General features: G+C 44.0%; 1 protein-coding gene across 1 annotated transcript; it reads left to right on the top strand.

Moving 5' to 3' along the window:
* Window positions 1-31,581: 31,581 nt before the first annotated feature.
* On the top strand, window positions 31,582-234,756 carry igsf11 (immunoglobulin superfamily member 11). Its single transcript, XM_033033157.1, has 7 exons — window positions 31,582-31,904; window positions 163,279-163,442; window positions 183,179-183,386; window positions 205,763-205,918; window positions 220,880-221,002; window positions 225,725-225,872; window positions 232,339-234,756. The coding sequence occupies exons 1-7, from the start codon at window positions 31,841-31,843 to the stop codon at window positions 232,760-232,762; spliced, it is 1,287 nt and encodes a 428-aa protein (XP_032889048.1). The 5' UTR covers window positions 31,582-31,840; the 3' UTR covers window positions 232,763-234,756.
* Window positions 234,757-266,053: the final 31,297 nt, after the last annotated feature.

Raw genomic sequence — 266,053 nt, 5'->3', positions numbered from 1 at the left:
ATCTCCCCTTTTCCTAATCGGCCACAATTCAGATAATAGTCTACATTCCTGTTTTTGCCACCAAAGTGGATAACCTCACATTTATCCACATTATACTGCATCTCCCATGCATTTGCCCACTCACCCAGCCTATCCAAGTCACCTTGCAGCCTCCTAGTTTAGAGGGGTTTAAACGGTTTAGAGATGTTTAGAGGGCTTCAGATGGGTTCAGGTGTGTTTACAATTGTTTAGAGGGGAATAGGGGGGCTAGAGGGGGTTTAGAGGTGTTCAGAGGGTCCCAGAGGGGTTTAGAGACGTTATAAGCCACCCGTGAGAAATTGTAATTCTCTGAAATTGAAGATAGACATAAAGCTGGAGTAACTCAACAGGACAGGCAGCGCAGCGACTCTGGAGAGAAGACCCTTCTTCAGACCGAACTGAACTCCCGTCGATGAGAGTACTTGTGATTGTCTGAAGAAGGGTCTCGACCAGAAACACAACCCTCTCCCCAGAGCCGCTGCCCGTCCCGCTGAGCCACCTTCAACTTCAGAGCCAAACAAAAAACACAGAGTGCTGGAGGAACTCAGCGGGCCAGGCGGCTGCCTCACCCGCAGGGTTTCTCCAGCATTTTTGTCTACTGCAAAACATCAATGATTCCGGGAATGCTGAGGGGACAGGGTGATAGAGAGGGAGTAGGAGCGCTAGAGAGAGACAATATGGGGAGCGGGAGAGAGAGCGCGAGAGAAAGGGGGAGGGAGTGAGCAAAAGACAGAGAGACACAACCAAAGATCCGCTATAAGATCTTTGGACACAACGTGGGTCGGTAGGTGAATGACTAACCTGCACACCAGGAAGAAGCCCCTTCTCGCGGTCCAGGGCCCTCACTCATGATGGTGAGTTAAATGAAATTCTCAACGTGTCATCGATCTACATTCCTCAGTAAATGTAATTGTGTTTTAAACAAGTATTAATGACGCCGTGTGAATTTTATTCAAAGGAACACGGCGTCATTAATACTTGTTCAAAACACAATAACATTTACTGAGGAATGCGGATAGATGCAGATTCATGACATTGCATAACAAGGTGTTAAGTACTTACCGTTAAGAAGTGCTAACAGCACTAGTTAACAAATCGTTTGTGTATGATGGCCGTGCAGCGGTTGTTATACATGTTCGTTTAAAAAAAATCCGGATGGCGAATTTAAAAAAATCTTTATTTAACAAAGAGAATTCGTATTTCCGTACGAAATACTGAACATTAGTGCGGGGCCCCGCTTAGGCGCGGGGCCCAATTTGGAGCAATCGGTCAAATCGGCTTAACGCCGGCCCTGATAGGGTGGAAGGTATAGGGTGGAAGGTATAGAGTGGAAGGTATAGAGTGGAAGGTATAGGGTGGAAGGTATAGGGTGGAAGGTATAGAGTGGAGGATGGAGAGTGAATGGTATAGGGTGGATGGCATAGAGTGGAAAGTATAGGGTGGATGGTATAAAGTGGAACGTGTAGGGTGGAGAGTAAAGAGTGGAGGGTATAGGGTGTAGAAAGGAACCGCAGATACTGGTTCACACCAAAGATAGATACAAAATGCTGGAGTAACTCAGCGGGCCAGGCAATATCTCCGGATAGAAGGAATGGGTGATGTTTCGAGTCGACCTTTCTTCAGACTGAGAGTCAAGGGAGAGGGGGACTAGAAATATGTACTAGAGATATTTTCACACCTTATTTGGGAGATGTAGCCTGATGGTTGTAGGGAAGAAGCTGCTCCTAAACCTGGACATTGCAGCTTTCAGGCTTCCGGACATTACAGCTTTCAGGCTACCTTCTTCCTGATGGCAGGAGTGAATTGAGAATGTGGCCAGGGTGGTGTGGGTCTGACCATTTTGTGTCCTTTTGTGTAGAATTATTATTTTGTTGATTGGACAAGGGGGAATAGGATGGAATCAAGGTATCTGGAGATAAGTTCAGTGCGGCAGGATCAGACAGTGTATAATTTTTTTTCTGTAGAAGGGTCCTGACTTGAAACGTCACCTATCCATGTTTTTCAGAGATGCTGGTTGACCTGCTGAGTTTCTCCAACATTGTGTGTCCTGCAGACAAGGTTTGAGCTCAGTGGAGACAGTCAATGGAGACACTGGAACTGCAGATGCTGGAATCTTGAGCAAAACACAAAGTAACTCAGAGAGCATCTGTGGAAGGAATAGCATTTTGAGCAGATCCCTTCTTCAGACTATCAGTATATTTTTATTGTCATTTTCCTGAGTACTCACATACCCAGAGGAAACAAAAAAACGTTGCTCAACCAGTGTCCATTCAGTGTGCAGTACAAATAACAACAAATAACTAGAAATAAAAAACATATATCATGAACAAATTAAATTAAACACTCTACTCTCTACTAAACATCAACAGGCGTTCCGATAGCATCAATAGTCTTTCTTTAGTCAGAGGGTGGTGAATCTGTGTAATTCATTGCCACAGAAGGCTATTTTTACGACAGATAGATAGATTCTTGATTAGTACAGGTGTCACGGATTATGGGGAGGAGGCAGGAGAATGGGGTTGAAAGGGAGAGACAGATCTGCCATGATTGAATAGTGGAATCAACTTGATGGGCTGAATGGACTAATTCTGCTCCTTTCACTTATGACCTTATGAATAGTACTATTGGCCAAAAAAGATTGTTTGGGAGACACAGAAAACTGCAGATGCTGGAGTCTTGAGTAAAACACAAAGTGTTGGAGTAACTCAGCGGGTCAGGCAGCATTTCTGGAGGCCCCTGGATCAGGTGCAAACCCTTCTTCAGTCTGATTGTAGAGGGGGGGAGAAAGTTGGAAAAGAGTTGTTGGTCGGACAAGGCCTGGCAAGTGATAGGTGGATACAGGTGAGGGGGTAGGGGTTGATTGGCTGATGAACAAAGGCTAGAGATGAAAAGGAGATACAAATGTCAAAGATCAAATGGGAAGAGGAGTGAAATGTGAAGGAAGAGGGAGGGATAGATGCGGAAGGGAATGGAGGGGTTAAGGGAAACGGGGAGTACAAAAGTGGGTTAAATGGGCATTCACTCAGGTGAGGCACAGGGAAGAGAAGAAAAAACAGTCAACAAGTCAGCCCTTGAGGAGAATATACAGTCTGTGATTGTCAGTATTTCTGTCACAAGATCATTCTGAGAAGTTCTAAAGTGCCTCTGAACATTTCCTGCAAATTGGAGGAACAGTATCTCATATTTTGCTTGGGTAGCTTACAGTGGTAAGATTATTGATTTCTCTAACTTCAAGTAACCCTGGCATTCCCTCTCTCACTATCCCTCCCCCACCCCACACCAGCTTCTCGTTTTCACCCAACAGCCTGTTTCTTTTATCATCGTTACTTTTTTGCATATCTCTCATTCATTGTTCTTTATCTCCCTACATCATCGTCTATTGCTGTTGTTTCCCTTTTCATTAACTAGTCTGAAGAAGGGTCTCAACCCGAAACGTCACCCATTCCTTCCCTCCAGAAATGCTGCCTGTCCTGCTGAGTTACTCCACCTTTTTATTTCTATCTTTGGTTTAAACCAGCATCTGCAGTTCCTTCCCACACATTTCTCCTGCATTTTTTAGTTCTATTTCAGATTTCTCTAAACACAATTGCAGAAGGCAGAGGGTATGAGAGAAGGTCTCACTCAAGTTGACTGGAGCAGGTTATTTGAAGGGAAAGAAACATCAGCCAAGTGGGAAGTTTTTAAAATTCAAGATTCAAGAGAGTTTATTGTCATGTGTCCCAGATGAAGTGTGATGACAAAAGGATATGTACGTCCCCGTTAGAGTGAAGGGCAAGGCAGGCAAACATAATAAAGTGTGGCTGGCGAGGGAAATTGAGGCATTGGTCACGAATAAGAAGGACGCACAGTACAGGTATAGGCAGCTGGGATCCCTGGAGGAGTTTTGGGAACTGAGGAGTAAACTAAAAAAAGGAAATCAGGACAAAAGGGGGCCAGGAAATAGCTCTAGCAGATAGCATTAAGAACATTCCCAAGAGATTGAGGGGGAAAGGGTAATGAGAGAGAGAGAGAGTGGGACCCCTCAGCAATCAAAGCGGTCATCTTTGTGTGGAGCCACAGGAGATGGGCAAGGTCTTCAATGAGTAATACACCTCTGTATTTACCAAGAAGAAAAACAGGAGGACGGAGGAACTTGGGGCAGCTAATGGAAGTGTCTTGAGAGCAGTCAGTGTTACGGTCGAAGAGGTGCTGAAGGTACTATCGTGTGTGAAGGTAGACAAATCTCCAGGGTCTGATCAGAAATATCCGAGGACACTGGGAAATTGCCGGAGCCCTGGTTGAAATTTACGAGTTGTCTTTAAATACGTGAGAGGTGCTGGAAGACTGGAGGGTGGCTAATGGTGTGCCGGGGGGACACAAAGGACAATAGGGACGCGGCGTGGGGGAACCGCTGGGGGGAAGCGACAAAAGGGGGAGCCGGCGTGCTTTGTAACTTTGTCAGTGCCGTAGGTGGCCGCTATTTGTATACATTGTGTATGCAAGCAAAGAATTTCACTGTGCCTCATCACGTGTGACAATAAATATTCCTATTCCTCTATTCAAGAAGGGCTGCAGGGATAAATGCTGGGAACTATAGGCCAGTGAGCTTAACATCTGTCGTTGGAAAGTTACTAGAGGTTATTCTGAGGTATAGGCTATACAGGCATTTGGATGGACAAGGGCTGATTAGGAATAGTCAACATGGTTTTGTACGTGGGAGGTCATGTCTCACAAATCTGATTGAGTTTTTGAAGGTGCGACTTAAAAGGTTGATGAGGGCTGAGCTGTAGATGTTGTCTTCATTGATTTCAGTAAGGCATTTGACAAGGTTCCGCATGGTAGGCTGCTCTGGAAGGTTAGATTGCATGGGATCCAAGCAGAGAAAGCTGAATGGATAGCCTGTGACGAGTGGCATGCCTTGGGGTTCAGTGCTGGGCCCGTAACTGTTTGTCATCTACATCAATGATTTTGGATGAGAACATAAATGACAAGATAAATAAGTTTGCTGATAATCCAACAGTGGGTGGTTTTGCAGATAGTGAAGATGGTTGTGAAATATTGTGCAGGATCTTGATCAATTGGCCAGGTGGGCTGAATGGTTGATGGACAGAGAAATGTGAGGTGTTGCATTTTGGGAAGTTTAACATGGGCAGGACCTACACAGTGAATGGTCGGGCTCTGAGTAGTGTTATAGAGTAGAGGGATCTAGGAGCGCAGGTGCATGATTCCTTGAAGGTCGAGTCACAGTTTAAGGTAGTCAAAAAGGCTTTTGGTATATTGGCCATCATCAGTCAGAGTATTGAGTATAGAAGTTGGAAGGTCATGTTGCAGTTGTATAATACGTTTGTGAGACCGCATTGAGAATATTGTGTTCAGTTCTGGGCACCATGTTATAGGAAAGAGGATGTCAAGCTGGAAAGGGTACAGAGAAGATTTACAAGGATGTTGCCTGGAGGGTCTGAGCTATAGGGAGAGGTTGAGTAGGCTGGGAGTGCAGGAGGATGAGGGGTGATCTTGTAGAGGTGTATAAAATCATGAAAGGAGTAGATCGGGTAGATGCACAGAGTCTCTTGCCCAGAGTAGGTGAATCGAGGACCAAAGGACATAGGTTTAAGGTGAAGGGGAAAAGATTTAATAGGAATCTAAGCTGTAACTTTTTCACACAAAGGTTGGTGGGTGTATGGAACAAGATGCCAGAGGAGGTAGTTGAGACTGGGACTATCCCAACGTTTAGGAAGCAATTAGACAGGTACATGGATAGGACAGGTTTGGAGGGATATGGACCAAACGCAAGCAGGTGGGTCTAGTGTAGCTGGGACATGTTGGCCAGTGTGGCCAAGTGGGCTGAAGGGCCTGTTTCAACACTCCATCACTTTATGACTCTATGACTCTAAGATGAGATCTTTGTAGGGCAGAACTGGTTGCTCTTCAATAAACAGGTACAGATTTTGTGCACCTACATTAATTTTCCTCCTCAGCCTTGTCTGGTGTTTCTCAGGGAGTCAGACAGCATATCTGGAATAAAGCCTTTTCTCCAGAGATACTGTCTGACCCGCTGAGATACTTCAGTTTTTCTTGTCTATCTTCGGTTTAAACTAGTGTCTGCAGTTCCTTCCTACACATCTGGTTCTGATGTTTCTTTACCAAGATTGCCCATGACTACCAAGACCATATCCTCGGGATATGTGAGGAAATCGGAGCACTAGACGGAAACTTGCACAGTCACAGGGAGAGCATGCAAACTCCACACAGACAGCTCCTGTAATCAGGATCAAAACCGGATCTCTGGCGTGGTGAGGTCATTTTTCAACTATTAGAAAAGTGGAAATATATTTATTCTGACAAGTGACCTTTTAATTAATTTGAAAAATAATGCTTCCCCAGATTTATCGTAAAAGTCTATGAATGCAAAAATCTGTATCAAAAAGCAATTTTTTAGTGGGTGCCATGGTTGCTAGTTTGGTTCCTTTAAGGTAATTGAGATGCATGCAAGTATATCTGGTTTGGGTTAGGATAGTAATACATGCTTCAGCCATGTGCATATCTTCCCCCCCCCCCCATGTACAGTCGTAGAATAGGCAGGCAGATTATGGAGTCCATGCTGAATTGATTGATTGAAAGGTACAGCATGGGCACAGGCCATTTGACCCATCAGATCCATGCTGACCATCCATCACTTGCTCACATTAGTTCTACATTATCCCACTCTTGCACCACTCACTGCGCTCTTTGGGCAATTTACAGAGTAAATTGATCTATGAGGAAACCGGAGCGCATGAAGAAAAACTCACACAGTCACAGGGAGAACGTGCAAACTCCACGCAGACAGCTCCCATGTTCAGTATCAAAACCGGATCTCTGGCGGTCTAAGGCAGCGGCTCTACCAACTGCGCCACTGTTGGTGTCAGCATTGCCATGTTGAAGTCCAGTAATCCAATTAACACGTTACGTAATTACGCATGGTTGAAACCAAAGATACTACTACTCACTTTCTCTAGTATCTTTGGTTGAAACCTCATCAGCAGGAAGGAGTGCACATGCTCACAATTTGTAATGATGATCATTCAATAGAAAGATGTGTGACAAATTAAGTTCCATGGACTGTGACAACAAGTTGACACGTGCATGGTCTATTACATAAAGTTGTTGAAGATTTCAAGGACATGTGTCAGGTGCTGACGAGCATTGAGTTGCCTTCAACCCCGACCGTGATGCGTTCACATGGAGGGTTGTGAGTAGACGGTACGAGCTGCCAGAGGAGGGAGGTGAGGCGGGTACTATAACAACCTTTAAAAGACATTTGGACGGGTATAAGGATAGGAAAGGTTTAGAGGGATATGGGCTAAACACAAGGAGGTGGGGGACTTGTGAGGATGGTACATCTTGGTTGGCATGGCAAGTTGGGCCGAAGGCACTGTTTCCACGCTGTATGACTCGCAGCTCTTTTGCATAAACCAGTTGCTCTTTAGTATTGTGTAGGAAGGAACTGCAAATGCTGGTTTAAACCAAAGATAGACACAAAAAGCTGGTGAAATTCAGCGGGTCAGGCAGCATCTCCAGAGAAAAGGAACAGGTGACGTTTTGGGTCGAGACCCTTCTTCAGACTTTACTATTGTTGCTTTTTTTAAATTAAAAAAAAAAAATATTATATAATATACTATTGTTGCTTTAACGTACGAGGGCAGCATAATTGGGTGAATAAGCCGTGGGCAGTCAGACCAGGGCAAGCTGGTAGGAGAAGGAACTAGAGGTGGAGAAGACCTCCGAGGGTCGACCTGGCTAGACAAAGTTGCTGATGACCTCCACCGCTGCTCCATCACTCCGTGACGCTGCAGGCCGTATCCGGTCCACCTGCTCGGCCACTTTGAATAATTATATTTAAGTAATTCTATTTAAATTGAGCAGCACAGTAGCAAAGTTGGAGGAGGTTTAGTTTAATTTAGATTAGTTTAGAGATACAGCACGGGAACAGGCCTTTCGGCCCACTGAGTCCGCACCGACCAGCGATCCCATTAGCATTATCATACACACTCTGGGGACAATTTACACATACATCAAGCCAATTAACCTACATACCTGTACGTCTTTGGAGTGTGGGAGGAAACCGAAGATCTCGGAGAAAACCCACGCGGTCACGGGGAGAACGTAAAACTCCGTCCAGACAGCACCCGTCGTCGGGATCGAACCCGGGTCTCTGGCGCTGCAACTCTACCGCTGCCCCACCGTGGCAGCCCACATGCTTCAGCTGGTGCTTCATATTCAGTGAATCCATTATTGTGTGTATGGAGTTCATCCTGGGATTGCATGGGCTTCCCCAGTTGCTCTGGTTTCCTCACACATCTTAAATATGCATTGGTAAATTGGCCAGAGGGCAGAAACAAGGAACTACAGATTTATTGAAAGTGAGAGGAGTCAAAAGAGAAGTTGTTGAGGGCGAGGACAAGTTTTGGCAGGTACAGGAGGGTTAGTTGAGGAAAATTGATTGGGTCTCTGAAGAAGAACTGGAGGGCATTGAGACCTTCCTGCAGGGGGATGGAAGTGTAAAGGGACTGGAAGTCCATGGTAAAGATAAGGCGATGGGGGCCCAGAAATTTAAAGTATCGAAGATTTGAAGAGTGTGTTAGGCCCTTGAAAGTCCGAAGAAGGGTCCCAACCTGAAACCATGTTTTCCAGAGATGCTGCCTGACCCGCTGAGTTACTCCAGCACTTTATGGCCTTTTGGGTTAATTGGCCATCTGAATTGTCCTGAGTACATTGGCGAGTACATATCATCGCCCAGAGTGACATCGTTGCTACATTGAATAAATATATTAAAATTAATCAGGAGAAATAAATGGGCAAGGTAAAGAAGGGTAAAGATAACCACAATTCCTTGAATTAGATTTTTTAAATGGCTGCTTATAAATGAGTATCATTAAAATGGTGATATTATGGGCATAAATTATATTAATGAAAGTACTAATGTAATTAGCATAAATTAAATTAATTAAAGCACTGATATCATTACCATAGATTGCACTTATTAAAATGTAATTATTTTGGATATTGCGGAAGTCAAGCTGCGTGTGACGCTATTAAAAGCCTTGATTGTGACTGTTTTGTGTCATCTTGTGTGAAAAGAAATCGTCATTATTTCCTGATGTAAATGGCCACCAACCTTCAGAAAGGACACCATCAGGCATCAGAACCAAGCTTATTGGACACTGACTTCATGATGCACAGCAGGCAAATGGAAAGTGAAAAGAAATGACAGCTAAAATTACTAAACATGCTATGAAAATTAATTTCCAGACCCTTACTTTTGCCACGCAATCCTGTTTTTGATTGCTGTGGAGGTTGTTTTGCTTTTTAGATCTGCTTAACCTTGTTCCCTCTTGCACTTTATAAATACATTAAAACCTCCACTATCTAACACAACATACAGGGACCATGGTTTTTGTCCTGCAAGAAAACCATAATTTCTTCCACTTCAGAAATATTCAGCCTTTAGTTGTGGATAATATGCTATAATATAACTGATGCCAAAACCACAAATAGATATTTTCCAATAACTGTACCTATTGGGATTAAAACTCCACTGTTGCAATTTTATTTCCTAGAACTGTAGGATATTGCAGATTGCAATGTTAGTTACAGCCATGGCTTTCAATGTTCAAAAGCTTGTGATTCCAAGTTCCAGTTAAAACTTTGAGCATTAAAAACTAGACAGATCCTTCGATGTAGCCTGCTCTTCCAAAGATGTGCCTTTCAAATGAAATGTTAAATCAAGGCCTTGACTGCAATCTCAGAAAGACATAGAATATTAGAAGCATTATTATAATGTGCGAGTATTATTCCTTTCTCCACTTCAGCAAAGTATCTGGTCATTATTACATTATTGTTTGTGTGAAGAAGTAAAGGAATAATTCCTAAAGTATAGCGATTCCATTAGCAGAAGGAGCAGTATCTCTGAGGGTGAGACAGTAGGGGGGCTGTGAAATAGCTGATCCTGATATCGCTAAAATTGTAAGATCAGAACAGATTCCCGATATCATGGAAATGGAGCGAATTCCCTAGTAGGAAGCTGCCTACTCCGCTTTTAGAATTACATACTGCAGTAGGTGCAGACTATCCCCAGGCTACAGACGTCACCGCTCAATTGCAACCCGGTTCGACAACAACTAAATCCTTCCAGAGACCAGTAAAAATAATTCAAAAACTGGAAGTAACATCAAAGGAAGAGGAAGAATTTGGCATAACCCCTCCTGATTACCTTTGGGACATGCCTGTTCAAGAGCCTACTTTCCTCAATTTAATTGGAGAGGCTATAGAACTGTGAGGCCCGACCAATGCTATGTTTGCAGAGAAACGGGACACTGGAGCAGAGCTTGCCCTATGAGGGAACATAGAGGAGGAAGGGGTCAAAGAAGAGGGCCATGGGGTGCAAGAAGTCACTAAATCCCAAGAGGTTATAGGGACACTTGGGATCATGAAGATAGAGGAAGAGAACACTGGCCAGAGGATCAGGGGGCAGGGAACCAAGCATCATTCTGGCAGCCAAATCCATTTCGGTAGCCCTGATCTGCCAGCTAGTCCAGAGTGTGGACAAAGTAAGATGACCCTTGCCTCAAATCCTAAAAGATGAAATCATGACATTATGATGTCCCAAGGAAAATAATAATTATTATTAATTAAATCAGAACAAGAAAGAACACCACCCCTTTCGAATCCCAGCTCTCTCCTCCTCCAGCCTTATCCCTAGCTTTGAGGCTGCCATCCTTAAAGCAGAAGAACTTCTTTATTCACCTTCCTTTCAGTATAAAACATCTTCCATAATTTAATGAGTTTGTTCCCTTCTTCACTATCCCCATGTCACCTAATAATTTTCTCTATGTAGGTTGTTCGTGTTACAGACGTCAACCCACCCATCGGCCAAAGCTCGCTTCCTAATTTTTTATTTAATTTCCCCGAAAATTACTTTAATCTTTCAGCCTTCTGAGGAATTTTATCACAGATTATTTTCAATGGGCTTCCGGATGTTTTGTTAGGTCCTTCTCTAGACTATTTCCCATGTTCCTATACAACAGACACAATACAGATAAGTTTCAAAGCACTCACACCTCCTCTACACTCGCTTCTCCCTTTCAGTCTCCAAGGCCACTGATATCGCTTCCACACAATGGCCGACAAATTTGCTGGAGAAACTTAGCGGGTGCGGCAGCATCTATGGAGCGAAGGAAATATGCAATGTTTAGGGCCGAAACCCTTCTTCAGACTAATGCAGGGTGGGGGGGGGGCGGGAAGAAGAAAGGAAGAGGAGGAGCCAGAGGGCTGAGGGAGAGCTGAGAAGGGGAGGAGACAGCAAGGGCTAGCGGAAATTGGAGAAGTCAATGTTCAGGCCACCGGGATGCAGACTGCCCAAGCGGAATATGAGGTGCTGCTCCTCCTGTTTCCGGTGGTGCTCACTCTGGCAATGGAGGAGGCCCAGGACAGAAAGGTCGGATTCGGAATGGGAGGGGGAGTTGAAGTGCTGAGCCACCAGGAGATCAGGTTGGTTAATGTGGACCGAGCGGAGGGGTTCGGCGAAACGATCGCCAAGCCTACGCTTGGTCTCACCGATGTAGATCAGCTGGCATCTAGAGCAGCGGATGCAATAGATGAGGTTGGAGGAGATGCAGGCGAACCTCTGTCGCACCTGGAACGACTGCTTGGGTCCTTGAATGGAGCCTAGGGGGGAGGTAAAACGACACGTGTAGCATCTCTTGCGGTTGCAAGGGAAAGTGCCCAGGGAGGGGGTGGTACGGGTAAGAAGGGAAGAATTGACCAGGGAGTTACGGAGGGAGCGGTCTTTGCGGAAAGCAGACGGGAGGGAGATGGGAAGATGTGGCGAGTGGTGGGGTCACGTTGGAGGCGGCGAAAATGACAGAGGACTATTTGTTGTATGTGACGGCTGGTGGGGTGAAAGGTGAGGACCAGGGGGACTCTGCCCTTGTTCCGAGTGGGGGGGTGGGAGAGAGAGCAGTGTTGCGGGGTATTGAAGAGACCCTGGTGAGAGCCTCATCTATGGTAGGGGAGGGGAACCCCCGTTCCCTGAAGAATGAGGACATTTCCAATGCCCTGGTGTGGAACACCTCATCTGGGAGCAGATGCAGCGCAGACGGAGGAATTGGGAGTAGGGGATGGCGTCCTTACAGGAAGCAGGGTGGGAAGAAGTGTAGTCTCGATAGCCATGGGAGTCAGTGGGTTTATAGTGGATGTCGGTCAAAAGTCTAGCACCTGCGATGGAGATAGTGAGGTCAAGAAATGGTAGGGAAGTGTCGGAAATGGTGTATTTGAGTGCCGGATGGAAGTTAGTGGCGAAGTTGATGAAGTTAGTGAGTTGTGTGTGGGTGCAGGGAATAGCACCAATGCAATCGTCGTTTCGGCCCGAAACGTTGCCTATTTCCTTCGCTCCATAGATGCTGCCGCACCCACTGAGTTTCTCCAGCAATTTTGTCTACCTTCGATTCTCCAGCATCTGCAGTTCCTTCTTGAACATCCACACAATGGCCAATGTCTAACAGATTCACACCTCTCTCGCACAATTGTACATTCAATTTTATTCAACCGCTGGGTAATCGTTCTATTCAATCGCTAAGTTCGATCACTGTAGTCAATCGCTCTGTTCAATTGTTCTATTCAATTACCCTTCAATTGCGCACTCAACTTTCTTATCAATTTGATCTTATTCACAATCACCCATTCAACTTCCAGCCTGTAAACAAAGAATCTTCAGTCTCCCAAGCTGAGGTGCTTAATATTCAAATATTCTAGCAGTAATCTCTCCCACTCAGAACACTTTGAATTAACAAAGACAAATAAACCCGAACCACGCAAGCAAAACTATACTCAATCAAGAAACTATTCCCCCAATTATAAGTAGAGAAAGGCACACCCCAATATAAACGACAAGCATTCACTTATTCTGACAATTAATCACACGCTCTAATAAATCCTCCTCGTGGTGTACTCGGTCAACGGAAGGATCCCTCCCCCGACACAGCGATCGAACCACCACGAATCGGACTATAACAATACTGATTTAAACAAATCCCATATATTCCATTTAAACGCACTTTTACCCCAATTATCCAACACCCAAAATCCTTAAGCACACCCAGTCAGTCCAAGTAGCGGTTCGCGATCTTAACACACTCCCAATATGTTTTACACACAACAAAATATTTATCTACAATACACTATAGCCACAACACACTAGCGCACAATTCACAAACACTTGATTTCAATTACGCATCGCGCTGTTATCACCAGTGAACCTCTCCCTCTGATATCAAAGATTTTCCCCTTCCCAGGGTACTCTTTGCTGAGGGTTACGACTTCTTAATTGACAACTTTTCCCCTTCAGATACTTTCCTCCTTCCTAGGGTACTTTTTCCCATCCAGTTACTTTTCACCAAAAAATCAGGTTGCCGTCTCTCAGTTACTCTTCGCTATCAGGTACTAATCAACAATCGATCAGAGGGTTAGTACTCACGGTTGATCAGCCGCTATTCGGAATCGATCTCAAACACGCTATACAAACTTCTAAGTTCTATATACACAGAAGGCGAATTCTGCCGTACAGGTCAGAACTTCAATATGAAATTCTGTATTTAGGTACTTTAATTCTACAAATTTAAGTTCGCTCTGATGGACCAATTAGCTTTGGTGCGTACCACTCAACGTACGCGGGTTCAAATTCAAATTTACTCGAACAATGAAATCTCGAATGGACTAGAGTAATCCCAGCCAATCTATACTCCAGCCACTGAGTCTTTATGAGAGTCCTACCCCGTCTTTTCAGAGTTTTAGATATCTCACACAGGCGTGGCCTCTAACCAACCTAGGCTCACCCCGTCAAAAGGGCCTGTTCCTTATCATCTGCTTGGCACCAGGTGTCAGCGCCTATCCTCTTCACGCTGACAGTCGATGCCGATTTTCGGTATGCACCTCTTCAATCAGCGCTCCCAGCAACGACAGGTCAAATGCTTCACCGCTTAGCACGTATACAAGACTTGTTTTTCAATATCCCGTCAATCGGATACCAATTCTGGGTATGGCTTTTAACCCAAATCTGACAAATAATTATGTCTTTTGCCAGCAGCTGCAGCTACCAACTACGACCAAGTTTTGGTCACCTAACCCAGGAAAGGGCCTCTTACCCTACCCCAGCAGGGCCTCTAACCCAACCCTGGTTTTAAGGGCCTCTAACCCAAAGGTGCGGTATCAACTAAACTTTATTTTGGATAACACAACAGGAATTCCTCTATACCATACCTAACCACCACGGGTTTGATCCTTGTATCTGCCAAGCCCTTCGACCCTCATGCAAGCAGAGACACTCCAAAAGGTCACGCAGTCCCAACGCCCTTCCAGAAGATCGACAAAGGACGTCGTGAGGGCTGCCTTTTATAGGTCCCTGAACCTTGAGGGGCCGAACTACACCGCAAGATGCAAACCACTGGTTAGCCACAAAAATAGGATGGCCAAGAAGTTACACTTTGCCAAGAAGTACTTAAAAGAGCAACCACAGTTCTGTAAATAGGTCTTGTGGAAGATTAACTTATATCAAAGTGATGGCAAGAGCAAAGTATGGAGGAGAGAAGGAACTGCCCAAGATCCAAAGTATACTATTCCATCTGTGAAACATGGTGGTGGGGGTGTTATGGCCTGGGCATGTATGGCTGCTGAAGGTACTGGCTCACTTATCTTCACTGATAGTAGTAGCATACTGAATTCTGAAGTATATAGACACATCCTATCTGCTTCAAACAAATGCCTCAAAACTCATTGGCCGGCGGTTCATTCTACAGCAAGACAATGATCCCAAACATACTGCTAAAGCAACCAAGGAGTGTTTCAAAGCTAAAACATGGTCAATTCTTGATTGGCATCACCAGATCTGAACCCAGTTGAGCATGCCTTTTATATGCTGAAGAGAAAACTGAAGGGAACTAGCCCCCAAAACAAGCATAAGCTAAAGATGGCTGCAATACAGGCCTGGCAGAGGATCACCAGAGAAGACACCAAGCAACTGGCGATGTCCATGAATCGCAGACTTCAAGCAGTTATTGCATGCAAAGGATATGCAACAAAATACTAAACATGACGACTTTCATTTACATTACATTGCTGTGTCCCAAACATTATGGTGCCCTGAAATGGGGGGACTCTGTGTAAACACTGCTGTTATTTCTCAATGGTGAATCCAAAATGTATAACAATGGCCTTTATCAAAATCTGACAACGTGCACTTTAACCACACGTGATTTTTTCTATTACAAATCTCAAATTGTGGAGTACAGAGACAAATGAATAATATTTGGTCTTTGCCCCAAATATTATGGAGGGCACTGTAGAACACAGCAAGGAACACACAACTTGAAAAATGTAATTCACTTCCTTCAAACCTGTCTAAGGAATAAAATGGATGATGAATTACTTGTATTTTAACTCCATCCACATGTTGATTCAGTCCAAACACCTGTTCCAGATTCCCTTTATGCTCCCACATTACCCACAACAACCTGGATTTGTTTGTTATTCCAACCTATTCGGGAGTCTCCCACAATAGGATATAATTTATATCTATCAATCTCATCATAATTGATTTTCTGAAACGCTTCAATCGGGCTAATTAAAATTAATGATTGGAAATTGTAGTTTGTGATTTCCTTCTCTGCACTATTGTCAGGCAAATTTTTACACTCGAAGAAAACCCACAAGATTTTAAAATCAATGCAACATAGTTTAACTGATAAAAGGAATGTAAAAAAAGGCCACTTAAAAATACACGCCACAAGAAAATGCAGATGCTTGTTGACAAAAATAGACACAAAGTGCTGGAGTAACTCAGTGGGTCAGGCAGAGCATGGACAGGTGACATTTCAGGTTGGGTCCCTTCTTCAGTTTAACTGATGCCTATTGATTAAAACAAATATTATTGGAGTTTATCTCCTTTGAACTACCCATGCATTGCACTTTGCACAATTTTGTGGGTTAAAAAAAATAAATGGTCTCCCTGTGAACTTTGTACAGGTTTTTTTGCAGAGCGATTTAGTGATATGCTTTATGCAAACGGGAGACTTCAATATAAACTAGATAACAACCAATTCATTAACATTCAACTCACTCGCTTAGATTTTATTTTTAATTAATTCCTGACTTATGGAGTTAATGTGTCATTCAGTTCACCATAAGCCCCATAGAATACAAGACCCCAGTCTTGACAATCAATGTTCAATGATGTGTATCATTGACAATCAATGAGTGTAGGAAGGAACTGCAGATGCTGGTTTACACCGTAAATAGACACAAATTGCTGGAGTAACTCAGCGGGACATGCAGCATCCCTGGATAGAAGGAATGGGTGATGTTTTGGGTCGAGACCCATCATCTGAGTTGTATGCTCTCAACTGGACCTGCATGAAAAGTGCTCCAAGTGACCTCTGGTGGTAAAAATGTGGAGGTACAATTGTGTGTGGCAAAGATTGGGCTCATCTGAGAAGTTGAATGCTGCGCTCATCTTACTGTTCAACTTCTCTGAACCTGCACGGTCAGTCCTTGAGATGAAGAGAAATACGAGTAAAATTACGATGGCTAACATTTTTAAGTTAGACATAGAATAGAGAATATGTAGTGTGTTAATCACATTCCACGTTTCAGCTCAAATCTATATAGAAGTATGTAGGAAGGAACTGTAGATGCTGGTTTACACCGAATATGAACACAAAAAGCTGGAGTAACAGTGCGACAGGCAGCATCTCTGGAGAGAAGGAATGGATGACATTTCGGGTCGAGTCTAAAGAAGGGTCTCGACCCGAAACGTCACCCATTCGTTCCCTCCAGAGATGCTGCCTGTCCCACTGAGTTACTCCAGCATATTATATCTATATAGAGGTAAATACAGAAATAATTAGTGTTGCTGCAGCTCCAAAAGAAACAGAATGTATGTTTGTATTTGTCCCTCGTGACACGGTTAGTTCCTTATTTCAGCATGGGAAATAGAGGAAGATTTTGGGTTGTGTGATTGTTAGTTTTATGTAGAGAAGGTGAAGGGGGAAAATAATAAGAGAACCAGAGGGTAAATCTCCTTGGCTTCTCTGGCATGTTCTGAGAGAAAGATGTCAGCTTACTGCTTTGGTGGTGAGAATGGTACAGATCTCCACAGTTTGATTTTGGGCCAGAAGCTTGTTGGCTCCAACACGTTATTCAGGTTTGAATACATTAGGCCAGAATTCCATTCAATGAATGTATAGTGAGCCTATGGTTTACCCAGCAGATAACCCTTTCACATGAGGGACAGCACTTAAAGCTGCCCGTAAGGCTACTGAAGTAGCAAGCCACTGTTCCATTGTCAGAGATACTGCCCTTTGCATTAAACGCAAGATCACAATTTTGTGGCCTGTTTCTGGTGATTGCTAAAAATTACCATATACTCTGAGAAAGGTCTGATGATCTCGAGACATGGGTACAAGCAGGGCCGGTGCTAGGAATTGCGGGGCCCAATTAGAAAATTGATGGCGGGGCCCCTACTCTAGAAAAGTAAAAATTTATGTATGTTTATATTTCGTGTAGTATGCTCGTCTTTAACCAAAAAAAACATTAAATGCTTGATATACTAACATTTTGAAAAACTATATGAAAGTGTCACACATCTAATAAAATGAGCGGCACTTTGAAAGATTGAATGTGTGTGTGTGTGTGTGTTTATGAGTGTATGCGATTGTGTCTCTGTGTCTGTGTGACTGAGTGTGTGTGTTTGTGTGTATGCGTCTGTGTGTGTGCGTGCATGGCCGGCCTTAGGGGGTTTAAACGGTTTAGAGGGCTTCAGATGGGTTCAGGTGTGTTTACAATTGTTTAGAGGGGAATAGAGGGAAATAGGGGGGCTAGAGGGGGTTTAGAGGTGTTCAGAGGGTCCCAGAGGGGTTTAGAGACGTTATAAGCTCCCCGTGAGAAATTGTAATTCTCTGAAATTGAAGATAGACATAAAGCTGGAGTAACTCAGCAGACAGGCAGCGCAGCGACTCTGGAGAGAAGACCCTTCTTCAGACCGAACTGAACTCTCGTCGGTGAGAGTACTTGTGATTGTCTGAAGAAGGGTCTCGACCAGAAACACAACCCTCTCCCCAGAGCCGCTGCCTGTCCCACTGAGCCACCTTCAACTTCAGAGCCAAACAAAAAACACAGAGTGCTGGAGGAACTCAGCGGGCCAGGCGAATGCCTCACCAGCTGAGTTTCTCCAGCATTTTTGTCTACCGCTAAACATCAATGATTCCGGGAATGCTGAGGGGACAGGGTGATAGAGAGGGAGTAGGAGAGCTAGAGAGAGACGAGACGGGGAGCGGGAGAGAGAGCGCGAGAGAAAGAGGGAGGGAGGGAGTGAGCAAAAGACAGAGAGACACAACGTGGGTCGGTAGGTGAATGACCAACCTGCACACCAGGAAGAAGCCCCTTCTCGCGGTCCGGGGCCCTCACTCATGATGGTGAGTTAAATGAAATTCTCAACGTGTCATCGATCTACATTCCTCAGTAAATGTAATTGTGTTTTAAACAAGTATTAATGACGCCGCGTGAATTTTATTCAAAGGAACACGGCGTCATTAATACTTGTTCAAAACACTATAACATTTACTGAGGAATGTGGATAGATGCAGATTCATGACATCGCATAACAAGGTGTTAACTACTTACCGTTAAGAAGTGCTAACAGCACTAGTTAACAAATCGTTTGTGTATGATGGCCGTGCAGCGGTTGTTATGCATGTTCGTTTAAAAAAAATCCGGATGGCGAATTAAAAAAAAATCTTTATTTAACAAAGAGAATTCGTATTTCCGTACGAAATACTGAACATTAGTGCGGGGCCCCCATTAGGCGCGGGGCCCAATTGGGAGCAATCGGTCAAATCGGCTTAACGCCGGCCCTGGGTACAAGTCCCATCATTGTTTATTGGGAACTTGAAGTCTATTGTGAAAACCATTTAGAATTTAAAAGAAAATAGTTCAGTCACATCTATTGATAAGTTGGGAGGTGGGGGTGGGGTGAGTCTCGTGTCTTCATCCAGTCTGGTTTACACATGAATCTAGAACTAATATCTGAATAGTCTTCTGAAATAGTCATTCAGTTATATCAAAGCTGGTACATCTAAATCATCTAAGAAAGCAAAGGCACTGGTGCTTCTTCTTTGTGACTCCATCTATGTGCTTGGTCCAGGACAGATCATCTGAATTATTAACACCCAGGATTTTGAAACTGCTAACTCTCTTCACCACTGACTCATTGTGGTCTGCCAAGTTCTCCTTTCTAAAGTCAATGATTAGTTCCTTTGCCGTATTGACGATGAGCAAGAGCTTGTTGTTGCTACACCATTCAACCAGGATTAGTTTAGTTTAGTTTAGTTTAAAGATACAGCCCACCAGGTCCGTGCCGACCAGTAATCCCCGCACACCAACACACACTAGGGACAATTTACAATTTTACCGAAGCTAATTAATCTCCAAACCTGTGGAGAAACCAGAGCACCTGGTGAAAATCCACGCAGGTCACGGGAAGAACGTACACATTCCGTATAGACAGCACCTGTAGTCAGGATCTAACCCGGGTCTCTGGCGCTGTAAGGCAGCAACTCTACCGCTGCACCACCATGCCACCCTGGTGTTCTATCTCTCTCCTGTACGCTGACTCACAACCACCCATGATTCAGCCAACAACAGTGGCGTTATCGGCAAATTTATAGATGGCAGTGAAGCTGTGCTCAGCCATACAGTCATGGGTGGTAAAGAGAGTGGTGCAGGGGCAACGCATGCAGCCTTGAGGGGCACCCATCTCAATGGTATGTGGGATGCGATGTTGTTACCCATCCACACTGATTGAGGTCTGCCGATGAAGAATCCAGTTGCAACTGGAGACACAGAGGCTCAGGTCTTGGAGCTTGGTGGTGAGTTTGGAGGGGGTGATTGTGTTCAACATTAAGCAGAAGTCAATGAACAGCAGCCTGATGTACATGCTCCTGTTATCTAGATAGTCCGGAGCAGAATGGACCAACGTGTGTTTCTTGGAACACGTCCGAGACTGTCTAAAAATGACACGGTCCTCAGAGTCTTTTACAACACAAGGGACATTGGATGTAAGAGCAAGGAAGTTGTGTCGCAACTTTATAGGACTTTAGTCAGGCCGCAGTTGGAGATTTGTGTGCAGTTTTGGTTGCCTCATTGCAGGAAGGATGTGGGACAGCAACTGCTATTGACCTGTTCTGATATTAGGCAAATCTAAGTGGATCCAGGTTTTTTTTGAGCCTTAACCAACCTTTGAAAGCATCTGATAATGAAGGATGTTAGTGCTACCAGGCAGTGGTCATTGAGGCAGGTCACCAGCTTTTCTTGGGCACCAGAACAGTGCAGACAAGCATCCGTAATCAGGATCGAACCCGGGTCTCTGGCGCTGCAAGGCAATAGCTCTACTGCTACACCACCGTGCCGCCCACATGGAGATAATGGGGAGCTGCTTCTTGAACTACTGCTGTCCTTGAGGTGTAGTTATACCCCTAATGCTGTTAGAGAGGAAGATCCAGGATTTTGAGCCAGTGAGATATAGGATTTATGATACAGAACAGGCCATTGCTGGAAATTTGAAATAAAAGAGGCTGCTGGAAATGCCAAGTAGACCAGGAGGGAAGAGAGAAGGGAAGAACACAGAGTTAATGTTATAGGTTGAACTTTGATTTTTAATCAGACCTGGCTTTTTCTTGTACAAACTGGAAATTTGATTTATTTTTCAGTACAATGTTGACTCCTGAAGTCTGCCATGTACTTGGCTTGAAAAGCAGGTACTTTTCCTCATGACTACATTAGTTCTCTCGGTAGATTGGCACTTCTGGAAAAGAGCTGCAGGATATGTTTTTGAAGCAGTCTCTGGGCCTGCAAAATAATCCATTACATGAAGCAATTTGAAATACTTTGGGATGATATGGCATTATATAACTCAAGTAGCATTACTGCACTGCCATTAGCAGGGAAGGAAATACTTCAAATATAAACAAGTAAAAGTAAAAATGAATCAAAAAGTTTTGGACAACTTTACATAAAATATGCTCAAAACACAAAGTGCTGGAATAACTCAGTAGGTCGGACAGCATCTATGGAGGGAAAGGATAGGTGAACGTTTTGAGTTGGGACCCTTCTTCAGACTTGAAACAGAGGGCCGAAATGTTCAACACCAGAGGCCATAGCTTTAAGATGAGAGGGGAAACGTTTAATGGAGATTTTTTTTCACACACAGAGAGTGGTGGGAGCCTGGAACCCATTGCCAGGGGCGATGGTGGAGGCAAATACAATATTGGATTTCTGAGGCATTTAGATAGGCACATGGAAGTGCAAGGAATAGAGGGATATGGATCATGCGCAGGCAGATGCGATCAGTTTAACTTGGCATCATGTTCAGCACAAAGATTGCGGGCCAAACGGCCATTTCCTGAGCTGTACTCTTCTATGTACTGTTCAATGAAACGTTGCCCATCCCTTCCCTCTATACTGAGTTACTCCAGCAGTTTGTGTTTTGTTCAAGATTCCAGCATCTGTGGTTCATCATGTTTATGACTAGTGTAGATGAGGCATCTTGGTCGGCAAAGGCAAGTTGTGCTGTAGGGCCTGTTTCCATGCTATATGACTATAACTGTGGTTCTATATCCATAAAATATGCATCTGCAGAGGCAGCAGTACATCTCTAAATGTGTGCAGCAGAGGGCAGTGTGTGAACCTAGAAAGGGTTTCAGGTGTTCCTGCATGGCTGAATTCATTTTTCCAGGTTTCAAGGTCAGTTTATTGTCACATGTACCAATTAAGGTACAGTGAAATTTGAGTTAATTCATTAAAATCTTTCATAATCTCCTCGCATTTGTCTTCCTAGTTTTAATTCTTGCAGAACTGCAAATTAATGACACTTTAAATAAAATGCTGTATGAATAATTTTCAAAAGGCAGACAACAGAGAGTAAATAAATGTTCAGTGCAACTTCTCTTATTTCAAGGCTTATGTTCAATTTAAGTTATCAAGTATATTTTTTATATAAATTAGATATATTTATATCTAAATTATATCTTTATATAAATTAGAAATGATGGCTTGTGGTTTTAACATGGAACTGCTTGTTTTATGATACGATACTATACGATAAAACTTTATTCATCTCTGGAGGGAAATTGGTCACGGGATTTTGGGGCTTGGCCTTTGTCTGTTTTTGTGGCAACATTAGCCCGTTTAAAATAAGTGGATTAATATGTCTGGCAAAAGAGGAGAGCGTAGGTTGACTCATGGGTGCATCAAATGCTTGCATGCAAACAACATCAATTATTGCAAGGCCAAGTGACAACTTTATCAACAAGAACTGGTCTTCTAAAGTACAGGCACTTTCCGACTTGATAAAGGTTACATTCCGTGAACCCTTACAGTGTATAGGTGAGATTTTACGAAAGTTGGATTCACCATCACCATCCCCATCCCCTGCCCGAAATAGCTCACTGAGAATATTAAGTGTCTCAGTGGTGTCCGGTGGTTCCGAGGCACTTCCTGTGGTATGTAGACTTCTGGGTAAGCAACACCGCCATTGCTAGCTTGTTTCCGATGTCAACTTAAGTGGTCATGCAGTATTGTGGAAATAACAAATTGTCTTGACTACACTTAAGTCTACGTACAGAATTGTTGACATTAGTGCGATTTTACACAAGTTGCGTATTGCCTAAATTGGGGAGTGTCTGTAGTTCTTTTTCTTATCTCATACCTCGACGGAGATGCAAATATTTTCCATGTTGTATCTCCGTCCGCACTGCGGCCTAACATCGAGGAGTTGGCAGCCTTTGCTGGAGGCCGACTTTTGAGATGCCTACGGGACTAACATCGCAGAGCCCGTGATCCCTTTGCCAGGGATGGACTTCGGAGCTCCAACCGTGGGTGCTTGTGGACTTTAACATCACGGAGCCCGCAGTCTCTGGTCAGAGACCGACATCAAGAACTCCAAGCCGCAGGTGTTTCGACTGCCTCGACGCGGGAGTTTCGCTCGCCCCAACGCAGGAGTTTCGACCGTCGGCTGCGGGAGCTTTGATCATCCCGACGGATGGTTCGACTGCCCCAACAGCGGGAGAAATAAAGAGGAAGTTAATTGGACTTTTTTGCCGTCCATCACGGTGAGGAATCTTCTGTGGTGGATGTTTATGTTAACTTTTATGTATTTGTGTGCCTTGTTGCTTTTTTTTCCGTATGGTTGTATGGTAATTCGCATATCACTGTACCTTAATTGGTGCATGTGACAATAAAAACCTTTGACCTTTGAGATCCAGCTAATGCTCTCAGCCGAGTCAATCTTGCAAAGATTAACTGTGCTGGAGACCGGATATATATTGCGAGAGTCCTCATAAAAATCTCCCCCACCTCTACTTTCAGTCTGAAGAAGAGTTCCGACCCAAAACATCACCTATTACTTTTCTCCAGAGATGTTGCCTGACTCGTTGAGTTACACCAGCATTTTGTGTGTATCTTCGGTATAAACTAGCATCTGCACTTCCTTTCGATATAGTGAAGCAACAGTCTGGCATTGTAGTACCTGCAGAATTATGGTTATTGATCAACATCCCACCAGTTTTGTATCATGAACCATTTATGCGTTGTCCCATTAGCGGGACAGGTCTGAGGTGGCTCTCTGATGGTACAAGGTCAGGAAGACCACACCTTTAAGCTCTCAATATTGGCAGGACTCTTGAGACATTTTATAACATTAGTCCAAACATAAAGCCAACATAGCCCAGCTGATTACCACTTGCCATCCACCACAAGTTGATTAACGATTTCTCCTTCACATAGAATAACATTTGAAGGAAGGGCAGAGAATGAGAATGAGACTTAATATACTCTGCGTGGGGTCGTCAATGCTGGCACTATGAGTGATTAGACAGCACAACTAATGACAGGGTTGTACAAAATGAAACTAGCATGAAAGTTGTTATATCCCTGGAGCGATGGACCATTGTATGTCATTGTAACCATAAAGTCATTACCAATGGCTTTAGTTTGCTCTGATGCCTCACAAATAATGAGAGCGTTTTTCCATTGACTTTAATTTTACAAGGGTTCCTTACTGCCACCAGCAGGCTTGGGGACGCGGCGTGGGCGGACCGCCATCAGGAGGGGGAGGGAGGGGGGTGGAAGAACAAAGGAGGAGCCGGCAGGGGGTACTTTGTACCTTTGTCAGCGCCTTTTATGTGGTGACTATTTGCATATATGCAAGTGAAGAATTCCACTGTGCCTTGTCACGTGTTACAATAAAGTATTCCATTCCATCCCATCGGGCAATCTCTGCCGATATATCAAAGGTAGTTAATCTCAAACCTACGTCTGGAATTCAACTCCTTTGTCCATGTTCCGCCCAAGACTGGTGAGCTCTCTGCATAAGTTCATAAAAAAGTTCATGTCGTAGGAGTAATATTTAGGCCATTCGGCCCACCGTAGCTACTCCTCCATTCAATCTACATTTCCCTCTCAACCCCATCCTGCTGTTTCTTCCCAGAACCCTTGACACCCCTACTGATACAGTTGCTGCTTATGCCATGGAGTTCCTCCAGCACTTGTTTTTTTACTCCTCAATTTTACAGCATCTTCAGTCTCTTGTGTCTGTCTCCAACCTTCCCTTGCTGCAATCACTAAGGATATCCACAGAGTGTTGTTGAGCATTGTTTCTGGGAGTTTCAGGACTCAGGCCTAGATATACAGAAAGAATGGTACAATTGTGACTTAGACGAAAAACTGCAGCGATTGCCATTCTCATGAGCCTCAGGAAGCCTGGCTTCTGTAAATTGGGTGTACACAACACCATTTGCTTTCATTCTTTCTCTCTTTATTTATTGCACTCTGGTATGCCGGCAGATGCAGATGCAACGGGCCATAACTTGTGAATATCTTCCTGTATAAGGATGTTTTCTGCAAGTTTTCTATAATTTCTCCTCATCCCTGAGATTTGTAGAGATCGGAAAGATAATGATGAGCGTTTTGCGTTCAAATTAGTCCTTCAGTGCTGGAAGGGAAAATAAATATTTTCTCCCTTCTCCAGAATGTACACATCTAGTAATTAGATTCAATTAAAATATTGTATTTTATATAACATCCCTAATTTAGCTTACTTTTAACATTCATAACACGGTCTGCCAATATTACCTTTCTTCAGCTGCATTTTTAATGAGCTGACCTTGTGCCCATTGTTAGTTTTCTCTGGTAGACTGTTTTTTCTGCACTTAGAAATCTAAACTGTTAAGCTTTAATGCCTTTTCACGGGTCATTTAATATTGCTTCTTTACATTCCCTTGAAATAGTTGAAGGACCTTGAAACCATTTTGAAAATCTTCACCACGTCTTTCATCACCAAAGCGTTTTATTTTGAAACAAATTGTCTCGATAAATACTCTGTGAACAGAACCATCTTAAATTGCATTGAGATATTGGCTAGTCATGTAGAATCTTAATAGTATGCCACCCCAGCGATGAACATGTCTTAGAAAAACAGAGCTGTCAGTTTGTGGGAGATTTAGTACAATAAAATGTTGTACTGATAGGAGTACGACAAAGGCTTGGTACACAATGTCCTCATCCATAAGGCTGTCTGGCTGCTTGTTCTTATCCTATGCTGAAGGTCACTAATTCAAAAATAGTTCTTTGTTAAGTTGACACCACCTGCTAGTCTGAGTCAAGATAGCCATTAAAATTGAATATTTAGAGCATCTAAGAACTTAAGCTCCTTTGTTAAGCCAGATCTTCCTTATAAGTCCCCACCGGGAAATTGCTGGCAAACGTACAGTCTCGGCGTACTCCGTCAAAAATTGACAAGCACCATCGCAGGTGTTTTCAATTTGGGGGAGGGAGCGGTGGTCAGTAAAGGGCCTGTCCCACTTTGGCGTAATTTGCCGGTAGTGACTGACGCGCGACTGTCGCGCGAAAATCGTCTAACAGTACGACAGTTGCGCGCTAAGTACTCTTGAGGGCCCTGCTTCATTTGGGAGCCATTTGCGATGTCGTTCGTACTTAGTCTGATCTCCGTGACAAGGATTTTCTCTGTGAAATTCAAAGATACTATGGTGAAAAAATTTCAAAACTACATGCGCTTTATACCCGGGTGGTCACGTGGTGCGGCGCTCTAATGACGCACAAATCGCGCGCCAGCGGCGTACGGGCAGCACATGGTTACGGACGTTGACGCACGGTGCCACATAATAAATTAGCATAGGCAAGAGGATTTCAGTATAGGAGTAGAGAGGTTCTTCTGCAGTTGTATAGGGCTCTGGTAAGACCACATCTGGAGTATAGCGTACAGTTTTGGTCTCCTAATTTGAGGAAGGACATCCTTGTGATTGAGGCAGTGCAGAGTAGGTTCACGAGATTGATCCCTGGGATGGCGGGACTGTCATATGAGGAGAGATTGAAAAGACTAGGCTTGCATTCACTGGAGTTTAGAAGGATGAGGGGGATCTTATAGAAACATATATAATTATAAAAGGACTGGACAAGCTAGATGCAGGAAAAATGTTCCCAATGTTGGGCGAGTCCAGAACCAGGGGCCGCAGTCTTAGAATAAAGGGGAGGCCATTTAAGACTGAGGTGAGAAAAAACTTTTTCACGAAGAGAGTTGTGAATTTGTGGAATTCCCTACCACTGAGGGCAGTGGAGGCCAAATCACTGGATGGATTTAAGAGAGAGTTAGATAGAGCTCTAGGGGCTAGTGTAGTCAAGGGATATGGGGAGGAGGCAGGCACCGGTTATTGATTGGGGACGATCAGCCATGATCGCAATGAATGGCAGTGCTGGCTCGAAGGGCCGAATGGCCTCCTCCTGCACCTATTTTCTATGTTTCAATGCAATGTCCGTGCATCACCGTGCGTAACCATGCGTCACCACGCGCTACATGTACGGCATCAGTACGTCAGCATGCGTTAGGGATACGTCACGCAGGTGGCGCTCAAGGATTTTGAGCACTGCAAAATTCTGGGGCGCCGCGCATTACCTCACGTCACTGCAAATGCCACCATGCCTCACCACGCGCCAACCAATTTTTAGGATGTCGCGTAAATGACACGCAAATAACACCCAAGTGGGACCGGTCCTTTAGTCAGTATTAGACGGGAGTACTCAATGAAGGGCAAAGTGTGAGTGAGGAGCTGCAATGGAGTAATCGAGCGAGTCAGGCAGCATCTCTGGAGAACATGGATTTAACACACTCCCTCTCTTTTCTCCCCAAACTGCCCCATTTCCTTCCACCCCTTCCCTCCCTTGGTGGCCCACCTGGACTCCCACCTATTTCTCCCCTCTGCATAACCCTTCCCTGCTATATTCCTACCCACAGCTACACAATCCTCTTCAAACCTTTCTTACACCTATTGTTCTTATCTCTGGCCTTTGTTTCCACCCACCTGTGTTTCAATGAATCCCCCTCGCCAGTGTCAACCTATTATATATCACCCTTTGTCCTGCCTCTCCCCTTTTTCAGCTTTCTTCCACACCGCCCCTCCCCACAACCAGTCCAAAGAAGGCTTTTGACCCAAAATGTCACCTATCCGTGTCCTCCAGATGCTGCCTGACCTGCTGAGTTACTCCAGCACTTTGTGTCCTTTTGTGTATTAACCAGCATCTGCAGTTGTTTGTTTCTACATCGATAGGTGACATTTTGGGTCGGCACCCTTCTTCCGACTGAAGCTTTTATGTCAAGCTTTTCAATGTTAATCCTTCAGATGTGTTCTGTCAACATTGTATTGTTAGTTAGTTCATTTATTGTCATGTCTACAGAGATGCAATGAAATGCTTGATATCCATCAGATCATACTATTCATGATCCTCTTCTGGGACAGCACTCAGAGAGTCACACAGTTCGGCAGCCTCAAGTCTCCAAAGAGTCTGATCTTGGCCCAGGGAGATACATGTACAGTTTCTTAATTTCACACATTAAGGTCCAGTGTCCTGGTACTTTTTTGTAATTTCTCAACTTGAAAATTCTGGGAAGAATCAAAGGGTCAGACAGCACCTGCGGAGAGAAGTAGTAAATGTTTCAGGTTATGATCTTTTGTTGGATCTGGGAATAGTTTGAAAGTTTTAAGTTGCAGAGAGGAGTTGGGCAGTGGATTGATGGTTTATTTTATTTATTGTCACGTGTGCCTAGCTACGGTGCAAAGCTTTTGTTGCGTGCTAACCAAGTAGCGGAATGACAATGCATGATTACAATCAAGCTATCCACACTGTGCAGAAATGTGATAAAGGGAAGAACGTTGAGTGCAATGTAAAGCCAGTAGATACCGATCAAAGATAGTCCGTCCGATAGTAGTTCCCTCCGATAGTAACCCTGAGCAATAGAACAGAGCAGTTGTGAAAATCTAAAATAGATTTGCAGGAAATATCCAATGTAAGAAGTAAGGGATAGACACAAAATGTTGGACTAACTCTGTGGTAAAGGCAGCATCATGGAGAGAAGGAATGGATGAAGTTTCGGGTCGAGACCATTCTTCAGACTGATGTCAGGGGAGGGGGGCGGGACAAAGATAGAATGTAGTCGGAGACAGTAAGACTGGTGGGAGAACTGGGAAGGGGGAGGGGATGAAGAGGGAAAGCAAGGGCAATCTAAAGTTAGAGAAGTCAATGTTCATACCGCTGGGGTGTAAGCTGCCCAAGTGAAATATGAGGTGCTGTTCCTCCAATTTGCGCTGGGCCTCACTCTGACAATGTAGGAGGCCCAGGTCAGATTGGGAATGGGAGGGGGAATGGGGGGGGAAGAAGGGGTCTGCCTGGCCCAGCACTATATATGTGATAGACACACATGACAGTTTCAGGAAATGTGCCCCATCTACCTATATCTCTACTTAGACTGGATATATTGTCCAGAGATATTTTCACACATTACACTTCCATATCTCTAGTCTCCCTCTCCCCTGACTCTCTGACGAAGGGTCTCGACCCAAAAGTCACCCATTCCTCCTCTCTAGAGATTCTGCCTGTCCCGCTGAGTTACTCCAACATTTTGTGTCTATCTTCGGTGTAAACCAACATCTGCAGCTCCTACACAAGGCTGTAGTTGTATGTGAAGGAGCTGTGGAAAGGGAAATGGTTGGCAAGGATAGAAGAGCTGGCCCTAGATTCATGGAGGGCACAATTCCTTCGGAATGCTTAGAGTAGTTCTTCTTAGCACTCACTTATTCCACCTTGCGGTTGCAGCCCCTAGACTGTGGAACTGCATCCCCTTTCCCATCAGAACTGCCCCCTCCATCAACTCTTTTAAGTCAAGACTAAAGACTTATCTATACTCCCAAGCCATTCCTGACGTCCTCTGAGTGAGGGCTACATGTATATATGTATGTAGTTTGTTTTGTTGTGCTATTCTTATAACAAATGTAAAGCACTTTGGCCAATGAGAGTTGTTTTTTAAATGTACTATATAAATAAATGTGACGACTTGACAACCTATCTGCCAATCAAACTCCCCTCCCTTGTCTGTATCCACCTATCATTTTGTCCAGTCTTTGTCCCGCCACCACCTCTGTTCTAACTTTCTCCCCCTATTCCAATCAGTCTGAAGAAGGGTTCCGACCCAAAGTACCGTTTATCCATTTCCCTTTACAGATTCCGCCTGACCTGCTGAGTTTCTCCAACACTTTGTGTTTTCCTGGTAACATATTCTTCGTATGACAGAAAGTACCTAAACTACAATTTTCATTTGTGTAGGAAGGAACTGCAGATGCTGGTTTAAACCGAAGATAGACACAAAATGCTGGAGCAACTCAGCGGGAGAAGGAATGGGTCGTAGGAAAGAACTGCAGATGCTGGTTCTTCTCATTCCTTCTCCAGGGACGCTGCCTGTCCCGCTGAGTTACTCCAACATTTTGTGTCTATCTACAATTTTCATTTTCCTCATTCAAAAGAAGCTGTTTGAATTCAGTGAAGATTCACAGAGAACCCACTTGTCTAGTGATCTAGTGATCTACAAAAGGCATCTGTATATTTCCATTTCTGCATTTCTCAACTCTGTTGATCCCGACCATTGTAACAAAAAACCCAAATTATGAATTTTCAAGGCAACCAGGTTATCTTGAAATAGATGCAGCATCTATTTTGACTATAACACATGGACATTTCTGAGTCTGACATAGTGATGCCGTCTGAAAAATAAACTATATTTTTTTCTGCAATAACTATCGTTTAACTTTTTAACAAATCACATCAACTCAATGTGCAAAACTCAGGGTTGCCGGGGTTGTTTTTGTATTCCATGCATTTCAAGGCTAAAAATATATATAAATCTAGGTCACAAAGACTTGTCCCACCCTGGTAATCTTACTGCTCTTGTCAAACAGACGATACAGAAGATTGCAAATGTGCACCACTTGGCCTCAGGAGCAGCTTCTGCACCTCTGCTATCAGGCTTCTGAACGGTCCTTCCATAAGCTAGGGCACCGCTCATTGTGGACACTAGTCTGTCTCTGGAATTATTGCACGACAAACATGAGAAATATATTCTGTACCTTTTTCCTTTGCTCTATCTATTGAACGTGAGTTTGGTTTGATTCTGTCTGCATATATTATTATCTGAATTGATTGGATAACTTGAAAAACAAAGCTTTTCACTGTACCTCAGTACACATTTAGATTATGGTTTATTATTGTCATGTGTACCGAGGTACAGTGAAAAGCTTTGTTTTGCATGTTATTCAATCAGATCAAATAATACTAGACATAAATACAAGATACAAAGTGCTGGATAACTCAACGGGTCGGGCAACGTCTCTGCAGAACATGGATAGGTGACTTTTTTGGTCGGGACCCGTCTTCAGATTGATTGGGCGGAAGAAAGCTGGAAGAGAGGAGGGGGAGGGCAAAGCCTGGTGAGTGATGCATGGATACAGGTGAGGGTTTTGTTTTGATAGGCGGATAGTTGGACAAAGGCCAGAGATGAAGATAAAAGGAGTGAGATAAGGATAGAAAAGGTACGAATTGTGAAGCCAGAGGAAGGAATGTAGGTGGAAGTAGAATGGAAAGGGAGTAGAAAAATGGGTGCTAGTCCATTTGGGGCACAGGGAAGGGGGGTGGGGGGTGGGTGGCAATGGTGGGGAAAGTAGGTTTGGTACATAAAATTTACAAATTCAATGTTATTGTTTTGTCAACCAATATCTGCAGTTCCTTGAAGGAGCAAAGAACTGCGGATGCTGGTTAATACACAAAAGGATGCAAAGTGCTGGAGTAACTCAGCAGAACAGGCAGCATCCCTGAAGAACATAGATAGGCGATGTTTTGGGCTAAAGTCTGAAGAAGGATCTCGACATAAAACGTCACCTATCCATGTTATCCAGTGATGCTGCCTGACCCACTGAGTTGCTGTAGATCTGTAGTCCCCTTGCTTTTCTCTGCAATCAAGTCAAACTCAAGAACACCAGGGAGAGGAAAAGGGAAGATACAGTGTGCAGAATATAGTTTTCAGCATTGTTGAATAAACCTAAACCTCTCCCAGCCCCGCAATGCACATTTCAGTGCATTTGACAAAGTTGCACCCGATGCCTGTTTTGATTCCTAGAGGGCGCTGACTGTGAGGGGGCGGGCGAGCGTCAATCAACGACAATCAAAGGCATCGCCGGGGTCTGCTGTGCAAAGTCAGCCGAGCAATGGTTGCAACGTTGCGGTATTAACTGTGAGCAAGCCGAGGGTGGCGCAGCAAGGCGAACACCTTGCATCCCCCCCACATTCAGTGCACCCACTCTGCTACTTGAGCCTTCCATTCACCCCTTCACTTCTATTTGCTTCCCAGTCGCCCTGTCCTGAGATGGTGCTGAAACGGGCTGTCTGGAAGTTGTGCTTTGCCTGTCTCTGTACACTTTGCTTTCAAGGTAAGCAAGACTAGCTGTTCTTTTTTAAAGTGCAAGCGAGTGCCACCTCTCAAGACTGTAAAATGATTTAATGACTCGATAGAAGTGGCGAGCAAAGTTGACAAAAACAATGCAAGTGAACTCTTGCTTCAGGTTCTGGTTATTTAATTGACCCATTGAAAAAAAAATTAAAGCAACAATTTGAACGGTGGCTGTTATTTACCTCATGTTTATTTCGAGTTGGTGAATATCACTTTTGTTACCAGCTGGGCCAGTGACTATCTACCTCAATAGGAGTGAGCTACTGGTCTGGGTGCCCATCGCTGGAGCGAGGTGCGAATCTTCTCTGGAGCGCCATCAGACAACAATATTTGCAGGATTAGTAAAAGATTTTGGCTTGGATTCAACGAAAATTCAATGTAAACTACATGCAATGATAAATACGAGGCACGGTGCCCGCAATTTGCAAGATTGTTTAGAGGTGACCGGAAGCAAAGAAATCAACGTTACGACTGATACTTAGGAAAATTTACCAAATAAATAAGATAATTGAGAAGAAAATGATCTGTTTGTCAGTAATTCTGGCTCGGACAAAACTCTGATTATTACTAACCAAATTATTTGTTATTTGCACTTTATCATTGTATTTATTCATTTGTGTATATATTTATAATATAGTATATGGACACATTGATCTGTTTTGTAGTAAATGCCTACTATGTTCTGTGTGCTGAAGCAAAGCAAGAATTTCATTGTCCTATCAGGGACACATGACAATAAACTCATTTGAACCTGAACTTGAATTTTCAATTACAATATTGGAATTTCCAATTGAGTTAATTTTGCTTCATTCCAGTAGCTGACATACAAGCATGGAGAGGCAGGAAAAAAATCTTGTGGAGCTACCTTTTAAATGTTGGTAATAGAAGGACAGTAAAAAGTGAAATAAACAATGAGCATATGAAATAACTTTATTATTTTATTTTACCAAAGTAGTGTGAGGGGAGCTTGCACTAATTTAGAGTTTTTGATGATCTGAATTATTAGACTCCAAAATGTCACTCAATCTCAGCAAGCATCTTTGCATGTTCTTTCAGATTTTGCAGAAGTCTGACAAACTGTCTTGTACGGCGAGTGAGATGTTTCATATTTTTCTTTGGCAAATTACCAATTGTCTTCAAACTTTGTAGTTGTGACATTGGAACCGAATAGTGTGTTTTGACTTATCTTAGATGATGTTAGAGGCACGTTGCCTCTTCCCTTCGCTCCATAGATGCTGCTGCACCCGCTGAGTTTCTCCAGCACTTTTGTCTACCTTCGATTTTCCAGCATCTGCAGTTCCTTCTTAAATATCTTAAATTTGTTGTTTTGTAATATTCAGTAATGTGACTGCAGGTCTGTGGAGCAAAGTGGTGATTTAGATAAAATGGAGCAGACTTGAATGAGGGAAAAATATTTACTAGGTCAGATGCATTACATGTTTGATTTAGTGGAGACAGTGTGTTGCACTTTTGCAGTGGAGCACATAACACAGTTACTACTATAGTTATTAATCTGCAGATTCAGTAACTGAAAGTGAACTTCTGTCACAGTGCGATCAACAGTGGTCATTAGAGTGCTAACTAATGCCATATTAAAGTGCTTCATAGCAACGTACAAAGCATTTGTGATAAAGCGGGTTAATAGCTGGCACAAATGGATAAATGCATTTATTACATTCGCCATTCCTGAGTGCAGAATGATCAAACGGAAGAAAATATTAGCTTTAAGAAAAGACGTGCAAAATAGGCGGAAAAAATGATTGGCTTAACCCTACTTAATAAAGGATGAGATAACCAATTGTGTGAAATATCCTTAGCTCAGTACAGATAGAATAATAAAGGACAGGGTATACTGAGAATATTTTTAGATACCTTGATAATAATCGTAGTGTTGGGTGATGTATAAATTATCAAGTTTGAGATAAATATAAGAAGGGTAGTACAGAAAATGACAGAAGATATCAGTCATACAAATTGGCTAAATTAAATTGACAAATCTAGTTTGGACGATAAATTTACGGAATCCATGTGCAACAGTTTGGCTCGAAGAGTGGGCTGCTTTACAATGAAGCCTGGGACTGCTGGCCAGCAAGAGTGCTTGTTTCAGCATGATCCATTCATCTACTGCTATGGACTGTGGCACGTTAGTATTTAAAGCACTATGTCAGATGATACTCGATCTAACCCCCCCCCCCACTCCACAACCGGACAGCACTGAATCCAGCAAGCGCTCCATGAAGTGCTGTAGTGTAGGGTGGATACACCCTGTATCCGTCCTTCAGTTTTACACTGATCATGATAGATGTATTGTGCATGGCCCCGTTCATTTGAATAGTTCACGGAGTCAAAAAGTACTGGAAACACTCAGCGGGTCAGGCAGCATCTATGGAAATGTAACCCGAGTTTCCATAGCAGTGGTTGAATGGACTTACATTTTAGGTCTAAAGGGCCTGTCCCACGAGCATGCGACTGCAAACCGGAAGCGGGGGCCGTGTGGGGGTCGCGTGGAGGTTGAGTGATCCCCGTACAGGGCCGGTCCCACCAGCATGCGCCCGCATGCGACTGCATGCGGCGAGCGCGACCAAACCGGAAGCGGGGACAGCGCGTTCCAGCGAAGTCCGCGGGAAGTTTGCGCGTGACGTACAGGGGCGTCAAGACGCTGCGTCCGGCGTTGAGATGCTGCGTATGCCCGTCGAGGCGGTGCGTACGGCGTTGAGGCGGCTGCGGGCCGGCAGGCCGTTGCCACGCGGAATTTTTGAACACTCTCAGTTTTTCGGAGTCCCGCGCGATGTCAGGACCAGCTCCGCACAACTCCATACGGCTCTGGCGATCGAAATGGGACCGGCCCCACGGGGCCGTACGGCTCAAGGGACCACTTTAGGTCGTGCTTGCTGCATGCAGTCGCATGCTCGTGGGACAGGCCCTTAAGGCCTCAAAGCATCTTGGTCCTAAAACATTGACATTGATTCTATTTCTATAGATGCTGCCTAACGGAGGAGGAGCCATCTTGGGGAACGGCTGCTAACCAGCAGCCGTCCGTTTAATTCGCTTTTTAAAAAAAGTTTTGAGTAAGTCCTGTGTTTCGTCCATTGGAGAAATTGACTTTTTAATGTGGAGGGTAGGGGGCCATTCTACTTCTAGGTCCCTACCTGGTCGGTGAGGCAGCTTTTTCTCCGGGCTGCCCATTGACCCGTCCTCGTGGCCTACCAGCGGGCTTGGAGCGCCGTTTCCTGGCGGGGACCGCCCAGCACCTCGGCTTCGGTGGCGGCACAGCGCTGGAGCTCTTTCGTGGAGCGGAGCGGAGCGGGCGATGCCTTGCCTGGGTCGCCGCGCTGGATCGACGCGCTGGAGCTCCGGTGAGCTGTGACCGCCGAGTTCAACACCTCCGGGCTGCGGGTCTGCGGAGCGGAGCGGGCGGCGCCTACTTTAACATCGGGAGCCTGGGTGCTCCAAACCGGCGCGGCCTTGTCGGCTTCGGAAGCCGCGGTCCCCAGTCAGGAAGCGGCCGTTCCAGGTGGTCCAGCCGCTGAGAGGACTCTCCCGACGCCGGTGAGAATGGCCAGGAACATCAGGCCGCCGTAGAGGCAATTGCGGTGGCCTCAATAGGCCTGACTTTGGGTGAACTGGGGATGGGGACTGGACATTGTGCCTTCCCTCACAGTGGTAATCCATTGTGGGGGGGATGATTTTTTTGTCTGTAAGTAAACCTGTTAGTCTTTGTCCAAGATGGCTGTCGGAAGGGAGAGTGGACGCTGGCGCGCTTTAGCTGCTGCTGCTCTCTCTTCACACCGTGTTTTTGATTTTTTTGTTTTTGGACTGAATTCTGTTTTTAAATTTGTGTCTCTGTGATGTCTTTATTATTTATTTTATTCTGATTATATGTTTTATTATTCTTGGTAATCTCTGTAAGGTGTCCTTGAGATTTCTGAAAGGCGCCCAAAAATAAAATTTATTATTATCCCGCTGAATGTTTCCAGCATTTGCTGCTTTTATTTCAGATTTACAGCATATGCAGTTTAAAAAAAATCCTTCCCTTAAAAGATGATAGGGTTTTTTTAGCTTGATTTTTCTAATACATTTATATTTCATAATTTCAATATGTTTTAAAAATATTTTTTAATATTTTACTTTAAATTATGATGTTTAAATGTGTGATGGGACAGAGGAAAAAACAAATTTTTTCAGCGACTTGCCGGCACCTGTCATAGTTGCAGCAAGTGGCTGAAAATGTTCAACATGTTGCAAATCCAGTGGTGACCAGAAAAAGGTACGACTCATTGGGCGATTACTCACGACCATACAGGCTTCACCCCGCGACATGTCGTGTAAGTGGGACAAGCCCTTAAGTAAGTCGACTGACTTGGCAAATGAAATTCCTCGTATGTTGCAAAACGTACTTAGCTAATAAAGTATTATTGTATTGAACTGGTACCCCTTCCACATATTGCCCTTCAATGGCAGATCCCTTTGAGAATATGGAGAACATGCAAGCACTGTATCTCAGTGCACGTGACAACAATAAACTAAACTAACAATCCTCTTACAGTGAAAGCCAACCCATTGTTTATCTTTCTGAAGAGGGATTAAATAGAATAAGAGTAAATTAGCCAGAAACAAAGTATATTGTTTAAAAACCGATAAGTAATTAATAAGAAGATTAGTGGACTTTAGCAAGACATTAGGAATTATTAGTGTTTGAAACACTAAGTGGTGCACTCTGTGTCCAATGTAGCTCTTGGTGTTAACATACCTATGTACAAGCAAATAGGCATTTGTATGGTGTATTTGTGTTCATTGTAAGGGGGTTGAGTTTAAGAATTAGCCTTGCTGCATTTGAGTGAGACCACACTGCTGTATCCAACAAGGAGACGTTTTGATCCAATGCTGCCTGTCCCGCTGAGTTACGCTAGCATTTTGTGTCTAGCAACAAGGAGATGGTCTTCATATGTGTCACTTAAATGCTTCTTGGATTGAAGTAGAGGCTGGATTTGTATTCTCCAAATCTTAGGAATTTTCAATGTGATTTAGATGTCATAGTCTCAGGGTAATAGGTGAAGGACTGAGCTAGAGATTCGTCCATCGAATGAATGTGAATCTTTGGAATCCTTTACCCCAGAGAGCAGTCTTTATAATAATAATAATAATAATAATAATAATAAATTTTATTTATGGGCGCCTTTCAAGAATCTCAAGGACACCTTACAAAAATTGAGCATGTAGAGGAAAAACATGTAAGGGGAATGAAATAAATAGTAGAGACATGACTAGTACACAAAGTAAAGACAGAATTCAATACAAAGGTACAAAGTCTTTGCTCAGTTGACGTATTGTCGGGCGAGTGACGCACACCTTTTATGATCGTGTTTTTCAGTCGAATAGTTTTACATTTTATACACTTAAAAAAAAATAAAAAATTACATTCTTTAAAGTTACAGCATATCTGAGCATTTTATTACTGTGGTTAGAAAATTGTTTTGTAAGTATTAAAGAGTAGTTTTAAACCAGTACAATTTAATCACCACCCCTATTTGCTGCTTGAGGTATATTGTGTATATGTCATTGAAAGTGTCCAGCCAGAAACAAAATGTCATGGTTTGTGATGGACACTTTTCTTTGTCCAGTGTCTAATAGAGAGAAAGAGATAATAAGCAAACTACTGGAGGAACTCAGCGTGTCTAACAACATCTGCTGAGAGAAATAAATTGTCAACTACAGTTCAAATTGGCCAGAAACTGGTCAACCCAGTCCAAATGGTTGTAGAATTGAAGTGCAAAATGCACCCAGTGCAACTTTTTTTAAAGAGAGAGGAAATCATGAATAAAGGTAATTCTACCCATTGAGTTCATGCTGGCTCCCTGATTACACTGCTTCTTCCAGCTGCTCTGCAATTATTATCCTGCAACTTATTTATTTTTGTAAAGCTGTCCTAAAATTTATTTTTGTTTGTTTTTAAATTGGTTATGGCAGGCAATGAATTAGATACTCTAACTAAAAATGCTAATTGTTTTTTGTAATAAATCCATGATCAGTTGTATTCGTCAAACTGTTCTAAGATACATAGAATTATGTTCTTTTTAATGGATTTTTTTTGTGCTGAGCTGACCTTTTCTAACGCATTGCACTGATTCATGTCCTGATTTCCTTCCAAAATGGCAGATAAATACTGGGGTCTCTGCCCCTTGGGTATGCACTGTTACTCACAATTTGGATTTGACTTTTTCTATCTCTGGTTACGATTTTTCTAGACAATCAATGTAAAGATCAAGCATCTTGTGCGGGTGTCCTGAAGAATTTGCAACATTTGCATGGGCTTCTCGATTCATCACATGAATAGCAAACATTTCTGATGATTTGTAGAATAATTAGTGTGCAAACTAGAATATTTTTCCCTTTCCGCGGTTTTATCAGAAAACTCACTTCACTGAATAATATTCACTGTGATAATAATAATAATAATAAATTTTATTTAATGGGCGCCTTTCAAACATCTCAAGGACACCTTACATAGTATATCGGAATAACATATAATCGGAATATAACTAGTAATAAAGACATCACAGAGACACAAATTAAAAACAGGATTCAATCCAAAAACAGAAAATCAAAAACACAGTGTGAAGAGAGAGCAGCGGCAACCAAAGCGCGCCAGCGTCCACTCTCTCTTCACGGCAGCCATCTTGGACACAGACCTACAAGACTACAATTAGACAAAAAAATCATCCCCCCACAGTGGATACCACTGTGGAGGAAGGCACAATGTCCAGTCCCCACCCCATGTTCACCCCAAAGTCAGGCCTATTGAGGCCACCGCAATTGCCACTACGGAGGCCCGATGTTCCTGGCCGTTCTCACCGGGTGGTCTTGCCCCGGCGTCGGGAGAGTCCTTTTGGCGGCTGGGCCACTTGGAACGGCCGCTTCCTGGTTGGAGCCCGCGGCTGCCGAAGCCGACAAGGCCGCGCCGGTTTGGAGCACCCAGGCTCCCGTTGATAAAGTTGGCGCCGCCTCTCCACACTGCCGCCTCTCCGCACGCCGCCTCTACGCTCCGCAGACCGCAGCCGAGTTGTTGCTCTCGGCGGTCCAGCTCGCCAGAGCTCCAGCGCGTCGCTCCAGCGCGGCGACCCAGGCAAGGGATCGCCCGCTCCGCTCCAGCGCTCCAATGCTGTGCCGCCGCCGAGGCCGACGTGCTGGGCGGTTCCCGCCAGGAAACGGCGCTCCAAGCCCGCAGGTAGGCCACGAGGACGGGTCAACGGGCAGCCCGGAGAAAAGGCTGCCACACCGACCAGGTAGGGACCTAGAAATTAAGTTTACACCTACCCCCCACATTAAAAAGACCATATCCCCTACAAACAAAAAACAGGACTCACTAAAAACTATAAAAAAAACGGATTTAAAACGGACGGCTGCTGGCTAGCAGCCGTTCACCAAGATGGCTCCTCCTCCCATGGGCCATGCATAGATGTTTTGGGTTTTGAGAGATGTCATAGCAACATAGGAATAGGTAGTTCTATCACTTGAGCTTGTTCCACCATTCATTAAAGTTTTGGGTGAAGATATCTCTACTTCACTTCTCTGCCACTTTTATCCCCATAGCTAATGATAAAAATGCCATCGCATGGCGATCTAACTGATGATCTTATAGAGGTGTATAAGATCATGAGAGGAATTGACGGGGTAAATGCAGAGTCTTTTACCTAGATATGGGGAAATCAAGAACCAGAAGACATGCGTTCAAGGTGAGGGGGAGAAGATTTAATAGAAACCTGAGGGGCAACTTTTTTGTACAAAGGATGGAAGGTATATGGAACAAGTTGCCGGAGGAGGTGGTTAAGGCAGGTACCATCACAACATTTAAAAGACAATTGGACAGGTACATGGATAGGATAGGTTTAGGGGGATATGGGCCAAATGCTGGCCAGTGGGACGTGCAGATAGGGCTTGTTGGTCAGCATGGGAATGTTGGACCGTAAGGCCTGTTCATACACTGTATGACTATGCCAATTGACTTATCGTCAAATACATTTGAAGTAATGAGCTTAAGATATTTTCTTATCAAGTTTAAGTTCAAGTTCATCATCATATTGTCATAAGTTTGGGGAAGTAGAGGTACAATTATAATAATATGGCTTACAGGGACATAGACTTGGATACACACACACACACACACACACACACACAGACACACAGACACACAGACACACAGACACACAGACACACAGACACACAGACACACAGACACACAGACACACACACATTATACATACCTTATATGAAATTCAAAAAGAAAGATGGGCATTAGTCCAAAAACCAAATTAGTAAAACAAGTCAAGACAAGTTTATTCGTCACATACGCATACGAGATATGCAGTTAAATGAAAAGTCCATGGTAGTGCAAGAGGTAGGTTATGGTGTTCTGTTGTCGAGGTTGGATTCATATGTAGGTTGGTTCACAACTCTGATATTTGTAGAGAAAGTAGCTTTTCATGACCCTGGTGGTTTAGGAAAGTGATTTTAAGTGATTTCTATGTGAAAAGTGATTTCTAACGTCCTACCTTTTTAAAGATTTATCCTTGTTCTGTATAAGTGACAGAAAATATTTTAACACTAGATAGTTTCTTTCAACTGTGAAACTAAATTGGTTCTAAAGTTAATGGTGAATATTCTTTTCTTTAATTACACAATTACAACCTTGAATGAAGACTTCTGTAGGAGATGATTGTCTATCCCAATCAAAATTGTTTTTCTTAAGTTATATAGTAGGGCGCATTACTGATTGTGTCGGGGAATATCTCGTTGCGTTGTTACCGTCTTTGTTTCATCAGTCTGTACTTGACTACAGTCCAAAGCTTTGAATAAAATATGTTTTGGTACATTTGTTTTGTTTCATTCACTGAAATGACTGCCTTTCAACAATGACAATCATCCTTCTTTTGTGCAAACATGATTTCAACCACTGGCAAGCTTTCCCTGATTCTGACTGACTTCTGACTCGCTTAGATTTGTCCAGACCTCAACCGGCCAAAATCCTTCAGTATGTCAAGTCCAACCACTCTTTCTTCATTCACGTCTTTCAAAGTTTAATGTTATTGTCCTAGTTGACCCTAGTCTGCAAACCAGTTGTTTCTGTTGTACGGTTGATTAAACTGGTACGATTACGTTTAAAGAATTTATGTTCATATGCACGGAATGGAACAATATTGCGCACATGCAGGCAATCTCGAGCACATTTCAGGAACATGCTTAAGTTGGTCACATGTTTGGAAGGGACATTATTGGCTGAAGGGCCAGTTCTTGTGCTTACTGTTCTAATTTTATAAACTAAGGCTTGATCATGCTAATTATCAGTGAAGGAAATAGAATAAATAAAACAGCTGTTTTCATAGCAGTTACCAAAAGGAAACCTTCGGTTGTCTTTAGAAAAGTTCTGTTAGATACTTAATTTTTAAATATTTTCTTAAAATTTTAATCGACAACAATATCTAAAGGATGGTCCATATTAATGTAACGTTATACTCTATATGCACAATCACTAAGGCACGGATACATGATATCTATATAATATATAGATTGATATATATCAATATGATATGCATATAATGTATATTAAATTATGAGGCATACTTGGAGCACCCTTTTCCCAGTTTGGAGATGTCCAACACTAGGGGGCATAGCTATAAGGTGAGGGGGGGGGGGGGGGAGTTTAGTTTTACACAGAGTGGTGGGTGCCTGCAACGCATTGTTGGTGTGTTGGTGGAAGCAAATATGATAGTGGTGTTTAAGAAGCTTTTGGATAGGCTCATGGAAGTGCAGGGATAGAGGGATATGGATCATGTACAGGGAGATAAGATTAATTTGACGTGGCATAATGTTTGGCACCCGAAGTGCCCGTTCCTGTGCTGCACTGTTCTATGTTCTATATCTTTATTATAATTATAGAGTTATACAGCATGGAAACAGGCCCTTCAGCCTAAATCATCCATGCCAACCTAGATGCCCATCTGAGCTTGGCCAATTTGGCTGTGTTTGGTCCATATTGGTGTAAACCTTCTCTATGCATGGACCTGTCCAAGTAGACAGAAAATGCTGGAGTAACTCAGTGGGTGAGGCAGCATCTCTGGAGAGAAGGAATGGGCAACGTTTCGGGTCAAGACCCTTCTTCAGACTGACTGGAATCAGTGTTTGGCAAATTCCTATTCAGGTTAAATGGTGAAACTTGGTGTTCTGAATGCAGTTTGTTTGGGTGAACTCAAACTTAAAGGCCCTGCAGAAGAGGGAATATCAATTGCCAGACATTAATTGCATGAGTGATTTTGCTTGTCAATCATGCATCTCTCCCAAGAACCATACAGCTCCACGCTTTTAAAAATCATTGTTATAACCATATAACCATATAACAATTATTGGTGAGAATTGTGACGCAAAATGCAATTTATTTCTCAAATATATGTTGTCTCTCTAGAGTGAAATTGGGAAGAAATAGTTTATCACCCGACATTAGGGACATTTTATATTATGAGTACAAGTAAAAGTTAAAGTAAACTCTCTATCTTTGCACTTTCCCGAATAAGAGAAATTTCCGATTATTGGTGATGTAATATTTGGATCCACATATTGATTTGGCTTTTATCATTAAATTTGTCTTGTTGATGTCACAGCACCACATTGGGAGACGGTTGTGAGCTGGGAATACTAGACTACTGGGCAGAGATCAATACAGGCCGACTGCTTTTATTCTGCATTTTCGTGAGCCAGCAAAGAGGATAGTCCTCCATTACATATGGGATGCTTTTTCACTTAATCCTTTAGAAAATAAAGGCTTTGCTGCTTGGACTTTGGCAGCAAGAAAATGTTCTGTATCTCGTAACAAGGAACTGCAGGTGCAGGTTTATACCAAAGAAAGACACAAAATGCTGGAGTTACTCACCGGATCAGGCAGTGTCTTTGAAGGGTATGGTTTGGTGATGCTTTGGGTCGGGGCCCTTCTTTCAGATCGATTGCAGGAGGAGAAATGGGGGCAGGGTGGGAGAGAAAGCTGGAAAAGATGAGGGGCAAACATGGTCGGTGAACATAGGAGAGGGTTTTTATTTTTTGGATCTGCAAATTGTTGGACAATGGTCAGAGATGAACAGGCGGGTGTGAGGGGCTTCTGAATCTCCTCATTTAAGGCTTATCCATCCCTGTTGTTTTTATTTTAATGCCTAGAATTTGCCCAGTGGCTTGGATTGCCGATGCAGTTAGGCCACTGATCGTGATTTATTAGATCCCCTTGCGAAAGAATGAAACCATTATTCATAGCTAATTGCTATCTATTAAATATGTGTGCTGCATTGTTAAAATTCAGAATAGTTTTCAGATGCCTACAATTGAGTGTTAATGGAATTTCATGCCTTGGCTAAATTAGGGAGAGAGGAGAGATGTTATCTGGTTAGAAGTGTATGAAGAGTTAATGATAAAGACGGGCCAAAATAGTCTGCTTTAACTTGTGAACTTGATGAGGCATGGAATTTAATCAGTCAGAAAATAGGCTGTTCTTCATAGAGCACGACCCGAATAATGGGAATCGCTTAAATCCCACAGTGTAAAGATTTTCTTTAATGAAAATTTTATTTCCTGTCTTTAAACAGTTAGTGCAATCCTCAGTTTGAAGAGATTCTCATCCCCTCTCCAATGGGAGTACTGTGAGATACTTCTTTGCTGTTCCCCCTCTGTGATTTCTGCTGCTCTTCTGCTCGTTGACCTATTACCTGCCACGCTCTGTCCTGCCTCTCCCTTTCTTCCCCCCCCCCTTCAACAATCAGTCTGAAGAAGGGTTCCGACCCGAACCCTCAACTATCCATGCTCTCCAGAGATGCTCAGAGGGGGAGCAGTGAGAGAGGGTCTTCCCCCCCCCCTCCAGAGATGCTGCCTGACCTGCTGTTGCTCCAGCATTTTTGCGTCCTTTTGTATAAACCAGCATCTGCAGTTCCTTGTTTCCACAGTGTAGTCGCTGCAATTTATTGAACATCAAGTAGTCTCCTTTAGAAGCAACAATAAATGTGGCTGCTTTTTCCAATTGGGGAACACTTTTTTTTTCTCTAGAAAGAAGCTAATATGTTGGGATCTTTGGGTGAAAGTGAACCCAGAGTGAGATTTGAGTGGGACTAAATTATAACAGTGCATTGCGAACTATGAATAGAAAATTAAAAGGATCTCATCCATTTTAATGCTTTGCCGTCTCTCTGGCCTTTGTCTCACTGAATATACATATTTGTTCTCCTTTGGCGAGAATGTAATTTACATCTCAAACCAGCTCAGTGGAATGGTTGATGTTCGAACCAGAATGAGTCGAGTAAGTGCAACAGTCTCGAGCACATTTCAAACGAGCCTTGTACATTTGTTTTATAAGCTTTCTGCCAGCTTTTGACATGCACTGTAAACTGGGCAGAAGCCGCACAATAAAAGTGTTGAGTTATAGCTGCAGGTTTGCTGCTTTGAGCGTGCCCCGGGGGGAGTTAGCAACATCAGTAGTATTTTAGTTTACTGATGAGATGTTTGTAAATGTAAATGGTTTCATTATTTTCTCCAGGGACAACGAGAAAGGGCAAGATAGTTCTAAGGTTTGATTGAGTGCAGGCCTCCCTAAATTCAGTGGCGCCATAAACTGCAGACACATTGCACTATAAGCATCTTCAGCCAACTCCACTGCTTTTCTGAATTTCCGCCTTTCTATGTCACCAACATGCAGATTTGTGTGACCAGCAGCCGCATATAATGCACATGGATATCTGGCTTCTAAATGAATGAATAAGTTTATTGGCCAAGTATTCACATACAAGGAATTTGCCTTGGTGCTCTCCCAGCAAGTGACAACACCATAAAGTGACAGTTAGGGATGACACATAAAACATTAAACATTAATAATAAAACATTATTGATTAACTTAATACCTGTATATTGGATAACTTAATGCCTGTATATTGTATCAATATTCCAATTCTTAACTCTTTACCCAGCAAAGCAAGCATCAGTCTGGGTACTTGTGAGAAAAGACCACCCCCTTACTTGTGGGAAACCATGTTTTGGCATCTGATCCATGTTTAATTTGGGCAGCACAGTGGCGCAGCAGTAGAGTTGTTACATTAGTGCCAGAGACCTGGGTTTGATCCTGACCACTGGTGCTGTCTGTATGGCGTTTGTACATTCTCCCCATGAGCGCATAGGTTTTCTCTGGGGGCTCCGGTTTTCTCCACACTCCAACGATGGACAGGTTTGGAGGTTAATTTGGCTTTGGTTAAAAATAGTAATTTGTTCCGAGTGTGTAGGATAGTGCTAATGTACGGAATGATCGCTGATCGGCTCGGACTCTATGGGACGAAGGACCTGTCTACGGGTTGTATCTCTAAACTAAATTAAACTAAACTAGGGAAATGGATATCTAGAATTAAAATCTTGTGAGGAATCGAAGCTTTGCTAAATTTGCAGGCCTTGTACTGTGAGCCATTCCAGTGATTAGATTCTGCCCTGAACCCACCAGAGCAGATGAAATATTTCCTGATCACGGTTCTGCCCTGGTGACGGGAGTATTAAAGTGCTTATAGTTTAATGCTTCAGATAAGAAACTTCCTTGGTTCAGGAGAAGGGTTACAGTCTCTTTGGTCATATCGGGGATTTTCTACTTCAGTGAAAACTAACGAATAAACTTGCTGGAGTGTTACTGCATCATTTAAAAAAAATAAAAATGGTGTAACAGTTCTAGTATTTATTTACTATACACAAAGGTTTTTAAGGTTTAGTTTAAAGTTACAGCGCGGATCAGGCCCTTTGGCCCAACTTGTCCGTGCCGACTAACGATCCCCGTACACTAGCACTATCCTACACACTAGGGACAATTTACAATCTTTACCAAAGCCAATTAACTTACAAACTTGTACGTCTTTGGAGTGTGGGAGGAAACTGGAGCAACCGGAGTAAACCCACGTGGTCACAAGGAGAACGTACAAAATCCGTACAGACAGCACCCGTAGTCAGGAGCAATCCCGGGTCTCTGGCGCTGGAAGGCAGCATCTCTACCGCTGGGTCACCGTGCTGCCCTAATTTTGAGTTGCAGAGATTGTTATTATTGTTTGCTTCGTTTTTGCGGTCAAAATGTTGTTTTTCACGCGTTTCAGTAACAGTTGACATTATCTGTAGGCATAAAACAGTTTCCTCTGTTTCATGGACACTGTAGCAAAGTGCAGAACGAGTTTGCATAGTGACTACAATCAGGGTTGCTCATTGTAGTTAACAATTTGTTTAAGAAGGAACTGCAGATGCTGGAAAATCGAATGTAGACAAAAATGCTGGAGAAACTCAGCGGGTGAGGCAGCATCTATGGAGCGAAGAAAATAGGCAACGTTTCAGGTCGAGACCCTCTCGACCCGGAACGTTGCCTATTTCCTTCGCTCCATAGATGCTGCCTCACCCGCTGAGTTTCTCCAGCATTTTTGTCTACCTTTGTAGTTAACAACTTTGTACGAGTGATCATTATAAAATCAGTGCTGAAGTTTACATTTGACTGCCTAATTACAGTTTGGCCTCTGGCTGTTTTCCCAACTACTCCATTCTGTTCTCCACATGAACAGTCACCAAAATCCTATACGACCACACTTGAGTTTGCTTTTCTATTTATTTCTCTTCTTCAACCTTTCTAATCGGTTCTTTTCTATTGACACGGTGTCTGCTACAGTCACTAACTGTAGGCATTCATTTTATTAGCCTCGTAAATGTGCAAAATAGGACCTGCTCTGCTCTCTTTCGCAGCCTTTAATCGCTAAATAATTCAACTTTGCATGCCATTTGAAACTAAAAATAGCTTTCAATGCCATCGCATTTTGAAATGTGATAATGCAGATCTTTCTTGTTTCATTAGTTGGCGCAAAATTATAAATGTTGCAAATATACTGTCTGGAAATGCAAATGCGCTCAGCTCTTGGATTCTGTTTGCCTTCAGTGTGCTCCCAGCAAATACTGCTCTATTTCTTACTCGTGTTATCCATCTAATCCAATCTTTTCTGAAAATTATGTAGAAACATAGGAACTGCAGAAGCTGGTTAATGTACAAAGTGCTTGAGTAACTCTGCAGGTGAGGCAGTATCTCTGGAGAACGTGGATAGGTGACATTTCAGGTCAGGACCCTGAAAGGTCCATGTGCGCCAATCCGTTTTACAGTGATGCTACCTGACATGCTCGGTCCTGACCAGGAAAGTCACCTATCCATGTTCTCCAAAGATGCTCCCCAACCTGGTGAGTTACTCCAGCACCTTGTGCCCTTTTATGAACATTGTGTCTCATTATTTTAAGCTGTTTATATTGATTTCCCATTTAAATTGGTTGAATCTCTTACCTCCTTCCACGCTTGCCCCTCCCCAAAATGTTATGTTGGCCCCACTTTGGTAGTGCTGTAACCTGCCTTGGTTTTGCTGGTTCATCCATCTCTGAATGGGTCCCAGTGCCTGAGGCGGTGTCCACCTTTCCTCCTGCACTGTCTCTGCGCCCCACATTCATCTGTTCCATTTTCATGTTGCTCTGTATGGTACACCACTGTGATACACCAGAGTCTTTCACCTATGGAGGAACTGCTTTTTAAACTTAATCTTTCTCCTTTAACCTCTGTTAGCAGGCCCTTGTCCTACTCTCTTTCTATCCATGATGCTGATGTCAGCATGAATTATGTTCTCTCGCTGTTCTCTCTCCCTCCTTGCTCTGAGTTTCATGTAGCCGCTCAGTTACATCCTTCAACTTTGCATTTGGGAGGCTAGATACTATCATAGACTACAATTAAGCAGAACTATCTGTCCGCACTCCTTACTTTTGAACCCCCAACAATTGGAGCTTTATTGATGACTGTTCTTTGTCCAAACCAAGCCATGTCAAGTTTTTGGCTGTGTACTCTGTAGTGTAATGATCATCTACTCCTGAGCTGAGCAGCAGTTCAAGTTCATGATGTACTTTGAAGCACTGTATACTGCCTGCATGGTTGTCCTAGTCTCCATCCTACATCTATACCGCCGCTTCTGCAGAAGATTGAGGAGATTCGGCACGTCACTGAATACTTCATTAACCCTTTACAGGTGTGTGGCATATTGATTGGTTGCATCATAGCCTGGTTTAGCAACCCGGACACCCAGAAATGAAGGAAGCTGCAGAATGTGGTGGACATTTTTCATAGTCCATCACGAGTACTGATCTCCCCACCATCAAAGGAAACTGCAGGAAATGCTGCCTCAAAGGCAGTGACTATCATCTTGTGCTCTCGCATTCATGCTCTCGCTCTCTCTCCTATCTCACCCACTATTTAATTAGTTGAATTTTGTTTTATTAAATTGGTAACTAAGCTTATTTGTTAAAGTCAATCCTTTTTAACAAATGGAAGACACCATTTTCTGTGAATAATGCCCTGGTGGTGTCTGGGACTCAGCACCGTTTCTTAGCTTACAGATCTATTTTTTGACCATTAAGGTATTCCGACAGCTGGGCCAAGGGCTGTTTAGTGTGTCTTGATGTGAAATGCGATTCCCAATTTGGGGAAACCAGTTGGTTTATATTTAGAATGCATTGGGTTACTGTACATTGCAGTGAGGCGGATATACCAGTCAGAGAAATTCTTTTGAAATATTTAGTTTCCTCCTTGGATAAGTGTATGATTGATCTTGATACCCATCGTGCCAGAGTGCATGCATGGTATGGGATGTTCGGATTGTGTATTCGTATCCGAATGTATCACATTATCTCCAGTTTGAGATATGGATGGTTTCTTATTTATGTATCTGGGACCAAGAGACTGTCATTCGGTTAATATAACTGAACTCATTAACAATGGGATTTAATTTGCACCATTAGTCAAAACAGGCTTTTCATTCCACCCTTGTCGGTCAAAGGCATGTAGTTTCATTAGGGGCAGGTGCTGGTCGTAAAATGTGCTGAGTTCCATCTCGCCACATCTTTCTTTCTGCAATGAAAAGTGGCAGACAAATGAAGGGTGCGTAGAAATGTCTTGAGTCAGGCGCTGAATTTCGCATTCTTTTGGTGATCTTTGTTCCTGATACTAATCTTGTCCGGAGAAAATGGCTATGCTTTTAATCCCACTGGTCAACCTGCTGCATAGTTGTAATTCTGAGCTCCAGAGAAAGATCTTGAGGTGGGAGTGCATTTTGTGCTTGGAGACCATTGACTCTATGTAATGATCCAAACGGGTTTCCAGGATTCAGATCAGTGACGGAGAAAGAAAATGTCAATCGTGTAAAGTTAAAGATGAAATGTCTATTAAAACAGCAGCAAAACAACAATAAAACTATGAGTCTCACAAGCTTCCATCGCATGTCGGGACCTTGTGTTAATGACGGCTTGGCTTGGTGAACTCGAGGGTCCTTGTATTGTTTCAGAATCTAATCTGCAGAGGCACAATGGCGCAGTGGTAGAGTTGCTGCCTTATGGGTCTGTCCCACTGTACGAGCTAATTCAAGAGTTCTCCTGAGTTTCCCCTGATTCGAACTCGGAGAATTACGGTAATGGCAGCTCGTAGGTACTCGGGGCTCTCGTGGACATTTTTCAACATGTTGAAAAATCTTCACGAGCTTACTGCGTTTCCCGAGTATCTGTCGTTAGTGTTGCGAGCCACTAAGAGACTTTGCGAGCTCCGACGTCCCTGCAATGTACATTCTACGTGCTTGCCATGAGTTAGATTTTCTTTTAAAATACGGGAGAGCTCTTGAATTAGCTCATACAGTGGGACAGCCCCATTATAGTGCCAGAGACCCGGGTTCAATCCTGACTACGGAGGCTGTCTGTACGGAATAGTATGTTCTCCCTGTGACAAGAGTTTTCTCTGGATTCTCCGGTTTCCTCCCACGGGGTGATCGCTGGTCGGCATGGACTCGTGAGAAGAAGGGCCTGTTTCCATGCTGTATCTCTAAAGTCTAAAGAGAGCATGCAATGGAGCTACAGTTTGTAATAAATATAAATTAATTGAATGTAAACATACATGGATTGGTTAGTAAATTTGATAATATCAAGATCAGAGGTTGCAGACTGCGAGCAAAGCTATCAAAGTAAACAGTGGGATGCAGAAATGGGCAGAGAAATGGCAGATGGAGTTCAATCAGGTAAAGTATGAGGTGTTCCAAGTGAAATTTGTGTTACACCTTTGAGATGAGAGGGGCAATGTTTAACATGATTGCATCTTAACAGGTGGTGGACTGGCATTCTGGCAGGCAGATTTGCCACTGCAACACAGGTGGTATTAAACTAAATAAGGGGGGGGTGTCAAATGGGATAGTCAAGGACGGAGTTAAAGGGAAATGGAGTAAAGGGATGGTTAATGACCCCAGAATTAACGGGAAAGAAAGCTCACAAAGGGATAGGAGAGTATGGTTAAGTGTAGTAGGAATCGATGTGAATGGTGAGATGTGTAAGGAATTAAAAGTATTGTATTTGAATGCGTGAAGTATAAGAAGTAAAGTAGATGAGCTTGAGGCTCAGATACAGGTTGGTAGATGACATTGTGGGGATTACCGAGCCGTGGCTGCAGGAGGATCCGGTCTGGGAACTTAATATTCAGGGTTATACATCCTATAGAAAGGACAGGTAGGTGGGCAGGCGAGGGGGGGGGGGGGGGGGGGTGGCTCTTGTGAGGGATGGAATTTAGTCCCTTGCGAGGGAAGACGTAGGGACTGCCGAGGTCGAGTCACTGTGTATTGAGTTGAGGAATTGCAAAGGCAAGAAGACACTAATTGGTGTTGTCTACAGACCCCTAAATACTAGTCTGGATGTAGGGTGTAAGTTGCAGCAGGAGTTAAAACTGGCATGTAACAAAGGTAATGCCACTGTGGTGATGGGGGATTTCAATATGCAGGTAGACTGGGAAAGTCAGGTTGGTTCAGGACCCCAAGAAAGAGAGTTTGTAGAGTGCCTCCGAGATGGATTCTTAGAGCAGCTTGTAATGGAGCCAACCAGAGACAAGGCAATTCTGGATTTAGTGTTGTCCAATGAACCAAATTTGATAAGGGAACTCGAGGTAAAGGAACCGCTTGGAGGTAGTGATCATAATATGGTTAGTTTTAATCTGCAATTTGAGAAGGTTAAATCAGAAGTGGCAGTGATGCAGCTGAACAAAGGGGGTTTATTGGGGTGTGAGAGAGGAGCTGGCCAAGGTAGACTGGAAAGGGATACTAGCAGGAATGATGATGGAACAGCAATGGCAGGAATTTCTGGGCATAATCCGGAAGACACAGGATCATTTCATTCCAAAAAGGAAGAAAGATTCTAAGGGGAGTAGGAGGCAACCATGGCTGACAAGAGAAGTTAGGGATAGAATAAAATGAAAAGAAAAGATGTATAATACAGCAAAGAGTAGCCAGAAGCCAGAGGATTGGGAAACTTTCATGGGACAACAGAAGGAAACAAAACGGGCTGATAAGATGAAGTACAAACGGAAGCTGGCCAGGAATATAAAGAAGGACAGTAAAAGCTTCTTTAGATATGTTAAGGGGAAAAAGAGTAGCAAGGTTAAATGTGGGTCCCTTGAAGGCAGACACGGGTGAAATTATTATGGGGAACAAGGAAATGGCAGAAGAGTTGAACAGATACTTCGGATCTGTCTTCACTAAGGAAGACACAAACAATCTCCCAGAAGTACTGGAGGACAGATGATCTAAGGGGGTTGAGGAACTGAAAGATATTTTCATTAGGCGAAAAATAGTATTGGGTAGGTTAATCGGACTGAAGGATGATAAATCCCCGGGGCCTGATGGTCTGCATCCCAGGGCCCTCAGGGAGGTGGCTCTAGAAATAGTGGACGCATTGGTGATCATTTTCCAATGTTCAATAGATTCAGGATCAGTTCCTGTGGGCTGGAGGATAGCTAATGTTATCCCACTTTTCAAGAAAGGAGCGAGAGAGAAAACGGGGAATTACGGACCAGTCAGCCTGACTTCGGTGGTGGGAAAGATGCTGGAGTCAATTATTAAAGAGGTAATAATGGGGCATTTGGATAACAATAAAAGGATTAGTCCAAGTCAGCATGGATTTATGAAAGGAAAATCATGCTTGACTAATCTTCTGGAATTTTTTGAGGATGTGACAAGTAAAATGGATGAAGGGGAGCCAGTGGGTGTAATGTATCTAGACTTTCAGAAAGCCTTTAATAAGGTCCCACACAGGAGACTGGTGACTAAAATTAGAGCACATGGTATTGGGGGTAGGGTGTTGACATGGATAAAAAATTGGTTGGCAGACCGGAAGCAAAGAGTAGGAGTGAAAGGGTCCTTTTCCGAATGGCAGGCAGTGGCGAGGGGAGTGCCGCAAGGCTCGGTGATGGGGCCGCAACTGTTTACCATATATATTAATGATTTAGAAGAGGGAATTGGGAGCAACACTAGCAAGTTTGCGGGTGGCGCAAAGCTGGGTGGCAGTGTGAACTGTTAAGAGGATGTTAGGAGGTTCATTGGGTGACCTGGACAGGTTGAGTGAGTGGGCAGATGCGTGGCAGATGCAGTATAATATAGATAAATGTGAGGTTATCCACTTTGGTGGCAAAAACAAGGGGCAGATTATTATCTCAATGGGGTTGAGTTAGGTCAGGGGGAGGTACAGCGAGCCCTGGGTGTCTTTGTACACCGGTCACTGAAAGTTGGCGTGTAGGTACAGCAGGCAATGAAGAAAGCTAATGGAATATTGGCCTTCATAACAAGAGGATTTCAGTATAGGAGTAGAGAGGTTCTTCCGCAGTTGTATAGGGCTCTGGTAAGACCACATCTGGAGTATTGCGTACAGTTTTGGTCTCCTAATTTGAGGAAGGACATTCTTGTGATTGAGGCAGTGCAGCGTAGGTTCACGAGATTGATCCCTGGGATGGCGGGACTGTCATATCAGGAAAGATTGAAAAGACTAGGCTTGTATTCACTGGAGTTTAGAAGGATGAGGGGGATCTTATAGAAACTTATAAAAGGACTGGCCATGCTAGATGCAGGAAAAATGTTCCCAATGTTGAGTGAGTCCATAACCAGGGGCCACAGACTTAGAATAAAGGGGAGGCCATTTAAGGCTGAGGTGAGAAAAACATTTTCACCCAGAGAGTTGTGAATTTGTGGAATTCTCTGCCACAGAGGGCAGTGGAGGCCAAATCACTGGATGGATTTAAGAGAGAGTTAGATAGAGCTCTAGGGGCTAGTGGAATCAAGGGATATGGGGAGAAGACAGGCGCGGGTTATTGATTGGGGACGATCAGCCATGATCGCAATGAATGGCGGTGCTGACTTGAGGGGCCGAATGGCCTCCTCCTGCACCTATTTTCTATGTTAATCCAGGCATCATTCTGGTAAACTTCTGCACCCTTTTCAAAGCCTCCACATCCATCCTGAATTTAGGCGACCTGAATTGTATGCGACCTAACCAAAGTCTAAGTAAGCTGCATGATGATATTCCTTGTTTGCATAACACTCGAGAGTAAATGGTTTGCCTGGTAATGATGGATACAACAATCAATACAGTGACAAAACAGCGAGGTGGCACATAGTGCAATAATGGAATAACTGAATGAAGTAGAGTTTGCAGTGTGCAGTGCTGAGTTTCATCAGGTGGTATTCATGCTCTTGGTAATTGAGAAGTTGGCAATTATATGTTTATGGTTTTGCTCCCTGGTGAATGTGAAGCTAACCTTGATATGTTTCTTGGTTCATTTTCATGTGACCCTCAATCGGTCAAAGATTAAAGTATTCCAACGTGTGCTTTGTAGAAATAAGCTTGTTACTTTTGTATTCTCGTTAGAATGGGAAACACTACTTTCATCTTAAGATAATTTTACCCCTTCAACAACAGCATCTGTTTCAGAAGCTGTTTCAAATGTGTGTTGATTTTGGAGACATTCAAAATTGTTCCAAGGCACAGCTTGTAATGAACAGACTCCAAATTGTAACCAAATCGCTAGAAATATGGTCAAATGTACAGATGTGTAAAAGGGATATTATGTGTCTGCCTCTCATTTGACCTATGACTTTATAGTTGTAATTTTCTCCAGTGTGCATGGTTAAAGGCCAATTATAACGACTAGATAAAAGAACACAAAGTGCTCAGAGGGTCGGGCAGCATCACTGGAGAACATGGATAGGTGATGTTTCGGGTCGGGATCATAAATAAATGTTTTTTTGAATAAAAAGATCGCAATTAAATGCTTATTTCCCTTGCTTTTGTTGTTTTTGTCATATTGTGGCATTGGTGTCACTTCATTAGCTGGGAGAGGTTTTTTTTCCTGTTCCAAACACTTCTAAAATGTCAAAAAAAGTAAAATATGATTTCCAAATGGACCTTTACCTTTTCCCAGTCTCCTTTGGTTTCGACCATCCAGGCAATTTGATGGTAGATTTTCAAATATGTTCTGTTATTTTTATTATTATTTTTGTATATAAAGTGATTACACATGCACTATAGTTTAGAGAGACAGTATATTAACGAGCCCTTTTGCTCACTGGGTCCACGTCGACTATCACACTCACACTAGTTCTATGTTGTCCCATTTCTCATGCACTCCCTACACACTCTGGGCAATTTACAGGGGCCAATTAACCTACAAACCTACACGTCCTTGGGATGTGGGAAGAAACCGGAGCACCTGGAGAAAACCCAACCTTCACAGGTAGAACATATAAATTCTGTACAGACAGCACCCATAGTCAGGATTGAACCTGGGTCTCTACCGCTGTGCTATTGTGCCCCCCTCACTCCAATTCTGTTGCCACCTCCTCCCTGAAATTGCTCTTCCAGCCCCACTGTCTTTGGAGTGTGGGAGGAAACCAGAGCTCCAACGTTGCGCCAATGTGCCCCCTCCTGATCTTAAGATCTTCTGATCTTATAAAGGCAAATTATCTTTTGGGGAAAATCAATATATTTCCAGAACATTGAATTAGTTCGAATTCCGGGTTAAAATAGCAAAGCCAGTGTTCGAAAGTTCCAATTGACCACTGTAAAACATGTTGGAGCAGCGGCAAGGTATTTTGGACAAATGGATGCTTCCACTTGAGTTGCCTATCAGTCAATATGATGAAATGCACAATATGTTAAAGAGCACAAGTACCTGAGGGAATTGTTGTTAAGGATGGAAAAAGTAATAAAAAAACATTTTTTAATTGTCAAAAAGAAATTGCTTTTAATCCTATTTTTGATTCTGAGTATAATGCCATGTGGCGTGTAAGACTTCCTATTTTGTTTAATGTTTGTAGAGAAAGTGCTGTCACAGGCCCTTTGGCTCATTAAGTCTCCACTGACCAGCGATTCCGTACACAAACACTATCCTACACATTGGGGACAATAATTTTTTTTTTACCAATGCCAATTAACCTACAAACCTGTGCGTCTTTGGAGCATGGGCGGAAACCGGAGCACCCGGAGAAAACCCACTGGGTCACGGGGAGAAAGTACAAACTCCGTAGTCAGGATCAAACCCGGGTCTCCAGCGCTGTAAGGCAGCGACTCTACCTCTATGCCAACCAAGCAGGGTTTTATTTTTTAAGTTTCAGATGGAACATCGAACGTGGAAAAGTACAGCATGGGATCAGGCTCTTTGGCCCACAATGTCTGGGCTGAACTTAAAACCATGTTAAACTAATCTCTTCAGCCTGAGCACGTGATCCAAAACACCCCCCCCCCCCCCACCCCACCCACTCCACTCCCTGCATAAACACTTTATACCAAGTTTAAAAAAAAATCAAACATAATGAGCTTTTGAAGATAGACACCAAATGCTGCAGGAACTCAGCAGGTCAGGCAGCACCTCTGGAGAAAATGAAAGCAGATGTCTTGGGTCAGGACCCTCCTTCAGACCTTATTGTCCTTTTTTATTACATAATAATGATCTTTTGGTTGGTCACTTGGATTGAACATTGACCGAAATAGCGCTTGCTCTGGTTAGTGGTTCCAAATGGGAAACACCCAGCGTTTCTGCCATTCTCATAGATGCAAAGTCATAAGGTCATATGTGATAGCAGAATTAGGCCATTCGCCCATCAAATCTACTCTGCCATTCAGTCGTGGCTGAACTATCTCTCTCTCTCTCTCCTAACTCTATTCTCCTGCCTTCTCCCCATAACACTTGACACCCATACCAATCAAGAATCTATCTTTGTATTCAATATCCATTGAAATATCCATATCCAAGCCGCAGACATTGTGAAAGCACTGAATCATGGAACTTGCTGATGTTTTTGAAAGTCTGAATCAATCACTGAACTGGAATTACCTCTTTGATCTATGCTGGTCAGGCCTAGCATGGGATTCATGACCCAACTATATTAAATGGGGATTCTAGCTCTGCAAATTAGGAGGCAAGTTCTTTATTTTGCTTTAGATTAATGTTGTTAATTATCTCTCCAGTCTTTTTACATGCTTTTTACATGCTTCCCGCCTGCCTGCATTTGGCCCATATGCTTCTAAACCTACCCTATCCAGGTACCTGTCTGAATGCTTCTTAAACGTTGTGATAGTTTAATTATTCACTTCAGCTTTGCATTTAAATGCCTCCGAATGCCAGATGCCATTGTTAAGATGCACGACTGCAGCTATAACGCAGGGCAATGGCCTGCTCTAAGCTTTGCTTTCTGCCGAAGGGCTTTAGTGGCAGCGCATCCACGCCCTGCTGCATGTCTCTGGAGCTCGATGTCGACTGAGGCAATGGGGATGAGGGTTTGACCCAATCCATCCAGACTGGATAAGTCGGGTCTTTTAAAGACGGTGGGCGGTGTGCATAGTTCAGCGCGGGCTAACCTAGTATGTGGATAATAACTCTTCGATGGACTTGTTCTGAATGGTGGGAGACATGAAGTAACTATCGACCATGGAAAGTTGATGTCAAGAGAATATTCCAATTTTTCATGTAGTTATGAAAACCTATCGTGCTCTTCAACCCATCCTGTCCATGCTAGCTGAAAGCGACGTGAAGACTAATCTCACTTCTTGTCTCTTGGATTGTAGCTTTGTGTGTTAAGGCAAGTGAAATGATACGTGTTAAAATGTGGTGATTATTTCAATCATTGCTTTGGGCAAAGATAGACATAAAGTGCTGGAGTAACTCGGCGTGTCAGGCAACATCTCTGTATGGAGAAAAAGGATAGGTGACATTTTGTCTGTGTTCGTACTGTCTTTCTGCTGACTGGTTAGCCTATAACAAAAAGCTTTTCACTGTTCCTCAGTACACGTGACAATAAAATGAACTAAATGGAATGAGTTGGGATCCTTCTCAAAAGAAACATGGAAAACAATTGTTTCTCTTGATCACACCTTCTCAAGCTAACAATGGACCTACCAGGAAACACCCTGCCTGAGGTCATTTTTAGCTGGCTCTGATCTTGAAGAAAAGATCTCCAGATATTTCCCCCCCCCCCTTCCAAACCCTACTTTCAGTCTGAAGAAGGGTCCCGACCCAAAAAGTCACACATCCCTTTTTTCCAGAGATGCTGCCTGACTCGCTGAGTTACTATAGCACTTTGTGTCTATCTTTGGTTAAAACCAGCATCTGCAGTTCTTTCCCGCACCTATTACCTTAAATCTTTACTCCCTAATAATCGTGTTTTCTGGCAAGGAAAAAATGTCTCTGTCTCGATGCTTCATCATTTCATACATCGCCTCTTAATACTTGTAAACGTATAAAATGAAAACAATACCAGTCTTCATAACTTCTCCATCCCTAAGGACATCTTGGTAGATCTCTGAACCCTCTAATGTTATCACATGCTTCCCACGTGAGAGCCTAATCCAAACGGAGGATAACATAGCGTAACTTGCGGTCGCTGAGAAGTGTTCCTGGTTTTTAAATAAAACAGTGGTTTTCAATGTTTTTGTTTGGATTTCATCAATTTTGGAGGGAACAATGCGTAACAGCTATTTAATGTTTTCAACGTTTGCTTGTTCCTATTTAATAGAACAGTGCATATAATCTCACATAATATTTCACAATCTATAGTTAACAGACTACTGACCGACATCTACTACAAACCCACTGACTCCCATGGCTATCTGGACTACACTTCTTCCCACCCTGCTTCCTGTAAGGACTCTATCTCTCTCCCCCCCCCCCCCCCCCCCCCCCCCCAACTCTCAATTCCTCCGTCTACGCCGCATCTGCACCCACGATGAGGTGTTCCAAACCAGGGCATCGGAGATGTCCTCATTCTTTAGGGAACGGGGATTCCCCTCTTCAACTATAGATGAGGCTCTCACCAGGGCCTCCTCTATTTCCTGTAGCTCCGCTCTCACTCCCCCCCCCCCCCCCCCCCCCCCACACATTCGTAATAAGGACTGAGCCCCCCTTGTCCTCACCTTCCACCCCACCAGCCGTCACATACAACAGATTATCCTCCGACATTTTCGCCAACTCCAACGGGATCCCACCACTGGCCACATCTTCCCATCTCCCCTTTCGGCTTACCGCAGAGACTACTCCCTCCGTAACTCCTTGGTCAATTCGTCACTTCCCACCCAAACCACCCCCTCCCCTGGTACTTTCCCTTGCAACCGCAGGAAATGCTACACTTGTCGCTTTACCTCCACCCTTGACTCCATCCAAGGATCCAAGCAGTCTTTCCAGGTGAGGCAGAGGTTCACCTGCACCTCCTCCAACGTCATCTATTGCATCCGCTGCTCTAGGTGTCAGCTGCTCTACATCAGTGAGGCCAAGCATAGGCTTGCCGATTGCTTTGCCCAACACCTCCGCTCGGTTTGCAATAACCAACCTGATATCCCGGTGGCCCAGCACTTCAACTTCCCCTCCCATTCCGAATCCGACCTTTCTGTCCTGGGCCTCCACCATGTCCAGAGTGAGTCCCACCGCAAATTGGAGGAGCAGCACCTCATATTTCGCTTGGGTAGTTTACACCCCAGTGGTATGAACATTAACCCCTCCAATTTTCAGGTAGTCCCTGCTTTCCCCATCCTTCCGCTCCCCTTCCCAGCTCTCCCACAGCCCACTGTCTCCGCCTCTTCCTTTCTTCTTCCCGCCTCCCCCAACTCCACATCAGTCTGAAGAAGGGTCTCGACCTGAAACGTCGCCTATTCCCTCGCTCCACAGATGCTGCCTCACCCGCTGAGTTTCTCCAGCATTTTTGTCTACTTTCACAATCTATAAATCGCTTGACAAGACACAAGGTGCTAGAGTAACCCTGTAGGTCAGGCAGCATTCCTGGAGAACATGGAAACATCACCAATCCCCATTCTCCATTGATGCTGCCTGACCTGCTGAGTTACTTTCTGGCTATTTAGGAAAGCCACAACTGCAGTTCCTTGTTTCTGTCATAGACTGCTCATTTGGAGAGATATCAATGTTGATTGCTATATCGGTAAATCTGAATCAATTTTGTTTTGCATTCCTTCTGCTGCCCTTTGTGAATGTATATGTGGTTGAACATGAATGTTCTGGATAGAAATTGGATCCTCTTATATGACAGGGTCTGGGATTGATGGGGAAGAGAGGGTGGTCTGGAAAGGTATTTTTTAAATCTGGGATTGAGCAAGCTGCAGTGCATTAAGCGCCTTGAGTATTAGAAAGGCGCTATATAAATCCCATCCATTATTATTATTATTAAAAACTTCTGGGGAAAATCTATCACACTACATCGAAATCTGCTATGGATTCTGAACTTGATTGGTCTCCGAGTCTCCCTGTGTTCTGAACCTATGTTGCTCAATGAGGTAATCCTGTCCATATACATCAGACTCATTCATTTCCCCTTACATCTGCATTATTGTGAAATTTTAAATATGCAAATCATTTCAGTTAAACAAATCTGTGCATTACATTTGCCTGATGGCAAATCTGGAATGGTGGACTGGAATGCCGCGTTACATGCAATGGTTTTTTTCACTTGATGTGTAGGTCGATGGATTGATATTTTCTTCTTTGCTAGCTGTAAGGAACATAGAGATACAGCAGAGAAACAGGCCCTTCGGCCCAACTTGGACCATTTTCACAAGCCCCACCTGACCACACTTGGCTCGTACCCCTCTAAACCTTTCCTATCCATGTACCTGTCCAACTATCTTTTAAATGTTGTCATAATACCTGCCTCAACAACCTCTGCTGGCAGCTCATTCCACACACCCACCACCCACTGTGAGGAAAAATTGCCCCTCAGGTCCCTATTAAATCTTTCTCCTCTCGCCTTAAACCTATGTCCTCTGGTTCTTGATTCGCCTACTCTGAGTATAAAGATTGTGCATTCACCCTGTCTATTACCCTCGTGGTCTTGTACGTCTCTGTAAGAACACCTCTCTGCCTCCTGTGCTGAGGCATAAAGTCCTATCCTGCCCTATTCTCCCAATAGCTCAGGCTCTCATGTCCTTGCAACATCCTCGTAAATCTTCTCTGCACTCTATAAGATAATTGGGTAAATTATTTTACATGGCCTCAGTATAAATCTAATAAGGTGGTTTTGGTAAAAAAAAAAGTAGCACTGATTTTACATTAATATAATGTCAAAATTGCATCTCTGATGTCGCAAGAAAGGGATTACTTCACTAACTAGCAACCAGAATACCCTGGAACATGGCATTCATGGTATAGCAACCAGAATACTCCTGGAACACGGAACTGCTCATGCTGGTTTGCACAGAAGGACACAAAGTGCTGGAGTAACTCTGGAGAACATGGATAGATGACGTTTTGGATCGGGACCCTCCTGCAGCTATCCACGTTCTCCAGAGATGCTGCCTGATCCACAGGGTTACTTCAGCACTTTGTGTCCTACCCTGCAGAATTAACCTCCAGATCTTACTGAAATATTTTGAATTGGACTTCGAGCTGCAACTGACCAGTTTGAAAGGTTGGGTGACAGTTGGGTAGCTGGGTTCTCAATCTTGCTGTGGAGAGGAGATGAGTCGTGGGTTAGCTGGACGTCAGGGTGAAAGGTTGGGGGAAGGTGGCAATAATAAAACACTGGGGAGAAACAGGTTATCTTGAGGATTGCGCTGTGTGAATCGTGTGTGGCGAGTTGTTGCCTTACAACACCAGGGACGTGGGTTCGATCCTGACTGTGGGTCCTGTTGGTATGGAGTTTATACGTTCTCTCTGTGACCGCATGGGTTTCTCCGGGTTCCCCGGTTTCCTCCCAAATTGGAAGGATGTGCAAATTTGTAGATTAATTGGCTTCTATAAGTTGTACCTCGTGTGTAGGATAAAACTAATGTACGGGGGTGATCTCTGGTCAGTGCAGACTCGGCGGGCCGAAGGGTTTGTTTCCACGCTGTATCTCTAAATTCATGGCAATTCACTCGTGCTCCTCCTGCCCAGAAACTGTTCTACAAATATTGTTCTGTCAGAGTTTTCCGTTCAACTGCAATATTTCATATGACTGAGAGACTTGGACCATGAACCTTAAACTTCCAGTTTTACACATGAAGCAGATCTAAAATCAAGCCACGCAGTCGATGAAATATTTTACCTCAAGCCTACGTTTTGGAAATCTAGCTATTACTCCTTTCCATTTTGTTGAGCGGCAACCCATGCACTCTTAGGAAGTCAGTCGGCCAGTGCAAGCCATTTGGAATCGGACTGTTTCAGGTTGAAACAGTCAGTGTCACATTTGTCTTCTTTGCAATTTTAATTTGCTCCCTCTGGGTTCAAATTACGACCAAAGGGGCTTATGAACAGATGTAGGGCACTCTTTTTGGGCTTTAAATTTGGTCAAGGACTAACATGCTACAGTAAACCACCGTTTGAATGGACGTCCTTGTAACTGAGTTCAGTTATAGGAGAAGGACCATCGACGGTCCACCTCTAACCTGCGCAGCTTCCAGGCCGAACCTGCCACCACCGCTGGCCCACAGCTTCCTCGGCCGATTCCAGGCCGCGCCTGCCACCGCTCTCCACCAACCCTTGCCTGCACGCTGGCTCCACCAGTCCTCGCATTTCCCCCTGCCGCCAGCAGGCCAGGGCCGTCGACTGACTTGGTTTCCATGTCCAGTTCTGGAACGAGAGTGAAGAACGGTCTCAACCTGAAACGTCTCCTATCCATGTTCTCCAGAGATGCTTCGTAACCTGCTGAGTTACTCCAGCAATTTTTCCTTTTGTATATTAACCTGCAACTGCAGTTGTTTGTTTCCACTACGATACAATCCCTTACTCAATTAAAGCAGATAATCAGCAATGTTGGACACAATTTCTCCTCTCCCCCGAGACTGCGAGCTTCTCGATGGTGAAATCCGCAGGCGTTGGAGTGTCGATCCCAGGCAGGGGATCAGGTCTGATGGTAAGTCCACGTCCCCGCAGTGTGGCTCAAAGACAGTCCCGAGCAAGGCCTCCAGCTCCATGATGTTAGGCCACAGAGTGACCGGAGATACGATCCGTAAAACAATTGCATCTCCGGCAAGGTAACAGATTGGAAAAAAAGTTTCCCCGACCCCCTCCCCCACCCCCCACATAAAACAAACCAGAGAACATTAACACAAACTTTTAAAACATACGTGAAATAACAAAAAAAGACGAATAGGCAGACAGACTGTTGGCGAGGTAGCCATGTGCGTCGCCCCCTGGTGTTCTTTTGATTTCTACAGTCTACAGATGTAACCTTGATTTAAATTGATTGTATATAAACAATGGTGTGATTCAATACTTAATCATCCCTTGGAGGACTTTGGTTTAGTGTAGTTTAGAGATACAGAGTGGAAACAGGCCCTCTGGCCCACCGAGTCTGCACCAACCAGACTTGGTGGGCCACCTTGTACATTAACATTACCTTACACACAATAGGGACAATTTACATTTATGCCACGCCAATTAACCTGTACGTCTTTGGAGTGTGGGAGGAAACCAAAGATCTCGGAGAAAACCCACGCAGGTCAACGGGAGCACGTACAAATCTGTACAGACAGCACCTGTGGTTGGGATCAAACCCGGGTCTCCGACGCTGTAAGGCAGCAACTCTACCGCTGCGCCACCGTGCTGACGACTTGAAGTTGAATTGTGTGTTGCGGGGAATTTGGAGTCAACAAAGGGAAATGTGTTCCTTAATGCTTTCAACTGTTATGCTTCATGCTCTATTGATACCAGATTTATGAGATTTTGGATTGAATGTAGGTTTGTACTTATTATGAAGAACACCTTTATTATTGACTGATCTTGTGCTTCTGAATAAATATTTAAATTCTGAAAGCTACTTTATGCCTGATTTCAGTTCATTCCAATCTTGTGACCGTTTCTAAGAATGCTTATTATCTGCAGCTTGTGATCAAACAATCAACGATTTGTTGAGTGAACAGAGCGCCTGTATCTGGTTGGAGGTCAGAATCTTCTTTTAAGCACAATTCTCTTATCTTTTGACACCGTTCTTCGAAGGAATGTTTTTCTTTTGCATCTCTTGAACAAATAGCAAAATAGGAAACTATTTGCAGAGATTAAGTGATACTGATTATCTGTACTGATTACTATCAGTCCTTTTCTTAATGCTAATTGTTCCAATGTAAACTCAATGATTCTTTTGTTACATTGTGGGTTAATGTGAAAATAGAAAATTAAACCTCTGGTGTTGTCAAATGAGTTTGCTAACGTGGTCTACTTTGACATATAAAAAATGCTGGAGTAACTCAGTGGGTCAGGCCACATCTTGATGGAAAGGTGACGTCTCGTGTTGAGACCCTCCATCAGACCTATAATGAAGGTTCTCAACCCGAAACGGGTCTGATGGAGGGTCTCGACTGAAAACGTCATCTATTCCTTAGCTCCAGAGATGTTTCCTGACCTGCTGAGTTACTCCCAACATTTTATGTCCATCTTCTGTGTAAACCTGCATCTGCTGTTCTTTATTACACTTGTTCATTATTTTGTTCTGACACTGCATATGAAAATGTGTAGGAAGAAGGGTTTTAACCTTAAACGTCACCTATTCCTTTTCTTCAGAGATGCTGGCTGACCCACTGAGTTACTCCAGCATTTGTGTCTATATTTACTGCATAAGAAAACCTGTGGTTACAAAATTTGAAACTCAGTAAACCCTCATTATAACAGATCATGAGGGGGGAGGGAATGGTATCCGTTATTGCCGATTGTCTGCTATAACCGAGTGTAATACTGTAGATGGCATTTTGTGTGTGGAGACACAACAATAAACTTTTGGCTGAGCAGGAACTGCAGTGACATGACAGAGGTGCCATTTTCAGCTGAAACATCAATGCAAAGCCGTACCTGCCCGAAGCCGCAAAGCTCCTGGATCTCAATACAACAATACAGGCGGTGATGGCAGGCATGGCCGAGGAAGTGGGAGGCGCAGGCTGGCGGTGAAGTTGGTAGGTCTGTCCAAATTATAACCGGAATCCATTATAAAGAGGTCTTTAAAAATGAGGATTTACTGCAGTTGAACGTCAATTATGCTACATTTCACCACATTGGGCAAGTGTTTAATGTCAGCGGCAATGTTAGCAGTGGTCTGGTTTGGTGCACAGAATGGCGGCATGGTGGTGCAACAGTAGAGCTGCTGCGCCAGAGACCTGGGTTTGATCTTGACCACGGGTGCTGTCTTTACGGAGTTTGCGTGATCGCCTGGGTTAACCCTCCAGTGCTCCGGTTTCCGACCACACCCCAAGACATAGAGTTAATTGGCTTCGGCAAAGATTGTAAATTGTCCCTAGTGTATAGGCCAGTGCTGGTGTGCTGGGATCGCTGGTCGATGAGAACTCGGTGGGCCAAAGGGCTTGCTTCCAAGTTGTATTTCTAAATCAAATAAAACTAAGTGTTGCCATTTTATGGCTGAATAACAGATGGCAAGGGTTGGACTTTGTGAATGCACCACTTAATACTGTATGCAATGTGATGAGTTGCATGTGTTCACCAGTAAAAGCCTCAATAATGAGCTGTCAACTTGGGCAAATTGATATCCTTAATGGCCGGTTCTCACGGTGCGACCTGACGCAAGATGTCACAAGAGTGAAGTGGTCGTGGACCAGCACGAGTTCCACACGATATAACGGGGGGTAGATAAAGAGTTCCCACGGTACTCGGCAATTCTGTCATTTGTGCGAGTGACTTGTCCGTCTCCCGATCTTTCCCGTTAATCGTGAATGAACATCGTGGACTGTAGTGTAGTTAATCACGTGGCACAAATGATGTCACTTTTTTTCACACACTATATAAATATCCTCCGTTCATAGAATTGGCTCATTTGCAGACATGCCTATACAAAGTTGGTTCGAGTACAGGCTGGTTGTTATTTTCATTGACGCGCTGTATGCATTAGCGCAACATGTGCATCGAAAATGCTTGCGTGAAGGCAGAAGGGTGAGATTAATTAAAAAGAGAATTAAGAGGAAGTCTCACTGGGTTAAGCCCATGTTTCAACGGAGACCTCAATTTGGACAATATGAGCAACTGCTTAATGTGCTGTGCGAAGAGGATAAAAGTGCATTCAAAAACTTTGTCAGAATTTCACCCGAGCTCTTTAATGAGTTAAAGAATAATTTGGGACCTCTGCTGAAGAAGACTGACACTGTAATGAGAAAGGCACTGGAACCAGGGTTGCGCATAGCAATCACCCTCTGCTACTTGGCCTCAGGCGATTCTTATAAAAGTCTGTCTTACAACTTTCTTGTCGCCACCAACAGCATCTGTGGTATTGTCCGAGAAACCTGTGAGGCGATCATCCAATTTTATTCAGCTGAAGTGATGGAATGCCCCAGTACACCAGATGCGTGGAAGAGAGTTGCACTGGGGTTTGAAAACAGGTGGAACTTTGCTCACACATGTGGGGCTTTGGATGGCAAGCATGTGGCAATTCGTAAACCACCCGGAGGTGGCTCAAATTATTTCAATTACAACAAATTCCACTCAATTGTACTCATGGCGGTGGTTGATTATAACTACAACTTCCTGTATGTGGATGTGGGCACACCTGGAAGTGTTGGTGATGGCCGTATTTGGAAAGAAACCTGGCTTGGAAATAAAATGGAAGGTGGAACAGCAGGCATGCCTGATCCAGAACCTCTGTCAGGAGAAGACAGCCCGGACATCCCATATGCGATGGTTGCTGATGAAGCCTTTGCACTATGGCCCTGGATTATGAAGCCATATCCACAGAGGAATCTAACTAGGGTACAGAGGATCTTCAATTACAGGCTGTCAAGGGCCAGGAGGGTAGTAGAAAATTATTTTGGCATCTTGGCAAACAGATTTAGATGCTTGCTCAAGACAATGGAGCAGAGGCCCAAGAATGTGGAGAGTATAGTATATGCAGCATGTGTTCTGCACAACCTGATCCAAATGAGAGGTGCAGCTGCTGGATCAGCAACATCCATCCAGGACGGTGACATAGTGGACAGTGACACAGGGGAAGTAACACTAGGTGCTTGGAGAAGTGGTGCGAATAAGTTGAAAATGGTCTCACTGCAGCGTTTGAAAGGTAACTCGGGCACATCCAGTGTGAAAGAGCAAAGAGACCATCTCTGCGCTTACTACAATTCACAATTGGGGAGTGTGCCGTGGCAGGACAGCTATATTGATGGGTAGCCGACCACAGGAACACTACTGCATGTTATAAGCTGACATCCTAGTGTTGTCCTCTGAAAAGTGCTTCCTATAAGATGTTCGTCCGCAAAACCTGCCGTGTAGAACATTGCATTGTCCCTTTAAATGCCTGAGTTCACGCTTGTAGCGGAGGTTGATGATATAATGTGTTTTAAATAATCTCGCGTGCCTCATTTATTGTATTTCGTGTTTGCGAGGCCCTTTTACAGACAAATGTTTTGTGTGATGCATCTCCTCTCACTATGTGACAGAATTCGTCTTCTTATATTGTCAAATAGGAATAAAGACTTTGTATCACATTTACCGTGCTGATTGTCTTATTTCATTTTCTACCAAGAGGTGAAGAACACGTTTAAATAGCTGAACATTTCAGGGTCCTGCACACTCAAAAATGTAAATGAGTGAAAATGTGATTATATCACCTCCATTAAGGCATTTTGTGTTTCAGCATGAGAGGGATTATAACATTAGAGACATTCATCTTGTAGTGATGTATTAATGACGATTTGCAGACATCAAGCTGATAGTAAAAAATAAATTTATTTAGCAGTGAGGTAAACAAGCAATGACAATCAAAATGTTGAGGTAAAAGCTTTATCACACTTCAGGATATAATAAAATGTGGAGCCACCAACATGAGCATCACATCACCACTCACATGAGCACCCGGGATACTCCGCAGCCTTCGTCTCCAGCAGGTTGCGCTTTCTCTCCCTATTTCTATAATCCTCTCTGGATTTGTCATAGAGAATCTCATTGCATTGGTACCACTCCACCAGTTCCCCCTCTTGTTCCCTGTTGAAGTTATATGGCCTTACCTTCTGCCATCTTCCCTTTATGTTATCGTCTGCTGAGGCTATTGGGGAGGCAACAGCTACTGGGGAGGCAATCTCAAATCCACCTTGATCACCCTCTCCCTGCTCCAAGGAGCCCACAGGCAGTGGTATCTCTGGCATCTCCTCTTGCCTCTCCACCTGTCTCTCTTGCTGAGTCTCCTCCTCATTTACCTGCATGGCTAAAAACTTTCTGACTTTCTTTGACCCCTTTCTTTGCGCTTTTCTGAGAGGCATCTCTGCAAGTCTTACTGTGAAAAAGATTCTCAAACAATGACAATTAGGTGGGACGTCCTCGATGGACACATGGTCCATTGGCGATATTGAGACCACCTTTTTTACTCACCTTATGTCCCCTCTGTCAAGCTTCCGGGTTTACCGTTCGCAGGAGTTCCCACTGTACCCGCAAGAGTCATTACGGATATTGCACGGATATCGCACTGGCATCTGCGTTCATACAATGTTGCAACGCTGCTCAAGTCACTCTTGGAGAAATTCAAAATTTTTTGAATTTTCTCCCGACCTTACAAAGTTACACGACTACCTGCCGTTAGCGCCACGGAGGTCCTCGGTGGTCCACGGATGACGTACTGCTATCGCAGAAGGTTCCCACGATGTTAAACTCTTGTTAAGTCTTGCTTCAGGTCGCACCGTGAGAAAGCCGTTTAAGAAGTGCAAACATAGCAATGTTTTGAGAGCAAACTTTTATTACAGTCTTTGCTTTTGAGAGCCTGATGCAAGTTGAAAATGTAGATGGTTGTGCAGATGCAATCAATCTTAAGTAGGGTCCCGACCTGAAACATCACCTCTCCACGATTCTCCAGAGATGCAGCAGGACCCGCTGAGTTACTTCAGCACTGTTTCTTTGATAAAGTAGCATCTCCTGTGCCTTGTTATTGAAATTTGGTCAGTTTAATGGATGCTTCATGGATGTAATTATTTTGTATTGTAAGTTGCACAATCTAAATTTTGTAAACATGTGTGTTTTGGCCATCTTACTAAATAGAAAAAGACTCGACTGTAGGAATGTGTAGGAAGGAACTACAGATGCTAGTTTATGCCAAAGATGGACACACAATGTTGGAGTAACAGCAGGTCACGCAGCATTTCTGGAGAAAGGGAATAGATGACGTTTTGGATCAAAACTTGAAGATGTAAGTTTCAGTGTGACCCGAAATGTCCCTTATTCTTTTTCTCTAAAGATGCTGCCTGACCCGAGTTACTCCAGCATTTTGTGATGAAAGAATGGATCGACTGGGTTTATATTCACTGGAATTTGGAAGGATGAGAGGGGTTCTTACAGAAACATATACAATTCTTAAGGGATTGGACAGGCTAGTTGCAGGAAAAAGGTTCCCGATCTTGGGGGAGTCCAGAACCAGCGGTCACAGTTTAAGAATAAGGGGTAGGCTATTTAGGACTGAGATGAGGAAAAACGTTTTCACCAAGAGGGTTGTGAATCTGTAGGATTCTTTGCCACAGAAGGCAGTGGAGGCCAATTCACAGGATGTTTTCAAGAGAATTAGATTTAGCTCTTAAGGCTAATGGAATCATGGGGAGAAAGCAGGAAAGGGCTACTGATTTAGGGTGATCAGCCCTGATAGTATTTAATGGCAGTGTTGGCTCGAAGGGCCGAATGGCCTAGTCATGCACATATTTTCTATGTCTATCTCCAGATTAGGAATGCTGTGCAGTTGTGGGCAGACGTGCAGAAAGTTGTTGAAAGGGCCATTGCTCAATTTAAGATCCAGCATTGCTGCATAGTTTTTTTTTTTTGGTTGAACTCCTGAATGAAACTGGTTCTTTTGGTGAATTACTGAATCCTTTCTAAATCAAGATGTACATTATTGTTGTGCAAGTGCCAAAAGGATCCTTGTTTCACAGTTCGTACAATTTCCTTTTTGTTTATTTCTCTTCTTAAAAGACCCACCAGAGATTCGATGGGAAACAGAAGGTGTAGGTTTTAAGAGAAATGGAAGCAGATTAGTCTGAGAAATGGCCACGACGTTCCCAGAGCCGCATTCCCTATCTGGCAATGCCACAGTGCAGTACTTATGAAAAATTATTCAATTGACAGATAATGGGCCTGGCACCTGGAATGTTTCACATCTTCCTCGACAGCATGATTTATAAAAGAGTCAGGAAACATTCTGAATTACAATGCAGCAAATTGTGGACATGTGAGGAAATAAACCATGGGGTAGCATCTCTGCTGGGCTTCTACTGGTGCTCTGTTTTCAGATGTAGTGTTTAGTTCAGAGATGCAGTGCAGAAAAGGGCCCTTCGGCCCACTGAGCCGTGATGACCAGCGATCGATCCCTGCACACTAAAAGCCCTGTCCCACGGTACGAGTTCATTCCAAGAGCTCTCCCGAGTTTGCCCTGATTCGAACTCGGAGATTTACGGTAATGGCCACACGTCGGTACTCGGGGCTCTCGTGGGCATTTTTCAACATGTTGAAAAATCTTCATGAGTCTTCCCGTGCTTACCTGCCATTAGCGAGTCTTCCCGAGTACCTGCCGTTAGCGTTACGAGCCACTAAGAGACGTACCCAAGCTCCGACGTACCCGCTACGTTCAATCTCCGCGCTTACCACTAGTTTGATTTTTTTTTAAACTCGGGAGAGCTCTTGGAATGAACTCGTACTGTGGGACAGGGCTATAACACTATTACACACACAAGGGACAATTTGCTATTTTACCAAGCCAATTATCGTACAAACCTGAACATCTTTTGAGTGTAGGAGGAAACCGGAGCTCCTGGAGAAGGGTCACGGGGAGAACGTACAAACCCCGTACAGACAGCACCCGTAGTCAGGATCAAACCCGAGTCCCTGGCGCTGTAAGGCAGCAACTCTACCGCTGCACCAATGTTTCCCAAGGTTTATCGTGGGTTTTTTTTGGTGTTCAATTAACCAGCAAACTTGCACATCTTTGGGATGTGGGAAGAAACTGGAGGTCCCAGAGGAAACCCACATAGTCATAGGGAGAATAGGTAGCTCCGCAAGCATCGTCGGGTCAGTGGAGATGTGTACAAATGACCTGGATTGCACAGCATCGTCCTAGATCCTCAAACCCCAAAACTTGCTGTATTTGCTCTTGCAACTGGACTGGCGTTCACAAGAGTTGCACTTGACCTCTACGTTGCTGGGCTGCGAGGAGAAGCATTCCTTCAGGTTTCCATTGGATTGCTATCAGGTGACCATTGCACCCTCCTGGAGGCTTAATTTGGCTGTGCTCAAATTCACAGTTGTACTCGGGAAGCCTGCCATCACTCACGAGTGAAAAATGATTGTTTGGACTAAGTACTGGCGTGCCGCCAGCAACTGTGGATGCAAATCCCAACAAGAATCAGCACCTTAAAGAGCCGAGGACAGTAAAGGGCAGCGTATCGAGGGAGGTTTTGCTTGTGGGCCTCAACAAATTATCAACGTTATTCCCTTTACCACGTATCTCTACACTGGATAGCTCGATTGCGATCATGTATTGTCTTTCTGCTGACGGATTAGCTCGTGACAAAAGCATTTCATTCTTCCTTGGTACACGTTACAATAAACTAAACTCAAACTCAAAGATTGATGCTGCATTTACCACTTCCACAGTTAGCTCCAGCTCGCCCACTGGCTTGACGCTTCCTGTGCCATCATGGAATATTTGTTTACACCTCCTTTAAGCAGATAATTTACTCCCAACATGTATGCATTTGATTTGGATATTTCTGCATCTATAAAGCCACGTAATACTACCTGTCACAAATGTCAGCTGGAAGAGAGTGAGCACTCTGAAGGCGAGGGAGTTTGTTGAAGATGTCTCAACAAGATTGAATACGTTTTAAATTAGAGCTACTGTATATTAATTATCCGGTTAAATCTTCTATTAGAGAGGTATTATCATAGTCTTAGTCCTGTGCATAACCTTTCTGAGCTGATGTTTTTTTGCAGCTAACGTTCATCTCCAAATTTAAGAAAATTATTCATATCCGATTGCGTTTCAGAGCCACGTGTTAATAGGGGTCAAATGGTCAAAGATTTTTTTTGTTCCTAATAGTCCAGAACAGAAACAGTATTTGGCTTCAGAAAAGTGGGAGTGTCAGTGTTATGGATGAACAGAAGGCACCCAGTGTGCAGGATAAATTGCCACTGCAGATTACTCTGCAATACAAAGCACTGCATCTAGTTTATTTTGTGGTGAGATTCTCCCAGCATTGTGGATGGGCTAAAGTCGACCATCATTGTTACAATCTTGTTGTTTTTTAGTTTTTAGAGGCCTTTTGGCCATTGAGTCATACAGCGTGGAAACAGGCCCTTCGGCCCAACTTGCCCATGCCGACCAACATGTCTCATTTACACTAATCCCACCTGCGTTTGGCCTTTATCCTTCTAAACCTGTCCCATCCATGTACTTATCTAAATGTTTCTTAAACCTACCTCCTCCGTACACCCACCACCCTTGTGTAAAAAAAAAGAAGCTACGTCTCGGGTTCCTATTAAATAATTCACCACTCACCTTAAACCTATGTCCACGCTGATCTGAACACACGAGTTCTTTGTTATCCCACTTTTGCATCCACTCCCTACATACTAGGGGAACATTTTAGAGGCCAATTAACCTATGTCTTTGACTCCGTACGTATTAGGGATGTGGGAGGAAACCTGAGGTCCCAGAGGAAACACGCGGTCAAAGGGAGAACGTGCAAACTCTGCATGGACAGCAGCTGAGGTCAAGATCGAACCCAGGTCTCTGGCTACTGTGCCGCTCTAACCATTCTAACCGCCCAAACTTTTCTCACATCATCTTCCAGCTGTGTGTACAGAAACAATCCTTGGACATCATATCACAGAGTTGGGCTTATTCCACATCTGCCATTTATAGAAATAAAATTGCAAGCAAGAAACAACACCCCACGTCATATCAACATCTCTGAAATTATGAAAATTAACTAACAGACCAAAGAAAACATAACACCGAAGATAGACACACAATGTTAATCTGAGGAAAGACATTCTTGCCGCCTAATCTGAGGAAAGACATTGTTGCCGTAGAGGGAGTACAGAGAAGGTTCACCAGATTCCTGGGATGTCAGGACTTTCATATGAAGAAAGACTGGATAGACTCGGCTTGTACTCGCTAGAATTTAGAAGATTGAGGGGGGATCTTATAGAAACTTACAAAATTATTAAGGGGTTCGACGGTCTAGATGCAGGAAGATTGTTCCCGATGTTGGGGAAGTCCAAAACAAGGGGTCACAGTTTAAGGATAAGGGGGAAACCTTTTAGGACCGAGATGAGAAAATCATTTTTCACACAGAGAGTGGTGAATCTCTGGTATTCTCTGCCACAGAAGGTAGTTGAGGCCAGTTCATTGGCTATATTTAAGAGGGAGTTAGATGTGGCCCTTGTGGCTAAAGGGATCCGGGGGTATGGAGAGAAGGCAGGTACAGGATACTGAGTTGATGATCAGCCATGATCATATTGAATGGTGGTGCAGGCTTGAAGGGCCAAATGGCCTACTCCTGCACCTATTTTCTATGTTTCTATGTTGGAGTCACTCAGCAGGTCAGGCAGCATCTCTTGAGAAAAGGAATAGGCGATGTTTCGGGTCGAAACATTTTTGCAGACCTAAACCCTCACATATTCCTTTTCTCCAAAGATGCTGCCTGACCCACTGAATTACTTCAACATTGTGTGTCTATCTTCGGTGTATAACCAGCACCTGCAGTTCCTTCTTCCACAAAAAAGAAGAAAAAAAATCATTATTTAAAAATGCGTATTGTTACTAACAGCAGGACTTTTTTCTGTGTCTATAATTAAACTAAAGCACATAATATAAAGGATATCATGTTATAAGTTGAGATAATATTTAATTTAAGAGACAAATAACTCTCGTTGGATAATTATAGGGACATTTTGCACACACTTTGCGGAGGTGTTAAGTTTGCTTTCCGAAACACTTTGCCCGTGGCGTGCTTTAATTGCCCTGCAATGTGATACATGGCATGTGGCTAAGTTCGGCGTGCTTAGGAGGAACAGGTGACCACCGCTTCCAACGCCTTTGACTACAGGGAGTTTACTCATCGTCTGTCTGATCCATTGGCATGAAAGGAATCCCTTTTTACCAACATTCATATTTGAACATTGGATGAAATATATACTTCATCTTAATTACTTTTGTTTCTAAACTGGAGGAGAACAATGAAGGTTCAGAGGGATATGGGCCAAACGTGGGCAGATGGGACTGGTGTCGTTGGGGCACCTTGGTGGGCATGGGCAGGCTGGGCCAAAGGGCCTGTTTTCATGCTGTATGACTCCAAAAACACAACGTGCTGGAGTAACTGCGGGTCAGGCAGCATCCCTGTAGATCGTGGCTGGGTGACGTTTCAGGTCGGGATCCTTCTTCAGGCTGAATGTAGGGGTGGGTGGAAAGGTGGCTGGAAGAGTGGAGGGGCAGGAGAAAAGCATAGCAGGTGATGGGGGAAACACAGACTGGGGGGTGGGTTGAGTGGGCAGATGGTTGGATAAAGGCCAGAGATGAAGAGACACGAGGTGGAAGACAAGAGGATTGGGGAGTTGTAACTTTGTTTCCTTTCTCCCGCCTGCAATTGTGTTTCCTTCAAATTCGCTGAACAATCCTAATTTTCGCAAGTGAGTGAAGTGCGAATTCTGTTAATTTTCTTCTCAAATTACTGATTGATTGCAGGGGATTGATTACTGGAGATTAATTGATTCCGAAAGTTCCACTGTGCCCATAGGAATGAGTGTTTGAGAGACCAACACAATGAATTTGCACACAGGGCTGCGGGCATCTTCTGCCACGTGGCAATTCTCTTCATGGCCGCATTTCTGACTTGCAGATTCTTTGGGTTGCGAGTAGTTTTTCAGGAAGAGGATGGATAATGATTAATAGTAAAAATAATACAAAATTATTAATAATAGGTCTGAAGAAGAGTCCCAACCTCAAATGCCACCTTTCTATTTCCTCCGGAGACGCAGCCTGACCTGCCGAGTTGCTCCAGTGCTTTCTATCTATCTCGGGAAGATAATCCTGCCATGACCTGGTGTTCCTTTACCCACATTTCCAAAGATCTTATTTGAAACATTCCCTTTTTCAGATTGAGTGCAGTGTGTTAAATTTGAACACACAATGCCTTAAAAGCAAAGCAGGAAAGAGTTCAAGTAAAATTTTGATTGAAGTATCAATTTGTCCAGCACTTAGCTTCTGCATCTTCTTCTTGCTTATACTGCCTGCCCGCTGAGTTAAAGTGTTCCCACGGTAGACTCACGAGACACTAAGGTAAACGCACGGGCCACTACGTTCTTAAAACGAGTTTAAATGTTTCAATTTTTAACTTCAGCAGTACATTTTACTCGCGGAAAACTTTAAACATGTTTGAATTTTTCCAAGAGTTAACAAGTTTCACGGGTACCTGCTGTTAGCGCCACGAGACGCTAAGTTGCGTCCACGAGTTCCGACGTTCCAGCTACGTTAATCGTACGTAATTACCACGAGTTAAATTTGTTTTAAACTCGGGGTACCTCGTGGGTCAACTCGCACCGTGAGACAGGGGTTTTATGGTGTGCACAGCCTAAAGTTGTAGGACAACTTGTTCTATTTGGTCTTATTTGATTGTGCACGCCAGGTTGATTGCATTCGTTGCAACAGGGCGGACCACATGAAGGTTGCAATCTCCCACCCCAGCACTTAGCTGGTAGGTCGCTTATGAAACTCTTGAGATTGATGAGAAGGTATTCAACCACTCCTCGTTGCTTTCACTATCGTTTCTTGATTCAAAGCCAGAGTTTTTTTTTTCACCCTCAGAAAATAGTGCTATATTTGAAGCTGTCCTCATGCCCTTGTGATTTCCTGACAAAGTCATCAGCCCCTCTGCTTGCTTTATAAAATGTTGTTATGACTCATTCCTCATTCATAAGATTGGTCCTGTAAGTATTTGATGCATCAGTGGCAGCATTATCCACAGGAATGCTCTCCGTGACACCCATTCAGAGCTTGAAACTTTGCGTCAATAAGTCTTTGCATTATTTTTAACTGCTGTGTTCGGAAAGTAATGCAGAACAAAAGCACAATGAATTTCAGTGAAGTATGTTATTTTGTCTTTTAAAGTGATTTTGCTGCATATCAGTGTGCAGTAAAGTTCTCTTGTTGTGAATACTAGTTCCCCCCCCCCCCCCCCTCGTGAACTTTTACTGCCTGCTCCACTGAACACGCAGTATTATCCTCGCTGCTGTCATTACACTGCCACATGAGTTGCCATTAATTCTGCTCTAATTCACAGAAAATTGCAGAGTGAACCTTTGCTATTTAATTTACATAAATAAGAAGAGGCATATAAATTGGCCAGAGGAAGCAGCAAACAGGAGAACTGGGAGAAATTTAGAACTCAACAGAGGACAAAGGGGTTAATTAAGAGGGAGTAAAAAAAGCACGAAAGAAAGCTTGTAGGGAATAATAAAACTGACTCTCAAAGCTTCTTTAGATATGTAAAAAGGAAAAGATTAGTGAAGCCAAATGTAGCTCCCTTACAATCAGAGACAGGTTTAAAAGGGCATCAATAGTACCGGTGCCCAAGAAGAGCAAGGTGACGTGCCTCAATGACTATCGACCAGTGGTACTAACGTCTGTGGTGATGAAGTGTTTTGAGAGGTTGGTTATGGCGCATATCAACTCCTACTTTGACAAGAACATCGACCCACTGCAGTTCGCTTACCGCCATCACAGATCAACGGTGGATGCGATCTCACTGGCTCTCCACTCCGCACTGGACCACTTGGACAACAAAAACTCGTATGTCATGCTGTTATTCATTGACTACAGCTCGGCATTTAATACAATCATCCCATCCAAGCTGGTTACCAAGTTCTCAGATCTGGGTCTCTGCGCATTCCTCTGCAATTGGATCCTCGACATACGGAAAACTCGTATGTCATGCTGTTATTCATTGACTACAGCTCGGCATTTAATACAATCATCCCATCCAAGCTGGTTACCAAGTTCTCAGATCTGGGTCTCTGCGCATTCCTCTGCAATTGGATCCTCGACTTCCTCATCCACAGACCACAGTCTGTCTGTATTGGTGGAAATGTGTCACCCTCGATAACAATCAGCACGGGAGCACCTCAAGGCTGCGTGCTCAGCCCTCTGCTTTACTCACTCTATACTCATGACTGCGTAGCCGGACATATTGCGAACTCCATCATCAAGTTCGCTGACGACACCACTGTTGTGGGACGAATCACTGATGGGGACGATGGTGGAAAGGGTCAAGAACTTCAAATTCCTGGGCATGCACATTTGCGAAGTTCTTTCCTGGTCCCAGCACACTGATGCAATCATGAAGAAAGCACATCAGCGCCTCTACTTCCTGAGAAGATTACGGAGAGTCGGTTTGTCAAAGAGGACTCTCTCGATCTTCTACAGGTGCACAGTGGAGAGCATGCTGACCGGTTGCATCGTGGCTTGGTTCGGAAACCTGAGGGTCCAGGAGCGGAAAAGGATGTAGAAAGTTGTAACCACTGCCCAGCCCATCATCGGCTCTGACCTCCCCACCATCGAAGGGGTCTATCGCAGTCCCTGCCTCAAAAGGGCAGCCAACATCATCAAGGACCCACACCATCCTGGCCACGCACTCATCTCTCCGCTACCATCGGGCAGAAGGTACAGGACCCTGAAATCTGTTACATCCAAGTTCAGGAACAACTTCTTCCTCACAGCCGTCAGGCTATTAAACTCGCCAACAAACAGACTCTGAACTGTAACAGCCTATTGCACTTTATCTGCTTATTTATGTGTATATTGAACTGAACTGTTCTGTATTTTTGCTTTCAATACTGTTGTGCTGCAGCAAGCAAGAATGTCATTGTCCTATCTGGGACACATGACAATAAACTCTCTTGACGACTTGAGGTGAATTTATAATGGAGAAACTAGGAAATGGCAGAACAGTTGAACAAGTATTTTGGTTGTGTCTTCCAAGTGAAGACAGAACCAATCTCTCAGAAATACTAGGGGACCGAGGATCTAGTGGGAGGGAGGAACTGAAGGAAATCCACATTAGTCAGGAAATGGTGTTTGGTAAACTGTTGGGACTGAAGGCAGAAAAATCCCCAGGGTCTGATGGTCTGCATCCCAGAGTACTCAAGGAGGTGGCCCTAGAAATCGTGGATGCATTGATGATCATTCTCCAGCTCTCTCGACTTTAACTACCCTCCAGTCCACAGGAACTGATCCAACGTAACTCCACTTTTTAAAGGAGGGAGAGAGAAAATGGGGAACTGTCGACCAGTTAGCCTTACATCGGTAGTGGGGAAGATGCTTGATCGATGATTAAATATGTTATAGCAGCGCATTCGGAAAGCAGTGGATCAGTCAAAGTCAGCATGGATTTATGAAGGGGAAATCATGCTTGCCTAATCTTCTGGAATTTTTTGAGGATGTAACAAGTAGAATGGATAAGGGAGAGCCATTGGATGTGGTGTACCTGGACTTTTTAAAAAGCCTTTGACAAGGTCCCACACGAGATTAGTGTGCAAAATTGGAGCACGTGGTATTGGGGGTAGGATATTGACACGGATAGAGAACTGGCTGGCAGACAGGAAGCAAAGACTAGGAAAAAAAGGGGTCCTTTTCAGAATGGCAGGCAGTGATTAGTGGGGTGCCGCAAGGCTCTGTGCTGGGACCCCAGTTATTTACAATATTAACGATTTAGACGAGGGAATTAAATGTGACATCTCCAAGTTTGCAGATGACACAAAGCTGGGTGGCAGTGTGAGCTGCGATGAGGATGTTATGAGGCTGCAGGGTGACTTGGATAGGTTGGGTGAGTGGGCAGATGCAGTATAATGTGGATAAAGGTGAGGTTATCCACTTTGGTGCAAGAACAGGAAGGCGGATTATTATCTGAATGGTGCCAGATTAGAAAAAGGGGAGGTGCAACGAGATCTGGGTGTGTTTGTACATCAGTCACTGAAAGTAAGCATGCAGGTACAGCAGGCAGTGAAGAAAACTAATGGCATGTTGGCCTTCATTGCGAGAGAATTTGGGTTTAGGAGCAAGGAGGCCCTACTGCAGTTGTACAAGACCCTGGTGAGACTGCACCTGGAGTATTGTGTGCAATTTTGGTCTCCTGATTTGAGGAAGGACATTATTGCTATTGATGGAGTGCAGCATAGGTTCACCAGGTTAATTCCCGGGATGTCGACTCATATGATGATAGAATGGATCGACTGGGCTAGTATTCACTGGAATTTAGGATGAGAGGGAATCTTATTGAAACATATAAAATTCTTAAAGGATTGGACAGGCTAGATGGAAGAAAAATGTTCACGATGTTGGAGTCCAGAACCAGGGGTCACCGTTTAAGAATAAGGGGTAGACCATTTAGGACTGAGATGAGGAAACATTTTTTCACCCAGAGAGTTATGAATCTGTGGAATTCTCTGCCACAGAAGGCAGTGTTGGCCAATTCACTGGATGTTTTCAAGAGAGAGTTAGATTTAGCTCTTGGGGCTAAACGAATCAAGGGTTATGGGGATAAAGCAGGAACAGGGTACTGATTTTAGATGATCAGCCATGACCATATTGAATGGCGGTGCTGGCTCGAAGGGCCGAATGGCCTCCTCCTGCACCTATTTTTTGTATGTTTCTATGTTTCTATAATAAATATTAGTCTTTTGTTTTAAATGTTTCATATTTGTTTTAACTCTGGAGTTAAACGGTTTGCTTCTTGGCACATGCTTTTAAAGGCATTCACTAATGTTTTCAGTTCAAGATGTACTCAATCGCACTCTAGACTCTATTTGACACATTTGGATCTTTTTTCTCCCGTTTTTTTAAAAACAAAAATCCTGGACCATTCTGCTCTTGAATATAATGCTCCGCCAGCAAGCAATCAGGTCGGGGGGAGTTCCCCCCGCCATGGCCGGATTTACGTATAGGCTTCATAGGCTTAAGCCTAGGGCCTCGACATCTAGGGGGGCCTCGGCAGGGCCGTATTTACCTATAGGCTTCGTAGGCTGAAACCTAGGGCCTCAAAATCTAGGGGGCCTCCGGCCAAGGTGTTTTTTTTCCCCAGAGTAAAAAAAAATCCAGAGAAAAAAAAAAAAGGAGCACTATCAGCGTTTCCACTTTGACGGAAATTACCCGAAATTCTGGTTCTGGCCGCTAGAAGTTTTGGGGAAAGAAATTGCGACCATCGTAGCCTGCGTAGTTGGGGGAAGCTGGTGACGCAGTAGCGACGCAAAATGACGCTGTCTCTCCGCGCATGCACAGTGGGCCCGGGCGGGTTCAGATCCCCATTTGCACTCCACACAATCACCTCGATGCCTCGTGTCTACTCCAGGTAAGTAGTGGAATATTGTGTGCGGGAGTATCCGTTTCTCCGGGCCAGGGGGCGGCTGTGGTGTCTGCGGCGCAGAGTCGGAGCCTCGCTGCGTGGGAGAGAGGGGGAGGGAGAGAGGGGGAGGGAGAGAGAGAGAGGGAGGGAGAGAGAGAGGGGGGAGATGTGAGAGGGGGAAAGGGGGTGTTGAGACAGGTGGAGCGAGAGGGAGGGGGGAGAGAGGGGGAGGGAGAGGGAAAGGGGCAGGGAGCAGGGCCGGATTTAGATGAAGAGAGGCCCTAGGCTATTCCATATCTGCAAATCTGCTATTCCAGATAGGCTATTTCACAATCTTTAGTGAAATTGCAAAATTAGGTAGGTTTTAGAGAAATTATGTTTTCTCCTCCATATGAATAATATCAAACAAATATGAATTCCATAGTTTGCGACTCATTTTGCATCATTTTTAATGTGCGCACACTAACACAGTTGAACAGTAACAATCAAATCAACACACAAAACATTTTCTAAATTTTTTTTAAATTTACTGCAAAACTTACATTATTTTATTTGCAGTGTTTGCATGTTCCTTTATAACATTTTACATAACATTTTACAGTACAACTTGATTATTAAAACAAGGACAGCTTCAATTCTTGATTAAGAAAAATGTAAATCATCCCATTCCAACCACTCATTGCTCTTGACTCAACCAAAATCATTTCTGAAATATTGGACATAAATTTGGTGCAAAAATGTTCCTAAATAAGGCTCCGAATGCACCAGGGAGCATCTAAAACCCCAGCGCTTCCAGGGCCCTTAAGCGGGCCGTGGACCCCGGCCGCAAGGGTCTTTGAGCTTCGCGCTTGTGATATGCGCTGCGTGCACTTATTTCACATTTTTTTGTAATCCTGCATGCCAACCCCCTTTTTGAAAAGCTTTGTCGGGCCTGGTGTATAACATTTTTGACAGTCATAGGCCTTTCTTACATATGCTGTCACAACGCACTGCAGTCTCTAAACAACGCCAGTAATTTTCCTTGCCCTCCTTTTCAGAATAATAGTGTTTTAAGCCGATAACTCGACACTAGCACTGGCAATAAATAAAAAGCGCAGCTTTCCAGCCCTTATCTCATTGGCCACGCTCGGCTGCACATCGATGTCAATCTGCTGGACTCTTCCATCTTCCTCTCGTCGTGGAGGGGGGGTTTGGGAGGGGCCTCACAAGTGGAATAGCTTAGGGCCTCTCTTCATCTAAATCCGGCCCTGCCCCCTGCCCCCTGCCCCGTGCTACCTGCTTCATGGTCGGATAGTCGGTGACTAAACTGCCTCCCCCACCTGGTTTGCCTGGTGAGGAGGGGGCTGTGGACCACCAGCAGGACCAAAAACAAGATCTGTTAAAGGGCAGATGAGCTTCTAGCGAGCCAAGGGCCATCCACACTAGAGGTTGTGATCACAGTCGACCATCGCATTGTAAGGAATGATGATAAAGCACATACATCAAAATCCTGTACTTCTTGCGGCGGGAGTTCGCAGGAACTGGAGGACAGAGATGCGTGGTGCTTCCATCACCGTTCCCGTTGGAAACCAACACCATTGCGTCGCTGATTTTTTCAACGATGGTGAATGAATGAAGGAAATCAACCTTTGAAACCCCTTGTAGGTATTCTAGGTATTCTAGTTAGTCATCCTAAATCCATGTGTATATTTCCTTGTACTATATCCTTCCATAGCCACCTTGATCAGTCTGCAGCATTTAACGTGGTTGACTAGTCCACCCTCCTCCATTTTGTCTCCCCAATGTCCTTGCCTCCTTTGTTTCTGGCCAGCAGAGTGGTGCAGCTGGTCGAGCTGCTGCCTCACAGAGACGGGTTCAATCTTGAATTTCAGTTGGTGTCTGTGTGGGGTTTGCACATTCTCCCTGTGACCACGTGGGTTTCCTCCGGTTTCCACCCTCATCCCAAAGACGTGCGGATTTGTAGATTAATTGTAAATTGCCCCTGGTGTGCAGTGAGTGGATGAAAACATGGGATAACCTGGGATAATGGTCAATCATTCGAAAGCAAGGTTGCTGTTTCAAATCGAAATCAAGGACAGCTGTGTCCTTGTTTCACTGAGTCTGAGAGTCTCTCCATTTATTGCTGAACCCTTGGGCAAGGGGAGAAGCAGTGATGTCTGCTTTTTGACCATTGCATCAAGGTGCACTGTTGTAATGAACAAGCTCAATTCTACTCCTCTGATCTGGAATGGATATTCATCATTCAGACTGAAGAAGGGTTCCTTCAGGAGCGGCACGATGGCGCAGCGGTAGAGTTGCTGCCTTGTAGCGCCAGAGAACTGGGTTTGATCCTGACTATGGATGATGTCTGTACAGAGTTTGTGCGTTCTCCCCGTGACCGCGTGGGTTTTCTCCGGGTGCTCCGGTTTCCTTCCACACTCCAAAGATGTACAGGTTTGTAGGTCGGCTTCCGTAAATTGTCCGTAGGGTAAAGGGTAGTGCAGGTGTACAGGGTGATCTCTGGTAGGTGTGGACTCGGTGGGCCGAAGGGCTTGTTTCCACGCTATATCTCTAAAGTATGATTTAAAAGTCCCAACTCAAAATGTCATCTATCCATGTCCACCAGAGATGCTACCTGACCCATTGAGTTCCACCAACATGCCGTGTTCTACACAAAATTCAATCATCTGCAATTCCTTGTGTCTACATGATTTATATGAACGGGAGGTTGTTGGTCTGTGCAGACCCAGTGGGCTGAAAGCCCTGTTTCTGTTTTGTATCTCTCGGTGACTGTTTATATTAAATGGCAAGGCATTTAAAATAGCTTTTTTTAAAAAACAATTTCAGACTTGTAGATTAATTTTTAGGGTAATTAACTATCTGAAAAGCATTTTGTCTCAAATATTTCAATTTTAATGTAGAAAATATCCCAGCTCTACTTTCTGGGACAGCATTCTAGCACACGCATGTTAGCCGAGGTCACTAGAGAAGGTATTTGATACCTTAATGTCCTGCCTTGTGTTCTTGATTGTGTGCAAGTCAAGTGACCTTGCAGGTTTCCATATTTCTGTCTGCCTTAGCAGCGTCTCATTGTTATCATTGCTGCAGTATGCGATGTATTAGCAACGATAAGCTTATCTTGCTGTGTGATTCTTGTGGCTCAGCTGTTTTCGTTCACAAGGAATAAAATATGTCCTTTTTTTTCCTGTACATTTGCTTTCTGGTAAGGAGATGATGCAAAACATGGTGAGATCTTTAACTCTTTGAGATGTGCTTTTTGTAGCCGAGTCAAACTAGTTTGGAATCAATGTTTTGCCTTGGTTTACTTGAAGTTACCCTGTGAGATGTTTTATTACTTAAGGTGCTCGGGCAGCTTCAAGTACTGACCCAATGATGATAAGAGCAAACAACTCTAATCAAAGAGACACAAGTGACTGCAGATGCTGTAATTTTGAGCGCCACTTGATACTGTCTGGTCTGCTGAGTTCCTCTAGCACTTTGTTTTTTTAACACAGATCAACGGTTTAATGCAGCTTCTTTTCACTTGGCTTCAACTAGCACAATGATATTCTAAGCTTGCACAGTCATGGACAGGACATTGCTTTTACAGCCAGCTATAATGTGTGTTCAGCTTGTCTTCATTAACCTGGTCTCAATGCTCTTTGAGTATATAGCAAGTGATCTGTTCGCTGCTTCAAGACATTCCACCAAAACCCAGTGAATTTCAGAATGACTGCAGTAATGTTAATCTGGTTTGGCTACTCCATGCCTGGATACCACTACCTTTTCTGCAGCGATACTGATATAAAAACAGTTCTTGCCCCAGGGTTCCTTTGATCCGTTAGATGTTTGCACAATATATCTTTAAATTTACCTATTTTGTTGTAAGGAATCCCACTGTACTTTCACATTTGCAACGGTAAAGAATTTTGACTATGTTAACGTTAATACCACACTGGTCACGGGACATCACGTTATTGCCTCGAGCCAAATGACTTTTGACTTTTAAATGCTCTTTGTCTAGTCACATGAGAGATGTGTGATGCAGCTGATCTTTGTAATTCGGGCTTAATGAGACTCCACAGTTCATAAGGTGCAGGAGCAGCATTAGGTCATTCGGCCTATCAAGTCTACTCTACTATTCAATCATGGATGATCTATCTTTCCGCTCAACCCCATTCTCCTGCCTTCTCCCCATAACCCCTGACACCCATACTAATCCATAATCTGTCAATCTCTGCCTTAGAAATATCCATTGACGGCCTCCACAGCCGTCTGTGGCAATGAATTCCACAGATTCACCACCACTGACGAAATAAATTCCTCCTCATCTTTCTAAAGGTACGTCCTTTTATTCTGAGACTATGGCCTCTAGTCCTAGACTCTCCCACCAGTGGAAACATCCTCTCCACATCCACTCTATCCAGGCCAAAAGATTAGTAAATTATCAATGCTCCACAAGATAGATTTAATACCCAAGAGGTGGTTATCCTGGAAAGACCAGTTTATTTTCCACATTACTTGACCCATCCCGGTCATTCCTTCATCTCCCTACTTCCGTCCGGTAAAAGGTACAGAAGCTTGCAAGTACGCACCACCAGACAACTTCTTCTGAAGAAGGGTTTCGGCCCAAAAACGTTGCCTGTTTCCTTCGCTCCATAGATGCTGCTGCACCAGCATTTTTGTGTACCTTTGATTTTCCAGCATCTGCAGTTCCTTCTTAAAAACGTCTTCACTTCTGTTATCAGGCTTCTGAATGGCTCTTCCATAAGCTAGGGTATTGTCAGATTCATTTTTTAGACTTTCGAGGCACAGCGTGGAAACAGGCCCTTCGGCCCACCGAGTCCGCGCCTACCAGTGATCACCCCGTACACTAGCAGCATCCTACACACACTAGAGACAATTTACAATTTTACCTAAACCATTTAACCTACAAACCAGTTGTTTTTGGAGTGTGGGAGAAAACCGGAGTGCCCGGAGAAAACCCAATTGGTCACATGGAGAATGTACAAACTACAGACAACACCTGTAGTCAGGATCAAACCCGGGTCTCTGGTGCTGTAAGGCAGCAACACGACTGCTCTGCCATTGTGAATGAATGAATGAATAAGTTTATTGACCAAGTATTCACATACAAGGAATTTGCCTTGGTGCTGTCCTCTTAAGGCCACCATGGCCAATTCTGGCCACTCTGCTGATCATTTCTAGTTCTTGGTCCTCATTTCAGCATCAGGTTAGATGGTTTCTCAACGGTGTGTGCGTCCAGTGCCTTGATAATTTAAAATGCAGCTTTGTTCTCCTGAGCGAGGTTAGCCCATTGATATGGTGTTCTTTTACAAGAACTGCTGCGTCTGAAACCTGTTCATGTTACGTTTCCCACATCTACTGTACCGCGGCTTCTAGTGCATTTGTTTTAACCTAATGTGTTTTTGATTTGCCCAGTCATTTTTTTTCTCTCACTATCTTAGAATTTGTGTGTATTCATGTTTTTGCGTGTCTGTCTCAGTCCATGTACCTGTGATGCTGCTCCAAGCAACATTTACATGGTACCTGTGCTTTGCCATACTTGTCCTTATGACAATTAATTGGACTTGGCACATGAAGAATGGCTTTGTGAATTTTCCCAACACTACAGTATCAGTCCACATGGTTCATTCACCACAAGCCATGATTCTGGGTGATCTTATCAAATGAACAAAGGCAGTATGAAGATTTTTGCTTGCTTTTCCTCATTTGTGCTTGTGTGCTCACTAGGGAACAAGGTCTCATACTTCCTTGGACAAGGACAGAGCATTTAAAAAAAATTGATTGCTAGATACGACCTGGAAACAGGCCCTTCGGCCCACTGAGTCCACGCGGGCTATGAATCACCTATTCACACTAGTTGCATGCTACCTCACCTTTAGCATTCACTCCCTACACACTAGGCACAATTTACAGTGGGCAATCAACTTACACTTTGCCGCATGTCTTGGAAAATGGGAGGAAGCAGGAATACCCGAGTACAGGGAGAACGTGCAATCTCCCCACAGATGGCACCCGGCTCAGGATCGAACTGAGACCTCTGGCATTGTGAGATGGCAGCTCTACCTGCTGCACTGCTCAAAGACAAAATTATCGACCAGGTATTTTTAATTATGTTTTCCTCACATAATTTAGAATGTGTATGTGTGTGATTCTAGGCAATGTCTTCAATCACAATTTGATAATGTCTGCAGGTGCTATGACTGAACTTTACTATTTAAAGTGAATTTAAAATTCTTGCCAGGATCTGATGAAGTCTAAGCTGTAATTAATCCTAAAATTTGAATTATTTGAGCTTAATGGTACCAGTTATCACAACATTCTGTTTGTGCTGCAGCTGAATATAAAGCAGCAGCATTTTTAGCAATCTAATTTGAATATCTTGGTAATATTACTTTTACCCGTGCCATTATTTAGCTTGAAAGCAAATATATCTTCAAAATGACGGTGTCAACACGTGTCACAATTCAAGTGATACTGAAGAATGAGCACCAGAGGACACGGGTTTAAGGGGGGAAAGATTAAATGGGAACCTGAGGGGTAACATTTTGTACACAAAGGGTGGGGGGTGCATGGAACAAGCTGCCAGAGGAGGTAGTTGAGGCAGAAACCATCGCAACGTTTAAAAAAACTTTTAGACAGGTACATGGATAGCATAGGTTGAGACTGATCTGGGGCATATTGGTCGGCGAGGGCAAGTTAGGCCAAAGGACCGGTTTCCACACTCCATGACACTATGTAAGTATTGTTTGTGTATGCCAACTTCAGGTGGTGGTACTAATGGGTTAACTGCAGCTTGATTCAATTCATTTATAATCATTTGTCAAAAACACTTCTTGATGCAAATTGCTCAGAAATAATTTTTTTGGCAATCAGCTTGATTGTCACAATGTAACCTTTCTCTCCAAAACAGTGGACCAAGTTAAAAAAAAAACATGCTTATGTGCAAAGCAGAGCATTGTAGCTTGAGAGTTGCATTGTAATCCTCAGTTCCATTTTCAAGTTTCATTTTCTAATCCCTCATCTCAGTAATTTGCTGATCAGTGAAGTCGATGGGATTCAAGTTGGTGTAGAATTGTGCTTCATTAAAACGGAGTGAGCTCCAGGAAGCTTGTGTTTTCAATGTTGATATTTATTTTATTTGTCACATCCCTTCAAAGGGTGAGTGGCGAAAGTTGTGTAGAAAGGAATTGCAAATGCTGGTTCACACTGAGATAGACACAAAATGCTGGAGTAACTCAGTGGGGCAGGCAGCATCTCTGGATAGAAGGAATGGGTGACGTTTCGGGTCGAGACCCTTCTTCAGACTGAGAGTCGGGGGCTTTTCGGCATTTTGTGTTTATCTTTGACGTGGAATCATGTTGGGTTTACAAAAAAAAGCTGGTCTACAGAAGACTAAGAAAACATGAAAGCATCAAAATTATTGCCTGTTATATGATTATGTGTTTATAAGCCTGTTAGTAGGGGGTATTAATTGCTCTTTTTAAATAATTTAATCATGCTTTGGGGGGGAAAAAATGATTTAATCTGGTTAAGGATATATTCTAATGTCATAGCTCTCTTACGGTGTGGAGGTTAGATACATTTCTATTTGGATTATGTGGAGGGGGTTTGTGTGTTCATCTGCACTCAAGATCTTGTTTTCCTATGGGAACCAGTTGCCCTATTAATTGCAGCACGTACTGAGATAGCTCATTGAAAGAAAACTTGTCTAGCTGTGGTAAGGTTCTCAAACTACTTGGTTTATTTTGGCCTTGGTACACTGGGAAGAACCTCCAGTAAGAGCTTTTGCATTTATAATACAATACAATATTTATTGTCATTTGAGCCTCAGTGAGGCTCAAACGAAATTCCGTTTCCACAGCCATACAAACAAAGACAATTTCCTACACACAATTTAATTCACACAAACATCCATCACAGTGAACCCACTGTGATGGAAGGCAAAGTCTTTTCTCTCCCCTGTTCTCCATGTCTCTCCCGATGTCCAAGCCCCAGGCGGGCGATGATAAGTCCCACGGCCATTTTAGGCCGTGCCGGGCGATTTACGGCCCCGCTCCCGGTCTAAAAGTCACAAAGTTGGAGCCCCCGGCGGGCGCTGTATTGTCCCACGGCCATGAAGCCGCGCCGGGCGATGTACGGCCCTGCTCCGGGTCGTTCCAACCCCGCGACCCGGGCTGGAGAAGTCGCGTTGCGGGAGCTCCGGGAAGCGGTCTCTCTCTCCCCCCGGACCCGCAAGCTCCCGATGTCCCAGTCCACCGGACCTGCGGCTGCGTTGCTGGAGCTTCCGAGCCCCAGGAGTCTAGTCGCAGCAGCGAGTCACCACCGCTCCCCACGCTCCGAGGCCGGCCAGCCCCATGATGGTGAGCAGTCCGCAGCTCCGCAGTCTCCCGAGCCCCCGGGTCGTTCAGGTTGGAGGCCGCTCCACGGTGCTAGGCCCCATCGACAACGGAGACCCGACAGGGAAAAGGTCGGGTCTCCCGGACAGGGAAGAGATTTTAAACAGTTTCCCCCTCCCCCCCCCCCACCCCCCACATATACACATTTAAAACCAGTATTAAAAAACACCAACACTACATTTAACTAGACAAAAAAAAAAAAAAAAAAAAGACAGACAGACAGACCGTAGGGGCCGCTGCAAATGGTGAGTCGCGCCGCCACATTTGTTACGGACCCTGAAATAAACATAGACTGTAGTAATTTATAACATTTGCATTGCTATAATTACATATGGATTTTACAGTTTCACAATAAAGCTCCAAGATTGTTTTTCTTAATTATGGATTGTGATAATTAATTATTGATTTATGCAGGCCTACCAGCTATTTACTCCCATTCACCAACTACTCCTTTTGCTATCTGTTTGTACAGAAAGATTTGTACATCTGTTTTTCTGTCATTATATATTCATTTATCCAGCGACCTTGCTTTTCTTTGCATAATCTACATTCCAACTCTCATGTATTGGCATCTTTGTTCTAATTAAGTCAATTCTGCAGACTCTTTAATTCCTGCACTGTCTATTTGAATGTGACCTTTAAACTGACTTCTCTAGATTGGTTTAATCTCATTTAATCCTTTCCCAGTACATTGAGAACTTGGGTTATCCATAGTACAAACTTTCCCTTTTTCCTTTGAATCGCAGATTCAGTTAATAAGGCGTTCTGCATAATAACCAATGGCACAGTGGTAGAGTTACTGCCTTACAGCGCCAGAGACCCGGGTTTGATCCTGACTACGGGTGCTCTCTGTATGGAGTTTGTACATTCTCCCTGTGACCGTGTGGGTTTACTCCGGGTGCTCTGATTTCCTTCCACATTCCAAAGACTTGTAGGTTAATTGGCTTCTGTAAATTGTCCCTAGTGTGTAGGGTAGAACTAGCATCACTGGTCGGCGTGGGCCAAAGGGCATGTTTTCACACTGTCATGAAGCTAAACAAAACTATATTCTGCATTCCTGCCTATTCACTCAGAAAAAGTTGTAGATGACAACTGAATTTTCAAAAACTTTTCTCATTAAAGGTTTCCTGAGAAGCTAACAAGTGTGTGCATCCCCACAATTACTGGAGACTATGGACCATGATATTCCTGTAAAAAGACATGCTGGGCTATGCCATAGTCGTCATCTTGCACTCACTGAACTATGAATCTACACATCTACAATCTACACATAAATTGGGTGAATCAAATTGGCAAGGGTGCTGAGGAAGAGGATTTCTTGGAATGTCTGCGGGATAGTTTTCTAAACCAACATGTAGAGGAACCAACGAGAGAGCAGGCTATTCTACATTGGGTATTGAGTAATGAGGAAGGGTTAGTTAGCAGTCTTGTTGTGCGTGGCTCCTTGGGCAAGAGTGACCATAATATGGTTGAGTTCGTCATTAGGATGGAGAGTGACATTGTTAATTCAGAAACAAGGGTCCTGAACTTAAAGAAATGTAACTTTGAGGGTATGAGACGTGAATTGGCCAAGATAGACTGGCAATTGATTCTTAAAGGGTTGACGGTGGATATGCAATGGAAGGCATTTAAAGACTGCATGGATGAACTACAACAATTGTTCATCCCAGTTTGGCAAAAGAATAAATCAGGGAAGGTAGTGCATCCGTGGATAACAAGGAAAAGCAGGGATAGTATCAAAACAAAAGATGAAGCATACAAATTAGCCAGAAAAAGCAGCCTACCAGAGGACTGGGAGAAATTCAGAGTCCAGCAGAGGAGGACAAAGGGCTTAATTAGGAAAGGGAAAATAGATTATGAAAGAAAACTGGCAGGGAACATAAAAACTGACTGCAAAAGTCTTTATAGATATGTGAAGAGAAAAAGATTAGATAAAACAAATGTAGGTCCCTTGCAGTCAGAAACAGGTGAATTGATCATGGGGAACAAAGTCATGGCAGACCAATTGAATAACTACTTTGGTTCTGTCTTCACTAAGGAAGACATAAATAATCTGCCGGAAATAGCAGGGGACCGGGGGTCAAATGAGATGGAGGAACTGAGTGAAATCCAGGTTAGCCGGGAAGTGGTGTTAGGTAAATTGAATGGATTAAAGGTCGATAAATCCCCAAGGCCGGATAGGCTGCATCCCAGAGTACTTAAGGAAGTAGCCGCAGAAATAGTGGATGCATTAGTGATAATTTTTCAAAACTCTTTAGATTCTGGAGTAGTTCCTGAGGATTGGAGGGTAGCTAATGTAACCCCACTTTTTAAAAAGGGAGGGAGAGAGAAAATGAGGAATTACAGACCAGTTCGTCTAACATCCGTAGTGGGGAAACTGCTAGAGTCAGTTATTAAAGATGGGATAGCACCACATTTGGAAAGTGGTGAAATCATAGGGCAAAGTCAGCATGGATTTATGAAAGGTAAATCATGTCTGACGAATCTTATGGAATTTTTCGAGGATGTAACTAGTAGAGTGGATAAGGGAGAACCAGTGGATGTGTTATATCTGGAATTTCAGAAGGCTTTCGACAAGGTCCCACATAAGAGATTAGTATACAAACTTAAAGCACACGGTATTGGGGGTTCAGTATTGATGTGGATAGAGAACTGGCTGGCAGAAAGGAAGCAAAGAGTAGGAGTAAACGGGTCCTTTTCACAATGGCAGGCAGTGACTAGTGGGGTACCGCAAGGCTCAGTGCTGTGACCCCAGCTATTTACAATATATATTAATGATTTGGACGAGGGAATTGAATGCAACATCTCCAAGTTTGCGGATGACACAAAGCTGGGGGGCAGCGTTAGCTGTGAGGAGGATGCTAGGAGGCTGCAAGGTGACTTGGATAGGCTGGGTGAGTGGGCAAATGCATGGCAGATGCAGTATAATGTGGATAAATGTGAGGTTATCCACTTTGGTGGCAAAAACAGGAAAGTAGACTATTATCTGAATGGTGGCCGATTAGGAAAAGGGGAGATGCGACGAGACCTGGGTGTCATGGTACACCAGTCATTGAAAGTAGGCATGTAGGTGCAGCAGGCAGTGAAGAAAGCGAATGGTATGTTAGCATTCATAGCAAAAGGATTTGAGTATAGGAGCAGGGAGGTTCTACTGCAGTTGTACAGGGTTTTGGTAAGACCACAGCTGGAGTATTGCATACAGTTTTGGTCTCCTAATCTGAGAAAAGACATTCTTGCCATAGAGGGAGTACAGAGAAGGTTCACCAGACTGATTCCTGGGATGTCAGGACTTTCATATGAAGAAAGACTGGATAGACTCAGCTTGTACTCGCTAGAATTTAGAAGATTGAGGAGGGATCTTATAGAAATGTACAAAATTCTTAAGGGGTTGGTCAGGCTAGATGCAGGAAGATTGTTCCCGATGTTGAGGAAGTCCAGAACAAGGGGTCACAGTTTAAGGATAAGGGGGAAATCTTTTAGGACCGAGATGAGAAAAAAAATTTTCACACAGAGAGTGGTGAATCTGTGGAATTCTCTGCCACAGAAGGTAGTTGAGGCCAGTTCATTGGCTATATTTAAGAGGGAGTTAGATGTGGCCCTTGTGGCTAAAGGGATCAGGGGGTATGGAGAGAAGGCAGGTGCAGGATACTGAGTTGGATGATCAGCCATGATCATATTGAATGGCGGTGCAGGCTCGAAGGGCCGAATGGCCTCCTGCACCTAATTTCTATATTTCTATATGAAGTGACCTTTAGAAATATATAATGAAGAAATCACCCGAAGTATCAAGTCTTGCCTGAAGCGAATAAAAACTAACATTGGAACAGTTGTAACCCATTCAGTCTGATGGCAGATCATTTTTTATTTAAATGTCTCCCTGTCTTTTATTTTGTAACACTTAATAGTATTATATGACAACATTCTATTAATCTTACTTTTGAGGTTTTCCTTTGATCTTGCCTCTTTACCTTTGTAGAGAGAAAGATTCAGAGTTCCACATATTTTAAAGAAGAGATTTTCTTTACCTTATGACTAGACTGCTTAAATTATTTGCTAAAAAAAGTCACAAAGTGCTTGAGTAACTCAGCGGGCCAGGCAGCTTCCCTGGAGAACATGGAGAGACGATGTTTCGGGACACGATCCTTCTTCAGACCATCCAACATGGTTTTGGACTCTTTCAACAACGTCCTCTCAACCAATAAGAAAAATGAATTGTGTAACTTTTTTATCAACATAATGTCTCTAGTGTGAACCAGGGTTGAATCGGGGACTCTGGTGCTATGAGGCAGTGGCTCTTCCAGCTGCATCACTCTGCTGCCAATGAGCAGTGGGAAATTTCTTGTATTGTTCCACTGCACGAGTTGGATTTGTGGATGAATAATTTCCCAGTTTATTTATCTTGCCCTTTAACTATTAGTGAGATAATGGTTTTCTCCGATCCTAGGTTAAGTTCCTAAATTGAAAGAAGTTTTGAAGATTTTAACTGTACTTCTCTATTTCTTCGCAATCTTATTTTAATATTCTCTCTGGAAATCTTCAGATTGTGGTGACAGGTCAGACTTTAGATACTATGTTTTTCAAAAAAAAGGATCTGGGAGGAATTTCTGTATTGAATATTTAATTTGTTTATTTAATTATCACGTGTACCGAGGTTCAGTGAAAAGCTTTTGTTGCATGCTAGCCAGTCAGCAGAAAGACAATGCATGATTACAATTGAGCCATCTACAGTGTACAAATGCACAATAAAGGGAATAACATGAATAACATTTTGTGCAAGATAGAGTCCAGTAAAGTCCAATCAAAGATAGTTTGAGGGTCGCCAATGAGGTACATAGTTACCCAGGACTGCGCTCTCGTTGTTGGAAGGGTGGTACAGTTGCCTGCTAACAGGTGTGAAGAAATTGTCTCTGAATCTTGAGGTGTGCGTTTTCACACTTCTATACCTCTTGCCAGTTGGAAGAGGGGAGAAGAGGGAGTGACTGGGATGCGACTCGTTCTTGATTATGCTGGTGTCCTTGCCGAGGCAGCGTGAGGTGTAAATGGTGTCAAGGGAGGTTGGTTTGTGAGATGGTCTGGGCTGCATCCACAATTCTCTGCAATTTCTCGTGGTCGTGGATGGAGCTGTTCCCAAACCATGTGTGATGCATCCTGACAAAATGCTTTATACGCCTCATCTGCAGATGCTGGTAAGAAATAGAGGTGTTGGTGTGCTTTCAGGCCAGGCCATTGCTTCTTTATGACTGGTCCAAGATCAAAATGGGTGCTCCAGGCATGTTCTTGCTTTTTCATTTATAGTTGCTTTTCTTGAAACTTTGCTATTGTAGTGCAGGAAAGTAATTGTGTGTGAGGTGGACAGTTCAATAAAAGACTTCCTATTTCTTATTTGAAAATTCAGCTGTGGTTGAACTGCATTATGTTAAAATAAATGTTATGGCCCTGAATTCCTTTGTGATTCTCATGCACACCATACCTTTGCACAGGACGTGCATTTTAACATGGGTAAATGGCAAATTGTAGTTGGTGTTATGCTAGAATTCTGCAAAATATCTTTTCAAGCTGACTTTCTTGCAGGGATCCTGGTTATTTTCAACGTCCAAGCGATCTTGCAATTAACGAGCATTAACTGCTTTCAGCAGACACTGGAGGAGGAAAATAAACACTATTGTTTAATCCTGTAGCGCATCTGTTTAGTAATTGCTCTTGAGAGTGAATGCACTATGTGCCGTGCCTATATATAGCAAGTGGGTCAGTGTTTAATCTCCCTCTGTCTGTGCACTCGCTTAAGTTTTATCCTCCGAATCGCATTGGCACGACAACACAAATAGCAGGAAGTCTCGCCGACAACTGGTAGCCAGTTGGCCAACTTTACATTAGTTGCATTGTGTATAATGGATGACATTTCTTCCATGTGATTTTAATGCATCGATTGTAGATACTTGACCTAGGTCATGAAGTGGTGACCGAACAGAACCAACAAATAAGTTCACTGTGAGACCTAATTATAAAACTTAATTGAGTTACGAACAAGTTTTAAATTTGTACATTTCCCCATTGCTGGTCTGTAGTCTCTGGTAGCTACGTGTTCCTGTTTAAGCTGCTGCCTGACACAAGTTCAAGGGTCTATAAGTTGTAGGAGCACAATTTGACCATTTGACCCATCGTCCACTCAGCCATTAAATCATGGCTGATCTACCTTTTCCTCTCAACCCCATTCTCCTGCCATCTCCCCATAACCCCTGACACCCGTACTAATCAAGAATTATTTGATTTGTGCCTTAAAAATAACCCAATGACTTGGCCTCCACAGCAGTCTGTGGCAATGAATTCCAGAAATTCACCACCCTCTGACTAAAGAAATTCCTCCTCATCTCCTTTCTAAATGTACGTTCTTTTATAGCCTCTCGTCCTGGACGCTCCCACTTTTGGAAACATCCTCTCCACATCCACTCTAACCACTTGACAGTTGACAAGCGCCTGACCCTACTGTTAAATAAGAGCTGGCCTAAAGAGAAAATAAAGTAATTATATGAATGGTGAACCACAGGATAGAGGACACTATCTCTTTTTAGATAGAAACTCTTCTGACAAATGGGTGCAAGATGATAATGAATTGTTGAGAAATGTTAATTTCCTGTGGTCATTCTGAAAATTAATTGCAAGATTATGGTGCTACAGAATCTATATTTGTTCTGCACGTTCACTGTAAGAAGATTTGACAATAATGCTTATTAGATTTGATAATCGGCGATGGGCAGTTTGTGTTTTGAGGAAATGTTTCACAGATCAGACTTGTAGGTCGTTGATGAGGCAACTGTTTCACTGAACACTTGCGATCGGTCCGCCAAGGCTGGCTGGAGCACCTGGTTGCTAACCATTTTCATTCCCTTTCCATTCCCATGCTGACCTTTCTGTCCTGAGCCTCGTCCATTGTCAGATTGAGGCCACATATATACTGGAGGAACAGCACCTCGTATTCTACTTGAGTAGCTTACCACTTAACGGTATGAAATTTTCCAATTTCAGGGAACATCCCCCTCCTCCCCTTTTCCTCCCCCTCTCCTATGCTTCCTACGTACCCCACCCTGCTGTACACACATTCCTCTCACTCCCCAGTCCCTTTTTCCCAAAGCCCCTGTCCCTTTCACCTATATCCTGCTCTCTGGTTTTGCATTTAATTCCCATTTGTGGCTCTTCTCTCCGTATCTGATGCCCTTTTGTCTCCTTGTCACCTCTATCTCATTTTATCTCTTTGTATTGTTTTCATCTAGGGCAACTGCCATCCACCCAACTACCAATCGACCCTGTGTCCACCTATCACTTGCCAGACTTTGTCTCTTCCCCCCCCCCCCCCAACTTATTTCCCAGCTTTCTCCCTCTTCCCCCTTAACCTCCCACCCCATTCACCCTAATACAATCAGTCTGGAGAAGGGCTTGACCCAAAGTGTTGCCTATCCATGTTCTTCAGAGATGCTACCCGGCCCGCTGTGTTACTCCAGCACTTTGTGTTCCACACTAGATTGCAGCACCTGCAGTTTCTAGTCTCGTATCTGCTGGAGTTTAGAAGTGTGGGAAGGGACTTGATTAAAACATAAGATACTGAGGGTTCTTGATAGAGTGGATGCAGAGAGGAAGTTCCTGCACGGGGAAATATAGAACTGGCAGAGACGGAAACTATTCTGCCTATTTAGGACAGAGATGAAACTTATATTCTCTTTCTAAGACTTTTGGGTCTTTGGAATTTCCCTAAAGGGCAGTGAGTATTTTTAAGGTGGGGGTAGATAAATACTTGATATGGGGCTGAAATGTTACTGTAGACAGCTGGGAATGTTATGGTCTTCTGAATGACAGAGCAGGCTAGACGGATAAATGTCCTGCTCCTAATTCACATGACAGTGTGTGTGTGTATGTGTGGTTGAAACCGATCTTGCTTCTGGTCTTTGTTTACTTGGGGACATTTGGATTGTTTTTTTTGCCTCCAGTCCTACAGACTCGCTGCAAAAAACTTGTTAAGCAACCTGGAGGTTAATTTCACTCGCTGGAAAGATTTGAAAAGCGTTGCGCATGCAGCTATCTGCAGCCCATGGCTAATCCCATCCCTTATCTGTCACAAATTCAGGTACCTTGGGACATGAACCACGCGTTTTGTCTCAGTTGTGCCATAAATCTGAAACAAAGAAATTCTGCCATTCGCAAAATTAACAGCAATTACCTAAGATGAGGGAAGCAGATCTGACTCTGCATTTCTGAGCAATGTGGAATTTTAGATATTGAGGCAATGAGTTTAATTAATATTCATCTTTTAACATAGCAGACATGATTCAAGGTCTTCACTAGAACAATTTAATCTTAAATTTGAATGTTTTAATATAGAGAATGGGCAGAATGAATATAGATTCTATTGTGCCATAATCATGCAATTCAGAATGACCACAGGAAATTAATATTACTCAACGATTCAGCTTCCGCTCTTAAACTCTTATCCATTTATCACCAAGCTATTGATTATCTATTCTGTGGCAAAAAAGATGGGGTGTAAAGATGAGGAGGCAGAGCTATGAGTTATAGGAAAGATATTGTCAAACTTGGAAGGGTTCAGAAAAGATTTACGAGGATGCTGCCAGGACTAGAGGATGTGAGTTATAGGGAGAGGTTGAGTAGGCTGGGTCTCTATTCCATGGAGCGCAGGAGGATGAGGGGAGGTCTTATAGAGGTATACACAATCATGAGAGGAATAGATCTGGTAGATGCACAGTCTTTTACCCAGAGTAGGGGAATCGAGGACATTGGGTCAAGGTGAAGGGGAAAAGATTTAATAGGAATCTGTGGGGTAACTTTTTCAGATAAAGGGCGGTGGGTGTATGGAACAAAGTTGAGGCTGGGACTATTCCATCATTTAAGAAACAGTTAGACAGGTACATGGATAAGACAGGTTTGGAGGGATATGGACCAAGCGCAGGCAAGTGGGACTAGTGCAGCTGGGACATTGTTTACCGGTATGGGCGAGTTGAGCCGAAGAGCCTGTTTCCACACTGTATCACTCTATGACTATGGTCCATTATGCTTTTGCAAGTAAAAATCTAATTGGTCTGTTTTTGATACATATGATCATTAAACGCACCTTGACTCTGTCGGTCTCTGCGTGTGTCACTATTTCCCTTTGCACGCTCTCGCACTTTCACACTCTCACTCTGTGCCAGATACCTGGGTTTGACCCTGACCTCGGGTGCTGTCTGTATGGCGGTTGCACTTTCTTCTTATGACCGCGTGGGTTTCCTTTGGGTGCTCCGGTTCCCTCGCACATTCCAATAACGTGTGGGTTTGTAGGTTAACTGGTTGCTGTAAATTGCTCCTAATTATAAGGAGTGGGTGAGAAAGTGGGATAATGCCCCCTCCATCTACATTCCTTCCATTGGCTTCATAATCTGCAACTCTTCCATCCTTTGTTTCACACCCTCTGTTTTTTTCATCTCTGGACTTTGTCCAAACATTTGCCTATCAAAACCTCCCCATCACATGTGTTCACCTATTACCTGCCACACTATGTTCTGGTCCTCTTCTCTTCTAGCTTTCTTACCCCCCCCCCCCCCCCCCAATTTGTCTGAAGAAGGGTCCCCACCTAAAGTGTCATCTCCCCATGTTCACCAGAGATACTGCCTGACCCGCTGAGTTGTGTTGACCAGCATCTGCAGTTCCTTGTTTCTATGTCTCTGAAGGAGATGCCGGTATCCATTGGAAGTGATGTCAATGTATCTGAAGTGAGAAATAAGAGAACTGCACCTATTCTAGGCCTCGTGGAAACCCTCACTGACCAATGTCACTGCCATTGAGAGACGTTTTAATCTGAAAGTTGCACAGAAAGACAATGTTGTAGTTTTGCTTTTTGACTTTTCATCTTTCTTTGGTACAAGAGCCAGAAGCTAACAAGTGGTCACCTCCAACACTCTCCTCTAATGCTCCATGTAAGCTGCATTCTCCACAGGGGCTCCAGCAGCAAGGTGTGGGTGAGTAGATGAGATTGAGACACCAGCAAAATGGGAAGTTACAAAGAAAGACTTTGTATATTTTATTCTGGTGGCTAGCCCGGTTACTGAGTGAGGAGCCAGTCCTTGATCACTTTGTTATTGTAAAGAGAAGTTTTTGATGCTTTCTGTTAAGTCAGATGCTTAGCCGGATTCTGTAAAATGACTTGGATAAACAAATGCTGATGTTTTCCAATATTATTATCAAAAATCCCAGAATTGTCTCTTGATGGACTGAGCAATCTGAAGAAACATGAAGTGTAGTCATAAGATAGACATAAAAAGCTGGAGTAACTCAGCATGTCAGACAGCATCTCTGGAGAAAAGGAATAGGTGATGTTTCGGGTCGAGATCCTTCTTCTTACACTTCTCCGGGTGGGGTATCTCAAGGTGTGCAGCATATGCTGGCAGAAAGAACATGGTCCAAGGGCAGGACATGGGCAAACCTGAGGTTGCTGGATGATTTGCCTCAATAAATGGGGGGGAAATATTGAGCACCAAATTTCTGAAATTTTATGGGTAGGAATGAACAGCAGATGTTGGTTTACACCAAAGATAGACACAAAAAGCTGCAGTAACTCAGCGAGTCAGGCAAGCATCTCTGGAGAAAAGGAATAGGTGATGTTTTGGGTCGAGGCACTCCTGAGATTTTATAATCTGTGTGGCCCATAAATTCTGTCAATGGCGATATGTAGCAACAATTGTAAATTAAAAGGAGAAAATATACACATGATATCGGGGAGAAACAAAGTGTACAGTAAATAATATCTGGCTTGGCATGTAGTGCTTTTCATCATCAATCCTGTGGTCCAAATCCAAGAAATGTTCTTGCAGAGTCCTTCACCTTCCTCAATAATTCCCTTACAACACTCACTGCTAATTATGTTTGCTGACTTTAAAGTAACTGCATTGGCATAGGTTAAGTGGCAAGTATTTTCTTCGAGTCTTAAATCAGGATGAAGATTTAAATTAAGTTGAATCCAAATTAATCCAAAAATCCAAATGAACCCATTTCAATCTATTTGCACAAGCCATTTAAATTCCAATTAATTAAATTTTAACTAGGCTAATGACATTCAAGTTAATTCCTCAAGTTGGAGGTGATATTATTTACTTTGTAGATCGGGGTGAGAAGTGTGCAATAAAACTGCATTTATTATGTTAGAGCTCATAGTAACCAATCAAACTTCAATCAGGGCAGCAGGGTGGTGTAAAGAAAGAGTTGCTGCCTTACAGCGCCAGAGACTATGGGTGCTTGTCTGTATGAAGCTTGTACGTTCTCCCCGTGACCTGCGTGGGTTTTCTCCCAGATCTTCGGTTTCCTCCCACACTCCAAAGACGTGCAGGTTTGTAGGTTAATTGGCTTGGTTATAGATGTAAAATTATCTCCAGTGTGTGTAAGATAGTATTGGTGTGTGGGGATTGCTGGTTGGTGTGGATTCGGTCGGCTGAAGGGCCTGTTTCCACGCTGTATCTCTAAACTAAACTAAAGTTAAAGTAGCACAGTTTAATTGCATTAACTTCCTGTATCTCCAATGACTTGAGTCACCTCCATTTGAGGACTTACTCATTATAGTTCGTAAGCTCCGAGTTCAGTTCCCCTATATCTCTCCCCTCTGGCTTTACATATCACTCCTCTGCTCTCTTCTCCTATCTGACACCCCTTTGTCTCTTTTTTTTTCTCGCCTTTGTCCACCCCATCCATCTTCCCTGACCTGGACCTTAGACACAAAACGCTGGAGTAACTCAGCAGGGCAGGCAGCATCTCTGGAGAAAAAGGATAGGTGACGTTACGAGTCGGGACCCTTCCTCAGTTGCCGAAAACCTGCTATCCATGTCCTCCCGGGATTCTACCTGACCAATCGAGTTACGCCAACTAATTTTCTGCCATTGCCCAATGCATTTTCTTTTCAACAACAACCAGTTGTGTGTGTAGGCGAGTGTGAGACAGCTGGACATTTTATATCTGAAAAGGGATGAAACTTTCACCGGATTGCATTGAATGTACTGGAGGACCTTGGGCACGTCAAGGAGCCAATTTGAAGGTCAGTTGCTCGTTTGAAAAGCAGGGCTGTTTATTTTTCACCACCAGCAACTCCACAAACAGGTTGCATAGCAAACGAGTCATCCCACCTCGTCCGACCAGCTCTCGAATCTCAGGGAGATAAATTGACAAAACACAGAATAAAGGAGTCACTGTATTTATTTGGAGCGCCTCAGGAAACTATTGTACCCTGTTACAATTTATTATTTATTACAATAGCTTTAATTGATACAAACGGAAGAAATTGTACGGGGTGTTTATGGAGGTAATAATCATAAATTAGGTGGCATTGAACAAGTCTGGTATGTGCTGCAGGCACGTGCTCTTTACAGCTGTGTGCTTTTAACTGCTGTGTAAATCAATTTTCTACAGCTATTTCATTTGTATGCAAATACCAGGTCTAACATTAACATAAATGTTAATTGTAATGTGGGGAAACAGCCATTTGGTTAAATTGTTAGTCCACAGCCAAGTAATATTTTTCTTGAAAACCTGACTTGCCATATGTGGTGCAGCCACAATTTTGCTCGTAAATAAACATTTGCGGGTTTACATCTTTGGGTTGTGGACACAGTGTTAATTATTCGTCCTCTATTCCAGGAGGCCTGATTTACATCTGAATACCAGCTTTGTACCTTAGGCCTCCCACTGTTGTTGCTCAAATACAACAGCCTTGTGTTCCTCTGCGTGTTCAATGCCAGTGATGGCCCTCAGATGGTTTTATCTAATGACTTCGGACTAACTGAATGGGAGATGTCAAAGATCCCCGTTTTTCTTTCTTGTTTTGTCCTAGTTTTGTGAGAGTGGCAGTCCTGAAGAGTAGCTTTCTTTATTTTGCATCCAGTGACCGTACCAATGAGCTCCAATGTACCACGGAATGCAATCCAGGAGGGGCAAAGTGGTGATATTACATCCCGATGCTGGTTAAAACCTTCACACTGCTATTCTCAAGGTTGCAGGTTACTTTCTGGATTCTTCACAATCCCTCTGGATCAAAGATGACTTGTTTCCATTCTTGTTTTGTTGATTTCCAGTTGACTCAATGGCCAGTGAGGAAGCCACAGATTCTCCCAGAGTGGGACAGGTGGATGACCAAACCTGAGCTGTACCTGGCAGGGACATCTGGGACAGCCTCAAGGATACCATTGCCTATGTGCTGGATAGAGGGGCGGATGCCTGCCTGGTCAGCTTGGACCAGGAGAAGGCCTTTGACAGGATATTGCACACATATATGATGGACGTGCTCTCTAAAATGGGCTTTGGGGGGGGAATTGGGAATTGGGTCCAACTGCTCTCCACTGATATCTGTAGTGCAGTCTAAAGCAGTGGGTGAAATTCAGATAACTTCCCCATCAGGTCTGGAGTCACACTAGGTTGCCCTGTCTTGTTTGTCTGTTGTGTAGAACCATTTGCCGAATTCACCAGGAAGGTTGGAAAAAGAGGAGGGGTGAATTTGCCAGGCAGTGGGGGCACTTTGGGTTAAAACCTCCCTGTACATGGACAATGTTGCCGCCTTTTGCTTTGATCCAGGGTTGGTCTGGAGATTGATTAGCAACAGCAACCAGTTTGAGTCGGGAGCCAGAGTCAACCGCAAGAAGAGCGAGGCTATGCCCTTTGGCCTGACCGATCTTCCGTCCCCTTCACCTCGAGTCTGATTTCTTGAAGGTGCTGGGGATCTGGTTCAGGGCGGCCGAGGCATGTGACAAGAAATGGATGGATCAGATAGTCAAAGTCAGAAAAATTGGGATAATGTGGGGTTAAATGTGGTCATCGGGTGTGAGGTCCTCCCAGGACTGCTGTAATTGGCCCTCATCCCTATGCCTCAGCGATCATCCAGGCTGTCATCCAATTCATCTGGGGTTCAAGGATGGGGAAGATCCGATGGGCCACGATGCACAAGTTAGCAAAAAATAGGGGCAAAGGCGTGCCCAACATCGCCCTCACCCTGATGGCCATCATCCTGTGTGGCTGCATCAGGCTGTGTGTAGAACCAAAGCACATGGGCACTGAGTGTCACACCTTTGACCACATGTCCAACATGCAGTGGTCAGCACGGAACATCCTAAAGGAATAGCAGGAAAAGAATTAGCTGGATCTAGTGATGTGGTTCACTGAGCAGAATGTCCATTGAAATGCCTCATCACTCAGAACTCGCCAACAAGCACCAAGACTTTGCTTGGCTGCATTGATGTCATCTCACTGCCAGCGCACGTGCCCTTGGGACAGCTTATTTGGAGAGGAGACTGTTCTTTGTTCTGTTCTGTTCAGAGGCCCATCTCTTTGCAGAGTGTGGAGTCTGGAGAAAAATGCTCAAAACTGGTGGATCTTCCTGCAGGGTGAGAAGCCCTTCGGGGAATGTTGCCCGCTCCAGACTGCAGGAGTACCTGCTGAGAGACGCACTGAAGCTTGGTGCAGCCAGGTCTCTGGGGGTGGATCACGGTCTCGGGTCCTTCTGCAGTGTGACTTAAAGAGTCAGGATCTGGTGGAAACACCCCTCAAACAATATCCTCAAGGGATATCAACAAAGGGAGCCACATGAGTGGAAAGTGTGCTGGGTATAAGGAAAGTTTGTGAATGCAACCGAATATAGCACTAATTAATGTATAAACGCTGAGAAGGACGGAAGATTTTTTGAACTGTTCTTGTTTTGTACATTTTTATTCTGAATACATTTTATTTTTTGGGAAAAGAAGGTGGATGGGCAGCTTGTGAGCTGCTTATGGTCCTTTTGCCTTTGTGCAGGGCATTCGGTTCCATCCAAAGCCCAGACCACTGGTTCCTGACTTCATTGCTGAATACACCCATGCGCTCTGATGGTCAGTGGGTGGGTGGACATTTCCCAGGAGTGGGCAATGCTGCATTTCTTCAAGGAGGCTTTCAGATTCAGATTCAGATTCAACTTTAATTGTCATTGTCAGTGTACAGTACAGAGACAGCTCCCTGGAAGAGCGACATAGAGTATGATTTCAATAAATAAATCTATTTACAATGCATACAGTCGTAGTGTTTTTCCTTTGGGAGGAGTGTCCGGGGGGGGGGGGGGGGGGGGGGATTGTCAGTCACCGAGGTACATTGAAAGGTTGGGAGAGACTGCGTCCGGAGCGAGAGAGATGAAGTAGTGGAGGGGGATCAGGATCTGAACATTGTTGAGGTGAAAGATGCAGGGCGAAGTGATGATGGTGGCGGGGGAAGTAATAAAGTCCTACAGCGTGCAAACATGCCCTTTGGCCCAACTTAGTCCATGCTGACAAGAGAGGTGCAAGGGAAATTTAAGGGTGTTGGAAGAAAAATAATTTGCAGACAGTGCCATCCAGTTGTGGGTGAAAGTACAATCATTCGAGAAAAAGACTTAGTTGATGCTAAGATGCCTCGCATGTTTCTTGTAATCTTTTTAAAATCTTTTTTCCATGATAGAACTTCCGAAACTGTTGCCTAAACACACTGAGGAGAGGGCCAGTATCTGTTAAAGATAGACACAAAAAGCTGGAGTAACTCAGTGGGTCTGGTAGCTTCTCTGGAGAAAAGGGACAGGTGATGTTTCGGCATGGGAACCTTGTTCAGACTCTGACGTTTGAGGAAGGGTTCTGACCCGAAACATCACCTATTCCTTTTTTTTTTCCAGAGATACTGCTTGATGTGCTGAGTTACGTCAGCTTTTTGTGTCTATCTTCGGTGTAAACCAGCATCTGCAGTTCCCTCCTTCACATCCAGTATCCGTCGTTAGCTTTCCCTGTGCCGCCTGGAAATTCTTTGTCTATCTAACTTTTCTTGTTGGAGCCCTGATTAATAATGTGAACACTGTTATGTAGGCCAGGATTGTACTTGCAGTCCCTGAATTGCTTTTGTTGTATTGTTGGCAGGACTGCAAGAATCTTGGAGATGCAGTGTAAAAAAGGAAAGGTTACAGAGGGTGGGTGGGGGAATGAGAGGTCCTGGACAGGAAAATGAACTTGAGGTTACTGAGTGGGTGGGGTGGAAAATGCCGCTGCTCTGCAGTGGGTGGGAGAGGGAGCTGGAAGAGTAATTTAAGGGAGGAGGTGGCAACAAAATTGGAGGGAGTGGGACACTGGTGCAGCGGTAGAGTTCCTGCCTTGCAGCCTTTTACAAATTTTGAGTAACAAGAATAGTTAACAAAAATGCCATGGCAGGCACTTTACATGCAAAGGAGGTAACCTAAGACTGTGGTAAGTAATAATCAGCAGAGAGACTGGACTGCCCTCTTTTTAGTTTGAGCTTAGTTTAGTCGGGCTGCACAGTGGCACAACAGTAGAGTTAATACTTTACAGCGCCAGAGACCCGGGTTTGGTCCTCACTACAGGTGCTGTCTGTACGCAATTTGTACATTCTCCCGGTGACTGTATGGGTTTTCTCCGGGTGTTCCGGTTTCCTCTCGCATTCCAAAGACGTGCCAGTTTGGTAGGTTAATTGGCTTCTGTAAATTGATCCCCAATGTCTAGTGTGCGGGTGATCGTCAGTCGGCGCAGACTCGGCGAAGAGAAGGGCCTGTTCCCACGCTGTATCTTTAAACTAAATGAAACTAAAACTAAGAATTTGTGGACCAGATTCAAAGTGTAGCCAGTCGTCTCCTCTAGTAGATGAACATGCAAGCGTTGGTTTCCTATTGACAACCTGGGATACCGGTCTCAGCAGCAAATAACACGGGAGAGTGCTTGTAATTATATATCATCAGCATTCACTCCGCAAAATTCTCAATTCACAGGAAGATACAATGCTATACGATGGCACTTTATTGTCAGACCGAGGTCTGAAATTTGTGTTTGCATATGGCCATACAATAAAATAAAGAACACGACACACAATAGAGTCCAACATAAACATCCCCACACAGCAGGGTCGAAATGTTTCCCACTGTGAGGGAAGGCACCAAAGTCACTCATCTTCCTCTAATGTTCCTGATGTTCACCCATGGTCGGGGCCTCTGCAGCTGCCGCTACGGGCAGCCCGCCGCTCAGGCCCACTCGCCGGGATGTTGGAACTCCGACGTCGGGATTGGAGGACATCTTGAGCGGCTGAAGATGAGCAAAGTCACCTATCCCAGAGTGATGTCTTAGTGTATTTTAGAAATACACAAGTCCACGCCAACCAGCGATCAATGTACACGAATTCTATGCTGTCCCAATTTCGTGTCCTACACATGAGGGGCAATTTACAGTATCTAATTAACCTTCAAAACCTGCTTGTCTTTAGAGTGTGGAAGGAAACCAGAGCACCTGGAGAAAACCCATGTGGTCACAGGAAGAGGGGGTGCCATCTTGGGGCACGGCTGCCTAGCCAGCAGCTCTCCGTCTTTTTCACTCTTTTCCTTAATTTTTAGTGAGTTTTGTGTTTTGTTTTTAGGAGGTCTAGACTTTTTTATGTGGTGGGAGTGGGGGAGGGGGGGGGGGGAAGGGGGAAACTTTTCTAGGTCCCTACCTGGTCGGAGAGGCAGCTTTTCTCCGGGCTGCACCGTCGATCCGTCCTCGCGGCCTACCAGCGGGCTTGGAGCGGTGTTTTCCTGTGGGACCGCCCAGCACCTTCGGCTTCGGTGGTGGCACAGCGCTGGAGCGCTACCGCGAAGCGTTGCGGGCGATGCCTTACCTGGGTCGCCGCGCTGGAGCTCCGGTGAGCTGAGACCGCCGAGAATAACATCGCGGAGCTGCGGGTCTGTGGAGCGGGCAGCTGCGGGTGGCGGCGCTGTCTTTAACATCGGGAGCCTGGGATCTCTCGATGAGATCGCCAGTGGTGGAGCTCCAACCGTCGCGGCCTTGTCGGCTTCGGAAGCCGCGGTCTCCGGTAAGGAAGCGGCCGTTCCAGGTGTCCCAAGCCGCTGTGAGGACTCTTCCGACGCCGGAGCAACAGCACCCGGCGAGAACGGCCTGGAACATCGGGCCTCCGTAGAGGCAACTGTGGAGGCCTCAATAGGCCCGACTATGGATGAACTTGGGATGGGGACTGGACATTGTGCCTTCCCTCATAATGGAAACCATTGTGGGGGGATGTTTTTATGTTAAAGATTCTTATTGTTCCGTTTCCAAGATGGCTGCCGGAAGGGAGAGTGAACGCTGGCGCGATCAGCTGCCGCTTCTCTCGCTTTGAATTGTGTATTGTTGATGCCTTTACTATTTTTTTTGTTTTTTTTGTTGTTGTTATTTTTGTTTTGTTTCATTCCGCTTACATGTTTTGTAATCTGTTTACTAAATTTTGCAAGGTGTCCTTGAGAGTCCTTGAAAGGCGCCCATAAGTATAATGTATTATTATTATTTATTAGGAAGAACGTGCAAACTCCACACAGGCAACACCCGAGGTCAGGATCGAACCTGAGACTCTGGTGCTGTGAGGCAGTAACTCTACCGCTGTTCCGACGGCATCCAGGACTGAGTTGGGTCGGGACTCTTCTTGAGTCTGAAGAGGGTCTCGACCCACAACGTCACCCAGGTTTTTTTTTTCCTCCAGAGACGTTGCCTGACCCTCTGAGTTACTCCAGCACTGTGTGTCTATCTTTGGTATAAACCAGCATCTACAGTTCTTTGTTTCTATATATTGTGAGCGGAAGAGCCTGTTTCCACGCTGTGACTCAAAACCAAACTAAACCTTCAGCCCATGTATTGGATGAATGCAGAATTCCCAGTAATCGTCCACACATCTACTCGGCTCTGCACCCACTCCCTCTTCTGTGGATGACCGGGGTTCCCATTTTAGTGCCATCAGTTTCCTTCGGACCCACAAAGCTGGAGTGGAAACAGGACGTCCTTGAGCCCAAGGGACCGCTGAAGATGATGGTCAGCCCATCAAGGTTCTGTTGGTGAGTGGTCAATGAACTGGATGAGCAGCCAAGGGCATGTGTAACAAAAAGCAACTACCATTTCCATTGAACCACTTGGGTCATTCTGAAGAAGGGTCTCGACCCGAAACGTCGCTCCATAGAGCCATTGAGCCAGCAAAGAGCCTGAGGAATGTCGACCACATCCAAGGAAGGCAGCAGGTGTGTGGACCCGATGGGCCGAAGGGCCTGTTTCCACACTGTATCTGCAGTTCTTTCTTAAACATAGAAGTGTTACATGGTGTTTTCCAGCTACTCGATCAAACAAAGCACAACATTGAAAGGATTCAGGTCACTGGCTAAAAGCTTTATCAAAAAGGAGTTGTTTATCGAGCTCAAAGTAGAAAGTGAAGTGAAGGCATTCACAGGTTTGGGTGGTGGGAGGGAGGGGGTGGGGGGAGGGGGGGTGGGGAAGTTGTAATTGCAGACCTCAGCAGCTGACATTGGGAGAGCAATATTTGAAGATGGTCTGCAGGGCCAAAATAGAAGAGCTCATATATCCTGAATGTCCAAGTATCTTAAGGGCTGGCAGAGGTCCAAATGCAAGAGCACAGAGGGGGTTGAAAATACGTATGCGACTTTCAATGGGCAGCTAGCATAAGTTGGCAATACTGCTGAGTAGATGTGATTTGGAGCTGGTTAGGATGGGGGGGGCAGCAGAAGTTTGGATGACAGCCAATTGATATGTAGAACGTAAGGGAAACTGGGCCAAGAATGTGTTGGAATAAGCATTTCTAGAGATAACAAAGCAATAAAGTGCACCAGCAAGGAGCCTGAGGAACGTCTACCACATCCAAGGAAGGCAGCAGATGTGTGGAACCGATGGGCCGAAGGGCCTGTTTCCACACTGCATCTCAATTCTAAACAGTCAGATGAATTAAGGAGGGTGGAATCAAGCCAAGTTTTAGAGATGGAGTAGAGGGAGCTTGTTGATGCCATGGATATGTGGGCCCTTGCTGATCAGTTGGTCAGAACTTGCAAGAAGTTGACCACGGGATTGTGGATCTATCTTGAAGCTAATAAGATTGTTGCTGTCGACCTTACGGGGACCTCAAGATCCCGGACAGTTCCAGTGACGCACAATAGTTACGACCTGCAAAGCCAGTCAGCATCTCTGGAGAAAAGGAATGGGTGATATTTTGGGTTACGACCCTTCTTCAGACTGCGAGTCAAGGGAGTCGGGAAACTAGAGATTTGAAAAGGTACAGAATAAAGCAGTGTCTGCACCGAGGTAAGGTGGAGCCCACAATGGCCCATTATTGGCTGAGGATGAGGTGATAACGAAGGGATATGAACAGTGAAACTAGCAGGATGACTTGGGTGGTGGAGGGACAGAGAGAAAGAGGGAATGCAAGGGTTACTTGAAATTAGAGAAATCAATATTCATACCGCTGAGTTATAAGCTGCCTAAGCGAAATATGAGATGCTGTTCCTCCAATTTGAGTGTGGCCTCACTCGGACAGTGGTGGAGGCCCAGACCAGAAAGGTCTGTATGGGAAGGGGAGTTAAAATGTTTGGCAACTGGGAGATCGTGATTGTCAGGAAGAGACTTTGCTTTGCAAGCTGGGAGCCATCGGCTAATGTAGTATGGAAGTGGCTGCAGTTTGGAGTTTTTTTTCTTGCTGATGTAGTAACTTGTGACCAGCGCCTCGGGCAGACGCATCGGGTCCCAGATAAATTTAACTTCTTGTTGTTTCTCATGTCTTCCACAAATGTTTTAGCAACAAGAGTCTTGGCTATTATTCCATTTAACTCCATGTATGCGGGACATGAAACACAGGCGCAACTTAACTCGATTAGATGCGACTGCCGTGCATGATTCTTCTTCCTCGAAGGGTTTTATAACAGAGGAATGCCTTGTGATTCGTGTTCTGAATTTTGTTTGTAAATCTGCTGTTATTTTGGGCTTGTTATCCAGACAAAGTCACTATTATATTGGTGGGGGGGTAGAAGAAACAAAAAGCTTTTGTACACAAGGAGGGCATAAATAAAAGATCGTTGAGGCAGAGAGACAAATTGAAATGTGGGAAGTAAGAAAACAGAATTAAAAATCAAAGAAAAAGAACTAACATTTTGATTGAAATATAGAACAATTTATTAATAAATAATTTTGATTTTGAACTTTTTGGATTCATGTTTATCCTTCAATTTAAATTTAATTAGATTGATTATCTTCATGTAACTTGCTAAAATCTAATCAAGTCTTATCAGTGGCTTCCATTACTGAGGAGAACGGAGATGCAACGAACTGCATTTTCTGGAATATTAAGCAAAACGCAAAGTGCTGGAGGAACTCGCAGGTCAGGCAGCATCTGTGGAAGGAATGGATAGGTGGCCTTTCAGTTTGTGCCCCTTCTTCAGACTGGAAGAAATTATTAAGGAGAAAATTGGCCAACTTCTCGTGGACCTCCTTGAAACTAGTGAAAGGTCTGGATAGAGTGGATATGGAGAGGATGTTTCCACCTGTGGGAGAGTCTAGGACCAGAGGCTCTAGTCACAGAATAAAAGGTTGCACCTTTAGAAAGGAGATGAGGAGGAATTTCTTTAGAGAGGGTGGTGAATCTGTGGAATTAATTGCCACATAGCTCTGGAGGCCAAGTCAATGGATATTTTTAAGGCGATGATTGCTAGATTCTTGATCACAGAAACATAGAAAAAAAGGTGCAGGAGTAGGCCATACGACCCTTCGAGCCAGCACCGCCATTCAATATGATCATGGCTAATCATCTAAAATCAGTACCCCGTTCCTGCTATATCCCCATATTCCCTGATTCCTTTAGCCCCAAGAGCTAAATTTAATTCTCTCTCGAAAACAGATGCAAATGTCAGGGGTTACGAGGAGAAGGCAGGAGAATGGGGTTGAGAGGGAAAGATAGATCAGCCATGATTGAATGGTGGAGTAGACTTGATGGGCTGAATGGCCTAATTCTGCTCCTACATCTTATGAATTTATTATGAAATCAGAGAGCATTGTGTCAGCGATCTTTCTTAACATAGTCTCAGAGCACTGCACAACCCATTAATTTTGTTGGCGCCAAAACGTAGCGACACTTGCGTACTTGTGGAAAGAGGGTGGTGCTGTAATGGCAGTGGTGCCTGCAGTCCGTCTGTCCTTTTAAAAAAAAAAAAATGTCCTGTTCAGGCACGGAAATCGCTATCAAAATATGGAGGGGACGGGGGGGGACACAATTTTTTGGCGGCCGCCTGCGCACGCACGCGCGCGGCTTCGGAGGCTCAATCCAGCGCTAAATGCAACTCAACACAGCCTGTCTTGCTGGGTTAACCTACAGCCCTGCCTGGACTGACGGGAAACCAGAGCTGCTTCTCCACGCTGGCCATATTTCCCGCAAGTCCAGGCAGGGCTGTAGATTAAGCATGTGCCACTTTAAAGAGGTGTACTCATGTGTAGATCATAAGAGGAATAGATCAGGTAAATGCAGTCTTTTGCCCAGAGTAGGAGAATCGAGCACCAAAAGGACATGGGTTGAAGGTGAGCTGGGGGGGGGGGGGAGGAAAGATTCAATAGGAATCGGAGGGGCAATTTGTAAACTTTTTTACACAAAGGGTGGTGAGTATATGAAACGAGCAGGCATTGAGCTAGGTACTATTGCAAAGTTAAAGAAACATTTAGACAGGTACATGGATAGGACAGGTTTTGAGGGATGTGGGCTAAACGCGGGCAGGTGGGACAAGTGTCGGCGGTACATGTTGGTCGGTGTGGGCATGTTGGGCTGAACGGCTTGTTTCCACGCTCTTTGACTCTAAGAAAAGTCAGACATGATAGGAAATGGCAGAAGGTGGGGTGGAAGGAAAGTGTTGGAATTTAAGGTCTGGAAACATTTGTACTGAAGGATAAATTAAATTGAGTTGCTTGCGTTATGGAAACAGATTGTGAGGTCAGAAAGACCAAAATTGGCCTTGGGACCGTGGTGAACAATCTGTATCTGTTCGAACAAATTAAGATGCATCAAAGTTCGTTGTCAGCGTTTCACATTTAAAAATTCCTTTTAACTTTTGATCCATCTGTTTTCTTAAACCTTTGTAGAGAACTCTTAAGATCGGTGCATAATTTGAGTTGCTTTATGAAAAGGTAAAAAATAAATAGGTGCGCTCAAATACAAGGATGTTGGGACAGCAGCTTCAGGATTTGATAGTTGCATCAATATTTTGTCAGGAAACCAAGACTTCTTGAGTGCATTGACGAGGAAAGACACAAAATGCTGGAGTAACAAAGGCTCAGGCAGCATCAATGGAGGACATGGATAGGTGACGTTTCCCTTCCCACCAAAACCACCCCCTCCCCAGGTACTTTCCCCTGCAACCGCAGGAGATATATTATCTGTCCTGTACCACCTCCCTCCCTTCCATCCAGTGACCCAGTAGTTATCCCAGATGAGTCAGAGGTTCACACGCATCTTCTCTAACCTCATCTACTGCATCCGGTGTTCCCAATGTGGCCTCCTGTACATCGGCGGGATTAAGCTTTGATGACCACTTCACTGAACAGTCAGTCTGGTCCTGATTCGAAATATCACCTATTCCAAGTTCTCCAGAGTTACTCTGGCATTTTGTGTCTTTCTTTGGTAAACCAGCATCTGTAGTTCTTTGTTTCAACATTTTGAGTTCATTGGCAGATCTGTTCCGTGAATGAGATCTCCAATTCACCTCGCAGACTTATTCGATGACCATGTCCACAGATCGGGTTTGGTTTCTGGTCTGTTGTGACATGGTTGATCTCCACCCGGTTGGACAGAGATGTTCTGTGTTTGGAGGTTATACTGAGGGATAAAATATAGGTATGTTGCAAAGCCTACCTGAAGCGTCGCTGAAAATCTGTCGCTGCGGGTGTGCGCGATTTTGGCGCCGTTTAGAGGGGGGCGGGTTTAAAACGCGATTTTCTCTAGGCTGTTCAAATCGAAGATGTTCAGCCTAGTTAATTATTAACGAAAAATCGCTGAAAGACCCCGTCGCAAAAGCTACTATTAGTTTTAAAGGCCTCGTATAATAGTTATAGTAGTTTAAAAATCAATCTCTAAACCCGCGACCACCAGCAACCGCAGGGTCTCATAAAGCAAACAACTGAAGGAAGGCTGTATATTTTTACATTAAAAAGGGCTTCTAAAGATCCCTTTATACCAAGTTTAATATTGCGAGCAGCTCATTTTGGGCCCATTATATCCCGCAGTATTTTTCTGGGCATTTGGGGGCACAAATCTACCGCAATGTGAACGTTCTAAACCAGCGCGTTCCACAGAATCCCACTAGAAAGCTGATTTAAAATGGGCATTTATTTACAGCAATTGAACACTAAATTCCTTCCATTTGGTCTATAAATTAATGTAAATGAGATTTAGAAATCATGTTTTATTGTGAATTATTTGTGAATATTATTTGGACATTTAGGCTATTTAAAAATGTTAATCATTTATTAAGAAATGGATAGATGTTTAGATCTAGTAATTGAAGTCTGAAATTAGCTACAATTAGGTAACTAACTAATTATATGCTTTAATTTCAGGTCATCCAAGTAAGATTATTTTATATTTGTTTCAGAATGCTTCAATCTATGATAACTGAAAATTTCATTCAGTTCTCTTAATTTTTAAGAAAGTTATGGGCTTTTGACTGTTCACGATCACAGCTTTTTGTTATGTCCATAGAAAATCAATAGGGAACAAGATGCTCATTTCCCAGTATGAAAATGGCCATAACTTTTTAAATACTTGAGATATGAAAGTGAATTAGGTGTCAAATTAAACTTATTTTTATGCTTTATCTGATGGGATAAATTGCAGACTTGATTTTTTAAATCTCAAAATTTTGTAACATTGCTATAAAATATCAGTGGCATGGTGGTGAGACTCGGGTTCTATCTTGACTACGGGTGCTGTCTGTATAGAGTTTGTACGTTCTCCCTGTGACCATGTGGGCTTTAAGTTTCGGTGCTCTGGTTTCCTCCCACATTCCAAAGACATGCAGGTTTGTTGGTTAATTGGCTTCTGTAAATTATCCCTTGTGTGCAGGATGCAAAATTGGGATAACATAGAACTAATATACGGGTGATTGTTGGTCAGCGCAGACTAGGTTGGCCGAAGAGCCTGTTTTCACGCTGGATCCCTAAAACTAAAACTAAGCAGCAACAGGTTATTTACATTTCAATGATCAAAGAATCAACGGAGTGGAAGAAAATGATGTGGACATGGTATATTTTAACCAGCTTTGAGGCTGCCAGACTCAGTGACACTATAATATTGCATGAGTTCTTTTCATCTCGCCATTAAGATATTGTAAGCAGTTCTTAATTAAGGAGTAACAGCAACGTTTAAAGTTGTTGTAATCATGTGTAGCTGTTTGTTAAAAGGAATAATAATGGAGGAATAGGCTCAAAAATAATTTGTAATTAATTTATTTAATTGCATGAGCAATTGCTCGGGGGGGGGCGGATAGAAGAGAAGCCGTTAGCCGATCCCTGTTTGATGATGGCCATTACCTATTTTGTTGCTTAAAACCATGTCAAAAATTGACCCAATTACGTTTCCCATGCAAGCATGCAAATGTTCACTGTCCTGTCTGCTCTACATGATATACCCGGGAGGCTCTAATGAGGAAACTCACTTTATTTACAGCTGTATCTTTTTTTTCTCATGTAATCCAGTTCAGAGGTTGCTCGGTTTCCTTCTGGGCCACAATAAAGCTAATTGTTAGTCACCCGCTTATAATTAGATTAAAAAAAATAAAAGTTTGGAACTTTTTGACAATTTGTCCAACATTCCAGATGGCTTCTGAAAAGCAAGAAGAGGGATTGAGAGGATTTAACTTTAAAGTTAACAAAAAAGGAAATCTGAATACAGAGGGTTAAACCCTTTTACCACATGCACACACACTTTAAAGTTACACCATATATATATTGAAACCAAAATGTACATTCAACAGTGATGAATAAAATATATGCATTGACCTCAAACGCAAACCTTGGATGAACTTTGAGATCCGCACTCTCCTGAAGTCCAGACACAGGGCATTCACCTCCGATGACACAGTGGCCTACATGAAGACCAGATACGACCTTGGTAAGGCCATCAGAAAGGCCAAAAGGGACTTCTGCTCCAAACTGGAGGACGAGACAGATGTTCGGCAGCTGTGGCAGGGTCTGAATGCAATCACCTCCTACAAGGCAAAACCAGGAGGCAGCTCGAATGCCGGTGTAACATCACTCCCTGACGAGCTCAATGCATTTTACGCACGCTTTGACAGGGAGAATACTGATGTGCCTTCCCGATCCCCCATTCGCTGCGATGGCATTTCAGTCTCAGTCACAGAGGCCGATGTCAGGAAATCCTTCAGAGGGGTGAACCCCCGAAAAGCACCTGGTCCTGATGGTATACCCGGCCGTGTTCTAAAAACCTGTGCGGACCAACTGGCGGGAGTTTTTACGGACATTTTCAATCTCTCACTTCTGAGGTCTGAGGTCCCCACCTGCTTTAAAAGGGCATCAATTATACCGGTGCCCAAGAAGAGTAAGGTGACATGCCTCAATGACTATCGACCAGTGGCACTAACGCCGGTGGTGATGAAGTGCTTTGAGAGGTTGATCATGGAGCAAATCAACTCCTACATCGACAAAAACCTGGACCCACTGCAGTTCGCGTACCGCCACAACAGATCAACGGTGGATGCGATCTCGCTGGCCCTCCACTCCGCACTGGACCACTTGGACAACATAAACTCATATGTCAGGCTGTTATTCATTGATTACAGCTCGGCATTTAACACAATCATCCCCTCCAAACTGGTTGCCAAACTCGCAGAACTGGGTCTCTGCGCATCCCTCTGCAACTGGATCCTCGACTTCCTCGTCCATAGACCACAGTCTGTTCGTATTGGTGGAAATGTGTCAGCCTCAATAACAATCAGCACGGGAGCACCTCAAGGCAGCGTGCTCAGCCCCCTGCTGTACTCACTCTATACCCATGACTGCGTAGCGAACCACAGTGCGAACTCCATCATCAAGTTCGCTGACGACACCACTATTGTGGGGCGTATCACTGATGGGGATGAGTCAGAGTACAGAAGAGAGATCGAGCAACTGTCCATATGGTGCCAGCGCAATAACCTGGCCCTCAACACCAGCAAAACCAAGGAACTGATTGTGGACTTTGGAAGGAGTAGGAGGGGGACCCACAGCCCCATTTATATCAACGGGTCGATGGTTGAAAGGGTCAAGAGCTTCAAATTCCTGGGCGTGCACATCTCTGAAGATCTTTCCTGGTCCGAGAACACTAATGCAATCATCAAAAAAGCACATCAGCGCCTCTACTTCCTGAGAAGATTACGGAGAGTCGGATTGTCAAGGAAGACTCTCTCTAACTTCTACAGGTGCACAGTCGAGAGCATGCTGACCGGTTGCATCGTGGCTTGGTTCGGCAATTTGAGCGCCCTGGAAAGGAAAAGACTACAAAAAGTAGTAAACACTGCCCAGTCCATCATCGGCTCTGACCTTCCTTCCATCGAGGGGATCTATCGCAGTCGCTGCCTCAAAAAGGCTGGCAGTATCATGAAAGACCCACACCATCCTGGCCACACACTCATCTCCCTGCTACCTTCAGGTAGAAGGTACAGGAGCCTGAAGACTGCAACAACCAGGTTCAGGAATAGTTACTTCCCCTCAGCCATCAGGCTATTAAACCTGGCTCGGACAAAACTCTGATTATTACCAACCACTTTCTGTTATTTGCACTATCAGTTTATTTATTCATGTGTGTATATATTTATATCATGGTATATGGACACATTTATCTGTTTTGTAGTAAATGCCTACTATTTTCTGTGTGCTTAAGCAAAGCAAGAATTTCATTGTCCTATACAGGGACACATGACAATAAACTAACTTGAACTTGAACTTGAATGCACCCATATTTTGTCACTGTTGTAAAATATTTGTGAAATCTTTTCAATACCTTCACACACACACACACACACACACACACACACACACACACACACACACACACACACACACACACACACTAAAGTATATCGTAGTCAAGATCGTTTAACATCAGAGATGCTGCCTGTCCTGCTGAGTTACTCCTGCATTTTATGTCTACCTTCCATTTAAACCAGCATCTGCAGTCCTTTCCTACACACCAAGTGTAATGATATTAGTTTAATGCATGCAGAGAATGCTGAGAATAAGCAGATGTTAACTTTACTATGAATGACAACTGTGAAATCATGAAAAAGTATAATTTCATTTTTTATGAATTTGCAGTACAGAGGAATCAATGTTTATTTGTTAAATTGTAATATTAACTGGTGTTAGTTTTACTAGCATTGAGTGAATGTTACCGATTTTGTTACGTTCTTTGGTTCTTGGATTTATCTTGCTAAACGCTATAATGTTAATGGACGGTATTGCAACCAAATGAATTTAGTTGCACTATTGAAATCAATGCCTTGAATCTGTGGCCTAGCTTGCAGCTGCAATTGAATCTTAACTGTTAACAATTGAAATGATAGCTTCAAAGCCATGTATTGACTTTTGTCAGAACTTTATCAATGTAGCAATCTAGTGATAAGCGTACTAGCCTCAGTCTCGATTCAGTTGACAGTGGTACTTAATGATAGTGTTGCATTTTCTACATAGGAATTCATAGCAACTGTTATTAATTACTCTGAGATCATTTTTTACAGTAATTATTAGCTAGCACATTAAAGCATCAAAGATAACATTGATTTTTTTGTTAATGTTTTTTTTAACAGATAGTCAAATGACATTTTGGGAGTGATTATTAGCTCTCAATGAGGAGCAGTGTTATAGCTTTAGTTCTAAGTATGCTGCGGATGATTGCAGGCAACATGAGCATTTGTTGCTGGTTCTTAAATGCCCTCAGGAAAATGGTCGTAAGCGATTGCTACTGTCCTTGTGGTCATTGTTCATCTGCAGTGTTATTGGGTTGGGATTTCAGAATGCAGATGCAGCAATGATGAAGAGAACAGTGATTTGTTTCCGAATCCAGAGTGGAATGTGACTTAGAAGGAAAACAGCAAGTGGCGAAGGTCTTGTGTCTTGATCTTGCTACTAATGCAATAATGTCCAGGTTCAGGAACAGCTTCCTCCAGACAACCATCAGGCTGTTGAACACCACAAACTCCATCTAAGCTCTGAAATACTACCTACCCCCAGTTGCACTTGGGACTTTGGGCTTTATTTTGTTTTTGCACTGTAATGGATTTTTTCATTTATTGATTTTTTGGTTCATTATATTATAGTGTCATAAAGTCATACAGCATCGAAACTGGCCCATCGGCCCAACTTGCCCACACCGACCAACATGTCTTGTCTACACAGTCCCAACTGCCTACATTTGCCCCATATTCCTCTAAACCTATCCTATCTATGTGCCTGTTTAAATGTTTCTTGAACGTTGCCATTGTACCTACCTCAACTACTTCCTCCGGTAGCCCGTTCCATATACCTGCCACCCTTTGTGTTTAAAAAAAAGTTGCCTTTCATGGAATAGAGTCCTAGCCTGCTTAACCTCTCCCTATAGCTCACGCATCAAGTCCTGGCAACGTCCTTGTAAATCTTTGCTGTACCTGTTCCAGGTTCACAATATCTTTCATATAACATGGTAGCCAAAACTGAACACAATACTCAAAATGTGTCCTCACCAACATCATATAGAGCTGTAACATGACCTCCCAACATCATATAGAGCTGTAACATGACCTCCCAACATCCATACCAAATATGACTGATGAAACTGAGAAAACGTACACATACACAGGAAGAACGTACAAACACCATACAGACATCACCCATAGTCTGGATCGAACCCGGGTCTCTGGCGCTGTAAGTCAGAAACTGCCACCCTATCTTATATTGAGTTATCCAGTCCCTGAATAGTGAAAACTATTGTTCCTGTGTTGGGGATAAAAGGCTTTAACCGGGCATTCAGATTAAATGCAGTCTTTTATTTCTGCATTTAATGTAAATAATGTTTTCTCGAGCTGTCCCCATGCCATGAATGAATCTCGGCAGACAGTTCTGTTGTGTCCTGTTTAATTTGAGTAAGAGGTAAAGCTGTTTGTTTCTAATGCTGGTTATTGCTGATGTTCATTGAGCTAGAAAATATTACACTGCAATAATTAGATGATAAAACTGCCAGGCAGAAATGGTCATGAACAAAGTGCAACCCTTTCATCTTTTCTCATTTAATGTGATGAAAGCTGAACTCCAGTGACTATGAATATCTGAGTGTTGATATTAGCAGCACATCGAGGCTATGCTGTACAGCCGAACTTCAATAGCGTTGTTGGTGGGCTTTGTGGGACTGTAGTTGTGCAGGAGACGGGGGAGTAATACTGTGACATGGCTTTATGTTCACGGTTTGGATTTGATTGCTTGGTTAATAAACTTGAGGTTTTTGGAAGTTTTTTCACTGTAGTTCTAGATTCCTTCTACATTGATGCACTGAGCCATATCTTTCATTCAAGCAGAAGTAAAACTATGGAATATTCTTCATGGGCTAATCATCTGCAAGATGCATTCACGGACAGCGTGTTGTGATTATTTTAAATGCAGCCCAGAGCAGGAAGAGTAAGATAACGGTGGTTTATTTCATAGTTTGACATTTCTGGTTGAAGTTATGGAAAAGATTTCACAAATATTTTACAACAACAGTGACAAAATATGGGTGCATTTTAGGTTAATGCATTTATTTTATTCATCACTGTTGAATGTACATTTTGGTTTCAATCCCTATCAACCAAAGGTCTGAGGAAAAGTTTCGATGCGAATCGTCACCTCTTCCTTTTCTCCAGAGATGCTGCCTGACCAGTGGAGCTATTCCAGCATTTTGTGTCTATCTTCTTCTATCTTCTATCTCTAAACTAAAATAAACAAAAACAAACAAACAATAATACTGTAAAAAGACAAAACCAATGTGGTTCAGAGTCCACCAACTCAGTCTATGTGGTTCAGAGCTTTTTTGGAGATTGTATGTTTAAAGAGATTGGAGGTTGTAGTGTTTGAGAAGTGATGTTAGGCCTAAGAAAATATGTAGGAAGAAAAGTTGCCAGTTATATTGTGCAAATTTCTTAGTTATGTTACTGATGCATCTTCGAACTTCGCTTCTCTCAGGAGATTGTACAGATCAATATGTGGACAGAGGTGTGCATGACATATGTCTGTATATATTCCAGTGTAACCTAATTAAAATTCAAAATTGGGCCAAAACCTGGGTAGCTTGCAACCCAACAGTATTGACATTAACTTCTCTATTTCAGGTAACTAACTCACAAACCGTCCCGTTCCTTCCTCTTTCATTTCTCGCCAAAGACCACCCCCACCTTTTTTTTTCTGCCCCCCCCCATCCCATTCCTCTCTCGAGAGATGCTGCCTGTCCCGCTGGGTTACTCCAGCATTCTGTGTCTATTCTCTCGCTTGAAACATGGCTAACCTTGAGCCAGTTTCTCCCCTCCCCCTCCACCTGCATTCCTTCCACCTGCTGTACAATTCACAACTTTTCTATCCCAGAGCTTCACAATTCACAAATCTTTATTATTTTTGGCTCACACCTGCCTTTTCATCTCTGGTCTTTGTCCAAGCAATTGCCTATCAGCCTCCCCCCCCCCCCCCCAGACGCGAACCGTCACCTATCCATGTTCTCCACGGATGCTGCCTGACCCACTGAGTTACCCCGGCATTTTGTTACCCCACGGATGCTGCCTGACCCACTGAGTTATCCCAGTCTTTCTATAATTAAATTCCAGCTCTGGATTATTTGGACAGTTTCCACCTTCTAGTAATTTCAGTGAGTAAACAAAATGTGTAGGAAGGAACTGCAGGTGCTGGTTTACACCGAAGGTAGACACAAAATGCTGGAGTAACTCAGCGGGACAGGCAACATCCCTGGATAGAAGGAATGGATGATGTTTCGGGTCGAGACCTCAGTCTGAAGAAGGGTCTCAACACGAAATATCACCCATTCCTTCTACCCAGAGATGCTGTCTGTCCCGCTGAGTTACTCCAGCATTTTGTGCTATTTCAGTGAGTAATCTTGTTTCGCTAGGATGGGAGCATTTCCACAGCTGACAGTGAATGGCCAGTCTGAATGGAATTGTGATTGTCAGGAAAAATGCTGACATGGAATGACAAGGCAGGACTCGAAATTAGCGGTTGCCCGGGTGCCAATGGCAATCTACAGTCCCGCCGGGCAACCTAAAAGCCATGCCATTTTGCCCGCCCTGGCAAGCACCCGGGACACCTATCATTTAATTCTGAGCGGGCCCCCTCTCTATCTCTCTCTCCTCTCTGATCTCTCTCTCTCTCTCTCTCTCTCTCTCATCTCTCTCTCTCTCTCTTCTCATCTTCTCAGCCTCTCTCATCTCTCTCGTCTTCACTCCTCCGTCTCCTGCCTCCATCCGAGCTCTCGCTCTCTGGTTCACTGCAATCCGGTCCTCCCCCCTCCCCCCTCCCCCCTCCCCCCTCCCCCCCCCCCCCTCCCCCCTCCCCCCTCCCCCCTCCCCCCTCTCTCTCTCTCTCCCCCCCCCTCCCCCCTCCCCGTCATCCGGCTCTCTGGTCTCGGCTCTGCACGGCAGGCCGCCTTACACATGCGCACTGCCATGGCCTGCATATCCTCCTCCTGCACATGCGCAGAACCATGGCCAGCGCATCATCGGCCGTGGTTGTGCGCATGTGCCACCCTGCACATGCGCACTGCCATGGCAACTGGTTGGCGTCGGCCACTTTCTTCCTCCCTTTGCTTTGTGGGAGATCTGGCTGCCATTGCTGTCCAGTTGCCGCCTCACCGCGACCGCTGAAAACCAACGCAGAATCACTGCCTGGAGCTGGATTAACTCCCTGGAGTAACTCTTGCTTCTTGGTTTCCTGGCCCTCCAAAAATATTCCAAATGGAATTTAAACTGGTGGACCCACCACCACCAAACTCCAAACTCTGAAAAATAACTATTGCATTTTATCTGTTTATTTATTGTGTGTATATATATGGTCTACAAATATATAGACACACTGAACTTTTATCTCCTGTTCTGTATTATGTTTACATATTCTGTTGTGCTGCAGCAAGCAAGAATTTCATTGCCCTATCTGGGACACATGACAATAAAACCCTCTTGACTCTTGACTTGGACTAAAGCAAAAAAGGATTCTTGGGGAAAAAAAGAGCCACCTTAAATTTAGTTGCTTCTGGTTGGGTACCTATGGTAGGGTGAAGACTATTCCATGCTTTAATTGTGCGGGGGAACTCCATGGAGCAGCCAGCTTCTCTGGATAGAAAAAATTGGGTGACGTTTCGAGTGATGTGACGTAGAGACCCTTCTTTAGATTTCCTTTGGTTTTAGTGCTTTTAGTTTAATTTAAAGATACAGCGTGGAAACAGGCCCTTCGGCCCACCGAGTCCACACCAACCACTGATCACCAGTACACTAGTTCTATCCCACACATTAGTGACGTAAGTCAAGAGTCAAGAGTGTGTTATTCTCTCGCGTCCCAGTTTGAACAGTGAAATCCTTACTTGCAGCAGCACAACAGAATATGTAAACATAGTACTCTGTAAACAATGTTATAAATGAGAAAACAAAACTCCATACAGATCAATTCCGGGTCTCTGGCAATTTTAGACCACAACTTTATGGCCAATGTACTGCCCCATAGCCGTGAACTGAATTAAAACATACAGTAGCTGTAAAGGGGTACATAGCATCACTTAGAGATTTAAGACTGAAAATGGATAGTTTTTTTTTTAGTAACCAAAGTTATCAACGTATATTTTTTTGTGTGTTGGAAAATAAAATATAGTGGCACAGCTGGTGGACTTGCTGCCTCACATGCCAGCGATCTGAGTTCGATCCTGTTCTCGGGCACTGTGTTGAATCTGCACATTCTCCCTGCAAGCGTGCGGGTTTCCTCCCACATCCCAAAGACGTATTGGCTTTGTAGGTTAACTTGTCTCTAAAATTGCCCCTAATGTGCAAGGAGTGGGTGAGGCAAGTGGGATAACAGACCTTGTGTGAATGGGTAGACAAAAATGCTGGAGAAACTCAGCAGGTGAGGCAGCATCTATGGAGCGAAGGAAATAGGCAAAGTTTCGGGTCGAGACCCTTCTTCAGACTGGTGTGAGGGTACGGGGGGGGGGGGGGGGGGTGGGGGGCAGGAAGAAACAAGGAAGAGGCAGAGACAGTGGGCTGAGGGAGACCTGGGAAGCGGAGGAGAAAGTAGGGACTACCTGAAATTGGAGGTCAATGTTCATACAGCTGGGGTGTAAACTGCCCAAGCAAAATATGAGGTGCTGCTCCTCCAATTTGCGGTGGGCCTCACTCTGGCCATGGAGGAGGCCCAGGACAGAGAGGTCGGATTCGGAATGGGAGGGGGAGTTGAAGTGCTGAGTCACCGGGAGATCAGGTTGGTTATTGCGAACTGAGTGGAGGTGTTGTGCGAGGCGATCGCCAAGTCTGCACTTGATCTCACCGAGGTTGATCATACGCTGAATAATCCAACCAGATTTTTGATTGGAAGTGGAACGAGATAATAGAAAGTGCAATAATTGCAACGTGTAAAAAGAGTTGAGATACTGTATTATAATTTTGCAGCATGTCATTGTGGTATATATCATGTCTTGATTGGTGAATATGTTTAGTTTGCGGCTTTATTTGAAGCAGAAATAATATGTGAGAATGCTTCATTGACCATAATTCCGACTGGTAACTACGCACTTCGTCCGAGTACATTATTGCACACGTCATGCAAGCCGTCTTAAATGACCACCTAAACTGTCATTTGGCAACCTAAAAAGCTGCCGAGGTTGCCCGGCTGGCAACAGAGAAAAAAAGTTAAGTGAGTTATTGCTGTTCCCCCGCATTGCCATTCATCATCATACTTTATTGATGTTTGTTTTATTTAATTTGTGCATAACTTTGATTGATGGAGATAAATTTACTTTTAATCTTGTATTGCTGAATTGAAGTTTTATAAATTATTAACGATTTAATATTTTCTGCCAAGTGACAGGAGATTAATTGATTTAAACCAGAACTGAAATTGACATTTCGATCTGAATGCTGCATTAACTGTCGGGTATATTTTATGAATACAGATGCAAGCGAAATTATTAACACCCAGAAATTGTGTTGACCTGGTTCGAGTATTCCTGTTTCAGAGGATCAAAGGAGAAGTAAAAGCTAATTATGAAACTCAAAAGGTTCCACATGAAAGAAAGTTAGAAAAGTTTCAATCCATGCAAATACAGCAGCATCAAATAATACAGGATTCGGCGCAAATTGACACTCAATTGAAACTTTTTTTTGAAGTTTGTCTCCTAAGGCTTCTATTATTTATATCGTTAAAGTACCAAACTCATTTAGAGAGAAATTAATTAGAGCTTTATTAACAGTGGTAACTTTGGTTGCATGAAGTCGGACAAATCCATTCCTGCCAGTCTGTCTTGATTGTCCACAAATGCTGGAAAGTGTCTTAGACAAGAGAACCTCCTTATTGTAAACATGTTCACTGATGCTGAGTTTGGGTTCTGCTAGGACCACTCGCCTCTACCTCACTGTAGTTCTTTTACAAACGTTGGCAAAGGAGCAGAACCGGATGGCACCCGTAATGGCTGCCTCGCCAGCAGCCTGTCTTGTCCCTTCTCTGTTTTTATTATTTTAAGTATGTCTTGAATGTTTGTTTTATTGTCTCTTGGTATGTTTTATGTGGAGGGTAGGGGGGGAACGGGGGAAACTTTTTCCAGTCACTTACCTCGACAAAGATGCGCTTTTTCTCTGTGTCGCGTCTCCGTCCGTCCCCCCCCCCCCCCCACAACCCCCCCCCCCCTCCGGCCTACAACGTGGAGTGGTGCGGCCTTTCCTGGAGACCGATCCAGATCCTCAAGCCTCGGGTGCGGCATGGACTTACCATGGCAGAACCTGGCATCTTTTGCCGAGGATCGCCAGTGTTGGAGCTCCGACCGCGGGGCCTGTGGACTTTAACACCGTGAAGCAGCGGTCTCCGGTAAGAAGCGGCCGACTCGGGAGGTCCATGCGCGGATTATTCCGATCCGTCCCAACGCTGGAGATTCGATCATCCCGACGAGATGATGTGCATTGTGCATGTGACAATTAAATTGAATCTTGAGAATTCAATTATACTTTATTGTAACATGTACAATATGTTTCATGTACAGTGAAATTCTATGTTTTTGCACACAGAGTCGCCACATTTCTGGTGCCGACAAAGTTACACAAGTTCTCCTTAGATTTGTAGATAGACACATAATGCCAGATTAACTCAGCGGGGCAGGCAGCATCTCTGGAGTGAAGGAATGGGTTAGGTTTCGGGTCGAGACCATTTTTCAGTCTGAAGAAGGGTCTCCACCAGAAACGTCACCCATTCCTTCTCTCCAGAGATGCTGCCTGCCCTGCTGAGTTAATCTGGCATTTTGTGTCTATCTTCGGTTTAAACCAGGATCTGCAGTTCCTTCCTACACTTTAGAATCATGTTGGTCTCTCTTCGTTCTCAGTAGCCTCCCACTGGTGATATAAATGTGACTGGCCTTGAAATCATATCAAACCATTTTAGTTGTTGGATGTGTCATTTAAGAGTGTCGTGTGCAATTGAAGCAAATCTGAATCGGAGGGTATGATCTACCCAATCAAAAGATGGTTGCGATTGTTGAAGGTCGGTCATTTCAGTTCAAGGACATTGCTTCAAGCAATGTCAGCTGCTTCATCAACGTCATCTCCTATTCCGTACAGCAGCTGTTCCACCTTCACCCTCCGCTGCACAGCACCTGGTTCCATCTGTCTTTTTTCCTCATTGTCTGTTTCCATCCATCACGAACCCTCCTTTTGTCTCGCAACTCTACCCCTCTCCCACCCCCACCTTGCTCCATCTGCTCATCATCCTTTACCCCCTCCTTGGTCCACCTATCTATCACCTGCTGGCCCCTGCCCCCTTCTTCCCTCTTCCCCCTCTCCACTTTACACTCCCTCGCGCCGCTCTGTACTGACGCAGGGTTTCAACCCAAAACACTGGCAAATCCTTTTACCTTCAAGATGGACACAAAATACTGGAGCAGCTCAGCGGGACAGGCAGCATCTCTGGAGAGAAGGAATGGGTGAAGCTTTGGGTCGAGACCCTTCCGCAGACTGAGAGTCAGGGGAAAGGGAAACGAGAGATATAGACGACGATATAGAGAGATATAGAACAAAGAAATGAAAGATATGCAAACAAAGTAATGGTGATCAAGGAAAAGGTCCATTGTTAGCTGTGGGCTGGGTGAAAACGAGTTATACTGACAATGAAACTCACCTGGATGGCAGTGAAACTAGTACCACGACTAGGGCACCTGCACAGATGCTGCTTGACCCACTTGATTCTTCCGGCAGTTTATTTTGTGCTCCCATTACATGGGGTGCTCTTTAATGATTGAAGGTGCAACTTTTGTAATTGATAGTCATAGGGTCATATAATGTGGGAACAGGCCTTTCAGCCCAACCTGCCCGCACCGACCAACATGCCCCGTCGACACAAGTTCCACCTGCCCGCACTTGGTCCATTAACCCTCTAAACCTATCCTATCCATGTACTTGCCCAAATAATTATGTCTTATCAAGACCTGGACACCATTCAGGTATGGGCTATTATAGAAGAAACAATGGCACTGTCCCTGATATTCATTGGCTTTATCCTCACTATAATTAAACAAGCATCATTCATTGATTGGATGCTTGGCAGAGCTAGTCGCACACACACACACACGCAAGATGCCGTGTTCTGCGGCTATTGATTTGCCACCTAATTTCCCATGGATTCAGGAATGATCTGGGTTCACTTCAATTTTGCAAACTTTAGTTTAGCTTATTATTGTCTGAGGTCCAGTGAAAAGATTTTGTTTGCATTCTATCCAGTCAAAGAAAAGAATGCCGGCCACAGATAAAGGATAAAGGGTACAAGATTTTGTGCAAAAATATAACATTGAAGTCCGATTAAAATCTAATTCAAAAGTTTAAAAGTCTTCAATGAAGTAGATGGGATGTCACTCTGTGTCCTTCAGTGTCATGGGTTGCTGCAGGAAAAGGCAGCCTCCATGTCCTGTTAATGGTCTGGAACAGAGATTGTCCTGGTCATATTGCCTGATAGACTCTGATTAAAGGTACTTCAAGGTCTCCAATGAGGTAGATGGGATGTCTGGGCTGCTCTCCAGCTGGTGAGTGAACTGTTCAGTTACCTGATGACAGCTGGGAACAAACTGTCCTAGAATCTGGAGGTGTGCGTTTTCAGTTATGTACCTCTTGCCTGATGGGAGATTAGAGAATAGGGAGTGGCGGGGGTGAGACCGGTCCTTGATTGTGCTGGTGGCCTTGCCATGGCAGCGTGAAGTGTAGATGGAGTCAATGGAAAGGTTGGTTTGCGTGATGGTCGAGGCTGTGCCCACAACTCTGCATTTTCTTGCGTTTTGGATGGAGCTGCTCCCAACCCGATAAAATGCTGTGTATGGTGCGTCTGTAGAACTTAGTGAGGGGTGTTGGGGACATGCTGAACTTCCTAAGCCTTCTAAGGAAGTAGAGGCATTGGTGTGCTTTCTAAACCATTGCTTTGATGTGGCTGGTTCAGGACAAGTTGCTGGTGATATTTATTCTAAGGGATTTGAAGCATTTAACCATCTCTACTTTGGCTCCATCAATTTATATTGGGGTGTGTGTGCCGCTTTGCTTCCTGAATTTGATCACAAGCTCCTCTGTCTTGCTGACACTGAGGGAGAAGTTGTTGACTTGGAATATAGGAACATAGGAATGCAAGAAGTTGCAGAGAGTGGTGGACACTGCATGGCCCACCACAGGGACAATCTTCCCACGACTGAAAGCATCTGCATGAGCCGCTGCCTCAAGAAGGTGACATCTATCATCAAGGATGCCCACTATATATTGGGCCACGTCCTCTTCAACTTCTACAGTTGACAAGGTGGTGCAAAAGCCTGAAGTCCCACACTACCAGATGCAAGAGGAGCTACTTGCCTACAACTCTCAGGTTCTTGAACTGACATGTACAACCCTAATCCTATCTCGACAATGGCACATTGCGGATGACGTATGGCACTACCATGGACTTCTTTCTAGTTGCGTTTTGCCCTTTGCCTTGTTTTTGAGCAGTTTCTTTTTTCATGTAAGATTTTCGTGTGTGATTTATGTATGGTTTGCTTGTAAACTGAAGCTAAGCGTTTTCATGCAAGATTTCCATTGTAACTGCACCTCACCGTCCTTATGCAACATTAAGCACCCTAAATATTCTCAAACTGGACTTTGTGATTGTAGTCTGCATCATGTCCCTGATTTGTACGATAGTGTCATTGTACTGGGTCAGTGCGGACTCGGTGGGCCAAATAACCTGTTTCTATAAAGTCTAAAGAATTGGGGATCATCTGCAATGGAGCTTTCAAAAAATAAGGAGCGTATTTTCAGAAGTCTGTAACGACTGTGGCGTAATCGTTCAGGTCCGTTGCCGAGTCCCTGAACATTGCCCAGTCTACAGACTCCAAACAGTCCTGTAGTTGTTCCTCTGCCCCTCTCGACCAGCTCTGAACAGTCCTCACCTCTGGGGGTGCGCTCTTTAATTGCTGCCTGTGGACAGGAAGAAGCAGCACTGCGGAATGGTCGGATTTACCGAAGTGAGGGCGAGGGATAGAGCGATAGGCATTCTTGATGGTGGTGTAGCAGTGGTCGAGGGTGTTTGGTCCTCTGGTGCAGCAGGAAATATGTTGGTGGAAGTTAGGGAGTGATTTCTTGAGGTTTGCTTTGTTGAAGTCCCCAGCAATGGTGGTAAACGCCCCGGGGTAAGACGTCTGGTGTTTGTTGACCACAGCGTGCAGCTCCTCCATTGCCAGAAGACGTCTGCTTGGGGTGGGATGTAGACGATGTAGATGGAGGTGAATACCCTCGGTAGGTAGAAGGGACGACACTTCACTGCCAGATGTTCGAGGTGTGCAGAGCAGGAGTTGGACAGGACAGCCACGTCTGAGCACCACGCAGTGTTGACCATGAGGTTGACCATTTCCCAGATGCCTGCATACGGTCCATACGGTGGATGGAGAACCCTTCAGGCTGGACCGCTGAGTCTGGGGAGCTGGGATGAGCCATGTCTCTGAAACAGAATACAGAGCATTCCCTCAGCTCCCTTTGATAAAGCAGCCTTGCCCTTGAGTCCTCCACTTTATTTTCTATTGACTGTACGTTGGCCAGTAGGATAGTAGGGAAAGGGGACCGAAGAAGGTACAAGAGCCTGAAATCTGCAACGTCCAGGTTCAGGAATAGTGACTTCCCCACAGCCATCAGGCTATTAAACTCAACTCAAACAAAGCTCTGATCATTAATAGCCCATTACACTTTATCTGTTTATTTATGTGTGCGAGTGTGTGTATATATTCATTAGTATATGGTCACATTGATCTGTTCTGTTCTGTATTTATTTATGCCTACTATATTCTGTTGTGCTGAAGCAAAGCAAGAATTTAATTGTCCTATCTGGGACACATGACAATAAACTCTCTTGAATCCTGTATCTTGAATCAAAGATGCAAGTTCAAGTGTTAGATCCATTGTGGCCTTAGTGTGCCTGCAATTCCCCAGAGCTATTCTCTGATGTAGTTATAAAACCCAAAATCACACTCTAAACAAGATAAAAAATAAGTTCACGTTATAGTAGGATTAGGCCATTCAGCCCATCGAGTCTACTCTGCTGTTCAATCATGGTTGATCTCTGCCTCCTATTCCCATTTTATCCTATCCCTGACCAGCGACTTGTAGAGTCTTAGCATTACATCTCTGTTTGGTTATTCCAGTCCTCGTGATCTAAATGTTAGCATTGAATACAAGATATTGCTAAGTATTCAATTTTCCTTCAACCCCTAAAACAATTAACCTGCGGGGGGTATCCAGCAGGGTCCGCCAAGAACGAATGGGGGACCCTGTGAGGGGCCGTCGAGAGCGAAGGAGACCCGGCAGGAGGGTGTCTGCTGCCGTGTATGGCGGCAGGCAGAAGATAGGACTGTTTGTTGAATCTTTGTAATTTTGTCAGTGCCAGAAACGTGGCGACACTTGTGTAATAATAATAATAATGGATGGGATTTATATAGCGCCTTTCTATTACTCAAGGCGCTTTACATCGCATTATTCATTCACTCCTCAGTCACACTCGGTGGTGGTAAGCTACTTCTGTTGCCACAGCTGCCCTGGGGCAGACTGACGGAAGCGTGGCTGCCAATCTGCGCCTACAGCCCCTCCGACCACCACCAATCACTCACACACATTCACACACATTCACACACAGGCAAAGGTGGGTGAAGTGTCTTGCCCAAGGACACAACGACAGTATGCACTACAAGCGGGATTCGAACCGGCTACCTTCCGGTTGCCAGTATGATTTTACTGGGTTGTACACAAAACAAAGCATTTCACTGTACTGAGGTACATGTGATAATAAAGCATCACTGAATTATTGCAGTCAGTTAAATTCCTGTTTATGGTTTTAGATTAAAAGTGCTATAGCACAGTCACATGTGCACATCAATGCTGAAAATCTATGTCATTTTATTTTCGGACATGCTTGAAGCTGATTCTAAAATGATTGTTGGAATTGGGGTAAATAACCAAAATGTGGAACGGTGGGGAAATCTCAGGGTTTCTAGTTTTAGATTACCACTTGTTTTATTTAAGAGTTAATTTTATCTGTTCATTTCTAAATTTAATTATGTCAGCCGAGTTTAGTTTTCATGGACATTCCTTGCAGAACTCTGAACAGATGGGAAATGATTATGTGAGCACAAGGCATTGTGTAGGAAGAATTTTAGCGTGATAATTTCAGAGGTGTGCGAGAGCCTAAAAATAGAACTTTTCTTTGCCGGGAGTGGAATGGAATTGTGACACAAAGCACAGATTAAATGGACACAAATTTAATTTGCTTCACTTAAATGGATCAAACATCAAAATCATTTGAGTGGAACCAAATACAGAATCAAAGACATTGCAATTATATTTAAGACATTTTATTAAATTGGGATAGTATTTGAATTCATGGGCATATTTAAACATATTTAATATGCTGTTTGTTTATGAGATGTAGAGATGAGATGTAGAGACAATGTGGAACTACGGTAGCAGCATGGTGGTGCAGCGGTAGAGTTACTGCCTTATTGTGCCTGAGACCCGTGATCGATCCTGACTACGGGTGCTGCTGTCTGTACGGAGTTTGTCCCCGTGATTGCGTGGGCTTTCTCTGGTTGCTCTGGATTCCTCCCACACTCCAAAGACGTACAGGTTTGTAGATTAATTGGCTTCAGTAAAGATTGTAAATTGTCCCTAGTGTGTAGGCTAGTGCTAGCGCATGGGGATCGCTGGTCGGTGTAGACTTGGCGGGCCAACGGGCCAGTTTCCGCGCTGTATCTCTAAACTAAACTCAACTCAAAAACTAAACTTAGAATGAGCTGTTTAAATTAGCGATGCATTGGTTTCAAACGGTCTCTCATATTAAAGCTTCCCTATCTGTACTGTTACCACTTATAAACCCAGCATCGCATTCTGTTATTGACTTTACAAAACTTTTATTTAAGACGGCCGAAAACACTATTCATTTATTTATTTATCTATTTATTAATCTATTTATTTATCTATTTAATGCAACAACACCATATTTATGAACTGTCCTGTTTGTGAAGGAAATGTTTCAGAGATTGATTCATCTAAAATTATAAATAGTGAAAAAAAATGCTTAGTTGCTGAACTTCCAATGAAACGTGCAGAATCTGAGCAACAGAAGGCAATAAACTGACTATAAAAGACTTAAAGCTTGCAATCCAACATCTAATAGTTTTTATATACGTTGTAGAGATATAGTGTGGAAACAGGCCCTTAGGCCCTGGATAGAGTCTGTGCCGACCAGTGATCCCCAAACACTAGTTCTGTCCTTCAGACTAGGGACAATTTACAGAAGCCAATTAACTGACACACCTGCACATCTTTGGAATGTTGGAGGAAACCGGAGCACCACACAGTCAAAGGGAGAATGTACCAACTCCATACAGACAAGCACCCTGGTCTCGTGCTATAAGGCAGCAACTCTACTGCAGTGCCACTGTACCACCATTAGATCAGCAGTATATATACCGTCATAAGTCTGTCAACGGTAAACACAAAATGCTGGAGTAACTCGGCAGGCCAGGCAGTATCTCTGAAGAGAAGGAATGTGTGATGTTTCTGGTCCGACTGAAGAACAGTCTCAACCCGAAACGTCACCCATTCCTTCTCTCCAAAGTTGCTGCCTGGCCTGCTGAGTTACTCCAGCATTTTGTGTCTATCTTCGGTTTAAACCAGCATCTGCACTTTCTTCCTAATCAGTCAACAGTGTTTAGAGGAGAGGATGGTGATGAATCAGGTAGTTAGAATTAAATTGCTAGAATATGTTCATCTCATTTTGTTTGACCCAGCGATGCAAAGATAATACTTAATGATATCTCCTTTAATTGATCCAGTTGTAGAATAATCAGGGCAAGGCCTGAACGTAGATGGATTGAATGCAGATATTTATGTTAACACAAGATAGTTGCGTTCTGAAGAAACATTCTGCTATAGAAAATGTTGTTATTAAAACTATTGTGTCAATGGAGAAAAATGGGTTTAGGGGCTAAACCGTTTCAAACTGGCAGGATTTTCAAAACTAAAGATATTTTCAATTGTAATATGTTTATTTTTATTGCTGTCAGCTAAAAATACTAACAGCTGTATGTTACATTATTGAATAGAGTATCATTGCACAAGTGTCAATAGAAATGCTATGTGCACATCTTTGGAATGTGGGAGGAAACCGGAGCACCCAGGGAAAATCCACGTGGTCACGGGGAGAAAGTACGAACTCCGTACAGACACAATCCCTTTGTCTCTAGCGCTGTAAAGGGCCTGTCCCACTTTCACGACCTAATTCACGACCTCTGCCGAGTTTTCCCTTGACTCGTACTCGCAGCATGGTCGTTACGAGGTCGTAGGTAAGTCGTGATGCTCGTCGTAGGTACTCGTGGCATCAAGTAGGTCGGGGCGTTTTTCTAGCATGATGAAAAATGTCCACGAGTATAAAAGGTTGTGAATTAGGTCGCGAAAGTGGGACAGGCCCTTTAGTCAGCAACTTTTTGTTATGAATTTTTGTATTGTAGCATCAGCTTGACAACTATCTTGTGTGAAAGATATCACAATAACATATAACATTCCACTGCACAATATTACAATGCCAATGTGATAAGATTAAGTTCACAGTAAAAGTGGCACAGGCAAGTTTCCATTGTTATGGAGGCAAACATTCTCCTCTGATGGGCTACAGGGTTTTCTGCCATGACTGTTATAAATGCTCTCTCTGCCATTGTGTTGGTTGATGAAATGCATTTTATCTTCTCCAACTATACTTTGGCTGAAAACATTGTGGCATGCATGATAACTTTCTCATGTATTGAAATCATTTTGTAACTCCTGGAAACTAACAGAGATAAGATAAATTCCTATGAGTGCCTCCAGTGAATACTGATCGATCTAACTAATCAATGATGCCCACTGAGTTACTCCAGTATTGATGCCAGCTTAGTTACTCCAGCATTTTGTGACTATCTTCGGTGTAACCCAGCATCTGCAGTTCCTTCCTACACATAAACGCTGCCGTACGTGGAATTTATTGCCACAGAAGGGCGCGGATGCCAAGTCGTCGGATATTTTTAAGGCACAGATCGACAGATTCTTGATTAGTATGGACGTCAAGGGTTATGGAGAGAAGGCAGGAGAATGAGGTTGAGAGGGAAAGATAGATCAGCCATGATTGAATGACGGAGTAGACTTGATGGGCCGAATGGCCTAATTCTGCTCCTATAACTTATGAACTTGCATGGGTAAGGGCATTTTAGAAATTATACAAGTTAAATTTAATTAATAAAATATTTGTGCTCTAGTTTATTTCTCCTTTTTCTCCTATAAATCACTAAGATGAATTGTAATGCTGTTCATTTCAGGCTTCTGATTACCGTGCTATCAGTAACAAAATCTTAAATGTTCCTTTGTTCTTTTCGTTCCAATTGTTTTTAGTACAATTGAATTAAGTGATTGAAAGGCACAGCATGGAAAGAGGCTCTTCGGCCCGCCAAGTCCATGCCAATCATTGAACACCAGTACTCACTGGTTCTGTGTTCTCCCACTCCTCAACACTAAGGGCAATTTACAGAGGCCAGTTAGCCTTCAGTCCCATGTCTTTGTGAAGTGGGAGCAAACGGAGCACCCGGAGGAAACCCACGTGGTCACCGGGAGGATGTGCAAACTCCACACCGACAGCACCCGAGATCAGGATTGTATCTGGGTCTTTGGCGCTGTGAGGCAGCAGCTTTACCAGTTGCCCCACTTGGCTGCAAATGGATTGCAATGAATAATTCTGTGTGAATCATTGGGCCAAATTTTGAACACCTCTTAGGTTGCATGTTAGTTCTCCCTCTTGATATTGCCAAGTTCCTCAACACTGCTAATTTTGTTTCATCTGAATTTATAAGCTTTAAAGTCATCTCTGTACTTTGGTAAATATTCTCTTGATCAGTAAGCGAATGTACACCTCAGGCAGGTTGGTATAAAATCAGTGAGATCAAGCTCTTGTATAAGACTCCTCGCCAAAGGCCGAGGAGCTCAGACTGATCATAACAATGGGGTTTTAACATCAGTTTTAATCACGGAAAATTAGCATAGAACTATTGGCTGTACGGAACAAAATTTATATTGATTGATGCATGCAAATCTCATTGCGTCTGTTACGCCACGGGTACAAGAATTGGAACCACACGGTGAATGATTGTGAATTCTTGACCTGAATGACAATGCATGAAGCCATGCTTAATGTCAAGAATAATTGCCCAGGATTAGTAAATGTGCTGATATTTCTTTGAAAGCTCACTTTGCTTGCTAGTGTTGTACTACAATTTTAAGAAGGCTGCCCTCCTTTAGCTAACTGTTCCGATAGGAGTTTAACAGATGGTTTTATTCTGTTTTCAGAAACCAATACAGGTCCACCATCGTTTTTGTTCGGCAACTGGTGGTCCGCTCCTTCTCCTTTAATCCTGACAAAATCTCTTCCCCCCCCCCCCCCCCCCCCCCCCCACTCCCAGACATCTCCCTGAAAATGTGGCGTCCAGGCCGGGTGAGACAGCTGATCTCGACCTAACCAGGACTTCCGCAGCCGATTGGCGGGTTGAATTTGTCCCCTGCAGTCTGAGCTCTGGAACTCCTGCCTGGCTGGAGCTGGCAGATCCGTTCCATAGCCGACTTCTGCGGTTGTCTCTGTGGGCTGGCGTCTCGGCCCCCAAAGGCCGTGATCTCAGTCTGGAAAAACAGATAATCCAGAAAGACTCTGGAACCAGGATAAATTGGTGGTGAAATTGTATTATGAATGCTTGTTTCATCTTTTTAAGACTGAGTATCTTTTAATCAGGCGTCTACTTTGTCTGAGCAACTGTGGGATTTCTGTGTCAGTATTGCAGAGAAATGTGGCAATTTTGTTACATAACAGCCTTTTTGTAGCTGTTGCTTCCAATCCACTGCTTTCCTCTGAGCTGGGAATCTGCAGCTATATTTATTGTCAAGAACAAATGCACTAAAAGCTCTTCTTTTATCACTCAACACATCCATCAATGTGGTTAATGTGAAATTTAATTCTGCAAGATGTGCAGTATTTTCTGCTGTAGGGACGAAAGATGTTGTCACAGTCATCGACAATTTGGTGGACAGCACATGTCAGCATTCATTGACAAGGATCAGTGCATCTTTGGCTTCTCTTGTCAGTACACTTGCACTATTCCTAAGCCTGTTTAGACACTACAAACTGGGTCAACTCAGCGGGTTAGGCAGCATCTCTGGAGAACATGGATAGTTGACGTTTCGGGTCTCGACCCTTCTTCAGAAGAAGGGTCTCCCCTTCTTCAGAAGAAGGGTCTCAACCCGAAAACATCACCAATTCCTTCTCTCCAGCGATGCTGTCTGTCCCGCTGAGTTACTCTGGCATTATGTGTCTTTTTCAGTGTGTAATCTTGTTTCACTAGGATAGGAGCATTTCCACAGCTGACAGTGAATTGCCAGTCTGAATGGAATTGGGAACTGCCATTCATCATCTGAGGTCGAGACCTCTGTCTGAAGAAGGGTCTTGACACGAAATGTCACCCATTCCTTCTATCCAGAGATTCCGCCTGTCCCGCTGAGTTACTCCAGCTTTTTGTGTCTATCTTCGGTTTAAACCAGCATCTGTAGTTCTTTCCTACACAATTCCTAAGCCTGTTTACTGTTACCCTGGATTTTGGAGGAGAATGTTGCCACTTCGCTACATAACCAGTTCATGTCACTCATGTGTGTGCAGTTTCAGGATGTCCATGGAAATATGAAAATCTCTAATACTGTCCAATGATTAATGATACAAAAGGACACAAAGTGCTGGATTAACTCGGTGAGACAGGCAGCATCTCTGGAGAACATAGATAGGGTTTCGGCCCGAAACGTTACCTATTTTCCTTCGCTCCATAGATGCTGCTGCACGCGCTGAGTTTCTCCAGCATTTTTTTTTTTTTGTGTACCATAGATAGATGACAGTTTTGTTCAGGACCCCTCTTCTGGCAGAAATCGGATCAACCTGAAAAACGGTCCCGACCCGAAACATCACTAATCATGTTCTCCAAAGATGCTGCCTGACGTTTTATGTTTAGTTTAGAGATACGGCGCGGAAACAGATCTTTCAGCCCACCAAGTTCACACCGACCCCCGCACATTTACACTACATACACTAGGGACAATTTACACTTTTACCAAGCCAATTAACCTGCAAACCTGTAGGTCTTTGGAGTGTGGGAGGATACCGAAGATCTCGGAGAAAACCCACACAGTCACGGGGAGAACGTACAAACTCCGTACTGACAGCTCCCGTAATCGGGATCAAACCTTCGTCTTATTCCAGCATTTTGTGTCCTTTTGTGTAAACCAGAAATTGCAGGTCCTTGTTTCAATGGATCTTTGGGTTTAATAAGAGAGCACAAAATCACTGCTGTGTCTGTACGTTTAAAGTGACAAATATGTACAATCACCCTGTACTACTTGGTCACTCCAGTAATGGGGCTGTCCCACTTAGGAGTCTGGAACGGAAACCTCTGGAGACTTTGGGCCCCACCCAAGGTTTCCGTGCGGTTCCTGGAGGTTCCCGGAGGTTTTTGTCAGTCTCCCTAATAGTCGAAAGTGGTTTCCGCTTCTTCTATGTTACGGCGATTATTTCAAAAACTACAAAACCGGCCGCGACTAAAAATAGGTTGCCATTTTAAAAATCGGTAATTTTTTAGTCGCAGCCGGTTGCGATGCTAGTTGCCGGAGGTTTCCGGAGATTTCCGGAGGTTGCCGGAGGTTGCCGAAGGTTGCCGGAGGTACAACCGCACGGAAACCTTGGTAAGACCTCCCTGGTGAGAAAAGGGTTAATATTAACATAAGCATGTGACATTGGTCACACCTGGCCGTGCTCAATCATAATTGCAGAGTTTGGAAAAGCCTCCCAGGTTTGTGTTTAAATCATTTAGAACCATGAGAGCAGGGAATCAAGTAGTTAGGTGGATTTTACTAAAAGTTCATCCACTGCTGTTAGCAGTAGCCCTTGTGCTTTATTAGCCTTTCAAGAAAGGCAGAAGGGAAAGCACAAGGGTGAAGAGGAAGCAGAAGAAGAGGTGTCAGTGGGTGAAGCCCTTCTTGCAAAGAAGGTTTAGGCTTGGCCAATACGATAACTAATGAAAGTGCTGCAAGAGGAGGATTTGGCAGCATTTAAAAACTTTCTCCGAATCACACCTGAGCTGTTTAATGAGCTGAAGGAAACTGTGGGTCCCCTGCTGAAAAAAAAGGAGACCTATATGAGGAAGCCACTGGAACCAGGACTGCGCCTAGCCATCACACTCCGCTATTTGGCATCAGGGGACTCTTAAAAGAGCCTCAGCTACAACTTTCTTGTAGCCCACAACACTATCAGTAAAATTGTCCGAGAGACCTGTGAGGCAATCATTGACGTATATGGGGATAATGTGATCGACTGCCCCAGAACACCAAATGATTGGAAGTGAGTGGCGCAGGGCTTTGATAAACGGTGGAATTTTAAACATACATGTGGGGCAGTGGATGGCAAACATGTAGCAATCCGGTGTCCACCCAAGGGAGGTTCAAAATATTACAATTATAAGAATTTGCACTCCATAGTACTGCTAGCTGTGGTGGACTCGGACTACAAATTCCTGTATGTGGATGTGGGCACACCTGGCAGTGTAGCAAATGCCAGGATCTGGAGAGAGAGCCCCCTCGGGCAGTCAATGGAAAATGGAACAGCAGGCATGCCTGATCCCGAACCTCTGCCAGGAGAAGCCAACCCGGACATATTCTACAGTATGTACACAAAAAAGCTGGAGAAACTCAGCGGGTGCAGCAGCATCTTTGGAGCGAAGGAAATAGGCAACGTTTCGGGCCGAAACCCTTCTTCAGACTGGTTTCAAACTTTTTCAAACAAAGTTTCAAACTTCAGCACCCGCTGAGTTTCTCCAGCTTTTTTGTGTACCTTCGATTTTCCAGCATCTGCAGTTCCTTCTTAAACATATTCTACAGTATGGTTGCTGATGATGCCTTTGCACTCAGGCCGTGGATGATGAAGCCATATCCACACAGGAATTTGACAAGGGATCAGAGGATCTTTAATTATAGGCTTTCCAGGGCAAGGAGGGTTGTTGAAAACGCATTTGGAATCCTCTCAAGCAGATTTTGTTGCTTGCTGTATGTGATGGAGCAGGAGCCCAAGAATGTTGAGACGATTGTGTTTGCAGCATGTGTCCTCCACAACCTGATCTGTGTCAGATGTGCAGCAGCATCATCTCCAACCATGGAGGAGGGTGACTTCTTTGACGTCCGCACGGGAAACATAACACTAGGTACTTGGAGGGCAGGAGTTAATGCCGCACCTGTGGTATCGTTGCAGGGATTGCCAGGTAACACCGGTTCAAGGAGCGGCAAAGAGCAGAGAGAACATCTCTGCTCTTACTACAACTCAGCCCTGGGTAGTGTGCCATGGCAGAACAAAGGTATTTGAGGAACAAAGTCAGCATCACACTGCCCAAGCTGTGGTGAAGTACTGCAGGAGGAGACCGCAGTGAAAGAAAGAAAAGTTTTATTTGAAGACAATTGAAATCAAGCTAATTCTGTTTAATTCCAGATGAAGAGTGACCTTCTCTTCTAATTTGTCAGAAATAATTATTTGCAGTTGTTTTATCCAAAAACTGTGCTCATCTTAGAAAAATGTAAGAACATTTATTTGTACATAACATCATGTGGCCTGTTAATATGTTTTCATTATGCAAGCGTTCTATTGCACAGCTTAATTTGAGGTTATCACAGAGAAGAGCTCTTTTGCTTTTACTTTTTACTTACAGCATTATTTCAACGTTTGATGAACCCCTTTTAGCAATTCACTTCCTTTTACTTGTTGTGTTGAGTTTACAAAGATGTGTGACAATGCCCTTGTATGTTGGAGATTCCAGTGCCTTTTAAGAGATGTGGAAACACTTTGTTTTCCATCTAGTGTGCTGCTTGTTTTATTTACTGATTCATCAATAGGTGTAATAAAATTCCCTTGCAAATGCAGAGCACTCATGGCGTTGTGTTTTTTATCACTCATTGTAGCACATGTGAGAGGCTGAGAATTCCCTCCCTTATCTGGTGTGCTTCTCAATAATCCGTAAACATTATTCATGATTTTTGAGACTTAAAGAGATGAGATGTTCTGCTGCTATTGAAAAAATGGTTCCTAGACAACAATTTTGGTTTGAATAAACAATTATTCTTCATTGTGCAAAGTTTACAAAAAGTGATCAACCAAATTATTATCAAAACATTTTTAAACAGGCTTCATAGATTTAACATTTCAAAATAACATGACTTCAGACAAAAGACAAACAAGTCTAGGCAGCAAGAACAACAAACTTCAACAATCTTTTATCAAACGGTAAACAACCACATCAAACGTTACATTATTCATTCTCCATGTCCCGGAAGAAACCTCTTGGAACAGGTGATGCGCCTCTTGAGGAAACACCTTGATCAGAATAATCTGTGGCGATTGCAGCCAACACAGATCCTGTGGGCTGGAAGTCAGTGTACTGCCTCTGAAATAAAAAACAGGTTTTGAAGTTTTCAGCAACACTGACCATCAAAAGCTGCAATTGACATGTATTTACACATTCTTGAAAATCTCATTGTCTCTGCGGTCAGATCATGGGCCACTTTTTGATACAACTTATTAGCATGTACGGGAGCAGGATGAATTACACTGTCTTATAAGGGCTTGAACAACACATGATAACATTCAAGTGAAAGCTTATAAAGTTTCATATGTTGAGGCTGTGGTCTTGATGAAAGCTTTTGAAACATAGATCCATATCTTAGTTGAACTTAACAAAATTCACTGAGGAATTAATTTGCCAAAGAGTGCAATCATTAAAGTTTCCATTATATATTTTGTACCTGCTCAGAATGGTGCCAGCGCTGCGGCATCGGATTAATTTGACGTGGTGCAACCCGCCGACGTGGCAGTTGTGGATCTGGCTGGGCATACTACAACAGAAATGAAATCATAGTGATTATCTCCTCTAAATTACAGAGATTGCAGCACGGTGATCATATGAATGACAGAAAATCTAGATTGCATTTTACCGTGTCGCAGTGATTCATGGCATCGTTTACAAGTTATCTACATATTGCCATGTATTGCACAGGTGGGTGGACGTGAATCATGGTGGCGAAGAACTCTGTCATCCTAAATAGGAACTCCTCCAGAGGTGTTTTAACCCACCGGTCATCCTCTATGTACTTTCGGATATCGCTCAACTGCTCCAAGATCTGGAACATAAATAAAAAAGTAAGCAGCACAATCGTGGATGGAGGCATTGATTAATGAGATGTTAAATGTGCTGAAATGTTAAACTATGCACTTACAAAACTCACGTCAACTTTTTGTCCGTCAGGGTGTGGCGTACCAACAGGTGACGATTCCCTACTTTCAGTATTGCGTTGAGCACGCCTTCTGGAGTGCTCTTCACTGGTGGAGGGGTTCATGGTTGAAGTGCCCTCCAGTGGGTCCTCCACCTCCTCACGGGGCGCAGCGGACAATTGACGCGCCTGTTGAAAGGGGAAGAGATAAAGCTAGTCTTAAAATGTGTGAGCAACATAACGACTTAACTATGTCATAAGAATTAACTTTGTCCCGCTCTTTCTGCTTATCACTCGCACAATGTGCGAGGTCAGGAATCCCCACTTTTCATTCTCCCTCTTCTGCCTTGGTGTGAGGTTGCTTCCAGCAGCCCCAGACTTGGTGGCCTTGGTTGTTATCCTCCCAAATATTGTTCTTTGACTCTTCACCCATTGGTAGAGCTGTTCATCTGCATGGGATGGCAAGACACTGTTCCCTCCGGTTCCCATGCGGTTCCCTCCGGTGACCAACAAAGTTTAACTAACAATTGGCAATGGAGTGCCTATGAGGTCCCTTCAAAGGAATTGTTTTTGAATGCAGTGGACCAATACGTATCTATAAAAAGAAAAGGTGATAAGCACCCCCAGATTCAGGAGTTTCCTCCCAGCTGTTATCGGGCAACTGAACCATCCTACCACCAATTGGAGAGCAGTCCTGAGCTACTATCTACCTCATTGGAGACCCTTGGACTATCTTTGATTGGACTTTACTAGCTTTATCTTCTTTACGTTATTCCCCTTATGTATCTGCACACTGTGGATGGCTCGATTGTAATCGTGTATTGTCTTTCCGCTGACTGGTTAGCATGACCAAAAGCTTTTCACTGTACGTTGGTACGTGTGACAATAAACTCAACTCAATCAATGCAGAATTGAGTGGGTTTTGGAGATAATGAATGAAAACATCGATTGTCTATGAAGGAAATGCTGCGCAAAAGAGATACCAAACCACTTACCTAAATTATGAAAAGGCATTAGAATATTAAATGAAAATATAGGATTGAAACGGCTGCAAAAGGTTTATTTTCCTTTCTTTAAATATACCTTTCTTTAAATTTCCTTTCTTTGAATATTCTCTAAAGGTAAAATGAAACGTAATCCTGTTTCTATGAGGAATAGTTGCCATTTTTACTTACTATTATTATTATTATTATAAGGTAAAGGCTAAGTAATTTGATTTAATTAGAGGTGTCCAGTTGTGCATCATTATTTTACAAAGGGAAAACAAACAACTATATTGAAAAAGATTTGTAGCGATTTGTAAAAATTAATTGTGGTCGCAATTCACTCATAGTAGAAATCTCCGCAGATCAGATGGATCTTTGCGGCAATGACCTCCCTTGCATCAAAGATGTGCGTTGTCTTTTGCCCTGAATTAATCTGCACCATCTGCTGGATCTCTTGTCAGGCCCAAATGGGTCATCTGCTTCTCTTAGCTTTGCTCATTCACTGAAGCAGAAGCACATTGTTTATAATCTTAAATGGATTCTAGAAGATGTATTGGACAGCATTGCATTCATAAACTGTTCCATGAAAGCTGAAGGCTATGTTTTGCTGTCAGGCTGAGTTATTTTAATGGTGGTTTTCTGTGTTGAAGGTGAAGATGACTTTTGATGAGGGTGATGAAGGTCTGCTTTTACCTGGCCCCAACCTAAGATGACGTTGTTTTATTTTGCTATGTCTCATTAGTTATCTTGTGGTGAATTCAAGTTAGTTCAATTAAAAGCAAAAAATCGCAAGGAAGTGCAGATGCTGGAATCATGAGCAAACCACAGTGCTGGAGGAACTCAGTGGGTCGGGCAGCATCTGTGGAAGGAATAGTTAGGTGATATTTTTGGCCAGGATCCTCCTTCGGACTAATTATACAGTGGTTGGGGGGGGGGGGGGAGGAGGGAAGGAGAAGAGATGGGAGAGAATTAAAAGCAGTTTTGTAATGTGTTCGTTCTTTTGCTTGTAGCGAAGATGAGACCATTTAAAGAATCTAAATATGTGCCAATTATATATTTGTAGGAGAAGCTGATATTGAGAAATCCAGTCTAGGTTAAAACGTCATCTCTCAGCACAGTGGCGCCAGGGTCGTCTGCCTAACAGCACCAGAGCCCCAGGTTCGATCCTGATTACAGATGTTGTCCGTACGGACATTGTACGCTCTCCCTAGGACGGTGTGGGTTTTCTCTGGGTGCTCCGGTTTCCTCCCGCATTTCCAAATTTGTAGGCTACCATTTGTAGGTTCATTGGCTTCCATAAATTGCTCCTAGTGTGTAACATGCAAGACTAGGATAACATAAAGCTAGTGTACAGATGATCGTTTGTTGACTCGAACTCGTTGGGATGAAGGGCCTGTTTCCGTGCTGTTTCTCTAAACTCTGAATTAACTCTGATTAAAAAATGAGCAGTAAATACCTCATATTGCAGCTTTTCTTATTTGCTTAAGTTAACATGCCAATGAAGATGAGCCTTGGTTAACAGTGGTGAAAAGACATTGTGTTTACCCATTACACTAACATGTATGCACATCAAACCAGCAATATTATTTAGCTATTTGTATATTCTTTAACGTAGCCAAATAAAAATCTTGTACTTTACATTTTGCGCAAACAATTGTTTTGCTGATTGCAAGTGTATTAAAGTGACACAATGTTACACTCCCTGTATTTAAAATTCTGTTTAAAGGAAAGTCATTTGGATCCACTTTGTCCATCCCTTATATTTTAAATAATTACATCAAATCCCTTCTGTCTTTTCAATCTGATCTGCTTTCCTCCAGCATCATGCCATTAATTTCTGGGATTAACTATGCATCCTCTCTTAACCCTGACAAGAAATAAACATTATTTTTTAAACAATAGATTAAAACTGCAAATACTATTCCATGTGTAGTTTTGCCGAGGCCATATGTCATTGTGATGACCCCTCTGACTTTACATGTTTGCATCTATGCTTTCCAAAAGTTGTATTTCTCCCATCCTTCCTTCTCCCCAACCTTCAGCCAACCCCAAAGCCCTCTTCTGCATGTCCAGATATGCAGCACTGAAGCAGTTCAGGGAAGCTTACTGCATTGTGCCCCTCTTGAGATCACACCTTCCCCAGCCAACTGTGGGTCTACCAGGGCACCACCCAGCCTGAGGTCATTTGTAGCTGGCCTTGATTGGACCTGGTCGTTTCTTGCCTCCAGCTCTTCACCTCCCCCTCCCCTACCCCACTCCCTACTTTAAGTGTAAGGAAAGTTCCCGGCCCGAAACGTCACCCATCGTTTTTCTCCAGTGATTCTACTTGACCTGCTGAGGTACTTCAGCACTTCGTGTTCTTTCTCAGGGACGGCTGTTATTTCCCCTTCATCGGAGTAGTTCACACCCTGAAGGGAGCTTGCCCCTCAGCTGGTTTTGTGCTCCAACTTCTTTTCTGCTTTGAGCTCATCACATGCAAAGTGTCAGGAGTACAGAAAGATGATTTCAAATTAATTAATGATTGATTTTTGTCAGCTTCTCATCCCAGGGGCAAGGGCAGTCCTCTGATGCTGACTCTTTCTCTGCCCCATTGCTGTAATCATGATGTCAGCTTATACACATATATCAGGGCTGCCAACTCTCACGCTTTGAGCGTGACACTCACGCATTTCAGCCAATTCTCATGCCCTCACGCTGAAGACAGAATTCTCACGCTGACAGGCTGTCTTCAGTCCCTGCACAGCAAAGATCCTATAGCTGAGCTATAGGATCTTTGCTGCACAGTTTGTCTCAAGTTTGCGCCGCATGACAGCGCTCTGCACGGATTGGGGAAGCGCGTCGGTCCCGGGCAGCGGGTGTCAGCGCTTTTGTGAGCCGTCTGCGAGCGCTGTGCTTCCGGCTACCGCGGCAACCTCGCTCCCTCCCTCCCTCCTGTCCTTCAACTCACACGGCAGCGCCAGCGCCACCAATCCACGCTACACCGTGCCCGCCAGACTCCCCATTGGGCGGCCGGGGAAAGAGAGGGAGGGGAGAAAGAGAGAGAGGGAGAAAAAAAGGGAGGGATGGAGGCAAAGAGAGACGGGGAGGGAATGTAGAAAGGGGATGAAGGAAGGGAAGGAGAAAGGGGAGAAAGAGGAAGCGTGAGGGAAAAAGAGGGGGAGGACGGAGGAAAGAGGGAGGGGAGGGATGGATGGGGGGAAGGAAAGGTGTGTGTGTATCCCTGTGTGTGTGAGTGTCTCCCTGCGTGTGTGTCTCCCTGTGTGTGTGTCTCCCTGTGTGTGTGTGTCTCCCTGCGTGTGTGTGTCTCCCTGCGTGTGTGTCTCCCTGCGTGTGTGTGTCTTCCTGCGTGTGTGTGTGTGTGTGCCTCCCTGTGTGTGTCTCCCTGTGTGTGTGTGTCTCCCTGTGTGTGTGTGTCTCCCTGTGTGTGTGTGTGTGTGTGTGTCTCCCTGTGTGTGTGTCTTCCTTTGTGTATGTGTCTCCCTGTGTGTGTGTGTATCTGTGTCTCCCTGTGTGTGTGTGTGTGTGTCTCCCTGTGTGTGTGTGTATCTTCCTTTGTGTATGTGTCTCCCTGTGCGTCTGTTGTCACATCCTGGCCTTAGACAGGGCTGCCAACTCTCACGCTTTGAGCGTGAGTCACGCATTTCAGCCAATTCTCACGCTGATGACAGAATTCTCACGCTGTCTTCAGTCCCAGCACAGTTTGTCTTTTTGCGCCATATCACAACGATCTGTGCAGTCTGGGGAAGCGCGTCAGTTGGCGGCTGTGAGTGACGTTGCATCTCTTCTCTTCTCTTCTTTCTTGGTTGGATGTGCAGCCGCCGACAACATGAAGCAACCGGATATAAAACTAACCAGGTGAATCGGTTGTAAAACATGGGGAGGACCGCAATGAAGCCAAACATCTAGGACAGGGTTCGGCAACCTATGGCACACGGGCCGTAACCCAAAAAACCTGAACACCCTCCTCCCATCCACACCCCCCCCCCCCCCCCCCGGTCGCAACGCTCCCTCGCAATTTCTCACTCTCAACTCTCACCCAATGTTGGCAGCCCTGATATATACACTTGTATATATACATATATACACTTATATATACATATATACACACGCCTCAATATTAGAAGTCAACAAATTTGGCATGCATTGCGACAACTGGTGGTGGCGCAGCAGTGCAGTTGCTGACTTGCAGCTGCAGAGACCCAGGTTCGATCATGACTCCAGGTGCTGTCTGTACGGAGATTGTACATTCTCCCTGTGACCGCATGGGTTTTCTCCGGGTGTTCCAGTCTCCTCCCACACTCCAAAGACGTACAGGTTTTGTAGGTTAATTGGCTATTGTAAATTATCCCTCGTCTTTAAACTTTAGAGATATAGTGTGAAAAAAAGGCCGTTCAGTCCACCGAGTCAGTGCCGACCAGTGATTACCCTGTACACTAGCACTATCCCACACACACCGGGACAATTTACAATTTTAGTGTGTCTCATGGTGCTAATGTACGGGTGATAACTGGTTGGAGTGGCTTCTGGGTCTGCTTCTGAAGTTGTGTATTATGATTTTGACAAGAGACAATATGAATGCTGGATTGTGGTTACAGGGATGCAGCTTTTAATTCTCTCCATCAATCCTGGTGGTGTTTATTGCTTTCAATCAGATAAACTAAATTGCTTGTTGGGGAGGGGAGGGGGGTCTAGATGAAATAAATGGGCAGGGAAGTGGCGAGTCCCATAAAAGGGACCTTGAGTATGTTTTCCATGCTCAAACGAGCATGTCCATAATTTAGCTTGACAGCGTGAAGGACAGCTTTGTGATGCATCTGACACGAAGCTACTGAATAAGGAGATTTCAATAAAAAATTTTGTTTAATAATTCTGCACATCCATACGGTGGAAGTTCCACAAAAGGCACAAGAAACTGCGGAGGCAGGAATCTTGTGTAGAACTCAGTGGGTCAGGGAGCATCTCTGGAGGACATGGATAGGTGATGCTTCGGATCGGGACCTTCCAAAGGCAAGAGATTGCTGACTTTAGTCTGATTTGGCAGTGGTTTACTGTAACAGGAGCAGAAGTAGGCTATCCAACCGTACGAACTCACTGCACCATTGATTCAGATCTTGGCTGATATTTTTCCTTGGCATCGTTTTCCAGGGCTGCTTTAACTCTCTTAATATCCAACAATCTATCTGTGTTTAGAATGAACACAACGACTGAGCCTCCAAAACATCCGGGGTGGAGAATTCCAAAGCTTCACCATCCTTTGAGTGAAGAGTTCTCTCCTCATTGCCCGTAGAGGCAGCCTACTGCTTGCACTGAGACTATTTCCCCAGGATATAGTTTGCCTTTTAATTTGGGACTCAAGTGCTTCCATTGAGGATAATCTGTTGAATGAACTACACCCCAACTGCCCTCAGTCTGTGAAAACATCTTCCCTACATCTAGACTGCACGTTTTGATGGTTTCTCCGCTCCTTCCTGAAAACTCTAGGCAATATAGTCCCAGTCTCCTTGTTACCTTCTCATAGAGCAATCACAAAACCAGCCTAAATAATCTTTGCATCTTAATCTTTAATTTTAATTATTTTGCCATTTATTTAGTTACAAAGTTGGAACTTTTTCTTTCTTATTCTCTTTATCTGAAGACATTTGATTGTTTTCTGACATGGCTGTGGACATAGTCATAATGGTCCATAATGTTCATTTCTTTTTAACCTTTAGTTATAATGGTGGTATCCATAGCCTTTTCCAGACATGTAGGGTGGAAGAGCCTATCTCAGGAAGAGCAGCTCAAAGGGGGGGGAGAAGGCTTCAGTCAGTGGAGTCTGTGGGCCTGCTCCTGGAACATCATGGTGCTATCTCGGGCGGCACATTGGTGCAGCGGTAGAGTTGCTGCCTGACAGTGTCAGAGACCCGGGTTCGATCCTGACTACGGTTACTGTCTGTACGGAGTTTGTACTTTCTTCCTGTAACCGCGTGGGGTTTTCCCCGGTGCTCCGGTTTCCTCCCACACTCCAACGACATACAGATTTGTAGCTTCATTGGTTTTGGTAAAAATTGTAAATTGTAAAAAATATATAAATTGTAAATTGGCCTTGGTATGTAGGACAGCGTTGGTGTGCGGGGATTGCTGGTCTGCATGGACTGGGTGGGCTGAAGGCCAGTTTCCGTGCCGTATCTCTAAACTAAGCTTTCGATAACACGTTAGTTACTGAGGAATGTTTCTCAACTATTTTTAAATGTCTCTGATACAAGCAGAGCTTTTAAAATCCATTCCAATTGCTATAATCAAAAAGTACTTTCAAAATTTAAAGCCAACTTCCTTTTGGCATGGGGCTTTCATTTTGCCGCAAGGAAAATGGATAAGGCCTCTGTCTTAGTTTTGTTTACTTTAGAGATACAGTAAGGAAACTCAGCCCAACGAGTCCACGCCAGCCATCGATTGCCCATTCATACTAGTTCTCCGCAGGAAGGAACTGCAGATGCTGATTTAAACCGAAGATAGACACAAAAAGCTGGAGTAACTCAGCGGGCCAGGCAGCATCTCAGGAAACGAGGAATAGGCGACTTTTTGGGGTCGGAACCCCTCTTCAGTGGTGGGTGGAGGGAAATAAACTGGTGAGAAAAGGCCAGAACATATCAGGGCTGTGAACATGGCTCAGGAAAGGTAGAGCCCATAATGGCCCATTGTTGGCTGGGGAAGGTGTGATAAGAAGAGGGATACATGGATACAAACTGTGAAACTGGTTGGGCGATTAAGGGGGGGGGGGGGGTACGGGACACGGAGATAGGGGAAGGAGAGCACGAGTAGTTGTCATTAGAGAAATCAAAATTTTTACAGCCTAGTTGTAAGCTGCCCAAGCGATATATGCCCAAGCGAATTGGCTGATAGGTGATGGCTTCTGAATGAATCATTGCCTGCCAGTCAAGTGAGATTTGGCTCGGTGCAAGTTTGCCGTTTAACTTGTGGGGCTCAAGTGATTCTGTTGAGGATAATCTGACAAATTAACCATTACGTTTTCTCAGAACATGTTAAAGTGGATAGTGCAAAGTCGTGGTAATTCTATCTAAACAGTCGGCTGCCTATTCGGCTGCCATTCACTTCAGCCCTAATTTTGACAAGGTTTGTAACATATAAACAGATCATACACAGCTGTCTGGGAACCCAGCTTTGAAAGGCTGTAAACTCTCACTGGTCAGCACCTAATGCAGACTTGATTCTATGTTATCTGCTGCCCTCTGCCTCTCTCAAGATTCATAACGAGAGGATTTGAGTAGAGTATTGGAGTATAGAAGTCCTTCTGAGTTGTACAGGGCCCTGGTGAGACCACATCTGGAGTATTGTGTGCAGTTTTGGTCTCCTAATTTGAGGAAGAACTTTCTTGCTATTGTGGCAGTGCAGCGTAGGTTCACGAGGTTAATCCCCAGGATGGCTATATTTAATTGGCCAGTTCATTGGCTATATTTAAGAGGGAGTTAAATGTGGCACTTGTGGCTAAAGGGATCAGGGGGTATGGAGAGAAGGCAGGTACAGGATATTGAGTTGGATGATCAGCCATGATCATATTGAATAACGGTGCAGGCTCGAAGGGCCGAATGGCCTACTCCTGCACCTATTTTCTATGTTTCTATGTTAAAACTGTGGACCATCTGTGTATGTTTCAGACAAAGCTGTTGATGTTTTTGAGCAATTGAGCTTAGATTTTGGCTTTACACAGAAGCTTAGAAATTGTTAAGTGAGTTGTCAAGTGTGCAATTCCCTCAACTTTTATTTCTAATAGTTCGGCTTCATCAACAGTTATTATTCGCTCTCAGAAAGCACACTGAGTGCGTGCTGACTAGCAATTACCCGCACACTAGTTTATCCTGCACATTAGGGACAATTTACTGATGCCAATTAATCTACAAACCTGCATGTCTTTGAAATGTGGGAGGAAACCGGAGCACCCAGAGAAACCCACGCAGTCACAGGAGATGGTACAAACACTGCAGACAGCACCCACAGTCAGGATCGAACTCGGTGGGTCTCCAGCGCTGAGAGGCACACATCTACTGCTGTGGGGCTGTAATGATGTAGTATAAGAACTATTGAATGATAAATTATGCATGTATGTGCGAGCCTGCCTTGTGTAATCTAGGGCAGCATGCAGCTTCTGAACCTGTTCCAGACAGGATAAACCATGATCAGTCACAAGGTGAAAGGTCCATCTGTTTAACATTATCCTCAATCTCAAACACAATTGCTGCCTCGAATTGTATTTCCTTGATAGTAAGAGTTAAATGTTTTACTTTTATCCTTCCCATTGTATTGTGATGAGTCTGAATTTGATACCTGGATTTAATTTACCTGTGATGTCTGCGTTTCATGTTAGTTATATTCATGTGTTAAATCACGGAAAATAAGTTTGCTCCAAATGGAGCTTGAAGATTTGCTTCGATAGGGTCAAGTTACACTTGGAGACATGAGGGACTGCAGGTGCTGGAAGCTTGAGCAAAAGATGAAGTGCTGGAAGAACTGGAGTGGGTTAGGCAGTGTCTCGGGAGGCAATGGGCAGGCGACGTTTCAGGTCGGGACCTTTGTTCAAACTGGAAAGGAGCCAACATTGAAAAGGAGACAGAGTGGCGCAGCGGTAGAGTTGCTGTTTCACAGCACCAGAGATCGGGGTTCGATCCTGACTACAGGTGCTGCCGGTAAGGAGTTTGTACGTTCTCCCTATAATGTGGGTTTTCTCTGGATGCTCCAGTTTCCTCCCACACTCCAAAAACGTGCAGGTTTATAGGTTAATTGGCATTTTGTAAAATATTAAATTGTCCCCAGTGTGTGTAGGATAGTGCTAGTATTGGAGTGATTACTGGTCGGCATGGAATTGGTGGGCCGAAGGGCCCGTTTCGATGCTGTTTGCCTCAAAAGGAGAGGTGGGGGTGGGGCAGAGTCTTGCAAGTGATGGGAGGATACGGGTGAGGGGAATTTGATTTGGCAGATAGGTGGAGTAAGTGAATTGGTTGGATAATAATAGCATAAATGTAACAATACATGTTGGATTCATTATGTTTGCAGTGAAATATTGATTTATTTTACATTGCTCTGCACTGCCACCTACATTTATAGTGTACTTTAACTGTGTCACATTCCTCTGTGGGGTTCTGAAGGAACAGCCTCTGTTGCATTCCCCTCTACTTCCCCAGTACAGTCAAACGCCGTAGTCAGGCACCCGTAGGGCTTTGACAGTGATGGACCAGCAGATTTTCTGTCCCATTGGATGTTGCTCTGGTTACTACTCGTTCACTTTTCACTTAGATTTTGCCTGCATCACGGCAGTGTGATAGATTTTCCTGTGAACTTGGTGGGTTCATAGGTCGTGGGAAGAACACAGGCACTTGAAACATTAGCTCCAGATACAGAACTACCTCCGTTCCTGACCCCTGATGCTCCAGATCTTGACCCACATCTCATTGTGTGGACCCTGGCCTCGCCGCCCTCTGGACCCCTCCTGGCTCACATGGACCACTGAGTGAGCAAGAGGCCGAGCATTGGGATTTCCAAGCATTGAGATGTTGAATTATTGGACAGAAATTGAGGAACTCGGAGGGTCAAGCTGCATCTGCAGAGGCAGAAGACTAGTCGAAGTTTTGGATCCTGACACAGGGTGTTGACCAGAAACATCAACCATGCTGCTGCCTCCATACATGCTGCCTGACTGGTGTGTTCCTCCAGCAGTTTGTTTCTTTGCTCCAGATTACAGCATCGTAGTCTCTTGTATCTTTGTTATATTATTGTAATTTCATTATATTCTATCATTGTTCTTTTGGAAATATTTATCTGCTTACCTGTATTGTATTGTGAATGTTATTGTATATTTTATTTTCATACTTCAACTATTTGCATGACCCTTTATATATTTATTTTCATTCTTTTCCCAATTAAATACCGGCTCAACAAACATTGCTGGTAAGTAACGATTGCTGGTAAGAAAGTCTGATTGAATTAATAGTGCCAGAACCACAATCCTGTTCTCAAAGCTAGCATGACCAATGAGCTGATTGGTGACTTCAGGAGGGGTAAGACAGGAATCAACAGATCTGTCTTCATAGAAGGGATGGCGGTGGACAGAATCACCAGGTTCCTGGGCATGTGTATCTCTGAAGATCTGCCCTGGGCCTAGCACATAATTACCATCATAAAGAAAGACCATCAGGGTCTTTACTTACTCACTTAGAAGATGGAGGAGACTTGGTATGTCAACGAAGACTCAATCCATTTCTACAGGTGTGTAGTAGAGAGCATGTTGCATCGCAGCCTGATCATAAACCTTGGAATGGGACGGCGAGTTAAAATGGTAAGCAACCAGTTTATCCTGTATCCACCTATCACTCGCTGGACTTTGTCCTGCCCCCATATCATTTTCAGCTTTCTCCTCTCTACTTCAATCGGTGTGAAGACTGGTCCCGACCCGAAACCTCTCCAGAACCGCTGAGTCACTCCAGCACTTTGTGTCTTTTTTTAGTTTTCTGACCACAGCCAAAGCATTTCTAATTGTTTTTGAATTTCACAAGATTTTTTGCTCTGTGCACTATAGGATCTCTCATTTTATTTTATACTTTATTATTTTTCCACTCCTGTAGTTTTAGCATTTTCTGAGATGACTGCAAAATATATTCACAATTCTCTTCAATTGATTTCTCCATTGATTGTCTGCCTTGAGAACTATTCTGTTTTTTTGAGGCAACTCATTATCCTCTTAAATAGCAATACTGAGGATTTTGATATCATGATAGAATTTGAGAACTCCTAACCAGAATAAACTATGAGACATCCCTCAGAAAACTGTGGCAATGACCTGACACCACCTTTCCGCTATCCTGGTTACTCTCCTTCCATTCTTTCTCTCCACGGGGATGAAGAAGGGTCTCAACCCGAAACATCACCCATTCCTTCTCTCCAGAGATGCTGCCTGTCCCGCTGAGCCACTCCAGCATTTTGTGTCTACCTTCGATTTAAATCACCATATGCAGTTCTTTCCTACACATGTAATCATCCTCTGTTTGTTTCAAGATTACTGCACAGTGTGGTTTGGTTTCAATGGGTGTTTAAGAAGCTGATAACTCAAATAGTCATGGAACAAATAAAAAAAATCAAGCACATTCCTTCCATTTGCCAGACCATCACACAAACCAACCTCCCTTCCATTGACTCCACTGACACCTCACACTGCCTCAGCAAGACCACCAACATAATCACTGACGAGTCTCACCCCAGTCACTCCCTCCTCTCTCCTCTTCCATCAGGCAAGAGGTTTTCAACAGTGAAAATGCACACCTCCAGATTCAGGGACAGTTTCTTCCCAGCTACCATCAGGCATCTGAACCGTCCTATCAACAACTGGTGAGAGGTCCCGAGCTAGTATCTACCTCATTGGAGACCCTCGTACTATCTTAATCGGACTTTATCTTGCACTAAATGTTATTCCCTTTATAATTTATCTGTACACTGTGAACATGGTTGTCACCTATCCTCACTGATTGTGATCGAGGACCCAGCTGCAGAGGGGAGAACTGAATACTAGAACCAGAAGTTTGTGAATGAGTTAGGTTGGAACGATGATGTTGAAGGCAGAGCTATAGTCAATAATAATAGTCTGAGGTAGGCGCACTCTTCATCCACATGCTCCAGGGATGAGGGTAGGGCCAGGGCGATGGTGCCTACCGTGGACTTGTTTTGGCTGTAAGCTAATGGCAGTGACTGGGTGGCTTATGTGCGCCATTACCAGTCTCAAAACTCACTGGAGGATGGCGTTGGCAATGCCACTGGAGGTAGTCATTAAGGCAGGCTACCTTGTGTGCAATATTCCTTCTCTTTTCTCCATCCCCTGATTCTCTGTGCCTGAACAAGCAATTACAGTCATGATTTAGTTTCGTTCAGAGATACTGTGTGGAAACGGACCCTTCGGCCCATCGAGTCTGCGCGACCAGCAATCACCAATGCACTAGTTCTGAGATTACTCTTCGGACTGAAGAAGGGCCTCGACCCGAAACATCACCTATTCCTTTCCCCCAGTGATGCCGCCTGACCCGCTGTTACTCCAGCATTCTGTGTCTATCTTCGGTGTAAACCAGCATCTGCAGTTCCTTCCTACACAGCTCTGAGATTAGTTCATCTTGTTGATCCTATTTTTCTCTCTCCACCTCTCCCTCCCTCCCTCCCTCGCTCCATCCTCTCCCGCTTAAACTGCTTTGTACTCCAGGGCTTTCTGTTTTTGTTTTGGATAAATGAGGATTTAGACAGAGGATTATAGACTGGCATTATGAATGTATCTCTCCGTTTCCCAGAGAGGTGATGTCATTATGATGAGTTGGTTGCAGATTGGTGCTCGCGGTGCTGTCACAGACCGTAAGAGCAGAGGCTGGAGTCTCATTTATATAATTAAAACAGAAGGCAAAATATCATTTATTGAAATATTCAAGTGTTGAATTGACGGCACATTTATTTTTGGGTTTTGAAAGTATGATGAGAATGAATTGGCCTAGCATTAAGTTCAATTAAACAATTTAAAAAAAACAGTGACAATTCTACAGTTTTTATTAAAGTGGGTAATTCATAGGTCCTTGTACTTTGGTTCAGTTCAAATGATTTCTTTGACTTTTCTGGAAAGCTGGTTAACTGCACCGCTTTTGGAGAAACCTTGAATAACTAACTGTGGGCAACATTAGGATGTTCATGTTAAAGTCAGAGTTTGTATTGGGGATAAATAAGTTACATCAATGTTAATGATATCCAACAAAGGTTTAGTTTAGTTTATTGTCATGTGTACTGAGGTAAAATGAAAAGCTTTTTGTTGCATGCTATCCAGTCAGTGGAAAGACTGTACATGATTACAATCGGGCCGCCCACAGTACACAGATAGAGGATAAAGGGAATAATGTATAGAGCAAGGTAAAGTCCGATTAAAGATAGTCTGAGGGTCTTTACTGAGGTAGATGGTAGCTCAGGACCACGCTCTAGTTGTTGATAGGATGGTTCAGTTGCCTGATGACAGCTGGGAAGATACTGTCCCTGAATCTGGAGGCGTGCGTTTTCACTGTTGAAAACCTCTTGCGTGATGGGAAAAGAGATAGTGACCGGGGTGGGACTCATCCTTTGATTATGTTGTTGGCCTTGCTGAGGCAGTGTGAAGTGTAGATGGAGACAAAGGAAGGGAGGTTGGTTTGTGTGCTGGTCTGGGCTACCCCCATAATACTCTGCAATTTCTCGTGGTCTTAGGTGGAGTTGTTCCCAAACCTGATGTGATATATTTCGATAAAATGCTTTCTACGACCGACGCATCTGTAGAAGTTGGTGAGAGTTGCAGGGTACATGCCGGATTTTCATAGCCTTGTAAAGATGTCGGGGTGTTGGTGTGCTTTTTGGCAATTGGTTTCATATGGGTGGTCGAGGACAAGTTGCTGGTGACATTAATCCCCGGAACTTAACTTTCAAACATTGCTACTTTGGCGCACCAATGCACGCCCGGATACGTGTACTCTAGAATTTGCAACTGTTCCAAGACTAATCAGGCCCCAAAATACATTTCTGAAAAAGCACAATGGAAGCCAGGGCTGTTTGGGAACATGAATAGTTCAGTGCTGACCTTCCTCGTAAATTTTGAAAGAGTTTCTGTCCCTTAATGTGGCTTGTGAGAGGACTGCTAGATCCGAATCTTTCTCACCCACAATCTGCCGAGATATTGACAGATTGATGTACCCAATTAAGCAGGTTCATTAAGCTATCGTTTGCAGTGACAGCTTTTGGAGTCTTGGCCCGATCCTCTGAAGAAGACTCCAGTTTATTTCCTTCAGCCACATTTGGGAAAATTGAGCAATAGACTGGCATGTGTCCCAGGCCCTTTCCCATCCCTCCACCTGGCATTCCCTGGTCTGCTCACTCTGGTGAGTATCTGATGTGCATCTCTTTGAAGAGTCCTTTTCTGCAGGGTCCGTTCCCAACATCACTCGGCAGTCGATTCTGGCACCATGTTGCAAAAAATATGTCTAAATGCTTCAATTTAAGTTAAAAGACTTTCTAGCAGTGCGCCCAACAGGCACAAAATGAAGTGTCACAAGATCTGATATTTCTACAAGAGAAGCTTTAGCTTGCTCTTTCAATGGTGCTTTTATTGTCACGTGTGCAAAGTGCCAACACAGTTAACTTATTTTTTCCTTACAAACAAACCAGTAGATTATTGCTCCGATTAGCAAGTGTATAGAATAGTCTACTGAGCCCGCATGCAAGAGGCGCCATGTTTTGGCACCATTTTCAAAGTCCACGCTCCAATTCTTATGAGCGGTGCCCGTTCCAGGCCAACCCCAGGCTTTTGCAGACCTCCAGCCACCACCTTCCTTGGAAGTCACGTCCCTCTCTTCGCCTGTCCTCCTTTGTACCCCGGGGGTGGTTCGACCCCGGTTCCCTCTCCTCTCCCACCTGCCTCGCTCCTCGCCCGTGGTTGTCACCGGCTCCCTCCTCCCGGTTTCTTGTCCTGGGTGAACGAGCAGGGGCCGGCTCTGCGGGCTCCCCTTTCCAGGCCGGGGATCCGCTGGGTCCAACTAGCAGATCCTGGGAGCCCTCAAACACGAAAGGCCTCTGAGTGTCTGAGTCCTCGTCTAGCATTCAATCCATAAAAATTTCATTATGTCTACCCCACAGTGGACATTGCACTTTATCTATAGTACGATACGTTACAATAGAACTTTATTTATCCCAGGAGGGAAATTGATCTGCAAATAGTCATAAAAAGACACAAAATACATGTAAAAAGAAATTAAAGTGACGAGTGGAAAGGCTTGGGGGATGTGCAAAGATTGAGAGGGGGGGAGGAATAAGAGGGGGAGAGGAGAGTCCGTCTCTGTCTACCCCACGACAGAAGGGGAATAGTTGTAAAGTTTGATAGCGGGATGTGAAAAGATTGGGGGGGGGGGAGGGAAGAATAAGGGGGGAAGAGGAGAGTCCGTCTCTGTCTACCCCACGACAGAAGGAAGGTAGTTGTAAAGTTTGATAGCCACAGGGAAGAAGGATCTCCTGTGGCGTTCTGTCCTGCATCTTGGTGGATTGGTGAACTGATGCACTGCAATGCTGAGAAATATATTCTACACTCTGTATCTTTCCCTATCTGTTATACTTGAGTTTGACTTGATTGTAGAAAGTCATAGAAACTTACAGCATGGAAACAGGCCCTTCGGCCCAACTTGCCCACACCGGCCAACATGTCCCACCTACCTAAGTTTGGCCCATATACCTCTAAACCTGTCCTATCCATGTACCTGTCTAAATGTTTCTTACACGTTGCGATAGTACCTGCCTCAACTACCTCCACCGGCAGCTCGTTCCAAACACCCACCACCCTTTGGGTGAAAATGTTACCCCTCAGGTTCCTATTAAATCTTCTACCCCCCGCTCCCCCCTTATATCTGATCTATATGGATTGCATGCAAAACAAAATACATGTAATTAAGACCCGCATGCAAGGATTACTGGTCTTAATGACTACAGGCCTGTCGCACTGACCTCTGTAGTCATGAAGACCCTTGAAAGGCTTGTGGTGGCCAAGCTGAAAAATATCACAAAACCCCTGCTGGACTCTCTGCAGTTTGCATATCGGGCCAATAGATCTGTGGATGATGCAGTCAACCTGGGCCTGCACTTGATCCTCCAGCACCGAGACTGCCAGGGGACCAATGTGAGGATTTTGTTTGTTGCTTTTAGCTCTGCATTCAACACCATTGTGCCAGAGCTACTACGCTCCAAACTTTCCAAGTTGACTGTGCCTGAACCCCTCTGTCGGTGGATCACCAGTTTCCTGACAGACAGGAAGCAGCATGTGAGGCTGGGAAAGCACATCACGGACACGCAAACCCTCAGCATAGGAGCACCGCAAGGCTGCGTACTCTCCACTGTCCTCTACTCTCTCTACACCAATGACTGCACCTCCACTGACTCCTCTGTCAAGCTTCTCAAGTTAGCGGATGACACAACCCTGATTGGACTGATCCAGGGGTGGGGGGTTGAAACAGGGCTTTCTGTCTCTCCCTTCGGGGGAATGCGACTTTCTTGTCGTATCCCCCTTCTCTGCCTCCGTCTGCGCTGAGGCCTAATGGCGGAGCTGGCGACCTCCGGAGGCAGAGCCTGTCAGGACTCGCCCTGGGCTGGCTCCCGTGAGGGCGGCCAGGCTCGGGGCTGGAACGGCGCTCCCGTGAGGGGCTGAGACGCTCCCGTGAGGGCGGCCCGGCTCGAGGGTAACGGTGCTTCCGTGAGGGTGGCCCGGCTCGAGGGTAACGGCGCTCCCATGAGGACGGCCCGGCTTGAGGGTAACGGCGCTCCCGTGAGGGCGGCATGGCTCGAGGGTAACGGCGCTCCCGTGAGGGCGGCCTGGCTCGAGGGTAACGGCGTTCCCGTGAGGGCGGCCCAACTCGAGGGTAACGGCGCTCCCGTGAGGACGGCCCAGCTCGAGGGTAACGGCGCTCCCGTGAGGACAGCCCAGCTCGAGGGTAACGGCGCTCCCGTGAGGGCGGCCTGGCTCGAGGGTAACGGCGTTCCCGTGAGGGCGGCCCAGCTCGAGGGTAACGGCGCTCCCGTTAGGGCGGCCTGGCTCGAGGGTAACGGCGCTCCAGTGAGGGCGGCCCAGCTCGAGGGTAACGGCGCTCCCATGAGGGCGGCCTGGCGCGGGGCTGAGACGCTCCCGTGAGGGTGGCCTGGCTCGGGGGTGGAACGGCGCTCATGTGAGGGCGACTCGGCTCGGGGCTGGAACGGTGCTCCGGTGGCTGAGTCGGCGTTCCTGCGGCGGCGGCCTGAGTCCGGGGTTCGGCCGCGGGCCAGTGGACGACATCGTCAACAGCTGCGTCCGCTGGACTGGAGGGCGGCAGCTTCGACCACCCCCGGGCCGCGGAGTTTGAACCGGCACGTTCGCGGAGCTCGGTGAGCCGCGGGACTGACTTACCATCACCCGGTGGGGTATCGCCTCAGCGCAGAGGGAGAAGAGGAGGGAAGAGACAGCAGCCCTAAGATTTTTGCCTCCATCACAGTGAGGAGGTGCTTGGTGAACTCACTGTGGTGGATGTTAATTTGTGTTTACTGTCTGTTCTGTTGTTTATTATTGTATGTTTGGCTGCAGGTAACGACATTTCGTTCAGACCGTAAGGTCTGAATGACAAATAAAGGATCAAATTCTAATTCTAATCTGCCTACAGACAGGAAGTGTCACAGCTGGCGTCCTGCTGCCATCGCAACAACCTGGAGCTCAATGCTCTTAAGATAGTGGAATTGATAGTAGACTTTAGGAGAGCTCCCCCTCCCCTCACCCCACTCAGCATCAACAACACCATAGTCACATCTGTGGAGTCATTGAAGTTCCTGGGAACAATCATCTCCAAGGACCTTAAGTGGGGGGCTACCATCGACTCCACAGTCAAAAAGGCACAACAGAGGATGTACTTTCTGCGGCAGCTGAGGAAGCACAAATGATGGTCCAATTTTAAACGGCCATTGTAGAGTCTGTCCTCACCTTCTCCATCATTGTCTAGTTTGGCTCAGCCACCAAGCACGATACCCGAAGGCTGCAGTGAATTGTCCGATCAGCTGAGAAGGTTGTTGGCTGCAACCTTACCTCCATTGACGAACTGTACACTGCAAAGGCCAGGAAGCGAGCGGGTAAGATCATCTCTGACCCCTCTCACCCTGGCCACAAACTCTTGTAATCACTTCCCTCTGGAAGGCGACTCCGGACTGTCAAAGCTGCCACAGCCAGACATAAAAACAGCTTCTTTTTTTCCCCACGAGTAGTAGCTCTACTCAATAACCAAATATCGGTAGCCTCTGGTATTTTATTTAATTCACATGTTGAATCAATAATATTTTATTATTAATGTTTAATGTTTTATGTATCATTCCTAACTGTCACTGAATGTCATGTTGTCACTTGCGGGCGGAATTTTCTGTCCCATTGGATGTTGCTCCGGTTACTACTCGTTCACTTTTCACTTAGTTTTTTGCCTGCATCACGGCAGTGTGATAGATTTTCCTGTGAACTTGGTGGGTTCATAGGACGTGGGAAGAACACAGGCACTTGAAACATTAGCTCCAGATACAGAACTACCTCAGTTCCTGACCCCTGATGTTCCAGATCTTGACCCCCATCTCACTGTGTGGACCCTGGCCTCGCCGCCCTCTGGACCCCTCCTGGCTCACATGGACCACTGAGTGAGCAAGAGGCCGAGCATTGCGATTTCCAAGCATTGAGATGTTGAATTATTGGACAGAAATTGAGGAACTCGGAGGGTCAAGCTGCATCTGCAGAGGCAGAAGACTAGTCGAAGTTTTGGATCCTGACACAGGGTCTTGACCAGAAACATCAACCATGCTGCTGCCTCCATACATGCTGCCTGACTGGTGTGTTCCTCCAGCAGTTTGTTTCTTTGCTCCAGATTACAGTATCTGTAGTCTCTTGCATCTTTGTTATATTGTGGTGGATGTTAATTTGTGTTTACTGTCTGCTCTGTTGTTTATTATTGTATGTATGGCTACAGGTAACGACATTTCGTTCAGACCGTAACTGTCACTGTATGTCATGTTGTCACTTGTGGGCAGAGCACCAAGGCAAAATCCTTGTATGTGAATACTTGGCCAATAAACTTATTCATTCATTCATTCATTCAACAAAGCTTTCAGTGCTTCGGCATATGTGACGATAATAAAGGTGAACCCAGAATTGAGGAATGTTCGTTATAATTTATTGAAAGTCCTGCCTTTCTGATTATGTAACTACTTGTGTTATTATTCCGAATGATAATATATGGTTTAAATGAAAGCAGACGATGTATTCCAGCATTTGATTCTGTAAGATATAAAATGAGAAAACAATGCTGCTTTACTTGATCCACCTGATCATTTGCACCGTTTGTAGAGTTTGAATTCGGTTCCATTTGTAGTTATTTCAGTGTTTCCACTTTGAAGGAAATTACCTGAAATTCAAGTAAATTTAGAGAAATTAAATAATTTCAGGAAATTTCTTTCCTGAAGCCTTCCCCAACTGCGCACGTGCGACTGCCGCCCACAACTGCGCGCACGCGGAATCCGGGCCCACTGCGCATCCTCGGGGAGACGCCAAAGGGTCCAATCAGGCCCGCGGGATGATTTGCGGAAAAAAAGTATGTACCTGTATATTTGCGACCATTTGGGGGAGGCCCGTCAGCCGCGTCACAATTGAAAATGGCGCCGGTGACGCGGTAGGGCATGCGCAGTTGGTCCGGTATCTGCACGTGCGCAGTTGGGGAAGGCTACCCCGGCCAGGAAATACCATAAATTTCCAGTTAATTTGGAATTCTATTTCAGGAAAAAAAAATGTTGAGGTGTGGAAGCACTGAGTTATTTTCCCTGTTATGTGTTGCTTTTAGCAGGGCTTTGGGCGATATTTGATTTTGGGTTTTTTTTCCCTCTCTCTCCACATTAATACAGCATGGCTCTCTGGTCATGTCCCACAGCACAAAGATGCATAATCACTGCCTGACCTCCATTAACCCATTTGGTGTGGTCTCACCCTGTCATAGACATTCATTTTTTTCTATCAATCTCTCTTTCCCCCCCCCCCCCCACCCCGCTCTATCTTCTGTCCAAGTTCAAATTATCTCTCTTTCCAAATTTTGACAAAGACTCTGAAAGAGACTTTGCTTCTCTGTGTGCAGAAGCTGCATGACCTGCTGAGTATTTACAGACTTTTCTGTTTTTATTTCAGATTTACAGTAAATGCGGATTTTAGACTTTAGAAATACAACCCTATGGCCCACCGAGTCCATGCCGTACATCGATCTTCCCGTACACTAACACAATCCTACACACTAAGGACCATTTACAATTTTTTTTTTTACCGAAGCCAATTAACCTACAAACAAGATGTTTTTGATTTTTCTTTTCCTTTTCATTTACATTTTTTTTGTAGTTGTCAGCATTTACCTCTTTCCTAGTTTGGGATATTGGCAATGGATATTCAAACAGGCTATGTACATGCACCATGTTAGTGGAGATACCTAAAAATAGTTATTTAAAAAAATCAGATTACAGCAGATTGTCTCTATAGCAACAGAAAACACCTGATCACCTCCCTCCAGTCATGTTCTGCAGTGACAAAGGACACATACCCCTGGCAGCTGGGACCATCTTAATCTGCTTATAGCAAAACAGAATTAATCACTCTAAAATGGCATAAGCAATAAAGTACAGTCATTTCATAGCTGAGGTAATGTGCTGCAGCATTTTGCTGTATCACTTCATGTACTTTACATTGGGAATTAATGCTATCACTGTAATACCATACCTAACATCTGTACTTATAATACAAGTTAGCAAGGAAATCTGATTCCGGTTTGGTTTGTTATTCATCAAATTCTGTGCATACATGTTTATGTAAGTATGGAAGAAAGAGTTTGTTTTTACCAAGCAGCATGCTTTTTATTGAAATGATCGCAAAAACAAACTAATTCCAAAATATTATGGAAAGATTACAATTCATGGTGCAGCAGTTTTATTTTCTTATCTCCTCAGTGCAGCAGGGAATATTTAATAACTTTTAAGTGCAGACAGAGCTTAATTAGTGAAATAAGCCTTAGCTTAACACTGATGGATGAGCCTCAGTGAAAAATTGCTGCTTGTGACCAGCATCAGAGAACTTGGTTTGAGGAACTGTATCCAGCCTGAGTTCTTTCGGAGAAAATTGGAAGGAATGGAGGGTGAAAAATAAACGGGCAGCTCAGTGGCACAGGGATAGAGTTGCTGCCTTACAGCGCCAGAGGCTCGTAAGGCAGCAACCCAGATCCTGACTACGGGTGCTGCCTATGCAGAGTTTTTGCATTCTCCCGGTGACCACGTGGGTTTTCTCCTGGTGCTCCGGTTTCCTCCCACACTCCAAAGACATACAGGTTTGTAGATTAATTGGCTTTGGTAAAAATTGTAAATTATCTCTAGTGTGCAGGATAGTGCTAGTGTACAGGGTGATCATAGGTCGGTGTGGACCCGGTCCGAAGGGCCTGTGTCGGTGCTGTATCTACAAGGTTTAAAGTCTAAGGCAAATAAATAAATTGAACCCAAAGAGAGAACCATTTATCTTTCAAGATCTGCTGAATTAAATACCTATTTTGTATCACTGAAGAACATCAGAAGCACTGCTTTTCCAGCAGATTCACTTTATTTGATTTCTAAGCATGTGTAAGGTAACTCTGAAAAATCCCTTGGCAGCTCGTCATTCAATACAAGCTATCTTTAAGCATCAATCTACAAATCCTAAGTAAATGAACTTTGGGGAAGTAAACAGCAGCCTATACACACGGACATGTCATCAGCATTTAAGGATTACCAAGCACACTTTTATCCCTATTATTGTCAGCAATAGTTATATACTTTTTTTCAATTCCTTTTATATCTAGGTGGAGTAGTTTGGCGAAATACATTAATTGTTACGGCAATAATATTAAAATGGAATTAGCTTTCTCATGAAGGAGAAAATTGTTGGCAGATGAAATGCAAAATGCAGTGTCTTGCAATCTATGAAATTTAAATTTTACCTTATTACAAAAAATAATACCTTTAGCTGAAAGCAGCTTCCAATTGGGATGAAGTAATAAAGTTGCAAGAAAGTTTGCTGGAAAAGCAGCGTTTAGCTTTAGTTTAGAGATACAGCACAGAAACGGGTCCTTCAGCCCACTGAGTCCGCACCGACCAGCGATCCTCGTACACTGACACTATCCTACACATTAGGGACAATTTACAATTTTTACTGAGGCCAATTAACCTACAAATCTGTAAGTTTTTGGAGTGTGGGAGAAACTGGAACACCTGGGAAAAACCCACGCGGTTACGAGGTGAACGTACAAACTACATACAAACAGCTCCCGTAGTCAGGATCGAACCCAGGTCCCTGGTGCTGTAAGGCAACAGCTCTACTGCTGTGCCACCATGCTGCCCAGTGGCTTTGATGTTCTTCAGAGACCGAATAGGGATATAATTTTGCAGATCCCGAAAGATAAATAGTATTCTCTTAAGGTTGCATCTGCATTTATTTGAAATGGACTTCGCCATTGGACAAACTCCATACAGACAGCTTTGTCGTGTGGTGATATGTGTTTTATTTGATCGCTCGATTTTTACTACTGTTGAAATTCACAATGTCAAAGTTCATCATTTGATTTTGTTCGTTACATAGGTTTATAATACATTTCTAATATATCTTGTATTCTGTGAACAGTTCATGACTAGTTCATAATGAAAACAAAGTATTTAAACGTGATTAATAGTATGAGATGGTTGTATTGCATTGGTGTAATATTAACTTTTTCTTGGCAGGTTGGGTGGAGTTGTTAGAAGTTACTGTGGGTAGTGCAAGTATAACGGTTGCCAGAGGTCAAACAGCTGTACTAACATGTACCTTCACAACAAGTGCAGCGTTGAATCAACTGAACATCATCTGGACTGTGATACCTCTCTCCAACACCAATCAGCCAGAACAGGTTGGTTTCTTAAAAATAAATATTCAATTTATAAACTGATATATTTGCATATGCCTGCATTCTCTAAAATCAGTTTAAGTCCACCTGTGATAGGCACAGTGGTGAAAAAGGATAGGTGACATTTTGGGTCAGGACCTTTCTTCAGTTCTGATCTGAAATGTTACCCATGCTTTTTCTCCAGAGACGCTGCCTGACCCACTAAGTTACTCCAGCACTTTTTTGTCTATCTTTGGTATAAACCAGCATCTGCGGTGCCTTTCTACATATTATGCCGATGTGTGTAGTACATCCTTGAGGCTGGGGAGGTTATTGGTAGAAGCAATATCTAGGAACTGCCTTAATGGCAACTGCTATAGACTGGGATAGCCTGTCTCATTTGACCAGAGCAAATCCTCTGTTGAGCCTCATAACATGTAGTGTTGTTATCACTTGGACAAGGCGCACGAGGTCCTTCACAAAATGGCAGCAACTCGCGTGAGCTTCAGGATATTCAATGAGCTTTACTGTTACATTCCTTGAAAACAAAATGTATTGAGCTCTTTGCTTCCCCACCAGCCATACATCGGGTCATTTGTTGCTGACAGTGATTTGTCTGGCCCTCTCTTATCTCCCAGTTATTTTTACCCCGTTCCTTCTTGCTAACTGTCTGAAGAAGTATCCTGACCTGAAACGTCATGTTCTCCAGAGTTGCTGCCTGACCTGCTGAGTTACTCCAGCGTTTTGTGTGTATCTTTTTTTCAGTTGTGCAATGCTGAATGAGTAGTGCTGTGTGTTGGGAGTTCTAAGTAAATGATCCTTAAGTACGTTGTGAGATTCAAGAGCAGAGTAAAATTTAGAAATCCGAGGAAAAAGGATGGAGAATGAAAGATTATACTTGACTGGAAGCTCAAGGTCACACTTACAAACTGTATTTGGTCTTGTTATTGATACTGGTTTATTATTGTCAAGTGTACCAAGATACAGTGGGCTATCCAGTCAAATCATATCATATTATATACGACAACAATCAAGCCATACACAAGTGCAACAGGTAGAGCAAAGAAAAAAATTACCAGAGTGCAAAAGCATAGTGTTACAGCATTGCAACGTTACTGTTACAGAGATAAGTGCGGCATCTGCAACGAGGTAGGTTGGAAGGTCGGGAATACACCCTGATCCAAGTAAGCGAGAAGGATGAGGAGTTGCCTCAGGGAGGACATATCTACAGTGCTGAGCGTGGATATTCTTGGGGGATTGTCCAGCAAGGCAAAATGGGCATAACTTAGAAAGAGGATCGCACTTAGGCCTCCTAACCGTCAACATGAACTAGAAGAGCAGATGTGTAGGGAGATTGTAGAGACCTGTAAAAAAATGCCCTTCTTTACGAAGGAAGTCACTAAGTTGAAACAGGTACTAAAAAGATGCATTGGGATGTTACCTGGGCAGGCAGCTTGAGTTATAGGGAGAGGTTGGATAGGCTGGGTCCTTTTACTTTGGAGCGTAGGAGGCTGAGGGTCACGTTAATGAGATGTACAAGGGGCATGGATAAGGAGAATGCACATGGTCTTTTATGCAGGTTAGAGACAGTTGGAGGGCATAGGCTTAATGATAGTGGGGAGAGACTTAAGAGAGACCTTGAGGGCAACATTCTCACTCACGAGGTAGGCCGTATCTAGAATCAGCTGCCAGAGGAACCTTTTGAAGTGGGTGTAATTATGACTTTGAAAAGGCTTTTGGACAGATATATGAAAAGGAATGGTTTGGAATACAACGGGCCAAATGCAGGCAAATGGGGACTATCCAGGATGCCAACTTGGGCAAGTTTGATCGAAGAGCTTGCTTTGGTGGTCTATAGCTCTATGATTCTATTTATGTAGCTTGCATTTATATAATATTCACTCGACCTTCAAACATTCCCAAGGATTTTACAGCCAATGGAGAAATTTGAAGTTTATTCATGATTGAAGCGTGGAACATTGTCATTTAGGTTGTTTCTCTTCATTGATCCTGGCTCTGCCTCATTTAGAATTTCAATTTATCTGTTGCACTTGAACAGGTAAGAGTTTAGCTTGTACTTTGGCTGACACTTATGTACTTTGCTTGCAAATTTTCATTATTCAGATATATTCCTATAGAACACAACATTCATCGTACTTTTTATCAAATGACCAAAAGTGCAGGTACTGGACTGGGAATTGCTTGTCACCACCATTCAACATCAATGTCATCTACATTGCTGAATATTAATATACACAAGGCACTAGGAACGAGCAATGCATTCTACCATTCTCTTGTTCTTCAATCCCCCAGAAATTGCGATGTAAATTCAAACTCCATGATGAAGCTCCATAGGATTTTTGTTAGGTTGCATTTAAAGTACCGTATGTTGTTCGAGTTCCCCCATTACAGGAAAGATGTCGAGATTTTGCCGAAGGTGCAGATGATGTTTACTAAAATGTTGCCTGGATTAGCGGGATTCGGATACATGGAGAGGTTGGATAGACTTGCATTTTTTTTTTTCTCGGGAACATCAGAAGTTGAGGGGTGACGATGGAAGTATATAACATTCTGAGAGGCATTAACAGGGAAGACAGTGAGAATCTTTTTTGCAGGGTGGAAATGTCCAATACCAGAAGGCATGCCTATGAGATGAGAGGGGGAAGCTTTAATGGAGAGGTGTAGGGCATGTTCTTTTACACAGAGTAGTGGGGGGCTGGAACGCATTGCCGGGGTAGGCAGATACGATGGTGGCATTTAAGAGGCTTTTAGTCAGGCATAATATAATAATAATAATAATAACTTTATTTATAAAGCACTTTAAACAACTGCAGTTGCCACAAAGTGCTGTACATGAGAACTCATGGACAAAAAGCTATTACAAACAATTAAAAACCATTAAAAAACCGTAAAACGAAGGACTATAAAAAACACACTAAAAATTAAAAGACATTAAAAGCACTAAGAACAGGAGCAATGCCTCAGCCAGTGTCGAAAGCCAAAGAATAAAAATGTGTTTTTAGGGAGGATTTGAAGATGGACAGTGAGGGGGCCTGTCTGATGTGCAGCGGCAAGGTGTTCCAGAGTGCCGGAGCAGCAACAGAAAAGGCTCTATCCCCTCTGAGCTTCCGCTTAGACCTTGGTACCTCAAGGAGCAGCTGATCAGCTGACCTGAGGCACCGGGCAGGAGCATATAGGTGGAGCAGCTCAGAGATGTAAGGCGGGGTGAGCCCATTCAACGATTTAAAAACAAATAAAAGAATTTTGTGGAATGTGGAAGTGAAGGGAATAGAGGGATATCGATGATGCAGAGGCAGATGAGATCAGTTTAACCAGGCATCATGTTTGGCACAAATATTGTGGGCCGAAGGGCTTATTCCTGTGCTATACTGTTTTATATAATATGAACAGCACGTCATATTCACCATGCGCAGCTCACAACCCAACGGTATGAACTTTGAATTTTTCAATTTTAGGTTACTCGTACAAATCCTGTGCACACCCCTTCCCTGTGCTGAACCTGGACTCTCACCTATTTCCCTTCTCCCCCTCCCCTTTTCCCTCCATTACTTCCTCTGGCTTCACTATTTGCAACTCTTCAATCTTTTCTCTTACACCTTTGGTTTTAATCTCTGGCCTTTGTTCCAGCCGTCTGTCTATCAACCCACCCCCTCGTCTGTATCACGCTCTGTTCTGCCTCTCCTCTCTCAGTTCGCTTCCCCCTCTTCCACTCCTCCACACAGCCTGTCTGAAGAAGGGTCATGCCCAGAAACGCCACCTAACCACGTTCTCCAGAGATGCTGCTTGACTGGCTGAATTATCACAACATTCAAAGGATTGAGAACATTTCAGATATCCACTAGGGTTGATAAAAGAATCTGATAAAGAAGGACAAAGTATAATATGATTCGATGCTGCCTGACGTGCTGAGTTACTCCAACACTTTGTGTCCTAACTTGCTATGTTTGTTTGGACCATGCTACCTTGTGATGGACAAGTTGTATCTTGCTTGTCTGATCTCTGTTTATGGTTCTGTGTATTCTGCAAACACGTTTCAAGTCTTATCCAGCATTTCCCAGGCGAACACAATCTGATTCTAAAGTACTTTTCTCTCTTCCTGAGAAACCATTATTTCTTTGGGCTCCTTTCGACCTTGAAAATATCTGGCCTGCCCATTCCATGTTTAATTACGTGATCCAAGTCTCAGTTTAAAGAATGCTCTTGCAGATCCTTCAGCCATCACAGCTTTGTGTACCTGGCCATTACATTAAATGGCACTGGGTGAGTTTAGTGAGGAAGATCAGCATTATTTTAATTGCAATTTAGAAGTTTCAATGGCATCCTGATTAGAAAACGGGTGTGAATGTCCTCCATAATCCTATCTGTCTGTTTGGGAAGACATATTACCAGCATATTCTCTAGTGTAGTTTATTTGGAGTCTTTGTTATTTTGTATTCCCTTGGATTTAGAAATTTCTTGCATCTTTAATTTGAGCTTACTTTAGAGCTACCGTGCGGAAACAGGCCCTTCGGCCCACTGAGTCCATGCAGACCAGCGATCCCCGTACTCTAGACTATCCTTCACACTAGAGACAATTTACAAACTTTACCGAAGCCAATTAACCTCCAAATCTGCACTTCTTGGGAGGAAACCAGACCACAACGGCAGCAACTCTACCGCTGTGCAACCCACAATAAGATTGAATTAATCTTCAGTAAACAACTTGGACTGTTGTGCCTTGTCCAGGTGTCCTTTCTCTTACACTATTAGCATTGTCTTTTACTGTTCAGTGAGTTCCTTCCCCCTTTCCCCTGCATGATCTGTCATGGGCATATTTATTTTTATTTTGCCTTAAAAACCTTTCGAAATTTACCTTAACTACTACAGTTGCAGATAAAGTGGTTGCGCACAAATTTAACACGTCTAATCAGATTGATGATTGAATGGAATTTATTTTGTTGTTCCACTTTCTCCCTTTTTTGTTGCAGGGATTCATATATTAGTACAGAGCAGTTGAACCTTCCTCAAGTGTTAGCATGGGCAGTGAATTCAGTTTAATTTAGCAATACAGCATGGAAACAGGACCTTCAGCCCACCGAGTCTCTGCCGACCGGCTATCACCCATAAAATATCGTACACCCTAGGGACAGTTTCCAGAAGCCAATTAACCTCCAAACCTGCTCGTCTTTGGAATGATGGAGGAAACCAGAACACCCGGAGAAAACCCACGTGGTTACAGGGAGAACATGCAAACTCCATACAGACAGAACCCATAATCAGGATCAAACCCGGGTCTCAGGCATTGTAAGGCAGCAACTCTGCCACCCTTTAGTGCTGTTTAATTTCCCTAAATAATGGCAGCATCTATCTAATTCCATTTTATTCCTCGTGACTGGCATTCAAATTAACTTAATTTCTGAAGCTGTCCATGACACTTGTGTGAACTGCGAGTTTCTATAGACTGCTACTGTTTTCAGCATTTAACCGATTAGAAATGTTCTTCTTTCTGCTTCTTGTCTAATGTCTATGATTTTAATGTTGGTAAGTACAAAGTCAATTTACCAGAGTTCTGCCTATACAGTTACTTCACTGATCTAACTTTCAGTTCCTCCCTCCCTCATTTTTTAAATTATTACTTTACATTACTGGCTTTTATGGCCCTGGATATGAGCATCACCTTTGCTGATAAATGTGGATAAATAGCCGAGATCCCAGAACACTTCCCTACAGCACACTATCAGTCACGGCCAACAATTATTCCACCTCTATCTCTTGCTGCTCTGCTCATTTCATAAGATCGATAATTTGCCTTCAATTCCATGAGCTTCAGTTTTAGTTTATGGACTCTTATAAAGGCCTTTATCACATGCCTTCTGGAAGTTCATATAATATCCATAATCATTCTCTTTCCCACCTCTTTAATCACTCTTTTGGAGAAATCCAGAATAAGTCATACGGTCTAGCCTGATAAATTCTTTTGTTCAAACGCAACAAATTTTCATCCATCCTAAACTTCATTTTAATATTTAGTAACTCCCCGACAAGAGATTTCAAACAGTGATCTATGATTCTTATTGCCACCGGTTGCATTTCTTGAATGGCAAAATGACGTATTTTAAAGAAATAAATTCAGAATGTTCAAAGAAAATTAGTAACGTACAGTCTCAATTTTCCAGTTGCCCAAATAGCACCTGACCACCATGTTTTGTTGTTTTTTTTTGCATTATTTTAGTTTAGTTTAGAGATACATGATGGAAACAGGCCCTTTGGCCCACTAAGTCCACGCCGACCATCTATCGACTTTTGGTGTGTGGGAGGAAACTGAACCACCCCAAGGCAAGTCATGAGGTTCGAGGGAGAATGTGCAAACTCCACGCAGACAGCGCCCGAGGTCACCATTGAACCTGGGTCTCTAGCGCTGTGAGGCAGCAGCTCCGCCAGCTGCAGTTCTGTGCTGCCCCTTATTTCTATTCTTCTTTGCAAGGTTTCTATGGGAGCAAGTATTTAGTGTTCTTTATTGGGCAACATAATGCTATTCGGGAGGTTGGAATAAAGAGAACTCATTCTCTCCAAAACCGCTTCCATATTTTGCTTGGGCAGCTTACAACCCAGTGGTATGAATATTGATTTCTCTAACTTCAAGTAACCCTTGCATTCCCCCTCTCTCTGTCCCTCCACCACCCAAGTTGCTCCAGCTTCTCATTCTGAACTAGCAAACAGCTAAAAAGTGGCTTGTTTCCGTCATCATCATTACTTTTTTGCATATCTTTCATTCATTTGTTCTGCACATCTACATCACTGTCTATATCTCTCGCTTCCCTTTCCCCTGACTCTAAGTTTAAAGAAGGATCTCGACCTGAAACGTCACCCATTCCTTCTCTCCAGAGATGCTGCTCGTCCCGCTGAGTTACTCCAGCATTTTGTATCCACCTTCCAGTATATCGTTTCTTAAAAAGAGACTGACATGGAGTGTGGAAGAACTGGCAAAGAGTTCATTCCTTTCAGTGGTAGGACAATTTTTCTTAATTACAATCAGAAAAAGATCCAGATTGCTGTCCATTATTACCTATCATTTAAGGCTGAGAATAACCATATAAACCAAATAACCATATAACAATTACAGCACGGAAACAGGCCATCTCGACCCTTCTAGTCCGTGCCGAACACGTATTCTCCCCTAGTCCCATATACCTGCGCTCCGACCATAACCCTCCATTCCTTTCCCATCCATATAACTATCCAATTTATTTTTAAATGATAAAAACGAACCTGCCTCCACCACCTTCACTGGAAGCTCATTCCACACAGCCACCACTCTCTGAGTAAAGAAGTTCCCCCTCATGTTACCCCTAAACTTCTGTCCCTTAATTCTCAAGTCATGTCCCCTTGTTTGAATCTTCCCTACTCTCAGTGGGAAAAGCTTATCCACATCAACTCTGTCTATCCCTCTCATCATTTTAAAGACCTCTATCAAGTCCCCCCTTAACCTTCTGCGCTCCAAAGAATAAAGCCCTAACTTGTTCAACCTTTCTCTGTAACTTAGTTGCTGAAACCCAGGCAACATTCTAGTAAATCTCCTCTATACTCTCTCTATTTTGTTGACATCCTTCCTATAATTAAGCGACCAAAATTGTACCCCATACTCCAGAATTGGCCTCACCAATGCCTTGTACAATTTTAACATTACATCCCAACTTCTATACTCAATGCTCTGATTTATAAAGGCCAGCACACCAAAAGCTTTCTTCACCACCCTATCTACATGAGATTCCACTTTCAGGGAACTGTGCACAGTTATTCCCAGATCCCTCTGTTCACCTGCATTCTTCAATTCCCTACCATTTACCATGTACGTCCTATTTTGATTTGCCCTGCCAAGATGTAGCACCTCACACTTATCAGCATTAAACTCCATCTGCCATCTTTCAGTCCACTCTTCCAACTGGCATAAATCTCTCTGTAGACTTTGAAAATCTACTTCATTATCCACAACCCCACCTATTTTAGTATCATCTGCATACTTACTAATCCAATTTACCACACCATCATCCAGATCATTGATGTACATGACAAACAACAGTGGACCCAACACAGATCCCTGTGACACTGGCCTCCAACCTGACAAACAACCATCCACCATTACTCTCTGGCATCTCCCATTCAGCCACTGTTGAATCCATCTTGCTACTCCACCATTAATACCCAACCATTGAACCTTCTTAACCAACCTTCCATGAGGAACCTTGTCAAAGGCTTTACTGAAGTCCATATATACAACCATCCACTGCTTTACCCTCATCAATTTCCCGAGTAACCTCTTCAAAAAATTCAAGAAGATTAGTCAAACATGACCTTCCAGGCACAAATCCATGTTGACTGTTCCTAATCAGACCCTGTTTATCCAGATGCTTATATATATTATCTCTAAGTATCCTTTCCATTAATTTGCCCACCACTGACGTCAAACTAACAGGTCTATAATTGCTAGGTTTACTCTTAGACCCCTTTTTAAACAATGGAACAACATGCGCAGTACGCCAATCCTCCGGCACTATTCCCGTTTCTAATGACATTTGAAATATTTCTGTCATAGCCCCTGCTATTTCTACACTAACTTCCCTCAATGTCCTAGGGAATATCCTGTCCGGACCTGGAGACTTATCCACTTTTATATTTCTCAAAAGTGTCAGTACTTCCACTTCTTTGAATCTCATAGTTTCCATAGCTACTCTACTTGTTTCCCTTACCTCACATAATTCAATATCCTTCTCCTTGGTGAATACCGAAGAAAAGAAATTGTTCAATATCTCCCCCATCTCTTTTGGCTCTGCAGATAGCTGTCCACTCTGACTCTCTAATGGACCAATTTTATCCCTCGTTATCCTTTTGCTATTAATATAGCTGTAGAAACCCTTTGGGTTTACTTTCACCTTACTTGCCAAAGCAACCTCATATCTTCTTTTAGCTTTTCTAATTTCTTTCTTAAGATTCTTTTTACATTCTTTATACTCCTCAAGCACCTCATTTACTCCATGCTGCCTATAATTATTGTAGATCTCCCTCTTTTTCCGAACCAAGTGTCCAATTTCCCTTGAAAACCATGGCTCTTTCCGATGTTTACTATTTCCTTTCAACCGAACAGGGACATAAAGATTCTGTACTCTTAAAATTTCACCTTTAAATGTACTCCATTTCTCTTCCACATCTTTCCCATAAAACAAAATGTCCCAATTTACTCCTTTTAAATCCTTTCGCATCTCCTCAAAGTTAGCCTTTCTCCAATCAAAAATCTCAACCCTAGGTCCAGTTCTGACCCTCTCCATAATTATATTGAAACTAATGGTATTGTGATCACTGGTCCCGAACTGTTCCCCAACGCATACCTCTGCCACCTGACCCGTCACATTTCCTAACAGGAGGTCCAGCACCGCCCCTTCTCTAGAAGGTACTTCTATGTATTGCTGCAAAAAACTATCCTGCACACATTTTACAAACTCCAACCCATCCAGCCCATTTACAGAATGTGTTTCCCAGTCTATGTGTGGAAAATTGAAATCTCCCACAATCACTACCTTGTGCTTACTACTAATATCTGCAATCTCCTTACATATTTGCTCTTCCAATTCTCGCTCCCCATTTGGCGGTCTATAATACACCCCTATAAGTGTTGCTACCCCTTTCCCATTTCTCAGTTCCACCCAAATAGCCTCCCTAGACGAGCCCTCTAATCTATCCTGCCAAAGCACTGCTGTAATATCTTCCCTGATAAGCAATGCAACACCTCCACCTCAGAATGACAGATTTTTAAACTATATTTGAGTCAAGGAGGTATGACAGAGGGGAAAGTGATGTTGGGCAGCAATATGATCAGCCGTAATCTTATTGACCAAAAGCTCACTCAAGGGGCCGATTGTATATTCTTGTTCCTTTTTTTTGACGTTTTTATTAAGTTCTTATTCTGACCCTTTCACCCAGCGGGTGTTTAGGGGGTAACCTCACTTCTGTACATCAACAGGATATTGAACACACGGAAGAGCATTGCAACTAAATGTATTCATGGTGAAATACACTGAATAGCAATTTGGCTCCTAGACAAAGAGGCTGACTTCTTGCAGTGCTAAATCTGAATTCTGTGGCAAATATTACCTGTGAATGTTTGTCCTTGTCGTTGCAAAATCAGAATTTACACAGAAGTATTTCTTAATGCCACTTGGGCGGGGGGGAAGAGAACAAATATCTCAATTTCACTTTAAAAATGTGTTGTTATCTTTTATCCATGCCAGTAACAGCACTCATTGAGGCTTTTGTTTAATTTTCTTGCTTATGCTTAACATTTGCATTTTTTGCATGTTTCTGGGTTACTTTTCTTTACAGTACCGTGTTTATCATTTAGCGAGTTGCCAGCTACAATTTATATTGGAACAGCTATGGTTCTGATTTAGTCTTTAGAGATACACTGTGGAAACAGGCCCTTCGGCTCACTGAGTCCGCACCGACCAGTGATCACCCCGTCCAGTAGCACTTCTCTACACACCAGGGCCAATTTACAATTTTACCGAAGCCCATTAACGTACAAACCTGTACATCTTTAGAGTGTGGGAGAAAACCGGTGCACCCAGAGAAAACCCACATGATCACAGGGAGAACGTACAAACTCCGTGCAGACAGCACCTGTAGTCCGGATCGAACCCCGGTCTCTGGTGCTGTGAGGCAGCAACTCTACCAATGCCCACCGTGCCACCCCTGTTTGGGAACACAGTAATCTCTCTAAATACCTGCTTTGGAAGAAGGCCTCGGGTTCACCTACAATATCTGAACCCAAGGCTCTCCGCAGACCAAGGTCGTTCTACTCTGCTATGTTAGTAGATAGCTGCCTTTGCTGGCTGGAAATCAAGATTTTTGCAGTCTCAATTCCAATATGCTACATCATAAAACTACACTATCCCAAACGACCATTATCGTCAATGGAAAGTTGTGGCCTTGGAATTTAGTGGGCTACACGACACTAGGGGTGTCCTACACTACACCCTACACTCCCTACACTAGGAGCGCCGCACTGAAGGCAGCCTCGTTTGTTTTTCTATTTTAAAAAAAAATTTCCGTTAGTTTTAAAAGTATGTTTCTTTAGTTTCTTTAACTTTTCTATGTGGGGGAGGGGGGTAGGGTAAGGGGGAAACTGTTTCCCAGTCACTTCCTGGCGAGGATGTGGATATTCTCCGAGTCGCGTCGTCACCCCCTTCCTCGCGGCCTACCACCTGGATTGGAGCGGCCTTTCCTGCCGGGGATCCGGATCAGAGCTCCAGCAGCGGCGGCACAGCGCTGGATTCACTGCGGAACGGGCGATGCCTTACCTGGGATCACCGTGGAAGCTCCGGAGTGTTGGGCCTGCTACAACAACATTGGAGCTGTGGTCTGCAGAGCTTCCAGCGCGACCGGCGCTGTCTTCAACATCGCGGAGTCCTGGGGCCCTTTGCCGAGGGCCGCCAGCATTGAATCTCCGCCCGGCGTGGCCTATGGACTTCGGGAGCCGCGGACTCTGGTAGGAGGTGACCGTTCGGATGACCGAGCCGCGGAGGATGTCCTCCCGTCCCGACGACGGACTTCCATCACCCCGGCGAGCGGGTCTGAACATCGGGCCGCCCGTAGCGGCAACAGCGGGGGGTTCAGGAGCCCCCCCGACCACGGGAGGACAACAGAGGATGATGACTGAATTTTGGAGCCCTCCCTCACAGTGGGAAACTTTGATCCCGCTGTGTGGGGATGTCTGTGTTAAAAATCTATCGTGTTCTGTGCTCTTTATTATTCATATGGCTGTATGGCGACCACATATTTTACTGTACCAATAGGTATATGTGACAAATAAATGTATCTTGTACACTGTGGGTAGTTCCCTTCTCCTCAATGTCCCTGCATCCGACTTTACATTAAACACCTCCTCGCGTTTACCTGACATTTTTTTGTTTAATTTTCATCTCTAACTTTTGTCACTTCACTTATCTGTCGATCACCTCCTCCCCTCACCTGTATCCACCTATCATTTGCCAGGCTTTGATCCATTCCCCCACTACACCATATTCCTTTTCCAGCGTTTTCTTCCCCACCCCCCATTCCATCAGGTCTGAACAACGGTCTCGACTGGAAACGTTGCCTGTCCATTCCCTCCACAGATGGCCTATGCTATGCCGAAGCGGCTGAGTTCTGAATTCCTCCAGTACTTTGTTTCTAGCACAAATATCAAGCTCATGCAGCTGCAACCTTGCTAATATAGTCACAAGAACAAACACTTCCATGGCAACCGAGGCTCTTGCTGATGCAGCCTTGAATCCCAATCATTTTTAGGTGGTCACAGTCAATAAAGTAGAATCTTTACACTGAAGAACATTTGCTTACTAGGGTCATGGTCAATATAATGTTGAATATTAAAGCAATGTTTGAGATGTTTGAACAAACTAGGGGTGGAGGGTTATGTAACAGTCCTCTATATGCTCTCAAAGAGCATTGTAGGGTATTGCCAGTGGAATACCGTTCCCTGACGTGCAGCAGATGCAAGATATATACTCGCTTGAGCCCAGGGGCGACTCGCTGAAGCGCTTTTGTGAGCTGTAAGATGTTTGCAGTAGGGTTTGCAGCAGTGTTTCACAAGCCCTTCACTCGTGTGTTGATTCTGTGCCACTGTCAAAAGTTGTATGTTGATATATATATATGTGCGTTTGTGTATGTGCGTATGTATATCTATCTATAATATAAAAGTGTGTGTGTGTATTTATATATATTATATGTATGCGCGCGCACACACACACCCCATCATTCATTTATTTGCCGTCTGTACTCCACAATTTGAGATTTGTAATAGAAAAAAATCACATGTGGTTAAAGTGCACATTGTCAGATTTTAATAAAGGCCATTTTTATACATTTTGGTTTCACCGTGTAGAAATTACAGCAGTGTTTATACATAGTCCCCCCCATTTCAGGCCACCATAATGTTTGGGACACAACAATGTCATGTAAATGAAAGTAGTCATGTTTAGTATTTTGTTGCATATCCTTTGCATGCAATGACTGCTTGAAGTCTGCGATTCATGGACATCCCCAGTTGCTGGGTGTCTTCTCTGGTGATGCTCTGCCAGGCCTATATTGCAGCCATTTTTAGCTTATGCTTGTTTTGGGGGCTAGTCGCCTTCAGTTTTCTCTTCAGTAATAAAAGGCATGCTCAGTTGGGTTCAGATCGGGTGATTGACTTGGCCACTCAAGAATTTACCATTTTTTAGCTTTGAAAAACTCCTTTGTTGCTTTAGCAGTATGTTTGGGATCATTGTCTTGCTGTAGAATGAACCGCCGGCCAATGAGTTGAGGCATTTGTTTGAACTTGAGCAGATAGGATGTGTCTATAGACTTCAGAATTCATTATGCTACTACCATCAGCAGTTGTATCATCAATGAAGATAAGTGACCCAGTACCTTCAGCAGCCATACATGTCCAGGCCATAACACCCCCACCATCGTGTTTCACAGATGAGGTGGTATGTTTTGAATCTTGGGCAGTTCCTTCTCTCCAACTTTGGTCCTCATGTTGATAAACAGCAATAAAAGTTTCCAAATGTGATGGAAAGACTGGGGGAAAGACTAGGTGCTGAGAGCTCTCTTATACCTGCATTAAGGAGGCATTTAAGCACACCTGAGCGCACCTGAGCAATCACACATGTCCCAAACATTATGGTGCCCTGAAATGGGGGGGACTATGTATAAACACAGCTGTAATTTCTGCATGGTGAAACCAAAATGTATAAAAATGGCCTTTATTAAAATCTGACAATGTGCGCTTTAACCACATGTGATTTTTTTCTATTACAAATCTCAAATTGTGGAGTACAGAAGGAAATAAATAAATGATGGGTCTTTGTCCCAAACATTATGGAGGGCACTGTTTATACACACATACCACACACACAAAATCACACACGCACGCACACTAATAGCGCAAGAAGTCAAAACCAATGCCCCCAAGTCTATGTAGTTCAGAGGTTATTTGGAGGTGAACGTGTTTAATAGCCTGCTGATGAAAGCAGCCCATTGCCCCATCCCCTCAGCGGAGTTGTTAGAGATACCTACGCCAAGCCACTCCTTCACCATTTGGTTTTATTCCGCTTACTGCAAACAAATGATCAAGACATAACAGTAATATAATCTGTTACTTTCATTATTCTCAACACCAAATACTTATTTGGTATTCTTGCACAAGTGAGTGCAACTCAGAGATAAATTTCTCAAAGCAAGAGCAACACAAGATGCTGAATTATTTTTATGTGCGCAGGTAATGCCTAATTTGGCAATTGGACAAAATATATTCAGTGGAGCAAAAATAGGCAAAGTCGGCTCCCAAATTTTAACCTGATCTTCCACCATTTTGAGACTATATGTCACCGTTGTGTTATATAAGGAAAGTTGTTCATTTCTCCTCGGACCATTTATTGAAGTCTTTTAAAAATTCAACCTGCACATATGCCCTTTGTGTTACAGTTTTGTCAATGCCTTTGGAGAGGTCAATGTCTTTATTATCGTTGGCCTGGGTGACTGAGCACAGTCACTTGGAGCATACAGAAGTAATTATTCTCAGATAATTAGATTTTATTGCTGGGCTCCATGAGACACTCACTCCTGAGTTGTGCAGAAGAATTAAGCTACCTCTGGAGGCAGCAAAACTTCAGCAGTTCAACTGTCAGCTTCCCATGCTCTTCTCAACTAGCCCTGTCACCAACAAAGTATTAATTCAATCTCTCCAAGGCATTATAACTAACTATGTCGGTGTGGGTTTGAGAAAACATTGATCTTGCTCTCTGATTGCACCACCTCATGGACTCCCAGGAGATCTGAAGAACACACACTGCTTGTGAGCCGTGCCTTCAAACAGCATTGCATGAATGGAATATTCTAAAGCCCTGGGCCACAGATGGGGATTCGCACGAAGCCGGCAGCTTCCTGAGAAATGTCAGTTTTCTCTCCGAGACTGTCAAAATTGTTGCAGTGCATCCGTGATTTTAATACCGTCACCTGCAGCCCATGAAGAAGGCTACATTGTGGGGAAATTGCATTTCCTGTGGCTTATGATGTATCGTGTACGTGTGAGCCAGAGAAGAAGTCTTTACTCTAGTTTATAGATACAGTCTGGAAACATGCTCTTCAGCTTACCGAGTTCACGCCGACCAGCGATCACCCCGTATGTGAGCACTATCCTACACGCTAGGGACAATTGAAACTTTTACCAAAGCCAATTAACCTACAAACCTGTCCATCTTTGGAGTGTGGGAGGAAACCGGAGCACCCGGAGTAAACCCACGCAGTCACAGGGAGAACGTACAAACTCCGTATAGACAGCAACCGTAGGCAGGATCATACCCGGGTCTCTGGCGCTGTAAGGCAACAACTCCATCGCTGCACCGCTGTGCTGTGAGTCAGTAAACGCAGGGTAAAATAATAGGGAAAATTTGATCATTTCTTTGTGTGGGGCAGGAGTTGAAAATTCCTCCTCCACAATCTATCATGTGCAGTGTTTAAAGATTACTCTTCTGATAAAGAGCTTTTGAACTGTTTTTCAGAGTTGTCTTCAATCCATGTTTCTTTGTGTCTGCTTTCGGAGGGGTCTTTCTTGAACATGTACCTGCCATGAAAATGTTTTATACTTGGAATACCAGAGATGCTCTCATCCAAGGACGTGTGTATCTTCAGTAAATTTTCAAATGCACAGACTATGATGGTGATACTGCAATTTGGCTTCATTGTAAAATTTATATGTGGCATGTGACATTGAAAGCATGGCAGCAATAGGAATGTATTAGTTGGCTGAGAGATTGCTTAAGTGGCCGCACTGAAGGGGAAACTGATCATGAAAGCTACTGTCAGCCTTTGGTGCACACTTAAAAGTTTACAAATTTGTGAAAAAGATGGTCTTATCTGGGTAATCCACAAATACAAATAAATTAGTTTTAGGTTTATTATTGTCACGAGCACCAGGATACAGTGAAAAGCTTTATTTTGCATGCTATCCAAACAGATCAAATATACCACACATAAAGACAATCTAGTCAAGTTCAAGAACAACAGATGAAGCAAAGGGGAAGATGCAGAGTGCAGAGTATAGTTCTCAACATTGTGACACATCAGTTCCATAGACAAAGTCCATGGGGGTAGAGATGAATCAGATCTTAACAGCTGATAATTCACCAGATTTCTTCCCATCACAGCCCATGATCTCCTTTGTGCATGAGGCAAACTGTGCAGAGTGGGTAGGTATTCTTTGGAGCTAATGCATGTGTGGCAAGGCGACTCCCCAAGATCATGAAAAAGGATCCCGACCCAAAATGGTGTCTGTCCATTCCCTCCCCAGATGCTGCCTGACCTGCTGAGGTCCTGTAGCACTTGTGTTTTGCTCAAGATTCCAGCATCTGCAGTCTCTTGTGTTCCAAATGCACTATTCCATTTGGTTTTCTGATCTTTTTTGGTACCATTCATGACGATAGCTATTTTGATGTGTGGTCATGATTCCTTTCGAGTCAATGGCAAATTAAAATTTTTAAACAATTCTGAGTGAAATCAATTTCGGAAATAAGAAATAGAAATCGAAGTAGGACCAGGCTATTCAGCTGCTCATATCTGCCTTGCCATTCACTGAAACCATGGGCAACACCTCCACACATTCCAGGAATTAACGTGGTGAACCATCAAAGGATCCCCATTTTCACAAGTATATCCATCCTTACTTGAGGGGAAAACCAGATTTGAACACAATATTTCTGGAACAAAAGCAGAAAACGGCAGAGGAACGAGCTCAGTCAAGCAGCATCTGCGGAAAGAGAAACCAGTTATTGTTTTGGGTCGCCGATCTTTCTTCAGACAGGGTGAGGGTTAGTGGGTGAGTTACAGCTACTGCAGAGAGAGCGCAAGGGGGTGGGGGGGGGGGGGGGGGTCGTAGAGAGAGGAGTGAGGTGCAAGACAAAAAATAAATGGCTATTTTTTTAATAGGGTGGTGAATTTGTGCAATTATTTGCCACGGAAAGCGGTGGAGGCCAAGTCAGTGGATATAGTTAAGGCAGAGTTGGATAGATTCATGATTAGTACACATTAGAGATGGATAGATTCATGATTAGTACACGTCAGAGGTTATGGGGAGAAGGCAGGAGAATGGCGTTAGGAGGGAGAGATAGATCAGCCATGATTAAATGGCGAAGTAGACTTGATGGGCCGAATGGCCTAATTCTACTCCTGCTCCTTATGACAATATATTTCTAGTGCTGTCTCATCAGGGCTCTATTAATTACAGTAAGGTACCTTTGCTCATGTACTCTAATCCATTAGGAATAAAATTGAACATATAATTTGCCTTACTAATTGGATACTATACCTATGTGTTAACCTTTAATGGTTTGTGTACAAAATTATACATTAGGAGTGCTTTATTTTGGAGGATTGTTCAACTGCTCTGTGGAACAATGCCCAGGTTTCATAAGTTCATAGGAACAGAAGTAGGTCATCCGGCCCATCGAGTCTACTCCGTCATTCAATCATGGCTATCATTTGCTCTCAACCCCATTCTCCTGCCTTCTAACCCTTTGCACCCTTACCAATCAGGTATCTGTTAATCTCCACCGTAAAAATACCAGTTTGTAAGTTTGAGCTCTTGAAAGTGTGTTTATTAGTTTACGGTTATAAAACCAGCCTTGTCTAAGAAAAGGTAGCACAGCTTCAGGTTGGTGAGAGAATACATTTAATAGTGTGCTCCTTTTGAAGTCAACATGTCCACTCTGTAGGACATTCACACCAGGCAGCGAAGCTTTCTATCAACTATTCTGATTGAATTGTGTTAAAATGAAAGGAAATGGGAATTTTGTGTTGAGAACCCAACCCATGTTGTGCGCCACTGTGGCACAGCGGGAGAGGTGCTCCTTGACAGCACCAGAGTCCCGGGTTCAGTTTCTGACTACGGATGCTGTTGGTGTGGAGTTTATACGTCCTCTCTGTGACCGTATTGGGTTTTCTCCGGGTGCTCTGGTTTCCTCCCACATCCCAAAGACGTGCAGGTTTGTAGGTTAATTGGCCTCTGTAAATTGCCCCTAGTGTCTAGGATGTGAAAGTGGGATAACAGGCACGAGTGCGCGGGTGATCAATGGTTGGGGTGGACATGGTGGTCCAATGTACCTGTGTACATGCTGTATCTTGAAACTGAACTGAACAGAGGAAAACGTAAATCAAAACATCCAAAATTAATTGCACTTGAAAGTAATTCCTTTGTATTATTGAATGTGGCGTATGCATGTTGGTGCATTCTTGTGGGGCTAATGGGAATTTGAAGGCAATTATAACACATTTTGCCTCGTTACACACTAGAGATTCCATCGTCTTCAGTCGAAGGATTTACACAACTTGTTTGAATCTAACAAACTTTTTTGTTTTTACAGAAGCAGTCTTGTAAAGTCTAGCTCGACTGATTGCTGTCACACTGTTCCTATATCAATAAATCCTTGAGCTATTAGTTTGTTCTTGTCCTCAAATGTGTGCAGGCTGCTTTCAATAATCTGAAATGTCTGGCATGTTTGATAAGTGATATCAGTGATGTACACACACCCATTGCTTCTCACTGTAAGAATGCTCCAGTCAGCTATAAGTGATTGGGCATCATTTATTATGAAAATTGTCTTAAATGGGCCAAGCCTTTCCTCCATTTGGAAACGAGTTCTTCGGGGAAATACAGTGGGGTTGGAGAGCCTGTTTTGAACTGAATATTTCCACAGATTCAAAGATTTCCGCAGCATAAGTTGATCGGAGAAGTTTGGGTTGTTTGTAGAGCAAAGGAGACTGAGTAGAGATTTGTGAGAGGTGTGCAAGATTTTGACAGGTTTAAATAAGATAGACATCAGCTAACAGTACAGGCAACTGATTTAAAGTTTTGGGCAAAAGATACAGGGGAATGTGAGAAGAACCTTTTATGTAACAGAAAGTAGTGACCTTGAACTTACTTCCTGAGCAAGTGTTGGAAGTGGACATAGTTAATGATCCCAAAAGGAATGATTAGTCACTTGGGACAAGTAAACTTGGAGGCCAAAGAGGTTCAGAGAATGAGAATGGTTTGATCTACAGAAGAGTCACTGCCTTACAGCGCGAAAGACCTGGGTTCGATCCTGACTACAGGTGCTGTCTGTACGGAGTTTGTGCAGACAAACTCTGTAGTGTGTGTGTAAAATAAAAGTAGTGTACAGTTGATAGTTGGATGGCGCTGACTCGGTGGGCCGAAGTGCCTGTATCTTTAAACTAGACTAATCTAAACTAAAATACATCTCGAGTCATAGTTATACAGTGTGGAAACGGGTCCTTCAACTCAGCTGGCCAAGATGTTCCATTTGGGTTTGAACCATTTGGCCATTATCCCTCTAAACCTATCCTATCTTTGTATCTGTTTAAATATCTTTTAAGCATTGTAATTGCACCCACCTGTACATATTAATCTGTCAGCTCCTTCACTATACCCACCACCCTCTGATGCACATTAACATCTACCTCTGGACTAAACCTGATGAGAGCCATTGTGTTGCAGAAATCAGTGCAGTTTTATATAAACTGATGGTTATAATGTCCATGTGTTTGAATTTGTACTTTGTGATAAAACGAAATGTTAGTACATGCAAGCAATAAGATGGAAATGTTTGTTTTAATTGATCCAGACTTGAAATGGATGAAATGGTTTATTTTCTTGCTTTCCTCTGTCACAGGTGATTTTGTACCAGGGAGGCCAGGTTATCAGTGGGGCCAGCCTGTTTAATTCCCGTGTGGGATTTGTTGTCACCATGCCCAGCACCAGTGCCTCCATCTTCATTAATAACTCTCAGCTCTCGGACACGGGGACGTACCAGTGTTTGGTGAACAACCCGCCTGACAGAGGAGAGAGGAACATCGGTGTGCTTGGACTCTCCGTTTTAGGTATTATTTATCCTTCTATTTTCTATCATGACCGTTCGAGGTTCACGGTGGTGCAGCGGTAGAGTTGCTGCCTTGCAGCGCCAGAGACCCGGGTTCGATCCTGACTGCGAGAGTGTCTTTACGGAGTTTGTACCTTCTTCCTGTGTCCGCGTGTTTTTTTTTCTGGGATCTCCTGTTTCTTCCTACACTCCAAAGACGTGCAGGTTTGTAGGTTAATTGGTTTGGGCAGTGTGTCAGATAGTGCTGGCCTGCGGGGATCACTGGTAGGCGTGGACTTGGTGGGACGGAGGGTCTATTTCCGCACTGCATCTCCAAACTAAACGAAAGTATTTTCACAATTTGATTAATAACTTTTTGTCCCACAGTTTGATTTAGTTTAGTTTCAGGATACGGCATGGAAACAGGCCCTTCGGCCCACTGAGTCCATGCAGACCAGTGATCACCCATACACTAGTTCTATCTTACACCTTGGGGACAATTTACAAAAACCTAAAAACCGACATGTCTTTGGAATGTGGGAGGAAACCTGAGCACCTGGAGAAGGTCACAGCAACTCCACACGGACGGAGCAGGAGGTGTGGATTGAACCAGGGACTCTGGTGCTGTAAGGCAGCAACTCTACCATTGCGCCACAGTGCTGCCCCTTTACTGATTTGCCTTGATGTCAGCTGATCTTTCTGACAACACATCTTATTATTACACAGAACTGGTGGGTGGCCAGAAATGCCACCAGGGGTGGTGATGGCCGATGCAACGATGACACTGAGGAGATTTTTAAATAACACACGGATATACTAGTAATGTAGGATAATAAGATTATGTGCATGCAGATAAGGATTGGTCGTAGTATCATGTTCCGCACAGACATTGTGGCCGAAGAGCCTGTTCCTATGTTCTACAATGGTTTAATATTCAAAAGAGTAGGTTTAGAGGGATATTGGCCCAAAACAGACAAGTGGGACTAGTGTAGATGGGGCATCTTGGTCGGCATGGGCAATGTGGGCCGAAGGGCCTGTTTCTGTGCTATATAACTGCCCTGAACCTTCAACTACAGAGTTAATGATCAGTTTGAGACTATATGGACGACTTGAAATTACATTTTCTAGTTTGGCCTTTAATGTTACAAGTCAATCTGAGCCTGCCATTTTCAATCCTATTTTCAATTTGGATCAATCCATCAAATCATGTTCAGGTTCAGCCAAGTTGCACTGGTTTATCAATTCCACTCAACAGTTTGTTTACAATGTAACATTTACTGAGATGTTCTTCAACTCCCTTCTTGTGTTTTGCAATCAAGGCACTGTCATCTTTCAAAAACCACATTAAGTGTACGTTATGAAACCCGATGACTCCGGTGCCTATGAAAGATGACAAGCGACACATTGTAGTGCAGAAGTGAAGATTAACTAGTGAATGAATTTGGCTTTCATTCCTTCTCCAGCCCAGAGGATAGCAGGAAAGATGGTAGATTCGGATACCAAGATCTGTGTCACTCTTCTGCTTTGAGTTAGATTTCCATACCCTATTCTGCACTGAAACAGGCCCTTCGGCCCACATTGCCCATGCTGACCAATATGCCCCATCTACACCAGCCCCAGCTGCCTGTGTTTGGCCCATATCCCACTAAACTTACTCTTTTGAATGTTAAGCCATTGTAGGACATGGGAACAGGCTCTTCGGTCCACACTGTCTGTGCCAAGAATGATACTAAGACCAATCCTTACCAGTCTGCATGTAATCTATTCCCCTACATACCTGCTGGAGTTACCGCTGACCAAATTCCTCCATCTGCGGTGGTTGAATACCAATGGGGGAGAAAGAGATCTTAACACTGGTGATTTTACTTACTGGCTGGCTCTCATCGTTATTGGCTATAAAGTGGGGCACGAGACTTGTGGTAATGGCAGTGATGATTCTGATTCCCATGAATGGAGCCAGAGGACTCGGTAGAGGCCACCCTGTCTCCAAGGCTGTTCCACCTCCTTAGTACCATTTTGCTCGGGTGTAGCTGCTTTTCCACCTATGGCGCTGTCATTTCTATCTCAACCATTTGCATCAAATGATTTCCATTGCAAGGGTCTGTGGCAGTGAATAGATGTCAAGAAGGATGGGTATTATTTACAATATTTAGTTATTTTTAAGTAGCTGGAATTTGAACATAGAACACAGAAAAGTACAACACAGGAACACTCCTTTCAGTGCACCATGCCTGTTCTGATCATAATACCAAGAACAAAACTAATCTCCTTTGCCTACACATGATCCATATCCCTCCACTCCCTGCATATTCATGTACCCATTTAAAAGCTTCTCAAATGCCACTATTGTGTCTGCCTCCACCACCGCTCTCTGGGTAAAAAATAAACTTGTCCCGTACATTCCCTTTATACTTTGACCCTCTCAGTTAAAATGGCATTTTCTCTACATATCAAAATAAGTAGCAGGAAATGGCCAAATGCCTTTTAGTCAGAAATTAAGAAAATAAGTAAACTGAGGATTGGGATGCCCCAAGTTAAAATGTGTTAATGAACTCCACAGATCTGGATTTGACACGATGGATGAATGAGCTGCATGAGTGATTTCTCTGGCTAAGAACTTAGAAGTTAATTATAAAATGCTTTTTCAAATAAGTTGCTTTGCTTTGATGTGGACAAGAATTGAAAGTGCTTCGAAGGTGATTTGAAATGTACAATATTTCTGAATTTCCAAGTGTAGAGCATTCCGATAAGTGGGATCTTTTCATAGACAATTTTTGTTTGTGTCTCTAAAACATAAAGGGTTAACTCGTGCTCAGAGAAAGATTTTATTCTCATAAATAAAGTAAAGCATTCTTAAAATTCCGTTGTAAAACGTGCAATATTGGATGAAATGTATGCATCTGAGAATAATTCTGAAACTGCCATATTTGATCATTTTATCTCTCCATTCACAGTTTATAGCTTGACCTTGATTGTGTTTGACTTTTGGGCCTCTGTTAGAGAGCTGTTTGTGCTGACAGCCAGCTGGTTGTTGTGTGAGGTATCCCTGTCTAAGCTCAGCAGGTGTGCTGCTTGTTCTAAGATTCTGCACCTTTGCAGTGGCATGCAGAAGTTCAAAGCTTTCTGGAGCTTGGATGTGGGCACATCAGACCACCCATTGTAATGCTGGACTTTAGACTTTAGAGAAACAGGCCCTTCGACCCGACCGAGTCCACGCCGACCAGTGATCAACCCGTGCACTAGCGCTATCCCACATACTGATTTTTCCGAAGCCAAGTAACCTACAAACCTGCAGGTCTTTGGATTGTGGGAGGAAACTACCCAGAGAAAATCCACGCAGTCACATGGAGAACATACAAACTCCGTACAGACAGCACCCGTAGCCAGGATCCAGCCCTTGTCTCTGGCGCCATAAGGTAGCAACTCTTCCGCTGCTCCGCACTTAAGTTATGGCAGTGAAAATGGATTTTAAGTGGAATTATAATTTAGCGATTTTTAAAACCTTTAATTGTTTCTAAATGTCTCTGATGAGCATTTAGATATCATGAGTTATCAGATGACTTTTATGATGGTACAGGGAAAATCCAAGGTTTCTGCCATCTGGTCCCTGTTACTACCAGATGACAGAGCCTGACTGTTTGAGACAAGTGGCAATGTTGGCAGTGCATTGGGAGTTGCATGACTACTAAAGATGGATTCAGTAGTGGAATGGTGATGGTGGTGGTATTAAGGTTGATGAAGTGGCTTTGGATGGTCAGGCAGTATCTGTGAGGTGTGGGTCAATATCAATGTCACCATGTCAATAGATGAAGAACATTTGTAAATCATGCGGGTACACAAAAATGCTGGAGAAACTCAGTGGATGCAGTAGCATCTATGGAGCGAAGGAAATAGGCAACGTTTCCCATCCTCACATCCACTCGCCACACATAAAGGGGCAATTAACTAACAAACCCGCACGTCTTTGGGATGTGGGAGGAAACGTGAGCACCCGGAGGAAACCCTCACAGTCACAGGCAGAACGCGCAAACCTCACACAGACAGCACCCGAGGTCGGGATCAAACCCAGGTCTCCGGCGTTGTGAAGAAGCAGCTCTACTGTACTGCCCCAAAATCCTATCATTTTAAAACTTTCATCCTTGTGCTTAAATCCCCTTTTTATTTTTACCACCCTAATCACTGAAATCTCTTGTCAACCAGACAGTTTTCCAAGAAGATTTCTCCACCTTTGTGCCTGTGTGCAAACTTAAAGGGCCTGTCCCACTTGGCCATCATTTGCGCATCATATGTAAAATAGGTCGACGTGGGGTCTGCATGCGTTGCGCATGGTGAGGCGTGGATTCGCATGTGGTGGCGCGCGGTATTGCGCGGCTCTGCGTGATGCATCGCGTACGCACACTGAAGCATTGGGTATGCACGCTGACGCATTGGCGTCGCACACTGGCGTCCCGACGTCTCGCGTGTATCGTGTGGTGAGGCATGGTTACGTCACCGTGCATCGCCATGCGCCGTAGGGTATTCTAATGACGTCACGCGCACCAGACGTCTGTGCTGGCGCATGATATGCGCGCATCACGACGCGTCGATCTATTTTACATACGACGCGTAAATGAGGCACAAATGACGGCCAAGTGGGACAGGTCCTTAACTCTCCTTGAAACACCAGGGTTTTTGTGCCTTTTGCAACCTGGTCTTTGAAGTGCTTTACTTACCTCCCCCACCCCTTCATACTTCCATCTGCTCCACGTGGTACTGTATGAGGGAAGGCTGGAAGGCATAAGCTGCTGTCCTGATGGTATTTGTCGGTTTATCACAATAGCACTGGACACTCATGGATTGCTTGCACGGGGAAGTTAAGAGAAGCTTGCAGTTCACAAAAGCCACAAGAGATGGCAACAGTCATCATAACCATGTCTCGAGTTGAAAATCATCTCACCAAACCTCCAATCCCTGAAGATAGACACAAAATGCTGGAGCGTCTCTGGATAGAAGGAATGGGTGACATTCTTCACATTCCAATCCCTGTCTGCCTATCAAATTAAAAGGAAACTATTCAATTCATTTTTTCTGCATTAATTAATTAAATATCATCAGCTTTGGATATTTGTTGTTTCCCCCTGACACATTTAGATTAACAAGCAAGGATTACCACAAAAGCTGTGTCTGTTGTATGACCTTAATTTGACACACAAGTACACTTTTTTTACGGTGCAAACTAATATGTTGGGAGATTATATCCAATTAAAATAGATGATCCTTTTAATTGTTTTAGAACGTTATGAACCATTCCATTCCTATGAAATCCAGCAGAGGGTGCTGTTGTGACATTTTCTAATCTATTTGTTTGTGTAATAATCCAGCACCATAGTTTTGCAAAGGATAGTTTCTAATATGGCCACTAAACGCTGAATAATGGGACAGGCAGCATCTGTGGAGAGAAGGATTGAAAGATTTCAATCTGAAGAAGAGTCTCAATCTGAAACATCACTCAATCCTTTACTCCGGAGATGCTGCCTGTTCCACTGAGTTACAATAGTCTGAAGAAGGGTTTCGACCCGAAAAGTTGCCTATTTCCTTCGCTCCATAGATGCTGCCTCACCCGCTGAGCTTCTCCAGCATTTTTGTCAACCCACTAACTTACTCCAGCTTTTTGTGTCTATCTTCGGTTTAAATCAGCATTTGCAGTTCCTTCCAATACATAGTTTCTAATAGTTTGGAATGAGAATATAGGAGCCTTGTTGTCACATCAACTCAACCAGTGGGGAATTGAGATCAAGGAGACTAAGTCTTAAAATTATAGAGACACAAAGATCTGCATATGCTGGAATCTTGAGTAAAGACTTTAGACATTGGAGATACGGCGTGGAAACAGGCCCATCAGCACACGGGTCCGTGCACTAACATCCTGCACACTGGGGCAATTTGCAGAAGGTAATTGACCTACTTACAGGGCTGCCAACTCTCACGCATTTCACAAAATTCTCATGCTCTCACGCTGATCACAAATTTCTCACGCTCAAATTCTTTCTTAAAAATATTATGAAATAAATAAATAAATAGATAAAATCACGGACAATTCAATTCGCCCAGCGCTTCCAGATCTCCTCCACACTCACCAATGAGAATAGTTTTCTATCGGCGGGTTTCCCGTAAACAACGAGCAATTTGATTGTCTTAGACTCTTACGCACACTATTTAAAATGGCAAACTGCAGTACATTTGACATTTATAGAACCAAACTCTGCAGGTGCTCGAAATTCAAAATAAAGCAAAAATTTTAGCGGTGAGTAAAAACCACGAGGGGAATATATAAGGTGAATGTCTTTTTCCCGGGATATGTGATTCAAGAACTTGAGGGCATTGGTTTAAAGCAGGGGAGTCAAACTACCGGCCCGCGGGATGATTTGGGGGAAAAAAGTTGTTTAGTTTCTCCCGTGCAGATGGTGTGATAGGTGAGACATGGCGATGGTCCCAGCACCGACCCCTGATGCACCGCTCACACCTCCCACCCTCACCTCCGGCAGCGCTATATCCGTCGGCTACTCTCTCACACCCCATGGAGTTTTAACCTATGTCCTGTGATTCTTGATGCCCCTACTCTGGGTAAAAGATTCTGTGTGTTTACCTTATCTGTTCCTCTCATGATCTTATACACCTCTATGAGATCAACCTCATCCTCCTGCACTCCAAGGAATAGAGTCCTTGTCTGCTCAACCTCTTCCTATAGCCTAGTCCCAGCAGCATCCTCGTAAAACTTCTCTGCATCCTTTCCAGCATGACAACATATATCCCATACCAGGTTGTCCAAAGCTGAATGTTCTACTCTATAGGTGGCCTCATCAATGTCTTGTACAACTGCAACATGACCTCCCAACTTCTAAACTCGAAACTCTGATGAATGCTCTCCAGAGTATTCATAGGGAGAAGACAATTGAAAATGTGTTGCTGTGTCTTTTCTACACTTAAACCTCAGTGTGGCATTTACACAATTGCGAATTTTCTTTAAAGAAATCATTACTTTACAGGTTTCTGACTTCCATACCTCGTTGGCTCACAGGAGACAATGATAGACATCAGAGAAATGAAAATGTATTTGTTTCCTCTCAGTGTTTGTGATAAATACCACTTGGGTGTGCTGAAATATTTTCAGACAGTGTTTCTTTGCAGTAGATAAATCACCCAGCACCTTAGGATTTAAGGAAATATAAGATCAAGGAGACTCTGTTGTATGTTTGATAAAGAGGTAAGGAGGAAAGTTTTTTTAATTCTCTGGTGTTAACTCGATTGTATGGTGGATAAAACGGCCGTACTTGTCAGTGAAATAAAGACAGCTTCTGCACCAGAACCAAAGATAAACCTCCTGCAACTATGTCGCTGTCACCGCAGTGAACTCCTGCGTAATGAAGAAACTGATGAGTGAGACAAGCTGCATTGAAATTAGCCAAGTGATGCATTGGTAAAAGCACGCTGTACCAATGGCACTGGGGTGCAGCTGTTGGAGCAGCTGCCTCACAGCGCCAGAGACCTAGGTGCCAATGTGTAGGAAAGAACTGCAGATGCTGGTTTAAATCGAAGGTCTCGACCCAAAACATCACCCATTCCTTCTCTCCAGAGATGCTGCCTGTCCCGCTGAGTTACTCCAGAATTTTGTGTCTTCCTGGGTTCCAATCGTGACTTTGTGTGGAGTTTTCACGCTCTCCCTATGGATTTGCTCCATATGTTCCGGTGTCGTCCCACGTCCCAAAGATGTGCAGATTTGTTGGTTACAAGAAAGGTCCAGACCCGAAACGCCACCTATCCATTTTCTCCAGAGATGCTGCCTGACCCACAGAGTTACTCCAGCACTTTGTATCTGTCTAGGTTTGCAGGTTAATTGGCACTCCGTGAAATTGCCCTTGGTGTGTGGGTAGTTGATGAGAAAGTGGGATAACTTAGTGTCTAGTGTGAATGGATGATCGGTGGTCAGTGTGAACTCAGTGGGCTGAAGGGCCTGTTTCCATTCTGGTTCTCCAAACTAAACTAAATCTATCATGGACTCCATTTCTAATCCTTTTCTTAAAACAAAAAAAAAATCTTTCTTATTGTGGCACCTTTTTTTCGATGGTCCATCCTTGAGTGAAGAAACTCCCAACAAAACCAGTAGTTTCCGATTGTTATTGCCAGCTGCTTAAAAAAAGTATTTCAGCATGGGTCACTCATACCCTGCTTAACCTTCCTCTGTCTTCACACTCTGAACGTTGGCCTCTGATGGCTATTGTTGTAAAATAACAGGAATTGATCTATGCACCAAGCTTTTGATCCCATAACATACTCCATAGCCCCAGAGTTTATTAATTCCCTGGCATTCCAACTTTTGAAAGGTTACCAGCAAAAGCTTTTTACAATCTTGTGTATAGTTTAGTGCAAAGTAAAGTCCAGTGAAGTCCGATTAAAGATAGTCCGAGCGCCTCCAATGAGGTAGATCGAAGGTTTAGTTGATGGGATGGTTCAGATGAATGATAACAGCTGTGAGGAAACAGTCCCTGGATCTGAAGGTGTGTGTTTTCACATTCCTGTTCTTGCCTGAGGGGAGGGGAGAGAAGAGGGAGTGAGGCTCACCCTTGATAATCTATTCTGAAATTTGTGAAATTCTACTCTGGTAACTCATATAATTACAATCCAGTGGCATGAATATTGATTTTTCAAACCCTTGCATCCCCTCTCTCTCCCCATCCCTCCTCCAACTCTGGTCGTTGTACAAGTTTCACTGTCCTCCTACTGAGTTCTGTTCTGTAGAACTCGTTTTCACCGTGCCCACCGATAACAATGGCCCATTTCCTTTATCGTCAATACTTTTTGGCAGCTCTTTCATTCATCTGTTCTATATCACTGTCAGGGCCGGATTTAGATGAAGAGAGGCCCACCCCCATGACTAGAGGACCATAACTACCCGACAGTGACAGTGTGACACTTTTAGATCCTACTGTATGTTGTCATTAAACAGTTGGTTTTAACATACATATTGGATTCACCGCCGAGCGAGCGATGCTTTACCTGGATCGTCGTTTGTAGCTCTGGAGTGTTGGGCCTGCTGCTTCAACATCATGGAGCTGTGGTTTGCGGAGCTCCCAGCCTCGGGCCACGCTGGTTTTAATATTGCGGAGCCCTGGGAACCATTTGCTGAGGGCTGCCAGCGTGAATCTCCACCCAGCTCAGCCTGTGGACTTCAGGAGCCGCGGTCTCCGGTAGGAAGTGGCCGATTCAGAAGCCCAAGCCGCTGAGAATGTTCTCCCATTCCGACGTCGGATGGTGACCCCCAAATTTCATTGTACCAATGGCCATGAGGGGGGGTCCAAGAGGAGGGGGTCCGTTGGAGACGTGAAAAGGGATCATCAATGGGGGCGAGGACTCCTTCCCATGGAAGAATGGTGTGAGGCGGAGGTCCAAATCGCGGCGGGCGCGGAACTCATTGAGGTGGGGACGGAGGGGGACAAAGGTGAGACCTCTGTTGAGGCCAGACCCGTTCGGTATCAGAGAGGGGGAGGTCAGGGGGGATGGTGAACACACGGCAGGGATCGGGGTTGGGGCCGGAGGAAGGCAGGTGAGTGGACTGAGGCCGAGGCGATGTCTGGTGGGGGGTCAGGGAGGAGGGGTGTATGAGGACTGTAGTGTGGGTGGGGAAGAGCTGGGGTCACATGGTTTGAGGGGAATGGGGAAGACCCAGTGGAACAGCCATTGAGATTACCAGGGTTGGGGAACTAGCACTAGGACCCAGCGCAGTCAAACCCGGGGGAGTGGGAGTCTGCAGCGTGGAGGCTTCAGGCCCGGTGCTGAGTCCAGGCTGCAGGTAAGGCGATGGCTGCGGCTGCTGGAGGGCGGTGGAGTGGCGAGGGTCAGCGGGCAAAGAGTAGGAGGTCCCGGTGGGCGGATGGTCGGTGGGGCGGCGAGGTTCGACGGTCCGGTGAGGTAGCGGGGTGAGTAGGCCCCCCTAGATCTCGAGGCCCTAAGCTTAAGCTTGTCTAGCTTATACGTAAATCCGGCCCTGATCACCGTCTAAATCTCGTTTCCCTTTCAACCCGAAACGTCACCTGTTTCTTTTCTCCAGAGGTGCCATCTGACCCACTGATTTACTCCAGCTTTTTTGTCTATCCAAGGAATTACTATGTCGGTGATGTGTATCTTCACTTTTCTCTCTGGGAGTGGGTGTGGGGTGTAGTCTTTCACTGGCCACTCTTTTATCTGCCACCTGATCTTGAATCTGCTCTTTCCCTGCATGTTGTTCTGGTGCCGAGAACCAGATCTCAGCTGAATAGCGAGACTCAGAGCAGTGTCAAATTCCACCCACCTAAGTTGCATTAACAGCCAGGGTGAGCCCACCCTAAGAGATAAAATATAATACAAATGAACTGCAGATACTGGTTTATACCAAAGATAGGCACAAAATGTTGGAGTAACTCAGAGGGCCAGGCAGCATCTCTGGAGAAAATGGATAGGTGACATTTCTAGTCAGGTCCCTTCTTCAGACTGATGTTTTGGGTCGGGATCTTTCTTCAGACTCTTTATGTCCAAGAGAACTGGCTGCAGGTTATAAGAATAATGTTATTCAAATTGACTGACAAGAATTGAAAATTATTTGCACACAATTATAAGTAATCAAATAGATTTGAATCAACTCAGGGAAGGTGTAAAATGGAAATTAACACGTTGCTCTTCTCTTCACGGTGATTACTTTCTCTGATAAGGAGCTGGGTGGCAATGTGGGCTGAGAGGATGGGAACAGGCTTCAGGGTGATAGAGACGGGCGAGTGGGCAGCAGGCGAAATATAACGTGGAAAAATGTGAAGACATCCACTGCGGTAGAACAATAGACAATAGACAATAGGTGCAGGAGTAAGCCATTCGGCCCTTCGAGCCAGCATTGCCATTCAATGTGATCATGGCTGATCATCCCCAATCAGTACCCCGTTCCTGCCTTCTCCCCATATACCCTGACTCCGCTATTTTTAAGAGCCCTATCTAGATCTCTCTTGAAAGCATCCAGAGAACCTGCCTCCACTGCCCTCTGAGGCAGAGAATTCCACAGACTCACCACTCTCTGTGAGAAAAAGAGTTTCCTCGTCTCCGTTCTAAATGGCTTGCTCCTTATTCTTAAATTGTGAGCCCTGGTTCTGGACTCCCCCAACATCGGGAACATGTTTCCTGCCTCTAGCCTGTCCAAGCCCTTAACAATCTTATATGTTTCAATGAGATCTCCTCTCATCCTAAACTCCAGAGTGTACAAGCCCAGCTGCTCCATTCTCTCAGCATATGACAGTCCCGCCATCCCGGGAATTAACCTTGTAAACCTACGCTGCACTCCCTCAATAGCAAGAATGTCTTTCCTCAAATTAGGGGACCAAAGCTGCACACAATACTCCAGGTGTGGTCTCACTAGGGCCCTGTACAACTGCAGAAGGACCTCTTTGCTCCTATATTCGATTCTCTTGTTATAAAGGCCAACATGCCATTCGCTTTCTTCACTGCCTGCTGTACCATTTTTGGATGGCAAGAGTTTGAAAAGTATTGGTGTTCAAAGGGATCAGTGAAGACCTTGTGCACAAATCACTCAAGGTCAACCTGTAGATGCAGCAAGTGATTTGGAAAACAAGCAGTACATTGGTGTTTTGCCGCAAGAGGACTCGAGTATAAGAATAGAGTAGACTCTTTTTCCCTGAGGAATTCTGATGAAAGCTGACCTATTTACCTCCATTCCCTGATCACATGGCCTGCTCCATAATACACCATGGTTGGTGAAGAATCTTTTTTACCCACAGCAGATCTTTAAAGTAGGAGCTGATCAATATCGGCTGAGGATATACTTTGTAATACAAGGATTACTATGAAGCCACACTGGACAGGTTCCTAAGGCAGCAAGTTTGGTACATGGGGAGAGCTGAAGCAGATGGAGCCCATACCCTTGAGCTTACAAGAATGAGAGCTGATCTTATTAAATCTTTAAGTATTCTTACCGGTTGTTACTGGGTGATGTTGACCTTGGATACGACAACTGGTCTTAAAATAAAGGGTCTGCCACATTGGGAAGAGTTCGGAAGAAATTTCTTCATGCACAGGGGGCATGAATCTTAGGAATTTACAACACACGAGGGCTGTGGGGGCTCGTTTGGGGTGGCGCAGCGGTAGAGTTGCTGCCTTACAGCACCAGAGACCCGGGTTCGATCCTGACTATGGGCGCTGTCTGTGCGGAGCCTTTACGTTCTCCCGGTGATTGAGTGGGTGTTCTCCCTGTGCTCCGGTTTCCTCCCACACTCCAAAGTCGTACAGGTTAGTAGGTTAATCGGCTTCTGTAAAGTGTAAGTTTCCCCTAGTGTACGGGATAGTGTTAGTGTACTGGTCGGTGTGGACTCAGTGGGCCAAGGAACCTGTCTCCACGTATGTGTCTAAAATCTAAAGTAAAGTTTAAAGTCTCTGAGATCAATAGATTCTTAGCTCAAGGAATTTGCCAGATATGGAGTTAGTGCAAGAGAATGGTGATGAGTTAAAAGATCAGCCATCATCTTTCTGAATGACACGACAGGTTCAAGGGCCAACTTTTTCATATTTTTACGTGCTTAAGATTTCAGGTCTGACTAAGGTCTCTGTCTCTCGATGAGTCCAACAGTGTGGTGCAGGTGCTTTGAGAGGGCCACCTAGCCAGGATGGAGGACTGGATTTCAACCTGTGTTCAGCAGACTGAGCATCCACTCAGTTAAGGCTGCAAATGCTGGGCAGATCAAAACTGATATATTGATCAGCTCTTACTTTAAAGATCACCTGTGGATAAAGCTTCTTCACCAACTGTGGTATATCATGGAGCAGGCCACGTGATCAGGGAATGGAGGGAAATTGGTCAGCTTTTCACTCTGAATTCCTCATACTGTCCGGGTTACTGTAAATACTTATTTTAAAGGCCAAATGCTTTTCCAGAGGTTGCGCCAAGGGAATTCCACTTGAAAATAAAAAGTATGTAGTTAAAATTGTTAACATATAGCACATCCAAGGGTGTGCCACAGGGATCGGTTCTAGGACCTTTATTGTTTACTATTTATATTAATAGTCTAGATCATAAAGCTCCGAACGCAAATTTTCACTTTTATGCTGACGACACAGTGATATATTGCTCTGCGTCTACCCCAAATCAGGCTCTCTGTCAGCTCCAAACTGCTTTTAACACTGTGCAACGTAACCTGTGTGATTTAAAACTTGTTTTAAATGCTGACAAGACAAAGCTCATGCTGTTCACTAAAGCTAAATCAAAGCCCTCGGACCTCCCTCCTATCACCACTTTGCAGGCGTCTGTGGTTGAATCTGTGTCTCAATATAAATATCTGGGAATTATAATTGACGATTCTCTCTCTTTTAAACCTCATATCCAGCAACTTGTGAAAAAACTAAAGATAAAATTAGGTTTTTACTTTAGAAACAAATCTTGTTTTTCTTTTGAAGCCAAAAAAAGACTTGTTGCTGCAACGTTTATGTCTGTGTTGGACTATGGTGATGTTTTATATATGAATGCATCTTCAAAATGCCTACAGTCTTTGGACACGGTCTACCATGGAGCACTGAGATTTGTTACTAATTTTAAAACCCTCACGCACCACTGCACTTTGTATGCTCAAGTTGGATGGTTTTCCCTGTCCACCCGCAGACTCCATCATTGGCATATCCTTATTTATAAGACTATCCTCGGTGTTCTTCCTTCATACCTGCAGAAGTATGTAATTCGAAAAAGCACAGGAACTTATCAGCTCCGCTCTGAGGACTTGTTCTTACTAACTGTACCTAAAGTCCGTACTGAACTGGGGAAAAGGGCATTTAGTTATGCTGCTCCCTTCGCATGGAACCAGCTGCAGAATAATCTGAAACTTAAGGAGCTGGTTTCTATAAACAGATTTAAATCCCTTCTTAATGATGTTGAAGCGGGCTCTTCTGTCTGTACATGCTTTGTTTGATGATGTTCTGACTGTGACTCTATTTATATGTTCTCTGTTGTTTTTTTTTAAATTATTGTCTGTAACTGTGGAACTGCGCTGCTGCCTGTCTTGGCCAGGACTCTCTTGTAAAAGAGATTTTTAATCTCAATGAGACTTATCCTGGTTAAATAAAGGTTAAATAAAATAAAATAAAAAATATACTAAATGCTGTAATATGGATAATCCAAGCAAACTGGAAAGTGGAAAAATAGAGGTTAGTGCAATAATACGTCAATATTGGATATGTTTAATCATTTTGCTTCCATGATTTGCAGAGCGTTTTGGTACATGTGCACTGCCTTGGTGTTGTACGCTACAGTTGATAAGTATGATTATAGATTGATTTGAATTTGAAGTGAGATATAATAAAGATTTAATTGTGAAATGATGGAGTATTTTGGATCATTGCAGTAACATTGCCTTTTATCGGTGAATGCACAAATGATACAGTAATTCATTGCTGCCAATGAACTACTCAACGTTAGCATAACGAGGTTTGTGCAGGATCGTTATTCAAGATCCCAGCAAAGATATCTGTCTGCATGTTAAATTTTTAGTTTCATTAGAAATTTTAAATCCACAATGCCTTGCAGTTTCATGCTTCCATACTAACTTATCGATTTATGGGGCCTATTCTTTACAATAAAATTGTGAAGGTCAGTGTATTATTTTTAAAGAGGAAGCTGATAATGATATCAGTTCTGATCTGCCAGCACCCTTAACTGAGTGGGTGCTTCAGATTGGAGACGTTACGCATTAAACTTTAGAGATACATCGCAGCAATAGACCCTTCGGCCGACTGAGTCCTCGCGGACCAGCAATCACCCCCTGCAATCACACTATCCTACACACCAGGCACAATTTTACAACTTACCAAAGACCATTCACCCACAAATCTGTTCGTCTTTGGAGTGTGGGGGGAAACCGGAGAAAACAGAGACACTGGGCAAACTCCGTACAGACAGCACCTGTAGTCAGGATCAAACTCGGGACTCCGGCGCTGTAAGGCAGCAACTCTACTGCTGCACCGCCGTGCTGCTGCTTGGCTGACTGTTGAGCACAGGTTGAAATCTAGTCCTCCACTACAGCTGAGGGGCACTTTCGAGACACCTATACCATATCATTGGACTAGTTCAGGAAGCAGAGACCTCAGCCTGGTGAATCTGCCCACTGGGCCTGGCACAGATGCAGTCACTACCTTGCCATCTTAAGCACATTAAAAAACAAAACGGGCGTTGGCCTGACATCCTCTTGAAATCGTCATTCAAAGGATCATGGTGATTCTTTAACTCTTCGCCATTGTCTCGGACTAACTCTATATCTGTAGAGGAGAAAGAGCTGGGGAATGTTGTGAGGTGCTCTATGACCAAAGAGTGTTCAGTGTACAATAGATAGGCATAGCTGGGGTCTACGTGAGTGCACATGGCTATTCACTTGAAGAAAGTGAGAAGGATCAAAGGAAAAGTTGTTACAGGTGAGGACAAGTTCCACCAGGTAGAGGAGAATGTTAGCTGAGGGGGCCGGGGGAGACGGGAGGGTGGGAAGGATTTTTAATTTTCCTTCGCTGCTTTTGGACTTTCCTGAATATAAAATAAAACCCTGTGTGATTGGAACTTTCGGTTGATTTAACAAGATGATAATCCAAAGCAAGAATTTCATTGTCCTATACAGGGACACATGACAATAAACTCACTTGAACTTGAATTGGATTACAACGTTACTATTGGTGTAAATATCTATGAAACCAATTTGGATTATTATTTTGTTTAATTAACCAAAAGTTCCAATCACACGGGGTTTTATTTTATATTCAGGAAAGTCCAAAATCGGCAAAGGAAAATTCAAAATCCTCCCCCACCCTCCTGTCTCCCCCGACCAGTGATGTGATGGACGCGGGGGTCTGGACCAGTCGCTGATAAGGTCTCAGACACATCCTGTCCCCGGAGACGTCATGTCTGTTAGGCGGCTTTTCGACGTCATGTCCGTTCTGTGTATTGTCCTTTTGTCATGGAGTCCGTTCGGGTTCGTATCCTTTTGGTGTCATGCTCTTTCGATTAGTTGGCATTTGGGTGTCGTGTCCGTTCGGTTATATGGCTTTTCGGCGTCGTGTCCGTTCGGTTATTTGGTTTTTCGGCATCGTTTCCGTTTGTTATCTTGGCTTCCACTTCTTCGCTTCGGCTTCTCGTCCGCTCACGCATTTTCTCCAGAGATTCTGCCTGACCCGCAGAGTTATTCCAATATTTTCTGACTATCTCCCCTAATGTGGGATAAGGTACACCGCAAAATATCTTATGACTGCAAAGATCACATTAATTGGTGTTGTTCATTGGTACTGTGGACAAATTGGGAGTGAGAGAGAAAGGAAATAATGCATTACCAATTACCACAGTGCAGCAGAAGTCACTTTTAAAGCTGCACACTAAGTAACATTGAAGGTAACATTGTTAGTCTGGAACATGCTGGAATACTTTCATTGTTAAGTCCATACACAGAGATCCTTGAGGCTGCAACACCCTTTTAATGGAAACTGAGAAAGAATGGTGACTTGAGTACAATAAGTTTGAAAGGCAAGTTAACTTCAATAACTGGATTGAACAAGGCTTGTGAATCATTACATCTGTATGGAAAGGATGCAATGTTTCTCCTGCCCAATACATTACTCAAGGCAAAATATAGATCTTAAAATGCCGAACATCAATGCCACAATGGGCAACAAAGGAATGAAGTCCTGCTGATAGAAATTGGCCAAACAGCAGAAAGCACAATCACTAACTGGGCAGCTTTGAAGAAAGTTGAAGATGTGCAGTTTGTAAAAGTTCATTGAATTCTGAGGGACATTTGAGAAAATAATACATTGTGGGGAAGGAATGTGGGTGATGGTGATATTCGAAGTACATGCATGAACTAGATGGGCCAAAATGATCTCCTCTTAGCTCGTAAGAAGATATATAAAGAATGAGAATGAGGCATAATGATTCCGTAAAGTGATTGCGATCAACAGGGACTTTGTTCCTTGGCAGTATATTGATAAAGGTTTGGAGAAGGACATGACAATGTGCATGGTTTGCTTGCAATGAAGAGCAATGAATGCATGAAAGGAAAGTTAACTTGCCTGTGCCAATTAGATGATAAGATCTGACGTGTCTAAAGTTGTCAAAGTGATGATAAATCTATTCCTGATGTTGACACAGAGTTATTACCGTTGAAGAATTGCAGATAGACAGCAAATTAAGACAAGATGCTTAAAGTTCATTCAAGGAATAAATACAACATCAGAGACGAGAGCTTATTTGAGGAGGTCAAATCGATTAAAGAAGCCAGTCAACAGTGTGAATTTACAATGACTTGGCAACTGTGCAAAGAGTAATCATGTAATTCTTTTTGAAGTGCACAATGAGATCTTGTGTACATATATTGTAAGTATCATGTGCAAAGCATCCAAGCTTATTGTGAAACTCTTACATCCTGAGTTATTATAATGGCTTATCCCTGGTGGAACTCCCAATATAATCCAAGGTAGGCACAGAGTGCTCGAGTAACTCAGTGGATCATGCAGCATCTATGAAGAAAAAGAATGGGTAACGTTCCAGGTCTGAACCATTCATCAGACTAAAAGTAGAAGGGTTGAGGGGAGGGGATGAGGGGAGGGAAGAGAACTGGAGGTAGGGAAAGGTCGAACAAATCAGGGCGGCAACAGCTGACCATGGTAGGTTGGAGCCCATAATGGCCCAATGTCGGCTGGGGAAGAGGTGAAAATGAAGGGAAAATGGGATGCAAACCGTGTTGGACAAATAGTGTGCAGGAGGTGAGGGAGAGTGGGAATGTAGGAGTTATTTCAAATTGGAGAAATCGCGTTCATACTGCTGGATGGACACGAAGTGCTGGAGTAACTCAGTGGGTCAGGCAGCATCAAAGGAATAGATGCTTCAGGTCACAACCTTTCTTCAGACCCTTTCTTCTGAAGCAGGGTTTGAAACCAAAACGTCACCTATTCCTTTTCTCCAGAGATGTTGCCTGACCCGCTGAGTTCCTCCAGCACTTTGTGTCTATCTACCATGTAAACCAGCATCTGCAGTTCCTTCCTATGCATTTGAAGGGTAAATGTACTTGCTTTTTCAATCAAGTAAAATCTTCTTAACCTGCTATAAAAATTGCAGTTAATTCACAAGTTACATATCGCAGAAGGTAAAAATCTCCATAATTCCTCAAATGCTGGGAGTTATACTTGAAATTAGAGAAATCAAGATAGTCCAAGGTAGACTCCAGAATATAGCACATGCACAGCTATTTACCTTGCAATAAAATTAAGAATTGCCATTGGCAATAAGTCTACAGAGCAGGCATTAAACAGAAGAAACACCTCTGCCGAGCAACTTTCCATAATTTACAGAATAATTTTGATGACAAGCGCACCAGTGAGCACTATATTAGTCTGGTCAGCATATCAGGTGGATTTGGAAGTCTAACATGCATCGGTTTAGTTTTAAATTTAGAGATACAATGTAGAAACAGGCCCTTTGGACCACCAAGTCCGCGCCAACCAGTGATCAACCTGTCCACTAGTTCTATCCCACACACTAGGGACAGTTTACAGAAGCCAATTAATCTACACGCTTACACGTTTTTGGAATGTGGGAGGAAACCAGAGCTCTTGGAGAAAACCCACCGGGTGATGGGAAGAACATACAAACTCCGTACAGACAGCATTCGTAGTCGGGACCGAACCCGGGTTTCTGGTTTCTGCAAGGCAGCAACTCTACCGCTGTGCCACCGTGCCATTGGGATCTGTAGCTGAAGTTGCAGACAAGGTGTTGTTTTATTATTTTGCTGTAGTAGTGTAGTTGTCGCTATTTATTTTGGATCATCACCACAAATGCGGTGCCCTGCTGCATCGCTCTTTCTAGTGTGAAGTTGTCGGAGCTGCGAATGGTGCAGTGAAGCACATCCACATGGATCTGTGTTGGTTCACTGGCTGTGTCAATAGACAGCCACAAGTCCAATAAAAAACGAAGGGAAGAATTTGCGGCGTTCAGATTGGACAGCTTGTCAATGCAATAGAAGATAAAAGTATTGATGTCCTGCCACTAAATCTTACAAGCATGTTTATTATATAATACCCCGTATCAGAAGATCACAGGATAGATGTGGACATTGTCAGTCCTTTTGCCTGATTGATGCTCATCTACCCAGAAGAAATCAACACAATAAGCAGATAGACACAAAATACTGGAGTAACTCAGTGGGACAGGCAGCATCTCTGGAGAGAAGGAATGGGTCGAGATCCTTCTTCAGACTGGTCCCTTGTCAGTGCCTAGGTGGTTATTGTGTTAAGGAGATTTTACTTGATTGAAAAGGCAAGTACATTCACCCTTCAAATGCATAGGAAGGAACTGCAGATGCTGGTTTACCCGATTGATAGACACACAATGCTGGAGGAACTCAGTGGGTCACCAGCATCGGGAGTTCCTTGATACACAATAAGCAGCTAATTTGCTGAGGCCATGCTGGTAGTAAGCACGGATTGCAATCCTCCAGCCCTCCATGGATATGGAAGCGGTGTGAGAGTGACACTGGATTGTTGATGTTTCTCAACTCGTAGCGGTTCAGTCTCAGCAATGAAGGGACATGACAAGATTAATAAGCACTGAGACAAATGTGGGCTAATAAATGAAAACTGCATGACCTTATTAAAAGCAAATCATTTTTCAGTTACTTGGACTTCTTTCAAATGACCGAGGAGCTTCAAGAAAGTAATTAGGACGGTGTGTGTGTGTATGAGCACCAGTGAATGTTTAAAGCAGTACCATATCATATACTTGTTAGCAAAATTGTAGTCCACAAAATAAATGTGAAGGATTTAAAATTGTCCAAGGGACAAAATGTGTAGTGGTAAGCAATGAAGGGAATATTTCCTTCGCTCCATAGATGCTGCTGCACCCGCTGAGTTTCGCCAGCATTTTTGTGTACCTTCAAGAGGGCATAGACGTATGATAGCTTGTAATTTAATGGAAAATAATATCAATAATTCTGGTCTTATTGTGAGGTAAATACTCCGGTAGATATTTTCAGGGAGGGGGTTTGGAGTAGGAGAGAACTGGATGTATATCTGTTAAAAATGACAACAGCAGGACAAGTTAAGAATGGTGTTAAAGAGGCACAAGGAGTTCTTAGCCTTGATAACATAAGTGTTGAGCACAAAAGGAAGGAAATTAAGTTGCACCTTTACAATACCACAGCTTGGCTGGAGTGTTAAAAGCTGCATATCATGCATTAGAAAATAGGTCAAGACTTTGGAGGTTGCAGGAGCAATTTACTGCATATGGTACCAGGCATGGAAAAATTTCATACAATACAGATTCAGGAAAACAAGCCCAGAATGTGGTGAGATGACAGTTGATTTCTTTGCACAATGAGATGGCTTTATCTGAATGCATTGTCTGAAAACAAAGTCAGTCATTTCAAATGAAAATTGTGTAGACTCATAAACAAAAATGGTATAACATTGTGGGATGTCCAGGAGCTAAGCACGGACACAATGGATCAAATAGCCTTCATTGTCTTGTGTTCAAAAGAACACAAGTCTTGTCTGAAGAAGGGTTTCGGCCCGAAACGTCGCCTATTTCCTTCGCTCCATAGATGCTGCTGCACCCGCTGAGTTTCCCCAGCAATTTTGTGAGCCTTCATTGTCTTGCCTGGTTCTGGTTTTTTTAACAATACTTAGGTTTTTGTAAGTACATTAAGCCATGTAGCAATTCTGTTGTGTTATTAGTCCTTAAGTAACTTTTACTGACTCGGTGTTCCTTAAATTATTTATTTTTGTACAACACCAAGCTCCAGCCGCCCCTGAAGTCCCTGGAGGAGGAGTTCAAGGTGACTCGGGCCAGAGAGGTGATGATGTACAGGGACTCCAGCGACCCCAAGGTGGCTCAAGCAGGGGTGGAGGTGAAAACTGGGAGGAAGTGGAGAGCCGGCGAAGCCATGCTGCAAGCAGAGTCCCGGATACGCCACAGAGTCCTGGTGGGAGCAGTGACTCGGGGAAGAGCAGGCCTGGGAATCTTCCCATCTCCCCAGTTTGACAAGGCCAAGGGGAAGGAGAGGCGCAGGCTGGTCCAGGAGGAAGTGAGGGCAGTGGTGGAGGAGGAGAGGTGTACCAGAGCAGTTGGATTGAGGCAGCAGGGAGCCAGGACAAGGTGGGAGCAGGCCATGGACCGAAAAGTCACATGGACTGAGCTCTGGCAGGCTGAACCACAGCGCATCAAGTTCCTGGTCCAGGCAGTGTATGATGTCCTGCCCAGCCCATCGAACCTCTTCATCTGGAGCAAAGCGGAATCTCCAGATTGCCCGCAATGCTCAGGCAAGGGGACGTTGGAACACAGCCTGAGCTGTTGCCCAAAGGCTCTTGGGCAGGGCCGGTACACATGGCGTCACGACCAGGTTCTCAAACCCATTGCAGAAGCCATCAGCATGGGAATCAGCAGCTGCAGACGAGAACGCCCCACCACCCAGATGATCACCTTCGTGAAGGCCGGAGTGCAGCTGCCAAGAACCACAGCAGCCAGGAATCCGTCAGGAATCCTGGTGACTGCGCAGGACTGGCAGCTTTCTGTAGACCTGGTGAAACAGCTGAAGTTCCCACAGCACATTGCCACGACCACCCTGAGGCCAGATATCCTCCTGGTCTCAGAGGCGACCAAAAACATCGTCTTGTTGGAACTGACAGTGCCGTGGGAGGACCGTCTGGAGGAGGAAGATGGCCAAGTATGAAGAGCTGGTCATAGACTGCCGTAAGCAGGGCCGGAAGGCAAGCTGTATGCCCATCGAGGTTGGCTGCAGAGGTTTTGCAGGGCAATCGCTCTACAAAGCCTTGAGTGCACTGGGCATCAACGGAATGGAGAGGAGAAGAGCCATCAAGAACACCACAGAGGCAGCGGAGAAAGCCTCGAGATGGCTCTGGATCAGGAGAGGAGGTCCGTGGGTAGGAGCGAATGCCACCTGAACACAAGTCGTGGTCTGATCAACCACGGCTGGGTCGCCTGGGTGAGGGTGTCTGATGTTGAAAGACCCGAAACACCCAATGACCCCAGGTTACATCACTGGTGATGTGTTCAGGAACTTCAATGGATGTGTTTTTATCAATCAGCCCCTGACACGCAACGTGAATTTAAATGGGAATGCATTTTTGGAATATCGGGAACAATTATTTTGTCAAATCTAGAATTTGATTTTGCTGCTATAGATATTAAGGATTTTCAGGGGCACCATAAACACCATTCGGAATCTTGGGAGAGTTTGAGTCTTTGTGACTACATGTTTGCATCTATCTTATCCATAGTTTCTTGTTAAGATTTGTTCATGTTGCATTCTAAGTTGCGATCTGTTAGGCCTAATACCTTACGATCTGTGCTTGCAGTCCCACCCGCCATCCCACTGTGCCGACTTCAAGGAGATGTTGCTGCTGGAAACGACGTCACTCTGACTTGTAGTTCGGAAGAGGGTCTCCCACTCCCGTCATTTTCCTGGGAAAAGCAAGATTCATTTGCTAAACTACCACCACTTTCAGTACAGGGTAAGGTCCATGGTCTGATTTTTATAAGTTGTCTAAATAAGCATATTTTTGTCATTATTATTCTGAATTTAAGAGCTTTATATAAAGCACAGGGTGATTTTTTTCTTTAGTTTTAGAGATACAGCGCGGAAATAGGCCCTTTGGCCCACTTGATCCGCGCCGACCAGAGATCCCTGTATACTAGCACTGTCCTTCACACAGGAACAATTTAAATGTTTTACCGAAGCCAAGTATCCAACAAACCTGTACGTCTTTGGAATGTGGGAGGAAACCGGAGCTCCCGGAGACAACCCACACAGTTACTGGGAGAACTTACAAATTCCATATAGACAGCACACATACTCAGAATGGCACTGTAAGGTAACAACTCTACCGCCGTCCTATGAGGTCCAGGGTCTGATTTTATAACTTGGCTAATTAAACATTTTTATTTTTTTGAGCTTTATATATACAGTGCTTTTTGTGGTGTAATAATGAGTGATTTCTAATTTAAATTGTAAATAAAACCTTATTTATATGATTATACATTGTTAACTGAAGACATCTCTGACTTTCAATGCCAAAATCTCAAATATCATGTTTCCAATATATTATCTGGTCCTGTGCAGTATCTTATAGAATTTAACTACTTAATTAAAATTGAAGATGGTTAAGTGTACGCTTCAAGTATAATCACAGTAAAATAGTTGCCTCCTTTATTCACACACACACACACACACACACACACACACACACACACACACACACACACACACACACACACACACACACACACACACACACAATATATATATTAGACATTGTGATGTTTTAACTGACGACCTTTTTTTAAAAATACAGCATAGGGAATATTGATAAAAATAAAACATTGCGTTCCGTACTGAAGCATTGTTGGGCTATAAATTTTTGCAAATGGGAACAAGACAAATGACATAGATTAATGGGGAGGCCATGACTGGGGAAGAAAAGATCAGACAACATTAATCAAAGGAATAATGAAATGGATTTGTGTAAAATAGCAAGATATCATGGTGAATAGTGATAAACCCAGAATCTATTCTTAGTTGGAAGCTACATTAATATAACAGATATAGATTCCAGCATTGAGTTAGTACATTGGCATGGGACATTGTTGTTCACCTCTTCAGACCTCTTCATTCCTGCTGCTAAGGATAACAAATGAAGAAAATTCCTGCAGTCTAAGGCCCTTTATACAGTGAAAGTGCGTTTACAAGCAGAACATTTATTTCCTGAATGAGCGCTGTCACCTCTGGAAAATCTCGGCTCAATGTTTGGTGACCTTGCATTAAAAAAATATCAACATTGGTAGGAAAACAAAATAATTCTCTGCGTTTTGCTAGGGCCTCTGAAATTATGCCACATATGCAGCAAGAAAACGGAAGGAACAGAAATCATTGGCAAATACAGTATGTGTGTGTGTGTGTGAGAGAGGGAGAGAGAGAGAGAGAGAGAGACCGAGAGAGAGAGAGAGAAAGGTCATTTGGACCATTAAGCCAACTATTTGCAATGCATCATGTGCAATTCACACTGCCAAGGCCCCAGATTGAACTTATTTAATCTCTTCAGGGAAGGAAATAACCAGAAAGGAAAGCACAAAGGCAGAGTTGCTTGAAATTGCTCTTGGAAAACAACCTGGAAAAATTGCCCGATATCAATCTAATATATTGCGATCTATATTATTCACCTGCCGAGTTGTATTTTATGCCACTTCCAAAGGGCCTGGAACTAACATGCATAACAAGCTATTGATGCTTAGGGGTCTCCTGATCGCCTGTTTCAAATTCGGATATTAGTCTCTCTCATCTTCAAGATGCTTTATTAATGCACTGTTGAAAGGACTTGTGATTTCGGGGATGAAAAGATAGGAGAGATCTGTGATGTTATAATCCTGATGCATCATACTTTAATGACACTTGTCATTATTATAAATGTTTACCGGACAGCATGATATCATTTAGAAAAGCAGGTCGTAGAGTCACACAGCACGGAAACAGGCCCTTTGGCCCAACTCGTCCATACCGACCAAGATGACCCATTTATGTTAATCCCAATTGCCCTGCCTTTGGGCCATATCTCTCTAAACCTTTCCTATCCATGTGCATGCTATTTGTTAATATCAGGTATTAACCAAAGACAATCAATATGGTAAAAGCAATCAGTATCAGTCAGAAGAAGGGACCCGACCCGAAACATCACCTATCCATTTTCTCCTGAGATGTTGCCGAATCTGCCGAGTTACTCCAGCATTTTGTGTCTATTTTTTTTAAAAACAAGTCCAGCTCAGTAAATGTAATAGATTTCCGATGAAAGGAATGGGGAGTTAAAAAAAAATGCTGTAATTGTAGAGAGTATATATTTTTAGAAGATGCCCAGTAAGATACTGTATGTGAGCAAATGGTGGAGGCAAATGATATGAGAGTGAGGAGAGAGGATGAGAGGAACTTTTTTTGCACTGAAGACATTCCCAAGGGAAATGTTGGGCTAGCAACACGTTTATAAGTTAAAAAATTGGATAAATTACACAAGAGCAAAAAGGACATGACAGTGTGATTAGTTTTTGCATTGCTTTAACAAAGAAGTCATGTAATTACAAAAGGCCAGATGGTCTCATTTTGTACAGTAAATTCTGAATCAATGGTTGTACATTTAAATTATTTGGTTGGAATTTCATTACTTGCTGATTTTATTACTTGATAAAATAAATATCAGGCAGAGCAATTTCACCCATGTTCTTTATTAATATTGTAGGACGTGTTTTCATTCCAATGTCGATGTGTTGACACATTCCATTGCAAAATCCATATGGCAAATACTGATCATCATCCATCAGCTTCTTCTGATGGGAGCTCATTCCAATTTATTATATTGTGCGGCATAAATTCATTGGAACTTGGCCTTGCTTAAGAGGCAGCAGTGTAAGAGGCAGCAATAAATATTAGTTCCACTAATATAGTAGGGCAGCACAGTAGTGCAGTGGGAGAGTTGCTGCCTTAAGGCCCTTTCCCGAGTTACTCACGAATTCTCCCGAGTTTTCCCCTTGATTCAAACTCGGGGAATGTCCGTAGCGAGCCCGTAGGAGTCCGTAGATATTTTGTAGCGGCACGTAATGCGAGCCTTAGGTACTCGGGGCATCAGGTAAGCCGGGACGTTTTTTCAGCATGTTGAAAAATGTCCATGAGTAAAGAAAAATAGCCCCGAGTACCTACGGCTGGCATCTCCGAGTTTGAATCAAGGGGAAAACTCGGGAGAATTCGTGAGTAACTCGGGAAAGTGGGACAGGGCCTTCACAGCTCCAGAAACCTGAATACCTGTTTTTTTTTTCAATTCAACTTTAATGTCATTGCACAAATACTGAGTATGGGTACAACGAAATGCAGTTTTGCGTCAGTCCGTAGTAGTGCAATATAGAAATAAAAAAAAAAAAAGAGGATACAGAATAATAAAAAATACAGAATAATTAAACAATGGGGACGGAGGGACCGGAGGAATCTATCGGCGGGACTCCGAGTTCAGCAATGCGACTGGTATGATTGTAGAAGCTGTTCCTCATCCTACTGGTACGAGACCTGAGGCTCCTGTACCGCCTCCCTGATGGGAGGAGGGCAAACAGTCCATGGTTGGGGTGGGAGGGGTCTTTAATGATCTTCCCAGCTCGTTTCAGACACTGTTTTCGGTGGAGGGCATCCATGGCAGGGAGCGGGGCACCGATGATGTGCTGCGCGGTTTTCACCACCCGTTGTAGTGCCTTCCTGTCCGCAACAGTGCAGCTGCTGTACCATACCGTGAAGCAGGCGGTCAGGATGCTCTCGATGGTACACCTGTAGAAGTTGGTCAGGGTCTGGGGGGACAGGTGGGCTTTCTTGAGCCTCCTCAGGAAGTAAAGGCGCTGCTGTGCCTTTTTGATCAGCTTGGAGGTGTTGAGGGACCAGGACAAATCCTCCGAGATGTGTACCCCGAGGAATTTGTAGCTGGAGACTGCGCTCCACCTCAGTCCCGTTTATGTGGATGGGGGTATGTCTGCCCCCTCTGACCTTCCTGAAGTCGACAATAAGTTCCTTCGTCTTCTTGGAGTTGAGGACGAGGTTATTGGCACACCAGGTTGTCAGGTGCTGGACCTCCTCTCGGTAGGCTGACTCATCGTTGTCACTGATCAGTCCTACCACCGTGGTGTCGTCAGCAAACTTAATGATGGCGTTGGATCCGTACTTAGGGATGCAGTCGTGGGTGAAGAGGGAGTAGAGGAGAGGGCTGAGCACACAGCCCTGTGGCACGCCGGTGTTCAGTGTTATAGTGGTGGAGGTGAGGTTGTTGACCCTAACAGACTGTGGTCTGTTGGTGAGGAAATCCAGTGTCCAGTTGCAGAGGGAGGTGGAGATGCCAAGCCCGCTGAGTTTGGTGATCAAGCTGGCGGGGGTGACAGTGTTGAAAGCGGAGCTGAAATCAATGAACAGCAACCTGATGTAGGAGTTGTTGTTGTCCAGGTGGGTCAGGGCAGAGTGTAGGGCCGCCGATATGGCGTCCTCTGTAGACCTGTTGGCCCGGTAGGCAAACTGATGGGGGTCCAGTGTGGGGGGGAGGCTGGCTTTGAGGTGAGCCAAGATCAGCCGCTCAAAGCACTTAGCAACAATGACAGGGGTGAGTGCCACTGGGCGGAAATCGTTGAGGCTCCCTGTGGCTGACTGTTTGGGCACTGGCACGATGGTTGATGTCTTGAGGCAAGTGGGGACAACACCCTGGGCCAGTGAGTGATTGAAAATGTCGGTAAAGACTTGGGATAGTTGTCCAGCACATGCCCTAAGCACCCGGCCAGGGATGCCATCGGGGCCGGCAGCTTTGCGCTCATTCACCTTGATCAGTGCATCTTGTACAGCAGAGGTGGAGAGACTGAGGGGTTGTTCATTTGGGGGTGGAGCAACTTTGATGGCTGGGGTTTTGTTATCTCGGTCAAAGCGAGCATAGAAATGGTTTAGCTCGTCAGGAAGGGTGGCGTTGTCTGGGGGAGGGGTGTTAACTTTCTGGTAATCGGCAAGGGATTTGATTCCTTGCCACATGCGCCTGGGGTCAGAGTTGTTATGGAAGTGCTCCTCAATCCGCCGTTTGTGATTGAGTTTGGCATTCCTAATTCCCATTTTCAGATTGGCCCTGGATGAGCTGTATCCCTCAGCGTCGCCAGATCTGTAAGCGGCATCGCGAGCCTTCAGTAGGAGTCTGACCTCCCTGCTCATCCACGGCTTCTGGTTAGGGAAGGTCTTTATTTCTTTGTGGGTAGTGACATTATCGGTGCAGAATTTTATATAGTCCATAACTGTTGAGGTGAATGAGTTGATGTCCACTTGTGAATTGAAGGTGGACTGGGTAGCAAACAGACTCCAGTCTGTCTGCTGAAACTGCTGCTGTAAAACAGAGACAGCCCCCTCAGGCTAGACCTTCACTGTCCTCGTGGTAGGTTTCACATGTCTGATCAGAGGTGTGTATTTGGGGAGCAGGAACAGAGAGAGGTGGTCAGACTGACCAAGGTGTGGGAGGGGGAGGGCTTTGTAGGCTTCAGTAATATTAGTGTAAACTAAGTCCAGAATATTGTTTCCTCTGGTTGGGCAGGAAACATGCTGATGGAACCTGGGGAGTACAGTTTTAAGGTCGGAGTGGTTGAAATCACCCGCAACAATAAATGCCCCCTCTGGGTGAGCAGATAGATGTTTGCTGATAGCAGCTTGCAGCTCTTCCATTGCTAGCCTGGCATTAGCGTCCGGTGGTACATAGACTGCGGTGATAACAGTCGATGAGAATTCTCTTGGCAAATAGAAGGGCCTGCACTTTAACATCAGGTATTCCAGGTCAGCAGAGCAGTGACTACCAATCCTAACGGCGTCCTTACACCATGAGTTGTTCACATAGATGCATAGTCCGCCGCCCTTGGTCTTACCGGAGTCCTCCGCTGTTCTGTCGGCCCTGAAGACAGTGCGCCCCTCCAGCTCGATGGCGTTGTCCGGGATGTTGCCGTTGAGCCATGTTTCAGTAAAGACCATGTCGTTGCAGTCGGCGATCCGTCTATGTGTGGTGATCCGCAGCCGTAGTTCATCGATTTTACTCACCAGGGACCGGACATTCGCGAGGAAAATGCTGGGCAGAGCTGGCTGGTGAGGATTTAATTTCAGCCTAGCTCGATGTCCTCCCCGCTTCCCACGTCTTTGTTTGCGGTCCCTGCGCCGCCGCCGGGCACTTCCTGTCAGGGAAGCTGACCCGCTAGACCACGGTGTCTTGGCGATCTCCGGCGGCAGTTGAAAGTCGCTTCTGGAGCTCGTTACGCAGAGACGGCCGAGCTCTAATAGCTCCTGACGGCCGTATAGAGTCTTCGCTCGGGTGCTCCGGGCGAAAACTAAGGTAATGATTAACAGAAAAATAAATAAATTACAAAAACTACGGAGACGCAGAGCCTCGCGTTGTGCACGCGACGCCATCTTTGATCCTGACCACGGGTGCTGTCTGTACAGAATTTGTAAGTTCTCCCTGTAACCGCATGGGTTTTCTCCGGGTGCTCCGGTTTCCTCCCATACTCCAAAGATGTGCAAGTTTGCAGTTTAATTGGCTTCGGTAAAATTGCAAATTGCCCCTCATGTTGCTGCCTTATAGAGCCTGAGATCCAGGTTCAATCCTGACTACGGGTGCTGTTTGTGCAGAGTTTGTACATTCTCTCTCTGACTGCTTGGGATTTTCCTGGGTGCTCTGGTTTCTTCCCACATCCAAAATACATGTGGGTTTGTAGTTCAATTGGCCTTTGTAAGTTGTCCCTAGGATAGTGTTAGTGTATGGGGTGATCGCTGGTCGACGCGGACTTGGTGGGCCAAAGGGCCTGCTTCCATGTTCTACTCTGAAAGTCTACATTTTACTCTTAAAGTCTAAATGTGCTTGATCTGGGGCTGAAGGCATTCCGTGGATAACGAAGCTGCAGTGGACAGCTTCCAAGGATGTTGGTGAGGACTGAATGTGAACGGCCCCAATCATGCCTGTCTGCAGTCGATTGTTTTTATTGCGGCAACACTGACATAGAAACATAGAAACATAGAAACATAGAACTGCTTGGCCTTTGATCATTTTGTGGTCAGACACCCTACACATACCCCTCATTCTTCCACGCATGCACACGTCCAAAGCATCGTGAGGGTAAAATGCTACTATGCCTTACCTGCTACCCCATTGCTGTTCTCGCATGTATCTCTGCTTTGGAGCAGTGATGAGCTGAAGAAGATATGAGGTTGCACTTTCCAACCAGCCTCCCAGCCCTGCATCAGGGAGCACTGGTATATAAACCTCAGCCCCATTCACTTGAATGGGTCTCTGACCCTTTTGTAAACAGTCTTGAGATGCTTTGTTTCATTTTAATGTTTTACTTTTTTTTAAATTATTTAAATCTATTTGAAATTTGTTATATGTCTTTGGCTGAGGCTGGCTCGCTGCCTGGAACTAGTTATACCATGCCAGTTATCTTTAGTTTAGTTTAATTAAATTTAGTTTAGTTTAGAGATACAGCGTGGAAACAGGCCCTTCGGCCCACCGAGTCCGCGCCGACCAGTGATCCCCGTACACTAGCTCCATCCTATACGCACTAGAGACAATTTACAATCTTTACCGACGCCAATTAACCTACAAACCTGTCCGTCTTTGGAATGTGGGAGGAAAGCGAAGCAACTGCGGAGAACCCACTTGGTCACAGTGAGAATGTACAAACTCTGTACAGACAGCACCCGTGGTCAGTATCGAACCGGGGTCTCTGTCGCTGTAAGGAAGCAAATCTACCGCTGCGCCACAGTGCCGCCCAAATGAAATTACTAGGTATCTCTTGGTGCAAAGGCTGGCTTGCAATTGTAGCCAGTGAGCCAGGCAGTGGGTTAAGTCCAGTGCATTCACTACCAATGGCCCTCCCAGGACTTGGAATCGTTCACCTTAATTGTTTTCTGCGCTTTAAAGTGATTTTGTTTTAATTCAAATGGCCTCGCCAAGGAATTGATTTGAAAATGTGCAGAGGCCGGCGTACTCAATGTGTGAAGGACAAAAATCATTGAAGTGTTGTGGTTAAATTATTTTCAATAATGTCCCTTCAGCTTCATGACGCAGCAGACTGCTTTGAGGATTCTAATGGCATAGTCAATAATTACTGTTTCAATAAAAAAAAGCAGGAATAAAAATTGATAAAGACCGCTAGTTATAAGACAGTCCTTTGAAAGGGTTTGTCTCATGTCAATATATGTTGTGATTTTAAAAATATAGATTTTCTCTTTTTAAAATAAAATTGTTGATTTACTTTTAGTAATTAGACGGCATTTCCACCGCTTCCAGTAATAAACCCCCTGTTTGCATCAGAGACAAAATCAGCCTAAATATTCAAATGTGTTGCTCCTTCTGAAACACAATTTCTTGTAAATTGGTGAGGCCTGGATTGAAGTCGGGTTCATGGGTATCTGTTCCACATATACTATTCTGATCTCAGATGCATTAATTTACTTTAAAGCAGTCGATGTGGCAAATCGATCTAAAAGATTATCGATAATTAAATTACTATTCACCATTAACATGTGGCTCACCTCTTTGGAGACCTCAGTCCTAAATGTAAAATTACAAAATAGAAATAAATGCTTATGATTTGTTTTGTCTGCAGTTTTACAAACACCACGTCCTTTCACTGTCTGTACTCATTTCCAACGGCTTATAAGCTTATCTTGGTTTCCAGCAGAAATACCTCAAGCACTAAACTGTCGCACAAAACGGCACCAGATATCAACCGATGACCTGTTCAAATAAGATACGATAGTTGAAAGTTGGTTATTCCCTGTGTGCTTGTATATATATAACAAGGAGTGAGTGAGCCTGCTATTTGTCAACCACATTTGGAAGTGAAACAAAAGGCTGATTATGAATGGACTAATTGGGCGGGAAGATTGACTGGGATTATTGCCGTTCAATTTAGCCGTGAGAACAACTGCTGGAGTTCCTTAGAGAACATGGATAGGCCACATTTCAGCTTGGGACCCTTCTTCAGCCTAATTGTGGTGGGGCAGGGAAAAAGCTGGAAGGGATGAGGGACAAGGCAAAGCTTGGCAAGTGATAGGTGGATACAGGTGATGGTGGGGGGGGGGGTGGGGTGGTGGGGGGGGGGGTGGGGGGGTGGGGTGGTGGGGGGTGGGGTGGGGGTGGGTGGGGGGGGTGGGGTGTGGGGGGTGGGGGGGTGGGGGTGGGGGGTGGCTAGTGGTCCTGGGCAGTTGGTGGACAGAGGCCAGCGATGAAAAGACAAAAGGTATGAGATAAGGATAGGTGAGAATTCAGACGACATTCTTTGAAATAAATCTGACTGTGATTTGACGTAAGACAAAGCTTTGATGAATATAGCCAAGCTTCCAGCTAATTGACTGGAGTGATGTAATTCGCAAGGCCTGACAGTGCAGGGCAACATCCCTCCAGGTTGTTCCAATCCCTGTGTCATTAATTCATGCCGAGTTTATTGTCATCTGTGCAAGTACAGGTATAATGAAAATCTCCTTATACTATGAAAATCCTGTTCGGTGACAGGAAAACTGCTATTAAAACTGACCATAGGGTTAATGAAGAATTCTAGTAGTTATAGGACGCTCTGCATTTCTGGGAGCCGTGCAGTTTGGCAAAGCCTATGTGGCAGGAACAGCTGATGCCTACTTTCTACAGGGGAAAGTGATAAATGTCCTGTCCCCATTGGACAAGATTTTTGTCACGAATCAACACATCTTTGGACAGCCATATGACAGATTTAACATTCATCACTGGTGGCTTGAAAATTTAATGCTGTGTTGACATTTACCAGCATATGAAGCAACATCCCTGCAGTAAAAAGGCTGGCAGCAAGCCAGGCTCAGAGCGTGGTGTGACTGCCTTGCTTGTGAAGCTGAGATTGGAACCAAGACAGGTTTGTCTGACATGAGGATAGACACAATGTGTTGGAGTAACTCAGCGGGTCAGGCAGCATCTCTGCAGAGAACGGATGGTTGAGGATCGGGTCGGGGACCCTTCTACCCTTCTTCAGACTGAAAGTAAGGGGGAGGGAACTGGAGGAAAGAAAAGGCCAGAACAAAGCAGGGCTGGTGACAGACGACCAAGGAAAGGTGCAGCCCGGAACAGCCCATTATTGGCTGGGGAAGTGGTTATAACGAAGGGATGCAAGGATGCGAACAGTGGGACAACAAGGGGAGGGGGGAGGGAACGAAGGCCGGGGTTACTTAAAATTAGAAAAATCAACGTTCATACCGCTGGATTGTAAGCTGCCCGAGTGAAATACGAGGTGCTGTTCCTCCAATTTGTGTGTGGCCTCACTCTGACAGTGGAGGAGGCCCAGGACTTGTCTGGTGATCCTGCAAGTGTGGACCTGGACTAAGGGCAGCACTGTGTCTCACAAGATCAGAGAAATTGGCAGGCATTATAAGGTGAACAAAAGGGTGTAATTATTTTGTGTTTCCCTTATACCCACACCATCTTGGCCACACTCTCATTTCTCTTGTGCAGGAGTCTGAAAACCCTGACCATTTGGTTCAAGAATGGCCTCTTCCCAACAACCATTCGGCTCTTGAACACAATACAACACTACCCGATGAATTTTGAACTGTAGATAGACACAAAATGGTTGAGTAACTCACCATGTCAGGCAGCATCTCTGGAGAAAATGTTTAGGTGACAGTTCGGGTAGGGACCCTTCTTTGGTACAAACCAGCATCTGCAGTTCCTTTTTATTAAGTTATGAACTGTCTTTTTTTGCACAAATTACATCATGCTTTTTTTTTTGCACTAGTACTGGGGTTATTACTTTTTTATTTTTTTGTTTATCATTACGTGTATTACGTTACAGGCCTGTTACATAAGTAAGAATTTGCTGCAAATGAATTTGCTGTAATTGTTCTGCTGTAGGTGGGTGATTCTTCAGTAAGTGAATCCGTAATTCTATTACATTTCTTCTTTTTGTATATTGTTAATAAACAGAATCCTCATCAATAGAGATCAAACCCTAAATGAATAAAGTGTTATTTTTTCATTCTTTTCCCAATGTTCGATGCCCCCCCCATTCCCCCCCCCCAAAACTGCATGTCCCGATGGTAACTAGTGAAATTTCAAGTCGGCATATTTATTTAATGGGGGATCTATCTGGACTGAAAATACTTTTAAACGGTAGATATTAATAATTAAAATATTTATCACCCTTAAAAAAAATTCCTCTATTCTTGATAAAATTATAAATCTCAGTTATTTTCAAAAAATTCTTGTCTCGATGATTGGAGTCATTTGCCGTCACGCACCTTTGTTGAGCAATCCCACATGGCTATAAATATAGGCGCGAACTTCCGACCTCAAAAGACCGCGGAATTCAAAAGTCCCCTACCTTGTGAATTTACAGGATGCGAAGCGTATGAAAACTCAGTTTTCTGCTGCATAGCAGGCACATACCTTTATTCGGCGTCATCACCGAACGGTGCTCAACTCTTAGAGAAAAAAAAAAGTTATTTTTTACTTGTTCTGGAGAACAAATCGTGCCATGTGCCATTCGGGAAACGATATGGCCAGGCATGGCCTTCCAGCGAGGCCATCCTGGACTAAAGGCTTGGGCCACCATTCCCGTCATGGCCACATCCGCAACTTAATCCCCGATCTCCATCCCGCTCCAGCTGGACACGCAGCCGTCGCATCTTCCCGTGACCCGATGTCCTTCTGCACGCCCGGCCCTCTTCAGCCCTTGTTTCCCCCCTCCCCCCAACCAGGGAACAAGGGCTGAAGAGGGAAGATGCGATGGCTTTGTGTCCGGCTGGAGATGGAGCTGGAGATGGAGCTGGAGATCGGGGGTAAGTAACCCTAGCCCCAACCCCGGCTCCAGTCCCAACCTTAGCCCCAGCCCCAATCCAACCCCAGCTCCAACCCCAGCCCTAGCCCGAACCCTAGCTCTAAAGATAGTTTTAGTCATCTCCATCATGTGACGCTCCCAAACTCGATCATCTCCACCACGCGTAGTCATATCCGTCACATGAGTATTTTATGCTCATAATTGTGATTGACAAATGAACAGTATGGCTCTGCCTAATGATCTGAAGTTAATATTGTTTTAGAGGAAGTTGGTGAAAAGTTATGAGAAGGTTACCATTCTTGCTGAAAATCACAATTTTTTTCGGCAGTAAGCTGTTACGAAGGTTTAAAATCACTGCGTTAGACTGAAAAGGTTTATTTTTTGGTGGTTTATTTCAGGAAGATACTCTAATTTCCAGGACTGTGACAAAAATTTGATTTTATATTCTTAAATCAGTTATATTTGCAGTGTTGTTCATCATAAAAATATGATGGATATGACTGAATGCAATGGGCAACCTGGAAAAAGAAGAGTAAAAAATAAATTAAATTCTCTGAAAGATTCTGCCAAACATATTTTTCCCATAGTAATGGTCATCTATGTGAAACAATATTCAAAGTTGCAAAAATTTAAGTTTTATTTTCGGGTTTCCAGAAACTTAAAAGTAGACATTTACTGTAGAATCACCCAGGTACACATGACAATTAAACACTTGACTCTGACTGAGCCCCTGACCAGGAGAACACCATGTTGGAAGCAAACCTTTGCAACCTTTATCCTCAAAATGTAGGGGGAAGCTTAAAGGAGGTTCCTAGTGTTGAAAAAAAAGTTTTTTTTTGTCCACGATAAATGAATGCCCTTCTATCACAAGGACAAAATCAACTTGTTGCAGTTTTATTTATTTTATAATTTGTTTTAGAGTGTGGAGTGGATTAACTAACTAACAACCTTTCTCCCCACTCAACCTGGTTTGCCCAACTTTTGGTTCGAGATGTTCTTGTCAATAAATAAGCAGTACATAACATTATAACAAGAGTTTAAATTATTAAAATAACCATAAAAATTACATCAGGCCATAAAATATAGAAAGATAGGATAGGAAAACGTTGGACCAATTATTAAGTTATCTAGAGACTCTTCTCTTGAAATTTTATTTTGAAGATATTAATAACCTGGCTCCAACTAGTAGATATTAAATGTTGAGGAAAATATCTATGTAATTTAAATTTTCTTGAGTATGTCCAGCTAAGCTTGCTCCCTGCTTGCTTCAGTGGGGATAAACCTGGACTGATTGGGAAAGGGGTGACTAACCTGCTGGGATCCCGTGTTGCAGGTGTAGGTCCTGTGTTCAATATCTCACAGCGACAGATGCTTGCTGTTTAGCCTCATGATGTATCTCTAGGTTAAGACCCTGAACTTACAAACACTTATGAGTCCAGGCAAGTGTACCGCTTGATATGATATTTAATGTTGTCTTGAGTTATACCAAATCCACATAAACTTCCCTTGTTAATTTTGGGGGCGCAAGCAGGCGGCACTGTGGCACAGTAGTACAGTTGCTGCCTTACAACGCCAAAGACTGGGGTTTGATCCTGACTGCGGGTGCTGTTCGTACAGAGTTTGTACGTTCCCACCGTGATCGCGTGGGTTGTCTCCGGGTGCTCAGGCTTCCTCCCACATTCCGAAGACGCACAGGTTTGTAGGTTAATTGGCTTCGGTAAAGATTGTAAATTGGCCCGAACGTGTCGGTTAGAGGTAGGGTAAAGGGATTGTGATTCGGAGTGGACTCGGTGGGCCGAAGGGCCCGTTTCCGTGCTGTATCTCTAAACTAAAGTAAACTGAACAACCATTCTTATTATGGATACCAGTATTGCAGAGATATACACGCATACTGATAAAATACTAGTGTATAGTTCTGAGTTGTGCCCCTAGCACTAACACTATCCTACAGAGTAATGACAACGCACAATTTCACCGAAGCCAGGTATGCGTGTATTAATACATGCATAGAAGATATGCATCTTAAAATAATAATTCTTTTTCTCAGAGGTCCAAAATTGCAGATGCACGCAGGCAACATTGCCAATAGTGCAAATCGAAGCATGGCCGTATCCATTGGTACTATATCAGCACTGAAACCAGTCTCTGTGGGGTTCAGTGTCTTAAACAGGCAATGAAAATTAGACTAGATATTGATCAGAGACCTACATGTGATTGCTTATTCTGCACTTCTTCTCCCAAAGCCCTGTTGCTGGACAGGAACCTTGTGCACAGGGTGCCGAATCTAACTGCGAACTTCTTTCTATCCATTACCACCTCTGTTCTGGGGAAATGTTGCAAGATGCTTTGTAGGTGCTTTAATCAAACAAAATATGACCAGGACCTTCTCTGTTCCAGCCCATTAACAGGGTGTGGAGGCTGCCTTTCCTTGTAGCTACACCTTTTTAGTTTAGTTTCAGTGTGTTGTTGGCACCCACCACCCTGTGGGTAAAATGTGTAAAAAAAACCTGCCTGAATGGAGGTGCTGTTTCTTTCAGTATTTCCAGTGCCCATAGTTTTTTTTTTTACATTTAAGGTGCAATGAAAAGCGGCGTTTTGCATGCTATCCAAACAGATCAGATGCACAATACATGGATACAATTGTCAAATTCGAGTACAATAGATAGAGCAAAGTGGAAGATACAGAGTGCAGAATATAGTTTTCAGCATAGAACATAGAACAGTACAGCACAGGAACGGTCCCTTCGTTCCACAGTGTTAGTGCCGAACACATGCCAAGTTCAACTGATCTCATCTGTTTCATCTTAATTAAATAGAATGCACTGTAGCTTTCTATTTAATTTGCAACTTTTATCAGCAGCAGCTAATTTGTGACCTGTGGTCAGGTAGTAAGAGTGTCAGGGGTTATGGGGAGAAGGCAGGAGAATGGCGTTGAAAGGGGAAAAATAGATCAGCCCTGATTGAATGGTGGAGTAGACTTGATGGGTCAAATGGCCTAATTTTTCTCCTGGTATTTATGAACATATAACTCTTTAATAATGGTCTTTAAATATCAGTAGATTTTTGTTCACGTTCAATGTTTTCTTTCCAAGATAAATCGCGAGGGACATTGTTTCTCCGGAATATCAGCTCTGCTACAAATGGCTTGTACCGATGTACAGTTACCAATGTGATGGGATCCCACACCTGTGCCATTCATCTCCAGGTTAACGAACGTAAGTACATTGTCATCGCCAAATCTTTGCAGCACTTATAACTTGTGTTTACCCTCCTGTGTGTTCAGAATTCCATTTGACACTACACGATTTTCAATATATCCCATCCAAGACCTACCGGCAAACTGAATGTTGCTGAAAGAATCTAAACATGAGCCATCTCAGCATTGAGAGGATTCAGCCACATTATAAATCTAGCAAGAATGAAAGAATTTCATAAACCATCTAGGGTTTAATATTTATCATGCAAATCTTCTTATCCATTTAACTAAGAATTCAACAATTCTCTTAAATAATCTGGGTGGCATGGTGGCGCAGCGGTAGAGTTGCTGCCTTTCAGCGCCAGAGACCTGGGTACGATCCCGACTGCAGGTGCTACCTGTACGGAGTTTGTACGTTCTCCCCGTGACCATGTGAGTTTTTCTGATCTTCGGTTTCCTCCCACACTTCAAAGCCGTACAGGATTGTAGGTAAATTGGCCTGGTATAAGTGTAAATTGTCGCTAGTGTGTGTAGGATAGCGTTAATGTGTGGAGATTGCTGGTCAGTGTGGACTTGGTGGGCCGAATGGCCTGTTTCCGCACTGCATCTCTAAACTTAACTAAACCTTTGTCAAATCTGAGTAATATTTTTTGATGCAAAAGAAAATGAGCTGTGTAATGCTTTAGGTAATAAAGCCAAGGTCACATTTGAACTCATTCAGACCTATCCTTACTGTTGTCTCATTGCAGAATCCACATCCATCTCGACAGGTTCACAGCACCTTGGTTTAAATGGCTCTTTTGCTTCAACATGCAGCAAAGTATCAATGATTCAATTCAATGATACTTTGGTGTCATGTATACCTAGGTACATTGAAATGCTTTATTTTGCTTACAACCTGGTAAAATCATACAACAGACCTCACCTAGGCAGTAAACAAGTGTCGCCACGTGTCTGGCACTGACAAGTTATAAAAATCACTGAACATTCCTATTTACTGCCTGTGGCTGCACGTGCAGCAGACCTATTCCCATCGACGGCCTCCCGCTGGGTCTAGCCTTTAGTCTAAGGGTGGTGAATCTGTGGAATTCTTTGCCACAGAAAGCTGTGGAGGTCAAGTCAGTGAATATTCAGAGATAGATTCTTGATTAGTACAGGTGTTGGAGGTTATGGGGAGAAGGCAGGAGAATGGGGTTAGGAGGGAGAGATAGATCTGTCATGATTGAATGGCGGAGTAGATGCGATGGGCCGAATGGCCTAATTCTGCTCCTATTCCTTATGACACCCTCTTCAATTTCGACAGGAGTACCAGTTAAGACTGCCTCCAGTCCTGATTTGGAGTCTGAATCTATAAGTTAGGGAACAAAAGAATGACTACTGCAAATCAAATCAGATGTTTTTCTGAATTCTGTAAACACACTCAACTATTACACAACTCCCAATCCTAAAAGGCCTGGATATTGTACCCTTTTTGCCAATACCTTTGCCAGATGTCTTGTCTGATTCCTGATTACAGGTGCACATTTGTAGCTCTTGAAGACCTCTGGCATCAGATTGAAATGACCCTTCAAGGATTCTCTCGTGTCCTTTCGTGAGACCTTGTGGTGCTAATACACATCTAGTACGCCCTTGGCCCCACCACCTGCAGCGATATTGCAATGTCCTATTGTGTGTGACTGTTTCTCTGTTCTGCACCCTCTGAGGAACTCAATGATATTGATTGTGTCTATGAACTCTCTTGCTTATGCTTTCCAAGTTTGCTGACGCTGTCACTGCCTGCCAACATCACAGCTCTATTCAGAGAACCCTTTATCTATTTACCTCACACCAGATTATTGCTACGTTACTCCCTTTAGTTTATTATTGTCATGTGTACTGAGGTACAGTAAAAAGCTTTTTGTCGCATGTTATCCAGTTAGCAAAATGACTATACATGATTACAGCCAAGCCGTTCACTGTGTAAAGATACAGCATAAAGGCAATAATGTTCAATACATGATAACATCCAGTAAAGTTCGATTAAAGATAGCTCGAAGGTAGATGGAGGATGAATACAGGATAAATGGTATAACGTTTAGTGCAAGATAAAATCCAGTAAAGTTTGATTAAAGATAGATGGGAGATCGGGACAGCTCTCTAGTTGGTGAGAGAACGGTTCAGTTGCTTGATAACAGCTGGGAAGAAACTGTCCCTGAATCTTGATACCCTCAATACCAATGTACCAAATTAGATCCTAATATAGTTTCTGACAGTGTCGGAAATAAACAGAGGTGGAGCTATGAGCAAGTATATCCTGATGCATGGTCTTGACCTAAAATCCCAATGATTCCATGGATGCTGGATGAGTTGTCCAGCAGATTGTTTTTTTACTGCTTCTTGCTATGCATATGAGATTATCTCCAATGGGAATGAACATAAAGGTTGTGGCTATCATCATGAAACTGATCAAAAAGAACAAAGGTTAAAGATTGCACACAAATGGTGATATAATTAGCATTTGTTTCTGCCAAGATGGATAGAGCTCTGGTCTATTAGATGCTGTTAAGGTTATCATGTAAACAACACACTTGGGAATCGATCAAACGTATTTATGAAATGTATCATTTAAAAATTCTATTTTAGAAAAGTCTGCTGTTTGTTATTCATTGGTTGTCATTGGATCTGTAAAAATATTATCAGTGAGGGGACAGTTTGATGGCATGTGACAATCCGAGCCACATAGGTGGAATGAAAGTCACCCCTTTCATGGTTGTTAATGGTCCTAAGTGAAATTAGTTCAGGCAATCACAACTCTGTTCTCTGGGGACACGGGTCCACAGCACAGAGCCAGTTCTCTGTGCTAATTGACACTAATGAGGCAATTTCACAGAGACATTACAGGCTGACTAATGTGAAAAATGGAAATGTCACGCTAATATTGTGATGGTAGGGGGAGAGAATACCAGGAAGGTTTCTGCAACAAGCCTTGTTTGCAATGCTATACAAAAAAATTGTCCCTACAAGTGTCTTTTGAAAATTTTATACAATGTAATTTCTAGAAATATTGGACGATGTCCCACTGATTTGCATTTTAAATGGCTGAAAGGCGTGAATATTTGGGAAGGCTTTGTCAAAGGCAGACAACCAGGACTTGCTGACATATTCTAGAGACTGAAGCTATTTCAATTTGGATGGCAGTCTAAAAGAATGGTTGGCAAATGGGAAACCGTCAATTTAAAAATATCCTTTTATATTATTAAATTGAGTATTATTTGGTGTTCCGGATAATTTTTTAAGTTTTCATATTCCTAACTTTTTTTTGATTAAATTGATTGAAAGATAGGGGATTCGAATACCAGAGGACATAGGTTTAGAGTGAGAGGGGAAAGATTTAATAGAACTCGAGGGGCAACTTTTTCACACAGAAGGCGATGAGTATATGGAACAAGCTACCAGAGTGGGTAGTTGAGGCAGGTACTATAACAACATTTAAAACACATTTGGATAGGTACAGGGATTGGAAAGGTTTGGAGTGATATGGGCCAAACGCAGACAGGTGGGACTCACATAATTGGGGCATTTTGGTCGGCATGGGCAAGTTAGCCTGAAGGGTCTTTTTCCATGCTGTATGACTCTTTGATGCAATACAGGATGGAAACAGGCCCTTAGGCCCACCAAGTCCACGCTGACCATCAGTCAGTCACCTGTTCAAACTAGTCTGGTTGATCTCACTTTCGCATCCACTCTATGCACGCTACGGGCAATTAATAGAGGCCAATTAACCTACAAGCCCGTACATCTTTGGGACGTGGGAGGAAACTGGTGCACTCGGAGGAAACCTCCGGTCACAGCAAAAACGTGCAAACTCCACATAGACATCTCCCAAGGTCAGGATCAAACCCAGATCACTTGGCGCTGTGATACAGCAGCTCTACCCGCTGCACCAGTATGCCACTCATACCTTCATTTCATGCTTAATGGTTCTCAAAGGTCAAAGGGATATTTCAATGATATGTTGTACCATTGGATAATGATGGGGAGGAGGCTTTGGCAGGTGTCAAAGATGTTGGCTGCGTCATACTTGCTGCATTCTTGCAGATTTCAGAATATATTTACAGGATATAGCTGCAGGATTTGGGGCGGCACAGTGGGGGAGCGGTAGAGCTGCTGCCTTGCAGCACCAGAGTCCCTGGTTTGATCCTGCCCACACGTGCTGTCTATGTGGAGTTTATACGTTCTATCTGTAACCACGTGGGCTTTCTCCTGGTGCTCTGGTTTCCTCCCACATTCCAAAGACATGGGTTTGTACATTAAATGGCTTTGGTAAAAATTGGAAATTGTCCCTGGTTTGTCAGATGATGCTAGTGTACGGGATGAATGTTGGTCGGCACAGACTCGGTCAGCCGAAGGGCCCGTTTCCACGCTTGCATCTGTAGTCTACAGATATGCCAGAACCTGGAAGTGGAAGCTGCACTGATGAAATGGTCACAAGCCCTCATTTCCCATCATTGTACTTTGTCAGTAGAGTCCAAAACATTCAATGTGAATGGTTTATCAGAAAGTCAAGGAGTCCCTGCACAGTTGGCCCGTATCTATCAGCATGTTCCATGTAGGTTCAGGTAACATTACACTTATCCAACAGTTCTCTGATTTTAGCTTTCCTCTCATTTGGAGAGTGTGGAAAGCCCTCAACAGGGAACAGTTAAATGGGTGCCAAAATGGGAAATAACATTAAATTGAGATTTTTCTTTTGTTTCAACAGCGCATTTCCAGAATGTTGGAATCATAGCTGGAGCTGTGGTCACTGGAATCATGGTGCTTCTGCTTGGTGTCATTTCTATTATTGTCATTCTGTTTTACCGGAGAAACAAAAACAAGTATGAAGAGGAAGAGATCCCTAATGAGATACGGTCAGTATTCTCTGGCATTAAAACATGTGGAATGTGGCATATTTGCTGCACTATTCATGGGGTATAAATATTTTAAAGACTCACTGCGTCAGGCAGCTTCACTGGAGAACATGGATAGGTGATGTTTTCTAGTCGAGAACCTACTTCAGTTTGAATGATTCTGATTGATCATTTTCCTAGCAATTTTGTTCTTGTTTTCATAGATGTTGTCTAACCTATTAACCTACTACAGGGTCAGGCAAGCAGCATCCTTCGATAACCTGAATCGATGACATTTCGGGTAATAATAATAATGGATGGGATTTATATAGCGCCTTTCTAATACTCAAGGTGCATTACATCGCATTATTCATTCACTCCTCAGTCACACTCGGTGGTGGTAAGCTACTTCTGTAGCCAGAGCTGCCCTGGGGCAGACTGACGGAAGCGTGGCTGCCAATCTGCGCCTACGGCCCCTCCGACCACCACCAGTCACTCACGCACATTCACACACAGGCAAAGGTGGGTGAAGTGTCTTGCCCAAGGACACAACGACAGTATGCACTCCAAGCGGGATTCGAACCGGCTACCTTCCGGTTGCCAGCCGAACACTTAGCCCATTGTGCCATCTGTCGTCCCGATGGGGACCCCTCTTCAGATTGAAGACAGGTCTCTACTCGAAACATTACCAGTTTATGTTTTCCAGAGATGCTGTCTGACCCGCTGAGTTACTCCACTCCTGTGTGTCTTTCTTTTTGTAAATCAGCATCTGCAGTTTCGTTTTTTTACATTCTGGATATAAACGTTTCTTAGCCTCAAACAACCTGGAAAATAATTCTCAATTGGAATGTTGGCCTGCAGATGAACACAGGCCTCAAAACTTTAGAGTTACAGCATGGAATCAGACCCTTTGGCACACTGAGTCTGCGCCAACCAACGATCACCCCATACACTATCCTACACTCTAGGGACAATTTAACATTTTACCAAAGCCAATTAGCTGACATCAATTGTCCGTCTTTGGGAGGAAACAGGAGCACACGGAGATAACCCTCAGGGTCATGGAGAGAACAAACAAACTCCGTACAGACAGCACCAGTAGTCAGAATCGAACCCGGGCCTCTGGCGCTGTGGGGCAGCAACTCTACCGCTGCGCCACTGTGGAACAGTACTATTAGATTTTTGATATACAATGTAATCAGCATCCAGGGCCTCAACTTAATGACTCCCAAAAATCCACCTCTGACAACTGGATATTGCTTCTGTAGTTTATCGACATTTGGACGGAGGAAGCAATGCTGGATCCCTGTGAGAACTGTATGGATGGATATCTGCCGGAGTTCAGATGGAAGCATGTTTTAGTTTTAGAGATACAGCGCGGAAACAGACACTTCGGCCCACCGAGTCCGCAATGACCAGCGATGTGTAGGAAGAAACTGCAGATGCTGGTTTACACCGAAGATAGACACAAAATGCTGGAGTAACTCAGCCTGACCCGCTGAGATACTCCAGCATTTTGTGTCGATCTCAGATGGAAGCATTCTCACCTGCTGAGTCAGCAGGTTTTTAGCTGAAGCCACATTCCACAGATTTGAGCACAAAATCTAGTCTGGCATCCCAGTTGCTGCCTTTGCACTCTCAGACCTCCCCCCCCCAAGGAGTTAATTTAAACAATAGAATGCATGGATCATTTATTTGGGATGTCCTGGTCAATGTTGATCCTTGAAACACAATCACCAAAGCAGATTGATCATTTCTATTGCAGTGGTATAGAATAATTGGAAAAGATTGATGATTTCTTTGTCACTTTGACTGTTGTTGTCTAACCTGCTAACTATCTCCCTGCATTCTCTGGTGTCATTGCTGATCATTATCTTTGCTCTCCTTTGCGATCTTCCTCGTTGGAAATAGGCTCCTCCAAAGCCTTCAGCCTGTTATGAAAAGCTTCTAGATGTCCCTAGGTCGTGAAATGAGCTATGAGAATACCCAATAATGATGCCTTAAAATAACTGGCCCTGCCACCCTGACAATCAGCTGGGTACCTTCCACCGAACGTGAAAGGCCATTTCCTACAGTTTTCATTTTCTAATTCATCACTGCAGCGAGTTAAAGTCCATAATATTTGTATTCCATGAGTGTTTAATCTTCATTTCAATATAGGCCTCAGCATTGTGATCCAGCAAAAGCTGCTGAGAAAGCAGTAGGTAACCGAGGCCAAGCAAGCTTAAGCTAAAGACACCCAATGTTATGGGGTTGGAATGATTAGCCTTCCAGCACAAAGCTGGCTGCACTCCAGCAGCTAATGAGGTTTGCACAACGTCCGGCCAGAAATTAGATCTAATGCAGTGCCCGTTGTTAGGGCCGCCAAAGGTGAATAAATATTGTTTCAGACTTCCATTTGAATTTTAAATATTTGCCAACATTAGCCAAACTGCAGAGGAAGGGGTGAGCTGTTTTTGATGCAAATACAATGGAAGTAAATACAACGAGAGTGCACAAAATGCAGTGTCTGGACAAAAGCAGCTTGCACCACCTGCTTGCCTGTTTGCAGCTGAAGGAAGCATACGATGGAGTGTGGTCTGCTCAGCACTTAAATATTTTCCTTGGCGTGTGGTGACACACACACACACACACACTGCCCATCAAGAGGTGGTAGATGTCTGTGCAGTTGTGATTCACACAAGGCAATTATTTTGGTTGCAGACAATACAATATACCCTCAGGCCATTATCCCAGGCCCAATCATCATCAGTTGCTTCATCAGTGACCATTCCTTCACCACTAGGTCCGCTGAGGATCTTTAGTTTAATTCAGAGACACAGCGCGGAAACAGGCACTTCGGCCCACCGAGTCCACGGCCACCAGCGATCCCCGCACATTAACACAGGCCTACATAAACTAGGAACAATTTACACTTATACCAAGTATACAAACAGAAGCCAATTAACCTACAAACCTGTACGTCTTTGGAGTGTGGGAGGAAACCGAAGATCTCGGACAAAACCCACGCAGTCACGGGGAGAATGTACAAACTCCGTGCAGGCAGCATCCGTAGTCGGGATCGAATCCGGGTCTCTGGCGCTGCAAACGCTGTAAGGCAGTAACTCTACTGCTGTGCCACCGTGCCATCCATCTGATGTTTACATCTACACGTGCTTTGTGTAGATGCATTGTGTGTAGATGTATCTCTTTAGATAATGCTGCTCTGTGTCATCATGGATAATACCCGGCTTTAATCCGATAGGTGGCTGGCAGCAACTGTGTCAAGAGTTTAACTACCTTTTAATTCAATTTCCATCGTGCAGAACACCTGATTCATTGGTTGTAATTTTTTGAACCATTGCTAAATCTCCCAATATCATTATCCTAAAGAAAAGAGTGCTACATCTGGTAGAGCTGCTGCCTCACAGCGCCAGAGACCCGAATTCGATCCTGACCACGTGTGCTGTCTGCGTGGAGTTTGCACGTTCTCCCTGCGACTGCGTGGCCTTCATCCGGGTGCTTCAGTTTCCTCCAAAGATTTGTAGGTTTGTGGCTTCTGCAAATTGCCCCTAGTCTATAGGGAGTGGATGTGAAAGTGGGTTAACATAGAACTAGTGTGAACGATTGACAAATGGTCGACGGTGGGTAGAATGGGCCAACCGAGTCCGTGCCAACTAGCGATCCCCGCACACTAACACTATCCTACACACACTAGAGCAGTGGTTCCCAACGTGGGGCGTACGCCCCACAGGGGGGCAATTTGATTTTTAAGGGGGGCATCAGGTAAACATATGTAGTTTATGTTTCAGATGTTATTTTGAATAAATTCCATTTTCTGAGAATTATTTATTTGTCTGCTCGTGTTAAAATATGGGGGGGGGGGGGGGGCATCAGGATTTTAGAGGTGATTAGGTGGGGCATGGCCAAAAAAAGGTTGGGAACCACTGCACTAGAGACAATTTATAATTTTTACTGAAGCAAATTAACCTACAAACCTGTACGCCTTTGGAGCGTGCGAGGAAACCGGAGCTCCTGGAGAAAACCCACGCAGGTCCCAGGGAGAACGTACAAACTCCACACAGACAGCACCCGTTGTCTGGATCAAACCCAGGTGTCTTACGCAGCAACTCTACCGTTGCGCCACCGTGCCTAAAAGGGATGCAGTGACCAAAAAATGATTACACATGTAAGGGAGTGCTTGGGTGAATAATCAATTGTGAATCAGATGGGTGCTGCATACGAGCACTTCTCCATCATTTGCAATTACAATTAGGTCCATAGATTTCAACCACTGTAGCCTTCAATATTAAAATCGTATTTATTCATTTAACCCAATTTCTCCATCCATGTGTGTTTCTATGCCTACTCCTAATTTTCAATTCAAATCTTCCAGGAATAAACCTTGTACTTGGTTTCATTTATGTATCCAGCCTTGCCAACTTGTGATAACTCAGAGATTTTATCCCAAGATCATTTTGTTCCTCTACCTCACCTAGACTTGGACCATCAAAGTAATAATGTCTCCGTATTATTCCCACCAAAATGTGCCACCATGCAATTATCTTAAAAAATCACAAATCTAATTGCTAAGGAATTAATTTTCCTTCAACAATTTGTGATTGCAAGAAGTTTGAATGAGAATTTCAGTATTACCTTGTGACTGACATCAGGTACGGTACTCTAAAATGTATTGTTTCCTATTACATTCTGAAGATGGAAATTTATTGAAATACACATTTTCATTCTATTTCCATTGTGCAGAACACCTGATTTATTGGGTTAAATGAATGAATGTAATTTTCAGTTTGAAGGCCAGAGCAGTTGCATTAGTCATCCTTTAAGCTAAAATCTACGGCTCTAATTATTATTCCAAAAATTGTACGACATTTGAATTATGAGGATTGATAGATTATGGAAAATGTTTTGATGTCAATCTTTGTCCTCCATGGCTGTCGCTTCAGTTCAACAGTCATGTGTAATTTGGTGAATTAAGGAAACAAGTTTAAAAAATCGATTTTTGAAATGCAAGGTTAAACTGGTTAAAATATTTTGAATGATGAGCATGAACGCAATGCTGGGAGATAGATTTGATTTTCACAGATTGTACACTGACGTGCTTTTATTGACAGGATCATCGGTGTGTTCTATGCTGTATTCTTTGTGCTCGTGCACGGGATAAAGGGTTTGTTGACGACCCCAGCATATATTACCCATCCCTCATCACTTTTGGACAAGGTTGTGTTGCGTCTGCACATTGAACCAGTGCAACACTTTGCAAAACACTATTTTTCCCAAGCAGGGACAGTACGATTTAGTGGTGACCTTGAAGATAGTGGTGTCTTGAAAGTAACTTCATAAATATCTGATTGTCGGGCTAAAGAGACAAATGGATGATCAGAAGATTATACCTTCACATCTTGTCTGTGGGTTTGAAAGTAGGCCAGACTTTTAGTGCTGGATCCACTTTGATTTCCAAGTTGCTAGGCAACTTTGGAGATGATATTAGTGTAATTTACTTCAAGATCTGTTCTAAATCTGCAGAATATGGACATGGCAATCAACATGCAGTGGAATTAACCTAAAGGCTGAATGGTTTATTTTGCAAAACAACGATTTAAAAAAAAATTGGAATTAAATTTAATTTGTCTATTTATGTCTATTTCTTAATCATAAATAAAATGCACAGTTGTTTTGTGGGTTCGTGCGTGAGTGTGCGTGCTCGAATGTGTGCTTCATTGCTCGAGGTCTGCCCGCTCGAGAGTGTGGGCACACGGCAGGGTGTGTGCTTGAGTGTGTACACAGTGTGGGTGGGCTCGGCGGGATGTACGTACGTGTGTGTGAGTGTGTGGTCGGATCCCTCTTGATAATACGTTTTATATGCTGTGTTAGTTTCACAATGATACCATGAAGAAAGTTAACCTTCCCTGTATGAGAGTTATAATGTGATTGATTTCTACCTGTGGTGCAAACAAAACATGGAGAACAAGTGACACATAGGGAAATTTCCTCTGCTGCTCCACGTACAAAGAGACTAAAGGGCCTGTCCCACTTGGGCGTCATTTGCACGTCATTTACGCGACATCATTTATGCGTCACGATGCACGACGCGCACATTGTGATGCGCACATTGTGATGCGCGCATGGCGTGCATTATGCGCGCATGGTGCACGGTGACGTAGGCAGTGACATGCGGTCAAAATCTTCGCACGCCACCTGCGTGATGCGCAAATGACGCCCAAATGGGACAGGCCCTTAATAGAATATGAGCACAATTTGGAATGTTGAATTTGAAGACTGGTTATTTCCAGCACAAGATCAATACAATGATCTGTTTAGTTGATTAAATTTTAATTTCATGTGACACTTTAAATACATAAAATGTTCATACTTATTACATTATTTCTTAACATAAAATTAAGTTGCATCAGGTTATCTGATTTCAATATTATTATTATCAATATTATTATCAATATCTGATTATTTTTTTAATCAATATTCTCTTCAGGGAGGATGACATCCCACCATCATCGTCCGTCAAAGGCTTCCATCAAGATGGTTCCTCAGAGAATGATACCCTTGCTTCCGCAAACACGTACAGTGCCCACTACTGGCAAAGGAAAAATCCGACCTACATATCTAATGCCTTCAATCGATACAATGGTCACATGCCCCACTCAATGACGATGTCGAGCAGTCAACCTCAAAGTCACCCACTGCATACAAATGGGAGCCACCACCCCACTCCAAAGGCAGTGGTCATCACCACAAGTTCATCTCCATCTTCACAAAACTTAGCAAGATGCAATGGGTCTCTTGGTGGGAAGACCCCTCCACAGCACCACTACACCGTGAGTCATGCAAACCTTCAACGGATGGGTGGCATACCAGTCATGATACCCGCACAGAATAGGGCCGGATCATTGGTGTAGGCAACATCTGACTCATAGAAAGAAGGCATTTGCTTGTGACCTAAGCCTCAAATGTAGACTGATCTTTTCCATGTATAAAGTGTAAACATGCCCTTTCTCACCGGGTTTTTGATCAGTGAGATATATAAACGCAGAGCCATTTGCTGCCTGAGTTTGACTTCTCTACAACTGTGTTTTGTCTTAAATTAATACATTTCTGAAGTCTTACTTTTTGGATAAAATTGTGGGTTGACATTGACACACCATCACAAACTTCAAGGAAAGAAAACAGGAGTACACATTTTCCAGAAGGAAAAAGGAATACATGTTTGAAATTGAAGATGAATAAACCAAGTATATTATTGGAGTGCATCATCTTAACAATGAATGAACGACTGAATCAATGTTTGAAAAATGGTTGCGTCCCTTTGAGAGACGGTGGGTACCTGGAGGAATATTGCCAAGAATATCTCAAAGCGAGAATGCCTCACATCATTTAACCTGCAACTGTTTGAACAAAGGGTAATATTCAGATGTGTTAGGCTAGTTTTGGAAAATGAACAACTGGTTTCCAGAGGTTCGCTCAACTATTTCAAGTGCACTAAAATGGGCGGCATGTTGTAGAAAATAGCAACTTCATCCACGGGACCTGATTTTGGAAGAGTACGGTTTTCTTTGAAGAGGAAAGTTTGAGTTTTTTTCTTCCGCCATTCTTTTCTACAGACGTGCTGGAATTCACAGTGCATTGCGTTTGCTAAAGTGGTCATATGAAGTCTTATTTTGGGGATAAAGTTGTGGATTGGCATTGACACATCATCATAAAGTTCAAGGAAACAAAATGGGAGTGCAAATTTTCCAAAAGGAAAAGAGAACACTTGTTTGCAATTGAAGATGCATGATTCTATGAGCATAACAGTGGCAGCCTTGACTGTGAGAAGACCAAACTGCTGAGGTGAAACAAAGAAGAAAATATTTAAGAATGGAATGAAAACACTGAATGCCATCTTTAATTAATGATACACCAGGACTGCACATGCAAATGTCTTAATTGTTCTGTGGAGCAATAAACTTGTGCATTTCCCACTATTTGTGTTTAAAGACAACATTGAAGATGATGGTTGTTGTAGGGAAAGTAAATTTAGAATGACTGAAGTTGATTCTTTGGCATTTTGTTAGAGCTTTGGAAAAATTACTAACAGAAGAAATATTTATTTGATTCCCGATCAGTATTAAGAGATTAGGTTACACTTGTGTTGGAATGCTTACTTATGTTTACATTTTTTTAAATTGGTATCTAAGACCATCGCGGGTCAGGTAGAATTCTGTCGTTGGGAATTGCAACATGCTACGAATTCCAGGTTTTTCCCATTTTTTTCGATATTGCAGAGCTATGGTTAGCTAGCAGAAGACCTCCACTTTTATCAATGTGGAAGAGAGATCAACAGCTGTTACTAAATCCTGTTTTAATTTGTCAGCACTTACCGATGTATCTCGGTACTGAACTGGGAATGATGACTGATTTCAGCTAGTCCGCTCTGCCTCAGTTAATGACGTTAAACATTTGACTACTGCGCTATAAAGATGTTTGAAAATGATTAAAGTTCTACGTCCTCCCATATTCTGTAAATATTGCAGGTTGCTCGCGACAACGGTGCCAAAAGACCTTCCCCAGAAGTCACTGAGCAAACTGGCTTCAAAACAAGTCTGAAGTCCTGGGTTTTACTTTTATTTTTCATATCGCAAGACAGTTCTCCTTAAGTAGCTTGGGAGATTAGATTGAAAACAAACCCAGTGTCATTGGGATAAGAATGCTGGTCAGCAAAAATTAATTGCAGGGAGAATTGAACAAAAAATGTTGTCAAAAATGCCACTAATTTCCAGCTGTTTGCACTTGATTTTCATTTATTTGACTAATCCTTTAAAATACTCCAGAATCAGCAACTTCTGGTCTTTTTGGTTCTTGTGCACTTGTTTAACTCTGTCATCGACAATAAAAGTCAAATTAGTTTGCAGAATATTGATTTTTTTGATTTTGTTTTAATTTGTTTGGGAGGTACGGTGGCACAGCAGTAGAGTTGCTGCCTTACAGCGACAGAGACCCAGGTTCGATCCTGACTGGGTGCTGTCTGTACGGAGTTTGCACGTTATCCCTGTGACCCGCGTGGGTTTTCTCTGGGTGCTCCGGTTTCCTCCCACGCTCCAAAGACGTGCAGGTTTGTAGGCTAATTGGCTTAGTAAAATTGTAAATTGTTACTTGTGTATGTAGGAAAGTGGCAGTGTACGGGGAACGCTGGTCGACGTGGACTTGTTGCGCGCTGTATCTATAAATTAAACTAAACTAAGAGTCCAATTTGGAGTCAACTGTGGAGAAAGGAAGATAGAAACAAAATGCCAGAGTAGCTCAGCGGGTCAGGCAGCATCTCTGGAAAAAAGAATAGGTGACGTTTCAGGTCGCGACCTTTCTTCAGAGTCACGTGAGAGCGAAACTACAGGTATGAAATAGAACAGGACGTATCAGAGCCACCACCGATAGCCAAGGAGCTACAATGATCTATTGTTGGCTGTGGAGGAGGTGATGACGAAAGGATGTGAACAGTGAAACTATCAGGACGACTAGTGGGGGAGGGACGGAGAGCGAGGGAATGCAAGGGTTACTTGAAATTAGAGAAATCAATATTCATGCCACTGGGTTGTCAGTTGGAAAACTGTTTTGAAGAAAAATGACAAAAGAAGCAGTAATTTTAGCCTAACTGAAGGATGTGGAGGAGTAGAGGTCATTTGGAAAAGCGCAGTTAGCCTACAGACAGTGGGTTGAAAATAATTACTTGGCCTATTTTTGATCAGCCGTTTCTGAATCTTTTATGTGCTTGCGTTTATTGGCCAACAGTGGAATGCTGGCAGCATTATTGCTCCAAAGAACATGTAATGCAATGTTTAGGTTAAATTAATAACGTGTCCCTAATCAGACCTTTTAAAATACCCACCCTACACTTATTAGCTATTCTACACTGGAAATATCTTGCTCTCCATTCCTTCTTAAATATTCTTAACATTCTCAAGTGGGAAGTGAGTTCTGCGTCTATTTTGCAGAACTACTTTGAAATGCACTACAGACACCCCCAGACTAAGGCAATAGGCGATTCATGGAATCTCGCACTTATGTAAACAATTCAGCACTCAATCCCTAGTGCATTCAAGGCAGTTTGTTATTTCCACATTAGCACGATCATTGTACGATCACTCAAGTTAACATCGGAAACAAGCCGGCAATGGCGGTGATGCTTGTCCAGAAGGCCGTGCACTGCAGAAAGTTCTCCGGATGCCACTGAGACAATTAATACTCTAAAAGGCCTGTCCCACTTGACTGTCATTTGCGCGCCCTTTACGCGACCTCCAAAAATGTGGTTGTCGCGTTGTGACGCACGGGTAGCGTGTGGGTAGCGCGGGACGGGCACATGGAGAGGCATGGAGGAGTGTGGAGTTGCGTGCGGTTTCACGCGGCGCTCCAGGATTGCGTACGCACGCTGATGCATTGGGTATGCACGCTGACGCATATGCGTCGCACGCTGGCATCCCGATGTCTCACGTGTATCGCATGGTTACGTCACCATGCGTCGCCGCGCGCCGCAGGTTATTATAATGACGTCACGCGCACCAGGCAGCATGATGACGCGTGATTTGCGCGCGATGTCGACCTATTTCAGGCAGTGAGAGAGGAGGTGTAGCACCAAGTGTTACATCTCCTGCGGCTGCAGGGGAAAGTACCTGGAGAGGGGGCAGATTGAGTGGTGAGGTATGAGTGAACCAAGGAGTTGTGGAGAGAGTGGTCTCTGCGGGAAAGCTTGACTGGTGGTGGAATGACATTGAAGTGGCGATAATGTCGTAGTAGGTGTTGGATGCAGTGGCTGATGAGGTGAAAGTTTAGTTTAGTTTTGGCTTAGTTTAGAGATACAGCACAGAAGCAGGCCCTTTGGCACATCGAGTCCGCGCCGACCAGCGATTCACGTGCACTAACTCTATCCTACACACAATAGGGACAATTTAAATATTTTACTGAAAATTATTAGCCTCCAAACCTGTTTGTCTTTGGAGTGTGGGAGGAAACCAGCGCACCTGGAGAAAACCCATGTAACTCACAGGGAGAATGTACAAACTCCGTACAGATAGCACCAGCAGTCAGGATCAAACCCGGGTCTTTAGCGCTGTAAGGCAGTAACTCTACCGCAGCGCCATCCCTAAAAAAGGTAAGGACCAGGGGAACTATCCCCTTTCTGTCTTGGGGGAGTGGGCAGAGCTGCAGGACGTAGAGGAGACATGGGTGAGGGTTGCATCCACAACAGCAGAGTGGAATCCATGTTTATTGAAGAAAGAGGATATCTCGGATGTCGTTGAATTAAAAGCCTCGCCTTGGAAGCAGATGCAATGGAGACGAGTAAGATAATTCAAGGGCTTTCAGCTGTGCAGCCAACTTTCTCCGACAAGTAGTCAAGTTTCCTGAGTGTTGAGTTGAATTAATTCTAGCAAGTGCAGACTATGCAGCTACATTCCACACTTTGGTTTGTTTTTGTGATAGAAAGACATTGGTTTGCCATGAAGTATTTCATCTTCATCCCAGGATACCCAGTCTCTGACCTGCTGTTGTATCCACAGTCTTAAGTGACTGATCTAATTATGTTTCTGGTCAGTGGTGATCCACAAGATTAGGGTATTCAATTTTTGTTCTGATGGTCTTATCATTGGCTCAGTGGTAGAGTTGCTGCCATACAGCGCCAGAGACCCGGGTTCGATCCTAACTACAGGTGCTGTCTGTACGGAGTTTGCACATTCTCCGTGACCATGTGGGTTTTCCCCGGGTGCTCAGGTCTCCTCCCATATTCCAAAAATGTACTGGTATGTAGGTTAATTAACATAGAAACATAGAAACATAGAAAATAGGTGCAGGAGTAGGCCATTCGGCCCTTCGAGCCTGCACCGCCATTCAATATGATCATGGCTGATCATCCAACTCAGTATCCTGTACCTGCCTTCTCTCCATACCCCCTGATCCCTTTAGCCACAAGGGCCACATCTAACTCCCTCTTAAATATAGCCAATGAACTGGCCTCAACTACCTTCTGCGGGAGAGAATTCCACAGATTCACCACTCTCTGTGTGAAAAAAGTTTTCCTCATCTCGGTCCTAAAAGATTTCCCCTTTATCCTTAAACTGTGACCCCTTGTTCTGGACTTCCCCAACATCGGGAACAATCTTCCTGCATCTAGCCTGTCCAACCCCTTAAGAATTTTGTACGTTTCTATAAGATCCCCCCTCAATCTTCTAAATTCTAGCAAGTACAAACCGAGTCTATCCAGTCTTTCTTCATATGAAAGTCCTGACATCCCAGGAATCAGTCTGGTGAACCTTCTCTGTACTCCCTCTGTGGCAAGAATGTCTTTCCTCAGATTAGGAGACCAAAACTGTACGCAATACTCCAGGTGTGGTCTCACCAAGACCCTGTACAACTGCAGTAGAACCTCCCTGCTCCTATACTCAAATCCTTTTGCTATGAATGCTAACATACCATTCGCCTTCCTCACTGCCTGCTGCACCTGCATGCCTACTTTTAATGACTGGTGTACCATGACACCCAGGTCTCGTTGCATCTCCCCCTTTCCTAATCGGCCGCCATTCAGATAATAGTCTACTTTCCTGTTTTTGCCACCAAAGTGGATAACCTCACATTTATCCACATTATACTGCATCTGCCATGCATTTGCCCACTCACCCAGCCTATCCAAGTCACCTTGCAGCCTCCTAGCATCCTCCTCACAGCTAACACTGCCTCCCAGCTTCGTGTCATCCGCAAACTTGGAGATGTTGCTTTAGCTTTAGTAAAGATTGTAAATTTTTCCTGGTATGTAAAATAGTACTCGTGTATGGGGATCGCTGGTCGGTGTGGACTCGGTGGGCCAGAACGCCTGTTTCCATGCTGCATCTCCAAATCGAACTGTGCTTTTGTGGGAATTGCAGATTCCATAATATTAATCCTCTTGGTGCATTTTTTCAACTGGTTCCTCTGTGCCTAGTGTTGCCCTGTCCATGGTTTCACGTGCTGCTTCTCTCCCTCTCCCTCCTTTGTAACTGATGCAATGACTGGAAAGGGCAGAGATATATGGCTGGGAGGCTACGATGGTGGGGTGAGGTGGGAGTATGTGGTGGACCAGGTCACCAGCTGTCAGAGAGTGGGGGCAACACTTGGTGTGGTCTCGTCGCACCAGTCATGGGCTTTGGTGGCGGAGAGGGTTCCATGGGCGTGAGGTGGTTCCAATTGTCGGCTGGCCGGTGTGCCGTTTACCCCTCCTGGCTGGCGGCCTCCTCACCTCCTCTCCCTTCAGGGTTTAGAGGAGCACCCCCATCTCTGCTCAATGAACGTCTCCAATGGAATCAATGATGCCTTTGTGCGCATCCACGCTAATGTGTGTTCTCCTACAGGCCTTGCGACTCACGTGGGACTCTGCTTCCAATCTGCATGTGATCACCACCCAGGGATTTGGGACGGGGAAGTGGGGGTGGATAAGAAGTCATGCACTACTCTATTTCAACAGGGTTTGACCAATGAAAGAGGAAACCAATAAATACATACACTTCGAGTGTTGAAGGAGCAAATGAAAAGGACACGTTGATGTTCTAAGACTAAGTAATGGGCAATTTATTAAAACTGGTGCTCACCGGGAGACCAGCTGATCTGCCGAGTGAGTCTTTATGTTCTCAGATGGCAAGGTTGCACAGAGACTTGATTAACAGTAAAACGGGATATTGATTACAGATTGGAGCTCAGAAAGACAATAAGATAACAGAATGAGATGATTATCCACAAGTCTAACCGTTAACAGTAGATCTAATTTTCAGTTACATTGATGGGAGCATGCTATAACATAACGAAGTTCCTGAGACGTGGGTGTTGTCACTGCTACATTCCATGTCTCCACTTTCAGGCTTTGTCTGCAGTTCCCTGTCACCACATTAGCACAATCCACAAGCCTATTTACTGGTTATTAGCCCTCACTATTCTTACCCCTCTCACTCGATCCCCACCGCCACTTTTCCACCGCACGGTGCCTGCCAATTGCCACCGTGACCAGACTCCTCAGTCTGCTATAACTGAGATCCATTGTGAAGAGGTCTGTAATAACGTGGGTGGACTGTATGTGCTGGTTTGTGAGGCCACTGTTCAGGTGAGGACTGCAGTGTGGATGGGCATGAGGTGGCATCGAATCTCCAGGACATTGTCTAAGCAGTCCTTCTGGTATTTCCAGCCCACAGTACCACTCAGATGTTTAAATGGGATGAGTTTACATTGATGTCTTAGGATGCTCACTCCAATGAAAGTGCTCAAAGTGCCTTGAGTATAATGTCAGCCGTAATAGCAATACTGCAGTGCATGAAGCAAGAGTTGCTGTTGGCACTTCAGAACCATTCAGTGCAATGTGAATGCAGGATTACGATCATCAAGCAATGTAATAGGAAAGATCTACAGCTACAGTCCGGAGGGAATTTGTTTTCCTCATCACGATGCCACAGTGTGTGATACATTTTGAAATGCTGCATAGCACGGTAACTTTTTTTTAACACATTGTTGGTCGAATCAAAAATCCTGTTGCATAAATCACTGCTACAGAACAGCACTCTCTTAATTATTGTCATTTGGGAATAGATAGGTAATTGTAATGGCATTATTTCAAACTGATACAGTCTGCTAAAAATTACTTGGATTTTTATGCATCAGATTAAAGCCTGAATTAATTTCCCGACTTAATTCTAGATGTGACTTTGTTTTATATTGAAAGGCAAGGTTAGCCCCAGGAAGCAGGACATCACCAAAGTTAAAAAGATAATGCGAATTTAAACAAAAGAAGACATGAGGAATTGTAGATGCTGGAATCTTGTGTAGGTCAATCTTGTGTTACTCGGTGGGTCAGGCAGCTTCTGTGGACACCGATGGGTGACGTTTTTGGGTCGGGGAAATGTGGAATTTCTGAAGAAAGATCCCGACCCGAAACGTTGCTTACCCATTTCCTCCAGAGATGCTGTCTTGGCCCACTGAGGTACTCCAGCACTTTGTCTCTGATTTTTTTTTAAAAAGGAGTTCTTCAAGCAATGAGTATTTTTGAGAGCAATATTAAACAGGCAGGAGTTTTTGGGTTGGATATAGAGGTCACTGGATTAATTGGGAAAGGGGAAAATAAAATCCAAGGAATTATCAACGAGTTAGAGGGAGAAATGTAATGGGGTACTGGTACCTGAAAATGGTCTCCCACCAATGTTTGTTGGAGGCTCCAACAAACATTGGTGGGAGACCATTTTCAAAACACTCAAAGCTCTGGAGAAGTCAATAGCCTTCCCTGTTCTCCGACCAGCCTGACTGTCTCCCTGATTGAATTTTATCTCTGCTTTGTTGTCACCTCTTCGCTAACAATGATCTATTCTACATTTTCCTTGATTCTCGTCTCTTTTGATGTCTCATTCTGACACCTTCCCCTTATCTCTGTGTCTCCCTCTCCCCTGACTTTCATTCTGACGAAGAGTCTCGTGCCGAAACGTCTCCAATTCTTTCTATCCAGAGGTGCTGCCTGTCCCGCTGAGTTACTCCAGCATTTTGTGTCTATCTTTGACCATTCATTTGACACAGCATTAAAGAATTGCAGATTTTAGTGATGTAAGCAATGATGTTATTGATCAGCGATTCAGCAAGAATTTGCAGAATGCAATGCCTGCTACCGTTCACAAATATGTTAAATGCTGAATAAACAGTAGTTTATACATTGATCGGCAAGAGTGATCATTTAAGAGAGGGGAGTGGGGGTGGGCAGGGGGAGAGGGGAGGGGAAATATGTTTTATACTTGGTAAAATGGAGAGCTGAATTTGCAGGAAGAAAACTGGGAAAGGTGCCTTAGGGTCTGGGAAATTCAGCGGCTCCCTGCTTCCTGTCCACGTGAGAATTGTGCTCTAACTGAAGTACAAATTAATTATACAGTCCAGAGTAAAGGAAAATAAAACTCCACATTATTCAAAATAATGATACAGAGTGAAACAATCATTAGTGATTCCTTATTGCAATCAAATAGAAGGAGGAAAGTTTCCCCTCTAGTTATTGCTTTGGTAATGCAGTAGAATATGCTATCTGGTGGATAGAGTGAGAGAGACTACTATGGTCAACTCATCCCTTCCCACCCAAACTACTCCCTCCCCAGATACCTTCCCCTACAACTGGAGAAGATGCAACACCATTTAGGTGTGCGTGTATGTGTCTATATAGGTGTGTGTACAGTATATAGGTGTGTGCATTTGTGTATAGGTGTATGTGTGTATAAAGGCGTGTGCATACACACGCACATATACTGAACTTTCATTTTTTAATTATATTGTTTACAGCATACTATGTTTACATATTATTTTGTGCTGCAGCAAGTAAGGATTTCTTTGTTCTGCTTGGGACACATGAGAACAAAGCACTTGACTATATTGTTCAAACAGTTCGGTACAGCTGATAGTGGAAACTAATACTCAGGAGATAAGGTACTAGCAAGACTGGTGACCTATGTTGGATTTTCTGAAAGGCAGTGGGGCTTTTGAAGGTAAAGGCAATGCTAGATCTGATGGATGGGAAGGAGTGAGGGGCAGGCAGTGTGCAACGTATCACTTCCTCAACTGGCACCAGAGAAGGACAGCAACAAAAGTAGCCATCGAACCTGCAAAGGCAACGATTGCACAGTCAACAATGATGACAGTTAGGTAACAGGACAGCACGGTGTTGCAGCGGTGGAGTTGCTGCCTTGCAGTGCCCGAGACCCAGGTTCGATCCTGACTACAGGTACAGTCTGTATGGAGTTCGTACGTTCTCCCTGTGACCTGCAGGCATTTACTCCAGGAGCTTCGGTTTCCTCCCATGCTACAAAGTCATATATGTTTGTAGGCTAATTGGCTTTGGTAAAATTGTAAATGATCCCTAATGTGTGTAGGATAGTGCTAGTGTGCGGGGATCACTGGTAGGCACGGACTCGGTGGGTCGAAGGACATGTTTCCGCGCTGTATTTCTAAACAAAACTAAGTTCAAGAGTGAAATGAGTTTTAATGTCATGTGCCTCAAAATGGAGCAATGAAATTCTTACTTGCAGCAGCACAACAGATATGTAAAAACTCTGTAAAAATCATAATAAACAACCACAAAAAAGTTCAGTGTATATACAGTACAATGCCCCTAAGTTTTCGTAGTTTAAGTTGAGTATAGTTTATTGTCACAAAGTTGTGTGCTAACCAGTCAGTGGTAAAACAATATGTGATTACAATCGACCCGTCCACATTGTCCAAATACACGATAAAGGGAATAACATGAATAACATTTAGTGCCGATAAAGTCCAGTAAAGTTGAATCAAAGATAGTGCGAGGATACGAGTTGGGAGCCTATTTGGAGGTTGTAGTGTTTAAAGGTTAAACACTATGGCTGATGGTTGTAGGGAAGAAGCTGTTCCTGAATCTGAATGTTACAATTTACAGGCTCCTATACCTTCTTCCCGATGGCAGGAGTGAAATGAGAGAGTGGTCAGTGTGGTGTGGGACTCTGATGACGCTGCCTGCCTTTTTGAGGCAATGCTGGAAGAGACCTCAATTTGCAGCTCAGTTTATTGCAGGTTAGTCTGACAGGGATTAGTATGAGCAGGTTGGAAGTATCCACCGCTGAGGAGGGAATGACAACATCACAGGCTCTGGTGCTTAGCAGGACCGTCAGCTGAGAAATTGTTGCTTCATTCGTCGTTGATAGTCGAGGTCTCTGGTTCTCCACTGCTGGGGTTACACAAGCAGTATCTGCTGGGTACATTTCCCGTACAGTATAAGATTTAGGAATATAGAAACATTTTTGTCTGTCTTAAGTGTAGAAAATATAAATCTGGACTGATTCTAAGTTGCTTCAAGTTATTTGAGATCACAAAAAGCTTTGAGCAATGGTTTAATGGTGCTTTATGGTCATGTGTGCACTGCATAGTGATATTCGTTTTTGCTCACTCATGCACCAGTTGCCATATTTTGGCACCATTTACAAGAAGAAAAAGTCCAAAGTCCGGTCCACGTGCTCGATGTACTGGAATGGCTCCTGATCCAGGTAAGCCCCAGGCTGCCGTGGGGCCTCCTCCATCATCCTCGACCAGCTCGGATCACGAACTGACATCCCTCCCCTCGCCCGACCGCCTCTGTGTCACGGGAGTGTCTCCTGCAGCCAACCTTTTTGTTTCAGGGATGCAAAGTGGAAACGGGCCCATCGGCCCACCAAGTCCACACTGACCATCGATCAGCCGTACACTAGTTCTATCCTCCACATTGGGGGCAATTTACAGAAGGCAATTAACCAACAAGCCTGCACATCTTTAGAATGTGGAAGGAAACCGGAGCACCTGGAGAAACCCTGGGTGGCCACAGAGAGAACGTACAAACTCCGTACAGACAGTATCCCTAGTCAGGGTTGAACCCAGGACTCTGGCACTGAAAGGCATCAATTCTACCGCTGCGCCACTGAGCTGCCCCCTTATTGTGACCTTACTTCTGGCTCTTTTGATTCTTTCCCAATGGTTATTTGCATTGGATCAGAAACATCCTCCAATACAAATTAATGCTGGATCCATTAGCCCAATAGTTCTTGGCATTCACAATACACAAAAGTTAACCTGCACCTTCATTTGCTGTTTATTTTCTATTTAAATTCCGAATTGACAGCTTTCATTTTGCAGCACAGAGTTGAAATAATCTGGGAAGGAGATTAGGTTTTAATAGCATTCATTCGATCTCACAACATTGATTGAGAACAATCTCATGGACACTTCTGACAATGACAGACTTGAACACTTGTACAGCTGTCACCTCTTGGGAACGGATATTTTGACGTCAACACAGTAAACCCTCATTATAATGGACCATGGGGTGGGGATGGATGGAATGGTGTCCATTATTGCTGAGTAATAGTGTGTCATTGTATAAATTGAAACGAGGGACTGCAGATGCTGGTTTATACACAAAAGGACTCGGAGTGCTGGAGTAACTTAGCAGGTCGGGCAGCATCTCTGGAGAACATTGATAGGTGACGTTTGGAGTTTAGACCCTTCTTCAGATTCTCGGCCTGGAATCCAGGTGTGTTGACGGCCCCGGCCAGCTGGTGGCCGGTGGAGAGGCGAGGATCGGTGGAGTCAATGGTCGCGGCCGGCAGGCGGATGGAGTGCAAGTGACGGTCGACAGTGGCGGCGGCAGGAGTGGCCTGAAAGTGGCCATGGAAGCTGTGTGATGAGGCGGTGCGGGCTGACATCGGCAGCCCGGCCTGGCGGTGAAGGTCGGTGGACCTGGCTGCTGTAACCGAGGATAGACACAAAAAGCTGGAGTAACTCAGCAGGTAAGGAAACATCAATTGAGAAAAGGAATAGATTTCAGATTGAAACCCTTCTTTAGAATGAGGCTTGAAACAAAAATCCGTTTTCAAGAGGTCTATAACCACGAGGGTTTGCTGTATTGCTAATTTGCATGAGGCATCTCGGCAGGAGATGGGGAGTTTAAAGAATAAGGTAGTGGGTATAACTTCTGGAGGGACAAACCAGAATTGGAATGCCGTCTTTGTTGTGAGCTTCATCATCGAGAAAGAGATTGTCTGTCTTCTCAGCGACTCTGTAGAAATACTGAACACCTTATGATCCTTCAGCTCATTATTACCATGGAGACAGCACACCACTGGCATCAGTGCATACCCTGTAGCTTTGGAAGCTTCAGATCTTTTGACTCTGTTCTGAAGAAAGCCCTGATCTGCCTTCCCGCAGGGAGTTGAGCTGATTCCTCCATGTGACTTTAATAACAGGTCGGGAGGGGACACAGGACAAGGCTGGATCGGCAAGGAAGACTAACTCCAATGGAATCCTCCTCTTTGTAAAATGCTTAGAGCAGGGACTCAACATAACAGTTGCTGCTTAGTCAGGCAGTAGTCATTGTGGCAATGCTCCAGGTCCAAGCACTGGTCCCTGTCAGATAATATCATTGTCCAAGCAAGAAACTGCAAAGATGTTCATGTCATCTGCAGGATGATTGGTACTATTGATTGCTGAGATGACCATCACCTAGTTTGTTGTATTATCACCAACATCCTGTTCATCGGTATCAACAGAATCGTCACCGCAACAAGATCATCGTTGAAGCTTTCAAGGACCTTTCTGTGAGGTTGTCAGGTCTCACAGACAACCTATTATCACCCAGACCATGGGAAACGTGGCACGTTCCTTTCATTTGGCTGTCCTGAAGTCTACTATAATTGGCACTCATGAAGGGATGCTTTGCTTCTTCTCAAGAACACCCTGCAACGGGCATCAGGCGGCATGGTGGCGCAGCAGTAGACCTCTGCCTCACGGTGCCAGCAATACGGGTATGATCCTGATCTCAGGTGCTGTCAGCATGGAGATTACATGTTCTCCCTGTAATCACGTGGGTTTTCTCCGGGTGATCCGGTGTTGTTGTTCACTTTCTCTTAAACAGACAAAAATGCAAATAAAATCAGTAATCAAGCAGTAAAATCTTTATTTTGCCAGGCGGGTGTGATAGTGACTCTTACAGTATGTAGATACAGACTATACAGAGCAACTCTGATCCCACACAAAGGATCAGTGATTAAGTACATACATTTATACCTCAATAATCAGCGATTCAGCAATATTTTATCTTACAGAGCATAGTACCATCTCTTGCATCTTAAGATTGACAGCTTCTTAAGATTGACAGGTTCTTCCGAGAGAGGAAGGGTTAGCCATATATGGTTATGATGAGAAGACTATTTTTCTGCAGATCAAGCATTTTGTTTTTTTTACTAATGACGCACATTATAATCTTATGGAGCAAAGGTAGGAGCCGAGAGTCGGAACATCCTCTTAATGTTTATATTATAGAGGAAACACTCATGAAGTTGTGCTTGTTATCTCGCTTGTGTTTATGGGGGAAAAAGAACATAAACATCTTTGTTAGCCTTGTTAGTTTAATAGGAGCTAAGGTAAGAGCTTTCTGCTGCGTATCTGTGGCCGCCCAGAAGACAGCTGGTCTCTGGACCTTGGAGCATCACGTTATGTTTTGAGGGCTTCAAGTATGCACTGTGAGCTGATTGCCATCATTAGGTGTGTGCCTAACACTGGAAACAACATGTCTAGATCCTGACCAAAGGAACTTGTCCAATTTGATGACTTTCACTCAGAAATTAATGCTAATGTAATTTGTTATGATATCAGATTGGATTGTACGAACGAAGCAGCATTCTGTGATCTAATTTCTTGGTATATAACGTCTTAAGTGCCTAGGGAGCCGGCTTCAAGCATCAAACCCAACTTTGAATCTTTGTTGAAAAGTAGAAGTAATTGTAGAAAAACAGTTTTAGTTACATACACTTGAGTTTTTGGCAGTAACAGATAGCCTGCTGCCTCTTCATTTGTCGTCCTGGATTATGATGATGTGAATGTCAGATTGTTGCCGTGATACAATTCCTATGGCAGTAAGGTGAGATCAAATCTAATTCGTGCAAAGAACATCAATCTAATCCTATCCCGTTTCAGTTTTTACTTTTTCGATTTGTCATTCTTTGTCTTCTTAAATTCATAAATTATAGGAGCAGAATTAGGCCATTCGACCCATCAAGTCTACTCCGCCATTCAATCATGACTGATTCATCTTTCCCTCTCAACACCATTCTCCTGCCTTCTCCCCATTAGCCCGACACCCTTTCTAAGCAAAAATCTCAATTTCCACCTTAAAATTATCCATTGACTTGACCTGTTTACCTCTTTCCCAGAGAATGAAGTTCTGTCTAATTGATCTTGCACCACTATCTATTATCCTATTAATTACCTCCACACCAACAGCCCATTTTACAAATTTGTTGTATTTGGACTATTGCCGACCCCTCTCCCTCATCACTCGCTTTCATAGAATCATAGAAAGTAGGTGCGAGAGTAGACCACCAGGTCCGTCGAGCCCGCACCGCCATTCACTCATGGCTGAACACTAAACAGACACACTTACCCACAAACAGTAGACACAAGACACAGAACACAAGACACTACCCTCCCCTTTATACCGCTATCACCCCTCTCCACCCCAAGAACCGCGTGATCTCCTGGGGGAGGCAAAAAACCGGATAAAAACCCAGGTCCAATTCGGGAAAAAAATCCGGGAAATTCCTCTCCGACCCCAATCCAGGCGATCGACACTTGTCCAGGAGATCACTCAGGTCTACTATACTAACCATACCTGTAAAAGGACTTGATCCAACACTCAAAGTCTCTTACCAAGTATCTTTATTCATTCTTTACATACGTTGTGCCCTAGCTGTCCGTGGTCATCACTGGGACTAGAGAGAGAGCTAGAGGCGGGGAAGCTACAATTATACAGGAGACAATGGGGCGTGGTTAGTAGTGGTGAGGTCACTATGTTAAAGGAGCATGCACTGATCTACAATACCTAGGTCCATATCCCTGCCCTCTCCCCGTAGCCCCTTATCCCCTTGGCAGCTAAAAAAACATCTATTTTTGACTTAAATATATTTAACGTTTCTGCTTCCACTGCTCCCTGGGGCAGTGAATTCCACAAACTAACCACCCTCTGGGTGAAGAAGTTCTTCCTCATCTCAGTTTTAAAAGAGCCCCCCCTCACTCTGCAACTATGTCCCCTAGTTCTAGCCTCCCCGATCATTGGGAACATCCTCGGTGCATCCACCCGATCAAGGCCCCTCACGATCTTATACGTTTCAATGAGATCGCCTCTCATTCTTCTAAACTCCAAAGAGTAGAGTCCCAGCTTACTTAACCTTTCCTCATATGTCAATCCCCTCATTGCAGGAATTAATCTTGTAAACCTTCGCTGCACTGCCTCCAGGGCTAGTACATCCTTTCTTAAGTATGGACCCCAGAACTGTACACAGTATTCCAAATGTGGTCTCACTAATACCGTGTACAGCTGCAGCAAGACCTCCGTGTTTTTATACTCAATCCCCCTAGCAATAAAGGCCAAAACTCCATTGGCCTTCCTGATTGCTTGCTGCACCTGCATACTGACTTTTAGTGATTCATGTACTAATACCCCTAGATCCCTTTGCGTTGCATTACAACGCAGCTCCTCCTCATTTAGAAAATAACTTGCCCTATCATTTTTTTCCCCAAAGTGAATGACTTCACATTTATTAGTATTAAATTTCATCTGCCAAGTTGTTGCCCACTCACCTAGCTTATCTATATCCTTTTGCAGACTCTTCCTATCCTCCTCATCCCCTACTTTCCCTCCCATTTTCGTATCGTCCGCAAATTTTGATATATTACACTTGGTTCCCTCCTCCAAATCATTTATATAAATTGTGAACAACTGGGGTCCCAGCACCGACCCTTGCGGAACCCCGCTAGTTACCGGTTGCCATCCCGAGTATGAACCATTTATCCCCACTCTCTGCTTCCTATTCGTTAGCCAATCCTCTACCCATGCTAATATATTACCCCCAATCCCATAATTTTTTATTTTTAGCAATAGTCTCTTATGTGGCACCTTGTCAAAAGCCTTTTGGAAGTCCAAGTATACCACATCCACCGGTTCCCCTTTATCCACCCGGGTTGTTACTTCCTCAAAGAATTCGAGCAGATTCGTTAAACACGATTTCCCCTTCACAAAACCATGCTGGTTCTGTCTGATGAAGTCATGTTTATCCAAGTGGCCCGTTAGTGTTTCTTTAATAATTGTCTCCAACATTTTACCCACCACCGATGTTAGACTAACCGGTCTATAGTTACCCGCCTTCTGTTTACTTCCTTTTTTAAATATAGGTGTTACATTGGCCATTTTCCAATCCACTGGGACCGTTCCTGCCTCCAGGGAGTTTTGGAAAATTATCACCAATGCATCCACAATCCCCACTGCTATCTCCCTCAAGACCCTTGGATGTAATCCATCAGGCCCAGGGGATTTATCCTCCTTCAGTCTCATTAATTTCCCTAATACCACCTCCTTGGTGATCTTAATAGTATTTAGCTCCTCCATTCCTACCGCCTCCTGTTTATCCAGCGTTGGAATATTTTTTGTGTCTTCTATGGTGAAGACTGATACAAAATACTCGTTTAATGCCTTTGCCATTTCCATGTTCCCCACCAACAACTCTCCAGTCTCACCCTCCAATGGACCAACGTTCACCTTAGCCACCCTTTTTCTTCTTATATAGCTATAAAAACTCTTACTATTAGTTTTTATGTTGTTCGCTAAATTCCTTTCATAGCCTATTTTCCCCGTCTTAATTAATCTCTTAGTTACTTTTTGCTGACCTTTAAATGCTTCCCAATCCTCTACCCTCCCACTACCTCTGGCTACCTTATATGCCCTTGCCTTCAGCCGAATACTATCCTTTATAGTTTTACTGAGCCATGGCTGACTGTTCTTACCCTTACCCCTTTTTTTCTTCATAGGAATAAATTTTTCTTGAAGGTTATACAGTAGATCCTTAAACGTACACCACTGCTCATGTACCGTCTTATTCTTGAGTCTGCTATCCCAGTCAACTTTGATCAGCTCAGTCCTCATACCTTCATAATCCCCCTTATTTAGACTAAGCACCCTAGCCTGAGTTTCAACCTGCTCCCCTTCTATTTGAATATGGAATTCGACCATATTGTGGTCACTTGTTCCCAACGAGTCCCTAACTATGACATTTTTAATTAATCCTGCTTCATTACACAGGACCAGATCTAAGATTGCCTCCCCCCTTGTCGGTTCCGTGACATACTGTTCTAGGAACCCGTCTCTAATACATTCTATAAACTCTTCCTCTAGTCTACCCTGCCCAGTTTGGTTTGCCCAATTAATATGAAAATTGAAGTCCCCCATGATTACAGCAGTTCCCTTTTTACATGCGTCAACTATTTGCAGATTTATGTTCTGACTAACAGCGTCACAGCTATTTGGAGGTCTATAAATTACACCCACTAGTGTTTTTTTCCCCTTGTTATTCTCTATCTGTACCCAAGCTGTTTCACTATCCTGATCCTTCAACGCAATATCCTTCCTCTCCATTGCCGTTATTCCCTCCCTTATTAAAAGGGCCACCCCTCCTCCCTTTCTTTCCTGTCTATCTTTTCTAATTGTCGAGTACCCCTCTATATTTAACTCCCAGTCCTGATCCCCTTGCAGCCATGTCTCCGTAATGGCCACGATATCATAACTATATATACTTAATTGCACCGTTAATTCATTTATCTTATTTCGAATACTCCGCGCATTTAGATAAAGCACTTTCAGATGATTTTTACTACCCTCCTTTCCGTTTTTGCCCCTTTTACATCTAGAGCTTTATCTTCACACATTCTGGATCCTCCTGTCACATTTTGATTTTCCGCTTCCCTAGCCTCCCTAGATGAGCCCTCCAATCTATCCTTCCAAAGCACTGCTGTAATATCTTCCCTGACTAGCAATGCAACACCACCACCTCTTGCCCCTCCAATTCTATCACACCTGAAGCAATGAAACCCTGGAATATTTAGTTTCCAATCACAGCCCTCCTGCAACCATGTTTCACTGATCGCCACAACATCATACTTCCAGGTGTCTATCCAGACTCTAAGCTCATCCACCTTTCTTACAATGCTCCTAGCATTAAAATATGCATATTTAAGAAACCCCCCGTCTCTTCTTCTCTGTTTATTTCCTTTTTTTTCTTTCTCCTCTTGTGTCCGAGTGCTTCCCTTTTCTGCTTCCTGCCTGCCATACGGTCTACTAGCTTTCTCTATTTGAGCCCCTCGCCCCAACCATTCTAGTTTAAAGTCCCCCCAGTGACCTTTGCAAATTTCCCCGCCAGGATGTTGGTCCCCCTCGGGTTCAAGTGCAACCCATCCTCTCTGTACAGGTCCCACCTTCCCCAAAAGAAGTCCCAATGATCCAGAAACTTGAATCCCTGCCCTCTGCACCAGTCTTTCAGCCACGCATTTATCCTCCACCTCGCTCTATTCTTACTCTCACTGTCGCGTGGTACAGGCAGTAATCCTGAGATTGTTACCTTTTTGGTCCTTTTCCTTAACTCTCCTCCCAACACCCTAAATCCTCCCTTCAAGACCCCTTCACTCTTTTTACCTATGTCATTTGTACCAATATGTACCACGACGCTTTGTCTTGTCTGGGATCATAGCCCAGGAAGCTTCCATCATCCAGTTCCATTTCTGCACTGATACACAAATATCGATTAATAATATGGCCGATCTATTCATTTGGTAAGTCTACATGCAAACATTTGATTTATGTTGTACTTCTCTGAATTATTGTCTTTGTGTGCAGTTTGGGGCCGCGGGGTGGCATACGATGGAGTTGCTGCCTTACTGAGCCAGAGACCCAGGTTCGAACAGAGTTTGTTCGTTCTCCCTGTGACTGCGTGGGTTTTCTCCCAGTGCTTCGGTTTCCATCCACATTCCACAGAAGTTAGTTTGTAGGTTAATTGGCTTCTGTAAATTGTCCCTTGTGTGTAGGATAGAACTAGTGTATGGGGCTATTGCTGGTCGGCACAGACTCGGTGGGCAGAATGGCCTGTTTTCACGCTGTATCTCTAAACTAAACTAAGCTAAAATAACTTTGGCACAACTTCTCAAAACTTACCTTGATTGTTATGCTTTTCATTAACTGCTACAATGCTTTCCTGAATCCATTTTACTGAAGATTGTTTATTTGCCTTGGAGTAGTGTGTAGGTGGAAGTTGTGAATTTGGTTGTGGGAGATGATGGAGACTTATGTGTAGGTGGAACAATGATTTGGTGTGGGAGATGGGGGAGACTTGCTATCAGTTAGAGGCGAGAAAGGGAAGCATTTGAATCAGGAACTGATTAAGGGTGGCACAGTGGCGCAACAGTAGAGTTGCTGCCTTACAGCACTTGCAGCGCCAGAGACCTGGGTTCGACCCCGACTACGGGTGCAGTCCGTACGTTCTCCCCGTGACCAAGTGGGTTTTCTCCAAGATCTTCGGTTTCCTCCCACACTCCAAAGACGTGCAGGTTTGCAGGTTAATTGGCTTGGTATACGTGTAAATTGTCCCTAGTGTGTGTCGGATAGTGTTAACATGCTGGGATCGCTGGTCAGTGTGGGTGCGGTGGGCCGAAGGGTCTGATTCTGCACTGTATCTCTAAACTAAACTGGGAAGCAGAAACTAATGTGAAATAAGAAAAAAAAATGTTCTGAAGGTGACGGGGACAACAAAACAGTTTTTCAATTCAGAAATTTAATTTACTTGCTGAAATAATAATTTACCAGTTCTGCACTGATACGCAGACACCAATTAATAATATATTTGGTCTATTCATTTGGTAAGTCTACACACAAGCATTTGATATATGTTGTACTTCTATGAATATTTTTTTTGTATGCAGTTCTCATAAGTTACAGTACATAGCCGACAGAGGAACAGGCAAGTCTTTAATTATTCACTTATTTATTACGTCATAAAATATCCTCTAATCATCCAAAGCATTATGTCCAAATGTAACTTTCCTTTTATTTTGTGTGCAGTTGTGAAGTGCATGAATATATTGTTCAAGAAAGTATTATAACATTTATGATAGCTTCTTACCAGCTTAAGACAGACACAAAGTCTGGAGCAACTCAGGGGGTCAGGCAGCATATCCGGAGTCACAAAGTGATTCAGTGTGGAAACAGGCCCTTCGGTCCAACTTGCCCACACCGGTCAACAATTCCCAGCTACACTAGTCACACTTGCCTGCGCTTGGTCCATATCCCTCCAAACCTAAATGCAATTTAATGTGGATAAATGTGAGGTTATCCACTTTGTTGGCATAAACAGGAAGGCAGATTATTATCTAAACAGTGTCAAGTTGGGAAAAGGGGAAGTACAATGGGATCTGGGGGTCCTTGTTTATCAGTCACTGAAAGTAAGCATGCAGGTACAGCAGGCAGTGAAGAAAGTGAATGACATGTTGGCCTTCATAACAAAAGGAGTTGAGTATAGGAGCAAAGAGGTCCTTCTGCATTTGTACAGGGCACTAGTGAGGCCACATCTGGAGTATTGTGTGCAGTTTTGGTCTCCAAATTTCAGGAAGGACATTCTTGCTATTGAGGGAGTGCAGCGTAGATTCACCAGGTTAATTCCAGGGATGGCGGGACTGTCATATGTTGATAGAATGGAGCGGCTGAACTTGTATACTCTGGAATTTAGAAGGATGAGAGGATATCTATAAGATTATTAAGGGTTTGGACACGCTAGAGGCAGGAAACATGTTCCCGATGTTGGGAGAGTCCAGAACCAGGGGCCATAGTTTAAGAATAAGGGTAAGCCATTTAGAACAGAGATGAGGAAAAACTTTTTCACACAGAGAGTTGTGAGTCTGTGGAATTCTCTGCCTCAGAAGGCGGTGGAGGCCGGTTCTCTGGATGCTTTCAAGAGAGAGTTAGAGCTCTTAAAGATAACGGAGACAGGGGATATGCGGAGAACTGGGTACTGATTGTGGATGATCAGCCATCATCACATTGAATGGCGGTGCTGGCTCAAAGGACCGAATGGCCTACTCCTGCACCTATTGTCTATTGTCTGTCCTATCCATGTACCTGTCTAACTGTTTCTTAAACGATGGGATAGTCCCAGCCACAACTACCTCCTCTGGTAACTACCTATCTCCTTCGCTCCATAGATGCTGCTGCACCCGCTGAGTTTCTCCAGCATTTTTGTGTACCTCCTCTGGTAGCTTGTTCCAACTTTTGTGTGAAAAAGTTACCCCTTGGATTCCTATTAAATCTTTTCCTCTTCAGCTTGAACATATGTCTTCTGGCCCTCGATTCCCCTACTCTGGGCAAGAGACTGTGCATCTACTTGATCTATTCCTCTCATGATTTTGTACACCTCTATAAGATCACCCCTCATCCTCCTGCGCTCCGTGGAATGGAGACCCAGCCTGCTCAACCTCTCCCTATAAGCTCACAACCTGTAGTCCTGGCAACATCCTCGTAAATCTTTTCTGAAACCCTTCAAAGTTGTGAGAGTAGGAATGGAGCGAGGTGGAGGATAAATGCGTGGATGAGGGACTGGTGCAGTGGGTATGGATTCAAGTTTCTGGATCATTGGGACCTCTTTTGGGGAAGGTGCGACCTGTACAGAAAGGACGGGTTGCACTTGAACTCAAGGGGGACCAATATCCTGGCGGGGAGATTTGCAAAGGCTACTGGGGAGACTTTAAACTAGTATGGTTGGGGGGAGGGACTCAAATTGGGAAAGCTAGCAGTCAGTGTGTGAAGCAGGGGGCAGAGAATGGTAGCACTCTGACCCAAAATGTAGGGGAGAGAGAAGAAAAAGAAAATAATCAGAGAATAAGAGAGGGTGGGTTTCTTAAATGTGTATATTTTAATGCTAGGAGCATTGTAAGAAAAGTGGATGAACTTAGAGCCTGGATTGACACCTGGAAGTATGATGTTGTGGCGATCAGTGAAACATGGTTGCAGGAGGGCTGTGATTGGAAACTAAATATTCCAGGATTTCGTTGCTTCAGGTGTGATAGAATTGGAGGGGCAAGAGGTGGAGGTGTTGCATTGCTTATCAGGGAAGATATTACAGCAGTGCTTTGGCAGGATAGATTAGAGGGCTCGTCTAGGGAGGCTATTTGGGTGGAACTGAGAAATGGGAAAGGGGTAGCAACACTTATAGGGGTGTATTATAGACCGCCAAATGGGGAGCGAGAATTGGAAGAGCAAATATGTAAGGAGATTGCAGATATTAGTAGTAAGCACAAGGTAGTGATTGTGGGAGATTTCAATTTTCCACACATAGACTGGGAAACACATTCTGTAAATGGGCTGGATGGGTTGGAGTTTGTAAAATGTGTGCAGGATAGTTTTTTGCAACAATACATAGAAGTACCTACTAGAGAAGGGGCGGTACTGGACCTCCTGTTAGGAAATGAGATGGGTCAGGTGGCAGAGGTATGCGTTGGGGAACAGTTCGGGTCCAGTGATCACAATACCATTAGTTTCAATATAATTATGGAGAAGGACAAAACTGGACCTAGGGTTGAGATTTTTGATTGGAGAAAGGCTAACTTTGAGGAGATGCGAAAGGATTTAAAAGGAGTAAATTGGGACAGTTTGTTTTATGGGAAAGATGTGGAAGAGAAATGGAGTACATTTAAAGGTGAAATTTTAAGAGTACAGAATCTTTATGTCCCTGTTCGGTTGAAAGGAAATCGTAAAAATTGTAAAGAGCCATGGTTTTCAAGGGAAATTGGACACTTGGTTCGGAAAAAGAGGGATATCTACAATAGTTATAGGCAGCATGGAGTAAATGAGGTGCTTGTGGAGTATAAGGAATGTAAAAAGAATCTTAAGAAAGAAATTAGAAAAGCTAAAAGAAGATATGAGGTTGCTTTGGCAAGTAAGGTGAAAGTAAATCCAAAGGGTTTCTACAGCTATATTAATAGCAAAAGGATAACGAGGGATAAAATTGGTCCATTGGAGAAACAGAGTGGGCAGCTACCTGCAGAGCCAAAAGAGATGGGGGAGATATTGAACAATTTCTTTTCTTCGGTATTCACCAAGGAGAAGGATATTGAATTATGTGAGGTAAGGGAAACAAGTAGAGTAGCTATGGAAACTATGAGGATCAAAGAAGAGGAAGTACTGACGCTTTTGAGAAATATAAAAGTGGATAAGTCTCCAGGTCCGGACAGGATATTCCCTAGGACATTGAGGGAAGTTAGTGTAGAAATGGCAGGGGCTATGGCAGAAATATTTCAAATGTCATTAGAAACGGGAATAGTGCCGGAGGATTGGCGTATTGCGCATGTTGTTCCATTGTTTAAAAAGGGGTCTAAGAGTAAACCTAGCAATTATAGACCTGTTAGTTTGACGTCAGTGGTGGGCAAATTAATGGAAAGAATACTTAGAGATAATATATATAAGCATCTGGATAAACAGGGTCTGATTAGGAACAGTCAACATGGATTTGTGCCTGGAAGGTCATGTTTAACTAATCTTCTTGAATTTTTTGAAGATGTTACTCGGGAAATTGATGAGGGTAAAGCAGTGGATGTTGTGTATATGGACTTCAGTAAGGCCTTTGACAAGGTTCCTCATGGAAGGTTGGTTAAGAAGGTTCAATGGTTGGGTATTAATGGTGGAGTAGCAAGATGGATTCAGCAGTGGCTGAATGGGAGATGCCAGAGAGTAATGGTGGATGGTTGTTTGTCAGGTTGGAGGCCAGTGACGAGTGGGGTGCCACAGGGATCTGTGTTGGGTCCACTGTTGTTTGTCATGTACATCAATGATCTGGACGATGGTGTGGTAAATTGGATTAGTAAGTATGCAGATGATACTAAGATAGGTGGGGTTGCGGGTAATGAAGTAGAGTTTCAAAGTCTACAGAGAGATTTATGCCAGTTGGAAGAGTGGGCTGAAAGATGGCAGATGGAGTTTAATGCTGATAAGTGTGAGGTGCTACATCTTGGCAGGACAAATCAAAATAGGACGTACATGGTAAATGGTAGGGAATTGAAGAATGTAGGTGAACAGAGGGATCTGGGAATAACTGTGCACAGTTCCCTGAAAGTGGAATCTCATGTAGATAGGGTGGTAAAGAAAGCTTTTGGTGTGCTGGCCTTTATAAATCAGAGCATTGAGTATAGAAGTTGGGATGTAATGTTAAAATTGTACAAGGCATTGGTGAGGCCAATTCTGGAGTATGGTGTACAATTTTGGTCGCCTAATTATAGGAAGGAGGTCAACAAAATAGAGAGAGTACAGAGGAGATTTACTAGAATGTTGCCTGGGTTTCAGCAACTAAGTTACAGAGAAAGGTTGAACAAGTTAGGGCTTTATTCTTTGGAGCGCAGAAGGTTAAGGGGGGACTTGATAGAGGTTTTTAAAATGATGAGAGGGATAGACAGAGTTGACGTGGAAAAGCTTTTCCCACTGAGAGTAGGGAAGATTCAAACAAGGGGACATGACTTGAGAATTAAGGGACTGAAGTTTAGGGGTAACATGAGGGGGAACTTCTTTACTCAGAGAGTGGTAGCTGTGTGGAATGAGCTTCCAGTGAAGGTGGTGGAGGCAGGTTTGTTTTTATCATTTAAAAATAAATTGGATAGTTATATGGATGGGAAAGGAATGGAGGGTTATGGTCTGAGCGCAGGTATATGGGACTAGGGGAGATTATGTGTTCGGCACGGACTAGAAGGGTCGAGATGGCCTGTTTCCGTGCTGTAATTGTTATATGGTTATATGGTTTGACAATAACTTTCCTATAACATAGTGCCCAGAACTGAACACAATATTCTAAATACGGTCTCACCAATGTCCTATATAACTGCAACATGACCTCCCAACTTCTATACTCAATACTCTGACTGATGAAGGCCACAATGCCAAAAGCCTTTTTGACCACCTTATCTACCTGCAACTCAACCTTCAAGGAACCATGCACCTGTACTACTAGATCCCTCTGCTTTAGAACACTACACAGAGGCCTACAGTGTAGGTCGTGCCCTTGTTTGACGTCCTAAAATGCAACACCTCACACTTCTCTGTATTAAATTCCATCAACCATTTCTCTGCCCACCTGGCCAATCGATCCAGATACTGCCGCAATCTTTCACAACCATCTTCACTGTCTGCAAAACCATGAACTTTTGTATCATCAGCAAACTTGCTAATCTTGCCCTGTGTGTTCTCATCCCATTCATTGATGTAGATCACAAATAATAATCGGCCCAGCACCAAACCCTGAGGCACACCACTAGCCACAGGCCTCCAGTTCGAGGATCAACCTTCCACCATCACCCTCTGCTTCCTTCCATGGAGCCAATTTGCTATCCATTCAGCTATCTCTCTCTCTTTGGATTCCATGCGATCTAACCTTCCAGAGCAGCCTACCATGCGGAACTTGTCGAATGCCTTACTGAAATCCATGTACACAACATCTACAGCTCTGCCCTCGTCTACCTTTTTGGTCACATCTTCAAAAAAATCAATCAGATTTGTGAGACACAACCTCTCACGTACAAAACCATGCTGACTATCCCAAATCGGCCCTTGCCCATCCAAATGTCTGTATAACCTATCCCTCAGAATATGCTCTAGTAACTTTCCAACCACAGATGTTAAGCTCACCGGCCTATAGTTTGCAGCATTTTCCCTGCAGCCCTTCTTGAAAAGAGGCACAACATTTGCCACCCTCTAGTCTTTCGACACCGCTCCTGTATTTAAAGACAACTTGTAAATTTCAACCAGGGCTCTTGCAATTTTCTCTTTAGTTTCCCCGCAATGTCCTTGGATATATCTGATCAGTCCCTGGCGTTTTGTCTATCTTCATACACGACAGTACCTTCAGTACTTCTTCGACAGTAACACTGACTGCCCTCAAGACCCTCTCCGTCTTACTGTCATTCTCCTCGGTAAATACAGAGGAGAAATACTCATTGAGGACCTTGCCCTTCTCCTGTGGCTCCATGCAGAGATGACCGCTTTGATTCCTGAGAGGTCCCACTCTCTCTCTCTCTAGTTACCCTTTTCCCTCTTATGTATTTATAAAATCTTTTGGGATGCCCTTAATGCTACCCGCCAGAGCTGTCTCCTGGCCTCTTTTTGCCCTTCTGATCTCTTTTTTCAGATTACTTCTTAGCTCCCGAAACTCCTCCAGGGATGCACTTGATCCCAGCTGCCTATACCTGTCCCATTCATTCTTCTTGTTTTTGACCAAGGCCTCAATTTCCCTCGTCAGCCAAGCTTCCTTACGTTTGCCTGCTTTGCCCTTCACTCTAACGGGGACAGACATATCCTGAGCTTTTGTCAGCACACTATTAAAAACATCCCACTTGGCCGATGTTCCTTTCCCCTCAAATAGCCTGCTCCACTCAACTTGAGCAAGACCTTCTCTCATACCCTCAAGGTTGGCCTTGCTCCAGTTGAGCATTTTAACATGTGGACCCTCTCCGTCCCTATCCATAACTATCTTAAACCTAATCGAACTGTGGTCACTGGTCCCAAAAGACTCCTCCACATTTTAATTTGCCCTTCCCAATTTCCCAATAACAGATCCAGCATTGCCCTCTCACATGTGGGGGCCTCTACATACTGCTTAAGAAAACTCTCCTGAACACTTTTGTGGAATTGCACACCATTTAAACCCTTCACATTATGATTTTCTCAGTCTATATTGGGAAAGTTAAAATCCCCTACTACAGCAACCTTATTTGACCTGCAGCTGTCTGCATTCTCCTGACACATTTGTTCTTCTAATTCCCGTTGACCATTCGGGGGTCTGTAGTACACCCCCAACAAGGTGATCATCCCTTTCTTGTTCCTCAGCTCCACCCATATAGCCTCACTAGACGAACCGTCCGTAATGTCACCTCTGATCACAGCCGTGACATCCTCCTTAACCAACAATGCAACCCCCCTCCTCTTTATCCCTCACCCCTGTCCCTCCTGAAGCTCCTTTACCCCAGAATATTGAGCTGCCAGTCCTGCCCCTCCCTGAACCAGGTTTCAGTCATGTCTACAACGTCCCAGTCGCTCGTACCTATCCCCGCCCCAAGCTCATCCGCCTTACCCGTCAAGCCCCTTGCACTAAAATACGTGCAGTTTAAACCAACCCTCCTTAATCGCTCTCCGCCTTTCACCTGCCTATTCTGTCCACTAACCTTTCCCACGCCCCCCTCCATACCAACTCCTAGCTTCTCACGTGCCTCTGTCCTGTACGTGATCCCACCCCCCTGCCAATCTAGTTTAAACCCTCCCGTGTAGCATTAGCAAACCTGCCCGCTAGGATGTTGGTCCCCCTCCAGTTAAGGTGCAACCCGTCCCTTTTGCACAGATCACCCCTGACCCTGAAAAGATCCCAATGACCCAGAAATGTAAATCCCGGCACCAATTCCTCAGCCACATATTCATTTCCCCTATCTTCCAATTCTTACCTTCACTAGCACGAGGTACTGGAAGCAATCCTGAGATCACTACCCTGCAGGTCCTGCTTTTCAGTCTTCTACCGAATTCCGTAAACTCGTGCTGCAGAACCTCCCGCCTCTTCCTACCTATATCGTTCATGTCAACATGCACAACAACCTCCGGCTGCTGCCCCTCACCCTTGAGGATGCCGTGCAGCTAATCCAAGACGTCCTGGACTCTGGCACCAGGGAGGCAACACACCATCCTGGAGTTTCGCCTGCTGCCTCAGAATCTCCTGTCTGCACCTCTGACTATCGAGTCCCCCCCCCACTATGGCTCTGCCTGACGTCACTCTTCCCCGTTGAGCCTCAGCACCAGGGCTGGGGTCACAGGCCTGGCTGCCACTCGATATTGTCTTGTCATCCGCTCCGACAGTTCTCTAGATGGTGTACCTGTTTTCAATACGTGCAGCCACCGTGGGCTTCTGCACTCCATGTTTACGTCTCTTCCTCATTGTCACCGACCTTCGCTCTTCCTGTATCCTCGGCGTGACAACCTGACTAGGTCTACTCCAGGAAACTCTTGGTTTCCCAGATGGTCCTGAGGTCATGCAGCTGCTGCTCCAGTTCCCTAACATGGTTCTTTGGGAGCTGTACCTGGACACAATTTCCGCAGGTGTAGTTGTCAGAGACACCAGCAGTGTCCCTAACTTCCCACATCCTGCAGGAGAGACACTGTAACAACTTGCCTGCCGTTACTTCAGTGGACAAAATTACGAATGAGACACGCTCAGAGTTGAGTGAAACCAATTCCACTTCTCTGCTGCCGACAGCCTCCTCCTGCACTGCAATATGGCACAAGTTTAAATATCGGACACACGCAGAAGTGATTTACGCCTCCTCGCTGAAGACTCTTGAGCCAAAGACTCACACTTTACCTCCCAAGGCATTTCACCTCAACAAGGCAGCTCCCAACTGAGAAAAGGAACCCTTCTTCAGACTGAAAGTGGAGGGGTGGGGAGAGGGTAGCTAAGCATGATTGCCCATAGAAAGTAATCTTATATCAAAGGCTTAGGTAAGTCTGTGAGCACCAGTGAAGGTAATTGAGGCAGTACTGGGTATCATTTTAGTTTAGTTTAGTGATGCAGCATGCAAACAGGCCCTTTGGCCCACCGAGTCCATGCCGACCAGTGATCACCCCGTACACTCGTTCTATCCTACACACTAGGGACAATTTATATAAAGAGGCCAATTGACCTGCAAACCTGCACATCTTTGGGATGTGGGAGGAAACCAGAACACCCAAAAAAAAACCCACACGGTCACAGGAAGAATGTACAAACTCCGTGCAGGCAGCACCCGTAGTCAGGGTTCAACCTGGGTTTCAGACGCTGTAAGGCAGAACCTCTTCTGCTGTGCCACTGTGCATGTAGACCAATGCTTAGCTTTGTTTAAAGTTTTGTGTGCAGTTCTGACCCGTGAATTTTGTAAGTTAAGGGCCTGTCCCACTTTCACGACCTAATTCACGACCTTTTTTACTCGTGGACATTTTTCATCAGGCTAGAAAAACGCCTCGACCTACTTGATGCCACGTGTACCTATGACTAGCATTCAATTCAATTCAATTCAATTCAATTCAACTTTAATGTCATTGCACAAATACTGAGTATGGGTACAACAAAATGCAGTTTTGCGTCGGTCCGTAGTAGTGCATATAGAAATTTTAAAAAAAGAAGATACAGAATAATCAAAAATACAGAATAATTAAACAATGGGGACGGAGGGACTGGAGAAATCTATCGGCGGGACTCCGAGTTCAGCAATGTGATGGTATAATTGTAGAAGCTGTTCCTCATCCTGCTGGTACGAGACCTGAGGCTCCTGTACCGTCTCCCTGATGGGAGGAGGGCAAACAGTCCATGGTTGGGGTGGGAGGGGTCTTTAATGATCTTCCCAGCCCGTCTCAGACACCGTTTCCGGTGGAGGGCATCCATGGCAGGGAGCGGGGCACCGATGATGTGCTGCGCAGTTTTCACCACCCGTTGTAGTGCCTTCCTGTCCGCAACAGTGCAGCTGCTGTACCATACCGTGAAGCAGGTGGTCAGGATGCTCTCGATGGTACAGCGGTAGAAGTTGGTCAGTATCTGGGAGGACAGGTGGGCTTTCTTGAGCCTCCTCAGGAAGTAAAGGCGCTGCTGTGCCTTTTTGATCAGCTTGGAGGTGTTGAGGGACCAGGACAAATCCTCCGAGATATGTACCCCGAGGAATTTGTAGCTGGAGACGCGCTCCACCTCAGTCCCGTTTATATGGATGGGGGTATGACTGCCTCCTCTGACCTTCCTGAAGTCGACAATAATTTCCTTCGTCTTCTTGGAGTTGAGGACGAGGTTATTGTTGGCACACCAGGTTGTCAGGTGCTGGACCTCCTCTCTGTAGGCTGACTCATCGTTGTCACTGATCAGTCCTACCACCGTGGTGTCATCAGCAAACTTAATGATGGCGTTGGATCCGTACTTAGGGATGCAGTCGTGGGTGAAGAGGGAGTAGAGGAGAGGGCTGAGCACACAGCCCTGTGGCACGCCGGTGTTCAGTGTTATAGTGGAGGAGGTGAGGTTGTTGACCCTAACAGACTGTGGTCTGTTGGTGAGGAAATCCAGTGTCCAGTTGCAGAGGGAGGTGGAGATGCCAAGTCCGCTGAGTTTGGTGATCAAGCTGGCGGGGATGACAGTGTTAAAGGCAGAGCTGAAATCAATGAACAGCAACCTGATGTAGGAGTTGTTGTTGTCCAGGTGGGTCAGGGCAGAGTGTAGAGCCGCCGATATGGCATCCTCTGTAGACCTGTTGGCCCGGTAGGCAAACTGATGGGGGTCCAGTGTGGGGGGGAGGCTGGCTTTGAGGTGAGCCAAGATCAGCCGCTCAAAGCACTTAGCAATGACAGGGGTGAGTGCCACTGGGTGGAAATCGTTGAGACTCCCTGTGGCTGACTGTTTGGGCACTGGCACGATGGTTGATGTCTTGAGGCAAGTGGGGACAACACCCTGGGCCAGTGAGAGATTGAAAATGTCGGTGAAGACTGGGGATAGTTGTCCAGCACATGCCCTAAGCACCCGGCCAGGGATGCCTTCGGGGCCGGCAGCTTTGTGCTCATTCACCTTTCTCAGTGCATCTTGTACAGCAGAGGTGGAGAGACTGAGGGGTTGTTCATTCGGGGGTGGAGCAACTTTGATGGCTGGGGTTTTGTTGTCCCGGTCAAAGCGAGCATAGAAATGGTTTAGCTCGTCAGGAAGGGTGGCGTTGTCTGGGGGAGGGGAACACTTCCCATCACGGCCTGCTACGACTTACCTACGACCTCCTACGACCATGTTGCGTGACAACCATGCTGCGAGTATGAGTCAAGGGCGAACGGCAGAGGTCGTGAATTAGGCCGTGAAAGTGGGACAGGCCCTTTAGCCTTCTTCCTATGAACAATATTTACTGATTTTGGTTGATTGAAACATAATATCCAATTTTCTGATGTGTTCCCCTGCTGCAATACACCGTGAACACATCATGATTGAGACAATTTCATGCAAGTGTATGGGAACCATATGCAATTGGAGTGATATTTGAGAAGATATCTGTTGAGCAGTTAATATGTTCAGCCCAATATTTACTTCCTGACAATTGTGCCACAGCATGTTTGAAGGAATTTATTTTTGCCATCTTTACCTTCCCTGGAGGTTGCGACTCTGATGTACCATCTGCTTCAGGTTGACCATGCAAGCAACTTCAAAACTTCTGTAACTGTCAAGGTCAGCGCTACATCAAGCTTTTATGGATTCTGAGATGGTCAAAGGGACAGATGCTGCATTGAGCAAAGGAAACATTTTTGTAACTACACAATCTTTCTGAGGGGACTGCTTCCCCATTGAGACTTTGCTTCATTCTTTCATCTCCACCAACATCCACCACACTCAGGAACAGCTTCTTCTCCACTGTTATCAGGCTGCTGACTGGTCCTTCCATAAGCTAGGGTGCCGTCCGATTCATCTCTACCCCATTATGGGCATTGGACTTTGTCCATGGAACTGATGCACCACATTGCTGAGATCTATATCCCTCTGTACCTTCCCCTTTACTCTATTGTACTTGATTGTATTTATGTATGGTATATCTGATCTGTTTGGATAGCATGCAAACCAAAGCTTTTCACTGTACCTTTTTCATGACAGTAATAAATCTAAACCTAAGATGGGAAATGTTACCAATAACTTGATTCCTGCAGTCTAATGTAGGCAAATTGGCATCTGGTTTTCTTTTCTTGGATGCAAAACAAAGCTTTTCACTGTAACTTGGTACATGTAACAATAATAAACCTAAACCAAGACTTCTCCTTTTCATGGCATGCCTTTTTTTCCCTCTCCCCATTTTCCAGAGACTCACACACTCCTTTTATACCAAGCCTCAATTAAATTGTACCTTGCCCAATTTAGTGTATGGCATTCAATGCTCATGATGTGGTTTCCTCGATATTACAAAAGACAAATGCAGAGTAAGTGACCAGTTTACATATTACTAGTGTACAAGTTACCTGTCCCTTCAATTCTCCATCCCACCCAGAGTTTCACTTCATTGTCTTATGCCTTGAACACTGTCATAACACAGCTCAAAATAATACGAAAGAACGGCATCTCATTTTCTGACCAGCTCTAATACAGCTTTCTGCACTCATCCGATAACCTGGCTTTCCAGTTTGAATCGGAACTGACCATTCCTGGAAAAAGAACATCACCGTGAGGGCGGCACGGTGGTGCAGCGATAAAGTTGCTGCCTCACAGCGTCAGAGACCTGGTTTGATCCTGACTATAGATGCTGTCTGTACTAAGTTTGTAACCCGTGACCTGTGTGGGTTTTCTTCGGGTGCTCCGGTTTCCTCCAACACTCCAAAGACTTGCAGGTTTGTAGGTTAATTGGCTTCGGTAAAAGTTGTAAATTTCCCTAGTGTGTAGGATGGTGCTAGAGTTCGGGGTAATCGCTGGTCGGCGCAGACTAGGTGGGCCGAATGGCCTGTCTCCATGTTGTTTCTCTAAAATAAACTAAAGTCATGTAAACTGGTAATGTTTCTCACTCCAGGGTTTCTTTGAGAGCTGCTGAGTATTCTGTTTTTTATTTCATATTTCCAGCATCCTTTATTCTTTCTTTTGCCTCTTCTATTGATATTTGTTCCTATTTACTTTTTCACCAGATTAAAAATTCACCCAGCTTTCAGAGCTAGTCTCTTCTCATCTCCATCCTGTGGTGACATTCTATGTGCTCTTTCCATCCCTATCTGCAGCTTAAAATTTCTGAACAGTCTTCCCATAAAACTATAGAATAGCCATGATCATCCAACCTACTTC

This window comes from Amblyraja radiata, chromosome 14, assembly GCF_010909765.2.
Source record: "Amblyraja radiata isolate CabotCenter1 chromosome 14, sAmbRad1.1.pri, whole genome shotgun sequence".
Classification (NCBI taxonomy): domain Eukaryota; kingdom Metazoa; phylum Chordata; class Chondrichthyes; order Rajiformes; family Rajidae; genus Amblyraja; species Amblyraja radiata.
Note: the sequence above shows the minus strand (reverse complement) of the source record. Positions and strands in the feature narration are given on the sequence as shown.

Excerpts from the sequence above, each read along its gene's own strand:
- igsf11 (XM_033033157.1), top strand. The coding sequence starts at position 31,841 with ATGGTGCTGAAACGGGCTGTCTGGAAGTTGTGCTTTGCCTGTCTCTGT. Across the intron at positions 31,905-163,278 it reads CTGTACACTTTGCTTTCAAG|GTTGGGTGGAGTTGTTAGAA; the intron begins GTAAGCAAGACT and ends TTTTCTTGGCAG. Across the intron at positions 183,387-205,762 it reads GCTTGGACTCTCCGTTTTAG|TCCCACCCGCCATCCCACTG; the intron begins GTATTATTTATC and ends CTGTGCTTGCAG.